Source organism: Syzygium oleosum, unplaced genomic scaffold, assembly GCF_021117445.2.
Source record: "Syzygium oleosum isolate NSW1041296 unplaced genomic scaffold, Sole_v2.1 Sole_v2.02, whole genome shotgun sequence".
Lineage (NCBI taxonomy): Eukaryota > Viridiplantae > Streptophyta > Magnoliopsida > Myrtales > Myrtaceae > Syzygium > Syzygium oleosum.
The window spans coordinates 781125-1062715 of NW_026607486.1; the positions used below are offsets into that span (position 1 = coordinate 781125).

General features: G+C 41.0%; 27 protein-coding genes, 1 long non-coding RNA gene and 4 pseudogenes across 40 annotated transcripts; 14 read left to right on the plus strand and 18 right to left on the minus strand.

Annotated features, from left to right (window-relative positions):
* Nucleotides 1-2240: 2240 nt before the first annotated feature.
* LOC115686764 (ethylene-responsive transcription factor ERF021-like) lies at nt 2241-2951 on the plus strand. The gene has a single exon (XM_030612157.2). It carries the CDS (start codon nt 2323-2325, stop codon nt 2902-2904), a length of 582 nt encoding a protein of 193 aa, XP_030468017.1. The 5' UTR covers nt 2241-2322; the 3' UTR covers nt 2905-2951.
* A 6652-nt stretch (nt 2952-9603) lies between these two features.
* On the plus strand, nt 9604-10970 carry LOC115686733 (ethylene-responsive transcription factor ERF022-like). The gene is made up of 2 exons (XM_030612119.2): nt 9604-10209; nt 10598-10970. Exon 1 carries the CDS (start codon nt 9634-9636, stop codon nt 10201-10203), a length of 570 nt encoding a protein of 189 aa, XP_030467979.2. The 5' UTR covers nt 9604-9633; the 3' UTR covers nt 10204-10209; nt 10598-10970.
* Nucleotides 10971-13760: 2790 nt separating this feature from the next.
* LOC115686804 (cytochrome c) lies at nt 13761-16100 on the plus strand. The gene is made up of 3 exons (XM_030612210.2): nt 13761-13942; nt 14696-14829; nt 15777-16100. The coding sequence occupies exons 1-3, from the start codon at nt 13831-13833 to the stop codon at nt 15870-15872; spliced, it is 342 nt and encodes a 113-aa protein (XP_030468070.1). The 5' UTR covers nt 13761-13830; the 3' UTR covers nt 15873-16100.
* Nucleotides 16101-17020: 920 nt separating this feature from the next.
* Nucleotides 17021-24265, minus strand: LOC115686801 (uncharacterized). 2 transcript variants are annotated; one of them, XM_030612205.2, is made up of 13 exons: nt 24032-24260; nt 23846-23930; nt 23672-23742; nt 23226-23340; nt 23014-23093; nt 21504-21588; nt 21316-21396; nt 19691-19785; nt 19517-19567; nt 18962-19042; nt 18167-18239; nt 18004-18081; nt 17021-17302 (listed from the first exon to the last, which is right to left on the minus strand). In XM_030612205.2, the coding sequence occupies exons 1-13, from the start codon at nt 24145-24147 to the stop codon at nt 17273-17275; spliced, it is 1041 nt and encodes a 346-aa protein (XP_030468065.1). In that variant the 5' UTR covers nt 24148-24260; the 3' UTR covers nt 17021-17272. The 2 variants fall into 2 exon arrangements, with proteins under 2 accessions (XP_030468065.1, XP_056164893.1); XM_056308918.1 differs by lacking the exon at nt 23014-23093 and having other exon boundaries at nt 21316-21389; nt 24032-24265.
* Nucleotides 24266-30953: 6688 nt separating this feature from the next.
* Nucleotides 30954-41421, plus strand: LOC115686749 (uncharacterized). 5 transcript variants are annotated; one of them, XM_056307600.1, is made up of 20 exons: nt 30954-31087; nt 31878-32091; nt 32456-32560; nt 33759-33815; nt 33900-33970; nt 34109-34208; nt 35176-35234; nt 35341-35441; nt 35522-35625; nt 35705-35758; nt 36026-36081; nt 36189-36227; nt 36320-36464; nt 37531-37709; nt 37783-37853; nt 38641-38713; nt 38824-38885; nt 38963-39875; nt 40189-40479; nt 40838-41421. In XM_056307600.1, exons 2-20 carry the CDS (start codon nt 32029-32031, stop codon nt 41109-41111), a joined length of 2817 nt encoding a protein of 938 aa, XP_056163575.1. In that variant the 5' UTR covers nt 30954-31087; nt 31878-32028; the 3' UTR covers nt 41112-41421. The 5 variants fall into 5 exon arrangements, with proteins under 5 accessions (XP_056163575.1, XP_030467999.2, XP_056163592.1 ...); XM_030612139.2 differs by having other exon boundaries at nt 37786-37853; XM_056307617.1 differs by lacking the exons at nt 30954-31087; nt 31878-32091; nt 32456-32560 and having other exon boundaries at nt 34101-34208.
* Nucleotides 41422-45445: 4024 nt separating this feature from the next.
* On the plus strand, nt 45446-57694 carry LOC115686781 (agamous-like MADS-box protein AGL11). Its single transcript, XM_030612177.2, has 9 exons — nt 45446-45661; nt 46771-46955; nt 54074-54155; nt 55811-55872; nt 56102-56201; nt 56526-56567; nt 56662-56703; nt 56936-57090; nt 57512-57694. The coding sequence occupies exons 2-9, from the start codon at nt 46774-46776 to the stop codon at nt 57513-57515; spliced, it is 669 nt and encodes a 222-aa protein (XP_030468037.2). The 5' UTR covers nt 45446-45661; nt 46771-46773; the 3' UTR covers nt 57516-57694.
* A 1085-nt stretch (nt 57695-58779) lies between these two features.
* Nucleotides 58780-62495, minus strand: LOC115686780 (immune-associated nucleotide-binding protein 9-like). 2 transcript variants are annotated; one of them, XM_030612176.2, is made up of 6 exons: nt 62236-62495; nt 61345-61584; nt 60924-61201; nt 59831-59995; nt 59595-59729; nt 58780-59166 (listed from the first exon to the last, which is right to left on the minus strand). In XM_030612176.2, the coding sequence occupies exons 2-6, from the start codon at nt 61577-61579 to the stop codon at nt 58957-58959; spliced, it is 1023 nt and encodes a 340-aa protein (XP_030468036.1). In that variant the 5' UTR covers nt 61580-61584; nt 62236-62495; the 3' UTR covers nt 58780-58956. The 2 variants fall into 2 exon arrangements, with proteins under 2 accessions (XP_030468036.1, XP_030468035.1); XM_030612175.2 differs by having other exon boundaries at nt 62316-62494.
* Nucleotides 62496-65937: 3442 nt separating this feature from the next.
* Nucleotides 65938-67761, minus strand: LOC115686765 (uncharacterized). The gene is made up of 4 exons (XM_030612158.2): nt 67166-67761; nt 66843-66895; nt 66574-66741; nt 65938-66493 (listed from the first exon to the last, which is right to left on the minus strand). Exons 1-4 carry the CDS (start codon nt 67586-67588, stop codon nt 66280-66282), a joined length of 858 nt encoding a protein of 285 aa, XP_030468018.2. The 5' UTR covers nt 67589-67761; the 3' UTR covers nt 65938-66279.
* A 370-nt stretch (nt 67762-68131) lies between these two features.
* LOC130137411 (uncharacterized) lies at nt 68132-68697 on the plus strand. Its single transcript, XR_008815859.1, has 2 exons — nt 68132-68318; nt 68419-68697. It is a non-coding gene; the product is annotated as an uncharacterized LOC130137411 (long non-coding RNA).
* A 4280-nt stretch (nt 68698-72977) lies between these two features.
* LOC115686784 (putative methylesterase 14, chloroplastic) lies at nt 72978-78187 on the plus strand. Its single transcript, XM_030612180.2, has 5 exons — nt 72978-73517; nt 74451-74690; nt 74780-74923; nt 75204-75338; nt 77566-78187. The coding sequence occupies exons 1-5, from the start codon at nt 73266-73268 to the stop codon at nt 77836-77838; spliced, it is 1044 nt and encodes a 347-aa protein (XP_030468040.1). The 5' UTR covers nt 72978-73265; the 3' UTR covers nt 77839-78187.
* Nucleotides 76474-125303, plus strand: LOC115686822 (uncharacterized). Of its 2 annotated transcripts, none has more exons than XM_030612233.2 (4): nt 76474-76478; nt 121982-122145; nt 124050-124330; nt 124569-125303. In XM_030612233.2, exons 2-4 carry the CDS (start codon nt 122008-122010, stop codon nt 125101-125103), a joined length of 954 nt encoding a protein of 317 aa, XP_030468093.2. In that variant the 5' UTR covers nt 76474-76478; nt 121982-122007; the 3' UTR covers nt 125104-125303. The 2 variants fall into 2 exon arrangements, with proteins under 2 accessions (XP_030468093.2, XP_056164174.1); XM_056308199.1 differs by lacking the exon at nt 76474-76478 and adding an exon at nt 121851-121957 and having other exon boundaries at nt 121988-122145.
* On the plus strand, nt 80097-84569 carry LOC115686824 (adenylate kinase, chloroplastic). 3 transcript variants are annotated; one of them, XM_030612238.2, is made up of 7 exons: nt 80097-80484; nt 80556-80651; nt 82456-82584; nt 82655-82789; nt 83063-83209; nt 83354-83428; nt 84085-84569. In XM_030612238.2, the coding sequence occupies exons 1-7, from the start codon at nt 80215-80217 to the stop codon at nt 84187-84189; spliced, it is 957 nt and encodes a 318-aa protein (XP_030468098.2). In that variant the 5' UTR covers nt 80097-80214; the 3' UTR covers nt 84190-84569. The 3 variants fall into 3 exon arrangements, with proteins under 3 accessions (XP_030468098.2, XP_056164172.1, XP_030468099.2); XM_056308197.1 differs by having other exon boundaries at nt 80098-80460; XM_030612239.2 differs by having other exon boundaries at nt 80108-80421.
* Nucleotides 85565-90355, minus strand: LOC115686817 (receptor protein-tyrosine kinase CEPR2). Its single transcript, XM_030612225.2, has 3 exons — nt 89768-90355; nt 86378-89063; nt 85565-86223 (listed from the first exon to the last, which is right to left on the minus strand). The coding sequence occupies exons 2-3, from the start codon at nt 88971-88973 to the stop codon at nt 85850-85852; spliced, it is 2970 nt and encodes a 989-aa protein (XP_030468085.2). The 5' UTR covers nt 88974-89063; nt 89768-90355; the 3' UTR covers nt 85565-85849.
* LOC115686818 (DNA mismatch repair protein MLH1) lies at nt 100167-113734 on the minus strand. Its single transcript, XM_030612226.2, has 16 exons — nt 113384-113734; nt 112988-113160; nt 112386-112458; nt 112054-112188; nt 111730-111940; nt 111012-111160; nt 108795-108893; nt 108261-108345; nt 107420-107555; nt 106603-106697; nt 106393-106501; nt 105455-105620; nt 102769-102930; nt 101850-102003; nt 100838-101001; nt 100167-100516 (listed from the first exon to the last, which is right to left on the minus strand). The coding sequence occupies exons 1-16, from the start codon at nt 113624-113626 to the stop codon at nt 100472-100474; spliced, it is 2199 nt and encodes a 732-aa protein (XP_030468086.2). The 5' UTR covers nt 113627-113734; the 3' UTR covers nt 100167-100471.
* On the plus strand, nt 115672-120453 carry LOC115686823 (uncharacterized). The gene is given in 8 exon segments (XM_030612237.2): nt 115672-116075; nt 116731-116799; nt 117583-117699; nt 117795-117869; nt 118475-118609; nt 119306-119360; nt 119363-119446; nt 120205-120453. Coding segments are annotated over 8 exon segments (996 nt in total). The 5' UTR covers nt 115672-115772; the 3' UTR covers nt 120363-120453.
* A 162-nt stretch (nt 125304-125465) lies between the features above and the next one.
* LOC115686825 (MICOS complex subunit MIC10) lies at nt 125466-129596 on the minus strand. The gene is made up of 3 exons (XM_030612240.2): nt 129287-129596; nt 128702-128865; nt 125466-125681 (listed from the first exon to the last, which is right to left on the minus strand). The coding sequence occupies exons 1-3, from the start codon at nt 129423-129425 to the stop codon at nt 125667-125669; spliced, it is 318 nt and encodes a 105-aa protein (XP_030468100.1). The 5' UTR covers nt 129426-129596; the 3' UTR covers nt 125466-125666.
* Nucleotides 129597-130532: 936 nt separating this feature from the next.
* Nucleotides 130533-133084, plus strand: LOC115686820 (patellin-3). The gene is made up of 4 exons (XM_030612229.2): nt 130533-131734; nt 131833-131957; nt 132055-132205; nt 132362-133084. Exons 1-4 carry the CDS (start codon nt 130763-130765, stop codon nt 132611-132613), a joined length of 1500 nt encoding a protein of 499 aa, XP_030468089.2. The 5' UTR covers nt 130533-130762; the 3' UTR covers nt 132614-133084.
* Nucleotides 133085-137175: 4091 nt separating this feature from the next.
* LOC115686819 (patellin-3-like) lies at nt 137176-139719 on the minus strand. Its single transcript, XM_030612228.2, has 4 exons — nt 138468-139719; nt 138079-138203; nt 137802-137943; nt 137176-137627 (listed from the first exon to the last, which is right to left on the minus strand). The coding sequence occupies exons 1-4, from the start codon at nt 139650-139652 to the stop codon at nt 137355-137357; spliced, it is 1725 nt and encodes a 574-aa protein (XP_030468088.2). The 5' UTR covers nt 139653-139719; the 3' UTR covers nt 137176-137354.
* A 4009-nt stretch (nt 139720-143728) lies between these two features.
* Nucleotides 143729-147772, minus strand: LOC115686747 (protein NRT1/ PTR FAMILY 5.10-like). The gene is made up of 4 exons (XM_030612136.2): nt 147290-147772; nt 146963-147180; nt 145639-146192; nt 143729-144620 (listed from the first exon to the last, which is right to left on the minus strand). Exons 1-4 carry the CDS (start codon nt 147444-147446, stop codon nt 143804-143806), a joined length of 1746 nt encoding a protein of 581 aa, XP_030467996.2. The 5' UTR covers nt 147447-147772; the 3' UTR covers nt 143729-143803.
* Nucleotides 147773-148150: 378 nt separating this feature from the next.
* LOC115686748 (protein NRT1/ PTR FAMILY 5.10-like) lies at nt 148151-151774 on the minus strand. The gene is made up of 4 exons (XM_030612137.2): nt 151172-151774; nt 150845-151062; nt 149542-150086; nt 148151-149205 (listed from the first exon to the last, which is right to left on the minus strand). Exons 1-4 carry the CDS (start codon nt 151320-151322, stop codon nt 148407-148409), a joined length of 1713 nt encoding a protein of 570 aa, XP_030467997.2. The 5' UTR covers nt 151323-151774; the 3' UTR covers nt 148151-148406.
* Nucleotides 151775-156261: 4487 nt separating this feature from the next.
* LOC115686790 (uncharacterized) lies at nt 156262-157080 on the minus strand. Its single transcript, XM_030612194.2, has one exon. The coding sequence runs from the start codon at nt 157017-157019 to the stop codon at nt 156465-156467; it is 555 nt and encodes a 184-aa protein (XP_030468054.2). The 5' UTR covers nt 157020-157080; the 3' UTR covers nt 156262-156464.
* A 3654-nt stretch (nt 157081-160734) lies between these two features.
* LOC115667917 (UDP-glycosyltransferase 88F5-like) lies at nt 160735-162545 on the minus strand (annotated as a pseudogene).
* A 4507-nt stretch (nt 162546-167052) lies between these two features.
* On the minus strand, nt 167053-168678 carry LOC115667162 (UDP-glycosyltransferase 88F3-like; annotated as a pseudogene).
* Nucleotides 168679-173069: 4391 nt separating this feature from the next.
* LOC115669663 (phloretin 2'-O-glucosyltransferase-like) lies at nt 173070-175544 on the minus strand (annotated as a pseudogene).
* Nucleotides 175545-180996: 5452 nt separating this feature from the next.
* Nucleotides 180997-182817, minus strand: LOC115667159 (UDP-glycosyltransferase 88F3-like). Its single transcript, XM_030588775.2, has one exon. It carries the CDS (start codon nt 182799-182801, stop codon nt 181179-181181), a length of 1623 nt encoding a protein of 540 aa, XP_030444635.2. The 5' UTR covers nt 182802-182817; the 3' UTR covers nt 180997-181178.
* A 4900-nt stretch (nt 182818-187717) lies between these two features.
* LOC115669247 (UDP-glycosyltransferase 88F4-like) lies at nt 187718-189294 on the minus strand (annotated as a pseudogene).
* Nucleotides 189295-213184: 23890 nt separating this feature from the next.
* Nucleotides 213185-217040, plus strand: LOC115686775 (FT-interacting protein 7). Its single transcript, XM_030612168.2, has one exon. The coding sequence runs from the start codon at nt 213827-213829 to the stop codon at nt 216851-216853; it is 3027 nt and encodes a 1008-aa protein (XP_030468028.2). The 5' UTR covers nt 213185-213826; the 3' UTR covers nt 216854-217040.
* A 183-nt stretch (nt 217041-217223) lies between these two features.
* Nucleotides 217224-224382, minus strand: LOC115686777 (uncharacterized). Its single transcript, XM_030612171.2, has 11 exons — nt 224185-224382; nt 224038-224076; nt 223047-223138; nt 222072-222321; nt 221771-221890; nt 221615-221690; nt 220480-220688; nt 220201-220309; nt 219331-219423; nt 218193-218353; nt 217224-217935 (listed from the first exon to the last, which is right to left on the minus strand). The coding sequence occupies exons 1-11, from the start codon at nt 224380-224382 to the stop codon at nt 217399-217401; spliced, it is 1884 nt and encodes a 627-aa protein (XP_030468031.2). The 3' UTR covers nt 217224-217398.
* Nucleotides 224383-225421: 1039 nt separating this feature from the next.
* Nucleotides 225422-241333, minus strand: LOC115686776 (phosphatidylinositol-3-phosphatase SAC1). Its single transcript, XM_030612169.2, has 17 exons — nt 241141-241333; nt 240690-240894; nt 240407-240572; nt 239922-240144; nt 238934-239010; nt 236665-236697; nt 233616-233803; nt 233350-233447; nt 232416-232549; nt 230702-230836; nt 228962-229346; nt 228734-228855; nt 228111-228221; nt 227558-227770; nt 227154-227345; nt 226127-226238; nt 225422-226023 (listed from the first exon to the last, which is right to left on the minus strand). The coding sequence occupies exons 1-17, from the start codon at nt 241258-241260 to the stop codon at nt 225784-225786; spliced, it is 2754 nt and encodes a 917-aa protein (XP_030468029.2). The 5' UTR covers nt 241261-241333; the 3' UTR covers nt 225422-225783.
* Nucleotides 241334-243040: 1707 nt separating this feature from the next.
* Nucleotides 243041-245116, plus strand: LOC115686735 (uncharacterized). 2 transcript variants are annotated; one of them, XM_030612122.2, is made up of 4 exons: nt 243042-243328; nt 243738-243797; nt 244752-244798; nt 244890-245116. In XM_030612122.2, exons 1-4 carry the CDS (start codon nt 243152-243154, stop codon nt 244975-244977), a joined length of 372 nt encoding a protein of 123 aa, XP_030467982.1. In that variant the 5' UTR covers nt 243042-243151; the 3' UTR covers nt 244978-245116. The 2 variants fall into 2 exon arrangements, with proteins under 2 accessions (XP_056161392.1, XP_030467982.1); XM_056305417.1 differs by lacking the exons at nt 244752-244798; nt 244890-245116 and adding an exon at nt 244483-244643 and having other exon boundaries at nt 243041-243328.
* Nucleotides 245117-247552: 2436 nt separating this feature from the next.
* Nucleotides 247553-248254, minus strand: LOC115686761 (proteinase inhibitor PSI-1.2). The gene is made up of 2 exons (XM_056308798.1): nt 248077-248254; nt 247553-247902 (listed from the first exon to the last, which is right to left on the minus strand). Exons 1-2 carry the CDS (start codon nt 248120-248122, stop codon nt 247706-247708), a joined length of 243 nt encoding a protein of 80 aa, XP_056164773.1. The 5' UTR covers nt 248123-248254; the 3' UTR covers nt 247553-247705.
* Nucleotides 248255-258942: 10688 nt separating this feature from the next.
* LOC115686760 (ran-binding protein M homolog) lies at nt 258943-269489 on the plus strand. 3 transcript variants are annotated; one of them, XR_008815825.1, is made up of 12 exons: nt 258943-259519; nt 262060-262206; nt 262689-262775; nt 263417-263462; nt 263980-264056; nt 264713-264875; nt 265673-265741; nt 266273-266332; nt 268053-268139; nt 268261-268292; nt 268396-268522; nt 268848-268988. XR_008815825.1 is itself a non-coding variant. In XM_056308349.1 (10 exons), the coding sequence occupies exons 1-10, from the start codon at nt 259110-259112 to the stop codon at nt 268294-268296; spliced, it is 1182 nt and encodes a 393-aa protein (XP_056164324.1). In that variant the 5' UTR covers nt 258943-259109; the 3' UTR covers nt 268297-268397. The 3 variants fall into 3 exon arrangements, 2 of the variants coding, with proteins under 2 accessions (XP_056164324.1, XP_030468015.1); XM_056308349.1 differs by lacking the exon at nt 268848-268988 and having other exon boundaries at nt 268261-268397; XM_030612155.2 differs by lacking the exons at nt 268261-268292; nt 268396-268522 and having other exon boundaries at nt 258945-259519; nt 268848-269489.
* Nucleotides 269490-281591: the final 12102 nt, after the last annotated feature.

Here is a 281591-nt window from a genome sequence, read left to right on the forward strand (position 1 = left end):
GGTTGTTCATTGTCGGTGACTCTTTACCTCCACCACGAGCCACCGTCTCTAGCAAGAACCATGCCACCGAGAGTGGCGGAGCAATAGATAGACGACGTTGGAGAGAGGGGAAAGATATAGACATGGTAGTAATAGCTGAGATGGTCGTGGTGAGTTCGTTGGAGGTGGTAACGGTGGCACGGAGAGTGGTGGGAGCAATGGAAATAGACCGATCGTGTATAGTGTGTGGTTTTATTATGGTGTAGATTTGATCAATGGTCGGCCTACGCTTCTTGACAAAGAATAATGTCAAATTTTTCATGAAAGTTTTGACGGAACGAGCTGATTTGGGCAAGCCATGATTGACAAGCTAGGGCTCAGGAAGGAAATTGCTTGTCCAGACTCGTCCGATTTTCCGGGCCCAACCGGATTGGCACGGATTGAGTGAGCCGCCAACTTGGCGGCACCGAGCTCGTGCTCAACCTCTGATTTTGATGTAACATTTTTGCCCACGCTCAATGATTCAATTATGGATTTGTTATATAATCAATTGTATAAATCATGACTTGAAATCTCTATCATTGTAATCTTGAAGTACTCAACTCATTCCTAATCCGGTGGGACCAGGCAGTGTTATCATCCCATCTTCATCTTACGTTGGCTGCATCAAATCACTCTCATCGTGCTTCCGGGGTTGGTAAGAGACTAACGTTTAGCTTAAGCCTCGGACGACGCGTCGGGGCTTTTGAAACTTTCAGCCATATTGTGCAATCTAATTGCCGAAATTCTTAGTCTCATGGCAAAATCATTTTAAATTTTCGCGAGAAATGAATGATTTGAAAAACATCTTCCTTAAATTAATCGCTCGTATCGATTGAAATGATTAATCAATAGAAAATATTGACAACAATTTATAACTGAATACGTTTATCGGCGATGAAAATAAGGCGACATGAGTAATGATTTTTTAGAGAAAATGTTTTCCAAATCATTCATTTTCTGCGAAACAAATATTCGCTCCTATATTTAACCTAATTTTTCTCCTCGCGATATTAAGGATGCGTGAATTTGTATCTTCTGGGTAAGTTAATCAATAGGCCGATCTCGTTAAAGTATGCCGCATCGCTTATTTACAGGATTTATATGCTCTTTATGTCTTCCCTTCACTTAAGAGTTTAAGTTTTTGGATTAGACTTTCTATCACGGTATCAGAGCCAAGTTCCGCCCTACTTTATATCGCGTATACAGCCCTCGTTCATCGAATCCTCCTATTTTATATATGTACATGCGATCTCCCCCCTTCCCCACGCATTTTTCGAGATAACGACGATGCAAATACGACCAGTACCGCGAGTTAGTTCCGCCGCGACAGAATTGCTTGGATTTTTAGTGGCAAAATAGGAGTCACCAGGTTAGTGCTTGTGTTGTGGGGTTTACATCTTTGATTAAATGCCCATCATCAACTTCCTAATGTGGATCGAGTCAAATCTTCAGTAAATTAATGTTTAATCCGAAACTGCTACTTCTAGTTCCAGTGGCCATAGCATAGCATAATGAAAACGTCACATGATGCAACTCAACTAGAAAAAAGGAGTGATATTGACATAGTAGGACCTCTAGAGTCTTAAAGAGCGATTTATGTCCGGAACATAGGTTCAGCTGATTAAGTAAACCATAGAATTCCGGGCCACCTAAGCTCGAAACCGCGTCCCCCAGCCCGGACATCACATCGCTCATGTGTGATCTCCTCCGTTTCTTTTAACTGATTTCTCGATTGCTTTACGAAGTAAAAGTATCGAGCTAGTCCCGTCTCACCAACACATCAAGTGGGTGCCGTTAACTTCGAGAAATCAGTCCTTGCCGATGCGTGCCCCGTTAGGGTTACGCGGTGAAATCTTCGTGGGATTCGGTCATTAATCTCGCATGATTTTAGTCGATGAGATTATGCTTAGCCACTTCTGTTTTGACATCTAGAAATTACCCCGACTCTTGTCGCGCCGTAATTATGTTGTTTTTGCAATGACTTTTTACCGTATTATTACGAGGATGATGCGACCTGATGTGGCTAGCAAGTATCTGATAGGAACATGATATGATGATGTCCCTCGTCTAATCCCGAAGCTACGTGGAAGCTCGCTCGCTCGCTACCCCCTGCAGTATCTCCACGATTCACCAGCGCTCGCAAACATGCCAGTCGTCTTCTCGTCTATAAATACATGCAGTTGGATTACACCTGATCTTAATCATGATTACCTTCTCTTAATCTTTGGTCATTAATCATTAGTCGGTAGTCATTAGTCAAGTCATACTACTGAGGTTTTTTAAACTCTTGTTTACTGAAAAATGGAGGACGCAGGAAGCGGCAGCCGGGGAGGGACCAGCTCGTGCTACCGGGGCGTCCGGAAGCGGAAGTGGGGGAAATGGGTGTCCGAGATCCGCGAGCCGGGGAAGAAGACGAGGATATGGCTTGGCAGCTTCGACACCCCGGAGATGGCCGCCGCCGCCTACGACGTGGCGGCCCTGCACTTCCGGGGCCGCGACGCCCGCCTCAACTTCCCCACGCGGGCCGCCGGCCTCCCCCGTCCGGAGAGCTCGAGCGCCGACGACGTGCGCTTGGCGGCCCATGAGGCGGCACTGCGGGCCCGGGCGGCTCCCCCCGGCCCCGGCGCCGCCGCTCCGGGAACCGGCAACTCGGCCTCCCTGAACAGGTTAGCCCCGGTGACCGTGAGCCTCCCGCCGACCATGATCGCGGCCATCAACGAGTGGCCGCTGGACTCGCCGACGATGTGGATGCAGATGGCGGAGGCGCTGTTGGCAGCGGACAAGTCGCCGGAGGCGTTCTCCTCCACGAGCAACGCCAACTCCAGGGACAAGGAGCTATTCGGGGACGTGCACACCGAGTGTTTGCTCTGGGAAAGGACCTAGCCTTATAACATCTAAACAGATGATATCTCTGACCCCAAAAAAAAAAAAAAAAACAGATGACATCGCACATCTCTGAAACAATTGTAAGACTTCATTTCCAAGCAGATCGCGAGGTAACAACGGAGAGCTCGCGTGGTGATTGTAATAGTTTTTCAAAGTAATATTAGACATAAAAGTACTGGTTTTACAGAGAGAAACATGAGCACGAAGTGAGACTTTGTACGTGCAATAATTTTCTAAGTCCGAAATATCGGAAGCCCATGATGTCGCGCTTCCCGAGCTCGATGCTTCGTGGTTCGATATGGAGGCCCAGCACAGCAGGCGCCAGGATTCCGCTGCTGCTAACCCGAGGAAGGATTAACAACCCGAGGAAGGACGATCTTTGCGAAAAGCACGTTTAATTGGGCACGTGTATAGTACCAAAACATCGCCTTTTGTTTGATGACGTATTGGATGAGTCATTGTTGGCGCAAAGCTGCAGTACTTGGCGACTGGGAGACATTGAATTGGGCGAGGGAGAACCCGTCGAAAAGATGTGCACGACGACATCATCATTGCGGAGGAAACCATAAACGAGACCCGTGGGAATGGTAAATCTTATGGTCCGGCTGCGCCAAAATAAGTCATTGATTCAATTTTTTTAATCGAATCGTAAATAAATTTAGACCCGATTCTATGAATAATAAGTGGGTCGTAAATAGATTTGTTATGGATGATAAATTCCGTGGCTCTCTCTCGTTATCACTCGATTTCAAGACTGCTCATTTCGTACTTTCATTTTCGTTTGGTATAGATTTTTTTATATTTTGTTAAATATAAAAGTATTTTAGGAATATGGTTCGGGTATGGGTTAGGTATGCGTCAATATGAATCGGACCATTTTCGAATCAATCCGAACTACCCATTTGACAGGCCTATTCTTACGTAATAGTGCATGAATTATTATAAAGTTGGTTTTGTTTGTGTTGGTCTTTTCGTCAAAAGATCAATCGAAATGGTGTTACAGTTGGAAACGCTGGGTGACGTGGGCAACTACGTGGCGGCAGGGTGGCTTCATTACCAATTTTAGAAATTAAAAGTTAATGTTTCCAATAAATAAGAATTCTTTTTTAACAGAAAAAAAGGATTATAACACGAAAAACCCCAAGCTAGTACACATGTGATATATTTACCAAAAACTAATTTTTTTACAACAAAAAACCCCAAATTTGTATATCTGCGACAATTTTACCCTATGTTAGTTTCCGTTAAATTTTACCCTCAAATTTCTAAGTTAGATGACCCGTGACAATTGACGGATATATCAGTTTGGGGTTTTACCCACCGTTTGTCACATGTGTGCTAGTTTGTAATTTTTCGTGATATAAACTCAATTTAAAAGAGAATAAATTTATCATAACTATACTGGTTTCGGGTTCTTGGTGGTCAGAAAATTAGTTCGGGGTAAATTTATCACGGATGTACCAGTTTGGGGTTTTTCGTGATTGAGATCAAAAAATTAGATTGCGGTAAATTTGTCATACCCGTAATAATTTGAAATTTTACGTGGTATTAATCTAAAAAAATAAAAAATAAAAAGAAGGAAACTTTTTGCGGGTCATTGGGTTTGACTGCTTCTTGGAGCTCCTTGTCTTCACCTTCTCCCCTCTGTCGCCATCGCCCCTGTCGAAGAGAGGGTTCTCAGCTTGGACCGGGTGGAGTCGGCACCGCGTGCAAGTGCATGGCGTCCTGGGCGGTGCCTTGAGCTTTGGGACTGAGTGAGTTAACTCGGGAGCGGAGCGATAGGAGGTCGGATGGCTTTGGGTTTAAGAAGATTGGCGATGAAGCGGTCGAGGTCGAGGTCGAGGCCATCGCCGATGGGCATGACCGCACCAGTGATGGGCGAGGCCTCGCCGTCTGTGGTGGTCGGGGGTGGCGTCTCCTTTTTGCCCCTGAGCGGAGCGCAACGAGGGTCCAGCCGGCCACCCTCGCCGGTGGCTGGAAGGAGACTCCACCGCCGCCCTCCGTTGTCTTTGCAACAGTTTTGGCCCTTTTTTTTTCTAGGGATTTTCTTTGCAATAAATATTGAAATTGTGGATTTTGTTTAACTTTTTAAGCCACGTAAGAGGTACGTGGCTGTTAAAGTTACGCATAACTGTCATTTCACGTTTTCGCTAAGGCTTTAACGGAAGGTTTAGCACGAACAAAGTTACCTATGCAAATTAAGGATTACATTGCACATAGTTCTAGAGCGAAATTGCATAAATTGTTAAAAATTTCGGAAATTGTAAATGATATTATCTCTGCAAACATTTTACAAAAATGCGTTTAATCGAAAAGTAAAGTCAAGAGACGCAAAAATCGGAACTATTCAACGCTCACCTTGATGGCTAAGCTTAATGTCATAATATCTGGTCAATCGGATAAGATCCTCTATCTCTCCATTGTTGTTTCAACAAATTTCAATCATTGATTAACATACTTTTTTTTTTAACTTAGTGATTTTGATTTATTGAGATGCCGATAAAAGAATTGCATATAAATGATCCATGTCCCATTTGATCCTAAACTCTCCACAGAAGTACTATTAAACTCTTGTATAAAACTATTTTAACTTCTTATTGTTTATAGGATTCCCCAAAAGGCAGAGTAATTAAAAATGGTTGATATTTTTATTAGGTCGATATTGTCTAAATTAAAATTTGTACATTCAATTAGGAGTGAATGATTCTAGGATGGGCTAGAACCTACCCTGTCGAGACTGGTTCCCAGTTTTTGAACCTGGAATCTACTCCCGATTCCAGGATCAACCTTGGGAACCGATCGATTCCATTTTTTATTTCATGTTTTTATTCCTCAAGAGTGTTGTTTGAGACTTCAATTCCTCAATCACACAATGCAAGTATCTTCGAAAAGCCTTTGTAACTGCTGGAATTTTCTTGTATCTGCTGGACTTTCAGAAATAGAGCTCCATCGTCTTTCATTCTTCTTGTACACCTAAGTGACCAGTCTACAAGAAGCTCGTGAGCTTCGAATGGTTGATTCGTGATAAGAAAATGTGAAGAAGTGGGCGAATCAGAGCAGAGAGTGAGAGTGAGAGAGAGAGAAACCAGAGGCAGAGGCAGCAACAACAAGGAAGCAAGATATAAACCAGGCAAGGTCAGTCAGGTTCGATACCAGAATCTATCCCGGACCGATGCTCACTTCAATGTTCGGTGTGAAACATTGACGTGACGAGAGATTTTAGCTACGCAATTGACTCTAAACACGCACGTTATTCACTCACCGGGCAAACGGAGTAGACTTTTTTCGCCCTTAAATAATTGTTCGGATGGTCAAGACGACGAATTAAACATAGGCGGGCAGAAGAAAAACAAAAAGACACGTGGGTGACTGACGAGGAAACCACGACTTCAATCCTAAAAAGCAAACTAGAATCCCTCCTTCACTCAACGACAGCTCCGCACCAGAGGACAAAACTTCGGCAACGCTCGCTCAACAGGTTCGACGACAGGGCATCGTAGATTAATTCCAAAAGGGAAAATTGGGAAAATCCCACGTGGCAGCATTCGCGCTGGGTCCGAGGTTCCCGTGTACGGGTCGTGGAGGTCACCGTGGATACGGTCAAGCGGCGGGCCGGCGGCTGCCACCCCATCCCCGAACGCGGAAACCGTACCGGAACAAAGGGGGAGGGTGGTGGGGACCGGTGGCGGTGGCGGTGCCGGTGGTGGCGGTGCAATTATCAAATCCCGAGAGCCAAAAAGTCCCTTTTTTTTTTGTCCTTTTCTCTTCTTTGGTTCTATTTTTCATTTTTAAATTCGACTTGCTTTTCTTTCTTCTTTGACATATCTGGAATGGGGTTCGCTTTCGACTTTTGACTCGAGACTTGGTGAGCAAAATGGTGGACAAATTAACTGGCACTCACTACGATCCAGCTGTTAGTGATTGAAACCCATTTTTTTTTTACTAAACTAGTGCTGCGATCGTGTGGTCCGACGGGGGCATCCGTGGGAGATTATACATGCCGAGGGGGACTTTGTCAACGTGTATTAGTTAGGTTAACTACCTGGGGTTTTACAGTTCCAAGGGAAAGGAACCTTGTAACTCCTTGTATTAACTGGACCAGCATGGGACCAATTCACGGGATGGGTCGCGTAGTCCAACACATGATTCGCATGCCGAAGGTTCTAAGGTTCAATTTTCTAGCTTATTCTTGACCTTGGGAAATGTCGATCAGTCTATGAAGTACGGGTATATTTAATTGTCGGGCTTATCCATCGACACCGGATAGAGCTGCGATGACGAGCTCACCCGGTGGACAGTTGATGTTTCGTCTGTATCTTAAACCGAACATTTCAGTCAGGGGGAAGTCGGTCTTTTCTCCCTTTAAACTTTTTGTTATGCGGAAAAACAAAAATTAGGGCTAATACGGGTGGGTAGGGGTGAGCACGGTTCCGGGGTAAAATAGGGAACAGAAGAATCGGATAGGGGTGAGCATGGTTCTAGGGTAGAACGAAGAACCGAAGAACCAGACCGGTGTCCGGTTGCAGGTTTCAGGGTATGTAGAATAAGTTTCAAGTTCCAAAAATTGGGAAATCGATTTTGATAGGTAGGTTCTAGGTTCTTAGAATAAGTCTTTGTGTTTTTCTTATTCTATATCTTCGCGCAATCTTGCGGTTTTTCATGGCGTCCGATGATGAGTATGTAAATTGAAACCACTAGTTTGGACTTCTATTTTCGGCAATATCCATATTTGAGAATTTACTTTATTTATGTTTCATATTATTTATGTGTCTAAATATGAGTTGTGCTCAGTGGACTGTAACAGCAAAGAGTGGTCATTAGATATGATGATTCACTGTGATCGTTCAATTAAGGATACATGTACAATCTAGAACCGACCCTAGAATCTGTGATAGTGTAGGTCGATTCCAAGTTTCAGAGCATGTTAAGTAGGTTCCAAATTCTAAAAAATTGAAAACTGATTCCGACATGTAGGTTCCAGCTAGAATCTAAACTGATCGGGGAATCGTTCATCCCTATGGATAAGTGCATAGATTCCACGTTCACTCAAAAGAGCACTTTCCTTGCATTTGACGATAATTTGTTCTCAATCTATTCGTGCTATGATAGACATGTTATTTGCGAAGGATGGGATCATGAAGCCAAAATTGAATTTAATGATAAAAATAAAGTATTATTTTGTTTTGTGGAAAATAAATAATTTAAAAATAAAATTTCCTAAATTTTTTTTTATGTAAACATGGCTGCAGTTGAGCATTTCCTAATAATTTGCACAATGCGTTTGTCCCCAAATTGAGCATTTACATCATGTAAGCATGGGTGCAATTAGATACATTTTTATATATGGAATTACTAATAACTCTGCTTGATATATGGTGGATATAATAACACAAAATACTAGTGAAAACTCGCATGCACGAATAAAGGTGCAACACGCACGAATCTCAACTCAGAAAAAATTTCAAATCAATTTGTACTTTTGAAATTAGACAGCTGGTTTTCAGATTGAGTAAAACTAAAAAAGAAATATCTTTGAAATCCTTGTTGACCGTAATTAGTTGTAAGTACTAAGAAATACTTAGTGATTGAATTTACTTTTTATTTAATATAATCGTACGACGCGTGCATTTTGATTTTTTTAATTCTTTAACCTGAAATCTTCAAAATATGCAAATATAGACATGTGAATTCACATATAATTTTTTCGATTTTTAAAAAATTAATAAGAAGACGAGAAAAGCAACGAAAAAATTTACTTTCATCAATACATACAAGAAATGGGCAATGATGAATAGTAAATGGGCAAAAAATGTGAAATGTTTTTTACAATTACTGAAAAGTAAAATGTATTTTTCTGCCTTCTTGCCAAAATTTGAAACATTATTTAAGTTACCAAATATTATGAAATAATATATGCGAACCTATGTGTCCATCTATCTTTATATATTGTAAAACTTTTAGGTTCGTAAACAGTCAAAATGTGTGGGCAGCAAGATGTTGATTAAAATGAAAAGTGTAACAAAGAAAAATGAATTGAAACACGCCTTAAAACATTATGAACGACTTCCTCGAATTGTGATTCCAGCGGCTCCACGACTCTTCGTAAATAAACATCATGGCCTGTCGATATTACGCATAGTGCAAAAAAATCCAACCTATGGGCTCAGATCTTTGATTCCTGCGTGTCTAAAACCACTCCATAAACTATGTTACCAACAATGATTTGACATACTAACAATATTTTTTTTTTTTTAGGATTTCGCATGATGTTTTTTACATAGCTATGCAATTAAATAGACTACCCTAGCTTGACCCATCAGCCAAACAACCAAACTATCTGGTTAGGGTTTACTCTAGAACAGTTGACATTTGCATCATGGAACTTTTATGCAGCTTGTAACGAGTGATGGTTGGTAGCATAGTACGACCTGGTTAACGCAAGTTCTTTTATATTAAATGTGGGTTTTATGAACGTGGCATTTAACGTTAAAAAGAACTTCGTAAATAACACAAAAACATCAAAAGACGCTCGGGTTTAGCCAGCATGTTCCCACTGACGTAAGTTACGTGGAAGCTCACTCCTTGAGGTGACGTGACTAGCTACAGTCTCCATCGCCATGTGAGCAAAATGCGAAGATCAAGCTCTATATATACACCCAAGACGAAGTGGTCTCGAAGCTCAGACTCGATCCCTCGACACGTTCACTCGTTCTTGAGGTCCGACGGATGAAGAGGATGCAGGCAGGAGGTGAGCATTATCTTGGGGATGATGATAATGCACCTTGCAGTGCTCGGTACAAGGGCGTCCGACGCCGGAAATGGGGCAAGTGGGTGTCCGAGATCCGCGAGCCGGGCAAGAAGACGCGCATCTGGCTCGGGAGCTACGAGTCGCCGGAGATGGCCGCCGCGGCCTACGACGTGGCGGCGCTGCACCTGAGGGGGCCGGGGGCCGCCCTGAACTTCCCCGAGCTCGCCGAGGTTCTGCCGAAGCCAGCGAGCTCGAGCGCCGAGGCGGTGCAGCTGGCGGCCCAGGAGGCGGCATTGAGGTTCAGGAGGGCGGAAGGAGGGGCCGGGGGAGCCAGCGGCAGCGGCACGGGCAGTAGGAGCTCGGCGCCGGTGCGAGTGGGGCTGAGCCCGAGCCAAATCGAGGCCATCAACGAGGCGCCGCTGGATTCGCCGAAGATGTGGATGGAGATGGCCGCGGGCGCTGCCGGAGCCGACCCGACGGTGGTTTGGGAGCTCGGCGACATGGAGCTGGATGAGTGGGGAATGCTGCAACACTCCATCTGGGATTAGCAAATGGTAGAATCATAGAAGCCTTTAGCATTAGCAGCATCGAACTTCCCTTTTAAATTTTTTGTCGGTCCTTATTAATAATTTGACTCGGACAGTGAGAAGTCAACAGTCCCTGAACACGGCAGGTTGTCATTTTCAGCACGCCTGCCCCGATTTGTGTAGTTAAGAAACAAAAGTTAACGATTGCTGAACACCGTCGTTAGGGATTAACCCGTATTCCGATTATGCTGATCTTGATTTAATCTTCAGAGATACTGTCGTGTTGGGGTTAATTCGCATAGCATTCTTATATTGTGTTATGTGTCGGCTTTCTCAGTCTTCTACTTTCACTTGTTCTTGTAATTCTCGTGCAAAGTTGCTAATGACCTTATCAATCACCATTGTGGAATTTCAGAGCAAATTCGATCTATCATATCCTCGAAACATGGTGTTATATTGAAGTGATGCGGCAAAGCAAGGGAACAACTCTCAAAACTCCACTCATGTCTCATCGATGGAACCGACCCGTTCATTATATGTGCAAGCCAAGGCCGATTTCAACTATCACTTGATAAGATGGGTTAAGTTGATGTTGCCAATTATGTGATATGTTTATCGCCTAGATGCTAATTTGCAAGCTTGTTGTCGCATCCAGAGGCTGTTTAGATGGACTTCCATAGCTGCTTATTCATCTCCAAGGATGACTCTTTGGCTTCCAAGGAAGGTGCACGGATTTGGAAGAGTTAAAGATCAAATTTCCATGTGATTAAATGCATTTCCAGTTCCTATGGCTTTATTAGTTGGGTAATTCTCATGTTTTAGTGCTTAGTCTATTTCATATCTAATAGTTCCTTTATATAAATAGGCGAATTCTCATGTATAAGTCAACTTGAGCATTGATAATACATGAGATTTTCCTCTGTTGAGCGAATATTTTTCCCGGTTTCTTTATCTTTGGAAAGTGGATTATTCCTTGGTGGTGGACCAATAAGCCCATTATCCTTAGCTGGTGGTTTATCCTTTAGGCCCTGGTGGTGAGCTTCTCTTATCCCAAAATCCTTTATCCTTGACAAGTAACTTTGCCTTTAAGCTCTTGCGGAGAATTTCGTCTATACCGATCTTTATCCTTGACTGGTGATGCGTCCTTTAGGCCTTGGTGGTGATCGTATTCTATCCTGCATTTAAATTCAACCATCCACATTCATTCCCTTATACTCTGATTTATTCATACTTCTTTTGACATCACTCAAAACATCACGCACCCGCTCTTGTAACTGCATCATGACGAAATCATCAGATACGTATGTCTCGTCTTAAGTCGTTGGATAATCTCTTGTTGACTGGGAATGTATTGGAATTGGGACAAATTAGCACAGTTTAACATTCAAACTCGCCAATAGGCATGTGGCCCTAATGGTAAAGAGATTCGGGAGGTGGGGTTGGAGAGTATCAAGTCCGAGGTTCGATCCCTGTGAACAACGCATGCGCTTGTATATAGAAGAGATGAGTGAGACAAAGAAAAATCATTCAAACTCGCTTTGGCTTGACTATACCACGGTCAATACGTGTCTCGAGCTTGTCAAGCTTGATTTCTCACCCTTGAACTCTGCTTAATAAGTTCTCAATAAACTCAAGCCTGACTCAATTAATAAATAAACTTCAGTCTAAACTCGAACTAATCTTGAACTTTTAGCTCGAGTTGTTATAGTGTAATGTAATTAGAGATAATAACTATCATTCTACACCTGTAAATATAATATTCACCGCCAAAAGAGTTGTTCATGAGTTGCTCATCACACTCATCTTACATAATAGCAAGAGATTGAATATCCAAAACCGACGCAAGTGGAATTGGCAATAACCGCAGAGCAACGATGCTGATAAGAAAAGAAAAGTCTAGACTTACTATTGTATTACTAAATTGGCCAAATTGATTGAAAGAAAATTGTATTCATTTCCAAAAAGGATACATGAGAAGTACATAAACTTTCATGGCAAAAAATATCGAAGTAGAACAAAGCCTAGAATACTACAAAATAAAGCCAAATTCAGAAAGTAAGGAGAATCAACAGAGCACTAACAATATTAAGCACACACTCGTTTCATGGGAACGGATGTGTCAAGCAAAAAAAGAAATTGGCTAAAGTGAAAGGTTTATGATAGAATCAGTATTCGTAAAAAAAGGTTAATGACTTTTTTTTGGTAATTTTCCCGGGATAAAAGAAACCCTAGATCACCATCGTTCTAAAAGCAACAATAGTCGTTGGATGAGGACTAATTGTAGCCATTGGATTTTGGACCGGATTGGGAAGCTCATGTTCGGCCAGCCCAGCCCAGCCCAGCCCGTTACCTTGAAGACTGATATTGCGGGCCCATTAGCTCTTGACCAACAAACTGGATAAGCCCGATGGCCCACTTCTTAAGAAAGGGAGTTTTCATGTTCGTTACCTTGAAGGCTTTTACCTATTCTGTGCTAAATAAAAATTAAATTGCCTTTTCTGTTAAAATTTGAGAAACTACGTGTACATTCCAAAAAAATTGCGGAAAAGTCACATATTTCGAAGGCTTTTTTACTTGTCTTTTTTTTTTTTTGTGGAATGAAAATTGAACTACGAAAGCCACAAGGCCTTCACCAAATAAATAAGGGAAAATTTCAAATAATAATCTGAAGTGCGGTAATTTTCTCAAATAAAGATTTGAAGTGGACCTTATTTCAAATAAGAGTATGAAGTGGCCACGTTAATCTCAAAAAAAGGGCTTGACTTTACAATGGTCAAGGGCATTTTCTTCTTTTAATTTTTTTGATTTTTTTCTTTTCATAAGAAACAAATTCGAAAAAGGAAAAAAAAGCTAAAGTTAAAAAAAGAAAAAGAAAAAAACAAGTGGGAGGGGCCTCCCGTCCCATCGCTGGTAGGGTGGCGGCGATGGCCGGCGGGGTTGCCTGCGCCTCAGCAAGAGTCGTTGACTCTCGCCGACCAAAGCGAGCCTTCTTTTTCTTTAAAAGAAATCATTTTTAAATTTTTAATCTAACTTAATTAAAATTTATGTTAAAATTATTTTTTGTACAAAAATGTCCTTGACTGGCCGGAAAATTTTGTCGACCAGCGGGGTTAAGCCCTCATTATAAACCACTTCATGCCCTTATTTGAGAAAATGATGATATTTCATGTCCTTATTTGATACAAGGTTCATTTCAGGCCGTCATTTAGAATTTTCCCAATAAATAACAAATCGATTTTCCCAATAAATCGATTATTTCGAAAAGTCGAACCCCCTAAATAAGAAGCGAAGCTCTGACCAAAAAACGAAAAAGCAGAGAAATAAGCAGCGAAGCAAAGCGGACACGTGGCGATTAGGGGGCGCCGAGATGGTTAAGGGCGAAGTTCCAGTTCTGCCCCTGACGGACGTGCAAAATTTGACGTAGACCGCCGTTCAAGGAAGAGGGGCCGAGGAACAGGGGAAGAGGGCGGGGGACGCGCCACTCAGAACGCGCCACGTGTGAGCGGCCCGTGCGGGCCACAATTCTAGACCATTCCACCCCTCCTCCGCGCGATCGCTTCCTTCATTCAGAGCGAGCGTGCCCTAGAACAACAAACAACCACGAGAGCGAAAGAGCGAGAAAGCTAGAGAGAGAGAGAGAGAGCGACGATGGCGTCCTTCGCTGAAGCTCCACCAGGCGATGCCAAGGTCGGGGAGAAGATCTTCAAGACGAAGTGCGCCCAGTGCCACACCGTCGAGAAAGGCGCCGGCCACAAGCAAGGTCCGCTCGCTCCCGGGATCTTCGTTCGTCCATCCATCTCCTTTTCGCGTGTGTCTCCCCCGCGTCGAGCGGTTCTGGTTCCGTGCGATTCGTCTTGTTTTTTTTTTTCCCCGGCGGCGATCCGCGGTGCGGTTGTCCCGCGCGGAGGTTCCGTGCGCTGGCCCGGCGGGTAGATCTGAGCGATTCGACGGTGGTTGGTTAGATCCGTTTCCGTGGCTGCGTGCTTCGCGCGCGCGTGCCCCGCGCCTGTTTGAATTGACGTTCGAGGTGGAATGAATCGGGATTGACTGGGAAATGGAATTCGCGATTGGTTTTCTGGGATTGGGTTATGTGCTCGTGTCCTTGTCTACATAGGGTTTCAGCTTGGTTTTTCTTCTTTTCCTTCTTTTACTGTTTTTTAGGTTTAACCGCGAACGCTCTCGAGCTGGTGTCTTTGCGATGGCAGATCTATGTAGTAAAGAATTTCTTGTTGGTCTGAGACGACCAAAAGCCTTATTTTTTTGATGGGTTTCTGCACCTTTAGATGTCCTTTTATCTTGTGACGCGGGCGTTGTTGACTGAATGTCTGGACATTAGTCTTTGAGGTTAGGCTGATGCTGCGCGTGTGGAAAGTTGGGGTCTGTCGTTTCTCTTTTCGATTTCGTATGGAGCTTCGTTTTTCTTTCTATCTCAATTTATGTCATTCTGAAGCTTTGGTATTTGGAATTTCTTTATTATCATTCGTGATGTGCTTATACTTGTCTGGATTTTCAGGGCCCAATCTAAATGGACTGTTCGGTAGGCAGTCCGGCACGACTCCGGGATACTCTTATTCCACTGCGAATAAGAACATGGCTGTCAACTGGGAGGAGAAGACATTGTACGACTACTTACTAAACCCCAAGAAGGTACCGACGCACAAACTGATTGCTAGTTAGCCGTTGCCACTACACTCGTTTTGTAGTTTTGCATGTTTGATTAGTAAAAATTGATGCGTTTGTAGCTGTCATTACTAATGGTTTGTGCGGAACTTTTTCGTTTTGCGTGACAAATAGGATTTGACTTTCCTGTTGGGTACTTTCTCTCTGCATTCTCTGCGAATTTTTATACGATTCTAGGGAAGGGGAGCTGTGGACACAAATTGAGTGTAGATATTTGTCTTACAGATTACGAACTATTGTTGAGAATACAGCAGTGCTCTGAAGCATCTTAAATCGTTTGGTTGGTTTTAGAGTCAATAAGTCCAAAAGTTATATCTTTGCTCTGGAGAATGCCAGATTGGAGTTGAAACTTTTAGTTTGTCCTTGTGCACTTATCATTAAGATATAATATATTTTATAGGTTTCTTGATCATCACAAGTCTAAATTGGTTCCTATGAATTGATGAGGCTGCACCTTTCACTGTCCGAAAGAAGTTGCAAATGTTACACTCAGGATAGTCAGTAGACTCAGTACTGTGAAATGCAATGAGGAAGTTTTGACTTGTATCAGATGCTAGACCTGAGTGTGTCACTATATAAGGACTACACATGGATAGGCAGACATGTTAGGATGTTTGGATCTGTATTGACCGCCACTTTTCCCTTGTTTAAGTAACGCAATTTTGTTAACTACTTTGGGCTGGTGCCTATCTTATGTTACGACTATGAACCATAGGCTAGGGTAGAACCACGAGATTGTTTTACTTTTTATGCATTTGTGAACTATCAAAAGATACTCTATTTTTTCGGGTTAATATTTTCTGTTGGGAGTATGGTGCCATATCTCTTTGTATGCATCTGTGTTAGTCGCGTTCGTCTCCTTTCTATCTCTTTGTATATCTTCTCACTCCTATCTCATTCGTGTGTTTCTACAGTACATTCCCGGAACTAAGATGGTTTTCCCTGGACTGAAGAAGCCCCAGGAACGCGCTGACCTGATTGCGTTTTTGAAGCAGTCAACTGCGTCTTAAGCGACTCAATGGCATCCCCTGTTCCATTTGATTAAATATTGAGATTCCCGTTCAGCCACAGAGAGAATGAGGCGTTATTCTTTTCCCTAATAAAGTAGACACTATGTAGGTCTTTGCAAACTCTTGGCTTGGCGAGCATCGCCGAGGTGCATTTTGTTGTTTGCTGCGAACAGCCAATTGAACCATATACTCCTGAAAACCAGGAATTTTTCAAGGTTTTATTATAAAGATCTCTCGAATTTATGCTGCATTTCATATGGACAGTGGCTCGATTGGCCGGCACCTAGTTTGTGTACGGCCTCATATAAACATCAATTCGATTGAGATGCCTAGCGGATGCAATTTACAAGAAGTCGATAACCCCTGCAATCCCTTTTTGCGGCGGGGTTTTATCTGGCCGAAATGTTAATTGCTAGCCTGATTGCAAAGTGACTTGGCCTCTCAAGACGGTTACTTACTCCTCGGTTGCTCTACATGAGACGTGATGCTTTTGCATTTCTTTGGTTTTATCGCAGCGGAATTGACCACGAGCGCGGGCAAATCTATAGCAGTTCTGCTTGCGGTTTTTGCACCAGCATGCGTTGTTCTTTCCGTCTATAATTTCCTGTCCGCTATAAAGCCGATGACTGCTCCTGTCTCTCTCTTGCACACAAATATGTTAATGCTAATAAACGGCCTAATTAGATCCTGGCCAAAATTTTAGATCCGTTGTCTAGAGCGGTCAGCGCGAATGTGGCATATTCTTGGCAAAGATTGATTCGATTCTCTAGGAAAAAGGAAGATTTATATGTAGAATATTTTTTAGTGGACAAAGGAAAAGTGCAACCGTGCGAGAACACTGTAATATTCGACCTATTATATTGAATTAAAGGCAACTAGTTAGCTGAATTAAAGGCAACTAGTTAGCTTGAATGTGCTGGGCTGGTGCCTGATCTCACGTTTTATAACGTGAGATGGACCTCGTCAAGGCGGCGCATATGAGTGGAACAGGCAGAGCATACAGTTAAAGCAAGCGATGAGGTCAATGAAATCCCCGAACACAGACGCAGTTATTGAACTTCCCGACTAAATACCAAGAAAAGTAGATTATGCACGGGACATGAGCCAGAAACTGTAGCCTTCACTTACACAACTACGAGAACCAGGCATTGACACACTGGAAAAACTCCATGTTTGAATTATTTGAAGCATCTTCGAAAACAAACTCCCGGATGTGAACCATCACCGATGGAGATGATGAAATAACGAGACCAGTCCTAATTCTATGCAAGTTAACCTCCATATGAGCTGTCGTTCCCATTTCCACCAAAGAACAAAGCGAATAGGAATAAACTCAAGACGAAAAGTGATATCTTAGTTCTTTTGTACCCCGAGGTTATCACACCAAAGGCACTCTATTCTCAAGATTTCCATGATCGAATCCCTGGGATCTGCAGTAAGTAACAGAAAAATGTTAAGCAAATAACTTGTTGCAATTAATAACTTAAAGCACCAGAAATTCAAATGTGGTCATCCCAGGTCGGCTAAAAGCGGCGGTCAATGGTTGCTTGAACACGGGGGACGTCAAAGCAATTGGTCAATTTCACTTTCACTGCATCTCTCTTCGATAACCAAGTCAGATTCGACTTGATTTCAGAGAGATCTAGTTTGGGAAATCTGATTTTTGTCCCTTTTGTTTGACCTAAATAAGGGGTTTTTTAACCAGGTCAACTATCTGGTACGGGTTTTTCCCGACACCAAACTAAACAGGGTACTTCTACAGGTTTCCTGACCCTGAAAACTGAATCTTCTGACCCAACCAGAACCAAACTTACCAGTTCGAGTCACAGCTGGGTCAGATCAGATTTCTGGGCCATGCTAGTAAATTTGACATCATGAGTTACAACAGCATTCACAGCTGACTCCATTTGAGTATTCAATAGTTTCTTCTTTTCTTCAGAGTATTCAATAAATCAAACAAAGTCATCTACTTCATATTAGTTCCCAATTTTTGCACTATGCAAGTAAATTCATTAGTTTCTACGTCATTCAGGTAGTGCCTCCGTATAATTGGAGTAAAGAGATTGCAGTAACAATGCCTCAACTCTGAAAACTGAATGCAAAAAGCTAAGCGTTCTGCATAGTTATTTACCTGGACTCCATGAGGGCCTATTCTGTTGTGTGAGATAAAGTTAAGTATCAGACTAGCGAATTCATCAGGTACATCTTCCTGTATATGGTCCACAATGAAAGTTTTAATTTCAGAAAGACAAATCTAGACTAAAAGCAATTTAACATTGAGTAGTCATATATACCTGAATGGCATGGCCAGTATGCCTGACAACAACCATTTGAAACTTTCCTTGCATCTGACCTATTGTAAGAGATCTGTTATGACAACAACTAAAACATCATCAACATGTACCATAATGGGATTAAGCAGACTAAACAACTGCAATGAATTTGTCAGGTCTAAACAGAGATATATTCACCAAATCAGCTCTTTGAGGAAAAACCTACACAGTCCAATCATATAATGTAGTAGACTAAAATTCCTTTCACCAGAGTTCACTGCATATTTTGACATTTTTATCACAGCACAGTTATAGGAGTATATGGGCTATTGAAAGATATTAAATAAAGCTGCAAATGATGAAAGCAATATAAAGAAAAAATTGCCATGTTATTATTTATTAAGCTAACATTGTCACTTGCAAGAGTTATCTATTGAAAAAATATATCCTGTTTGGAGAAAGGACTTCACACTCTAAGAAGCCTTGAGATGATAAGATCACACACAAAGCTGCTTCCACGAGTCTCGGGAGCTGTGCCTATTATAATTTATCATCAATATTACACTTGCTTAACAGTAATAAGTACCATCTCATTTACATACTTTGTGTATACTTCACTGGTTATTCACTTAATATGGCTATCATAACTGGATAATAAATACAATTGCAAGTAAAACATCATGGAAATAGTGAACTTAGAAGCAATGACAACAAGAGCGTTTGTCCACTGAATACTGTTTAATAGAAGTAAAGAATACGGATATATAAGTTGTGATAGATATAAAATACTTTCATTAGAAATGTATTAAAACTAACCTATCCAGTCTATCGGTTCCCGCTAAAAGCAAGAGTTTTGGGACTGGGCATGATAAAAATGTTTCTGAAAGGCCTTCGTACCTGCAACGGAATTGACAGACTCACCAACAGAATTTACAAGAATGAACTTCGCTACAGGAGCAACACCAGCTGACCAAAATTGATAAGGTAAAGTAAAAAAGGAGTAACTACATGAGACAAAATTTGTCAAGGTTACAAAGTAGAAAAACAAAGAACTATATTTTAGGGCTAGCACATGTATTAAAATAGGGCTACCGATTCAAACTAGAAAATCAAAGCGTTTTTAAAAATCCACCTGGATAGAGATCACTAATATTGTGTTAATTCTGATTGAAAACTTATTGATAGAGTGCTAGAATCAGAAGAAGAATAAGAATAGTCTCATGTTCACAGGAAACATATGTTATTAACGAAAGATGTCACAATAGGCTACACTACCTACAGACTTCCATTTGACGACACCACAAGAACCACAAGTAATCAAAAGGATTAAAACAGTGCTACTTCCAACAAGAATTATGGAGAAAACGATACCAGCCTCTCCAATATTGTTCTGTTTCTTCGAGCCGTGTTCTGTAAACGTAACTGCATAAGAAAATCATAATATGATAATGCTTATTAGGCTAGGTACTGCATTAGATCTGAGCAGCGAAAAGTTAAATGGACCGAATGTAATAGAATATATAATTCCAGATGGTTACACAATACCATTTCTTTGAATCATCATACGTCAAAGTGGTGGGAACCGATACTCGAGCTGACTCGATGTTTCTTAAAGAGCCTCCTTTCAAACTCCATTCAACCTATTGAAAGAAAAGGAAAAAATGGCATAAATTATTCAAATGCCATTGTCGCAATTTGAATCTGAGATCGATCTCACAGTTCAAATATGTTGGAACGAGGCAGCTCATTCAGAAAATGTAGAGAAGGAGAAAGGTAAGATCGAGCTAAAATCGCATGTTGGGCTGTTGAAATTGTTGAAATCGTGATTTTGGAAGCGATTCTAACAATATCAAATTTGCGCCTTTTCTTAATTATTTACATGGGCTAGAGAGTCCAAGCCCCAAAAAGTAAAGAATGATCCTTCTAATAAATCTGTGCAACTCAAAATTAAAAGACTATCTCTCTTGCATTTTTTTTTCTTTTTAATCTGTTTCCTGATTAACTCTCTCTCTCACTCTCTCTGACATCATGTTTTCTTTTTGCTACGTGGTCTTCCTAATTATGCTGGTACGAGCTCAGAGGAAGAATACCCTTGTCGAAAAAAATTTTGTAAGCAAATGAAGGAAAACACCAAATTTAAGATAGAACGCGAGACTACCAACTGAACAAAATAATGTTGTCAAACCGCAGTTAACTAGATGGTAATCAATGTGGCTTTGTTTTATCTGCTAATTGAAGTAAAAGAAATCATGCTTTCAGTTTCCAATATATTACTTGAAAGTCTCAGCTCTGTTGATCCTAAACAAATGATCGTATTCCAAAACCTTTTGATTGTGCTCTTAAGTAGCATTTGAATATCTTGACTATGTAATTTCATATCTGTAGCTTAGTTTCTGCACAGCACGGGTTCTAATAGTGTGTCGTGGAAATCCTCACGATTTTTTCTAGCTTTATTTAAGTTTTCCATAGGATTAATTAAATAACGTATATTGTCAAATCTTAGGATTTTACGATTCGATCTTACAATACGATTTTATGACCCTCTCATCAATCTTAGATGAAAATGATTTTGGCGACCTTGAAATTACCGCTTTAAAACTATTTTATATCAATCATGTGCCACTCAAATATATCAGGAAAAGTACTTGCTCTTTTCCAGGTAGAGCATCTCGAGTACGTCTTAGCAGTTTTGAAATGGTATAAAGTATGCTGAGTAAACAAAATCAGAGGAGCATTACGGCACAGATATACTGCATAAAATGGGGATTGAGTTTAGAGAAGATCCTTGCTTATGGTATTTCTCCGCTAACGTTCACTGTCATATTTGTCGTTCTTGTTTCTCGTTCAACACATTTCAACGGTTTTATGTTGGTTCACGAACTTGAATAATACTAAAGTTTCCCTGATTAACAGATCCTGGATGTTATATGGTCCGAGAGATATCACATGAAACAACATTTTTGATAGTTAAACATGTCCATTTCCAACTTATGCAGCACCTGGATTTCCGATCTTTCCAAGAGATACGTCACTAGTTTAAGGCCGCAGCCGAAAGAAGTAGGAATATATCACAACTACATGGAAAAGAGTTTGAACCTCAGCTAAAGGAGCATCACCAAAGAGCAACAAGTAATTTTAGAGATGATAAATAAAAGGAAGTCCAAACATACCGCTTTGTCAATGCTAGAGAAATGCTGCATCCTGCTTGATAGGATTTTCTGCATGTGAATCAATGAAGCCATGGCTGTACCCTAAAACAACTCTTTGTCACTCAGCTGTCATTCGATAGGTAATTTAAAGAGTGGATATCTTATATTGTCCAGTTACAAACCACGCAAAGCAATGAATAGTATTGTACCTCCACCACATCCACAACAACCAGCCCAGCCAAGGTAGGAAGTGCTTTCTTTGCAGCAACATGAACAGCTACAGAGCCTCCCATACTGTTTAACATGCACAAATCAGCCCACTAAGGTAAAAATGGGAGAAAGTAGAATTCTGAAGGATGCAAAATTCGAATATTTCAAATGATGTGATCAAAACAAATAATTGAAGTTGACAAGTGAGGATCATAATGCTGATTTCGTGCAGAGTGGGCAATAGGGCCTCCTATAAAAAGGCAGATAACTAGCAAGATAGGACAAATCAACCACATGTTAATCAGCCTTGAAGTGTTTCAAGACATTGAACACTACTCATGAGCAGCAAACTTAGTATTAGGCTGAATTACGATGGTATAGAGAAATTGATGAGGGTTTGTAGGAAAGGTTTGATTGAAAATATTGGGATTGAGTAAGGAATTTTGGAAGGAAACGGTCACAAATCTTTAGGCATCATAACCAATGTTTTGTAGTGTCACTCCACAACGAGGGTACTTATGTATCACAATTATAAAAAAGAATTGCAATACCCAACTCAATAGTAAACAATTCTAAAAACTCAAACCTTATGAACAATAGCAATCCCTTTTGACCCGAAGAAGACTACACGCAATTCAGGATAAACCAAAGGGCCTTAGCCCAACAGCTACGGTTGGACTAGCAAAATGAACAACCCCACCCTACTCCAAGTCGAAAACAGAAAATTCTTGAATAGACATGTAATACCCTACTTCTAATAATGTAGGAAACATGGTATCTCCAAATAGGAAAAATAGACTTATTCAAATCCTAACATTATGCTAGCTCTAATCCCGGCTTAGCACGCCTTTTGTAGGTCCTCAATGGAGTTGCCTAAGTTTGTCATTAGAGAGTAAACTTCCTAATAGCACGGTATTATCCACCCAAAATTCTGAGTTCTGAGCTTAAAGGTCGATGTATATGAAAAAACAGAAAAGTAAAGAACAGTACTTTGACCCCTTAAGTTTGCTTCCATGAAGGTATTGTTAATGAAAAGTACGAAAATATACACTTAATCCTCCATTTCTGTACAAACCTCACCCCTGCTCAGACTCATCACCCCATTAACCAGTGTTTCAAGCACCATTGCACTACAACTCTTTACTCTAGGGCACAAATAAAGTCAAAAACTAGAGGCGGTCTTCATGACTCCCGTCTCTTTGTTCCCCACACATATTTCAAGAGATTCCATATGTACCCCCACCCAACCTACCAGTTCTCATACTTCATAAAAATAGCCAAACGATTTACAATCAGTAAAGTTTCACACTAACTAGTAACTGAGTCAAACACAACAGTGCCTACACGTTAGGGTGACGCACAAATACAGAAAGAACTGAGGAATGAAGGAAATCTATAATGCAGAAGGCACACAACATGTTGACAAGTACATTGCCCTTCCACCAATAAAATATCCATTTGGATCGTGATTTCTGAAGAGTCTGAAAAGGCTAAAGAAAGATATAAAACCTGTGGCCGACGAGCACAATTGCTGGTGGGGACTCTCCATACATTCTCTTTACAATAGCCAGAACATCATTGCATAAAGTCTGGAAAATCGAATGCATCAAATTCAAAAGAAAGATACACACAATAGTTCTACGAAGGGAACTTGGGATTTAACAAGCTAGTAGATGAACTGAAACCAGTCCTCATCCAAAACTCCAAGATACAAATTATACCTCAATCGAAAGGTCAAGTTCATTTTCTGCGCAGGACTTGCCATGTCCTCGCAGGTCCACTGCAACCACGCGGACTTTCTCCTTGATTATACTAGCCGACAATGCAAATGAAAGCCTAGACAAACCACGAAAACCAAAATCAACACGCAGCCCATATTAACAAAACGAACGAGGTACATAGGCTAAACATTCAATGCTGCGAACAAACGCCGAAAAATCAATAGAAGATGCGAAAAGGTCCGAGAAGCGACGAGAACAGGACCCGGTTCTATGCACATCGTCTCAAAAAATAAACAACTCCGCAAACATGGCTGTGATCCTCAGCAACAGAAGCAGGAGACGAGACGTGCATATGACTCGATCATGCAGAGAACGATCGCATCAATTAAAGGAAAAAGAAATCCATTACTGACTAAATTCAGAAGCAATCTCTAGGGGGAGCTTACCCAGAGTAGCCACCTCCATGAAGGCAAAGCACTACCGGTCCTTCTTCCCCGGCCACATAGACATGGAAGCTCTAAAAAAATCCCAGAGCGCGCGCAAACAAAACAAGAAGACGAATCGAATCAACAACACGACCGAAGAGCAAAAGAAGGAAGAGCTCGAATCCGATTGCTCACGTCGTTCGATTCCGGGATGACAACATCCTCCTCCCTGTCGAAATACTCGTTCCAATCGACCGGCGAGTACTTCTTCTGCGAGCTCCTGCAAAATCGAAATCCGTAAGCAAGGCCGAGACGATCGAAGCGCAGAGCGAGAGCGGAAGGAAGAGGAGGAGGAGGAGTCATCATCGGGAAGGAGCTCACTGCGAGGGAGGGCGGAGCGGTGGAGAAGCGAAGGCGGATTGCTGCTGGCTCTGAGGCTGGCCTTGCTCTTCCGATGCATCGTCCTCGGGAACGGCGCCGAGGCGCGACGGCTCCATTTTTTTTGCTGTTGTGTGTGTCTCTCTCTATCGATGGATGGATCGATGGACGAGGAAGAGAAGACGATCGACCTTAATAGATGCGCTGCGCTTCGAGCGGTGTCGTGGAAAAGCGCGCTGGTTCATGGGGGCCTCCTCTTCTAAGGGGAAGGTTTTAGTATACCTTGCGGTGACATTAGATCTCTCACCCCCTCGCGTCATCCAACTAGACAAAGACATTTAAGCTTAGCGTTTGATAGTCTAGATTTGAGTTCGGATAAGAGTATTGTATGCGGTATATTCGGTGACGTACTTTGAATCGGACAAAACCCGATATAGTGGGATAAAAATGCCAAATGAAAAAGTTGGGCTAAGGATGGGATAAACCCGAATTGAATAAGAAAATAACAATTTTCTTCCGATGATGTAGTGATGAAGTGACACATCCTACTTTACTGGCTACCGCGTAAGGATCACCTTCATGATAGTCGATCATTGTCACTTCCGAACACCATGCAATTGTCGTCGCCTTAGACCACTCGATCATCATCGCCGTCCGGCTGCTCGTGATTCGACGACTGAGGGACTAAATGTCTGGTTGATATGACGATTGATGATAACTCTGGGAAAGATAGATTTGATGTTTGGATAAGAAAGGAAGATTCTTCTAGTATTATGTTTTTAAAATTGAAAGTGTGTTCGACTTCGATGGAAGAATTTGTTTAGGCAGCAATGTTCTCATCGAGGAAGAGGACATATTCAGGAATAAAGTATACCAGCAAATGCAAGAATTATGATATTGTTCATTATAAGCTTCATTACTATATCGAGTTATCGTAAGATAAGTAAAACGTTACCGTGCTGATTTGAATTAGTTAGTGAAAGTTGAGGTAGATAGGTCACTAAATGACGAAGCTATGATACTATTTTAAGAGTGTTACATAAATTTAGTGATCAAGGGATTCGGTAATTTACATAAAATAGTGTCTTTCTCTTCTTATTTTCTAGCTATGAAAAACCAGTGCCCTCGGTGTAATTCTTGAAGACATCAATATTGTCTATCCAATCATATCATTTGATGTCATTTTTTCAATTCGAAAGAGCTGCTGGAATTGTCATTTGGATATACTACATATAGGACCGCGCTTTTTCCACACTCACTTTTACTAGTGCACTCCCTTTCATAATGTCTTGACCATTTTATCCTTCCACGTTTTTAGCATCTAAAAAAGTTCAAATGCCGTGCCCCTTCCTTTTATTTGGTTTCTTCCCTTGCGGTTCCCCATTCGTTCTTCTTCCTAGTTACTCCATTGTGTTCTCTCTGCGTGCATCCAGAGTGTTTTTCCTTGTCGGCTGGCAGTGATGAGAAACAAACGGAATGGATGCATCGAAAGCAATACATGATACTTCGGATATCCCATCATCCATTGCACCTAGTTTTAGTTTAAGTACAGCCCAAGAGATGACTGGCTAGGTGGCTTGGGTGTACGAGGGCCAAGGCAGACGCAGACCACCCCTTCTTTGTTTTCACCTCCATCTCTATCCGCCCCCAACATGACCCATGAATTGAAAAAAAACCAACAACAACAACAACAGAAGAAGAAATAGTCCGAGTCTGAATTGGATTAGTCTACTATAACTGCTTCATTGTCATGGTGAGGATTGTTGTGGAGAATGGTAACAGAGGTCCAAATCTGAGAGAGGGAGCTCAGCTCGGCACGTGAGGCATGAGGCTCCCCTGTCCATTGAGGGTGGCCCCCTGAAGCCACCGCAACGGCGAAAGCCTCTCCATACCCGGGCTTGAAGTCCATCTTCATCTCGAGCACCGCGAGCCGACCATTCACGGCGGTTGGCGAAGATTAGGGAGAGGGGCTCGCTGTGGGGGTCGGAGGTCGAGAAGGTGGAGGAGAGTGGTAGCGGTAGGTTAGAGCTGGAAGGAGAGTTCCTAAGAAGGAAGCTAGCAGATGACGATGGTGGTGTTGATTGATAGGAGGTGGTGATACTCTAGTTGGTTCGATGCAGTGGGATTGTCTTCTTTTTCTTGGTCGTGGTTGTTTACCATTGACATTAAAGAAGAAGAATGAGCGGGACTCACAAGCTAAGTAGCACCGATACATGACTCGCAACACGACACACCGGCACGTTATTTCTAAAAAAATAGAGAATTCCGATACGTTAAAACACGTTGTATATTTAATGTATATATTTATATAATTATCATTTTTATGATTATTTCGATCAAATTAATTTGATTCAAATCTACGAATAAATAAATAATAATAAAAGAGTGTTGGACGAGTGTCGGTGTCCGACACCGACACGGCGGCCCATGGAGGGTGTCCATGCTTCCTAGCTCACAAGGACAGAAATGGAAAAAAAACTAAAATTAAAAGGAGGGACACCACATTCGAATCTTCGGATGCTAAAAACGCCGTACCCGCCAAGAATAAAATGGTCAAAATACCGTAAAATGGAGCGTATTAATGAAATTGGGAGTGGAAAAAGCGCAAGGATTCCGCAAAAACGGAAATGAAAGGAAGCTCAAGACGGGGACGGGTGCAAAATACTCCTTTATTTGCCGAAATAGCGCGGTAAATTAATGATAAAGACCCATCTATTTTTCACAGGAATACAAATTTGGCTCTCTCCAGATCGAAAATGATAGTTTGTTTTAAACGAGATATCAGGAATTGGTTTTCAAGAGTAAGGGACTCCTGGCAAGCCAATAGTGCTAAAGTGACGGATTTATCCTCCTCACATTATCATGTGAATTTACCAACATTCATAATTAATCGTACGAGCGAATGGAAGAATTATGTATTATTATTCATTGACTTTATTACTATCTCGAACAACCGTAAGATGAGTGAAATGTTACCGTGTTTATTTGAACGTGTTAGCAAAAAGAGGGCAGAATTACAAAAAAGAAGAAGTCATAAACATATTACAATTGTGCCATTCAGTCATAAATATTTTGTATTTGTGCTAATTTAATCAATCCGGCCAATTTTTGTTAGCAATCACCGACATGGATGCAGCCGTCCTACGTAGCGCAGCTGGCGCTGACGTTGACTATTTTTTAAAATATTTATATATATTTTTGACTTTTTTTATTTATTATATTCTTTTTCTTTTTTTCTTTTTTTTTCTTCTTCCCCTAGCCGTCGCCATCATCTAGCCATGGTAAGACTCGCCTCGTCATCCTGGGTTATTGAAAAAAGTAGGAAAGTGAATATCTAGTATACTCTGAATTTTCTATTGCTTTAGGATTTTGTAATTGATTAACACATAATTCAAGAAAGGTTTCTTAGTCTTAGCTTCTTTTAATTGCAAGATAGTGAGACGTATTCGTTGACGTCGAATTTTAGTTGGTATCTGTTAATGTATATATTTTAGACATACAATGCGTGCTTTTGTTTTTAATCTTGCTCAACTAGATGGAGTTCGTATTGAAAGCAGCTAGACGGACGAAAATTATGTTTGTGACAAAACAAATCAATTGAGGAAATACAAGAGTTTGGCTTGCCCGGTTTCGAAATTTGTAGGGAAGAACTTTGGCCCAATATGCAATGTAGTCCTTGTACTTTTAATTTTTTATGTGTATATTTTTGTGCAATATGGTCCTTGAATTTGTTTAATGCAGTCTCTGAACTTTTGATACATATTCGATGAACATGTTCGATGTAGTCTCTGGATTATATGAAAATATTCAATGTAGCCACTGATATTGAATTAATGGAAGGACAACATTGAACATTTCAGGTACCACATTGAACATGCACAAAAAGTTTGGGGACGGTATTGAACAAATTAAAAGTTCAGGAATCACATTGCACATTGTGCTAAAGTTCATGGACCATATTGAACAAATTAAAAGCTTAGGAATCACGTTGCACATTAAATCAAAATTCAGAAATCATTTATATCATCATCTCAATTTTTTTTTAAGACTTTCATTTATTAAAAGCACCGGCTGACATTAACGATTGTATTAGCCGGGCCCCCTGCTTTTTTTTTTTTTTTTTTTTTCCCGACGCAATTGGACGGAAGAGTTATAAGCAACGGTAGAGTAGATTTGGGACTCTAAAAAGTTTGAGGTTTTCTCGAGACATAAAAAAAAGAGTTCAGTATAATCGAGAGAAATGAAAGTTTGCGCTTTTTTAAATTAGGCCCACAAAAATATTAGGATGGTCCCACCGCCCACCGAATCTTTTCCCAAAGCTGCACCTAAAAATGCGAACCGACATCGAATCTTGTTCTACCCAAAAGGCCAACGTATTTTGACCGTGGATGAACAAGATTAGACTAATAAATTTTCCAGTGATCTTACTTTTGGATGTTAATTAGTTAATTAATTACAATTTAAGACTAATCGGCGGGTAGCTACTAGCTGTCACGATTTGGTCAACGATCATAATTCGAATTTACTGCCAGAAAGCTACTTTCTCCCATCAAGAAAAAACAATTTGGAAAGAATCGAATCTGATCACACATGTTATCGAATAAAGTGTATTAATAAATGTGTTAATACTATGAAAAACTCTAAATTAGTATATTTATGATAAATTTACCCCAAACTAATTTTTTAACTATAAAAAATCCCAAATTGGTACACTTGTGATAAATTTACCCTCCATTGAATTGGATTAATATTACGGAAAAACATAAACTGATAAATTTGTGACAAACTGAGGGGTAAAACTCTAAACTGGTATACCCATCATCTGACACGTGTCAGCCAACTCAGAAATTTGACGGTAAAATTGACGAAAACTAATGGAGGATAAACTTGTCACATGTGTACCAATTTGGAGTTTTTTGTGGTTAAAAAATTAGTTTCGGGTAAATTTGTCATGTGTATTAATTTAGGATTTTTCGTTATATTAACGCTATTGATTAAATCGTGCCCATAGATCCCATCCACTCGAAGGACGAATCAAAAGATAATTGGCCAATTGAAGATTGAAAAACCAGAACACTAGAAATTAGGATTAAAAATGACAACTCACATTAATCATTCTTTATAAATAGATAGTTGAGCAAATAAGATCTAGGATTTACCCAATAGTTTCTCTAACATGACTACTCACATGCTCTGCTTCTTTCTTCTGTTTTTGTAGAATAATTTGGTGTCCAGTCGGAATTGACGTGGAATCTACCTTCTTCATCTAGAGATCCCTTATTTTTCTTCACGAGAGAGAGAGAAAATACGTAGAAAACTTACAGAGAGATCCCTCTATCATACCAGGGAGTTCCTTCCCCTGTCTCCCCTCAAACTTAACTACTCACATGCTCTGCTTTTTTCTTTTATTTTCATTAAATAACTTTGTGTCCGGGCTCTCATTCGAAAAACCATTAGTAACCGAGAATAAAGAGGTCCTTGTCATATCGTCAACTGTGATACACCACTTCAGAGGAAGAACTTTTGTAAAGGTGGCCAACCGAAAGTCTCGACATTGGCATCGGCATCGGCATGGGCGGACGACGAAATGCACTGACTCGAAAAGCGCGATTGGATCAAAGGTTCGTACTTCCTCCGAATTGGGAATTTTTGTGCGTATAGATGAAGCATAGGATACTCAGAAGGCCCCACCTCTCTGCCGAATAATTTCCTAAAAAATTCTACCCTAATGGTCCAAACAAGAACGAATCTTGATGATTTGATCCTGCTCATGCCCCTACTGCACAAGGCCAACATATTATAATCGGGGATGGGATGAGGATAGGCTCTAGGAAAGACACTTAATTAGATCTTAATTAGTCAATAATTCCAATTTCAAGACTAGTGGGGGTAGGTATCAAGAACTGTTCTGCCATAGGTCTAACTCCTAAGGACGAACCGAAATAAAAGAGACAGTCGAAGATGGAAACAGATAGATAGAAAATAGGATCAACAAATGATCATTTGTGTACAAGTTAAACTGCAAAAGTTTGATCATACTTTGGCTCCGTTCGTTTCGTGAAGAATGAATGGCTCAGAAAACATTTTCCTAAAAATGATCGTCTGTATCGCTTGAAATAGCTAACAATAAAAAAATATTTTCATTATCAATAACAATTTATGTCTAAATATTTTCGTGAACAATGAAAATATTTTTCATCTATTCAATTTTAGGAAAAAGTGCAAAAATCAGTCATTCACAACCACTGATGAAGGATTCCTTGAAAAGTTAAGGATCAGTAATCCTTTTTAGAAATCGAATGGATTTGGTCTTATACATACGCAAGGAAGATGATCAAAAAAGAAAGAAGATGAGATTCTTCTTTCTTTTATCACGTAGGAACCGCGCGAGATGAAAGTCTCATGCACAATTTTGAATGAGAGAAAGAAGTGAGCAATCCTCTTTTCGATTATGACGCTCCCGCTTCGGTCGTTGCTTTTCTTTCTGTTACTTTTTATACATGTCGAAACAATGGAAAAGAAAGAATATCTTTTGCGTACCCTCGGTTTGTCAACTTTCTTGGAAATGATATGAAGAAAAATTTCTTTGTTGACGAGAGAAAAACTACCCTATGATGAATTGTATGATCATTGAATTTATACCAATGAACAAAAAAAAGAACAGCTTGAGCAAAGAATTTAGAAATCTAGAAGTCCTAAAACTTGTCACAAAAGTATAATCTAATCATAAATTTAGGACTAGATTGTACTTTTGAAAAATTTTAGGATTCGATTGCATTTTTATGATAAATTTTATAATTTGATTATATTTTTTGAAAATTTTAGGATTTAATTATATCTGTGACAAGTTTTAAGATTTTTAATTTTTATAAGTGGTTATTTTTAAAAGTATACTGGTGTGCTCACACGGACCAGGTCAGCGGTGGTCACTGGTCCCTGATCGGAGAGCCTATAAATGGACAGCTCCCGGCTCCGACTGTGACTGCAGCTTCTTCTTCTTCTTCTTCTTGTTCCTGTATCTGCTGCTGCTGCAGAACGCAAGTCCTCTCGGGATTCGAGGTGAGCCTCCATTGTCCGTCCCTCGCGAATCTTCTCCCCCTTTTCCCGAACCCCCCTGCGATCGCGCACTGTTCATTCCAGAATTCTCGCGGTGTCTCGATCGATTCGCTCTGAACCGAGAGGCTCGCGAGCTGCTCCGTTCATGCCATCTGATGCTTCGATTGGTTGCGCTCCGCCTTCTCATTGCCGCGATCGGCGATCGATTTGAGCTTCTCGAGTTTCGGGCGCCCGATCAGGGTCGATGTTTCCCGTGATACGTGAGGATTTTCGTTATTAACTTGTCCGCGCAATGCTTGTAAGGACTGTTGGTGTTAAGAATGAGGTGATACTTGATATGTGTTCTGTCGTGAAGAGAGGAGTTCGGATTCGCGAAGGATTCGGAGTTGAGGGAGAGGATTTCTGGAGTGTCGGTGATGAAGCTTGTCCAGTAGTTATTATTAGGAAAAGAATGGAATACTGTTTGGTCTAGGCTTACCGTAGTAACGGGCCGGCTAATCACAATGCAGGAAAATTTGTGGGGTTCGAGATTATGATTCTTTTTACGGATGCGGAAAATCATCTTGATGCTGATAGGATTATACTTGAAATCGCTACTTCGTTTGTTTAGTACTTTGCATGAGCTTCGCTAAGGATGTCTGTTGACTTACGCAAGGTCGAGCAATATTTCAGTAAAATCCAGCTATAGCTAAGCTGGGTGGATTTAAGCCCGAGTTCTTATTTTTCGCCCATGATTTACTCGTGAAACGTGATCTTAATGCTTCCATTTAAGTTTGATCCATTTCTGGTACAGTGCCCTGCGGGGAACAGTCATTCCTCTTCTTTGCTCTCTTCATATGTCTCTTGGCTAAAGCTGAAGTGGAGAGATTTGTGCACACATTACTGCCTTTGCTGATTTGTTTCGAGAGCTCGTAAGTTGTTCTCCCCTCAAGTTCCGTTGACAGATGGAGAATGGTATAAAAGAGAATGGAGAGAAAGAAAGATTGGATGATACTTCTCGGCACAAGGTGTGGTCTTCATTTCATCAAGGCCCTTTTCTTTTGAATGAAGGCTATATTTTTGTTTCAAATTCTTTTCAGCTGTTGTGTTTTCTATGTATATGTCAAGATTATTAATATTCTTCACGTTCAGGTTCCATGTCGAGCTTGGTTACCGAAAAAAAAAAACGAAGAAGAAAAAACTAATGCTCGCTTGCCTTTCATAATCTCTTGGTCAACAGTCCTTGAAAATGACATGAATCAGGCATTGCAAACTAAATGTTAAAATAAATCTGAAATCTAAGTGGTCTTTTTAACTTAGCTTCCTGTTGGATACTGTTTTTGTACGTCTTTATTTCCCGCCGTTAGTTCCATCTGTTCTCACTTGTTTTAGGTTCAACCTGAGCAACCTGCTCCACTGACTTGGCACCGCAAGTTAAGTTTTGAAGGGAGAACGCCTTCGAAGTTTACTTTAACTCTTCAAGAAAAGCTGCATTTGGTATGTCAGCAATTTTAATATGTCTATGATTTCTCTCCGAAAGTGTTTAATAGATCGATCGTGCACTTAGTGGAACTGCAGCTAATGAGACTGTTTTTCCTTCTTCTTTTTTTTTTGGGTCGAAGACTGTTTTACCTTATGTGTGCCTTTTGTTGTAAAGTAAATGATTGCTATTCCTAGTACTCCGGTTGGTTATGGAACCTTTTACCTGCTTAAAAGATGACTTAGGTGGTCAAAATAGCCTCAACAGCAATACATTATCAGTAATTCATTGAAGTCAATTTTTTTTTAATGTGATAAAACAATATGCTACTATACCTTTCTATCCTTGGTGCCTCTTAACAGTGGACAACAACATATGCAAGAAACCAAATCCCACAAATTGCGTGCAAATTGCTCTTGGTTAGGGCAGTTTGCACAGGGAAAGGCTTGGACTTAACAGGTTCATGGGGCTTGCAGGGTGCTTCATGGGTCTCCACCTAGCCAAACCTCTGCGCGCTGTTTCCAAGGATTATAGATAAAACGAAAATTGTTGAAAATGCACTGGGAGTCTTATATTCTGATTTTTTAATCAATTATATTGACTATGGACATGGGGAATAAACATCTGACTTCTAAAGACTTGAATAGACTTGTTTGATATAATTCTTGTGCAAGAATTGTGACCACACGTGGGAAATTTGAAATGCTTTAAAATTTTGGTGTTTCTTATGTTTTGGTTCTGTCATTTTGGTGCAAAAAACATAAAATCTGGCCATAATTTCGTTTGACCTACCAAACTGTAACCGTAACCCATTTTTTCTGTCTTCTAGAAACATTTTATTTTGTTAAACTGTAAATAAGTCACGAGAGATTGTGGAAACAGAAAAATCCTAGTGCGCATAGAGTTATGATCTGCAGTTGCTTGCTCTCATGCATCTAAAGATGTCTTTATAGAACTGCTTTCACCAATTATGATGAAGCCAGCTGATCTTATTTGTTCCATAGACATGTTAGTCTTTGAGGAGAAGCCCCATAGGGGAAGTGAAATATGATCATTTAAAAGTGAAATAGGAAGGTGCATAGTCTTTGTAAAGGATAAACTGTGTTACTAAGTTGTTTGATTTTTTCATTTAGTTAAGAATAAAACATATTACTATTTTTACATCAAGATTTATTACACAATTAATTTCCTTCTGTCTTCATTTGGCCTTTGAAGGCTCCAATAGGTGTTCGGTTGTGGCATCATTCCAAAGAAGAAGCTGTTCATGGAAGAGTATTCCAACTACGAACTTCTCTTTCTATTTATTTGGCACTGTATTGGTTCTTATATCATCTTATTCCCTTATCTTGATTGTAGGATACAATATTCGATTTTACTAAAAAGCGCCACGTAACTGGTCACCAGGGTGTTCCTTTGGGTGGTATTGGGTAGGCAGTCTAATTTTACAAACCACCAGATGACATGTTTATCACATGCAAAAGTACAAATGTGTTCTTCACTTGCCATCTTTTTACGGAAGTGTTCGCACAACTTGATGACATGATACCTTCTTGCAAGACATTTAGTGCAGGAAGCATTGGGAGAAGCTACAAAGGCGAGTTTCAACGGTTTCAACTATTTCCAAAAGTATCTGAAGATGCACCAATTCTAGCAAATCAGTTCTCTGTAAGTTTCTATGTTTTTTTTTTTTTGGGTCAAAAGTTCTCTGTAAGTTCAAATGTTGGCAAAGTTCAAGTTACCTCTATGACGGTGACACTTGCATCTGTGTTTATGAAATTGTTAGCCATTGTAGGAAGCTATAAGATGCTTGTATTTCTTGAAAAAACAAAGTTATTTTGGTGAGATCCGGAGCAGTGAGCATGATAGCACAAGCTCAAAGTTTGCAAGAAACTCTAGCTCTTTGGCCATTCTGATAGCAAACCGATCCATCTTCTCAAAGATAAAAGACTACAGCATTTGGCAGTAGTAAGATGGCCAGTTGAATTTATTTATATGATCAGGTTGAGAAATAAGTTGCTTCCTTCTTTGAAGAATACTCGATTCTAAATTTGATAGCTTTCCTGCCTACTAAGATTGTTTTTATGCTTCACATTTTGCGAGACTATGAAGTCTTGTGGAATTTTATCAACTGGAAACCTGCTTTAACAATTTTTTGCTAATATAAAGGACATTATATGAAAACACCTTTGTTTATCTGCTGCACTTATGAATTCTTTAGAGGCGCTGATCACCCATTTCTACCGGGAATATCCTCTCTTATTCGAGACTTAGCAAAGATAACATTTTTGTCTTGCTACCATCCAAAATATGTTCATGGGCACGATCGAGTAGCACATTAACCCAATCAATTATTGTTTAAGTTTGCTAAATGTCTATCTATTTCCGTGAATATGGATTGCTTCCTCTAAAGTCTGCTGGAGCTAATTCTGTTCTGTAAGAATACACATGTTCGATCTCATCATGGGACCAATGCATTGATTATGCTATTTTGATCCAATCATGATGATTTTTCTAAGCACAACTTCAGTTCTCTTGACCCTTAGGCTTCTGTATTTGCATTCTTGTGAAAGTGTAACTGCCTCTATAATCATTTCAAACTGTTCAAGGCCTTCCATGCTTTGGGGTTATACAGGTTATGGTTTCACGTCCGAATGGTAAAAAGTTTTCAACAGTATTATGTCCAAAAACCAAGTAAGTTTTCTTGCTTTACATGTTCTTGCTTCTCCACCAGCATTTAGTGTTAATTTACAATTTTCTGTGGGAATAATAACTATATTGGACGTATGTTGTTATATAGAGAATCAACAGGTTCAGGGACTGAATTTTGGGATTGGAACTTGAATGGGGATAAGTGTACATACCATGCTTTGTATCCAAGGGCATGGACAATCTATGATGGTACTTCGAAGAATCCTCAATTGCTAATGCAGTTAAAGTTTTTTATGATTGCAGGTAATCTTAGTTTCTTTGTAAACCAGGTGCACCTGACCCAGATCTCAGAATCGTAACTCGTCAGTTATCGCCAATAATCCCCCACAATTACAAAGAGAGCAGTTTTCCAGTCTCTGTTTTTACCTTTACGGTAAAATGTCTAGAAGATCCTATTTAGTTTTCGCAACATTTTATCAACCATGCTTTATTGGCTGCTTTTGCCTCTTCAGGTTTCCAATCAAGGAAGAACTTCTGCTGATGTCTCCTTGCTCTTTACATGGGTGGTAGGATGTAAAGCTTTATTCTGTTTGCCGTATTAGGCTATACACTTTTTTAGATTCCGTATTTCGGTTGATGCAGTTTGAATATTCAGTCATCTCCATGGAAAGTCTTTAGTTAACTTGAATTGGAGACACAATTAAAGAGAAAATATTATGAATTATACACCCTTTTTTTGCGTAGTGCTCACTATTAGCCTTTCAGATACAGGAGGTATCTAAGTTGTTGAAGAATTACCAATAACTGACACGTCTGGTTGTTTTACACTGCAGAACTCCGTGGGAGGAGTATCAGGTTTTTCTGGCGGGCATTTCAACTCTAATATGGAGTAAGAAATGTTCATTTCTTCAATTTTTTCGTTACTTATATCATTTCAAATATATAGTAAAAAAAGTAGTTGGCTTACTTAAATAATAATTTTCTGTCTCCTTCCAGGACCAATGATGGTATTCATGGAATTCTCTTACATCACAGGTGAATTTTGACATTCAAATCTTAATTTAGTTGCCACTTCAATGCCACAATTTTCCCGTCTCATTTCTCGGTCATACTTATTCACTGTCCAGAACTGCAAACGGACATCCACCAGTAACTTTCGCTATTGCAGCTGAGGAATCTTCTGATGTACATATCTCAAAGTGTCCTTATTTCCTGATTTCCGGTACATCCCATGGTTTCACAGCAAAGGATATGTGGTATGAAATTAAAAAGGTTAGTCGTATAGTCCCTCTGAATCATTGGGCTTAGTGAAGCTTTATTATCTTGTTATATCGTCAACTTAACTAATGATCCTGAAACATATTAGATGCTGGCATGCAGATACGATTCATTGCCATCAAGAATTCTTTTTCTTTGTTTTGTTGGATGCTTGACTGTTACTGGAGCAGTACACGTTGATTTTTTAGGGTTTTCACAAAAAAAAGTACGTATGCAGCGTAAAAGAATTAGAAATGTAACTGTGTCATCTCAGCTGTCCCTTCTTACAGTTTCCTTTTTCCCACTAGACCACTTTTTAATATATGTGACTTTCTTAAGCATAAATGCATTTGGTTTTCAATCTTATTGTTTATGGGAAATTGAATCTCCATTGACTCTCTTCACCATCTCTAACAGTGGCCTTGAATTACTGTTTGAGTGTCAATCCAGGTAACTAATTACATGCTTCAGTCCTCTCTTTATAGTGTCATTTTTGACAAACTTCTTTTGGATAACTAGCAGTGCAATCAATATGCTGTAGGAAACACTCTGAACTAGAAGAATGCATGGGATGATAACATGTAACATATGTTTTTAACAATACAAAAGAAAAACAAAAAGGAAACATTTTGAGCTTTGGGGCTTTCTTTTGGTATTAAGAATTACACATAATTTGTCAAGACGGCATTTTGTCAACCTAATCTAATTAAATGCAGCCTGGGTTGGTCCTTAGAAGTGCATGTAGCTTGCTGTTTGCTCATAGGCAAAAGAATAATGGAGTCTTGAAGGGGCCACTCTGCGAACCCATTACCTTGTGTGTCGAAAGTTCGGTTCTGGCAAGCATTATTCTTCAGAAGCAACACTCTTTGTACTGTTGCTTGTAAAACGAAAAAGAAAGCCAATTTACTCTCCACGTTTATGTTAAAATCGTTTTTGAAAAGTAAATTCTCCTTGGTCTTGCTTTTATTATATTATTTACTGGATGAACTGAAAGATCTTCTATGCACTTGTAGTGCGTGTCAATGCCTTCTCAATGCAGGGTTCTGAGATTCTTATGTTTTTACTACTCTTGCATATGTAGAATGGGTCATTTGATCATATCGTCCGGAATGATAATCTTGTTCCATCAGAAGCGGGGTCGTCTATCGGTGCTGCCATAGCAGCCTCTGTAGTAGTTCCTCCAGGATCTGTTCGTACGGTTACATTTTCATTGGCATGGGATTGCCCGCAGGTGAGATTTGGTGACAATGTGTATTACAGGTGAGTATTACCACACTTATAAGTCATGTAATTCCAGTATTCCTATTTGTCTATTAAAACCAATCTGCAATAGTAGGCGCTATACAAAATTTTATGGGACTAATGGGGATGCAGCAGCAAAGATTGCACGTGATGCTATTCTAGGTAATGGTTTCACAGGGCCTGTTGTATCTACTATTAATGATTGTCCTGCAACTAACAAATGTAGCTTGTATCCGACCTTTTCTGCTACAGTCTGGTAATCGTCGGCTACCTAATAACTCTATGTTGCATGCATATGAAGACGGATTCAGTCTTGTATGGTTCAGATAACTAATTGGTGCATGAGTCAGGGAGATGTCTGCTGTATCTACCAAAATCATGGACATTCTGTCAATCAAGATATGAGTATCTGTCATAGTTGCCTATCTAAATGAGCAGGAAATTCGCATTGAAGTGTACATTGTATGGATGTTGAGTTTAGGTCTTCAAAAGGATAAAACCCAAGTTATTTGCTTCAGCCAATTGCTTCTCCAATGCCAGAGCAGCAGAACCTATGTACTGATGAGTGACGGGACGAAGAACATGGATTTATTATGGGGAGGGTTTCTTTCGTTGTAGCTCGTTTGCTTTGAGCTGGAACATATACATGCCTTTGTGAAAACAACCATTGTGTTGTTGTATTGTTTCCATATTCAAGTTGATCTATGGTTGAATTTTGGGAGGGTGGAGAGGACAAGCATAGCATAAGTATTAGTTTTTCCTCCATTAACGGAAAATAAAATCCTGTTGTCTCGGTCTACATGTTGTCTAGATTCAACATGCTAAGAATCACAACTGGAACTTTCAGGATTTCGATTATTCTCATGACAACAACATTAATAAATGAACTTGGCTGGGATCTTGAATCACATGATTTAGTGTACTTAACTTTCGATCTCCTTTTGACTAGAGCATACGCAGTGGGAGTCCCAGATAGACACTTGGCAAGGACCAATTCTTTGTGACAGAAGGCTCCCTTCATGGTGAATCCTTTGCAGATATTTTTATGAGATTACTTTTTATTGCTCCATTGCCTAATGACTTCGCATCTAATCAATGCTAAGAATATGTTTGGGTTGGAAACATTTCCCAGGTACCCAGTTACACTTTTCAATGAGCTCTACTATCTGAATTCAGGTGGAACCATTTGGACAGGTATGCACATTTTTTGTGGACTTCTGCTTATGATTATCTTTCCACTCCAATTATTAGAGGCTATTTTCTTTTTGTAGATGGTTCACCTCCTGTGCGGAACTTATTGAGCGGACATGTGAAATTTTCACTTGACCAGGCCAAGTTAGGTTTGAAAAATGTGGTGGACAATGACACGGCTGTTGAAATAATTGAGAGAATGGCATCGACCTTATCCCGAATCCATGGTTCCGTGACATCAAATACTGCTTTCGGGACCTGTTTGCTCCAGGACGGGGAAGAAAATATTGGACAGTTCCTTTACCTAGAAGGAAATGAATACCTCATGTGGAATACATATGATGTCCATTTCTATTCATCTTTTGCACTTATCATGCTATATCCAAAGCTTGAACTCAGCATCCAACGAGACTGTGCAGCAGCAGTGATGCTACATGATCCTCAAAAGAGGAAAATCATGAGTGATGGAAAGTGGGTTCCTCGCAAGGTTCTTGGAGCTGTTCCCCATGATATTGGACTAAACAATCCATGGTTTGAGGTTAATGCTTATAACCTGTTCAATACAGATAGATGGAAGGACTTAAACCCAAAATTTGTCCTTCAAGTTTACAGGGACTTTGTTGCAACTGGTGATATCAACTTTGCAAAAGCCGTTTGGCCTTCAGTTTATATTGCAATGGCCTACATGGATCAGTTTGACAAAGATGGGGATGGGATGATAGAAAATGAGGGCTTTCCTGATCAAACTTATGATGCATGGTCTGTTACTGGAGTAAGCGCGTACTGTGGTGGGCTCTGGGTGGCTGCCCTTCAGGCTGCTTCAGCCATGGCACGTGAAGTTGGTGATATTGCTTCTGGAAACTATTTTTGGGTTAAGTACCAAAAGGCAAAAGTGGTCTATGACAAGTTATGGAATGGTTGCTACTATAACTATGACATCAGTGGAAGTCGTGCAAGTGCATCAATTCATGCAGATCAACTAGCTGGACAGTGGTTAGTGGAATCATCTTTAGGCTACTTTTTTCCTCTAATGAATTGCCACAGTATTGATAACTGTCTCATCTTATATGACACATGCCATGGTCTATTGGTTCAGAATATTGCTGGAGGAGAAGAATTATGCATCGTTGCAAGATAAAAAAAAAACTGATAATGAGGTTAAAATAGAACAGAACTGAAATTGATCTTGTGCGAACTGAATATGCACCTTTGGCAAAATAATTTTTCTTGAGCTTGTAATGGCTAGGTTATTCTCTTGATTATGGAAGAATCGCATAAAGGAACTGAATGTTTGATGGAGTTACAGGATTGCCAGAGCATGCGGTCTTCTCCCAATTGCTGATAATGACAAAATCCGAAGTGCGCTTGAAAAAGTCTTTGAGTTTAATGTATCAAAGATGAAAGGAGGGACTCGTGGAGCAGTCAATGGAATGTTGCCTGATGGAAGAATTGATATGTCGGCGATGCAATCAAGGGAAGTATGGCCAGGAGTTACATATTCTTTGGCTGCTTCCATGATCCAAGAGGGAATGATGGACATGGCATTTCAGACTGCAGCTGGCATCTATGAAGCAGCTTGGTCGGAAAAAAGTCTTGGGTGAGCGAACTTCTTATGCATGCTTCGAATCAGCCACTGGATTCCCCATTGAATGTGATTACGCACGTGTAAATTCTTAAAATCTCTTGCGAACACCATTATCTATCTGCTAGCTAAGATGCTGATAAACAGTTAAGAAATTTGAAGCAAAAGGGCCTTTTTTTTATATTTTTTGCTGAGAGTGGGACAAGGAAGTCGTAAATGACATTGAAAATTGAACTTCTGCATGAGATTATTTAGGTCTCTGCCAATGCCTATGTTTTGCATGTGATTATCTTGGATCTGTAAGAATGCCTAGTATCCCTTCAAATGCGGATAAGTCTTAAATGACGGAGAATTTGATTTTGCCTTGTTGCAGTTTTGCTTTTCAGACTCCAGAAGCATGGAATGAAAATGATGAATTCAGATCACTTTGTTACATGAGGCCACTGGCTATTTGGGCAATGCAGTGGGCCTTGTCCAAACCCAAACTTTTTGGACAGGAAATCAAACGAGAAAGTGATGAATCGCCAGACTTCAGCCATCACGCCAGTTTTTCGAAAATCGCAAGTCTTCTGAAGTTGCAGGATGAGCCACCCAAGGGCATCTTTCAAATTCTTTATGAGTCCACTTGCAGGAGACTCGCATCCTGATTCTTGTTATTTACCTGCTATTGTGGTTGATTATGCAAAATAAGCAAATCCGAACAGCAGTGCGGTCATGTTGGCATCTTTCGTGGGAGACTCACTAACCAGCCTAAGCAGAAAATCTATCAGCTGCAATCTCGAAACCCGACATTGAAAATTGTCCAGTGTGATTTCCTTGAGGGATTAATCCATATAGTTTCAATGAAGCATTTCATTGTCCTGAACAAACATGCTTGGCAGCTTGGCCATTCATTATGATGTTCTATATGTATACTGCCTATGTTTGAGTGAAGCACATTGCTTTCATTTGTCCTTACTGAGACAGGCTTGGTTTGAATGGTTGATGTGCTTGAAACAAGGCTTAAAGCAATCCTCATACTCGGATTTTCCTCCAAACATGAGTTTGAATGGCTTGAATCTTTAACAGACCAAAGCTTTTCCTTCCTGGACTACGGTTGTCTCGCACTCGTGGGTTACGATGAACGAACGGCGACCTTCGAGTATGTGCAGCGTGAAGTACAGAGACGCTGTATCTGTTGTTGGAGCTTTCTGGCTTTGCAATGTCTTGTGTGAAGTGAAGGAGGGAGTGGGAGTGGGAGTGGGAGTGGGGTTTTATAGCATCAAACCGATGCAGACACGACGCGATTAAGGATGTGGAATCTCTGAAACTAAAGTGGGCAAATCTGCCCAATCCAATCCCGCTTGTGTAAACGCCATGTGCTTAAAAAATTAGGCACGGCCAACCCAGAAAGGGAGTGTGACGCGCAGAGGCAAATACTCGTCGGAACTGCTCGGCATCTGGTCGGGCGAGGTGGAGAAATTACTAAAAAAAATTTAAAAATATTCCACTTGTATCAATTTTCAATCCTAAACCTTTCAATTTGGTCAATTTAGTCATAAATCTTTTAATATTTTGCCAATTTAATCCTAAACTATCTGACGATTTGCCAATTTAATCAAACTGGCTAATTTTTGTTGTCAATTTAGTCAAACTGGCTAATTTTTGTTGGAAATCGCTGACGTAGCGATTCAGTCGCAACTGGTCAACCTAGGTGGCTCGACCGATGTAAACGTTAACGATTTTTGCAATTTTTCCTTTTATTTTTTATTTTTTTCTTTCCCTTTCTCTTTAATTGGTTTAAGACATTTTTAGTAATTTCTCCGAGTGAGACTTTTCGAGAAGCGCTTTGCTTTTTTGTGGTTTGCGAGCTTGCGGTGCTGTGTCGTTTTGTGTCGTTTTGGAGTTTTCTCATATAATCGAGTTGAGTCGCGTAGGAAATGGTCTGGATCTTGCTTTTGAAAGCGATTTTCTTCCCTTCCTATTCTTGGACCACAAAATCACCTCAATAAAAAAGTATTTTGTCCTTTCTTTTTCCCTGGAGGGTTTGTGTTAGTGACTTTTGGAACCCCACCACACGGGTCCTCAATCCTAACATAAGATCAATCACCTCGTTGAAAAAGAAATGCCTTGATTAACAAAGCTCTATACTTCAATCAGCCCATGAAGTAATTTGCCTGAATGTCTGAAAATTAATCGAGCGAAAATTCCAATGAAAAATATCGAAATTGGAATTCTATCTATGTCATATCGGGATACAATTTGGCCGCACACGCCCATTAGGTACTAGAAGGTCTGAATTTGTAATGAATATCTTGTCTGATCTTAGGTCACACGAGGGTCTGCATTTGTCCCCGACTTTATCACGATTCTTTTTTCTTCTTCTGTACAATGGCCATGTGGTGTTCGGATTACTTCTTGAGTGTTCCAACAAAACTTGAACCCAAGATCAGAAATAAAAGAGCAAACTCCGTACCCATCTAAGCCAATACGCCGTTAAACATCACATATCCTATTGCTTTGCACTTCAGCACATTGTGACTAACCTATCAACCGAGCCCGGTCATGAATAATTTACAAACTACTTCCCTAAGACAAATTACTCGAGAGCAGAGTTTGTTCTTCTAATGAGTAAACTTTACGAACTACATTGAATAATTTACAATTTTAACCATATTGAAATGCAAGTTCTATCGTTAATGCTCATAATCAATCAAGCGCTCAAAAAGTCCCGTATCCCCTTATTAGCGAAAGTCAAACTTTAAAAATTGAGATTGGGCCCAAAATGACCAAAAATTACAATTTCTATCAGAAATCGTTGTGAGTAAATTCTACGCTTCTTTTTACTTTGAAATGTCAATGCACAACACTGACCAGTAGAACTTGCAAATGACTTTAAATTACGCAAGAAACTATGAGCACGATGAGGAACTTCTTACAATTACTCTGATAATTTCTTCGAAAGCGAGGTCCATTGATTCTCAGCGTAGCAAAGGTTCCCTTGGTCGCGCTGTGTCTTCATACCGGACCATGACTCACTAAATCAATGGTGGTATATGAAGTAAGGGATTACTCTTTCTTCATCGAAGGCGAATGGTTAGGTAGGCCTGGGTTGTTGTCATCTCTCTCTCTCTCTCACATCACACATTAGAAGGAAAAGCTCAACACCCATGTGGAGAAAACAACGATGGAATCCAATGCTTCCTCCCCATATGCAGACGCACTGAAGAGCACTTTTATGGTCGTTCATCCGTGATATTTTCGAGTGATTTCGATTTCTTAGAAAGTTCTGTTTTCGATTTTGCGACTTCCCAGGTCCCACGTTAGATGGGGGAAAGCTTTTGAGGTGATTAACAAGTAATTAAGCCAACCCCAAAGGCCTTCATCTTGATTACTCCTTTTTAGGATATGGCCCACAAGGAACGCATCGTGTAATAGCAAGTTACATCGGAGTAGAACTCTTCCACTTGATGTGGAGTTCAAGAAAGGATCGGGCGTCAAACTAATCCGAAGAGGTTAAGGAGTATTTGTTGCAGTGAAAGGACTTGGATAAGGTACGACTCTCAACAAGCTTCTATAATCGCAAAGGGGACAAGAATGGATTGGATCACGCATTGAGTAGGGTAAGAGTTGTGGGAGGACATGACCAATTGATATTGACGAAGACACAAGAGATACAAGTGGGGAGTTTGTGACATCTCGAATATCGTGTTTAATGAGAGAAGGCTTGGGTTGTGATGCATAAATAAATGAGATCATCCCACAAAAGGCCACCATCTTGAGTACTCATTTTGGTGGTTTGACCTTCGTGGCCCTATTGGGTTGCAACGAAGAACTTACGCAATGCTAGAGATACCAATTTACTCATGTACTGAATTAATATATTAAGTGATGTGACACTCTGTAAGTGTTTATTTAAGTTAGTGAGTCCATTTCAGCAATTAATCGGAAGATGACCCGTTATTGAATGAAAAAGTCAATGAAACTCCTAATTTGTATCCCTAGTATCACTTGGAAAAAGTTAAATCTTAAAGCGCGCATGCTGTCCAGCCTTGTGGCAAAGCATGCACATGTACACGCATACACACCTTACATAAACTCGAATTACATGCATCGTGCAGCTGATTGGTATCAGTTCATTATGTACTCCATCAAGTAAACAAAGCACTTGAATATGTACACCATCAAGTAGACAAATTAATGTGGCATTAAGGAGTATAGATACTGCACGTATCTTGAATCCAAACAAACCTGTCACGATTGCAGCAAATGTAGTCTGTTCTTGTGGCAATGGCTTCTTCAGCTTGTGCTTTGAGCGACCAATGTGATTAGGGTTTTGGGGGGAATCTGGTATGAAAACAACATCGGAGCACCATTTTGGACGAGAACCGCGAAAAGATTAGATGGCCACCATTTATAGGGCAACACCAAGCCACATTTACGTATGGAGCAAGCAAGCGCATCGAGAGACTGATCGAAAAGCTTTTTTTTCTTTGGTACTTCCTTCACTCTCTCTCTAGTGCAAGCATACGTGGAGACCGCCCAACATGATATTCAAGACACTGTCAAAACCTCAGAATCATGCAACCTAATCTCTCCTTGTTTTCCTTTTCCCGCATGTTTCGTCAAATCAGATCAGATCAGATCATCATCTTCTCTCGTTCCCCATAAAATTGGGTGGCAGCATACGGTGGAATTGAACGCGTAATGGCTAGATGCTTGGGGAGGGCAGGATGGTCAGAAAATGATGATTATTATTGATATCATGGGCCTTCCATTGAAGAAGGCAATTAAGAGATGATCGAAATGTTTGCGGTAAATGGTGAGAATTCACACCTGTAAAGCTCTCCCATTTCGCTATAACTCGCAACGTCTCTCATGAGTTTTTGGCAAAGCATCATTACCTTCTCTCTCTCTCTCTCTCTCTCTCTCTCTCTCTCTCTCTCTCTCTCCCTGTCTCTCTAAGCGCCACAAAAAGAAAACAAAAAGAAAATGGACAAAGAAAGAAAGAGCCCATAAATAGAACGGAGAGAGAGAAGTAGGAGCAGTAGCTTGCTCACTTTGGTTTTCCTTCTCCATCTTTCCATCTCTCTCGCTCTCTCTCTCTCTTTGGGATTCGTGTGTTCTTCATTTTTTGCACCACCCGAGATTTTCCGAAAGCTGAAGTGGCCGGAGAGTGAAGCTTAAGAGAGAGAGAGCCATCACCCGAAGCCCGAAGGTCAGTCCTCGTTTTGATGGTCTTTTATAGGAAAGAAATTATGCGATGGTATTTTGACCAGAGATATCTATCTATCTTCACCGCCCATGTCGTTCTTTTTTCTTTTAATTCATTGAATTGCAGTTTTTGGTACTTCAGAGATCTTTATCTTAGATCTATGGCCATTGGCCTGCTGATGGAAGAGAATCTTCTCGCCATCATCTCCAAGATCTTCCCTATCTATCTGTCTCTCTCTCATCTTCATTTTGATCTATTAATAGCCTTAGTTTCTGAGATTACTCCGAGCCTTCATTCTATTTTTCATCTTCTTTGTTTCTTCTCAAGTGACAAAAAAGGAAAGTCATGGCCTTGAGCAATCCAACAAGCATTTTCTCTGAAACCCTCGTCCAAAAATCATACCATTTACCTAATTAAGGATTGTTTTCGTCATAAAATTTGTATCCATCCTCATCATAATTTCCTGATCTCGCCGAATTTCTGTGAGCTAATTCTAAAACAAAAGATTTGTACGAACATCTTTGTACTCTCCTGAAACCAAAAGCTAGAAGATGCATGCCACAGCAGACGAACTGGCAGTGAAGAGAGAGAGAGAGAGAGAGAGAGAGAGAGAGCGAGATTACATGAAATGGAGCAAGCATATGGAATGAGAAAATATTTGCTTTTTCACTCATTCTTCAAATGTTCCGACATAGGTTAGGGAAAAAAAATTGCTTTCCTCAAGATCTTGCACAAAGTTGTGTTACAACTCGTACGGCCTTTATGGGGTTCTCTATGAGTTGAACTTGAACACAGCAGGCGTCAACTTTTCAGTTTCCTCTCATCTTTCATGGGCCAAAAGAAAAACCTCAAGCGTGAGTCTTCCCGAGAAAAAAATCGTCTGATAAAAAAAGAAGAAAGGTCAAACCAAATGCCCGGTTGCTTAGATCTGTTAGTTTCTCGACACATGTTATAGATTTTCCTCTTCTACATGTATTTGCATAAGCATGTGCTCAGAAACTTAACCCTTTTCGCTGAAGCACTTATACATGATATAAACTCACTCCCGAACACTTAACCCTAAACCATACGCTAATACATGAGGCTGATTATCTGATGAGCTTGATCATCAGATCATGGGGAGAGGAAAGATCGAGATCAAGAGGATCGAGAACACCACGAACCGTCAGGTCACCTTCTGCAAGAGAAGGAACGGACTGATGAAGAAGACCTACGAGCTCTCCGTCCTCTGTGATGCCGAAGTCGCCCTCATCGTCTTCTCCAGTAGAGGACGCCTCTACGAGTACTCCAACAACAAGTAAGTTTGTAACTTTTATTTTTATTTTTTGGGTGTTATTATATATATATGCATTCATCTACATATATATATATATATATGTATGTATATATTCTTCAAGTTGGGTCTTTTTGCAGGTTCGTGAGGAGAAAAAGATGCATAGATTTGCATAAAATTTTGTGTTACTGTTGTGTATATATAGATAAATTAGTCACTAAAATATCTAATCTGATTCATTTTTATATTTCAAAGATTGTATTTACATATATATATATTTAATTATGGAGTAGAAGGAAAAAAAATGAATGAGTATGTCAGTCAAATTAATCGAGTTGACCATTAAAATGAAATATTGTTTATGTTGAGAATTAATTTGTTCCTAAGAGTTGCAAAGAACAAATTTTTTTTATAAGCTATGATGCATCCAAGAGGTTCAAATTGTGAACCATTGGGAAGATGCAACATTTAAAGTTAAACTCTAATAGTTGCAACTTTAAGATATTAACGTATTCATTTCTTTTTTTGGGTCCATAAATAGATTAAAAAAAAACCGTTTAAAATAATGACAAATTCATATACGCGACTTTCTTGTTTTTCTTCTCCATACAATATCTCTTTTGAACTTTTGGATTTGGGTTTATGGGTGAAGAGCACTTGAAGTTCATCATATGTTCTTTTGATAGGCATAACATCATGGAGTTGGTACTATATATGTATTGAATTTGTAGCCTCTTTTTTTTTTTTCTCTTCCACAACATCACGTGCATTTATTAAGTGACCGACTAATTAAAAAATTATTTTTTGGTGCATGAGTTGATTGATGGTTTAAGGTATAAGGTTGACTCTCTTCTTTAGCTTTCTTGATTTTGAACTTTAAATTTCTAACTTCTTGTCCTTCGACCGTTGACTGTTTCTATTTTCGGCAAGGTGGAATGAGCATGGAGTGCCAACGATTTCTCACATACCTCAGCATTATCTCATTATCATAACTTAATCTCATATTAACTGATTCTGAGGCCATAAAGACATGACACGATGGGAAAGAAAAGCAAGAGAATGATATAATGATTTGTACTTGTCTGCCATAAACTTCATCTTTCTCTACATTCAAAAATCTCATTATAATATGCACCTAAAACGGTCGACAATCTATTGGGCTAAACAGATAATATTTTTAGGTCATTACTTTTCGCGCATTATTAATGTCTATATATTTTCTATCATCTTTTGATGTTACAGTTGCATATAATTTATTTTGAGTTTGCTTAATGATGAAATAGTCAATGATATATAAGATTAGAGTTGTAGAAATACCACTTAGGAATAGAAGAATACCATTAAAAGGGCTGTATTTTCTTCATCAAACAACACAAACTATATAATGTTCTCCATCACCTATTGAGCCATGATGGATCTGCAAGTTCAATTTCACTTTGAACACATTACTGTTGCAAGTTCAATTTCACTTTGAACACATTACTGTTGCTGATATATATATCCTATGACTTCTGTTATTTCACTCTAGAGATAGGTCATTGATATTTTCTGTTCAGTCTTTAACGTTTCCTATGAACCAAAATCTCTCCTAGGTTCATATAGTTACACACTAATACATGTTATTGGACTCATGTCCTCAAGATATGGACGTCTTCTGTTTCTCACCTCTTTTCTTGGATTGTAATTTAACTGGTGCCTTCTTAAGAAAAATGATATGTTGGAAAGAAGGTGACAGTCTTTCTGAGCATTTTAGAAAGATTTGGGTTACCGCAGTGCAGTCCATTACCTAATGTTAAGTCTATATATGAGTGACTAATGATGTTTTGGTTGCCCGTTATGTGCTGCCCAATTATATGGGGCTTTACAGATCCTTCACTTTCAAATTGCCGTTTGTCCCGCAATTTCTTAAGGAAATAATCAATAGGACACAATTGTAAGTATTGTAATAAATTGGTAAGATGATTGCTTCTTGATGTTGATCATAGGAGGAAAAGTTTCAATCTAAATTATAGTTTCAGGTATATTTTTTTTTTTGGTAAGGTAGTTTCAGGTATATTGTGTTTTTCTAGGATTGAATTCCTAGTTGTGAGACCCACATGATCATTATGTCTATGATAATGCGTTGATTTACATAGGCCGAGTCGATGTAAGAAGGACAGTGTGAGGGTTTGACTTCTTCTTTTTTTTCTTTTTGTTTTCTAGGTCTTATTATTATGTTGCTTTGGCTTAAACGAAAGCAATCTATGTAGTGTTTTTGTTTCTTTTTTTATTTTGGAATCCCCATAGACTGACCCTTTTATCGTGGGACTCAGACTGACCCTTTTATCATGGGATTCAATGGCTCTGCCAGTCCATCATGGAAGTCCACTCGGTGTGGTATGATGGCCCGTCCATGTACGAACGAGAACAGGTGATTGCATGGAATGGGGTTCTGATCTTTTTGCCTCCTGCAAATTCCGATGCATGCAAAAACCTAGAAAGCAAAAAGGAAAAAGAAGAAAATCAAGTCTTTTGGTGGTCATATCATTTCCATTCTCATCTCTCAGAACAACACTATCTGCTCATTGTTCACTCACCGGAAGATTTTGCCCCTCCATTTTTCAGCTCTCGCCGCATTAGTTGTGTGAGTGAGCTCAATGTCATCGTACATGGGGACTCTGGGGGCATGTGTAATGTCCCTGATCGAGACCAAGAAGGAGGGTTTGCCCTTTTGATCATCTGATGTGTGCTTTGAGTCTCATAAACCCTTATACGTATGTTTCTTAATGTTATATGGGATACATGCCTGAGTAGGGCTGGGTACCGGGTAATAAATTAAATTATTTTTTTCAAGTATTAACAAACATTAAAATAATAATTAATGAAAACACACCTACAAATCAATGAAAAACACTCCTTCAATTACCCTAAAAGAGAACGTCTAATTACTTCGGCGTCTTTGATGCTGTGTCCCTCACCATGATTCAAATCATACAGTGTTGCCATTCTCCCTTTGTTCCTATTGGGCATGTTTCTTCGGAGTCAATTCTTGCAAAAACCAACACATGCCCTACAATGGGCATTTATGAATTTTTGCAGACAAGTTGGACCTATTGTCTTCCAAGATCCGTTAGTTAGCATTGAACGTGGGCTCCAGTGGTCAGCAAGTCATGAGCCATGGTAGAGAGAATCGAAAAATTGATGGCTCATCTCTTCCACCATTTCAGAATGTCGACATTGTTTTCGCCAACTCTATCAATGTATTTGGAGTAGTATGTTCCTGAGTACGTCTCCCAACTCATCGGTAGATGAAGACAAAGGCATAGTGGAAGGCCATAGCATGTTCTACTTCTTGTGAAGTAGAGAGCATACATGTTTCTGGGAATAGGTCGGTGAGGGTGTCATCTTTGTTCATGGAATGGAACTTGTCGTATTCAATTGACTGGCATATGCAACATAAGTATTTCGGAGCCAACTCATAACACCGTCAATATCTATTTCACTTGGACCTCCACACCCAATCCCAAATTTTCTTAGTATGGAGCAAGGAGAATTTTGAGCCCCTTCAACTTGAATCTTGGATCCACGACAAAGGATGTCATAAAAACAGACGAAATGTTCTTTTAATATTTGACATATGTTAGGCTTTCATGGCACTACTCCTTTGTTCAAGAAGGAATCACCCTCCTTGTTCGCCAATTGAACTGGCATCATGTATAGGAGCAGAATGGCCCGGCTACTTGACGGATAATTGCTAACACTCAAAGTATCCATCGCATCACTGAAAATCTGCAAGAAGTCCCTAAATACTTCAGCAACCCTCCAATCTTGTTGTGTAGAAGGCGGGAGACCGGCACTTTCGCTATGAGTGGTGGAGTAGGGCGTTAGAACACCCATCTCCTCGCATGTCTTCTTCAATGTCTACTACGTTTAATCCTACCTCGTTCTTATGTCCAAAGTGAGTTTTTTAACTTGTCTTCCCTGCGTCATATACCAGATCTCCAACTCTTAATGCCTCAATGGGGGTGGATCTAATGTATTGAACCCACCCATATAAGTTGGCCACAGGATCACAAAACTGGCAAAGGCTGCCTTGCACGCACAACTTAATGCAATGGCACATGCACCGCATATGGAAGAAAGTTCCATTGTAAATGGTATTTAGCGGTTGGATTCGAGGGCGGATGAAGGAGGTGTTCATTTCTAACCCCAATGCCTGAGTGTGAAGGAAAATTGATATTTCTATGAGTATTGTTTCAAGAAGTAACATATATTTACTTGGTTCATAACTTAATGCCCTTTTGTTGGTGAAAGAGATTGTATTGGATAAGTATGGTTCCTCGTATCATCAAGTGCAAACAGTGGAAGCCACTTGTACTTTCAGCTCTTGTATCTTATTTGGTCCATGAGATTAGTAATTTAAGTTTTGGATTTAGGGTTTTTGAGGGATGAGGGCTACAAGAGTTGTAGGGGTGTTTTGGGAAGAAAAACAATAATGGTATGTAAAAATCTAGCATATCAACAAATGGTAGGTATAATTTTGAATCTACTAAACTTATGGAGTAGAGTGGTGACTTTGAAAAGTAGAGGATGCAAAAGAGTATTAGGACAAATATGAAGGCTTATTTGAATTTTCCCATAAAGAAATCATGTTATTTCTCTAGTGCTATGTATTGGTGTTATGGTTTGAGTTTGGAAAGCATAAAGCAGACTTGATTTCTGTCACCGTGCTTGTGACTTCTTTCCATCTGTACTGATCTCTCTTAGCCTATCTTAATATCCTCCTTTCTTCTTGTTAATCCAACCAATGAAACCTCGATTGAGCTATTCCTAAACTTACGTGAAAGATTACTAATCCAATGATTAAGCCTCCTTCAAATTCTATCCAAGCTGGTGGGTTGGTGCCTGGTGGCATAATCTCTTTATCCATATCCAACTTGATATTATTTTTGAATTATTTTCGTGTGGATCATTGAAATGACTAATATGAATATCAGTAGAAGAGATGGACAGAAAGTTGGTTCCTGTAAGTTTGTTTGGACATCTATCACTATTCTGACCATTTACTTCTTCCATTTTTTTATGCATCTTATGAATGTTCGTGCATATTTCCATACATTAGCTTCGAGCGAAACCGAGGGTCTCCTCTCGTTTGCTCTCTTCCGTGAAAATCAATCCTCGAATGTCGAAAAGTGCCCTGAACAAGTCAAAGAGAATGACCGAGTCACGTCCTTTTCTTTCCTAAACTTTTCCCTACTTTCATGTTAAAACATAAATGCAGCAGAAAGTCTGTGAACGTTGTTTCGTGACAAGAGATCCTGTTTCATCTGAGGAGGTTTTGCGTCCCCAAAAAACTCACTAACATCATGTGTATCTACAGTTTAGCAAAAAATACATATATTAACAGTAGTTGAAGTGATATCCGTAGGGAACTTCTTCATGAGGTGATGAACAAACTATACTTTCACCAGTAAATTTTTTTTTTTTGAAGTTTCTCTTACTGCATATTCTTTTTGCACATATTGTTTCACAAAATTGAATCATAATTGATTAGTGTGGTCAGTCCGATATAAATGTGACCTATATCCATAAGGAAGAAGGGTAAAAAGTGTATAAGGTAATGATGCAAATAATATATTTGGAATGGAACCCAATAACCTTATCTACAAAAACCCTAGAAAACCACATAAAATACACCTAGAGGCCAAATCATAAAGTGCGCATGGATTCAAGTCAGGTCCAGTCTAGCTAGTCCCCTTACTAGGGACGAACTTGTCAAATGGTCACCGTCATGGACTCGACCCACGTCACATACACATTAAAATACTTATTCAGTATATATATTGAATAAGATTTATTCTATGAATGATCTGATTTTTTACGTGAACCGATCATAATATACAATTACTTTTTGAAAGAATTGCTTATTATGACATTATCAGTGATGACAATTTCTTTCTTTATGGTGCTAAGAAGACTAGAATCTTACAAGAAAGTTCTCAAAGGGGATATTTGAATGGTTAGTAAAACTGATCAAGATATTATGGTAGCTTTGTTCATTTCACAAATAGAAGTTTCATATTATTTAATATATAATATTTACTACAATAATTTTAGTACTTGCACTTTGCATTTTTCTTTCTTACACCAGAGCTGTTTCAACCAAAGTTCCAAGGGATTAATTGAACATGAATTTGCTCTTCAGTGCCTCCCTGTTCTGGCTAAGTTGATCGTGCTTCCTCGTACCCGCTAACAATTGCTGGTCTTGCCATCAATGTCACATCGTTAGAATGACCACCACCTTCGCTTGTATCGTGCTTTCCAGCTTCCATAGCTTTGTAACAAGTTTTTCCCACTTCCATCGGAATGTGTAAGAATTGTTTCAGACAATAGCTCACTATCTTATCAATGTCTCATCCTAGCAATATCACAAGGTCACATCCTAGAAAAGCTAAGGGTGGTTGTCATTGTCGCCTCATCACGAAATGTCACATTCTAGAAACCGGAGCCGAGCCGATACGATCATTAATGGGGAAGACTCTTTCTTCATACACTCTCATGTAGTTTTGAGATGGAAAACAAAATACTTTAGCAATCAAAAAAATGGATGACAATAGAGTCCAATCTAGTAGTCTAAATCTTTATAATGTATAAACCCACAAGTAAATGTTTTGTGTGCTTGGTTCGAGTTACCTCACTCGTGAATTTTTGTGAAGCCATCTTTAGGAGCATAGAATTGTGTGTCTATGATAATATACTAGTGTATGGAACGGGGGACTAGTGCACCTCGTAAGAATTAGTCAGGTGCTCAAAGAGTTCCGGACACTCCCATTAGTATAAAAAAAAAGATATTTTATGTTACATCTCTTTGTTGATTTAGTTGCGTTCTTTCCATTTATTTCAGTAAAGCAGCACTTGTATTTTCATCAGTTACAATATATGAATGTTGCTAAGATGCAAATTGGAATATGCATGGTCCTCTAACAAATGAATCATTCCCCTATTGAATCTTGTGCATTAAACTCTATTAAATTGTAGCTGCAGATATCTTCAAACCGGAGCTGACAATTCCTTCTAAGTTTAAGAAATTTCATGCTGAAGTGCAGTAGCGCTTTTGTGGTGAAAATATCAAATATTGACATACTTTTGGCTTATATGTGTAGCATAAGGTCCACTATAGAGAGGTACAAAAAGGCTAATTCAGATAGTTCAAACACAAGCTCTGTCATAGAGATCAATGCTCAGGTGGGTTACTTTCTATTGTCTTGTAAGTTACTCTTAGCATGTGTAATTAGTAGGGCATGGATCCTCCACATCAAGAAAGGTGAATTGCCACCATCAATCTCCTCTCTTGAAATGCATGATATATCAACCCACTTAAAAATCAAAGGTTGAGATTTACTTAGCAACCAAAAACCCTGACCATCTCTTTATCTTTGAGTGGGTTTGTGCGCCATCCAAGATGCTCTTCAAATGAAGCAGATTCTAGCCCTTGTAACTGTTGTTTCGCACAAAAAGAACATGTTATTACTAAGTATTCTCAGAAGATATTTCTGCAATTCTTTATGTTTGAACTTTAGCTGAGAATCCTAGCATTTCTACAAAGGCTAATGCTAGGTATACTAAGTTATATTGTAAATTGCACAATGAGCACCTTAACAAGGTGGAACATGCTCCACTCCAGTAAATATCCCCGCATCACTTCATATATATATTTGTATAATTTTCAAAATGCAGTCGTGGTATACCTAGAATTATTCTTGTAAAAATAGTCTCTTTTCTTACAGTGACGCGTGCATATGATTTTTTACTTGACAAAATATTTCCCTAATTGAAAAGTTTCGTCGCATGAGATCCTTTTATCTTAGAAAGATTAAAAGAATGAGCATTGTTAGATACACTGAAATTGATCCATAAAAACTTATATATGAAGTGATACGGTAGACTGTAGGCGTACATTTATACGAGTGGCCGGTTATATTTGATAGCCAATAAGATTCTAACAATTATGTAAATATGTAATAGCAGTGTATTTCTAAGGATTGCCTCTGAAGATGACATGTAGAACTGTAAATGGCTAGAAAAACCTTATTTTCATTGGAAGCACTGGCTTTCTTGCATTCTTCTTAAGAAAACACAGCCACATCATAGAGTGATCGATTTGGAAGGATTGTTCTTATTTGGCGCATTGTTGACTAACCATGGGATGATCATTCCATATTACGATATAAGCAACTAATATTGAAGATGATGACCTTACGTATTGGCCTTCATGTTTGTTGTTAATTATGCTCTTAATTGCTATCAACATTGTGAAAATTGTACTGCTTTCCTTAAATTTGGCAAACTGTTCCAATTGGTTATATTCTTTACTCAACTAACGTCAAGATAGATTTCACATTTTTCTCAAAGAAGGCTGGTAATTTCTCTTCATCATTTCTTTTATAAGGAAGCACTTATATCATTATTTTTCTGCACAATGATCTCATGAGTATAATATCATGCTTGTTGTAAGTTTTGTATTGTTCTTGAGAAAATATACATCTCATGCTTAGCAACTAATATTACTAAGAAATCCGATGAAGCCCATGCCATGAACTAGTTACTTAGGATAGCAATTTTGTAAATTGGTTTTTGTGTATTTAGCATTAATCTTAAGTAGAAGGGTTAGCCTCCTCCTTTCCACGAGTTAAATCCATAGTATAACAACCTGTGACATTTCACACTGAAGGATTTTTCCACTTTTGTTCTTGGTTTTTATTTGGATCGTACTGGCGGACATAATTAAACTGTCAATGTGTCAAGGTCATATTGTTTCTTGCCATTCTTTCATGTTCATGATATAGTAGTTAATGCTCTCTTTTCTTTTGATTTTGGCCTTTACGTTTCACTTGACATAGTATTACCAGCAAGAATCTGCAAAGTTGAGGCAGCAGATCCAAATGCTGCAAAACTCCAACAGGTAAACTTTCCTTGATCCATCTATATATCAGCCCGTGCGTTCAATACTGGCTAAGACTCAAGATTGTTATGTATTTAATCAATTTGGAGGAATGCCAATGACCACCTGATTCTTAATCCTTTATATACAAGACCTCTCAATTTATTAGTAAAATTGAGAGACATCTTTTCTAATTAGTAGATTGCTTTATTTGGTGCTCAGGACCTTCTAATGTTGTCATGCTTTCTAGGCACTTGATGGGTGATTCCTTAAGTTCACTCTCTGTTAAGGAGCTGAAGCAGCTGGAAAATAGGCTCGAACGTGGCATCTCGAGGATCAGGTCAAAGAAGGTACAAGTTTTAGTACCACGTGTTCTTAATTTATTGAAGATTCTGAATCTATGTAAGTCGCGTCATGTTTTATGAATAGATCGCGTGTGCACGTGCATAAAAGCTGCTTGTACTAATGCTCTCACTTAGAAACGCAAACTTTTGTCAGACTAGGCCGGTTCTTCAGCAGCGATACTTTTCATTTTGAATCGCTTCTTTCCAACTGGTATACATACATTTCAGACGGATTGTCATGTTCTATAGTCAGATTGTTTCAGACGACAAAGAGTATTCTTTTTCCCCTCTTGGCTATTATGTGTTACTAATAATAACTCCTCCCGACAGCATGAGATGTTGCTGACTGAGATCGAGTACCTGCAGAAAAGGGTAAGATCAGTTCTAATTCACCTTTTAGTTGGCCTTGTAATTTTTAGTATTAACCATACTACGTGCATGAAGTTTGGATATTCTTTCTTATCAGGAGATTGAGCTCGAAAATGAAAGCGTGTTCCTCCGCACGAAGGTACAAACGTTGTAGAGACTACATTTACTTGATATGCAATCAAGATTACAACCAGAAGCTATATACATTATCAGAATTTGTTATGTAAAAACTCGAAACATCAATGTGAAGACATACTTTAATGTAGCAACTCCAGTATCAGCCGTCGCGGCAAGGATCTTAAATTAATTTTCTCGATCCTCTTTAAAAACTATTTGATGTCCTTGCACATTGCTTATTTGGTTTCTTTCAGATTTCCGAGGTGGAAAGGATTCAACAAGGAAACATGGTTGCTGGCCCTCAGCTTAATGCAATGGAAGCATTGGCTTCTCGCAATTTCTTCCCTACTAACATGATCGAGGGCGGAACTGCCTACTCACACTCCAACAAGAAAGTTCTCCATCTCGGGTATACAATTTTACCACGTCGAAAGTTCATTGTGATTTCCTCATTTATACTTAGTTATGTGTCAAATAGGTATTCATGCCCTAATAAACATCCCAAGGATTCGAGTCATAGAGAGTTTGACCTAATGATCTCAATATTTGTTAGATTGGCTCCCTATTTTGTGTGTAAAATTCTTCTTCAATTTGTCTCTAATTATCGTCTCTGATTATCTAATGAACATCAAAATTTTTATGTTTTGTGGAAAATCGCTCTCTTATCCATTGAGCTCAGACTTTTTTTGTGCTCATTACAAAGCGACGGCAATCTATCATAGATGACTAATGTGCAATAGTGTATTTGTAACGTGTTTGTCTTATGGTAAAAGTTCTGATGCTGAATTGAGCTGCATTTCATTGAACAGAATTACTTGTTAATTGTGCAGGTGATTCACCAGGCTGGTTTGGGTTGAAGTACATCCTCTATTTCTCAAGAACAATAATTGTGGTTTACGAACTTACAGTAATTTATGTGTGCGTACTCATTTCTATTATGACCGTACTGAAGCAGCACTTTCGTATCTTTTCGTCCTCGGAACTATTGCAATGACTATGCTGTTGTGTGATCATGTCGTCATGCAGTTATCATTGAGGGGTATTTGGTGAAAAATATGCAGATCAGCCTGTACTTTTTGGGTGTGTTAAGGGGTGCTTGACAAGAAGCACCGTATGGTATAATCACATATGAGAGAGTATAGACATAAGACGATGTTACCTAATTTAAGTACGGCGTCCCAGCATAAATAAACATTTGAAGTATAATTTTGTCGGGTATCTTACTGAAAGTTGAGTGAGAGATCACAGCCTAGACGATCTGTTCATCGGCCAATAGACCACGAAATGAGGGTACCTAAACTAGTCATGATACGATGGCCGAGGACCGAAGTGTCGCGCCTAGCTTCGGGCACGTACATGTTCATCCCTATATACTAGTCATCATATTTATTGGAGCATCGAACTGTCAGAATTTACTTAAAATTTTGGTAGCGTTTTTTTATGGCCCAATCCTAAGTGGATCATCTTATATATCTGGTATGTCATAATGTTGAAATGACCCGTTTCGGAGATTGAATCTCACACGGTAGTACTGTATCTGATGAATATCATATGACTATGGAAGTTACATATGTGTCCCAGGTTTTAGGTTGTCCTAATCACCATCTAATCGTACAAAACACACTCGTATCAAGTATAATCGTCTGAAAACAACCGATTGTTTATTTCGCAATGGCTTGAACCAATCCGACGAAGAATTCCTTGCTTGATAGGGCTTGAGATTACAAATCTAAGATGAAATCTCAATGCATGGGATGTGGGGGCCCCACCTTTCTGTATAAATGGGCTATAAACAAAAAAATTGTTTCTCCATGATCACGTTGATCAAGGCATCATCATTTAAAGTGCATCGTAAGTAACCTAACAAGGATTGTGAGATAAATGACATTAAGAACATATATATATATATATATATATATATATATATATATATATATATATGTTTCTTTTCTTCCACGCTTTTGCTTGTTGAGGCCCTTTCATAAGAGAGATCTTTCACACACTCTACACGCCACTGCATAAACAATACCTCTTGACAAAGAAATATATACTTGCGATATTATCCATCAAATGAACTACACAACCAAAGCAAGACATGTTTAGAAAAACTGAGTTGCTTGATACCAATTGTAATAATGTCGGCATATAGATAAACATGACGTTTGAAGATATGTACCACAAGAACTTTCAAGTTACCATCGTGGATACCCAGCTAAAAGGAATGTACGAGATGACATCCAACCAATGTCTAGGCCCGAATGTTTTCACAGTTAGGTCATAGTATGGTACATCGACTTTCGGCTTGCTTACGGAGCTCCTGGGTCTCCCTCTGTGCTTTTTCTAGACTCTCCCTCAGAAGACGGATTTCATCATTTGACTTCATTTGAGCAAACTGCGCAAGCTCTTCTGCCCTCATTCGAGCAGCTTGCTCCTCAGCCAACTTTTGCTCCAGTCTAGTTGTTGTCTCTCTAAGCTTCGCTTCAACCTAGATAAAAGAATCATTCATAAGCTAAAAGATAAACCAACCCAAGTAAAAAGCTTCACTTTTAAGGAACAGAATATTATCAAGCACCCTCCACTATTTCAGATAGTAGTTATGGTTCTACCTTTCCTTAGCAACTGACTTTCAAGGTTGAAAACTTATCTATAGGTCCGACAATGAACTATGTGAAAAAGGAAGCACAGAGTTAGAAATCCTTCAGCATATAAATTTGGACTACTTCCATGAATATTAGAAATTCCAGAAGAGGACTAATGCAGAAGAACAGATAGGCACAAGCTATTATTCTGGGAAGCAACCCTTTCTAGTTTCTCCGCTGATAAAAAGTTCGACCATATAACTCTGAATCAATGAAAGCACCCGACCACAAGGACAGAGCAAAGGCTGATATAGAAGTGTAATGAAATTTATACCATCTCAGTGATTCGCTGCAGCTGCTCTTCATAAGATTTATGCATCTGCTCCTCCAACTTCATGAGCTCTCCTTTAGTGTATCCTTTCAAGGAACCAACAACTTCTTGCTGTTCATGGAGCTTCATTGCCCCTTTCTGTTGATAGACATATACATTACAGAATTGAGCCAAAAGTGACACTGGCACACATTATTTAATATGCTTTCAACAATCACAACCTACGGTTGTCAACTTACCTTCATTTCAACAAATAGATCATCTGTATAAGGTTTTCCATCATTCGACACCATGACCATGTTTACAAGGGATAACAGATGCTGAACCTGTTCAATCCTCTTGGTTTCATCCTTGGTCTTGTTGTCAAATAGTACCTTTCGATTCTCACAGAGAAGTAAAATGTCCTATAAAATAAGGATGGTGCATTAACATATGTTAGAGCAGAATTTAAGAGATGACACACTAAAGAGAGACAACGCTTCATGCACAGAGTTTAACATCCAATGCACGTTGCAAGAAAGATAGCATCACTAATCAATTTTTGAGTACACATGCATGTCCAACCATTCAATTCACAAGGAAATGATAAAGGCATGCTGACAGACACATCTGGCTGGTTCAATACTTTAACTTCCAAAATTACCAACGCTAACCAAATATTAAAAATAAGATGTTGTCTGACAAGGTGTGCAATATTAAGTATGGTCGAACACAATGTGGTTTATGGGGAACCCAAATCAGTGTTCTAGTATTCCATGATAACTTACCTCATCAAAAAGTTTAAGTATATAGTATTCTCAGTGACAATAAAATCTCAGGTCAAAAAGCACATCAATGCTGGTGTTAAGTGAAGATTAATTCTTGAACAAAGAGTTGTAGATAGGATCGTAGGAACTACTAGAAAAGAATATGCAGTTCATGAAGCATCCAATTTATAGTCAAGAGAGCTGTTTAATTGTTCTAATGTAGATTCTTCATTGGTAAACTCTTAATCCAATAGAACTCCCTCTTGGCCCGACAAATTTTCAAAAAGAAGAAGACAATAGTTTACTGCATTTCTCATATTGCTCAAGAAACAAGCAGTCACCATAATTACCCCCGAATGATCCATAAAAAATTGCGGAATTCATCTCAAACAGCAGAAACACGAGAAACCTCTATCTTTTATTGTGCTATAACCTAATCAAATGAATGACAAGAAAGAAACGTTTACTTTTATCATGCAATAACCTAAGAAAATGGAATACGAGAGAGAAACCTCTGCTTTTTTTAATCAGTAAGAAATCTCTACTTTTATAGTGCAATAAGAAGTAAAGCAGGCAGAAAATGAACCTTCAAAGGCTGTGGGCACTCACGACCCAAATAGTCCTCCAACGTCTCATCATTATCGTCAAGCTCATCTCCTCCAGTAAATACCACAATCATGTAGTTAATTATTTTACTGCCAAATAAAGTTCTCAAGCTACGGAGAGCAGCTTCTTCTTCCTCTGAAAACCGTGTTCTGACAGAGAACACTACAAGTACAGCATGAATTCCATCTTTCGCCATATCAATACATTTTACTATTTCTTTGCCAACAAAATCAATTCCAGCAGAGATATCAAATAGACCTGCCACAATATGCATTATCAGAGCCGCTATTTGCCAGATAAATGTCTGGACTAGCCAATAAGCAAAAGCTTCAACACACAATTTTTTTCTCTTGAATTGGCGTAATATAATTTCATGTACAAGATTGATCCCACAATCATACCTGGCGTATCTATCACATTCATAATTTGGCCATCCCGCAGGACAGTTCTCTGCAATTCACAGGTGCTTGTGACGCCAGAAGAGCTAGCCCTTGACTTAAAGGCCTTTCTTCCAAGAATGGTGTTCCCCGTAGCACTTTTGCCATTGCCAGTACGGCCAACAAGTACCAGTGTCTTAATCCCATTGCTTGGGGAAGTAAGCTCCCAGTCATCATCGATTGCACTTCCCCCCATCATGTACCCTGCATGTATACACTCACAATGATGTTTAAAAAAATATATATAATTATCACAGCCATCTGTTGCTATATCACGACTGCACTTCGACACGACTTCAAAGAGTTATGTCAAAGCTTGATTCTATATTCTAGCAAATCATTTTCCGTTTATTTCGTTTCCTCCCCTGCTTCCGTTTCTCTTTCCATTACCAAATTGAGACATCCATAGAGTCTCATCAGTTGACAGTTATCAACATACAAAGGTAATCAGGAAACTTATGCTTCCCAATTTCACTCTGACTGATATCATGCCCTGGTGTTTGTGAAAATTCCCCAGAGACTTGTTCTCAAATTTGAGACCCATTCAATTTTTCTTTGAAATTTCCTGATAGTCCCTGGGTCCAGCACCGGCCCCCGCGGACAACTAAACGAGTCAAATGCAAGAATTCTCACACTCGCTCCCCGCAGTCAATATTACGATCAAAACTGAGCGCATCGGAAACAAAGCAGAACAGCCGACAAACAAGGCACTCGCCACACGAAGAACTAGATATCATCACGATCGTCGAGTTTGACAACAACCCACATCCTCAAACGGTGGATAATGATCAAACAAACACACAATCGATGAGCCGGAGCAAAAAGGAGCGATTTTGATCATCGGGATCGACTTACAAAAATCAAGAACAGACCAAGAGGCACGGAACCTTCAAACCCCGCGGCGAAAACGGAGAAGGGTCGCGAGATCAACTTACTGGGAACCCAACAACAGAAGAACGCGCAAGAGGGACGAGCTCCAAGTCCGGGGAGATCAGGAAGACAGGAATATAGCGCCGGGACAACCAAGAAAGAGATGGCTTTTCTTCACCGCCTCGGGCTTCGGGGAAGAAACCCTCCTATAGATTGGATCATATGAGGGGCAAGTATCTGGTGCATTCATCCGCAGCGGACGATGATGATCAAGAAGAAGAAAGTCGTCAGCTACTGGGTCCTACCTCGGACTCGATCCACCTTATCTTCGTCGAAACAGGGGCAAACGATAAACCCCGCCTAAAAAAAAATTTGAGGACAACGACATGAATAGTTTTTAAACTTTAATTTAATATGTAATTTAATTTTTAAATTTTTAATTTGTTCAAATAGTACATGAACTTTAAGCTAATGTTTAATGTGATCCATGAACTTTTAATTTGTTCAATGTCATTCCTTAACTTTTGGTACACGTTCAATTCAGTCCCTAAACCATATGAAAATGTTCAATGTAGTCCCTGAACTTGAATTAATGGAAATGATTGCATTGAACATTTTCATTTAGTTCATGGACTGAATTCAACGTGTACCAAAAGTTCAAGGATGACATTGAACAAATTAACAGTTCAGGAACCACATTGCACATTGGATTAAAGTTCAGGGACTACATTGAACAAATTAAAAGTTCAAGAATCAAATTGCACATTGGGTCAAAATTCAGAGACTATTTGTGTCATTTTCCCAAGAAAAAATGAATCAAATTCAATTTGACGTTTATTTTGGACATTATATAATACACTTCTCACGATATGTTATTTAAAATTTTAAAAACGAAAATTTTTATTTAAATCCAAAAATTTCTGCTTAAAAAAATAATATAGGATTGTGCATATCGATATTTGAATAAATTTTTTTGTCACTATATTTGAATACTTTGAAAGACGTGTTTATTTAGCAAAAATTGCAAAGGTTACCGGAAAGAAATGCTCGAAAGTGGCCTTCTCGTATTTGAATTGCCGGTTGAGTTCAATGGGACCAAAAAAAAAGTTTATTGGCTTGAATTTGTTTGGTTTAAGCCAAACATTCCAAAGCATGCATTCATTGTTTGATTAGTTATTTCGAATATATGTAAGATAAATTTACTCATTTGTCAATTAATATAATATATTTAAAATAAATTAAATGAACATATTTACGAAAATATCCCCATACTATGAAAATTTGAGGTCCTCTTTGCTTTATATCATATTGTTGGTGAGCGATAAACTTATACGTGATTATCCAAAAAAAAGAGTTAAGAATATGAGTTATATTCAAAATTTAAAACTAATAAGCATCTTAAACGATGGTTGTGGAAAATAGGAAACTTAATTTGGCTTGAGATTATGCCGAAACAATGAATAAAGGAAGGTTAAGGCCTAGTTATTCCATTCTAGGTCTTTTTTAAGTAGGCAAAATGACACTAAGGGCCCGTTTAGCAAGTTGCCAAACAGTGAAAATTTATGTTCTTTTTTTCTCAGAATCAGTTTTGGAACAAAAATCCGTTTGTTAAATTTTTTGTTCTCGAGCACAAATTTGCAAAAAATTGTTTCTGGAATCAGTTTTGGAACAGAATCAAGAAGCAAAAAAAAGCATATTCTTGATTTTGGGAACAATTTTTCCATTTCTGATTTTTCTTGGTTTTCTTCTTCCTTCTTGGTTTGTTCTTCTTCTTTTTCCTAGCCTACCTCGGCCGGCCGCTAACCACCGGTGACCGGCCAAGGCCGGCGAGGGCGATTCACGGCCGCGACGGCGAGGCCGACCTCGTCGTCGCGACCCAGACGGCGGCGAGGGCCGCGATGCCCTCACCAGCCCTAGCCTGTGGCCGATTGCCGGCACCGGCGACCGGCCATGGCCAAGGAAGGGAAGGGAAGGGAAAGAAAGAAAAAAAAATGAAAAAAAAGAAAAAAAAAAGAAAGAAATATTAAAAAATTCAAAATATTATTAATAAAAAGAAATTTTGTGCAGTTACCGAACGTATTTTTATTCCTTTTCTATTTTAAGAATAGAAATTTTAGGCAGTTACCAAACGCCTTCAAATGCTTAGAAATTGTTCCTGGGCACGGAATAAAAAAAATCATTTCTGAACAGAATCAGTTCCCAGATACAGAATCGTTATCATGTGCACCCTATTAGTTCATAAACTTTGACCCAATATATAATGTCATTCTTGAACTTCTGATTTGTTCAATACAGTCATTGAACTATTTATAAATTTTCAATCTTGTCCTTAAACTTTCAATTTGTTGTATGCCATCCTTCAACTCTCTATAGACAAGTCCAATTAGTCCTTCAAAACCATTCACAAATTTTCATAATTACAATTACCCATATTCTTTTTGTTATTTCAATCCATTTCATAAGTCAACCAACAAAAAAGATTATCCCTTTTTATTACCTTTTACTTTTTTGTCTTACTAAATATTGCGATAGTTTTATTTAAGTATATTTTAGCTTATGATTTTTATATAGAAAAATTATAACCTCATTTAGAGTTGTATTAGGTTAATATTCCTGCTATTTCAATTTTCCAATTTATAGATTTAACTAAAATTAATTAAAAATGACACGCGTAATCTTGAATATTTTATTTATCTATAAGATTAGGAACAAGATTTTGATTAACATAAGTGCAATCCTCTATAGATAAATTAATATCGTTTTTAGATATCCTTATGCAAACGCTTATTTTTAAAATATGAGGAATATCAACCCGACATAACTCTAGATAAGGATCTATTTTACTATTATAGAGATTTATAAGCTAAAATATACGTAAATGGAACTATTGTAATATTTATAAAGGCTAAGACAAAAGGCAATGAAGAAATAGCATAATCTTTTGTGATTTGTGAAATGGATTGAAATGAAAAAAATATTCTAAAATACGAGCAAATTATGAAAAGTTATGACAAAGGATTGATTTGACTTCGTGAAAGGCTAGATTGAATAAGTTGAATGTCGAGGGACTGGATTGAACATTTAGGAATAGTTTAGAGACCAAATTGAACGAAATAAAAGTTTAAGTACGGTACTGCACATTAGGCCAAAATTTAAGGACTATTTGCGCAATTCAGTGGTAAAATTTCTCACGCACTTAAATTATAAGTCAATTTGGTAACCTAATTATCAACAAAATCTTCCTCCCTCTCATTTTTTATTCTCTTTCATGCCCACATGAAATAATTTACATTATGTGTAGAAGATAAGAACTCATTAGAATTTCATCAGTGGAGAGGTCCATCTCCTTGCACTGGTCCTAGTAAACATTTATGTATTGATTTTAAAAAATAATAAAAAGAGAGAGAGAAAGGTGACTACAACTAATAGTCTAATGTCCCAACTAATAGTCTATTAGCTTCTAAGTTAATAAATGAATATTGACCTTCCGGATAATATGATAAGGTCAATCATTATTGAATGTTATAATCGATTTTATTTATCAAGTCGATGCTCCTTATAATTCTTATAGTCCCTTTTGATTTCGACTTCAATAGGACTAGAATTTCATATTCTCAAAATACCTAAATATCCTTTCGATCTCTAAAATGCGACTTGGACCTATCCTTAGGATAAGGGGCAACCATAGAAACAACAATGCGTCTTTCAACATTATGATCCATCAAAACCACATCGTCCTCACAAGTTAGAACAGGGGGGATCAATTGAGATAGATACATGTTTTTCGGGTCGAATTCGGAAATATTCTAAAAGTTTGTGGTGATTTTCCAATTCAAACTTGATTTCTGGGATTTGATGGAGTAGGGTGCTAAATAGTTACCCTGGACCATCCTGTTTTTTGACCCTCCAAGTTGCAAGGATGCCCATTGCACACAGAATACAATCAATGTTATCTCCTCCTCTGTTTTGTGTTACTCTGAAAATTTCCAGAGGCGAATGGCGCACGGCAGTCGGATTTCGTGCTACAATTCACCCGATTTTCTTGATCATAAGGACGCGTCGCCTTTTCCCGATCCAAGAGACCCACACGGGATCACCTGTCACGACTCTATACCCCGCGTTTGCATACAATGTGCGAGCGCCAGAGTCGTCCTCATGGGCTCGGAGCACCAGATACAGGTAGCCCCATCCCATGCAGAGCTCATCACAGGCTTTGAGCAGTGCGGTCGCCACTTTCCGCCTCCTGTTTAGGAATTAGAATCGCGATACGTTCAGCTTGTCACGATGGAACACCTGCTGTGAAAAGGTAAGATAGATGTTGACCTGAAGCTCTCGGACACTGCAATGCCGGACACATAGAGGTACTCTTCAGCTCCCGGTAAGTACTGAAGCACGGCCTCCTCACTCAACACCGTGACGTCGACCACTCCGACCACTCCATCTTCGTGCTCAGGAACACTCGCCGTGGGCTCAGCCACTAAGCAGGCATACCTGTTTTGATCGATGTCAGTTTTGCTTTTATTTTTTGCTGACATTATTGTTGACGAATTAGGATAAACTGCGATTGCACTGCAGTTGATATAATTTCTTGCCTGTCTGAAGGCGAGTTTCGGAGTTTGTAAAGGAGCCCGGCGAGCACTTCTGCCTACGATAAGGTGTGTTAAAGCAGGACATGTTAGAGTCTTAACACTTAACCGCGATGAGATCACGTGATTACTTCGATACCGTAGTTCGCTAATCTGAGGCGAAAAATACTCCGGCGAGCGAAATGGATCGGACTCTAAACATTATCGGACCACTTGATATACAGTCGATCTAAGAATAAAATTCTTCGTCAAGAAGTTCTGGTTTGGTTCCTAAGCACAAAATTCAAGTGCATTCATGGCTTTATGGGGCGTCCGAAAGAGATGCGAACCTGGAAAAACTGGAAGAAGAGATCGTTGAAGAGAGCCACCGGTTCATGGAAGGCTTCGGCTTGGATTCGAGCCACCGCCCTCATCTCGACTCCGTCTTCGATCAACCTCCTCGCTCCCCATCCGTGCGCCTTCACAAGATACTCGAACCGTCCACCGCCGCCGTCGTCTCTCCGCTCTGTCCTCAACCCCGTAATTCCTCCAAATTCCGCTTCCTCCGGCGACGACAACGCGCACCGTAATGCGGGAACTCCGCCTCTCCCCTCGCGCCGCCATCTTTCTCTCTCCCGGAGCTCTCTGCAGCGAACGATTTGACAGACAAGATCGTCGCCGGCGCTTTGTTTAAGGCTGGCGTCGCGGAACAGGCCTCGCGCGAAGCAGCCGCTCGAAATGAGGTGACAGCTGGGAGCTATCATATGAACCATGCTACGTTAGAGCACGACCGGGGGGCGATCAAATGGCTTCTTCTGCGTGCTTGGGCGTGCGCGTGTGCGCAGTTGCACGTTCTTTATCCATTGAAGCTCTTGCTCGAGCACGTAAAGACCATCAGTTTTCTGATCACAGAAATCTGTGGAGAGGCCATGCGCGGACGGCCTCAAGGAGTGGTCCGTCGTCACCATTATCTATGTTTCCCACGAGCCAGAAGGAAAGCGCCACGTGGATGTAAGGAGAGCCTAACGATTGTTTCTCAAATATTTTTTCGAAAACTATCATGCGGGCCCTAGGGGTGTCAAAAGAACCCGCTGAAACATCACCCAACTTGACCCAACCCGATTCAAACATGAAATTTTTGTATTGGATCGGATTGGACCTTAACTTGTTTAGGTAATAGTAAAAACAAGGCTTTAGCTTATTTTGGATCTACCCGAGCCTGCCCGAAACAAGCCCACCAGAAACAAACAAGGACCATATGATCTTCTTGCTCCCAAGCCCCACCCGAAGCCCTATCGTCTTCTTCCAGAGCTCCGCTTTCTCTCTCTAGCGGATCCCGTCTCCTCCCCAGTACTTTGACTTGCGCCACCTCCCTCGATCCACCGTCATCGTCATCCCCCCCAGGCATCGAGCTCGAACCAAGTCAGTCCCCGCAAACCCTAACTCCATCCCGATTTCGTGAATGAAAGCGGGTCCATCGTGCGTCGCCAACCGCTACGTCAGGTAGCGGATTCTGAATTGTGGGTCTTTCGAAGTTTCGCTTTTCCGATAGCAAATTGTGGGTTTATCGCTGATGGGTGCGGGTTTGCTGTTCGATGTGAAGCGAATTCCGTGGTGGGTTTCGCGTGCTTGTTTGTATTTGGGGGGGAGAGGGTGGTGAAGTTTTCGTTTTGCGTTGGCTGCATTGTTTTCGAGGACTGGGGGGAGAAGTGGACTGATGGAGCTGCTAGTGAAGATGGTTGTAGTGATTCTCACGTGGGTTTCGCGGCGTTTTGCTTGCAGGGCCGGTTGTGGTTCTGGATTAGGGTTCGCGGGCTGGTTCGCGAGTTCGGTCGGAGGAGGAAGAAGGGTCGCTATGCGAAGTGAGCGTAGAAATCTGAAATTGGAAGGATAGGCTGTATAGCATTGGTTGACTGCGCTTCGAGGTTTGTAGAGTTGAATGGCTAATGACCGTTTGTGATGCCGATGTCTAGTTGGGTGTCTTGGGTGTCTGAATTCGATTATTTTGCAATTTGGATCACTGAATTTCTTTGCAATTGATGCACTCTGTCCATTTTCCAACCAAATGTCCAGCAAAAAACTAACGTGGCCTATTATGTGGCAATTTTTACCATGGTCAAAGTGCATCAGCTCAACCAATTTTTTTTATTCTTATTGCAAATTTACTTTTTCATATTCAGATTAGGCATTTAGCAATTGTTGTCTTCTTCATTTCTTACTTGCAGTAAGTGCTGTTAGAGGAAGCTTTCTGCGAACAATGATCACAGTAAAGCTTTTACGTTGTCCTTTTTAAGGGCTAATCACGAGTATTCTGGTGAAGGATCAGCATGTGAAACTATTGCTGAGGGGGCGAAAAGGGAGCAACTGCTGGAAATTGTTCATTTAGACAGACTTTTTCATGGGCAACTCTGGATGAGCAGCTGACTAACTCATCGATGAACAAAATTTGTTTATACTTCATTGAAACTGGGGGTCTACCAGTCTTTGTTGGAGAGTTCTACAAAAGAATGAACATGACCTAGAGCTTGCTTTTATGGAATTAGTGCTCTTGTTTGTCGCAGTCAACATTAGTGCTTTTATGTTGAGGCATTTGCTATCTAGAATATTATAGGCTTGGGCATTCTCCACAGCTTACTAGACTCTGTCCTTCATAGTCCATGAATGAGGTCCAGTTGGTTCCTTTTTCATTACATCCTTCAACAGCTTTACTTACAATATAATCCAACACTTAGTTTGTGCAGATTTTCTATTGTACTTTGCTCTGTATTGCTTGAACAGTTGATTGGGTGCCACCATTCACATCCATTTCCAGATAATTAATGTTAAAAACAGTTGGCTATTGCTTGCCTAATGAGCATCACATTGTAATTGTAACTTGTTTATGCTACTGTAATCTTTCTAGATCAAACCTGCTCTTCTGTATCGGCTTCTGGCACTTTGAGTGCATCATAATATTTTCTGCTTCAAGGTATCTGCACAAGCACTAACGAAGCTATGGGACAGCATGAAGATTTTGAGCAAAACAAGGTGCTAATAAAGTTATTGAGAAAATGAATCGACCGCAAGAAATGATTAGTAAACCTCTAAACACGAATCTGACCCGAACCGAACCGACCCGACCCATTGACACCCCTAGCGGGCCCAGAAGAACGTGCGAGCCCATCGCATCTCAATTATTGAATATTGTGGGTCTCATGTGATCTGACGATGGAGATGAATCGAGCTGAGATGAACTGAGTGTATGAAATTCGCGTACTCATAATTTTGCCTAGGAGCATTGGCACCACTCGAGAAAGGTTATGTGGTGATCAATGGTGATGACTCGGCTAAGTGATCAAGCCCTTAATTTGCACGGGTTAGATGATGTATTTGTATCATGACTCTTACTCGGAAGGGAAAAAAAAAATCTTGGATGCCACCTGTGGATGGAGCCTTAATTGATTCACATAAGCGGATAACTTGCGTATATCAATGGAGATTAATCGACCCGCTATTACTTAGAATAATAAGAACATTTCGGACGACGTGTAAAAGGACAATGTACGTATGCATTGCAATTTCCTAATCACTCGTAATTCCATGGGCAAGTGAGGATCCAAACACGAAACTTCATACGATAAAAGACCATGGGCATAAGTATCACATGGACAAACATCATTTGAAAGCACGGCAGAGCCTACATGATTGACGATTATTACCAACTCGATTCGATTACGGATAACGACTATGTAAATATTCGTTTTTCTCGAAGTTAATAAATAATGAAGCGGAAGATAGGGTGGAGGAATTTGTGTATATTTCGATATATGATGATGATGCCTATTTATATGCTTCACGATACAATTATCTAAGGTAACATGTATCAATCGAGATACGCACAATTAAGGGAGATATAAGTGCAATCTTGAAAGATATAGATAATTAACAGTAACATCATAATTGTTTCTAGGGTTATTATCACGAAAAACTCCAAACCGGTACACATATGATAAATTTACTCCCAACTAATTTTTTGAGAATCAAAAACCCCAAACTGATATACCTGTGACAAATTTACTCTACGTTAGTTTCCGTTAAATTATATTGTCGAATTGTTTAGTTAAATGACGCATGACAATTATGAATGTACAAGTTTGAAGTTTTACCCTCCGTTTGGCCCAGGTGTACTAGTTTGTGATTTTTTTTTTCGCATTAATTCAATTTAATGGAGCATAAATCCGTCACAGGTCCAGTTTGGGATTTTTGACGGTCAAAAAATTAATTTATGATAAATTTATCACAAATATATTAATTTAGAATTTTTCGTAATATTAATTCTTATTTTTTATATAAGATATCGTCCTCTAGAAAAAATCTTAAGAATCTCTATTATCGCTGTAAGCTCGGATATTCCATCATGAGCTGGACCGTCGGGATCGAAGACGAAACGGGCGCGCCTCCTCAGTCGAGCACCTTTTTCAGCCGCGTGTGCGTGTGTTTTTCTTTTTGTGGGTAAAGTTGGAAGAGTCAAAAGAAGGAACAGGAAATCGGTACGGCGCGCAGGGTGGGGCAAAAGACAAGAACCTCGAAAGCAACCGGTGGGGCGGGTGGAGGGGGCAGTTTGCATGCCCCCCCCCCTGACAGCCAAGAAAACATTAAATGACCTCAACTGCCGGTTCACACATAAGTGGGACCCACGCCTGCGACCTTCGTCGCTCGCAAGTGGTGTGGGTAATTTAACCGAATTCATAGATCGCACAAAGTAAAAAAAGGGGGAAATCCCGCGTTAAATAGACTCCCTAATTTCGAATCGATAGATCGCGTGCGATTCCCACGCCCGTCCATCCATCCATCCTCTTCTTCTTCTCCTTCTCCCGGCCCTCCGCCAACGAGGGCCTTGATTTTCCGTGACAGCGACCTCGACCGACGCTTCGTTTCCAGCCTTATATTAGCTCCCCCCGACGTTTAATTATATATTCTCGAAACTCGACGAAATGGACTTGTGACCCTATTGAATTAGGAGACGAACTTTGATCTCTAGATCCGCTACAAGCCCCAAAAATAAAAATAAAAATCAGGCATGAGCGTGGTTCCAGAATAGCCTGATTCCAGAACGTGTAGAGTCGTTCTGGGTTTTAAATATTGGAGAACTGGTTCTGATAAGTAGGTTCCGGACATGTGTTTTTCTTGTTCCGTGTCTTCAGATAACCCTGCGGTATTTCATGACGTCTGATGATGAGTGTGTAATTTTCGATGATATCCATATATTCTTCGTGTGTCTAAATATGGATTGTGATGAGTGAATTGTGGTAGCAAATGATGGTCATTAAAGGTTAGGGGTGAGCGGTTCCCGGTCCGGTCCGGTTCCAAGGTGGAACCGGGAACCGGACCGAGAGAACCGGTTCTCAAATTTTGGGAACGGGACGGGACCGGTTGGTTCTAGGACCGAACGGACCGGGACTGGCCGGTCCGGTCCGGCTCCTCCGGTCCAATGGAAGTTACTTAGAGTTTAGGATTTTTTTTTTTGGTCAAACACTTAAGGTTTAGTTCACATTTTACTAATTTTTGTCAATAAATTTATGTCAATGAAGTTCACTTAGGGTTTAATTCACATTTTACTATTTTTTATCAATGAATTTATGATAATGAAGTTCACTTAGAGTTTAGTTCACATTTTATTATTTTTTTAAAGAAAAAAATAACAAAAATATATATTAAATAAGTCGGTCGTCCGTTCCCTTGAACCGGAATCGGATCGCCCGAAACCGGTTTCGAGAACGGAACCTGACCGATAGTCCCGAGAACCGACTAAACTCGCTGGTCCGGTCCGGCCCGTTTTGCCGGTCCAAGTTAGCTCTACCCCTATTAAAGGTGATGTCCATATATATACACCTGCAACCGTTCAATTAAGAATACAAGTGAAACTTAGGCAAACCCTTGAATTGAACCTAAAATCGGTAATAAAATTCCAGAGTATACATAAAATTCACGCCCAATATGGTATCGTACACACAAGTAACAAATCAATTAATTTATAGAGGACATTGCTTACCAGTGTTTCGGGATAATTATTAATTATATTTGATTCGTAATATTTTAATTAATAATATAAATATCGATGACCATAAAATTTTTTGGATTGGTTGCTCAGTAAGTTTTTAGTTGTATCGTAGAAAATTCCTACGGTTTCGAGAAGCCAGAAACAGAAGGAGAAGGAGCAGAGAAGTATTAGTAAGTTCGTCGTCATCGCCTCCGCAATTCGCCGCACGCTCCTCATTTATCATCGCCACCTGCCCCCCGCGCAAGAAGTCAAAATGCTCCTCCCCTTCTCCGCCGGAACTTCTCTCTCCGGGAAGAGCTCCTGAAGGATTATCCTCTCGCTCCGAAGCGCTCCCCCATCGTCGCAGTCCCGCTTCGGTCGGAGGAAGGAGGAGGAGGAGGAGGAGCGGCGGCGGCGGCGGCGGCGGCGGCATGGGGAATCGGTTCATATGCATGGCGAAGAAGGAGGCGAAGGAGAGCGGGAACGTGTCGCGGAGCAAGAGGATGGCCGCCGGCCGGTCCCAGAGGAAGCTGGTGGTGGAGGAGGAGCTCCTCCATCGCCAGGCTCTCTCCATGGCCCTGCACCAGTCGCAGAGGTTCGACGGATCCATGTCCCGCCGCATCAACGGCAACACCAGCTCTCGCAGGCGCGCTCTCCCCGATCAATTCCCCAACGGAAAACCGGTGAGCTCCGAGTTCCGAGTCGATTTTTTGCTCGTTTCTGAGTGGATCTTACGCGAATTGAGCTTTGGCGAGTAAGATCTGAAAGGTTAGCGATAGCAGTAGGGGTAGTACTGGTAGTGGCCAATTCAATTGGAGCCAGTAACGGTCAATGGTCAGGTGCTTGAGTCCCGGAACGATGCTTGTGCGCGGAAAAGGGCGGGCGAGTCGCAGAAAAAAAAAAAGAGAGAGGAAAGACGTCGTCTTTCTTCTTTCAGAGCTTCAAAAAGTGCAATGATTGATGCGCACTTGCTTTCCTCCAAATTTTTTTTTTTCTATATTGTACTTTTGTCTGCTGCTGGGTGAAGCTTTTGAAGAGAAGATGATCTGCTTTTCTTTTTGCCCCCTTTCCGTGAGCAGAAATTGTGGGACCAATTGCGTGTGATTCAGTCATGAGAAAGTTTCCGATCTTTTGAGTAAAGCGTCGGGTAGTGTGAATCTAGAGAGCTTAACCCTAAGTTGACGCTGCATTTTTCTTATATTTTCTTTGACTCTTTCTTTAAGAAAAACAGGATGCAAAGTAAAATTTGCAGGAAAAGTAATGATTTTTTTTTTATGTAAACTGCATTATTGTATTCAATCGTGGTTTTTCTTTTTTCTTGTGGTTGTGTGATTTGTGCTTGATTGCATCTTTAGGCCCAAACTTGAGCTACATGGTTTATACTTCCTCTTCTGTTCTTCATATGAAACCGAGCTGCGCTGGGACATGGGTTGATCCAACTAATGAAGGATGCTTTCAACTGGCTTTACATTATTCTAGAGTATGAAAAGCAGAGATTCCATCCTCTGGCAAAACATGTTTTAGCTGCTACACCTTGCGTAAATTTCGTTTCTTTCTTTGTTTGATCACGTGAAAAGGAAAATGGACATAGATATAACTAGAATGTCCTTACGCAGGTAGCAGACTTTCTGGAAGGTGTAAAATGGAAGAAAGTTGTCCTGATACATGGAGAAGGGTTTGGAGCTTGGTGCTGGTATAAGACGATAGTTCTTTTAGAGGAAGTGGGACTCATCCCCACAGCCATCGATCTCACAGGTTCTGGTATTGATACAACTGATACTAATAGTGTCAGCACGCTCGCAGAATATTCAAAACCACTGATTGACTATCTGCAGAACCTTCCAGAGGATGAAAAGGTCTAAAGATGCAACATTAGGTTTATGTCCTGAACAACCTTCTTTCTTTCTTTTTCTAGGTGAAAGAGTGAGACTGTTGTTTCGTGCAGGTAATATTGGTTGGTCACAGCATTGGTGGTGCATGTGTTTCTTATGCTTTGGAGCAATTCCCAGAAAAGATTTCTAAAGCAGTTTATGTTTGTGGTACAATGGTGGCTAATGGTCGGATGCCTTTTGATGTATTTGCTGAAGAGGTATGCACCAATATGGTTCATAGGGGCAAGGGGAGGTTCCCCGATGAGTGGAATCTTGTATGTCTTTGCTCTGCAGATGATGATATCCACTTGTTGCAGCCTTATCTGTTGAAGATTCAACAAAATTTTTCCTTTCGATTCTTCTAATTTTTTCAACTTTTTATCAATTGATATGCAATTTTTGCCCCTCCTAAATTGGCATATTCATTGTTCACTTGCTGTGTTGCCTCGTGGTTTGTTTTGTTCAATTTGTAACATTGTGATTGGATGTTGCATGCAGCTTGGCTCTGCAGAACTCTTTATGCAAGAATCGAAGTACTTAATATATGGGAATGGAAAGGACAAGACTCCTACAGGATTTCAGTTTGAGAAAAATCAAATGAAGGGATTATACTTTAATCAATCCCCTGCTAAGGTTAGTTGCACTTTTAGAAGCACTTTTAGGTGTTGTATTAAAAAAGAGTCCATTCTTTTATGCATCTCACTAGAAGAACTTACTGCACTCTAGTCTACTGCATTGTACAGTAAATGTACACACTAGGTCTCGGTCTCAATACCCTGACCCGACAACACCAGAAAAACAACAAGGATATATTGCTGCATATCAGGAATTGTGATGATAACAAAGTATGACATGATGGTGGAGATTGCCTGTCGAGTTTTGTTATCATTCTTTTCGGTGCTTGCACGCTCAAGCACGTTTTTAGTATGAGAGAGAGACAGTGATAGAGATTGCCTGTCGAGTTTTGTTATCATTCTTTTCGGTGCGTGCACTCTCAAGCATGTTTTTAGTATGAGAGAGAGAGAGAGAGAGAGAGAGAGAGAGAGAGAGAGGGAGAGATTGCCTGTTTTTAGTATGAGAGAGAGAGAGAGAGTTTTTAGTATGAGAGAGAGAGAGAGAGAGAGAGACTCCTGGAGTACCTCATTGACTTTGTTACTGTATTTACTTTAGATGACTTATGGTGCGAATGCATATTGTGGAAATTAACAGCCAGCTTATTCTAGGTGGATATTATACCATACTATCTACAACCTCCAATTTATATTGGCCAAAAAGCTGGCTGGGTAGAAAAACATGTTCCCATTGTTTTCATGAGCTTATGGGGGAAGAAGAGAGTTCTGTGTCTCTCTCTTTGACCTGGAGGAATAAGAACGGGCCATTATTTGCTTCAGATTCCTCTCGGAAGTAAACGTGTCGTAGTTATGTGAGTTTAATACAGTAAAATAATGTTTGCTCACTCGGGGATTCATAATTTCCTATTGTTCACTCTGTTTCCGCCTCCTATCCCTGATCAGATCGACCCATTACATTTTTTATTTGCACTTGTCTGGTTCTACATTAGGCTTTACTTGTGACTATGCTCTAAGTGACTAGTGTTTTTATGTGGGAAATCCTTCCGTTTTCACTGTCCTGACTCCAGACCAACAAATACGTTCGGAAAATGATTTACAGAATTTTCCTTATACTTCTTTAAAGCCATTCCACATGCAGAGTTATGTCTCCCGTGGCCTCTTCTGCTGCCCAATTAACATATAGTCTATTACTATCAGCAAAGTCATATTTATAAGATCTTAATCCAAGAACAAAATCAGCGAAAATTTTTTACAGGATGTTTAACACCTTTCAAAGAGGAAAAATAGTTGGGCAGAGATCTTTAATCTGAAGATTGTCTAGAGTCCAAATACTGCTTCAAACAGCTTTCCATGCAGCTTCTGCTTGTTCAGGACATGACCAACTATTACCCAAGGAATTTCCGTTTGATATTCCATTTGACTAGTTAAGAACTAATATAAAGACTCCGGTGTATTTGTGGCCTCTTGCTGACATCCACCAAATTGAGTCACCCCTTTCTCCACTTCCCAGTTTTGTGCTTGCATCATTTACTCCTTTGCTCATCCTTAACTCTCCAAAAGTAAATCCAACCCATTTTGAACCACTACTGGAATTCCATACTGGAAGCTTGCTAGCAGATCTCCAATTTTTGAACTCCCGCTAACTAATCCATACCTGCCATCAGTTACACTCCATAAGTGCAATTCTTCTCAGATGTCATGGCATAGCTACTGCAGCCTATTAGAACTGAATATAAAGTGTCTTGAGGTCTACTTCCTTGCTAGCTCTAGAGTATTCGCTGGTCGGTTTTACCAGCATTTATATATAGATAAGACTCATGCTTACTAAACCCCTCGCATCTTAAAGTGGTTTGAAATAGCATGTTCCTAATCAAATTAGCTTTTGTTTAAAAAGTCCCTGGCTGAAGACTATGTCTTACAGTGGATGAACTATTACTGTTGTGATCAAAGTCTTTGTTTGAAATCTGCTTGAGGTTGAAACTTTTGCGCTCACTTTTGCCTAATCAAAGCATGGTTTAATTTTATAATTCACCAGTCTGTTTCTTCATGAGCCATTTTGAGTGGTAGGTTAAAGTGTTGTGGATTTTAAATGCTCTCATGCCTCTATAGAGAGCTATGTTTCTAAACTTGGTTTGCCACATCAAGCACGGACATAGCAGAATTGTTTATTTGCTCTAGAGCCCCCTGGGTTATTGATTATGTGACTCTCATTAATCTTGCAATTGTAATTGATTATTTTATTTAGTGCATGCTCGGTCTAATTGTTTTTGAATGAACATTCTTTTTAGGATGTTGCGTTGGCCATGGTTTCGATGAGACCTATTCCGCTGGGGCCTATAATGCAAGAATTATCATTGTCCCCGGAAAAGTATGGTACTTGCCGTCGGTTCTATGTTCAGACACTGGATGATCGTGCCCTTTCTCCCGATGTGCAAGAGAAGCTGGTGCGAGAAAACCCTCCAGAAGGCGTCTTCAAGATTAAAGGCAGCGATCACTGCCCGTTCTTCTCAAAACCACAGTCGCTGCACAAAATTTTAGTGGAAATTGCTCAAATTCCATAGAACTACGTGGTGCCTTTTGTTTCTCGCCTTTATCCTAGATGATTGGAGCCATCCAGTTATCTAATTCTAATTCATCCAGGGTCATCGAGCTACGTATACAGAGGGGCGAGTTCTATTGTACCGCGTTTATTTCCCTGTGGCGGTGAAAGAATGTTAAAGCTTCGAGTGGCCATCGTCTAGGCTGTTTAGTGTGACGAATCTAGTCGGCATTTATACTATGTAAATGTGTATAATCAATTTGATTAATTTAGCTGTAAGGTTCCTTTTTGTTTTTTGGCCTTCAATTTAGCTGTAAGTTGAGTATGTATACTGTGCCTTCTCTTTTATTAAAGCTTATAATTTCTTCGTCTGTGGAAAGGGATGCAAAGCACGAGTTTCGGCCGTGCTTAGGTTTGGACCAAATGGGCGTAGGGCGATCGAATTTGCCATTGAAAAACTTCTAAATCTTGCCATTGATTCTTCTGTCCACCGGGAATTCTCTCATGATCACCATTCCCATGAATGGCTTTCATTTCTATTCTCACTCTATATGCTACTCTATTTATGTTTTAGAGTCGGTAGATGTTAGAGAAGGCAACCTAGTTGTTCATCAACTAACCTCTTAACCTCTCTATGGTACACTTAATAACATGCCGTTTCATGTTAGCTGTCTTTCCACTTTCTTCGTGGCTACTAATGTAGATTCGACTTCATTCACAAAAACGACATGACGTGTAGAGTGTTGAGCATCTTTTGAATTGTCTAATTCAATTGAATAGTACCCCTAACGTTGATGTGGCTTACAACATATAATATCTTTTATTTTATCTTGGGCCAAAATTTATTCGTCCCTTTGGTTCGTCCCATCACTTTGTTTTCAAGTGGTTTCACGCCACTAGGTGTGCTGTCAGTGGCGGTTCAAAACCATCTGAGTTAAAATGGGGTCGTCGTTCTGGACCCAACGGAGGGGCTTTCGTCATAACTCAAGTTTTCCTAGAAAAAAAAAAAACGTGATATCGATCAGAACAAGAAAATAACATAACTTTTATACATTCACTCTGATGATTATATTAATCCATCATCATAAATCAAGTGGTCATTAATTATGGGAAAAATGATCAGGCTAAAGAGTGTCAGATATGATAACAATTTTTCTTCTTTTTTTAAATTTTTTTGTCGATTTTTAATTAAAAATTTAAAAATAAAATATATTATTATTATATTAGGTCGTCGGTGGGCGGGTGGGCGGTTCAACGCCGTTCGGTCCGGTTCCGGCGGTCGACGGTCGGTTCGCTACCCACGTCAACTACGGTTGGTAAACTTTTAACTGAAATTGAATTTATTCTTTGAAAAATGTGGCGTGCAACTTTTTAGGGGCCAACGGGCATGTGACCCTGCTAGTCAAGGGACTGGAGAATAGGGCTGAAGAGTACCCAGGTCTGAAGTTCAATCTCCGTGAGTACCGTATATACATGTACATAGAAGCGAGAAGTGAGATAAAAAAAAAAAAGGAGACCTTCTTAAGGAAGTAAAATCATCTAAAATTTTACTGTGAATCAGTGAGACTATCCCAAAGGTGTGTTGTCCAGGATTACAATCATAGAATTTTTCTGTTCCATTATTGGATAATTCATTTATCGAGATATGCCAAAGCACGAAGATCAACATTTTTATTGAGATAAACTTTTTACATGAAGGGTGCATAATTGGATAGATAAACTCATACCAACCCATAAATCTAGTATCTAATTAGAGATTTTCCTATTTGCAATTTACAAGTAACATGTTTCGAGTATGGCTCAGTCTCAACAAAATAATTCACTATATAGTTCTTTTTTTTTTTTTATCAATAGGTGTTTGAAACTCTTTGAATATCCGATTAGTCTCTATTGTGAATGACAGTTTTCTCGTTGCACACATATTGGGTAATTACCGAAAACACATAGATTTATGACCCTGAGGTGGTCCTAGGAGAATGCACAAGCGTGGCGATTCAAACCCAAATCTTGAACGAGAAAGACGAACACGCTTATCATCCGAACAAACCCACGATTTAATTTCACCAGATGAGCTAAGATTTAAGCTATGTGAGGAGAACGAGGGAAAATGCGAATGAAAATTTGGACGAAATATGATAAAGAACCAAAAAAATTTAGACCAAGAAAAGTACGTTCTTTTTCATCTTTCCTTCCTTCCGCTAAACTAAAGATAGTTCAGGCAGGTTTATCCTGATCAATTCGATAACTGGTGGGAAGGTAAGTACCTACTTTTACTACCGCCATTCGCCAACTCCAAGAACATATCCTCTTCCGTACCCCCCGCAGAATGGCAAGCTAATACCAATAACGTCTTCCCTCTGTCTCACAGAGAGAGAGAGAGAGAGAGAGAGAGAGAGAGATGGCTATGGCTTGCTCTGGGCACATGCCAGTAGAAGCAGCCAAGCCACAGCCCCGAACCCACTTTCTTGCTTGTGATTCCCCTTCGAATTCCCGCAAGATTTTCGCTTCCAGTTTGCATTTTCTCGGTAAAGATCCCGCCCCATGTCGTCGTTTCCATGCGTCCCATATCAAGAACGCCCCTTTCGCGCGGCGTTCCAAACTCGCGGTAAGCAGAAGCGATTCGATTCGGGACTATAGTCTTGAGGTCGTGAAAAGCTTTATTCCCGAGGTCTGAAGCAAAAGTTTGAATCTTTGTTGTTCCTGTTTTTTAAAATTTTCATCTTTTGGTTTATGTGGCAGCTGGTGGCAATGGCCAAGCCCGACCCATTGAAGATAATGTTATCTGGAGCGCCCGCTTCGGGTAAAGGGACTCAGTGTGAGCTCATCACTAAGAAAGTAAGAGTATTTCTTTGGCTGAACTCTTGATCATTGTTGGGTGGCTTTCTCTTTTCGGGAATTCCGTTGCATTCCATGTGTTTGGTAATATGTCGTATACGTCCACATAGCTCCGATGCTCATTGATCTAAAGAGCTGATGTGGTTATGGTTAACTGAGCTGGAGACTCGACGGTGATGCGCCCCATCAGGAGAGTTTTTTGAAGTCCACTAGTTCGGTTGGTTAGTGGATTTAGTTCGGCATGATTCTTTAGGAGCCGCGAATGCTGGCTCAAAATGAAATCTTTTTGAAGCGTCGGTACTTAATCTGGATTTGCCTTACATCAAATGTGAATGACCTTGCAGTCTATTCTTATGGCATGCCGAACTGGTAATACTGGCAATTTGGCAAAAGAAACATACACTGGTGGCCTTCTCCAAGCACTCATCAGTCTCTATATATCTTTTTCTTCCTTTCTTAGTTCACCACGCATAGTTGACAGTTTCTACCATCTAATTTGATTAATCAAGCATGAACTTGGCAGCTGCATATGCAATTTGAGTGTGTTTCCGAGGAAAGCAAGAAACGCTGTTTATCTAAGGACTGTCAAGTTTGTTTCTCCTTTTATGAGAGAATACTCTCTTAAACTGGTCGATATAATTGCCACGCTGAAATATGTTTGTCTAAATTATTTTCTCCGCATGATCTGCTTCTGGGATCTGATTTTGCATTTCCTTAGAGACCTTTTGATAATAAGTGAAAGGGATGGGAAAAATAAACTGAAAGATTCTCATATCATACTTCTCTAGTTTTGGTGGAATACCTGATCATACATTTCGATGCAATCCCCTGTTTCTTTCTTTCTTGAGAAGTAGAGAAAAGTAATTAGAGGAAGTAGGTCAGGCAGAACGATTATCAAATTTTAAGGTTGGCTAAATTTTTTAGAGATCATTTTCAAAATGAGCCTCCTTTGCAGTTATATCATGGTTTTCCTTGGACCAATTTACTTCAGTACCTTGCTCAGCAGGAATTTGGTGATCGCTTTTCTTTACTAGATTTCCTTCAATTTAAGGGACCTATTATTAAAGCTTGTTTTACTTGAGAAACTTTTTCTGGCCTTGTAAAGTAGTGTGTGTGTTTATATATATATTTGGCAAATGAATCTAACATTAATTATAGAAATACCGAGACTATAATGAGAAGTTTATTATAAAAATACTGAGAGGACAAGAGTGACCGGTGCTTGAAACTTTAGCTCATTAGGTTAAAAATAAAAGGTAAGTGGAAATAAGTCAATTTGCATTTTGCGGCTGTGCTTCATTTATTACCTATGAGTGGATATGTCTATTTTTCTGAAGGAGTTAATTTTTTCCATAAAAGAGTCAGCAATATTGCTGGACAGCCATGTATTTTACACCATAAAGTTGATTATCAGATGCCTACAAGCATCCAATGAGTAAACATCTAGAGGGATATTTAACTCCTTACCTGTGCTTTGTGTCCATGGGCCAACTCTAGCTGTAATAGAGATGTTTCAGCGGGAACTGTTCTTGAATCAGACACATGGAGTCAATATTGTCTCAGCCAAGAAACGTGTACTTGAATCTTTGGCTACTAGCCATAGGATGATGTAATGTTGTAGTGGTAATAGTTCTTATATCAACATTAAAGGAAACTTTATAATAATCTCTCCTTCCTTTTAACATGTATCTTCCTCCCTTTGAACGATATAATGTCATTGTCTCTATGAGTTACTGCTTTTATCACACTTTGGGGTGGCCCGTGAGAAAAAGCAGATTGAATCAATTCGTCCTCATATATGCAGTACGGTTTGGTGCACATTGCTGCTGGGGATCTGTTACGGGCAGAAGTCGCAGCTGGGAGTGAAAATGGGAAGCGAGCAAAGGAGTATATGGAGAAAGGGCAATTGGTCCCTGACGAAATAGTTGTAATGGTAGGGACAGCACATTCTTTTGAAATATAGTAATTGCTCGTGCTGATGCTTCCTTATATTTGACCCTTAGATGGTTAAGGAGCGGCTGTTGCAATCAGATTCCCTAGAAAATGGTTGGCTTTTAGATGGATACCCCAGGAGCTTATCCCAAGCCACAGCTCTGCAAGAATTTGGGCTCCAGGCAGATCTTTTCATTCTTTTGGAAGTAAGAATCTGTAGTTTCTATTTTTTGTTGTTATTTTGCATTTAGCCTTTGGATTGACCTTAAGCTCCTGTTTGAGTTGGTGACGTATTTATTTTTTTTTCCACAGTCATCTTATTTTTAATGACTGAATTGGTTGGAATATATTTTTTCGGGATATTATATGGTAACTGGGCGGAATTTACTTTACGTACCTGCTGCATAGGTGTTGGATGAGAAAAGATTGAGACTGGGATATCCGTAATTATTATTTGCAATATCCACTGTGTTTGCTAGGTCCCTGAAGAGATTCTTGTGGAAAGAGTTGTTGGCAGACGGTTAGATCCTGTTACTGGTAGGATATATCACTTGAAGTATTCTCCTCCAGAGACTGAAGAGATCGCTGCCAGATTGACACGGAGGTTTGATGATACCGAAGAAAAGGTATGTCGATATATACACATACCAAAGGTCAAGGGAATACATATTTAGAGCTATGGTATCGAGTAACTGAAGCCATAATCTTAAAAATCTATTGGGGGCCATTATGTGCTTCTTTGACTCCGTGTGTATTTTGATTTCTTCTAGGTGAAGTTGCGGTTGCGCACTCATCATCAAAATGTGGAAGCAGTGCTTTCAATGTATAAAGACATAACAATCAAGGCACGCACTCTCTTTCTCTCTCTCTCTCTAGACTAGGCTTCCGGCTAGACAATTTGCCAGTTACTAACACATTATACAAATTACGATCATGTAATATATGTTACTTATCACTGTCATTTCAGTAGCAGATCACTAGAATTTTGCTTATATCACCTTCACAAAACCCTTCTTTGCATCACTAGTTATATAAATCTTACTTTGTCAATATGACAGTTCTAAATAGATCATATTGCCAACTTCTTCCTATAGCAAAAACAGCCAGACATAGTCAATATGTCAACTCCAAAGCTACTATAGATACCTTAACCTATGACGTGAAGAGACGGAGAGGACAGCATTTTGACCTATGAATTCTTTAACCTTTCATTTGAGGATGCAAAGAGGATTGCATTTTGACCTTTGAACCGGAGTGTGGAAGATACGCTAGTGCAGAAAATCGGCTAAAGACATTTTGATTTGTGATTGGTCAACTGCGAAGTCTGTCTCGATGTAATCTTTCCTTGATGCTTGGATTCTCTGAGATTCCCAGTGTAATCCGCATAGAATAGTACCTATCATACATGCTAGATGCATATACATATATACGACTCATTTACATTCATACACATTTAAGTGTCTGGAAACTTTTGTGTAAAATGATTAATTAATCTGATCAGGTAAATGGAGACGCTCCAAAGGAGAATGTGTTTGCCCAAATTGATAATGCTCTCTCGAAACTTCTTGAACAAGGGAAAGCTACTTCGGGATCTCTTGCAGCATAGTAGACGAAGAATACTGAACAACTATTGAGACAACTTTTTTGAACGGTTTTCCATCACTGTTATGAAAAATGCGACGCTGAAGCTTGAATTTGTCGGGCACTCACAAAGTTGATGTTCCTCCTAGTGTAATTTTTTGAAAAAAAGAAGTTTGGCCTAAATGATATCATTGGTCCATACCGATTACTTGAAGGGAAGCTTGTCATTTATGATTTTATAATGGAATATGTAGGCCAAGGTGCCAGTCAAATTCTAACCTACATAGGGCTCGTTCCATTGTTTGTATGATGTTGAGACTTCAGGTTATGTCCACTCTTCACTATCGACTGTGAAGTGTACTTAAGTTATGAGTCAGAAATTAGAAATGCAGTTTGTTTTCTTCCTGTTCTGTACATGATACACTGGAAGAACTCTGCCTGTTATTTCTGTTATATCCGAGAAGGATCTACCGAGAGATTGAAATCTTGAACAGAGATTGAGAGAAACTCTCTTAAATTAGGCACGTCTTTCCATGCAAGAATCCTTTCATACGATGCTCTGTATAGAAATATGACGGAATCGGGTGGTTCGCTTATCAGCACAAGAAATTGACTGAACAATTCGTGTTATTATCACCAGACTTTGACTGGATGTTCATCTTTGTTTTCCAGGTCCTTAAGTTACCACTGGACCCGAAAAAATTTCTTGATTTTATGCTCTCCTTTGTATTTCGTTAATGTTGACAATGAAGTTTGGGCGCTTACTACCAAAGAGATTTGCATTTCGAATGTTTCGAAGATGCATCATTATCTGGCAAAGGTAAAGTGCCAGTTTAGCTGAAACTGGAACATTAATCTGAGAATTAAGAAGACGGTATCGATAAATCCAAAATAAGGGGTAACCCATGGAAACAGAGCCTTTAAATGCACTGGTTTGTTTTCTCTTTCCGTCCAAATTAAGGTCTAAGCTTAGGATGATGCTGGTCATCATATGCATCAGAAATGGAGGCCCACGTATGTGTAGATACCATTCCGCTTTCCACATTCGTTCTCCGCTTCATCTTCCGGATCTAACAACAAATTTGTGGGAGCAAGATGCATTACCATTGACATCAATGCGACATGCTATTCATTCAATATAAAACAGAAAATAAGGAGAGAGAGAGAGAGAGAGAGAGAGAGAGAGAGAGAGAGAGAGAGAGAGAGATCCCCCATTGAGCAAAATGTGAACTTATATGATTTCATTAACGGTTGAAATGAACAAAACCTCTTCTTACAGTTTCAGCATTCTGTATGAACGCATTTCAACCTTCAAACATCATGCGACACCGTACGAATCAATTCATTTTGCAGACGTCTGTTTTCCGGTTGTGCTTACAGAGATGGATAGGAATGACTGCTTTAAGTAGAACACGGCAGGACGAAAGTTTATTGCTGGTATTAGCATAAGTTATGTACACGCAAACAGCTTGAGATACCTAAATAATCACACCGAAGTAGGCTATCTAGAAAACCTATATCCCAGAAAAATGCATTCACTTCATGTGATGGTAAACCTACTGCTGCTATTAACAACCAAAAACTTGCCAGTACCACACATATGGAATAGCTGAGAAGCATTTTAGGCACCCACCTTTACATAAGAGCTTGAAGCTTGACCTTAGTTTATGCTAGTGATAGAGAAGTTAACCAAAGACAGACCTTCCATTCTTATTAGCATCATTTTCCGTATACCTTAATGTGCACGGTTCAGCATCACTGAGCATGCTTACAACCTCTCTCATAGTTGGACGCAGAGATGGGAGTTTGGCGGTGCAGAGAACTGCAACTTTCAACACTTTGATCATGTCATCTTCAATGGAGTTGGATACCACCTTATCGTCTAGTACTTTGAGGACATTTGCTCGGTTGCTAAGATGAGTTAGCGTCCAGTGAACGATGTCTCTTCCCTCACCATACTCGTCCTCGAGCGGTTGTCTACCGGTGACGATTTCTAGCAGAACGACTCCAAAACTGTATACATCAGTCTTTTCACTCACTGTAAGTGTATAAGCCAGCTCTGCAAAGGAAAAAAAAAGGAAAAAAGAAAGATATTGATGTGAAGAAAGTGTAGTAATATGTCCAATATGAACTTTAACATTACACAAGCAAAAACTCAAAACAAATTTTAGAAAAGTCAAATAAATGGGGTCTGCTGTATATCGAAAACTCACCTGGAGCAATATAGCCATGAGTTCCAGCTAGACGGCTACAATTAGGTCCCTTATGGGACTTCTCAACAGTCTTGGCGATACCAAAATCAGCAATTTTCGGTTCATAATCTTCATCAAGTAGAATATTTGTGGACTTAATGTCGCGATGAATAATGGGAGGTGAACAATCGTGATGCAGATAAGCAATTCCCTTTGCTGCTCCAACAGCAATTCTGTATCTCTGAAACCAATCCAGTTCTGGCCGACCATCTTTGATCTGTCGGTGAAGTGCTTGAAACAGATTACCATTTGCCATGTATTCAAAGACTAAGAAACTCGTACCTCCTTTCATCAGAGAAGCATACAACTTGAGTATATTTCTGTGCCTGATATTCCCCAAAGTCTCCATTTCAGCAAGCAATAGCTTCGCACCATCTGCTTTCCACAGTTGCTTCACAGCTACTGTCCCATCGCTTTTCTTCAACTCCACACGATATACTTTTCCAGTCCCCCCAATTCCAATCAGATTTTCCTCTTCCAAGTTACATATATCATCTGCATCGATTTCCACTTGGTGGAAAGATGCAAGTTTCCATTTTGGATATGTTTCCTTCCCTTCCTCCATAGAATTCACCGGATCAGCCTCGACATATTTGAAGTTCTTATAACTAACAAGGAGTAAACCAACTAAGACAACAACCAGAGCTGATAATATGATGCTGAACAGAGCCAGCTTATCTGCGAAAATGCCCCTCCGAGTGTGCTTTTCACTGCAAATCTTGATATCTGAATTCACCGGCGGTCCTGAATTTTGGTCGACACAAAATCCCATGTTTCCAAGAAATGCTTTGGTCCCTCCTATCCTCAACAGATCAGAAGGAATTTCACCAGACAATTGGTTTTCAGACACATCAATGGAGCTTAGCTTCAATTTCGCCAAACTCTCTGGTACTGAACCCGTTAACTTATTTCCCGATACATTTAAGGAGTTCAAGGAGCTCATCTGTGAAAGGGAGTTGGGGATATCACCACTCAGAGCATTCAAGGCAAGATTCAAGTCAACCAATTTACCGCATTCACCGAGCTCCCCTGGAATCGGCCCCGTCAGTGAATTTTCTTCCAAATGCAAGGACCCGAGTTGCCCGAGATTGCCGATTTCAGGCGGTATATTACCAGAAAAATTGTTATTCATCAGATAAAGTTTCTCCAAGTTCCTAAGTTTGCCCAGTCCGGATGGAATCTCGCCTGAAAACCTGTTATTCTGTAGCACCAACTGATTCAAATTGGTAGAGTTGCCAATGTCTGATGATACAACTCCATTGAAATTATTATCACCGAAATCAATCAGTCTTGCATAGGGTAACGCCCACACCCCGTCTGGAATTGGCCCCGATAATTGATTCTGGTTTACTCTAAATCTCTCAAGGGACTTACATTCAGCATAAGAATCGGGCAGGCCGCCTGAAAAGTTGTTTCCCAGAGCAAGCAAGAACTGCAAGGTCCTGTTTTCACACAGGAACCTCGGGAACTCACCTGAAAACTGGTTTTCGGATATGTCTATGCTTTTGAGAGGAGAAAATCGACCGAGATTGGCCGGGAAATTGCCAGAGAAACTGTTCCTGTAGATCGAAAACCCAATGAGGTGACGTAAGTCCCCGAACCCTTCGGGAAGCACCCCAGAGAAATTGTTTTCATATAGCTGAAAAACCGTCAAGTTCTTAAGGTTATCAATTCCCGGAGGTAATACACCGTGCAAGTTATTAGCAGATATGTCGAATTGCTGCAGGTCTGTGAGCTCCACCAGCTCAGGCGGGAGTTCTCCGGTCAAGTTGTTACGAAAGAGCTCGATCTGTTTAAGATTTCGTAATTTGGCAATTGATTTCGACAATGTCCCCGAGATCTCGTTTACTGATAAATCCAAAGTCCGGAGCGCGGTGAGTTCGAAGATGGATTCCGGGATCTCTCCTTTCAAGTGGCATCTGCCCAAGAAGAGCCAAGTCAAGTTCTTCAGATTCCCAAGACTCTCAGGGATTTCACCCTCATCGTAATTGTTATCACCAAGACCCAGAGAAACCAGCCCTGTCAAATTAGCTACCCACCCCGGCAATTCGCCGGACAGCTGATTCGATGTAATATCAAGAAACTTGAGGCTTTTCAGCGGAGAAAGGTCCGGCACTCTTCCCACCAATTGATTGCCAGAGAGCTTCAAGACTTTGAGATTGCTACAATTGGCAAGCTCTCCAGGGATCTTCCCGGAAATGGAATTTGAATGCAGCGAAAGAGAGACCAGGCTCCTGAGCTTTGAAATGGAAGGCGATATCGTCCCCGAGAGAGATTGGTTGTGAAGCCATATCCCCACAACTTCTTTAGAAACCGGGTCGCAAGTGACCCCGAAGAAGTCGCACGGAGACCCCGTTTCTCTCCAGGACTCGAGCATGTTCCAAGGGTCCTTCAGCTGAGCCTTGATTTCGAGGAGCGCCCGGGTCTCAACCGTCAGGGCCGTGCATGGCGGGACTCGGCAGCAGAACAAAACGAGGGAAACCATGATGAACCGAAACGGTAAACAGAGGAGGGAGGCTCTGGCCATTGCGAAGAAGCCCGGTGCCAGAAGAGTCATTTGGCACAAAGGGAATCGCAGGAGAAGGTGGTCCTCCCGATCGAAGTTCAAGAACCAGAGGCGCTATGCGCGTCGGTTATGAGCACCATCCTGCGAAAAGAGCCGAAGATCAGACATTACTTCTATACCCAACAATGATTCCACGAAGCATATGAATAAGATAAAGAGACATACAGAAGACAGAAACAATACACTAATCTATTGAGCAAATTAACAGACGCGATAGCGACGCGAGCGAGCGAGCGAGCTAGAGACGGATGACGTTAATACGTCAATTCGTTTGTAGCTGTGGATTCTTGCAAATACAGAAAAGAAAGATAGAGGGAAGATCACTACACTTTGAAGTCACTCATTAGTCCACTACCACACCTAATACATTTAATCTTATTTAAAGCTTCGATCTTTTCCCTCCAAATCATTCATTAATCAGTTTCGTACAGTCCGCCATAATTGCAGAATCATCGGCTCCTCATCCATGGCGCGACTAAGTGAAGAGCAATCCAAGACGCCTTTTTGACAAAAGCGGACATCTATGGAGAAAGGCTAAAAAGCGAACGAGGATCACCCTCGGTAGTACAATCAAATCGAACCTAACGCCACCTAATTCTCCATATTGTATTATTATATTCACCGTTGTAATAATAATAATTCAAATCCACGATCACTTCAATCAACGAGTGAGCGCAACGCATGTCCTGAGCGAGCCCACTTCGCCTCACCGTAGAAGCAACGACGTTATTAGCCTCGCAATCTCAGAACAAGAACGATGGGTAAAGAGAGGGCGAGACAGGAACCTGAAAGGCCAAAAAAACTTCCGTCCAAGGTCGGCGACTCCGAAGGAGCAGGCCGCGTCGCAGTTCGGCGCTCCCACCTCGAATGCTCGGGGAAGAGGCCGCTACACTCGCTATATAGCGGGGCGCGCGTGCCGCCGGAGCCTAGGAAGACGGGAAGGAGCGGCGGTTCCCGAGAACGCTTAAAAAAGCGCGCCGGGGGGGACGAACGGAGGAGGGGGCGCGGGGAGAATGGGAAAACGGGGTTGGTTACCTCGAAGGCGGGGATCGATGTTTAAATGAGCCGAAATGGAGGTTTCCCGAGGAGAAGGAAGCGTGGGGGGAGCAGTCAACTAAAGACCCATCAATGCATGCTCCTCAACCACTCTCCATCAACCTCGCGCTCCCGGCGCGCCTCGTTTCTCCCATGGCTGGCGGAGGACTCGGAGCGGGAGCGGGCAAGGAAGGCGTCCGCGGGAACCTCGCCAGCGACGACGAAGCATTCACGAACTGGGTTTGTCTGTATGTGATCTTCGCGTCTGAATTATAAAGCTCTTCGACAGCGAAGAAGAAGGCGAAGAAGAAGAAGAGAGAGAAGGTAGAGAGAGAGAGAGAGTTATCAGTGATGGATGGATGGTTCGAAAGCAGCAGTGCAGTGTTTCCTCGTTGCTGCCTTTTGACCAATCGCTGAGGGCTCGGACAAAGAGAGAGTGGGGTGGGGGCCCACTTGAGTGACGAGGTATTTGCCGTCGAGGGGCAAGAAAAGAAAAAAGAAACTTTGCCATTTCTCGAGTTGTGTTTTCCGCGTGCATCATTAGCTCCTGTCCTGATTTGCTCTAAAAAATATATATTAGAATATTTCTCGGACACTGTTCGCATGATGCACGAGATTTTCTGGGGGATTTTTTTTAGAGATAATGACGTAAATGGTCCCTGAAATTTTGGCTCAATATGCAATATGGTTCATGAACTTTTTATTTATTCAATGTAGCCCCTGAACTATCCAATGTATAATTTCGTCCCTGAACTTTTAATTTGTTCAATATGACACCTGAACATGTTCAGTTTAGTCTCCGAACTATATAAAAATGTTTAATGTAGTCCTTCCATTAATTTTAGTTCAGGGACCACATTGAATATTTTCATATAGTTTAGGGACTAAATTGAACATGAACCAAAAGTCCAGATCCACATTGAACAAATTAAAAGTTCGGGGACTAAATTGAACATTAGGCTAAAGTTCGGGGACTACATTGAACAAATTAAAAGTTCATTGACCAATTTGCACATTGAGCCATAGTTCAGCGACTGTTTGTGTCATTATCCCAATTTTTTATGGTCCGATCGACGAGTCCTGACGAGGTGCAGGACGGGATTATGTGTCCCGATGAGCCCCACTAGGGTTCGATTGCATCGAGCCCATCTCGATTGTTAGACCTGGTGAGCCTCCCGATCGGGACGTACGGCATCGACGTTCGAATGGCTCGCTATCCACGCTATATCCTTAATGGAAAGAGCATTAATATCTAATGACGCTTGTCTCGTGTTAATATCTAACACGAGAGACGACGTATTAAATCTAACTGACGCTTCGGAAGCTTAACTAGGACAGCCGACGTATTAAATCCTAGCGGAGTTTATCGTGAGGTCGTTCATTTTTTTGGGTTTCAGCTATTCAATGCACTAAACTTTCGATTATGTTATTGGATGTGTTTGCCCATTGGAATTCGACCGCTCTCTCGACCCCGACGCGAGGTCGAGGTGGTGCGAAGATTATGCGGCGAATTTTTTCGAAATGCCACGCCGCTGCCACGTGTCCGTCTCGTCAGCATTTTCGGTCGAAAAATTGGCATTGCAAAAATGTGAAAAAAAATTGAATGTAATAAAGATGATTCTAAATGAAAATTATGTAAATACTGAAATTGGGGCTACATCCTCTGCTTTTTTTGTACGGAGGGGATGAGGATGAAGACAAAAAAAAAGGGGGTTGGATGAGCATGCTTTATCGCGGGGATTTGCGACTTGTCTGGGTTAGAAAAGAGTCGTGTCCGGTCAAAACACATAGAGAAAAACGAGGTTGGTCTAGTGCCACGTCGGGAAAACCCTTAACCGAATCTCCTGTTGTATTCGAACTCTTTAATGTTATTAAGAATTCACACGAGACTCACATGATCTAAAAAGTGAAACGCACTGAATTGGTATACGTCCAATGTACTCGATAACGTCTTCACAACCGTCACTCCTATTATCATCTCGTGTTTCGCGGTGTTGTTACCTCGAGAAGATTCGAGATGGTTTATGGTAAATGAAGTGGATGGCATCAAATTAATGCCGGTTACAAATTTGGCACTAGTGACCCCAAAAAAGACTTGGACTTTTGTTATTTTAATTTTGGCCGGACACTCTTAAACTTTACTTATTCATTTTATGGAAAAAAGTTAGGGTTAATACCACGAAAAACCCTAAATTGGTACACTTGTGACACATTTACCCCAAACCATTTTTTTGACCATAAAAAACCCCAAACTGGTACACCTGTGATAATTTTACCCCGAACTATTTTTTTGACCATCAAAAACCCCAAACTGGTACATCTGTGACAATTTTACCCTGAACTTACCACAAAAAACCCCAAACTGGTACATACGTGATAATTTTACCCTGAATTTAAATTTTAATATTATTTTTTTATTTTTTTCGAATTTTTATTTATTTATTTCCTTTTATTTTTTTTTCTTTATCTTCAACCTCTGACCGGTCGCCGGCGAGAGCCGCCCGACGCCGGCGTCAGGCGAGGGCCGTCCTCGCCAGATCCGACGAGGGCGACCCTCGCCGCAGATCGGCGAGGCCGCCTCGCTGCGTCGGCGAGGGCCGCCCTCGGGCAGACGGCGAGGGCCGCCTCGCCTGCGTCGGGCGAGGGCCGCCTCGTGCGGTATCGGCCGAGGGCCGCCTCGCTGCGTCGGGCGAGGGCGCCTCGCCCGCCCGGGGCAAGGGCGATCCTCGCCCTACTCGGGCGAGGGCGACCCTCCCGGTATCGGGCGAGGGCCGCCCTCGCCGGATTTGGAAGGGCGACCCTCGCCTGCGTCGGGCGAGAGTTGCCCTCTCCGGTGTCGGGCGAAGGCGTCTCGCCCGCCCGGGGAGGGCGACCCTCGCCCGACTCAGGCGAGGGCGACCCTCGCCTGCGTCGGGCGAAGGCTGCCCTCGCCGGCTTCGGGTGAGGCAGCCCTCGCCTAGGCGGGCGAGGACGGCCCTCGCCTGAGTCGGGCAAGGGCGGCCCTCGCTAGATCCGGCGAGGGTTGCCCTTGCCGAGTCCAGCGAGGGCGGCCCTCGCCAGTGGCTGCCGAGGGCGGCCCTCGCCGGCTTCCGCCTCTAGCCGGTCGCCGGACCGGAGACCGGCCAGAGGTTGAAGTGAAGAAAAAAGAAAAAATTCAAAAAAATAATTTTAAAAATTGGTTGGGGTAAAATTGTCACATGTGTACCAGTTTGGGGTTTTCTATGGTCAAAAAAATAGTTTGGAGTAAATGTGTCACAAATGTACCAGTTTAGGGTTTTTCGTAGTATTAACCCAAAAAGTTATAAAAAAAACTTTCAAAATATGCCTATTATGACACATTCACTCTTAACTTTTTGTGTGACAGCAAAAACTTCAAACTATGCTTACTGGAACACATTTATCCCAAACTTTCTTTTGTGACAAAAAAAATCTCAAACTCGTACCTATGTGACACATTTTCTCTCCGTCAAGGTTCTATCAAATGATTTTTCAGTCAAAACAATGTCGTTTTCATTTCACTTAAGCCACTGAGTGCCATGTTAATAACATTTACTTTTCCGGCGTCAATGTAGGCAAATTTTTAACGGTCCTTATTGACGGAACTTTGACGAAGAGTATATGTTTTACATAGTTTCAAGTTTGGAATTTTTGGTGTTATGGAAAAGTTTATGATAAATGTGTCATAATAAGTATAGTTTTGGATTTTTGGTGATTCTTTCCTTTTATTTTATCTCTTGAATATCGTACCTTGAAATTACCAATTATATATGACTTAATGAGGGGAAAAATAAAAGAACTTCGAAAATAGTAAAAAGAAAGGAAACGAGAGAAGTCACTTGTTCGATTCGACTAATCGTGAAACTAATATCTCTTAAATAAATTCTGCAACAAAGAAAAAGAGTTGCCGAGAATTCTTAATAACACGGAGATCCGTTTAACATACGACGTACGACCCAACACCGTCCATCGTACACGATTTACGATCGCAACATCGTCGTCAACCGGCTAACCGTGTCGTAGGTAAATCGAATTGGTTGCAACTAACCCACCCTGGTACCAAAAGAGGAGAGGAAACTTACCAAAAAGTTCTAAACCTATTGTAATTATGCCAAATCAGTCATAAACCTTTTTTTTTTTGTGCAATTCAGTCCTGAACCTTTTGCATTTGTGTCAATTCAGTTCATCCAGCCAATTTTAGCAGGCTGGCGCTGACGTGAACGCTGGCGGATGCTAATGTGGCAATTTTTAAATATTTTTTCCAAATTTGTTATTAATTTGTTATTTTATTTGTTATTTTTCTTTTTCTTCCTTCTTTTATTTTTTTCCCCCACAGTGGCCATGGGAAAAAAATAAAAGGAAAAGGAAAAATAAAAAGAAAAGAATAAAAAGTTAATTAAAAAATTCGAAAAAATATATATTTAAAAATTGCCACGTCAGCGTCGGTTAGCATCCATGTTAGCGTCGGCCGGCCAAGATTGATCGGATGGATTGAATTGGTACAAATGCAAAAGGTTCATGACTAAATTTGCACATAAAAAAAAAGGTTTATGACTGATTTAGAACGATTATAATACGTTTAGGAGTTTTTTGATAATTTTCCCGAGAGAGAGGAGATAAAACACCACGGCAACGACATGATCCGTGGTGGCCTGGGCGGGGCTTGATGAGAATGATAAGGAGGGATATGGCATCATGCCCAAAAGAAGATGCTTGCAGGGGCGTGCCGGAATACCAAACAGAGATCGGTCCGAATACGGTGCTGATTTGAACCCCCCATCTTGCGTCGTAATCTCGTTTGTCCATGCCCGAGAGAGAGACAGAGACAGAGAGAGAGAGACTAAACCTTTTTTAACTTGCGTGATGCTCTTGTCCTTCCCTTCCCAAAGCTCTATAGTGCGCCAAAGTGCTACTGTTGCTTTCCAATGGACATTCGAGGGGCTACGCATGCAGAGAGGGGGAAAGGCTGGTCCCTTGCCGATTGGTCAGCTCTTATCACTTGACTTTACTGGTCCTTCTCTCCTTCCAGATTCAGGACTTCGTGGCAGGAAACCCCGGCATCAGGACAATTTAGTGCACAGAAGTCTAACGCATCATACATCGATGTACTTTTCACCCGAGGCAATTGCGTGCTTATGCTACAGAAGATTCCGTGAAGTGATAACATTTTGAATGGTAGCAGCATGCGCGCTTTGTTGTCATTGCTTCGAGATTGACTATGAGTTATCTCTTGCGAGTTGCTTTCGCGTGAACTCTGGGACGTTATACTAGTTGATACCGATTGAAACCATTAGACATAGCCCATCTACAATAAGTACAATGAAAAGGTACGTGGATAAAACTTTTCCAATTTATACCCCTAGTTTTTACGGACTTTTGATGCTACTATGAAACCCGATTGTTTAGTGTCGATTTCGTAAGCTCGCATTTAGTTCTTGAGCTATGAGTATTGTAGAGGCTAAATTTATTAGATTGAGCCGATCGCGCTTAAAGAATATGTGGGATTCACATTGGGTCTCGCTTAAAAACGCAAATTTTCTTACAAATTCTGTATTGTGATTGATTCCATCTACTACGTCATGATCCATAATGTATGATAGATTCGTTCTTGTTCCAACAAAATAAGTATGGAAAGCCTGATAACCTAAAAAAGATAAAGCAAAGCAGGCATTTGTTCATTGGATGGAAAGAAAAAAGCACACGGATTGCATTGAAAGGCTCACTCATCGCCATTGAAACATCATTGACATTGGAAAACGGTAGATGTTGAAGGCCATGCAAATAGCATTCACGTATGAGATCTATATTACTGGGCTCTCAGTGGGCTTGAGGCGAATGGGATGTTATCCTCATCAGGAATCAGCTTCTGCCACCCGAATTTCGCGACCAGATTGTGTATGAAAATAAGTATTTCGAGGCGAGCGTATTCCTTGCCGGGGCACATCCGAGGGCCGCCGCCGAACGGTATGAGAACGTGAAGGACGGCGGACCGTTTCCTTCAAATCATGACGTACGGGTCAAACCTGGAAATACTTCGGGTTCTTGTGCGTCGAATGTGCTGTCCAATATGCCTGCAAAACATCACGACAGTAATTTAAACATGATTTACAATGACGCCCTTTGTTCTTTTGAAATGGGTTTGACAATGTTTTGAAGGTTGGTTAGCCCAAAATAGCTAAACAGAATATGCGCTGGGATTCCTATGTCTTTTTCCTAGCCCAAGGCCAAGAACACTCACAATTTTAAGGAAAAAATTGGCAAAAAAGTCCTAAACTTATTACACGGCGGCCAATTCTATCTTAATCCTTTCAGTTGTGCCAGATTAGTCCTAAACCTATTGTATGGAGGCCAATTCAGTCTTGAACTTTTTAATTATGCCAATTAGTCATTAACAATTTCAGGATTTGCAAATTTAGTTCTAAACATTTTAACGAATTACCAATATCGTCCTTTCGGCTAATTTTGATTGGAAATTGCTGACGTGGCGGTCCAGTCAATTTCGGCTGTCTTATGTGGTCTAGCCGACAATGACGTGGATAATTTTTATTTTTTGAAAAAATTTCGATTTTTCTTTTCTTTTCTTTTTTTTCCTTTTCTTCTTCATTATGGCAGCAGGGCCGCCGGCCATTGGCTAAGAGCTGGCGAGGGTGTGGCGACCCTTGCTGATTTTGGGCGAGGGCCTAGGTGACGGCTCGCGACACCCTTGCCGGCCGCAACGAGGGCAGCGACTCTCGCCCAGGGGCTGGCAACCCTTCTGCCATAATGAAGAAGAAAAGAAAAAAAAGAAAAAGATCAATATAAAATAATAAAAAAATTGTCCGCTTTAGTGCCGACCGTGCCATGTAGGACGGCCGACGCTGACTGGACTACCACGTCAGCAATTTTCGGTCAAAATTAATCGGAAGGACTACATTGGGAATTCGTTAAAAAGTTTATGACTAAATTGACAAATCGTCAAAATATTTAGCACTAAATTGGTACAATTGAAAAATTTATGACGGAATTGGCAAATTGTCAGAAGGTTTATGATTAAATTGGCACAATTGAAAAGCTTAGGATTGAGTTAGTCGTTATATAATAAGTTTAGGATTTTTTTGGATAATTTTACCTTTGCAAAAAGCAAGCGTTTTTTTTTGTGCTGACGGGAACGGGGGTGGCTAAGACAGAGGGTGTCGAGAGACTCTCTATAGCTTTTGGCCTACTCTTTAGCTTTTTTTGGCCAATAGTGAAAATTTCTTTTTTTTTTAAAAAATTACTCTTTCGCTTTTGCGAGTTGGTGTGTTCATGTTTTGGTTTCTTCTTTGAAGCTGTGATTTGACGAGAGGGACGTTGGACACGAGCAGGAAGGAGGATGGGCCCACCAGATATTTTCTCGGAGCGAGTCGGTCCATTTCATTTTGAGAGATGCTCTGCAAAGCCATACATGGCATGATGCCGCGTGTCGATAGGGTATAATTCTGATGAAGAAGAAGGAAAAAAAAATTAAACAACAAAATAGTTATTGCAGTATCTCGTGGACCTTCCGTCCTTTTGGGACGGTGAAATTTTGCGTAGTTAAACTCAATCTGCTATGGCCTCTCAAAATGCTCCTTGGACAGTGTTCATGTGCTAGTTTCTTCTTTGAAGCTGTGATTTGACGATGGGACGTTGGACATGAGGAGGAAGGAGGATGGAAGTCGGCAAAGCTGGTTCTTTTGTTGGAGGACAGGAAGAGAGAGAGAGAGCTGTCTTCAATCAACCAAGAGCGAGGCAGCAGTCAGCAGATGCTTCGGCGGAAGAGAGAGAAAGTGGGACCCAAGGACGACACGCGACGCCGCCGGTGTCGTCCATTGAATGGGCCGGTCCACCATATATTTTCTCGGAGCGGAGTCGGTCCATTTCATTTTGAGAGATGCTCTGCAAAGCCATACATGGCATGATGCCGCGTGTCGATAGGGTATAATTCTGATGAAGATCGGGAACAACATAGTTGTGCAGTGTCTCGTGGACCTTCCGTCCTTTTGGGACCGTGAAACCCGCGTAGTTAAACTCGGCTATGGCCTCTCAAAATGCTCCTTGGACAGGAGGTGCTAGCCTCATTGACGTGCGAAGTACGTCGTGTGCTTGCTCATCCGGTCGTATATGAACTTCTCCGGCTTCGCTTTTCCCTCGCCGCCATGACGTATTCCTGGGTTTCACCTATGACCGGCCAACCCAACCCGGCGGGAGGTTGGCAGGAGTAGATTTGTGCCTAGGAAGATGATGCAGAATGAGGAATAGGACAAGGCGATGTGAAGAGCGTCAGATAAGAAAAGGTCCATGATGCCTGGGGAGTTACTGATAAATGGTAGTGAACATTAAAAACAGTGATTAGAAGAGACATGGATAAGCAAGATAAGAAGCCCGATAAATCTCGGATTGTACATGCAAATTTGTTGTTTTTTTTAAGATTCCATCCGAGGTTCAGTTGTAACCTCTGACTGCATTTGGTCGTCTGGATTCGGATTGAGATATGGTAAGATAAAGTATGATTGAAAATCCTTCCAATTTCCTCCATATTGTAGTAAATCCCATCATATGTTTGGTACAACTAGGATAAGAGTCCTTGAACATTTTCATATAGTTCACGGACTAAATTGAACACGTATTAAAAGTCCAGGGGCCCCATTGAATATATTAAAAGTTCAGGGATTAAATTGAACATTCGGCTAAAGTTCATGGACTACCTTGAACAAGTCAAAAGTTCAGGGACCAAATTGCACATTTGTCCAAAGTTCAGGGACTGTTTGTGTCATTTTCCCTGAAAAAACGGCTACTTCCCCAAAAATCCCGCCAAATTCAAAGTCCGACCCTCCCAATTTGGCTATTCAACGCTACAAATTCCCCCACAAATCTCTCAAATTCTGCATCTCTCCAGTCTTGGTTTCATGCAGGTTCTGGTCTCATCTGATAGTCGCAAAGACTTAGTAGAGAAAAGCCCAAATGACATCGAGATACCAGCCGAATCCAAATCGAAAAGCGGCAATGAGCAAGTGACTGAATGAACCACAAAGGGCAAATCAACATTGATATATCCAAGAGAGACGCTAAATCTGTTCACCAAAACTCGCTGTTGCTGAGAGCATTTGGGAATGCCAATTGGCTTCGATTTCTCCTGCTTCGCCTCTCTCACGTTCAAGATTCTCTTCTTCGCCATCGCTGCGAATTCACACGAAACAATCCATTCAGTTTGCTTTCGGGAAACACAGAGAGCGAAGGACGTGAGCTAGCGAGAGAGACCTAAAAATTGAAGAAGGAATCGAGTAAATGACAACAATAGTAAAGATCGTACTCGCGCAGTGATTGGAAGTGACGATCACATTTTTTTTCAATTTTTTTATCCAATCCGAGTTTTATCCCATCTCTGTCCCGGATTTCTTATCCAACATTTTATCCCGGTAATATTCGGGTTTATGTAATCCAAGAGACGTCCACAAACACTGGATAGAGTAATTTGTTATCATATCCAAACTCAAATCCGGATTACCAAACGCAGCCTTTTCACATAATGCATGCCGGGCTTGTGGGGGCCCACCATATGTTGTTGTCACTTGTCAGCTCTCTCTCTCCTTGGGTTATTCACAATCCCAGCTCAATCAGCCCCCCGCTGATTTGACTCATCGTTCCCGGACTAAATTCCAGAGCCATTACGAGGTGCATCGAGTCCGTATGACCCAATATATTGCAATACTCAAACCCGTTCGAGTCAAATCATGGGCCATTATGCGTCAGGGTCACGTACGCCTGGTACACCTAAGAATTTTCCTTCTATGATCCGTCCGGCAGCATCCTGGGCAATTTAATCGGCAGTTTTTGCAGCGGCACCCTGTGCCAAGCGAGAAGAAACTGCTCGAGTTGCTAATCGTGGATAAGGAACGGCTGATTGCATGAATCAAGTTAGTTAGAGAATTTGAATGCGCAAGAAAAATTGACATTTAGCAAGAGCTAAGATAAGACACCAAATGGTCCTCAACTCTAAATCCCCTCGGTTATGAGAGTTTTTGCTTGCACCATCCGCAAAAAGTCATTAAGACGTGAAGGTGCACTCAGAGAATGGGCACAAAGGAATATGTGATCTGCATTAGATGAGGAGCATATGATGAACACGAAATGAAATAGGTAATAATGTAGCTGAATCTCGAAAATTGCAAATATCGAGTTCTTGTTGTTATTTGAGGTGATTCTTGGAAAGTCTATTTGGCTCGAGTTTAGCACAAGATGAGAAGTGCAACCGCATTGGCAGTTGGACAACATCAACAAACGAAACTGACTGAACCAGAACTATTTTTCACAGCGGTCATATATGATCTAGACTTTCCACGTTGGTCATGCTACAGAAGACAACCTCTTACAATCAGACTTTACATTGGCACAGCCGCACTGGAGTACTCGCTGCACCAGTAAGCGATGATATCTGGACCAAGTTGAATCTGTCGCTCTTAGCATCTCTCGAAGATCTTGTAAAGCTTCTCCAATGAAGCCACCTGAATAACAGAAGGGTCACTAACTAAGTTAACTACATTGTCCGTATTCCCTTTCCAATCCAATCTTTACATTGAACAAATGAGAGGCGGTAAAAAGCTGCAGTCAGCTCGGCTCAATCATCAATCACTTTGGTGAAGAAAGTGCATAGGCAAAACTCAGCATAGAAAGCGTACATTATTGCACGATGTGTTGAGGTCCATCTCCACATGTGACGTGGAGTAGAAGTATTTTCACAAAAATAGCTCAAATTAAGGGTAGTTGATTTGCTCTTCCTACAATGACATAAAGGATCCCAATAGATTAGAAATCTAGATTAGTACCTGGACAAATGTTCCATTTGCAGCCATAGAAGCTGGTGGCTTCAGAAAGAGTCTCAGGGAAGGAAACAAGACATGCTGAATTGACCATTCTCGCTGCGACCAGGCCATCTGTGCCTCGGACAGTAGTTCGTGATCAATCTCATCCTCCGTCTTATTGTCATTGCCTGGACAGAAAGGAACACACAATATGAATATTCCACCCTTTACCTTTCTTGTTTCTGAAGCAAAAAATAATTTGTATCTTGATGGACATGCTTGCTGGTGGCAGATAAGAGGGCGAAATGTTTAAAATAATATGTACAAAGCTATATTGATCCATCCCTCTATGAAGCAAGTCATCACAGCTATCATACTCTTCTGAAAGGACTATTATCTTGTTTCTTCTGTACATGATCCCAAGAATGAAAATAGTAAAATGCAAATCCATCATCTTGAAACAATAGGACAGGCCAAAAGCCGGAAACATGGGATTTTAACTACAACATATTAAAATTATAACGAGCTTCTAACTCAGCAAAAAACAAAAAAATAGTACTGTAGTAAATCAATTTTCGATGATCTACTTGGTTCATCTACATCTGAAGATACATGAGCGACTTGTTACCAATCTTTGTGAATATATCTGCATAATAGATAGCTATAAGACGAATCTCAAGTTTGAAGATTTGTTGCAATCATGTAAGTGAAGCAAACACCTTATATATCACAAGCCATGAGAAATAAAAGAATAAGCAAAAAAAGAACCAAAAGAAGAATGGGTTAATGATGTGGGAAGATCAATGATGCAGGAATCCTATCAATCTTTCCCACTGGAAAAAAAAATGGCTTCAACGAGCTTCTTGGATGTCTTTTCCATCCAACTAGCTAGTAGAAATACTTCAAACTCCAAATATTGTCTGGGCATAAGCTTCACAACTAGTTCGTTCAGTGCCCAAGACGAATGCTATAATTACAGACTTAAGTGCAGACACCAAGCAAGGAGTAGGATCCACTGACAGCAATAAGAATATACCTCCATCGTCAGAAGCACTGAGATGCTTGCTCCTTTTGTAGAATTGCAGACCATCACCAGAGGGATTGGGCAGCAGAGGAGTATGCATAGCATAGAAGTTTCCCAAAGCAGCTGAAATTCCTTGTAGACAATTCTTCTCATCCTCCCAATCAACCTGCGACAACAGTTTTTATGCAATTTAAGCAACAAATCCATTCAGAGAAGAGCAGTGTTAGAACCTGGCTATGGATCCCATCTGTCTTCCTGTCGTAAAGAGACACTTTCATGTGGCATTAAAGGGGGAAAGTAAAATGTTCAATGATAAATGCATTATACCGCTCTTCTAAATTGTCCGAGGGAAGAAACATCAAATAATCATAATCACCTTAATGATGTGTTCTTCTCAGAGAAGCTAATACATCACTCGGTTTAGGATATCAAGTTTAGCTTTAGCCATCTTCTCTTGGTCTCTCTCTCAGAAACACCTACATCACTCAGTTTCCATGCATCTATGGGTTTTGTGAATTTGAAAAGCTTGAATATTCCATCGAGTTGCAAAAGAGCATAAACTGTGAGTCTAGAGTTAAAACAAAGGATTTTTTTATGCGGACACTTCTGAAGATTGGACAGATTTTTATTCCAATAATTTGGAAAAAAAATTTCCTGAATTTGATGCGGCAGCGGTTTATTAAAAGAATTTCACAGACCATATTGATAGTAAACTTTCTCATGGACAAAACGATGACATAATATGGGAGAGAATGAACAAAGGTTGTGAATCCCTTGGTGAAATGTGATAAGATGCAAGGGATCTAGTACACAAATTTTAGCACATATGCTTTATAAGAATGAAGAATGATAATTCAAGAATGCTGAGATAACACAACAGGAAAAAGTATAAAAACAGCTCAGAGATGAGAAAATTGATGACAACACATACATCATTTCCCAAACAAAGGACAAACTCAGGGAGACGATCCATGTCAGGTGTATATTGGTCAAGAATGACAGGAAGCCAGCACAAATTGCTATCTTCATCTACATGAACGCAAAAATACTCATCCAGCAGTTCGGCCTTTTGCTTGAGCAGGTTGGTGTTCAGCTGAACCCAAAAAGAAAAAAAGGATCAGAAGTAATATCAGCCATAAAACCAAGTAAAACACATGGCTTAGCTAGCCAAATTATACAATCATTAGACTATTATATTCTCTCCTACCAAAAAAAGAGATAAAAAACAGTGTCAGGACTGAAAAGGAATGAAACATTGATAGAGGGATATTATAAGTAGAGTAAGGAATTTTACAATCTTCAATGACAGTGTTAAGGAGTATCGAGAAACTTTTTGAGCAAGCTTGAAGTTATAACCTCAAAAACAACCCAATAATCCCATTGTCCGCTCAAATGCACCAGCAGTCATTAAGCGAACCACAGTAAGAGAATCAAGAAACCACAACAGGTGAGGTCTTTTTCGTAATTTACTTCATTTGGGTCAATACATGGACCATGTGACAGTTGTTTTTCCTTTGAGGTAAGAGGTGCAAGGCTTTTCAAATCAATGTGAACTGCGATGTCCTTTCAGTATGTTTTTTTTTTTTCAAGTCAATAATCAAAAAGGTACTTTATGGACCATGCCACCTTAGATTCTCAATTTGTGGAAGAGAAGTATTCCTCGGTAGAAATGTAGATGTCAAGCTTTGGAACAGTGTTTTCCTCTCAAGAATGGTCTAAAGCATTTGGTTAGAGCAGATACTTATAATGAAAATGTCTCTCAATCCCATGAAACGTTGCCATGCAAAACTTGAGGTGTCCGATAACATTGAGAAGGTAATATGTGCAAATCCTTTCCTAAATAAAATTTTGTTTGATTGTATATTTCAGATGCTACTCTAATCAACCTGAAGGTGAAACATACTTCACAGCAGATGTTTGAAAGGCCATACTTAAGTTTCTGAAGAAGTATCGCAAAATTAAAGAGGAAAGTAGAAGAGCTTTCAAAAGCCTGTTTGTTTGGACTTTATATGATAGCAAAAAAGTTGCTTTCCACTAAAATTTAAATTATTACTAATTTCAGCAAATTATGAAAAATTTATATGTAATCTATATGTCAACATTTGAGTGTTGTAAAAGTTTCAGGAGTCGAGATTAAATTAAGCAAAAGCAAATAGTAAAAATTAACCCAAACAGTGGGCACTTCAATGGATACACAAACTGAGTTCCAAATCTCATGTTTCACATTACACATTACAAATCATCAACATGCATTTAATTAGGAATAAACACGAGCAATGCCTCTAAAAATGAAAAATCTAGACTAGCTTTATGGCTTGTTGCATAAAAAGGTTCAACTATTCCATGTTAAAAAAGAACAACTATTCCAAGATTATAGAAAACAACCATTCGATGTTAATCTTCAAGGAGAAAGAAGAAGCTAAAGGCAATTGATATACTACGTAGTGGAACTAAAAGGAGGTCAATATCACAGAACATCTATTGAAGAAGTTCATTAAGGATACAAGACATTGAAAGAGCAGATTAAAAAAGAAACACAGGACACAATCACAGAGGCAGTGGCAACGTAGTAGTATCCCTTTAGTGATTCACCACCCCATCATGTGATTCACTACCATGAGGGTTGTTTAGATTTTTCTGGTATTTCTCCATACCATCAGTCAAATTCATTAACTTTGCCATGATGCCAATCCACCAATAGTTTTCTAAATTTGACTTAAGAGTACCAATGACAAGATTAGGCTATCAGAATGGCTTAGCAGAACCCTATATATCTGTCTCTTTACTAATTTGATGATGCAGGACCAAAATATGTGCATTAATTGATATTCAGCAGAATCTTCGACATGGTATATAAATTTTCATTCTTGGGTTTCTTTTGAAAATTGAAGTCTCCGATCTACAGCCACTGCTATAAAGAATGACATTATAGTGAAGTTACGAAAGAGAATACCAAGGTTCCTTAAAAAAGAAGGCAAAATGGAAGCTTGATCATCGCAAATGATTTACTCCTCAATTTCACAAAGTTTGAGGTTTCTTGATAATCTTTTAGAAAATTCATGCCACCCATATAACTTTGAATTGTTTCTATGATCCTTCGTCATTTGCACCAATGATAGAGTTATCTATTAAATCATTAGCATTTTTGCAAGACTATCAACTACCTTGTATATACATTAATACCGATAGCAAAATTTCAAAACAAAAGAGCTAGCAAAGTTGCATATTCAAACTTTTCTCTAAATGATGCACTATTGGCTCCAGTGACATGTCAGAGGAATTCAATTATTTATTACGAATAACACAACACTAATCCTAAAAAATCTAGCATAAAAGATACAGCACAAACTGAACTTACAACAAGTCAATTTACCCACATAATCTTGTCACTTTGGCTGACCCTTCCCTAGATAGCGATTATTTGAGATAGACTGAAATGATATTTGACCTTTTTAATATTACTTAAAGTAAAAAACTAGGTAATACATTATGAATTTGACAAAATACTTCTCGGTCGACAAAAACAGTACTTCAAATGAAGTTTATAATGCTCGTCTGTCTTAGGCATATGAACAAGCAGGGATCAAACAAAGGCAATTGATAAGGAAATAACTCACCTCTGCAATCTTCTTCTTTAAATCGTCATTCTCAGAGCATTCTGGATCCAAATCCTCCTCTTTTAGGGCCAAAGTAATCAATTCTGGCAAGGGTGCGGGATCACTCAGCTTTATACCATTGAAATGTGCAAAACGGCGCAAGACTTGCTGATACATTAGCTCCTTGCTGTAATGCAGAACGTCCTAATTTCAGTATTGTCATGCATTGAAAAGGCACCAAAAGGCAGCCGTAAACTCATGATTGAGAAGGAAAAGACACATTTAGCTACTTCCGAGTACCAACTTGAAGTATTTATCGACAAAAAGGTAAAAGGGTAATCTCCTAAGAAGGAAGATAGCTGAAGTGTGGAAGAGAAAGAGGCCAAAAGATATGATAAATTAGTGGATCCTATATGCCAACGTATCAGACAGGAGGTACAGCATCATGGAATCCACATATCTGGGCTTCACACCATATATTGGGGGCTTTGGTCATGATTAAGAGTGAGCTCACAAGCCAACTAGTTTGCTGTCCAGAAACAGTTGACTTAGTTTCTACAACTATGGAACAATACATCATAAAAAAAACTCCAAGATTCTAAGGGAAGAAAGATAAACAGTACTAAAGATAAGGCCAAAGCATGTGGATGGAGATAAAGAAGACCAGTTTCCATCCACCAGATTTTTATGACGACATACATCAATGTACCAAGCAACAACCAGTTGAAGAGAAAGTATGTCTCAGCAACACAAAATGAGGGTTTGGCTCATTTAATCCAGGAAAAGAAAAAAATGGACTCAGCCACCGAGTCAACTGTAGAAAATCAATCTTTTCTCAGCAAGATGAGAAAAGGGAATATGCACAAGTTACAGCAGCAGAACTAAATGAATATAAGAACAAAGTACAAAGTTATGCTAATACCACTAGAATTCAGTGAGCATAGGGCTGAAAGTACTACCTCAAATTTACGACATTTGCGAGATAAAGATTAGTATTATGCTGAAGTAATGCATAAACATCATCTGCCATTCCAACATATGTGCAGTGTCTAACGATGTCCAGCAGTCCTACAAACAAACCAAAGCAATGCATCAGATAACTATATATATACTCACAAAGTTTTGTAATTAGCAATCAATTAGTCAATTAAGTCTCGTAAAGAGCTCACCAGAGTGGCACTTTGAATCAATTTCATCTACAAGCTCCTGAATACTTGAAAGATCTGCAGTTTCCTTAGGGTTTCTTCTTTGCCGAATTGAAGATCTGCATAAACCCAGAAATACAGAGACAGTGACAGAGCAAAGCATGCGAAGTTGCTGCAAAATGTCAAAAATAATAATAAGTATCTTCCGATTATTCCCAAAATTTTGTCCACAAGTTTCAAGAAAGGGTAACCGCATGAAGTCAATTTCGTCAATCATGAGTTTAAAACATCAAGAGTATATACTGACCGTCTTCCCTTCACTTGTAGATACATATTGTATTTCAAGATCATGACCTTCGTCAAACCTTTAAGGATTAAAATTAAACAATTCACTTTTAAAGCTCAAGTCTGAAGTTATTTGTTAGTTTAGCTAGCATCTGAGTCACCAGTTACCTTTATATCAGACAATACATGCATTCAAAACCATACTATGAGTCCATAATTACAATGGATACTTAGAACAAATATATGGTCTGATCTGGCAAAGCTGTCCATGAAAACGTCAATTACCTATTGTAAGAATAAATGTAAAACTAAAAAGACAGAAAATAATTAGAAGCTGCAGAAAGCCACACTTGAGAAGCTGGGAGACTGAAGAATGACATAATGATTTATGTGCTAGAATATGACTAATGTTTTTAAAATCAGAAAAATTTTACCAAGACATTGGCCCCAACAAATTTATATGCCATACCAAATATCCACACAGCGGCAAATATAAAATGCTACTGTCAGAGTAAAGAAAGAATTTGTACTACTAGAAACCAATCTGGGCCACTACCTGACGGCAGTCAAGCTATTACTGTTCTCCAGATTGGTAAGAGGCTTGGCCTGTAAATATGCATGCAACCTTCCAGCAGGATCTAATGAATCCGTTCTAACCATCTTCTGCACAGGCACTTTTTGTGATTTTGGTCCTATTCACATTGAAGCAATAACAGAAAAACTTAATAAGCGGCAGTCCATAATTCAGATAATACAGTGAAGTGTGACAATTTGAGACTTTAACAATCATTAGAAAGCTCTCTAAATGCTATTCCATGTAGCCACATGAGCGCCTAATAATCTTTTATCCATTACTTTACATTGAGTAAAAGCTGAAAAGCAACTTCTGTAAAAAGTAATATACAATAGTATAAAAGTGGACATTAACAATTTTTACCCAATCAAGTACAAATAAAATGTCTATTGTAATAAAATAACATAACTACATGGTTCCATAAGTTTTAATCCAAAGACAATTTTGGAAACAAAAGCATCAAACAAATTATTTTCCTATTATTGACCACATAACTGGAATGTTGTAATTGTTGCCATTGTAGAAATACTCAGACGCTTAAGTGCAAGTTTTAAAATTGCTAGATGCAAAGCATAATTGTTTGAAGACATCGGATGCAAATATACTCACCACCATGCCACCCAACTAAAAAGGTGTAAACTTCACTGTAAGTAACGACAATGACTTCACCATAAGTGACAACAATGACTCATGATATTTCCAGCCAAGCATTTTCCAAAGAAAATTTGCAAAAGAGCATGCAAATCGATCATGCAAGTTGGTATAGTGAAGGCAAAAGGATTACATTCACATTGCCAAAACTGAAAGAGAACAATTTTCTTACTGGATGAAGAGGGATTATAGTGACGATCCTTGCTTGTAACCATAGGACTTGCAATAATAGGACAAGATGCTGAAGGCTCTACTGTCTGGTACCCATAATATCAGAGGACAAACAAAGAAAACAACAAATGGATTAATTAGCACGATCCATACAGCAATGCAAGAATAAGCCCTTAACACAGGAGAAGATTCATTACAATGCTTGAAGCAGATTAGAAGCACATGCTGATAAGTAAAAGCGCTGCTGGCAAAAAAAAATGCAAAAACGATGGAAGATGTATCAAGTGCTAACTCTTTGAGCATTCACAAAGTTTAGAACACCTGCTTACTAAGCATTCCATATGTTAAGAAGGATGAATAACAATGAAGGAAAAAGATCTAATATTATGGAAAGACAAACTTAAAGGACATTGTTCTACTGTCTCAAGTAATCCTTTAGTAGAAATCTAAGATATGAACATTAAATCCAACAATTTACTTTAAAGAGAGACTCCGAACAACCAAAATATCAAAAAGGTGTCCAAGAATACATTACCTGTTCTTGAAATGTCCTTGCTTCATTTGAATTTCTCAATTTTGATTCAACCACAGACTGAATCTTCCCAATTATAACTTCTTGACTCAAGAGGCTTACCTGAAAATTTAATTTTTAGCAGTATCCTGTCAAGAATTTTCCACAAAGGCCAGTAATGTGCAATAGCCATTCTCTTTCATGATTGCAAGCACTATGCTTGGGGCATGCTTAAAAAATTTTATGCAGCAGACTTCATCTGTTCTTGCTCCACTTGCCACCTAGCATTCGAACCTACAAGTTTGACCATTCTCCTCCCTAATCCCTCTCTAAACAACGCCAATTGTTAGGCTTTACTAACACCAAACAGCGAAAAAAATGGCATTTCTTAATTGGAAACCTGACCTAAACCTCCAACTGTTCTTTATGGAAATGTGGGAGTGTGCAAATAACAAGCAGTACAAAACAAGTTCCGACATCACTGCCTGTACTGACAAGAAAGAGGCACTAATTACAGTTTCTTCTCATAACAACTGATAAAGGACAATGGACAGAGAAATGCATGCCAAAGACATGTTGCCACATGGCGCCATCATAATGTATATACGAACTGAAAGGATATAGTGTGCCAGCATGTTTCAAATCATCAAAAGGGAGCTTGTATATAGCAAGTGAATAAACCATACAAGTTGTCCAGCTCAGATGGTGTCAACATATTATTATTCTAAACTAGTTATAAATAATAGAATGTACCTTTAACTTTGGGCCGCATAAATAACATTAAAGACAGCTTTTATATAAACTGAGAAAGGCATTTTAATGCATGCATTCTATATATGTTGAAAGGATTGAGTGAGGAACAGTAACGGGGCGATGTGGCTTCATGAGGACTTTTTAATGAATTTTGATTTTTTTACCACACTCTACTACTTTTCACCTAATCCAAAATTACAAGTATTTTTGAAAAAATATTGAAGAGGTGATGAGTCTTTTGAGGATTCTTTAATGGTTTTGATTTTTTTTCCCTAATCTCACCCTTTAATTATGTCCATTCTTAATTTTTACAAACAATGAAACTACTATATGAGTTTATGTATATGTACAAAATATACTGATATAAATAGTATCAAAGTGATGTGGTCTCTCCTAAAACTAATATTCGAACTACTAATATTAAAATCTAACCAAAAAAAAACTACTAATATTAATGAAAAGGGATTTGAACAATAAAGATGATTACTTATGGTAGTGCGATAACGTGTTGCTGTCAGAAAAATGAGTCGTATTTTTTAATAGGACCATGCATTACTATTCTTAATTTGTACACCAACCAAAAGTATTGTATATAAAAACCAAAATGAGATTAATTTTACATAGTAAAGGATGATCTATTTAATTTTTGGAAATTTTGCTTGGAGATTAATTCTTTCCCGCATTTCATACTTCATTCTGATGCTTACTTTCTATATAACCTTAATATCCTAATAAGAAAAAATCAGACGTTCCTGCATCATCAATTTCTCTCCAAAGCAGGGTCGTGCAGATCTATGATGAAGTTATAATTTTGACCGGCATGGGTATGTCAAGCAAGTAATGCAATGAGTAGTGCTCCAAGAGTAAGCATAAATTTTCTCATATCCAACCCAATTAGCATTGTCGCACTAACAAAAAGATCTTATCTTCTCTTATAGTTATTTTTTTATGCTCGGCAAATACTTTATTTAATAAATTCGAGGAGTTTATCACTTTACAAAAATGTTGCAGTGAACTAACATTTTCATCATAATCTTAATTTATCGTAAAGTTTGAGCTCAGAATGTATTTGACTTAGGAGGTGCTAGTCTTTGCCTGTGCATGGCACGGGTTATTTTCTAGCAAATTCTTTAAAGCACCATATAGAGAAACCAGAAATTGGAGCACGTACTTTAAGTTGTTTTAACTTTCTTCAATTTCACTTGCAAAGCAGCATTTCTCTCACCACTTTAGGTAGGAATGAACAATAGTCTAATATCCATATATACAGATAAATATGCTAATATGTTACGGATGCAAACCCAAAGAAGAGCGGAAAGATGGAAGGAAGAATAATGGACGTCAGAACAGCATCGCAGAGTTCACCTCCAACATTCACATCAGCAACAATTACAACAATATTAGGAAATAAGAATTTCCAAATCGTGAATATGAATTTTCTAAACCATCAAACTTGCAGTTTTTGTACATAAATGTAAGAAATATTACCTCTCGTTTTGTCGGATGAACATTTACATCAACATGCTCAGGTGGCAAGGTAATTGCCATATATATGAAGGGTTTTGATGCCTTGGGCAAGGTTGCAGCATAAACGACTTCCATTGCTCTTTTTAATGCAGTGCATTCCACTATTCTATCTGCATGAAACAGATAAAGCTATGACTTATATCGTATATCCAGATGAGTAGTTCATGCCATACTACCCATAAGCTATACTCAGGACTGACCAAAAGAAGCTAGCTGCCAACACATAATAGAGAGTACTTCTAGGGAAGAAGTTATTCTAACAAAACATCTCCCCCAAGAAACTGGGACGCTCTTATGCTCCAAACTTTATCTGGAGGACTTTCCAAGCAAATACGAAAGAGCTCAAGCATCAAAATATTGGAATGTATTCCAGGGACATGAATGAAAGTGATCAATCTCTATATAAACAAAGGGACTGAAAGAGACAAAAGGTGTCATCAATAGGCCAAGTATTTAGAGTAAATGCATCCACGCCACAAACTATTTCAAAGTAAGAAGAAAGAATGCAGTTTTGACTTTACACGCCTCTGGTCATCACTAAGCAACAGTAAGTGGTAACAGAAGAAGGGGAGGGAAGATGGCAGCTTCAATCATCGGACAAACTTTCCATGAATTATGGAAATTAATTCAGTTACATGAGCTTGTTTCGATAACCAACATAACAGGAAATCGTACAAACCGTTGATGAAAAGAACCATCGTGGTCTTCTTTGCACTGTAAGATGAATTGGAAATGAACCCATTCATCTCAAAAATAGAGCTGGAAGGATCATCGTCCCGAGCTTCCACTTTCAGCAGATTGTGAGCAACGGACACACCATAAACAGACTTTATGGCGTCAAGCCTTGATGAAGTAGCAACCCTATGAACATCCGCTCTAGCAGCTCCATGCTGGTCAGAGCACGTGTTATCAAATTGCTCATGTAAGACAATAAGTACCTCCACTCATTGAACCAATAAAGACAAGATGGATAATGAAGATCAGTAAAGCAAAGAAGAGAAACCTTTCTGCAGGAGAAGCTTAAACCTATATGATGAATGGCAAATCTACTTAATAGGTCCACAATCTTTGAATAATCATCAGCTGAGTTCTGTAGGGTCTTCCTCCGAGCAACCATGTTATAGAATAGATTCTCAACCTATTAAGGAGTAAGCATACAACAAGAGATTGTGAAAATGGAAAACCACCTTCTATGCGAGTTTTGTCCATAAGGACGGATCTTGAAATCTAAATTCTTACAATGCGATCCATACCTTCTCAAGCAAATTGAGAACAAAAACAATATTTACTGCCTTGACATAAACTCCAAATAAATGAAGAGAATATATATCATACCATTATCTGAGTTCCTTTAACAGCAGCACATGCCTTTGGTTCATGCTCCATGACACCATCTCTATACGATACCCTGAAGAAATATGGAGGAACTATAAAACATGTGTTCCTTTGAATAAATCCCAAAAGCTTCGGCATCATTGTTTATTGTGACTACAGTCTTAAAATACTATTTTTCTATCCCATGGAAAACTTCCACTCCTAACTAATGAAATTGACTAACACAAAGAAATAAACATTATGCACATCCAGTCAATAAAAGCAAGTGTGCTAGGTAAAATTTGACTTGAAGCAACTTGTATCAGATAATAATTATGGTTGATCTCTCGAGATTAATAAATCCAACATATTTTTGTGTCCGATGGAACATATGTGAAGCTGACAACCATTCCCAGACCATCTCTCTCACTCTAAGACAAATAATAAACGAGAAAGAAAAACAGCCGCACGGAATTTTAGGTACACGAACATGACAAATAACTAGAAAACAAGCGAAACATGTAGAATTTACGCAACACGAAACAACTGAAACAGTCGAATAAGCATCTAATCTCTCTTCATCAATCTCCTACAATCCAGCAAGTAGCATGACATCGAATTACCTGTAACCATGCAGCTGTCCTTCAGTGATAGTGGTGACGGTAACATGGGCAACGTACGTCATGCTCGCCAGCGCCTCTCCTCTAAAACCCATCGACTGTATGGACTGCAAGTCCTCAAACGTGGACAGCTTGGAGGTCGTGTGTCTCTCACACAGGATAGGCAAGTCCTCATACTACGCCCAACAAAGCCAACAATTAACTCAAGCACCATACATTACAAGCTAAAAAGGACGACCCATATTCAAAAAAACTTAGCAATTGCTCGTCCCAACGAAACAAGTGCTCTGCATTCGTTCACAGGTTCCTCCTCCATAAGAAGCAACTACGAACTAGCGCTCCGTTCGCTTACTGAGAAACAACATGAAAAGATTTGATTTTTTTTCCCCTACTGCGTACGCGAATGCCGTGGCCGTCGTCGGAGACTTGGATGAGCTTGAGCCCGCCGTCCTTGACGGCGACGTTGATGGCGGTGGAGCGGGCGTCGAGGCTGTTCTCGACGAGCTCCTTCACGGCCGACACCGGCCGCTGGATGACCTCGCCGGCGGCGATCCGGTTCACCACGGAGTCGTGGAGCCGCCGGATCTTGGGAGGCTCCTTCGGCTGCCGCGGCGGCGGCGGTTCCGGCTCTTCGATTTCCATTCCTTCTTCAGCTCCGACTTCCGACCGTGAATTTTCCCGCCAATCGAGGGTGGCGATTGCTGTTAAATTGCCGGGCGGCGGCAGTTCCTGTTTTTCTCCTTAACTCTTGCCTTTTGGGGGCGTGAAAATTCACAGTCTTTGTAATTTTGGGATTTTTCTCCATTTTTTTTTTGGCCCATCGACTTGGATTCGGATCCCGATTCTATCCTAAATTTTTTTTATCTTGCAAAATGCATCGATCCAATGATACCGTTAGAGACCCGACGTATCATAATCAGTGATCTGCGAGCGTGTCGGGATGCACACAAACGATCATTCGGAACCACGCAAATCAAGCATAATTAATCACTGTCCAAACTGAAGGACGACAAGATCCAAGATGTTAGGCAAGATCACGGCAAGAGGAACCTTCAGAGCAAAGGAATACGAAGATTTGGACACCGACTGAAACTCGATGGAGCTAGATTTGGAATCCGAGCAAAAATTTGCATTTTTTTTTTGAGAAAAAATGTGTTTGGGCCATTTTCTTTTTATTGTCTAATGCTCCCTATTTTATGGCTCTCATGAACACAAATACTAATAGTAGAAATTACGTGTTATTTATCGACTTTTTTTTCGAAAAGCTAATAATATTAAATTTCATCAAAGAAGAAATCAATTACTAATACAATTATAGGATATTGCTAAAGAGATTACTTGAGACACTTATAAGATATACTATTTAAAGATATTTGCAGCTTTTCAACGCAATTTTTTTTCGACAAAAAACAATTATTTTTCGGTATGAAGCGTACTCATAGTCTTGAAAATCAAAATATTTCCAAAAAAAAATCTTTTGACAAAAAAAAAACATTCTTATCCAATTTTATTTAATTGATATCCGGACCACTCGTTAACGAAATTCTTTATGAACATTTTGCTTGGCTAAGTGTCTTTGTAATTACACTGGTTAATACCATGAAAAATTCAAAACTGATACACTTGTGATAAATTTACCAAAAACTAATTTTTTACCACCAAAAACCCAAAACTTATAGACCTATGATAAATTTACCCTAAACTAATTTTTTGACCATCAAAAATCTCAAATTGGTACATTTGTGACAAATTTACCCTTCGTTAAATTTGATTAATACCACGAAAAATCACAAACCGATATGCCTATGACAAACGAAGAGTAAAACCCCAAACTGGTACGCCTGTTAACTGCCACGTGTCATCCAACTCAGAAATTTGACGGTAAAATTTAATGGAAACTAGCAATGGCTAAAATTGTCACAAGTGTATCAGTTTTAGGTTTTTGATAATTAAAAAATTAGTTTATGATAAATCTATCTCAGGTATATTAGTTAATGATATTAACTAGGGGTGAGCATGGTTTGGGTGGGCAATTCTCACCCTAGAACCGGGAACCACCCATTAAGGACCGGCTCCGAAAAATTGAAATCAGGAATCGCCTGTTGGTTTCATGGATCCACTCGGGAACCGGACCGCTGGTCCGATCCGGTTCTTGGGTGGATCCATGGAACCGGTCCCACTAGCCAAGGATGGAGATGGAGACAGAGATAGAGACGAAGAGTCGGAGATGGTGAGATGAGCATTGATCGAGAAGAGTGAGAAAGCGAGAGTGAGCACGAGGCGAAACACAAAAGAAGATGTTTCTCGGCTCATTTTGAGGCCGTAAACGTCGAGCGAGTTAGGTTTAGTTTAGAGATTTAAGATTTTTTTATAAATAAATATTAAACTAATATATTATATTTATTATTATATTACCGGTCTGGTCCGGATGGGCGGACGGGCGTTCCACACCTGAATCGTGAACCGGACTAATACCCATCAGTTCCCAAAAATTGAAATCGGGAACTGGACTGTCAGGGCGACTTCCGATTCTTTTGGACACCCCTGGTATTAACCTCGTTACACTCGTGTCACCAAAAGCTCCACTTCATCATTACCGCCAAAATGTTATCTAGAGCAGAGCGTCGGTCTGTCTTTCTGATGCTGGAGGGAGCGACCACCAAACCGTGAGTCCGTGGGGGTGACACCATATCACCTTCATCGTCACCATCATCGTCATTAACATCTCTCTCTCTCTCTCTCTGCTGCGAGAACCGCTCGTGCGCAGTGAGCTTCCGCTTCCCTTCCTATGACTTTCGGTCACTGCCCCCCCATCGCTGCCGCCGGTCTCTGCGTGAGCCCCTCCACTCGCTGCCTCCTCGCCAACAATGCCCACCCGGCTCTTCTTCGCCCGGTGTGTCCGGCCCCAACCGTCCCCCGCAAGCCCGTCTCGCCGCAACTCCGTCGCCCTCTCTCTCGTTCCTTCGATCCCGTGACATCGTTCCCCGGGAGGAAGCGCCGCAGACGGCGTCGCCATCGTCGCTGTCTATTTCCCAGTGCTTCTTCTTCTTCTTCTCTGGAGCTCCCTCTCCTCCCTTTCAACATGAACGAGGTCAGTAGTGAGCTTTTTGTGGGCTGGTCTCTATGCTCTTCTTTTCGGCGTATTGTGGTGGACTGAGGTTGTTAAGCCTTTTTAACTCGTGGGTAGTGTCTCTTCTGGAAGCCTTGAAATGTTCTGTACCTAAATTCTGTACCTTGACGTGTGTTTGTCTGTCCAAACGCATGTAGCTTGGTAGTGTAGTTGCTTAGTCTCCCTTACTCAGATGCTTCTGAATTTACGAGTTTCTTTACTTGTTGAATTGGGTTGCTTTTGCTGCTAGAATTGGAATAAGAATAGATGGAGCTGCTTGTTGAAAATTGTTGTTTTGAGTCCTCCAGAAGCAGGGAGGATGAGCGTGGAAAAGTAAATAGACAGAGCTTATACATCTTTGCTTTGAGTCAGCTGAAAATTCATGGATTAAATATGGCCATAACGCCGAGATTTCATATATATTTGGAATCATAGAAACTTTCTCTCTAATTCTTTTTGTGATATTGTCATGGATGACGCCCATAGAAGAATGCAGCTCTAATAAGCTTGTTCGTCATTGCATGTCTCTCGGTTTTGTTTGATTGATACAACCTCCTGAACTCCAGTCAGACACCCAATATTTTGCTTCTAGTTAAGAATGGCCTGCTACTTACCTTTGTCAATTAAATAATCGCAGGTACTTGTTCCCTCCGAGACCAAAACACTACATTTGTATGAGGCTAGATATTTAGCCCTGCTGGAGGAGGTATAGTATCAGCATCATCTTCCTTGCCCTTAGTCCCTCATTCTCGTTATTAACAGGAATTTTTCCATGTTTTCTTGCAATGCATGCAAGTGTATTTGGAACTCTTCTTTGAGACATACGGGGAAGCATTTGTTCCCTACAACAGTTTGTCTTCTAATCTCCAGCTTAACATCTCCTAGTTTCATGCATTGTTATTGTTCGTTGAAACCATGAGATAGAGCTGCCTAATGGCATCTCTATGGCTGTGATCACTTATTTATATGCATATCCTCGTTTTACTTCTGATTCTGATTTTCCTCTTCTGTTGTCCATTTCCATCTTTTACTACAGCTGAAATATCGACTTCTCGAGTCCTTTAATATATTCTGTTATTCAATATCGATAAAAGCATGCCTAATAGGTTTCAAGGTCATCGGCATCAAACCAGTTGATACAAGTAAAACTTGAGTTTAACCTCTCTGCCAAAGAACTTCTACTGGTTAAGTTTTTTATACAAGAGTTGACAGTTTCAGGATTTTACACCTAAATTGTGAATTTGTTAATGCCAAAGATATGTTGTTATATCGTTGATCACCTAAAAGTGAATCTACTTTGTCATAATGTGTCTGCTTATCTTGAGTTTGAGGGCTCCAGATCAGTGTGAGTGATCGACAATTCACTCAAAGAAGGTCGTCCTATGTGGCCTTCCATATATCAAGCAAGAGTGTCTCATTTGATGGTAAATGTTGTTTTAGCTTTATGTATTCATATTTGGAAGTTTAATGAGGATTTTATTGCTTACAGTCTATGTCAAGGAAGAATCTCTTTGTGCATTTCTTGCTTGAGCCCATATATATACCTGGTTCATCGGATGGGACATCATTTGCGGCTAAATATGGTTGCCTGGTTTTGATAGAGAAAGTGAGCTTCTACTGAAAAAGGATGAAATAAATTAGAAATTTTATAATCGTAATATGGACGATATGACATTTAAATGAAGTTTCAGTGCTCTGCAGGTTGAACGGCTAGATGTTGGAGCGCTAGTTTCTATACGAGGAGTTGGCCGTGTCAAGCTTCTGAACTTTATACAGGCAAGCAGTTCAAGAATATTTCTGTTCGGTTCAGCCTGTTTTCTTTATTGTTATTTAATCTTTGACGTACCCAGCAAATTTTTTGGTGGGAAGTTATGTTTTTATTTTCTTTCTTCAAGACTGTTCTGTGCACAATTGCTGTTTTAAGAACATCCTCCTCTTGCAATTTCAATTTCCCTCTGCAACACTAGTTTTGGAAGGATACTCTTTTCTATCTAGTATGGTGGAAGGAAGACTGGAGGCTACCATGCATATTTTCACAGCATGAGTGCTTTAAAAGTTTGGTGAGAAGGTCTATGTCAAGTTGGCACGATTTAGGCATGTCATTTGTTCGTTTTCAAGACAGAAATTCTCTTGTTCTCTAAATATGTCCACTTAAGGGAATACTGGAGCATTGTCTGCATCTAGAATGCAATGGTCATACTTCTACATTGTGTATGTTTGATTTGGACAGGTCCGATAGCTGGTTGTGAAACTATTAATATATTTTTTGGATGTGTCTCGAGTTCTTTTTTTTTTTTTTTGTTGGCCATTTGAAGGTGTCTTGAGTTAGTATAACTGTACTCTAGTTTTTCTCGCTTTAACTTGTTTACAATTACTTGCAGGCAGAACCTTACTTAAAAGGTCTAGTCATACCAGTGCAGGACTCAAGTGCTGTAAATACTACTGAGACAAGCTCAAAAGTGGATCAATTAAAAGAGTCTCTTTGCAATTTAATTAAGCTGGAAATTAAACTCAAGGTATATTACTCTCCCTAGGAATATTCAGTCAGTTTTCTAATCCTTCGAGGAATCAACTAGAATATGGAACTACTGGGTTGTATATCTTGCGTTCTTCCATGTAGGAGTATTTTCATGGTCATTGTTATCATGTTCCATGATTCATGCAAAATCATTGCTTCTTCTAATCTACCTCTCGTTTTTTCATACCCTCTTGATGTAATTGGAAAGAAGATAATCAAACACAAGAGAAGTACAAACTGAGCATTCTGTGGGGGCAGATATTAGCTACCTTGAAAATTAAAAGCGCATCAATGATAAAGGGCACCAGTAGTGAGCTTTACTTTTAGACTCAGCTGCCAATTGAGTAACAGTGGTCCATATATTTATACTTGTACAAATTTTAAGCCTTAATATATCTGTAACACCGACAATCTACTGTGAGCTAGACAAGAAGCTGGAGTACTGTCTTTGCCTCTGCAATTAATTGACAAATGTACCGTTCATTTGCCATTTTGGAAAACAATAATTTCCATTATTTTACTTCGTCATGCAACTGGTACTGGGTGTTGGTTACGAGTTAGCTTTATCTTGCTCAATCTTCTAAGTTTGTACATGATATCGTCTTATTCTCTATCTGCATTCAGATTGACCACGGTGCTCCAGCTACCACCTGTGGCTTCATGAAATTTATGCTCATTAATTTTATTTCATTAGGCTCCCAAGGAGGCACTCTTGCAAACACATACAGCAAACTCTCTAAGGTGGGCTGAAACACTCCATCTGTAGATTGTGACGAGAGTTTCATTCCTTCTTTGGCTGAGCGTGTTTCCTTTGCAGCCCTGCAGCCTGTGTCAGGCAATGTCTCTTTTAACTACAACTTTTCAACATTTAATTAGTGAAGGTTCTTTATTTCTTAATGGCATTTGACATAGGAGTTGCCATTTAAGTGTGCTTAAGAGCCTGAAAAAGAGAATCCTTTATTTCAGCTCAAATTTTCTCTTTTCATTATCTTATGTAGGCAGAAATAACCATCCGTACAATTTGACCTACTAGAACTTTAGTCTCAATTTTAACATTTGCAATATTTGAGTACTTTCTGAAAGTAGGGCAACTGTTTACTAATTTAGAGTTCTATTCGCTTTGATTTTCCTTGAGAATGATGCTGTAGGGATTGGATGCTATTATGCAGCACGAGTGTTGTACATTGATAAGGTGTAAAAAGTAGTGATTAGGAATTCTTTGTGTTAGAATTGATGGCATTGCCTACTTTTAGCTCAAAGAGAGAGCCAACGAACTGGTGAGCTAAAATGCATAAGACCCAAAAGTAGTCCCATGCAGCACGCTGAAATGGGTCTTTACAATGGAAAAGTTGGTTGAAACAACACTTATGTGGGGAATTTCTCCCTTTTCTTGAAGGCATTAAGTGGTTTTTCTTTTGGAAACAAAAGTTGCAGACTCAAATCAAGTATCGCAGAGAGAATGTTGTTCTCGTATTTTCTCTATATTTTTAGTATTTGATTGCTTTATCAAGTTGTGCTTAGAATAGTAGAAAACCATTACCTAACATTCAAGTGGCAAATAGTGAAAAAAACTGGGTTTGTCGCTATTGGCAGGATCAACTGAATCGGAGCTGCTCAAGCTGCAACAAGAGAAGTTAAGGGCAATGGATACTAAAGAAACACTTGAGAGGCTGGAAGACTCACTTGTGTTAGTGAAAGAGAACATTTCAATTGTTGCGGCAAAGCTTGCTATCCAGTCTCTCGAGATGTAGCAAGTTAAATACCTTTCAACAGGCCCTTCTTGGTGTCCTGGTAGAGGAGAGCAGCGATATATTGATGTCAAGAGCTATTAATATTTTGAAATCAGCATCTCTCTGGATTGATGAAGCGCTTGTGTACGTTTGAAATCAGCATCTCTGTGGATTGATGAAGCGCTTGTGTACGTACGACACAACGCAATGCTTGGGCAGTCCCAAAAGCCTGACAAGGTTCAATCAACTTTCACAAATACACTGACGGTGAACTTCCGGCAGTGGCGGGATGGCTGACTCTTTTCGTGCTTTATAGTTTGGACAAGATGAAAAGAGTTTGTAACATTCTTTTCATCCGATGTTGCGAGATAGGGAGGGATTATGGATTCCAGGATGGGATACCACTTTGCTGCTCAAACTTTTTCTGAACGCCACATTCAATTTTTCTCCAAACTGTTGCTATTAGCATGTTTTTGTAGTGGAAGATTGACCCCACGGAGCATGTTAGAGTTGGCCGTGTTGTGTTTGACTCACAAGTCACGGTGAATTTCAAGACTGTGAAGAAAGGCGAGCTGAAATGCATATATGATTATGATATTTTTCAGAATTGCAAAGAGAAAGTGCGGCACGTGTAAAAATGTCACTTGTATTACTTAAAAAAATGAATGAACGAAAAGTATTTTCATCATTAACGAAAATATTTAGATATAAATTGTTGTCGAAAATGAAAATATTTTTCATTGACTAATTATGTTAGCGATTATTTTTAAGAAAATATTTTTCAAATCATTCATTTTCCGTGAAACAAATGGAGGTTAATAGTCATATGATTTCCGTGCCAGCCTTTACATTTATGTAATTCGGACATTTGTTATTTGTTCACCCTAAATTTTTGTAATGAACAAGTGATTTTTTTTCAAATGAAAACTTCTAGTGCAAATTCATTGTTCTTTTACCTTGATTATGATTATAGTGGGTTATTACTGTTGCTACCATTGTACATATACAATTAAAGGTTCACGAATCTACAATAATTTTATGTCGTGATTTCCTTAGTTAATGTTTATTTGGCAATTCTTGTTAAATTAACCAAATAGGAAAATTCAGGGTGCAACTTAAAAAGAGAGTTTAGTTGGCAATTTCACGAGTCAATTTGTGCAATCTGCTCTTTTCATCAGCCACGGCCAGTTTTGCTAATGTATAATATTATTGACTCATGAAATTGTCACGCCACATTAGTAATTAAGTTTGCGGAGAGGGGAGAGGGGCAATTCCTGCCGCCGTCGCCATCCATGATCGATGGCAATTGGTTTACCATCCTCAAGTGCAGGCGAGGGCCGACCGACCTGTGCTCGGTAGCGGTGGGACGACGGCAGCCCTCTCGGCCTCGTCAGCGTCCGAACAGGGTACACATTTTGTACAAATGTTTTTACATGTCAAGAAAAGGGGGGGCCATGAGAAAAGAGAAGAGGTGGTGGTGGTGGTGGGGACAGGGATCTTGGGATATTTTTCCATCACCCGTGACCGGTTTTCTAACGTGGGCCTGCAGCAAGATATTCCCAGTAATCTTCCGGTTTAATTCAGTTCGAAAAGGTTTGGCTATCAGCGCACCTTGCACAGAGAGAGAGAGAGAGAGAGAGAGAGAGAGAGAGAGAGAGAGAGAGATATGGCTTCCTCAGTGAACGCCCCTCACTTCCATGCATCAGTTAGCGCCGTCAGTTCCAACAAGAACCTCGTCTCCTGCCTCCAGAGCTCCTCGTTTCGGTTCCGACCCTTGTGTAAAGCCTCTCGTCTTCTCTCAAATGTAAGTTCAGCCACTTCCACCACTGTTTCTTCAGTCGTTGTTCTTGCCGCCGGTTGTTCCTTTGCTTTTACTTCGGTTCTTCGGTTTCTTTTTCCTTCTCTCGGGTACCCTTTATCATGTTCTTTCAGTTTGTGATTGGTATAGAAACATTTCGGCTGTAAACACTCTTTGACAGATCTTATGAGAAGCAGCACTGCCAAATGATCCGCGAATGTGAGTTATGGTTCTAGATGCGGGGGGGTCGATGAGAACCTTTATGTTCACGAGGTGAGAGACACTTATAAATGAACTTATATGACATGATGAATGCTGAAACTTGAGCATTCACCAATGGGAAGAGGCTCGAGGAAGAGAGAGCTCAATCCAATCTAATTATGATATATAATATGGTCGTCGCAGATAAAAGGCGCATCTTGAAGCATGAGTGGTCGTCATTTCTATTACAAACTTTAGGTGAAACTGATTCTGCACTTGGTTTCCCCCTAAATCTAGTTAATGACATAATTGTCTTCAAACAAAAGAGTTGTTGGGTTGGGGATATCAGCTCAGAACCTAAAGAAAGCATCAGAGGCGAGCTCTACTTTGGATATATTCCGGATGTGACTGTTGTTACTGGTCAAAGAACTGGGAAAATCAAACTAGATATTTACAGTATAGAAGTGCGATTATCCGGAGAGTTTCCAATGAACTATTTACCTTTTCCAGAAGCAGGACACCAATCTTCTTTTAATTCAATGCGTTACGGCATTCTACATGTAGCGAATAAACCCACTTTCGAGATTAAAAAGGCTCTCTGGCTCTCTCCCTCCATTTTGGTCGCCTAAACACAGACATGGAGAGGCTGATCTTCAAGTTGGGAAGAAATAGGATTTGCAGGATTCCAATGAACTGCTTGATTCAAAAGTTGTCTTGTTGTCAGCATTTATGTTATGTTTCGCACTGCATGATTCCACCTTTGTAAACTTCAGATCGTTTTTGTCTTCATCAGTGATCCACGCTGCATCCTATTTAGCTTGCATTCTTCATTCGAATTTACTATCGCTTTTACATGGTCCCATGCTTTTTAGCTTTTAATGGGGAGGAAAAAACCACAGGAGCTGAAGGGGGCAACCAAATGTTCATACATATGCCTATAGGATCAAATGTCCTGTAAAGATATGTACATTTCATTTCTCATGCCTTAGAATCAAGCTGCACAGCAACATTCCTCGAGACTATCATGAGGAAGGTGTATTTTTGCAGTCTCGCCGTAGATTACAGTTGGTTCATATCTAGAGCAGCAGCGTTCAAACCTTCAAAAATATTCTCTTTGCCGAGTTTTGTGCTCAATTGCTCACATCAATTTATGCTGAATCCGGAGCCTGTTTTATCTGTGCAACGAGATGTTGAGAAATTTTAATGGTGGACTGCACTGATGGGTGTTGCATCACATGTTTATCATTGGAGTAATAGCTATTGTAGATATAAGAATTTATAATAAAAATGACAGTAAAATAAAATCCTGTCCTCACTGGAGATTGATTTTCTGTGTTTTTTACGCAGTTTCTTAGTACCAGTGTCTGTAATTTACAGGTTTAAGTTTTCTCAGAGAAACCTTGGACTTATCTATGGGCCTTTTAAATCTCAGAACAGTTGAAACTTCTCGCGTCAAGATACTTGTTAACAGAGGGAACTGCATATTTATCAACTGAGAGAGTATACAAGACACTCCTCAATTTACTCATATATTTCAGTCACGATTGCTGCAGCGTTACCTGCATTATTGCTTGCGTTTGAGTAGTGCCAGTACTTTTATCCCTGGCAAGTGATAGTAAGCTCCTACTACAATTTATTAAGCTCAATGTTCGCTGTCTGTTCTGTATGGTTTGTGATTTCTTAACTCTGAAGCTTCAGTCTGTGTTCAGATTGCTTCCAAGTTGAATGCACGGAAATTGGTAGTACAAAATACCTCAAACAAGATCTTCAGCAGCCTAGTGGAACTTGAAGGCGAAAATGATGAGGCGTGTGAGTTGGTCAACGGAATTGAACTTTCCATAGGGGAGGGTGATGATCTCATTAGTGCTTACCTTTTCAAGGCAGTGAAAAACAACAACGGCACTGGGATACTGCTTTTGTCCGATATATATGGACTTGAAGATTCTTCCACAAGGGAGTTTGCATATCGAGTTGCCTGTAATGGTTACAAGTATGTCGAATCCCCTAGCTATTGCTGTTGAAACTATTACTTTTATGATCCGACGAGCAGAGTCTTCATTAAATGGGTGTAACTTGACCTCAAAATCACAGTTTGCATTGTGATTTTCCCACAAAGATGAAGCCTAGTGTTGTTATTGCCTGCAGCTTGTCATTCCCTCGTGTATCTTCTCATGTTAATCCTTTATCTCAACCTCCAAACTGATGTGAACTTTGTTGGTTTATCACAGTGTACTGGTTCCAGACTTATTTCGTGGAGATCCGTGGACAAAAGACAGGCCCAAGGACCTCTTTGAGCAATGGTATGCTAGACAACAACCAGACAGGGTCGCAAAGGACATCGGAACGGCGAAAGATTGGCTGGTTGATGAACTTCTTTCCGCAGGGATCTCCAAGAAGCTTGGTCTTATCGGATTCTGTTTTGGCGGCGGCCGAGTAATAGACATTCTGGCCAAAGACCAGTCCAACAATTTTGGTGCTGGAGTCTCCTTCTATGGTACAAGGATCGACAAATCTGTAGCTTGCAATATAAACGTGCCGGTCTTGCTTATTTCAGGGGATGAGGATCCACTTTGTCCAGTGACTTTGTTGAGGGATATCGAGAAAAGCATAGGTAGAGGATCAAGGGTAGTGATTTTTGAAGGAAGAGGTCATGGATTCGCGCACAGGCCCAATTCTCCAGACGAAGATGAAGATGCAGAACAGGCATTCCTGGCCATGAGGAGCTGGTTGCATGATGAGTTAGTCGGGGGTAACTCATCTTAGGAGTGTGTATAGATTTCTTTGTGTTTGCTCGTTACGGTGGTAGCCGGTAGCCGATATGAGGTTGATATGATGATATGCAGTGACAGGCCCAAGGGGCTAGCGAGGGCCATCAATCTCCTTGGCCCCTTGGTGCTCAATGTAACTTTCAGTATGGATCAATCTATGAAATTCCTCATGTAGATTTACTCTCCTTATGTAAATGATGATATACTTCTCATGGGAGGACCGACCACCTGCTCACGGTAACCAAAGTCCTAGCTTCCAAATAAAAGGACTACAGAGAGGTGCTCAAAACATTGGAAGGGGGGGCCACCTGTGTCTTAAATCATATCAGAGAGGGAAAATATGCAAAATCCACAACATGATGTAAAGCCATTATTTTAGTTTCTGGGTGAAAATGACAGGTACACAATCATATCATAAAATTTGCAATAGCTTTTATCATGGAGACCATGCTAGTAGCACATAGTGAAAGCCCTTGCACGGGAAAAAAGGCCAACAACAATCTCAATTTGAGAAAACTCCATCTGAACGATCAAGTGTATCCGAGGTCGTAGATGCCCTCAATCTTGCCCTTCCTACACAAGATTTGAAACAAGAACACTCAGTCAACAGAGAAAGCAATAAACTTAAACATTCATGCTAGACCTAAATAATATGGTTTGATAACGCCCATAAGATGTTCTCACTTGCCCAATTCGAATTCAACTTGTGCAGAGTCCAATATAAAAGGATATTTCCTTTTTCATGAGCGTTCCTTTCACTTAAAAAACAAATGAGTTTGTAGCTAGAATTAATTATCTTATTCACACAAATGAAGTTCTGGCTTCATAGTGGACTTCAATCCAGGAAAAAATGAAATCAAAACCAAAATGAATAAGTTGACTTTGTTTTTCTTCCAAACGGAAACCAAACCAGTCAATTATTAACCAGAAATTCGGTTTTATTGTTTGATATTGATGAACTCATTTTTTGCTTCAATCTTGGTCTGGATTCAATAAATCAAAATTTCTCGGTCAAGATTATTAGTTTTCAGATGTTCTGAAACACCCCTCCTTTTAATTCCCCATTCCTCTTGATGGCCCGGACACATACCCATTCTAGCTTACTTCCTAGAACGCATAAGTGAAGAGTCTAAAGTAGTTTGAGAAATGGAATGAGAAAATGAAGAAGAACAACACCATAATTTAATTATCTAGTAGCATGCACATGCAATTAAGAAGACTATAGATGTCGAGAATAACTTCATATAACAATCAACGGGTATAATGGGAGGGAACTTCAAAGTACCTGGAACTACAATTTTACAGCAGAGTACAAAAGAAAAACATGCATTGATATAAGATCCATGATACAAAATTCACAAAAAAAAGCCCTGATATACACAAGCAATACATTTGTCTCCCTTCCTGTTAGCATTCGTGGGCAAATAATGTATGAATGATTATTACCAAAAGTATGACGTGGAACCCAGACGAAAACAAAAGAAAGTCAGAAAATTTCATCCCACTGATCAAGAATATCTACCAGCATAGACAGTCAGCTTTCAGAGCATACGAATAGGTCCCAACATTTTTGAGACAGTCTTGAAAAGGAAAATAAGGTTTATTCATCTATTATGTGGTTCTGCTCACCAAGTCATCATTTGTGAGGAAATGAAAAAGTCATAAAAAATTCTTATTGACATGACAAATGCGCAAGTTGATACTGATTATCTGTAAAAGATAAAAGAGATGAAATTTGCATCGTGTAAGTTGACAAAGCCTGCTATGTGTACAAGAGACAGGAGAACAGTATCTTATAGGGTTGATCCTAACATACAACAATGAGATTGACCAATTGTCAATGGAAGTGGAGGTACCTATTAATGAGTTAAGGTCTATCATTCCACCGGCATCAAATTTTACAGGTGGGCGGTCCAGAAAGCCGCATTAAAACGATGTTAGAAATATGACAATTTGTATATTGAAGTGGTACTCCTATACTACCCAAGAAACATAAAATCTTGTCTCAATTCTGCATGACATATATGAGGCTATCAAGATTTAGCAGTAATAGGATAAAATTTGGACATCTGCCAGCAGCTCAGACACACAAAGGAGGGCACAGTAATCCTACCAATTTATAGCATCTCATGCACACACCCACCCAAATATCAATAATGCTTTCTTAGTGCTTACTGCAAACTCAAACTTATACTTGATAGGCAATGCAGCAACATCCTCTATCACATCCTAGTCTTTAAACTATGCTCGGGTTGAACAAGTCCTATAAGATTTATTTGAAGGAATAAAGAGATATAAGCAAACTAACCAAACAAACAACAACATCAAAGCAGAATATACGGTAAAAGTCATGACAATCTTCATACATATATGCTCTGTTTGTGGGCACCACATCAAGGGGTGATTACTACCCACACACAAGAAAAACTAACACAAAAGATACAATTAAGTTCGAGTGACACCTTTGGACAAATTCTGTTACATGACCAACCAAGCCATATGGAAGAAAAGACTCTTTCCCTCAATGAGTCCGTGTATCTTTCTTTGTGAATAAACCAAGAAAAGAAAGAGGAAGAACTAATTCAGTTCCCATTTCCTCACAACAACAAGAACCATTTCGGCCCTAAGCTCTTCTACCACTGTCAGCTACGTTAACCAGGGGCCACCCATTAGCTTAAGCATCACAGTCCAGGTATGACTTATCAAAGAACAGTGATAGATGACATGATCAACTTTTCAGCACCGCCCTTTGCACCATAAACATCTTTAACCAAGCCATCCTCTTTTGGCAGCTACCAAAACTAAGTATACTTTACTATATAGCTTAAAGCAGATCTAATTGGCACTCCAAAGATCCACTTCCCCAAATGCAGGCTCTATATTTAACTCCAATCCACGCCTCCTACTATTACAAGATCACTTAATGTCCCTTTATCACTAATCTCCATCTCCGTCTGTACTCTCATAAAAGTGTTGCCAAGTGTTGAACCCCTCACTTCATTAATAAATTATTCTAACCACACAACTTTAAGTGAGTTGTAATGCCTATTAGAAGCTCATAACAATTGACGATTGTCATTTCAACCAGTTACACGTTCCATATGATACAGTATGAATAAAACATTCAAACTTAAAAATTAGAAGAAGATATATAAATTTAAAAATGTAAAGGTTTTTGGGCCAACACCTTGCATTTCAAATGCTAAGCCCTCAGAAGTTTGTGTCCTACAATGTACTTTTTGCTTGTTGCTTGTTAGCTAAATGGAATGCCCAGAAAGTTCTGAACGAAAAGCCACTCACAAATATCCATACATACTAGCACTCTGCCTACATATGCATGAGTGCACGTGGGAAAGTAAGAAAGTAAGAAAACCTTTGCTACAAAGAATGAAACTGACTATTCCATAATAACATCCCCTCATTCCATCCCCTGCCACTATATCCCAACAATAGCACAGAATAAGCTGATCAAAATAACAGTTAGCTGTCATGCACACAAAAAGAAAAGCAAAAAAAAGCAATTTGCATGATGTTAAAGAGTAAAAATTTAGAAGAACATAAATGCTATAAAGTCAAGATTCGAAGAATAAGACCTGAGGAGACGACTCCACGACTGTCACATGAGCAGAAACATCAGATGCCTTGGGGGGCGGTTTTTTAGGACATCCATTGAATTTCTGCGAACACTCTGTGTAAGCAGAGCCAATGCCCAAACCAGCACCAAAAGCTAGAGATGACCATCTAGCTGCGGGACTCCCTGTCACGACAAAAACAGTGAGCTCTACAAAGGTAAAAGCACCCACGCACATGCTAACACAGAGTTCACTCCATTCAACAATGACCATTTGTCCAAGGGAATGCAATTTTACTCCGCGAAAGATGCCGCCGGAACAGTAAGAGCGTCCTAAGTCGGGAGACGAAGAACCGAAAGTCAATCAAAGAAGAGACATTTCGAGCCTCAAAAGCGAAAGAGAGAGCCAAACGCAGTCATGACCTCGTCCATCCAAAAGAACGCCAGTTCACCACAAGGCACAAACCAATCGCTGACAGAAATGTGAACGAATTCGAGAATACTCGTACGGCGATATGTCCGATGAATCAGTTACCGCAGGTTATTCGGAACGGTACGACACAGAAGAAACGGAGAGGGAGGGAGGGAGGGAGGGGGGGCCACGTACTGAAGAGGAGGAGGCCACCGAAGGCGCCGGCCAAGGAGGAGTAGAAGGATCGCCGGACGGTGAGATCGACGCACGCGTCCCACTTAGCGTCCACGTCGTACTTAGCCGGCACGATCTCCTTCTTGTCCTCCGCCATCATACCTGTCCGTCGTCCCCTCTCTCCCTTCTTTTACCCGCCCGAAGCAAATCGCGAGACGGATTCGACGGACCGCCGGAGATAGCCAATCGCAATCGCAATCGCAATCGCAGTTTTCTTCTTCTTCTTCTTCTTCCTCCTCCTCCTCCTCCTGTTCCTGTTCCTGCTTTCTGCAATCTTCCTCCTCTCCCTCTTCTTCTTCTTCGAGATTCTCTGGCGAGATTGAGAGCGAGCTCTAGGGCTTGCCCCGCGCTGCTCTTTGGGCCTTTGTCCAGCCCGCAGTGATTGGGCCCTTGACGGCCCACTAGCTCTCTATCCCCTCCCGCCTTCTATTCTTTTTATTTCGATTTCGGCCCTTGTAGTATCCAAATTTACCTCAAATGCCATTGGGGATGATCGCTTCCCGGTCCAATTCGGTCTCACTTGAAAACCAGATTGGAGGGACTGGTTTTTAGTTTCCAGAACCGAAGATCGGACTGGAAGTCTCTAGAATTGGATCAGCCGGGCCAATCCGGTTCCCAAGCGATCTAGTGGAACCGAGTTTCACTAGAAATAGGACGATTAGAGAAGAGAGGAGAGGGAAAGACTAAACAGGAGGCGTGGGCATCATGAGTGAATTTGAAATGATTAAAAGAGAAGAGCAAGAGGAGACTTGCGTAATGAATTTTATATTATTAGATTTACATTTAAAAAATAAAAAATAATAATCGGTAATCGGACCAAACCGGTCCGAGTGATTCTCAGTTTGATTGGTTCGTCCTCCTGACCCCCTTATTGCCACGGTCACGTGCACAGCCCTGCGGTCGATAGCTACCGCATCTGCCACGTAAGCTCGCACCGTTGCATCCTGCGGGACCCACGCGGGCCCCACAAATCCAACGGCCCAGATGCGGTGGACTCATAACGATCCGGGAGCATCTGATAACTTTCGGCTGCACTCCGGCGGAGCACACTAAGTTCCGGGAGAGCCACGTGCGTTCGGAGACACGAAAGCAGACTCTTCTGCTCCTCCTCCGTCTGCTCTGCTCTGACAAAGCGACGTCGTGGCTTCCCGACCGTTACGCCGAAACATAGGATTCCAGAGCCCTCCTCGACGCGCCGTCACCGTCCGCTCGCTCCGCCACAAACGCCCACCGACCCGACCCGACCCCGACCACGACCCGTCCAGACGGAGGCCCCACTTCGCGCCCCGACGTTAGTAAGTCTGGAGCCATCATCATCATCACCTTCGCCTCAAAAAGAAAGAAAGCCTCTTTCCCCCTCTCTCTCTCTCGCGTCCCGTCACTGGCAAAACCTCCCACCACCATTTTCCGCCATACCCATCTCCATCCGTTCCAGCAATGGCCGATGTAGCCGCGCCGCCGCCGCCGCCGCCGCCGCCGCAAGAGACGGAGGAGCTCCCGCCCCCGGAGCCGCCGCTCGCGGAGCCGCCGAGGGAGCATGCTCCAGCGGAGCAGGGGGAGCTGCCCCCGGCGGAGCCTGCGCCGCCAGCCGCCGCCGCGGTGGCGATGACCACGGCGGTGGAGTCCGAGCTGCTGGAGAAAGCGCCGCCGGCCCACGAGGAGGTCGTCGTCTCTGTCGACGCCACCAAGAAGCCGGAGCCGCCGGCCGAGCCGCGGAAGGTCACGCAGCCCTTTGCTTCCTTCAAGGAGGAGAGCAACAAGGTCGCCGATCTCTCCGATCCCGAGAGGAATGCTCTGGAGGAGCTGAAGCAGCTCTTCCAGGAAGCGCTCAACTCCAACACGTTCTTCTCCAAGCAAGCCCCAGAGCAAGAACCCGAAACCGGCGATGCTTCCGTCTCCGCTGGAGAAGCCTCCATCTGGGGGATCCCGCTGCTCAAGGACGAGCGGACCGACGTCGTCCTGCTCAAGTTCCTCCGGGCTCGTGACTTCAAGGTCAAGGACGCGTTCGTCATGCTGCGGAGCACGGTCCGCTGGCGAAAGGACTTCAGCATCGACGCCTTCGTGGACGAGGACCTCGGCGACGATCTTGAGAAGGTCGTGTTCATGCACGGCCACGATCGGGAGGGCCATCCCGTGTGCTACAACGTCTATGGGGAGTTTCAGAACAAGGAGGTGTATCAGAAGACGTTCGCCGACGAGGAGAAGCGGGCCAAGTTCTTGCGGTGGAGGGTCCAGTTCTTGGAGAGGAGCATCCGGAAGCTCGATTTCAATCCGGGTGGCACTTGCACTATTTTTCAGGTGAGCGATCTCAAGAATTCCCCGGGACCGGGGAAGCGCGAGCTCCGGATCGCCACCAAGCAGGCTCTCCAGATGCTTCAGGACAACTATCCCGAGTTCGTGGCCAAGCAGGTATGCTCACGTTGATTTCCTGGTTGATGAGTTATGTTCGGCTGTTCCTGTTGTTTGAATTGACGAATTTTGTGGGTTATGATGGGGTTTTTGGTTAGGTGTTTATCAATGTTCCCTGGTGGTATCTGGCGTTTTACGCAATGGTCAGCCCTTTTTTGACCCATAGGACCAAGAGCAAGTTTGTGTTTGCAAGCCCCTCGAGAACCGTGGAGACGCTTTTCAAGTAAATAGATCCGGACGCATTTCAATGCATTAAGTTTTAATCATTTCCTCCTGGAGCCTTTGTTATATTCGAAACATTGTGCTTGTATGATTGGCAGGTACATTTCTCCTGAGCAAGTACCGGTGCAGTATGGTGGCCTGAGCGTAGATTATTGCGATTGCGATCCCGAATTTACTGTTTCCGACCCTGCAACCGAGATGACAGTTAAGCCGGGGACCAAACAAATTGTGGAAATCATGATCTATGAGGTATATAAACAGATATTTTCATTCAATCTTTTGCTTGAGTTCTGCTTGTCATGGATGCTACTTTTCTAATTCTATATCCTGCAAAATATGTGATAAGAAAACTAATGGATGGATTACGTGTACTAGTGTTAGTGACTGAGATTCTTCCAAATGCAGAAATGTGTTATCACTTGGGAGCTCCGTGTTGTTGGGTGGGAAGTCAGTTATGGTGCTGAGTTTGTGCCTAACACTGGTGGATATTCAATCAATATCCAGAAGCCCAAGAAGATGTCACCTGCGGATGAGCCGGTGGCGCATGGAACCTTCAAAGTTTCGGAACTTGGCAAAGTGTTGCTCACTGTTGATAACCCTACCTCAAAGAAGAAGAAGCTTCTCTACAGGTTCAAGATTGACCTATTGGGTGATTGAGCCTGCAAAATTAATCATAGTTAGCCAAACGCAATATATTCTCGGATATATTGGTGAGTAAGAAGTCTCTGGTGCTCATATTTGTCCTCTCTCCTGGAGAAAGTTTGATTGGCGGTCAATCCTTGTACATTATGTGTCACATCTTCCTTTTGTTTAGTTCATCTATTTGCGGTTTGGATTTTGAGGTTTAGGCTTTAGCTTTTTTGAACCCTTTTTGTTTTTCACATGGTCGCCATTTCTTGTTTTCCCCTCCTGGTGATGAGAGGCACGATCTGGAAAATTTTGAATTTGGAGTACCAACTTGCTCCCAGTGGCTATGTTGGATACCTCTAGGTGAAGGTGGGAAGATATCGCCATGGAGACACTAGTGGTATAGTGTGGCATCTGTATTGTTTTTTTTCTGTTCACTGTTGAATGTGATTTGCATTTGCTCTTGATGTACATTAATGGAATGTGCTTGAAGTTTACATATGTCAGAACTAGTTGGCGCTGGCAGATGCATTTTTTGAAGGTCAACCTGTAAGAGTAACTGACAGAATTTAGAGTTCAAATCTAACTTATCAGAGTTCCACTTTTTAGAGTGACTCCTTTGTAGTCGGTTGGAGGAATCTTAATATAATGACCTCTACGTTTAAAGTTCCTGGTGGGAGGCATGATTCGGTTTTTCATCCTCAAGAGTCTTCTGGTAGCTCTTCAGGATGAATCTGTTTCAATGTGGAGCTACTTTCTATTTGCTTATGCATTCATCTATTCGTGTGTTGATCTTTGCTTGGTTAATATACCTCAGGGAAGAAGCATTCTCCTTTTCCTGGATGACTGAATTATATGCATTTTTTACATCATTCTTGCTTGTTCTGATGCTTTGAACATGTGAATAATGGTATGCTTGTTTTGGTTGTTGGTGAGGAACATGTAAATTTATGTAAACTCTCTTTCTTGATGAGAAAGGTCTTTCTTGGTATATTTCCTTTGAAGATCCGCTTATCCAAGCTTTATTACAGCGCTTCGAAGGCTTTATCAGAGTACTTTTATGGTTCCTTCCAAGCTTCTGACTTGAGCATTTTACGTTTTCCACATTCCCCTTCGTTTTGGAGTGTTTTCCACATTCCCCCTTTGTTTGGCATACTTGTGTTTGTTTGCGGATTCCGATGATGCTGCATCTCCCTTGCCTTCTTGATCTCCCTCAACTTTCGGTGATTCGAGCTGTTCCGTGGAGAAATCCGAATGGAAGTGGTCGAATTATTCGAGTTGATTAGATGGTGTACTGTTTTTACCACTTTCACCTATTTGACCAGATGGCATCTGCTTGATGTGGCCGCAATGCATCTGTTATGTAAGAACCGGTCTTCTGATGCTGTCATATTGTTCTTGGTCGACCTTGCTTGCTTTCGATTGCGTCTCTTCCAGGAGTTCGTAGCATAATGATAAGAATCTCTCACAACAAGCTGAGATGTTGTTATTGATTGTCTATTGTCGGTAATATGGAACGGTTCTAGGCACCCGTAACTGGTTCTAGGCACCCATCACGGGCCAACCAACTCAGCTCACACGACCTATGCATAAGCAGTGGAGTGTTATGTGAATTCACTCTTATTTGTTCAAGTGAAGGGATGTGGGTGTATCACTCTTACTTGTTCAAGTGCAGGGGTGGATTCACCCACTAACACGTAAACAAAACATTTCCTCGAGGTTGAGATGTTTGGAGTGAAAAAAACCGGCATTGAATAGTTAGCGGCACTATAAGATGCTCTGAGATTTTCTTCTACATTGCACTGGATTGTTGCATTTGATGTTCCTATAGTGTGATGTTCGACTTTCATTCAGGATTACACAGCGTGGTCCTGAAATCGTCTTCGCAGCCAGATATTTTCTTGGGTTGATGCGTCTGCTCCTTTGATCTTTCGCATTCGTGATACCTCTTTCATTGAGGTGGTCTGTCTCGGCTTTTTTTAGAGGAAAAGAAATGATCGTGATGTGTTTGACTTGTTACTGGTGTTTGATATTATCGTATAGAATCACATGAAAGTAATTTATATGAAAGTAATTTATATGGCGGATGCACTGCGTGGCGTGCGAAAATGAGAGAAAACTGTCAAAAAAGTCCTAAACCTTTTGCATTGGTGTCAATTTAGTCCCCAATTCAGTCTTAAACCTTTTACATTGGTGCCAATTGAGTCCTAAACCTTTTTTTAGTGCCAATTCAGTCCTAAACCTTTTACATTGGTGCCAATTCAATCATTTCGGCTAATAGCTATTCACGTGTTGAATGACTGAATTGGCATCAATGCAAAAGGTTTAGGACTGAATTAGCACCAGTGTAAGAGGTTTATGACTGTTTTTGACACTTTTCTCGCGAAAATGATGTGGCGCAACCAATTGAGTGGTAGCGTTCTATGAATCTCAGTTCTATTTGACCGTGTGGCGCAACCAATTGAGTGATAGCGTTTTATGAATCTCATTTCTATTTGACCGTGTGGGTTATGCATCTCGATTTGTTGGTCGGTTATATCACGAGTCATTCCGTATCCATCACATAAAATACATTCTTGTAGAATTGACTATTTTATAAAGGATGAACTGCTTTGAATTATAATATGGAAAGAAGAGTGCTCTCTGGTGGAGTTAAGGGAAATGCCTGCTTTTCGAGACAGATGACTGTCCAACGTCCCTTCTTTTGCTTTTCTGCTTTTCCACATTCCTGAGAATCTGCAGCTCAACGGGAATTGAAATTTGCCTCCAAAGTGCTTCAAAAGTTGGCAACTGGGCATGGCCTTGAATCTTTTCTTCTTTCTGTTGAAAGGTCATCTCTGCTTCTCTCGTTCAGGAAGACAGTCCCCATTGTCTAGAACGAACTCGCTGGGGCCGCGTGAATGCCGACCCTAAACAGCTGCGACAAGGTGGCTCTATGCGTTAATTAGGCGGTGGTCCTCTTCCGATTTCCAGATAAAAGTAACTCTCTTCTTCGGCAGCTGTGCACATACCGCCATCATTAGGCGCTTAACATGCGCGAGTAAGGGACCTTGGCAGTTGGCAGGGTCCATCCTGCAAAAAGAGAGCAGGCGTCGTCGCTAAACTAATCCTTTATTAAATGAGTTGGTGGAGAGCATGATTATCAACCAAACTTGGGTGCCTCTCTCTTTGTCATGAACTTCGTTGTCCATGGCGACAACTCATGTTTTGGCGACGCCTCCGGTTGGGGCCAAAAGGGAAGAAAGTCTGTCAACATCGTTCGTGCCTAACCCTTTCTTTCCTCCCACCAACTCTTCTCTTTGTATATAACATGAATGAACAATAGTCAATCGGCCAGTTTATATGGGACGACATGATGACACGATTCATCTTGATTCGTTCCAATGCTCAAATGGTTTACGACTATTATGACGCCCTTTCATGAGCATAATTCTTGCGGTGATTCCACAAAGTTAGGACATTGGAAGATGAACTTTGTCTAGAAGAATATTGTGGATGACTATTTGAATGTAAGGTGTCAAATATACCAGATGTAGATGCCTGCAAATAGGTATATAATCGCCTGTAATGTAGGTGTAGTTACTCGTAGGAAGTCTTTAGTGAGGTAAATTCGAATTCCGAATTGATTCTATGAAGTAACTCTTCTCTTAATTGTGTCAAAGGGTACACCAAAATGGAACCCTGTACTAAGCCAATTTCATGTTGAATTCAGAATTTGCCTTCATTTTCTCACGTCATGTTTCTTCGTTAAAGCTTTGAAAAACTCATGAAAGTGTTTGTCATAGGCGAATTGAAAATAAACTGAAATACTGGTATCTTTCTCTTGCATTCTCTTTTTTTCTCAAGAAACCAACTTACATTGAAGCCATCTGAAGAAATTTCATGTGTTTGAATTTTTCTTCACACTGTTAACCCACAACGTAGTATAAGAATTGAACACCTTAGGGGGTGCATTTGTCCTCAATGAATGGTACCATATGGACAATCTTATAGTCTGTAAATTTCCTTAAATGTTACCCAAAATTTCCTTAAATGTTCGTAAGTTGGTATCTTTCTAAAATCATCCCGATGATCGAAACTCGTGATCTCTCAATTTGTCTGGACAAAATGAATGGGATTGGTCCGGAGAACTCTACTCATTGCCCGGTCCTTTCTCTGATACAGTCTTCTTTATTTAACTGGGTGGGATATCTAAGACGAGGAGATGAGCTCATAGAAATTCTCGACAATGTAATTATCCATCACTCAAAACATATCTCGTCAGCTCTCAAAATGTACTAATGGTGAGTGTGTTTCGCGAAAATTAAATGATCGTTTATATCGCTTATAAAAATAAACGAACGAAAAATATTTTCATTGACTTAATAATATTTTTTTAAATTATTCATTTTTCACGGAATAAATGAATTCGCAGTGGACAAGAGTTCGCATGTTCAGAGGATTCATGTGCATCGGGATTATGGAGTGATTGCTTGGGAATGTCCCCACCCCCATAATGCAAAGCGGAGGACAAAAGAAAGTAAGGCAAGCTGAAAAGGGGTGGAGGGAAGAGACTTATCAGCTGATAAAGTTAAAGAGAAAGCTAGGCATAGTTTAAGTTTATACAGTTTCAAACCATTCCTCAAGAATCAATAATAATAAGAAGCTACAATGAAGTCCTCACAATCAATTTGGTTTTACTGAAATTCAGACTGAACAAAAAGGGCACATATTACAACCGGGAAATACAAATGAAATATTTCAAAAATGAAAAGCAATCCAAGTTTACTGATCAACAAGGGCATTGGTCTTCCGGGCAGGCCTTGGTCTTGGACCTGTAAAGGAGCGTCTTCCTCTTGGAGGACTGGTTGTCGATGGTAAGCACCACCTTGCCCGGTTCCTCGACCTTGAAGCGGCCGCAGATGATGGGCTGCTCGTCGGCTGGGGTTATCTTCCTGGACTTCTGCACGATCACGGTGTAGGCACCCTCGGCGCTCGGCACGAACTCGGCTCCGTAGCTCACGTCGCACCCCACTACTTTAGCCTCCCAGACCAGAAGGCGTGTCTGCACATGAGTGACATGACACCGTATTTTCATTTATCAGAACAGTGGACAACGTGAGAATAGAACACATCACATCAGACAACCAGCTTTAGATCATTTCTGGGCTGTTTAGAAGGGGAAAGAATACCAATGGTAATGGAGTTTGTAATTAACGTGAAAAATAGCCTAGCCTACCTCACTAACAGGGAATTCAACAGTGTGCTGGGTTGCCGGCTTGATCGCGACCTCTGTAGCAGGTTCGGCAGTAGTGAACTCCTGCTCAGCCTCTGTGCTTAGCCCACCATATTGCACTGGCACTCGTTCTGGTGCTATGTATCTGTTGTCATCATCCAGAATCAGATTGAGAAATTCTTCTGACAGATCGTTATGAAGGTGTTTGGGAGGCCCACATTGACCAAACAGCACGTGATGATCAAGAAAATGAAAAGGGAAACCAAAACAAGAGAATTACTTGAAGAGTGTCTCGGCAGATCTTGATGGGCTTGCAAACACAAACTTGCTCTTGGTCCTCTGCGTCAAGAAAGGGCTGATAATCCTATTGTAGGCCAGGTACCACCATGGAACATTGATGAACACCTTCACTCGTATAAGATAGAGTCATCAGACTCGCAGTACAGCATCGAAATCACTATTCAAGGTCTTTGCACTGATATAGTTGGCGCGTCGAAATTTGTGTATATGATTTCTTCCCCGAGAACTTAATCAACCAGGGAAATAGCAAGGAAAACGGACCTACATTATGCTTCTTTTATTGTGTTATGCGACCAAGTTATATATGTTCCGCTTTCTGAAGACAAACAGTTATGGGAAGTTGACATATATATGCTTATCATGTCTCACCTGCTTGGCCACAAATTCAGGGTAGTTGTCCTGAAGAATCTGGAGAGCCTGGCCAGTGGTCTGCCTCAGCTCCCTCCTGAGAAGCCCCGGCGAGTTCTTCAGGTCAATCACCTGAACCACTGTCGAGACGCCGCCAGGACTCATGTCGAGCTTCCTGACGCTTCTCTCCAGGAACTGGATCCTCCACTTGAGGAACTTCTTCCTCTTCTCTTCGTCCCCGAAGGCTTTCTGATACAGCTCCTTGTCCTGAAACTCGCCATACACGTTGTAGCACACCGGGTGGCCCTCCCGGTCGAGCCCGTGCATGAACACTGCCTTGTCATATTCTGTCCCGAGGTCCTCCTCGACCAAGGCGTCGACGCCAAACTCCCTGCGCCAGCGGACCGTGCTCTTGATCATGTCGAAGGACTCCTTCACCTTGAAGTCCCTGGCTCTCAGGAACTTCAGGAGGATGACGTCGCTCCTCTCGTCGTCGCCAAGGAGCGGGACTCCACAGATGAACAACTCCTCTGGCTCCGCCACGGGTTCCGCTTCTTCCTTGCATTCTATGGCCGCAGCCAGAGCGGCCTCCTCCTCCTCTGTTTTTGCCGCCGAGGCAGTTGTGGACACCTCGACTATCGTCTCCTTGATGGCCTCGACGGTCTTGGCGCCATCCTCTTCGACCGCAGTCACTTTCTCCACCACCTCCTGGACGATCACCACCGCCTCCGCCTCCTCCACTGGCGCCGGCGGCGGTACTTCCGCAGCTGCCTCGGCTTCAGGCTTCGGGGGCTCCTCGGCGGACGCTTTCGCCTCCTCTTTGTCTTCCTCCTTCTCCTCTTCCTTAGGAGGCGACTCTGATGGTTGAGCGGCGAACTCGCGCTTGTCCAGAGCCTCCCGGACGAGGCGCTTGAGCTCGTCGAGGGCCTTCTTCTGGGCCTCGGGGAGCTCCCCGACCACGTTGGTCTCTTCCTTGAAGGAAGCGAACTTGGAGGCCTTCGCGATCTTCTCCTCCGCCTCCGCCTCCGCGCCCTTCGGCTCGCCCTCCACGACGGCTCCCACAGGAGACGGCGGCGGCGGCGGCTCTTTTCCGGCAGCTGGCGCTTCGGCTGCATGCGGCACGTCCGGGACCACCCCGACCACGACTTCCTCCGCCGGGGCCGGCGCTTCCGGAGCGGGAGGCGGGTTCTGAGGGTCCTCAGCCATTACCGCAGAACTTCAGAGAGAGAGAGAGAGGGGTGTTTACGAAGCGGCAAGAGGTTGAAGATGAAGATGAAGATAAAGATGAAGAGGAAGAGAGGAAGGCCTTCGTATTTGTAACTGGAGTTGGCAAGGGAAGCGAGGTCGAATAGACAGACTGTTTCTGGGTCGAGAGAAGGCGAAGCCAACTCAGATTATGGACTTTCTTTTTTGCTTTTTTTTTGGGGGGCCCCACTTCGAAATATTTTGTAATTTGACCCTTCTTTTCTTTTCTTTTCTTTTGGACTTCCTCCCTCCCCCTCCCTAACTTTGGGGTGGGGCCCATCGAGCGACGCGACACGCATACCTGTTGTTCTTGTTGTTGTTGCTGTTTCTCCTTTTTTTCGCTTTTTTCCAAGCAACTTACGTGAATCATTCCATCCCACCACCTTAATTGGTTCGCTTCGCCTTTTTTGTGGAGTCCATGTTGATTTCATCAACACTTTGGCACATTAGGTCTTCAATCGAAATGGAATGAAATTCTCTCTCTCCTCTGCTTTGATTTCACCAAGAATAGAAAAAGGGTTTCTGTAAATAGTTCTTGTTGGTAAAATGTGCAGCACGTTATTTCGTTAATAGCCCCGTTAAAAATTATGCAGAGGAAAAAATGATATTATGCGAATCTCGTCACTTCCGACGAGTCATCATTTTCCCTTCAAATGTTCGAAATCACAATTGGAATCTAACACTCATTATCACCAAACTAAAGTCTAAATAAGAAAAGTCAATGCTTGTTCAAAGTCATAAGAGATAAAAAGAAAATCACAACTATGCTGATGCAGAAGTTCCGTTTCACATGTCGAGGGACATGGAAGATCAGCTTAATCATGTAACTGGGGTTATTTCAAGCCGAAGATATATCGAATTTTAATTTTAAATTTCGTACTCACATCACCTCTAAACTTCTAGAACGGGTAACGGTGGTTCCGGATTCATTAAAATAAAAAAGGCCGAACACAAAGTATTTAGCTCATAAAATCGCTGAGTTAATCGATGGGTTTCTTATTATTCGAAAGAACGAGTTGATTTCTTTCTTTCAAAGAGCCTTCAAAATGTGCGTAGCGATCATCATGACGAGCAAAATGGGAAGGAGGAGGATGAATTGTTAGAATACCATTTTCCTTAAAAGTAATGTTAGAATACTAGTTATCTTTATTATAGCAAAAATAATTATAAAAAAGATTTGGTGTGTGAGGCGCCAACTTGTGTAGATGATCGGCATTCGCTGAGGACAGCCTGTGGATACATCGTGATTCTTCATCATAATCTCATCTGTCTAATAAATTCCAAAAGGCTATGTTTAGACGACCATTTGGATTTAAATATGCAACTCGCTTTGGACTTCTAACCAAGTTTAGTTTAGTTTTTAAGGTTTTGGTCAGTCGCCAAAACGGAAAGGGATTAGTTTTGTGTCCGTCTTCAGCTTGCGTCACTTGCGAGCGCGCGATGACCTCTTGCCTAACCAAAACCTCTTAAACTTGTAAATTAACATGATTTAGTCAAGTTTCTGAAAATTAATCGGGCACTGATCCTAGAACTGAGTAATAAGAGGGTAAAAGCCATAATTTCCTCTTTCGTTTTTGATAATTCAGGGATACGAACATGGAAAGCGGCTATCTGGAGGGCCACGAATGATTATACCCCCCTCGGAATAAAAATCACGGGGTTTTCTCTACCGTACAATAATAATGTTCTAAAAACGTGCGGCACCGCGAAACTCATCGTTAACCCTTCAAAAACGAGATTAGCTTTATAGCCCCATAACTTTCGTCTCCCTAATTCTTTCTTTTTAGGAATAAGTGTATTGAAAGTCCTAAAACTTGTCGTAACGGTGCAATTAAATCCTAAAACTTTCAAAAAGCGTAATCAAATTCTAAAACTTATCGTGAAAATGCAATTGAATCCTAAAACTTGTTAAATTTGGGGAAAAGTGCCAAAAAAGTCTTAAACCTTTTGCATTGGTGCTGATTTAATTCTAAATCTTTTTTTGGTGCCAATTCGGTCCTAAACCTTTTGCATTGGTGCCAATTTAGTCCTAAACTTTTTTTTGTGCCAATTCGGTCCTAAACTTTTTGCATTGATGTCAATTCAGTCCTAAATCTTTTATCTTTGTGCCAATTCAATCCTTCCTATCAATTTTGGCCGGATTTTGCTGACGTGGACGCCGGCCGGCTGGCGGCCGGTCACCGGCGCTAACGTGGACAACTTAAATAATATTTTCATAATTTTTTTGGATTTTTATTTATTTATTTCTTTTTTTTTCCCACCCCTCCCTCCTTCCTCCAACCGATCGCCAGCGAGGTCGACCTTGGCGGCAACCGGCTGGAGGAAGGATTTGGCGAGGTCATGCCTCACCCAGCCATGGCGAGGCCGCCCTCGCTAGTGGCTGACGAGGTCAACCTCGCCGGCCTCTGGCCTCTAGCCGACTGGACCGCCTCATCGGCCTCTGGCCTCTGGTCGGTTACCAGTCCGGCAACAATTGGAGGAAGGAGAGAGGGGAGGGGGAAAAAAAGAGAGAAAAAAATAAATAAAAATTCAAAAAAAATATTAAAATATTATTAAAGTTGTCCACGTCAGTGCCAGTGACCGGCCGCTGGCCGGTCGGCATTCACGTCAATAAAATCCGGCCAAAATTGGCTGGAATGACTAAATTAGCACAAAAACAAAAGGTTTAGGACTGAATTGGCACAAATATAAAAAGTTTAGGACTGAATTGGCACCAATGCAAAAGGTTTAGGACTGAATTGGCACTTAAAAAAGGTTTAGGACTAAATTGGCACTAATGCAAAATGTTTAGGACTTCTTTGGCACTTTTCCCGTTAAATTTGTGCAATCAAGTCCTACAGCTTATTAGCATTTTCCGTCTGTCAAATTGGACGAAGTTAATGAAAGGATTTGATTACGCCAACTTGACAAGTTTTAGTACTCAATTGTATTTTCGCAACTAGTTTTAGGACTTTTAGTACACATGTCTCTTCTTTCTGCGTACCCCCACTCACGAGTGTCCGGATCTCCAGCTCGATTATTTTTTGTGCCGTGTCCACAATCCTACCCCAATTCACGTGCATCGAACATGACTCGGCCTCGACCTAGCACGGTGAGCGTGACCGCAGAGTCACTTCAAATGAGAAACATAGTGATTTTTAGGCGATGTATTGTGATTTGCATTGAGAGCAGTCGAGAGGAACAAACCACCCCAGCCTTCACCAAGACGATGAAATCAGCTGCTTGACCATATGCTTGCAGGAACAGCCTGTCACGTAATCATTTTCCTGGGTCGGAGAAACTCAGAAACCCCACCCAAGTCCTAACGTTCAAGACAGACACCTACATGTGAACTTGGGATTTAAAAAGATTGTTCCCACTCTAAAACATGTTAACAAGAACTGAACAAGATTTTGGCTTCGCTAAGCAAAATATAGTTGTTGCCGGCGACAGCGGATATGCGGGGGCCTGAGAGGCTGTCAGCATCTTCGAGTCGTAGGAGGATTTGGGGGGCCACATTCCAACTAATATCTTGTGGAGGTGACACAGATACATGGAGTCCAGTATAGGTCTAGTTTTATGGCAATAACCTTATAATCAATGACCGAAATTTCGACGTAGGAGTCTGTGAAATCATTAATCTCGCAGGAAGAAGCGACATTATCTCGTCACGGCGAAACGGTTTTCGCGGAATGGAACAAAAGGCGCCCACGAGGGGAGTCGAAGAGATGGGCGGCGAAATCTGTGGCATTGTACATTTCACTGTACTGACTTCGAGTCGGATCACATCTCATTTTACAACATCTTCAGTGCTCATTGTAGACTGTATGGACAGCACATGTCGGGGTTAATAGTTATGTCGCTCGTGAGGGCCAAACCAATTCTCCGCTAAAATTATAAGCCTCTCAGCGAATTCAGCAAATCCACGAACCGAATCATGAACTAGCATCAACAATTCCCATTCAATACTGTGTTTGTAATCTATGACAGCTGAGAGTTATATACATTTACATCTCTCTGGTTTCAAGTGTTCCACACGACGCAAATTTTGACCGAAGTTCACATAAGTATCCCCAAATGATGGTACATTATCACATAAAGCTTTGATTTTACAGCAGTGGAAGCGGAGGTTCTCATATTGTTCTTGACCTGTTGTAGATATAAGATCTAGCAAAATACAGATAGACGACCAATTCCAATGCACTTAGCCCGGACAGGAGCCAATAAAAGTAATCTAGATGGGCTCTATTGAGGTTATTAGCGAACCAGCTATCTCCCCCATCGCCTCCGGTCGCATTCGCTATGGCAGACACGAGAAAGCTGCTGAGAAAGTTGCCAACGCCGAAAATGCTGAGATACAAGGAAAGGCCCACGCTTCTCAACTCATTGGGAACCTGATCATAGAAGAACTCTTGCAAACCCACCATGGTGAACACATCCGAGATCCCAAACAAGAGGTACTGAGGAATCAGCCACCACACACTCATCGGAACTGTCGCATTAGGCATATCGACCAGCCCATGTTCTCGAGCAATTTCGAGCCTTTTCATCTCGACTAGTGCGGCAACCACCATGGAAACAGCAGATAAGAACATCCCGGTCCCTATCCTTTGAAGCATCGTGATGCCGGAGGGTCTTTGAGTAAAACCTCTCGCCAGAGGGACGAACATGCGGTCGTAGATGGGAATAAACAGGACAACTGAAAGACTGATAAAGGACTGGAGTGACGCGGGTGGAATGTCGAATCCAGGCGTGATGGATCGGTCCATAGTTACTCCTTGCTTGGTAAAAAAAGTAGAGGACTGAGCAAATACTACGGCGTAAATCAAGCTTGTCGCCCATATTGGAGTGAGCCTTAATACTGACTTCGCTTCTTCCACCTCACCAAAGGTGCAAACCTTACTGTCGCCCTTTGAACCGTCCGGCGATAGCAAGGCCTTATTGAGGAACCTGCAACAGAGATTTCCATATTGAGATGTTAGTGGAAACTGTTTCAGTTTAACGTTATAATGTGATCAAGCCAATATCTTGGGTACAAAATGCAAGAAGTTAGTAGATGGAAGACATAAGAAGAGGAAGTCCGTTATCTTTTACACTAAGGTGGGTGTGGGGATCATAATTGAAGTTCTTGCACTATAAATGACCTTGAGAAGTTGCCATACAATAGTTTGAATGTAAAGGCAAAATTTCTGATTGAGGAACTAAACTGCATTTTCAACAAAACAGGTGACAAATGTTCTTTTCCTAGTTATCAATCCGCTGATCTAGAATCAACCACTATTCCAGATATCTAAAAGACAGCTAGATAGCATTCACCTAAGATAAAGTGTCTTGGAAATTGCATGCATTCATCCCGTCGAGGTCCTCATTAGCAAACACTATGGTTCTTTACATACAGTATTTTTTGATGAGAAGACGCACAAACATGGTACATCACTGTACAGTACACAAAACCAATGTGACTTTTAAGTTGCACAATCTCCTGTGAACATCCTTTGTGGGATGAATGTTTCAGAAGTGTATGAACCGATCAAAATGACTGTCATGAGTATTCAAGTTAACATTTCATTTAAACTGTTACAAGGTCCAACCAAAAGTTTCAGCTATTAGGTTGAGAGCGACCCCACATGGAAAACTAAACAACCCCATAGTCACGAAATGTGAAATAATTTAATAGTAACAGTAAAAAACATAAACATTTGTTGTTAAGGATTAGAGAATGGTTCTGATTAACAAATGCTAAAACACATCTTACTCTATGACATAGATTTCATTACCACAGCCCGCGATGGGTAGTCACGGTGAACAATACTCAAATAGTTCTAAATTCTTATGTTAATGGACCAATTGTGTCATATAACCAAAGAAATGAGGCTCTATTAAACACCACACGTTTTGGATATATTGCTGGAAATCTCAGTTTAGTAAATATCCATGCCTCATAGTATTTGTGAAAGCATCCTCTTACTTGAATTGGCCAGAACCTTCATAAGGCAAGGTTCCACGAGATTCTTCTTCAGCAGTTAATGCCTTAGTGGTAGTTTTCCAGTTCCTAGCTGCTGTAGCAAACACTGAACCGATTCTCAAAAATGGGCTTCTCTCATCACTTTTGACGCTATACCGATATGTTTTGGTGCCAAGCAGGAAAAGAATTAAAGCAGCTGCCATAGCAACGCAAGGTATTCCAAATCCCAGACCCCAGTTAAGGTTGTCCTGTATGTAGTTCAGGATGAGAAGCGTTGCTAATGTACCCCCGCACATGCAAAAGTACCACCAGTTGAAGAATGAGCTTTTGGCTTTACACTCCTCTGGATTTTGCCCATCGAATTGATCAGCACCAAATGCCTGTACACAAGGCTTGTGTCCTCCTTGTGCAAAGGCTACCAGATACAGAGAAGAGAAGAACAACACCACTTGGTGGAGAGGGGGAGAGCAAGACGAGATTTGAATCGTGCTCTTGCTTTGGCAGTCAGATGTATTGAAAGAAGGAACGATGGCTGAGAGAGTCAACAAGCCCAGTCCCTGCAACATATTTTGAACCGAGAAAACATTACCATTCTAGTCATTCTCCTAAATATAAATTAAGTAAATTTATGGTGTTCTATAATTGAGGTACGTTATGGCCATATCAGAGCTTTACAGACAAAAGCCTGTTGAAGTTGACCCCGATTCCAAGTATCTTTAACTTAAGAAATACGGTATAAGTCAGACTGGCTGAATTGTCTGGAGATAGGTTAACAGTCCGTAGAAACCGAGAGAAATCGCATAAGACTGCTTAATGAACTTGATATACTTCTGGTCACATAGCTATAGTAGTGACGACATATGTACCAGTACTACACAGGGAGAAAAAGAAGAAGAAATTCCACTCACTCAACCACAGTGGCACCAAATAGGTTACTCAAAAATTGCAGAAGTGGGGCATACACATTCAAAAGCTATGAATAATCAGGTTAGTCTCCATGGACTGAGCCTATGCAATATTTTTCCCCTGACATCGGCATGCTCAAGCTTTTAGAAGTCAAATCACCCAAAAGAGCTGAGCTTTAGTAGAGAGAGCAAGCCTGAGTAAAACCAGTACACTCCATTTGCTATTTTCTACGTGTTCCGAACGAATCGAAAAGGTGTCGATGCGTAGAGATGCTGGAAAACTACTGGGGGAAGATCTTCTACCAGTTTCTGATCAAAGACACCTTCTATGATTGATTTGCAGTGCAATGGTTTACACTAGACATCAAAAGCAATTGAATTGGAATAGCAATCGAATCCATCTGCAAGAGAGAGGAACTAACCAAGATGTAGACGAGGGAAGCGACGACGATGGTCCTGTATCGGCCGAGGAACGAGTCGGCGACGAAGGCCCCAATCAGGGGCGAGAGCGACGCCGTGCCCGACCAGGCGTTCACGTCCGCCGCCGCCGCGGCCGTGGACTGGCCGAGCGGCCCCGTCAAGTAAGTTATCAGGTTCGAAGAGATCCCGTAGTACGCGAACCTCTCCGCCACTTCCACACCTGAACAAAACACCCAAAAAAAATGGCAACATCGATCAGCGCACGGTCACCAAAACACCCGTCGTTCGTCGCTGGAAGAAGGGTACGGGGACAAAGAAATCCGAGCTACCGATGATGAAACCGGCGGATCTCCACCCGCCGGAGGCGGATCTCGCGACGGGACGGCCCCTGTAGTCGACGGCGCCGTCGACGGTGTCCCGGAGCAGGGGAGTCTCGGCGTCGTCAGAGCGGGCGGCGGCGGCGAAGAAGGTGGGTGCGGTTCCCATTGTTCAGCTACAGCAGCCGATGGCTCACCGTCGATAAAGGTAAAGACTTTTCAATGGTTCACGTTCGTTTGTTGTTGTCGAGAACACGTTCCGACATTATGGGTGTCGCTGTTCGTTTGCGTCATCCGAAAAGCTTGCGTGCTCTAATACGACGATGACCCGTGACCATACTCGTGCGAGTGTGGGAACGCTTTGAAAAATCTCTCAAAGGAAAATGTGAAAAAAAGCAACCTTTGACGTCACAAACAGATACTGTAATCTTTCTTCCCCAATGCTTTCTGTCATTTGCAGAAGCCATTGTTGACCACAGAAGAATGTGGTGTTTCAATGGGGGAAGAATGGTAAGAGGAGTCGGACTGAATGATGTTGGACATTTGTGTTTGTTGTTTCATAGGAAACCCAATGATGCTCACATCTACTTCTCAAATCATTGAATTAGATTAGATTAGAACTAATTAGAGGGTGAGGAATGCTGAACTAGGCTGTGTAGTTTGCTCGAGACAAATGTACAGCATTTTCTGCAGATTTCACAAACACCAATTCGCTATAGTAGAAAGATCTTCACAAAATACTTACAAATAGGTCCATTCGAGTTCAGTCCTATAGCTCGGACGAACCACCTGATATCTCGGCCCTGCGTGAGCCGGCATGATGCAGTGGTTAACATGTATTCGGCTCATGTTCTTGGGCGAACCGGCTCGATGTTCTGCTAATACAACTTCCCGAAACTCATGCCGGGAAGCCACTCTTATAGCATAATAGAGAATCGTCAACTTATAGATACAACTCAGCTTCATATTCGTATGACTTTCTCCAGGATTGCACCAACTCATGCTCTGAAGAAAATAATGTCCGATTAAAAACTACACTGAGGCGACTGAAAATTCAAGTGGAAAAGAGGAAAGAGGAGAAAAGCATTCTGTTCTATCTAGGACGATTTCAATCATTGTGTACAGATCATCAGGCTGCCCTCCGCCGATATATGTAAGCCATTGCGCAACAGGAAAATAAGACAAATCCAACTGCACCCATCCCGGCAAGCAGCCAATAGAAGTAATTGAGATGCGCCTTGTTAAGATTATTCGAAAACCAATCATCATTACTGGTTGCTGCTTTGATGATTGAGATAAGGATGCTGCTCAGAATGCTCCCTACACCAATAACACTAAGGTAAAGCGACAGCCCAATGCTCCTTAATTCAGAGGGGACCTGATCATAGAAGAACTCTTGCAGACCAACCATGGTCAAAGCTTCAGCGAGCCCGAAAAGCACATATTGGGGAACCAACCACCACACGCTCATCGGAATCGTGGCATTTGGTATATCCACCAGCCCGTATTCTCGGGCAATTTCCAGTCTTTTCGTTTCAACTAGGGCTGCAGTGACCATCCCAAGAATCGAGAAGAACATCCCGGCCCCTATTCTTTGCAGCGTTGTAATTCCAGAGGGTTTGTTGGTTAAACTTCTTGCTACAGGGACGAAAATCCGATCATATATCGGGATAGTGATGACAATGGCGAGTCCAATAAATACTTGGAGTGACGCAGCTGGTATTTCAAAGCCTGGGAAGATGGTTCTGTCCATTGTGGCTCCTTGCTTTGTAAAGAAGGTTGAGATTTGTGCATAGACAATGGCAAATACCAGATTTGTCAGCCATATTGGAACAAGCCGTAGTATGGACTTTGCTTCCTCAACATCGTCAACATTAGTTTGGTTTTCTTTCGAGTCATCTGCTATAATCAAAGCTTTGTTTAGAAACCTGCAAGATTGAAAGATCTAATTGAGTCTCGAATATGTAGGCATGAAGTGACCTAAAGCTGATACAAGTAACGAAAAAGAAAAAAAAATGATATTTACATGTAGCACTAGTTCCTAGTTTAGTCACTACCTTATCAAAGGCAAACAGACTTTAGTTAAATAACTGGTCAGCCGAGCTTTCTAAGACGAATATTTACATTGTGCATTGAACCTGTCACTACTTATGTCTTTGAACCTTGAGCTTCAAAGACGCTGCAATTTGTGCTACCAGGATATGTAGAGAACCGGCAAGAAAAACAAAAAAGAAGAAGAAGAAAGGCATCAATCAATTTCGTACATGAATTGCTTGTAATTCTCCAGAGGTAATTTTAGAGCTTCCTCTTCAATAGGCAACAATGGAGCCTTCTTCCTCCAATTTTTAGCTGCAGCAACATAAACACGACCAATTCTTATGAATGGGCTCGTTCCATTACTTCGGTCGCTGAATCTGTAAGTCCTCGTCCCCATCAAGAAAATGACCAAAGCGACCACCATTACAATACAGGGAATTCCAAATCCAAGGCTCCAGTTGAGGTTGTCTTGAATGTAAACTAAGACCACAAGTGTCACCGAGACTCCTGCACATAAGCCAAAATACCACCAATTGAAGAAGGAGCTTTTAGCTTTGGTCTCCACTGGGTCTCGTTCGTCGAACTGATCTGCCCCGAAGGCTTGAACACATGGTTTATGGCCAGCTTGTCCAATTGCCACCATATAGAGAGAGAAGAAAAACAAGATGACGTGGAGCTTAGAGGACGAACAGGATGTTATCTTAGTGGTGTTTTGGCATTCAGATGTGCCGAGAGAAGTTAGGACAGCCGATAGAGTCAGCAAAGCCAGTCCCTGCCACAAATTTCACAACAATCTCAGTCCCCTGCCATTTAAACATGAAAGAAGATCCGAGAATAAAAGATTAAACACGTATCTGCAAGCATTGACTACAAAAGGGCCGTCATCGATTTATGAAATCTGGGGTTCCAAATCTTCTTTAGACATCAGCCACCTCAAAAAGGATTGCAAGCAAGACATGTAATGCAAAGCTAGTTTCAGTAACTCAAGCAGGTTTCCAGCAATGTGCTCAAGCAGTATCTGAACACAGTTCAGTTCATGCAGTTGTCTCCTAATCCTCTTCCCCCCTTTTCTATTCCATTTCTAGTTAGAGTTTGTGTCCTTAATGCAGTTGTCAAGAAAGAACTTCTGAGTGACTTCCCCTTTTCCTTCCTTTCAATTCTTTAAAACACACGCCCACAAAAGAAAAGGTACTTCTTTTCTGCAGATAATAGTCTCAGCAGAATGAATTGGGCCTGCCTGCTTGTTAAGTTTCAAGTACTCTTCCAATAGTATTCTCTCGTGTCCAATCAAGATAATTTTCACTCAGTCAATTGCTTTTCATAAAAACCGTTCGGAAGTTTTCGTTTAATTTCAAGAAACACTGTTATTACTGCCAAAAAGAAAGGGCCAATTGCACGGTTATCTAAACAACCCTATTTCAGCTACATTCACCTAATTACTCTTTCAATTTCGGCAAACTCCAAAAATAACAGTAGACGTCAATCTTGATTCGATGATCACAACAAGAAATGAGCAAGCGCGGAACGAACCAAAATATAGACAAGCGAAGCAATGATGATGGTCCGGTAACGTCCCAGGTAAGAATCGGCGACGAAGGCACCGAGGAGAGGCAACAGAGACGCCGCCCCAGACCACGCGTTGACGTTCTCCGCCGCCGCCGCCGTCGACTCCCCCAGCGGCCCCGTCAAGTAGGTTATCAGGTTCGCCGCTATCCCATAATACGCAAACCGCTCGGCAACCTCCACGCCTGGCAATCATTAGCACACGGCATCAAAAGACACGAACTTGACCGACACCCACGTGGCGTCATCACGCCTTCCATGCGAATCAGGGCGACAAAACATTTCAGCTCTTACCGATGATGAAGAACGCAGATCTCCACCCCCCGGAGCAGGATCTCCGAGCCGGACGACCGTTGTAGTCTACGGCGCCGCCCACGACGTCGCCGCCCAGGAGCGGGCGCTCTCGCTCCGGCGAACCCGCGCCTGAAGAATCGGGTGGGCCCATCTGGGTTGCTTCAGCAGAGAGGGTTCTTGCGATCTCTGCAGCTGTTCCGCGCGTCCTCGTCTTCGTCCGGGTCCCGAACGACTATCGTTCTTTATTAGGGTGCTCGGGACGCTGTTCATTTATGGGTTAGCCATCGTTCGTCTTCTTCTGCATGGTCGGAAATGCGACGAGCGAGCTGAGGGAGCGCCACCAATGTCTGTCGCAGCTGGGAGTGGGACGCGTCGTCACTTCCTTAACCTGGGACGCCATTGACGACCACGGGGCATTGCGTTTCTTTTCCTGAATTGGGATTACCGTCCATTGCCCGACTCGAATGCGAGATTCGCAAAGGTTCGGAACGAGATCAACGTCGGTGACGGGACCGATCAGTTGGGACAAGGTTCTCAAGCGAAGACTTCTCAACTCAGTTCGAGAATCGATCTCAACGACTCTCGTTTTGTTCCTGTCGGGATTGGCGATGCTGGTCCGTTTTTGAAGATGAATCTAACTTTTACCCTCTACTTTGTTTCTAAAAGAATTAATAATTAAAAAATATTTTTTAAAATAATTGATTGCTTGAAGTAATTAATTATTTAAAAATATTTTTATTATCGATGATAATTTATATTTAAATATTTTAATTGATGATAAAAAAAATTTCCGTTAATAAGAGATCATTTTTTAGAAAATATTTTTTAAATCATTTAGAGTACAAATGACAACATTTCTCTTCCCTGGCCTTATTTCTGGCTAGAAATAGAATTTTTTTCTTTCTCGGACGAGTTTCTGAGCAAAATATAGTGTTTCATAATGACACAAAATTTTTATTTTCGGAATAGAAATTCGTTTGATAACGACACAAAATTTATGTTCCCATCTACCAAGAAAGCGGAGATCGGCAAAGAAGTTACGAGGGAGCGGGGCCACGGTGGCAAGCGATGGACGGCCGGTCAACGAGCGGCAATGGCGGTGAATGGCTGGTCGGTGAGTGGGCGGCGATAACGCTAGCCGATGACCGCCCTGCGAGCAATGGACGGGCTCCGCCTGAGAGAAAGAATGGCGGATGGCCGGTGAGTGGGTGATGGCGAAAGTGGACAACCGTACGGCAGTAGCCGGACAAAGAGATGGCCGGCGAGTGGGCGACGGCAGTAGCGGCGGATGGTCGACCCAAGTGAGCGGCGGCGGTAGGCGGCGATGACGAATGGCCAGCAAGTGGGCGACGGTGGGCGGCGACGGTGAGCAATAAAAGAAAGTTGTTTTTTCTGTTTATGTTTCATAAATAGAAAAGTAGAAAATTTTAACTTATCATTTTTGTTCCAAATCTATTTCTAGGCCAAAATTTTTCCTAAAAATAAAAAAAATGAAATTATTTTACCAAATGGATTTCTATTCCAAACATGTTCTCGGGAACAAAAAAAATAGAAAAACAGGAAAATAAAATGGTTATCATTCACGCCCTTATTATCCGTAAAATGGACGCACCAATAGATACTCAAAACTAGCTTGATTGCCGTTTCTAGCCTCATAATTTTATGAGATAATGACACAACCAGTACCCGAACCTTGGTCCAATGTGCAATTTGATCCTTGAACTTTTAATTTATTTAATATAGTTCCTGAACTTTAGCATAATATTCAATATGCTCCATGGACTTTTAATTTTGTTCAATATGTATTTTTTAATTTTATGGATCTTCTTTTGATACATGTTCGAGATTTAGTCAGGCGTGTATATCGACTATATGAATGGCGATGCACTAAATACAGTCGGCGTAGAATATTAAAACTAAAAATTTTTGAAATTTAACTTGGGCCAGTGCTATTTTTTAATTAATGTTGTTAATAAGACGGGCTATTTGGCTTTTAATTTATTTTTTGATTTATATTTAGTCTAACTATATGAAAATGGTCAATGCACTAAACTAAATTGAACATGTACCAAAAGTTCATAATGACATCGAACAAATTAAAAGTTCAAGAACCACATTAAATATTAGGTTAAAGTTCATGGACTACATTGAACAAATTAAAAATTCATGGATCAAATTACACATTGACCTAAAATTCGAGAATTGTTTATGTCATTTTTCCTAATTTTATTATGTAATCCAATCGCTACTACAATAAATATAGCTCCATGTTTTGACAAGATATCAATTTTATACTAAAAGAATAAGACAAAAGCCACCTTACCTACCATGATATCAAGATCAATGAATATATATTTTTTTAAGTGGAAATAATATCTAGAAAAGATTGGGCAATTTATTGAATATAAATATTTGTTTTTCGGTCAATATTGAATAGTCATTTAAGCGGCGGATTACCGCAACAGACTGCGCATCGGGTTGTTGACAAATCATAAACTTTGATAGAGGTTGAGTAATTATATGTACATATTCATTAAAAAGAGTTTACTTTAAATCCTCATGATTCTATTTTATCAAAATTCGATAATTTATTGAATAGTCATTGAAAAATGTTTTTATTATCGACGATAATTTATGTTTAAATATTTTCATTGATGATAAAAATATTTTTCCGTTAACAAGAGATCATTTTTTGGAAAATATTTTCTATATCATTTAGGGCACGAATGACAATATTTTTCTTCCCCGGTCGTATTTCTGGCTAGAAATAGAAAAATCTATTTCTCTTTCTTAGATGAGTTTCTGAGTAAAAAGTAGTGTTTGATAATGATACAACATTTTTGTTTCCAGAATAGAAATTCGTTTGATAATGACACAAAATTTATGTTCCCACCGGCCAGCGAGTGGTGGTAGCAGGTGGCTATGGAGCGGCGGCAGCGGCGGATGGCCAGCGAGTGACAGCGGTGGTGGTGAGCGATGGATGATGGTGGGTGGCAAGGGACAGCCAGCCGGCGAGCGGCGACGACGGATGGCCGGCGAGTGGGCGATGGTAGCAGCGGACAGCCGACTGACGAGTGGCGGAGGAGACGGCGAACGGCCGACGAGTGGGCGGTAAGGGTGAGCAATGAAAGAAAGTTGTTATTTTCTGTTTATGTTCTAAAAATAGAAAAGTAGAAAATTTTAACTTTTTATTTCTGTTCTAAATCTATTTCTAGGCTAAAATTTATCCAAAAAATAAAAAAAATGAAATTATTTTACCAAACGGATTTCTGTTCCAATCCTGTTCCCGAAAACAAAACAAAAAATAGAAAAACAGGGAAACGGAATGATTATCATTCATGCTCTTATTATCCGTGAAATGGATGCACCAATAGAAACTCAAAACTAGCCTGATTGCCATTTCTAGCCTCATAATTTTATGGGATAATGACACAAACAATCCCTGAACTTTGACCCAATGTGGTCGATGAATTTTTAATTTGTTTAATGTGATTCATTGATTTTTTATTCATGTTCAATTTAGTCCCTCAACTATATGAAAATGTTCAATGTAGTCTTGAACTTGAATTGATGGAAGAACTATATTGAACATTTTCATATAGTTCATGGACTAAATTAAACATGTACCAAAAGTTCAGGGATGACATTAAACAAATTAAAAGTTCACGAACCGCATTGAACATTAGGCTAACGTTTAGGGACTACATTGAACAAATTAAAAGTTCAGGTACCAAATTGCACATTGGGCCAAAGTTCGGGGACTGTTTGTACCATTTTTCCTAATTTTATTATGTAATCCAATAGCTACTAGTATACTACAATAAATATAGTGCCATGTTTCGACAAGGCATCAATTTTATACGAAAAGAACAAGACAAAAGCCACCTTACCTACCATGATATCAAGATCAACGAATATATATATATTAAGTGGAAATAATTTCTAGCAAAGATTTTTATCGTATAGTGATATTTGTTTTTCGGTTAATATTGAATAGTGATTTAAGAGGCGGATTACCGCAACAAATTGCGCATCGGGTTGTCGACGAATCATAAACTTTGATAGAGGTTGAGTAATTATACGTACATATTCATTAAAAGAGTTTACTTAAATCCTCATGAAATCGATTTTGTCGAAATTCGACATTTTTGTGCTCCCCTATCTAAATTGGATCGACTTTTACGCACATTCACTTAGCATCCTCAGATATTGAAATCTCTAATTAACAATTCGCGCCTAAACCCCATAATTTGAACGATCAAAATTACCATTTCTATGATAAACACCCAAACCTTCATTTTCATGTCATCACAAAATCGTAGACCCAAAAGTCAAAGTGATGTTAACTTGGTTCCCGTGAGCTAAGTGTCGTGGGTGTTTTGCCTATCGTCGTGTATACTTGGTAATTAAGAAGCAAATCTACCTGATACCTTTGACCGGAGCCGACGCGAAATGTCGATACGATAACTCAAACCTGGGACTTCATGTAAGGAAAACGAAAGCTCTAACCCATCCGAACAATCCCATAGGATTCCCACACCGCTATCTTATAGCTGTTTGTCCCGATACATCGAAAAGAACTCCACGCAAATCATTAAAATCGGGGTCCTTCCTAACGAAGGACTAGCTTGTTTCGAATGTAAGCGGGGGTCGAATCGCATCAGGATCCTTTCGAGCGTTCGATCGCGATGGCCTCCCTCATTTTTCGAGCATCGTCTCCTAATTCCTATCGGTACAGAACAAAGTTTTGTAATGCTTTCGATCGCGCCTCGTCTTTAGCTCCCTCCTTCGGCTTTAACGAGCGCGGAGCGCAGCGAACAAGTGAAAGAGTTGCCAAACTAGGCAATCGCACAGCGACTGAACAGAGCGAGAATCCCGGGAGCATCTGCTTATGGACGGCGGAAGGAAAACGACCGGTTCTGATTGGACTTTGCAGACAGCGAGCGAGACAGGGTGTGGAGAAGCGAGATTCGAGGTCAAAAGTTCAAGAATGGTCCAAATTTCATTTAACATTTACATCCCAATCGAATGGCAAGGAGGAGAGGAGAGGAGAGGAGAGGAGAGGAGAAGCAGATCGAAGAAGAGCGGGCTTGATCAAAAGGGCAACCTCGCTTTTTTTCTTTTGGTGATCGCCCGCTGTTTAATTAGCAATTTCATCATGTACACGAGTAGAATTCATGGCAAAACAGAGCACAATCGACAACACCCAGAAAGAAAAAAACGAAAGAAAGAAAGAAAGAAAGAAAAGAGAGAAAATCCCACAAAATCGAATCCCCCCATCTACCAATCAAACTCAAGCGAGGAGTGGACTCCGACAACTCTCTAGGAACCCGACATCCCCGTCGTTGTCGTCGCCGTCGCCGTCGCCGTCGTCCCCGCACTCGTACACGGATCCCACCAGCATCAGCTGATCTTCCAGGTACCTCTGGAGCAACAGCCCCACCTCGCGGTCCCCCACGCCGCCGCCGCAGCAGCGCCCCTCCTCGCATCTCCGCAGCCTGTCCGCGGCGGCGGCCGCCTCCTCGTCCTCGTCGTCCTCCCCCTCGTCCCCGGATCTCCTCTTCCGGCAGCAGAGCCGGAGGCAGAGCTCGGCGGCGCAGAGCAGGGGGAAGGTGGCGCAGAGCAGGGGGAGGAGCAGCGGGGAGCAGAGCGCCAGCAGCAGGCAGCGGCGGCTCCGGTGGCGCGCGCGGAGCCACGTCGCGACGGCTAGCATGATCCTCGCCGTCGGTGACACGGGCGGGCGGCGGATCGCGGCCGGGGAGGGGGGTCGCCGGCGGCGGTGGCGGGGGGATCCATGGGGCGACCGAGAGTCATGGGGAGGCGTGGTTTTGGGTTGGGAGAGAAGCATCCGCAAGCCCACATGAGCCGAAAGTATGTTTTTATAAGTGGGACGGGCATGGGAACACTTCTCTTCTTAGCTGTGTGTTCGTCGATTTTATTCTAATCTCATTCATCAATCCCCCCACCACTTTTCTTAATTACTTGATTAGTTAATTAATTAATTCGGAGGCCGCCCTAAACACCGTGCAATACTCGAATCCGTTCTACTCGAGAAAATGTAAAGGGCGTACCCACCGGGAGCAATTTTACATGGCATACGACTTTCTCTGTCGAAGTGCGCATCGAGTTCAGTTCGAGCTGGGAAGCAATTTGGTCGGTTCAATTGCTAATTTCCAGAATGATCGGTTCAAATTTCTAGCTCCGAATCAAAACCAGGGTAATTTAGTGGAGCGATCAAGATAGGGACGATTTAGTTGACCGGAGAAACGGTCCGATCGGTTCAATTCTTAATTTCAAGAGTACTGGAGTCAAGCTTGGATTTTTCTTGCCTCTCCCTACTATTGAATTAAAGCACTAGGCTGATGATGGCTAGCGATTAACAATATACAAACTCTTTTGTTTCCTACCTTAGTAAATGGATGAATTTAAAGAATCATATTTTCCTGACATGATTAAGAATGTAGAAACTGAAAGACCAAATTTTTGAAACCCTAAACAAAATAAGAAAGCACTGAAATTCCATAGTGATGAGTTGTCAAGGGAAAGTTACCGACAAGGCTTTTAAGATGAAACCAGAAAGTAGGCCCGGAGACATTGGAGGCCCAAACCTTTTTGAATTTGCAATGTTTCCCCACTTTCAAGCCCAGCTTTTAGACCACTTTTGTACAGTAATGGGCCAACGCCTCCCGCTGGATCCAAACTTGTGAAAAATCTGAACTAAAACTCGATCATCCTAACTTTCTGTGGCACCTCTTTTAACTGACAACGAGGAACTTGTGATTTGTACATTTCGTAGGCACCCATTTCACCGAAAAGTGTCGATGAAACATTTTTCAAGAATATGGATCATATGAATTGACAAAGGTTGCAAATGATCCTTTGTTGATTTTGGACGGGAAACTAAATCACAACAAATTTAAAAGTATCAAAACTAGAGGCAATTGCGACTAGCCATATAAATTGCGAAAAAATATGAATAAAGATAAATTTGCAAAGAACTTTGAGTTCTGTAATTGATTGGGGTCATTTAGAAAGAGTACAATGTAACTATTTATCTCACAATTGACGATTATAAACGATTATTGAATTAAAAAAGATAACTTCCTAATCACATCTCAGAACAAATAACTTCCTAATCCCATCTGCAGTTTCAAGAAGTTACATTATTCACAATTTCCCATTATCTAGTAACACTTATGTGAAAGAAGTTACATATAACTTCCCAGGTGAGTTGCAATCCTCTTTAAATTGTCCATTGTTCTTTTCATCGATAACTTCTGTTGTTCACTAAACTTTGCTATTATCGACTAAATTAGTCATTTGTCAATTATAACCAAAAGAGGGTCATTTTGGGGTGTCAATATATGCCCCTTTTAGATGAATTGACTGATTATTGATTATTGGATTCTTTTAAATTAGATAATCAAGGTTCATCGTATGCCCCCTTGTCATTGCCAAATTTGATTTTTCCCTACTGGATTGCCTCTTGAATTGTTTTCTTAAAAACAACACAATTAACTGTGTTATGGCTCCATGGGTTGTGCCACTTGCAATTTTTTTTGTTTATTAAATCTTCTTTACTTGGGATAATTTGGCATTTCGTTATTTTTATTAGGCCATCTTTTAAGAGTAAATAGAAAATTTTTCCCATCTTGTTAATGTTGAACGAGTATATATCAGTGTCTTTAGCCCCTACTATTCATTTTCCTTTTATTTTGGCAGGGTGTAAGGATCAAACAACGTAAGGCTTGTCGAGCATCATATTTGCCACATGTATTTCAATATTTTCATTCGGGTCATATTTATACTCTCGCTCATGATTTTTCATTAAAGCCACGTTTTGCGCAAAATTTTCATGTGGCCCTTTATATCTATCTTTAAGAAGTTGCTCAGACTAAATTCTCTCGTTACCAATTGAAATAAATTCGCAAAATCTTGATTTGAAACTTTTCTCTTAGATTGAATTTCAATCCATCGAAGCCAAATTCATAAAATCTTTTTCTGAGACTGATGTAAGGCATTTATTCCTAACCTTCTTAAATCGAGCAACAACTTCATCGACCAACTCATTATTATATTGATAGAATCTGGTCAGATCAGCAATCAACATGTATCATTCTATAAAATTGAGAATGAAGCTGTCTTTACATCTTTGCCCAATTGCACACCGAATTGGGTGGTAAATTAGTGTATCTTGGTAAAAGTAGTTTTTAACAAAGACAATAAATCGAACAATGTACTCGATGATCGATTATTCATCTTCACCAGTAAAAACGTCAAAGTCGGGCATTTTGAAACCTCTTGAAAAATGCTGATTATCGATCCATCTGGGATGTGATTTTCTATAAACAGGTATAATAACACCCCTGTCTAATCTCAATTGTTATCGAACTTCTTCTACAAAATGTGCTAGGTTCATTTGTGGATTTGGTTGGCGATTTTTCCCCCTAGGCGGTGATGCTGGTTTTGTCGGGTTATCTACATTAATTGGCATGTTATGCCTAATAGGAATGTTCACATTGTGTGGTACCAATGAAGCCAGTGGCATTACATTTTTAACATTTGGCAATTGACTGGCCTGTCGACTGGTATGATTTGCCAAATTATTGTTACTAATTTTGGTTATTTTGACCAACATTAGCTGCAGAAAATGAAGAGGAATTAGGAACGTACCATGTTACCCCTCGATTTGTTTGCAGCGGTTGGTTGAACAATACTGGCCCTCAATATGGCATTCTTCATAGCATTGATGATGATCGACTTGATCATGTCTGACATGTTACTTGCAATGTGAAAGGCTACATTATTTTGCTACTCTTGGAACAATCTTCCCATGATTCACCCCTTGTTGGAATTTGGAGCAACATCCCTTGATTTCTCTTCAATGTGATACATTGAAACATAACTTCCTCATGTTGATTATCTTCTGCCACTTTCCAAATGGCTGAAGTATCAAAATGTGCGACCATTCCATTACTAGTTTGACTTCAAATGGCTGGGCGAGGCTTGACCTTGCTGGCCAGAGGAAGAAAGAAGAAGGAAGAAAAAAAAAACAGAAAGAGAAAGAAAAGAAAAAATAGGAAAAAGAAAAGAATAAATAAATAAATTCAAAAAATATCATTAAAAATTGTCCCTGGCAGCACCGGTCACGCCACGTAAGATAGCGTTCATGTCAGCGATTTCCGACTAAAATTGATCAGATGGACTGAATTGGCACAAATATAAAAATTTTATGACTCAATTGGCAAAAATAAATGTTAAGATTGAATTGATACGAATATAATAGGTTTAGGATATTTTTTATAGCTCTCTCGAGGAACTCAAAGATAGCTCTCACGGGGGAGTGCTGCTCCAAGTGCACGTGAAGCTCCACGTCTTCCCACTTCCCGATGCCATTTGCCGTCCGATCTCTTGAGTTGTTTGTCGCTTGTCAATGAGCGGTTTGACCACCAATATGTGTCTCCAAGTTCTTCTGTCTACGTGCCACCTTTCTCTCCCGGCGAACATGAAGGGTAACGGCATGAATGCAAACCGGGTACAATGCTTATAGATCGAGCACACAATGCAGAAACCCAATTTTATTAAACATCTCCTTAAACGAGAACTGCACTTCGAATGACACGTGAGTGAAAGTAGAAACATAAGTGAAACATCAATCGCCCTTAACCATGTTGATCTTAGGTTGAACTCACTCACTCAAGCTCGACTGAATGAACCAAGACATGGTCGTAGCAGACACACACAACTAATATGCTGATCGAAACTTTATTCGATGCAGATGAGGTGTAAAAATAGAAGACGAATGACGCACATCGTCATTGAGAGATCTAGCTTGAACCCACTCCACTTACATGTGAATCCACGTTCACATCTATTGAGTTCGCGTGCGGTGGATGTATCTGAGGATTTCTCGGCTTTGGGAGGCGGCTCCATATCTGAGCTAACTTGGCCAGAGCCTTTGTAGAAGATCCGATGTCTTGCAGAGCCTCGGCGGCCTTCTCTCTCATCGCCCAGCTCTTCTCTCTCAGCTCTCTCCCGTGCTCCGACTCCATCAGCTCTCTCACCGCCCTCTCCACTTCGTCCCCACTTACGAATCCGTCGCCGTCCCGTTGCTCCACGCCGATCGCCATCCCCATGTCCTGCACCAGGAAGTTCCTGTTCATGTGCTGCTCCGCGTACAGTGGCCACCCCACCAGCGCCACCCCCGCCACCACCGCCTCCAGCACCGAGTTCCACCCGCAGTGCGTCACGAACCCCCCCACCGCCTCCTTCCTCAGCACAGCTGCTTGCGGCGCCCATGACCTCACCACCATCCCCCTCTCCTTGGTCCTCTCCAGGAAACCCTCCGGCATGAGCTCCTCTAAATCCACATCGCCGTTGCCACCGCCCACAGGAACCGATGACCGGTCTTTTCCAGCCCAACCGCTACTTCCTTGATCTGCTCGGCCGAGAACGTTCCCTGGCTTCCGAAGCACAGGAAGACCACGCTCTTCCTCGGCTGCTTCTCCAGCCAAGAAAGGCAATCCTGCTGCCTGCCGACGGTGCTGTCGCCGGCACGCGAGGACTCGTCCGCAATCAGGGGCCCAAGGCAGTACACCGGTGGGGTCGGCGCGTCCGGCACGCACGTGCCGCTGGTGATGATCTCCACTGCCTTCGGCTCGAGCGCTTCAAACGTGTTCACCAGAATCCCATCCGCCTTGGTCAGGTGGTCACAGAAGTAGCACATCTCGCCGTAGGCTGGGTCGTCCTGATCGAGGGTTGGCTCAGGCATCTGCGGGGCCTTCAAGGATGAAAGGCCCGGGAACTGAAGGACGACCCCGTCCTGGTCCTTGAAGCTCTTAGTCGAGCGCTCGAAAAGTCTCGGAAAATAAATGAACGCTGCAAGCGCTGACGCGCCAGAGGTGTAGAAGTAGTGCGTGGGGATGTTCAACTCCTTCGCTATGGGCAGTGCGGAGGTGCAGAAGAAGTCGATGATGAGCGCTCTCACGGTGGAGGCAGCGGAGATGTCCCGTAGCGACTCAAGGACGTTGGCGGAGTTCGCGCGGATGAAGTCGAAAAGCACGGCGGCACGGCTCCGGGGCGTGTTGGCCGGGTCAACGGAGACAAGAGGGAAGCGGCGGAAGGAGATGGAAGGGTGGGAGCGAGAGATGGAGCGGATGTAGGAGGTGATGCTCGGGGAGTCGGCCAAGCCGGTGGTGAGGAGGATGGTGATGGCGAACTGGTGGCCGTGGCGGTGGAGGATGAGCTTGCCGAGCTCGACCATGGAGATGAGGTGGCCGATCTCCGGAGAAGGGTACAGGACGATGGTGTCCTTCATTGTTGTAGCTCTTAGGGCTTGGGTTTGTGACCAACGGTTGGCGACAAGACAACTTCAACTTCAACTTCCCTTGAAAATTGCTGTTCGGACAACGACCAAATAAATGCTCATATAATCTTAAGCAACATGGGATTCATTAATATATAATTTGGTAGAGACAGATTTGAGCGAAGTAAATTGTAGGTTTTTTAACAAAACAAAGGTCCATCGTGGCTGCTGTAGAGTTATGTCTTTCACCAACCGACATCATGATCTAGAAAAGTAATAACGTGTCAGATTTTACTCCCACTTCCAATCTACCCTTCATGTCACATGGGCATGAACGGTAGCTATGCCATTGGCAGAAACTAAAAGCTATTATGTGTCTTTAAAACTGCATACTCACTCGTCTGCTTGGTATACAATTGACCTTTCCATTCTAGTCTCGAATCACGCAATACGTTTCTAATGGAGGCAGGTGACTCTGAAAAACTCGAAAATAATATTAACCAGCAAAAGAATCCGAAAAATACATAAATGCCTAAAATAACACGGAAAAATAACATGAAAAACAGCAAAATACCCAGAAACAGGCCTATACAATAGATTTCGAGGTCCGAAATGATTACAAGTGGGAAAAGACCAAGCTAAAGTATAGTGTTCGGAATGAGTTTTCCGGATTGGTATTATGGGCTTTATAACTATTCCTGAATCAAAAGTTACGGCCATTTTTCTTTTTCTTGGCCGGCAACAACCTCACTTGGTATGGGCAAGGGCATCGCTTGTGTTTGACGAGGGTCGGTCGGTAGCCTTGCCATTCAAGTGTTGGAAAAAAAAAGAGGAAAGAAAAAAGAAAAGAAGAAAGAACAAAAGAAAAATAAAAAAATTATTTATTTCTGCGCCGACCGTGCCACATAAGATGGCCGACATTGACTAGACCGTCACGTCAATATTTTTCGGCCAAAATTGATCGGAATGACTAAATTGGCAAATCGTCAAAAGATTTAGAACTCAATTGACACAATTGAAAGGTTGAGGATTAAATTGAAGACTACATTGATCAAATTGAAAGGTTTATGATTGAATTGGCAAGTATAATAGGTTTAAGACTTTTTTAATAATTTTTTTTATTTTCATTTGGCAGTGCAGAATTTTGAAATAATTTACAATCGAATACAATTTTATTATTTGAGCAATGCTGTTTCACAGCAAAAAAGACCTTAAAAGAGCCTCTCGTTTATGTCCATTTCTCCTAGTTTACAACACAAAATAAAGGGAATAAATGGCTTGAAAAGAAGAATGTTAATATGTTGTGAAGATTTGATATGTTCTCCAAAACTATGTCAATAATAAGCTATTATCAATAATGAAATTAAAGTTTCCTCCTATGTAATAAACCAAAAAAAAAAGACAGAATAATGTTACCAAAAAACTAGAAGTATTGGTCACTACAGGGGGCACTTTTAATAAGAGTTGCATAAGCAATTGATGTTCATTGAATTTACTCACAAGGTCGCACGTCCCCGTCCATTTAGAATGTAGACTTTTTATGTACAAAAAGTACGGTGTCTCCTTCCTGATCTTGAAAGAAAAATGACCCTAGACACATGTAGGAAAAGACGGAGAACCACATAAAATTTCACTGTAAATCAAGCGATATAACGGATATTACAATCATACCGAAGTCACTCAAATATTCTCACTATTCCTTGGCCTCCAACTACACCCGATAATCTTACACATTACTTGGCCCCTGCACTTGCACACGAAATAATCTCGAAAGAGAATATATTCATTTCAACACAAGATTTGTCTTTGACGTCACGAAGTAGTTATCCGAAATAGGGGTGAGCATGGTTCCAGGGTAGAACGTGGAACATGAGAACTTAACCAGTGGGAACCTATAGATTCTAGATTCTAAGGTATGTAAGGTAGGTTCTAGGTTTAAAAAATTGGGATATCTGTTTCGACGGGTAGGTTTTAGGTTGAAGGCCAGAACTTGGAACCTAAAACCTTAAATGAGTTTTTTGTTTTTTATTGGTCTATTTTTTCGCTTGATCCTGCGATGTTCCATGGTGTTAAATGATGAGTGTATAATCTAGAACCATTGATTTGAGCTTTCATTTTATAACTTGTTAATATTTCATATTCTTTGTGTATTTAAATATAAGTTATGGTCAGCGGATTGTAGAAGTAAGTGGTGGTCATTAAAGGTGATGATTCACTGCAATTGTTCAATTAATAACACAAGTAGAACCTGCGTAGATCCTGGAAACGACCTTGGAACCCGTGACTAGATAAGTTCCAGGTTCCAAGGTATGTAGAGTAGGTTTCAGGCTCTAAAAATTGAGGAGCCTATTCTCATAGGTAGGTTTCAGGTAGAACATGTACAGTACTTGGACCCGCTCACCCCTTGTCCGAAACCAACCACGGCAAAAGGTTACTCCATTTTTGGGTGTAGAATGAACCCAAAATAGAACTCCCTCTGCCTGTTAACTACATGAAGACCAAAACCCCAAATTGAAGAACCTATATGTTGCCAAATTTCGGAGACCCATTGCGAACTTGGGCAACTCCAACTCCAACTCCAAATAGGAAATTAAAGGCGCGCATGATAACCATTATATTTCTCAATTTTTCTATTTTTCTGTTCCTGGAAATAGGTTTGGAATAGAAATTCGTTTGGTAATGCAATTTCATTTGTCTAATTCTGGAAAAAATTTATACTCCATAAATAGGTTTGGAACAGAAATCAATGGCACAAATAACAACCATTCTGTTTCAAAAATCAATTTCTTGTTAGAAATAGATTTTTTTATTTCTATTCCATGAATGAGTTTATGAGCAAAAATACGCATATGATAACAACATAAAATTTCTATTCTCGAAACAAAAATTTGTCTCATAACGGTACAAAATTTCTCTCTCTCGGGCGATTGGCGAGTGGACAGCGGGCAACGACGGTGGACGGCGGTGCGGTCAGTGCGAAGGAAGGATGCAGGAGGCGGCCGGCGTCGGGCAACGACGGGAGGTGGGTGATGGCCTGCGGCAGGAGGAGGGCGACGGCGAGAGGTGGCGAACGGCAGATGAGCGGTAGTGAGAGGTGAACGGTGGCCCACGACTGTGGCAGGTGGTTGGCGGCAGGAGGAGGGCGGTGGTGGGAGGAGGGCGGTGGACGGCGGGAGGCGACGATGAACGACAAGTGGATGGCGGCGAGAGGCGAGCAGCGGCAGGAAGCAGTGGATGGGCGACCGGCTAGTAGCGAGGACGAGCGATGAGAAGAATTTTTATTTCTCATTTTTGTTTCAAAAATAGAAAAGTAGAAAATTTTTACTTCTAATTTCTGTTTCAAACTTATTTCTAAAATCAAAATTTGTTCCAGAAATAGAAAACTGAAGTTGCGTTTCCAAGCGGATTTTTATTTCAAACCCGTTTTCAAGAACAGAAAAATAGAAAACAAAGAAACATAATTGTTATTATTCGCAGCCCAAAAGTAAAATTTTTTCTACTTTTCTATTTCTGGAACATAAATGAGAAATAAAACTCTTCTCATCGCTGGCACTTACTACTAGCCAGCCGCCCACCCGCCACTGCGGGTCACCTTCCACCACCGCTACCCGCCTCCTATCTCCTGCACCCGTCGTATTCTGACGATCGATCTTGTCCTCCACCTGGGCCGTCCGAATTAAGCTGACCACTTCTCATCGCCTCCAACCCGGCCACTAGGAGACAAATTTTTGGTGTCGTTATCAAACAAATTTTTATTTCAGAAAGAAGTGCCTGCGTCATTATCAAATGCGTAGTTTGGTAGGCTAAACTGGCCCATGAAATAGAAATAGAAAAATCATTTATTTTAGAAATTGAATTTTGGAATAGAATGGTTATCGTTCATTGGCTTAATCTTCCCCGGCTCCAACAGGCAAAATTAATGATTCCGGAAATTGATTGCGGACTTACCTGGCGACGACAAAGTCCAATTTGAATTTTCTTAATCCGGGTTGAATGTGGCACATGAATCCGGATCGCGTTTTGCTCAATAGGGATAAACAAATACGACGAGTGAGCATGGTACCGAAGATTTGGTATGATTTAAATGAGAACTGTGACAAAAAATGAGAGGAATCTATAGTATATAGATCAGCCCACCCTTTATAAATGCATCTATCATTCAAACCTACTTCATATTCCAATTCACAAACATCACACCACTGGTTTATATCACTCTCTACGTCATGGGCAATTGATAGGAAATGGCCATAAACATCACTGTATACGAAACCTAACGGACCCCAAAGATATTAAACTCTCGGGACCATAGAAAAAGGCAATCCGCCCTTTCAATAAACCGTGCTGTCCTCGATCTTGGCTCTTCGATCGCGGGCCGTAACAAAATTGGAGCTGATTGTCACGAATGATTCGGTTGGGAAAACCATGGAAGCGCCGCGGCTTGTTTGGCCATCTTCAGGAGAAGTTCGCCTAGTGCTCAAACGGTCTCGATAGCTTGCCATCGGAAAAACAAGTAAACGCAGGTTTGAAAATCACGAGGACTTTCGTCCCAAATAAAAGAGTTTTTGTCCGGTGTATCTTAACAAATAAAACTACTTTGAAAAATTCACTATTAACTGCGCCGTCCTCCTCCTAGCAGGACTCTTTATCAAAGATCTCTGGAAACAACTTTCCAATGACAAGAGAAACCAAACTATATAAGTTTTAGGTTGAACTCACAAGTTAATTAAAACAACAAGTGACGCAAGAACTTGAACGCTTCATGAGAGGCTGCTCCATGTTTGGGCCAACTTAGCCAGCGCCGCTGTAGAAGATCCGGAGTCTCCCAGGGCCTCGGCGGCCTTCTCTCTCATCGCCCAGCTCTTCTCTCTCAGCTCTCTCCCGTGCTCCGACTCCATCAGCTCTCTCACCGCCCTCTCCACTTCGTCCCCGCTTACGAATCCGTCGCCGTCCCGCTGCTCCACGCCGATCCCCATCCCCATGTCCTGCACCAGGAAGTTCCTGTTCATGTGCTGCTCCGCGTACAGCGGCCACGCCACCAGCGCCACCCCCGCCGCCACCGCCTCCAGCACCGAGTTCCACCCGCAGTGCGTCACGAACCCCCCCACCGCCTCCTTCCTCAGCACTGCTACTTGCGGCGCCCATGACGTCACCACCATCCCCCTCTCCTTGGTCCTCTCCAGGAATCTATCCGGCATGAGCGCCTCCAAATCCAAGTCGCCATCGCCGCCGCCCCGCTCGTGGCCCGACGGCTTCTTCACCACCCACAGGAACCGATGACCGCTCTTTTCCAGACCGACCGCCACTTCCTTGATCTGCTCGGCCGAGAACGTTCCCTGGCTTCCGAAGCACAGGAAGACCACGCTCTTCCTCGGCTGCTTCTCCAGCCAAGACAGGCAATCCTGCTGCCCGCCGACAGTGCTGTCGCCGGCACGCGAGGACTCATCCGCAATCAGGGGCCCGATGCAGTAAACCGGCGGGGTCGGCGCGTCCAGCACGCACGCGCCGCTGGCGATGAGCTCCACTGCCTTTGGCTCGAGCGCTTCAAACGTGTTCACCAGAATCCCGTCCGCCTTGGTCAGGTGGTCACAGAAGTAGCATATCTCACCGTAGGCTGGGTCGTCCTGATCAAGGATGGTAGGCCCGGGAATTCAAGGACGACCCCATCCTGGTCCTTGAAGCTCTTGGTCGAGCGCTCGAAAAGTCTTGGAAAATATAGGAACGCAGCAAGCGCTGACGCGCCAGAGGTGTGGAAGTAGTACGTGGGAATGTTCAGCTCGTTCGCTATGGGCAGCGCGGATGTGCAGAAGAAGTCGATGATGAGCGCTCTCACGGTGGAGGCAGCGGAGATGTCCTGCAGCGACTGGAGGACGTTGGCGGAGTTCTCACGGATGAAGTCGAGAGCAACGGCAGTACGGCTCCGGGGCGGGTTGGCCGGGTCGACGGAGACGAGAGGGAAGCGGCGGAAGGAGATGGAAGGGTGAGAGCGAGAGATGGAGCGGATGTAGGAGGTGATGCTTGGGGAGTCGGCGAAGCCGGTGGCGAGGGGGACGGTGTTGGCGAACCGGTGGCCGTGACGGTGACGGATGAGCTTGCCGAGCTCGACCATGGAGATGACGTGGCCGATCTCCCGAGATGGGTACAGGATGATGGGGTCCTCCATCGTTGTAGCTCTTTGGCTTGGGTTTAAGGCTGAACGGTACTTCACTTGAAAATGGCATGGTGGTGATGATGTGCTGTTCGGACATCGACTGTATACAATTCATTAATATATAATTTGGTAGAGACAGATTGGAGCGAGGAAATTGTATTTTTTTAACAAAACAAAGATCCATCGGCAGAAATATCTCACTGTAGAAGTATGTACTTCTTTCACCATCCGACATCATCATCTAGAAAAGTAATAACGTGTCAGATTTTGATCTCACTATGAATCTACCCTCTGGGTCATTTATTTGGCGAAAAATATATTTTAAAAAAATACTTTCCTCATTTTTTTGACATTTGCTTTGTTTAGAAAAAGGAGTTTAACGGAAAATATTTTCCTAATCGATGAAAAATATTTCCTTACCAAAACTTAAATTCATGAAAATAATTTTCTCTTTAAATGATGAGGAAAACGTTTTCCGAAGCATGGCTAATTATCGGCGCTTGGACCGAAACTCTACGCTTGGGCATGAAAGCCCCAACGTTGGTTCTCGAGTCTTGACATTGAGGACTAGATCTCGGTGGCCGAGCTTGATACCTCGATGTCTAGGGCTCAAGCCCTTGGCACCTACGCCCGAGTCCATCGAGGTTGAGCGCGAATCCCTAATGCCCATACTTGATGCTCTGGCACCCGAACTCGGGTCCATAAAGGCCTTCCTCAGGTCACCGATGCTCGAGCTCTACTTCCTACCCTCCGACCCGAGTCCACAAAGGCCGTGCGTAGGTCCTCGGCACTAGGGCTCGGGCCCATAATTAGTGAAACATTTGTTTTTACAAAAATATTCATTTAAAAAAATCATTTTTATTATTTAAAAAATTGAATTATTTATTCTTTTCTTTTCTTTTTTCTTTCTTTTTCTCTTCTTTTCTTAATTTTTCTTTTCTTCCTTTTTTTTTTCTTCCTCGGCCAATCGCTATCCACTGCGACGGCCGGCAAGCTCGTGGCGACCTCTGGCAGCGAGCCTAGAGCTCGCCCTAGGCCGGCTAGCTTGCGGCCTCTAGTGGCAAGCCTCGAGTAGGCTCGCCTAGGCCGGCTGCTCGGAGACTGCCAAGATGCAGGTTGATGAGCTCGAGGCTTGGCCGATCCAGGCAAGCCCGAGCTTCGCCATGGTCGGCGAGCTGCGAGCTCACCAACCCAAGCTCCATCGAGGCCAGTGAGCTCGCGACTCACCAGATCAAGGCAAGCCCGAGCTTGGTTGATCTAGGCAAGCTCGGGCTTAGCTGGGGCCGGCAAACTCAAGCTCGCGTGTGGGCATCGCCTGGTGAGCCTTGCCGGTGGCTGTCGTCGGCCAGTCACGGCGGAGGAAGGAGGAAAAAGAAAAGGAAAGAACAGAAAAAATGAAATTAAAAAATAAAAAAATTCCAGCTCTTTCAGAAATAAAGTCATGAGATTGAAATCATTTTCCAATGAAATCCAAACATCAGAAAACGATTTCCATCATGTATCACCAAACAAAGAAAAACTAAGCGTATTCCTAAAAAATAATTTTCCGGAAAATATTTTTTTTATCATTAAGTTTTCCGTGAAATAAACGTACCCAATCATTTTGAAATGAACAGTACATATGCTCTTGGTAAAAACTAAAAGCTATGTACGTGTCTTTAAAATTGCATACTCACTCCTCTGCTTGGTATACATTTGACTTTTCCATTCTAGTCTCGAATCACAATACGTTTCTAATGGAGGCAGGTGAGTCTGAAAAACCCGAAAATAATATTAACCATCAAAAGAATCCGAAAAATACATAAATGCCTTAAATAACACGGAAAAATAACACAAAAACAGAAAAATACCCAGAAACACGCCTATACAATAGATTTCGAGGTCTGAAATGATTACAAAGTGGAAAAAGACCAAGCTAAAGTATAGTGTTCGGAATGAGTTTTTCGGATTGGTATTGTGGGCTTTATAACTGTTCCTGAATCAAAAGTTGTGGCCGTTTTTCTTTTTCTTGGCCGATGACACCCTCACTTGGTATGGGCGAGGGTGTCGCCTGTGTTCGGCAAGGGTCGGTCGGCAGCCTTGCTGTTCAAGAGTTGGAAAAAAAAAGAGGAAAGAAAAAAGAAAAAAAGAAAGAACAAAAGAAATATTTTTTTTTAAAATTTTTAAGAAATTATCTATCTCTGCGTCGATCGTTGTCAATGCCGGCCATGCCACATAGAATGGCTGGCATTGACTAGACTGTCACAACAGCGTTTTTTGGCAAAAATTGATCGGAAGGACTAAATTGGCAAAACAACAAAATGTTTATGACTAAATTGACAAATCGTCAAAAGTTTATGACTAAATTGGTTGAATTGAAAGTTTTAGAATTGAATTGGAAATAGTGCAATAGGTTTAAGACTTTTTTGGTAATTTTTTTATTTTTTCATTTTCATTTAGCAGCGCCGAATTTTGAAATAATTTACAATCGGATACAATTTTATTATTTGACCAATGCCGTCTCACAACAAAAAAGACCTTAAAAGAGCCTTTCGTTTATGTCCATTTCTCCTAGTTTGTAACACAAAATAAAAGGAATAATTGACTTGAAAAGAAGAATGTTAATTTGTTGTGAAGATTTGATATGTTCTCTAAAACTATGTCAATAATAAGCTATTATCGATAATGAAATGGGTTAATATCACGAAAAACCCCAAACTAGTACACCTGTGACAAATTTACCTTAAACTAATTTTTTAACCACAAAAAATCCTAAACTAGTATACTTATGACAAATTTATCCCAAACTAATTTTTTGACAACCAAAGACCCCAAACAGGTACATTTGTGACAAATTTACCTTCCGTTAGATTGGATTAATATAAAAAAATCACAAACTAGTATACATGTGACAAACAGAGGGTAAAACCCCAAATTGATACATCAGTAAACTGCCATGTGTCATTTAACTAAGCAATTTGATAGTAAATTTTAACGGAAACTAACGGAGGATAAATTTGTCACAGGTACACCAGTTTGGGGTATTTGATAGTTAAAAAATTAGTTTGGGTAAATTTATCACAGGTGTATCAGTTTAGGGTTTTTCGTGATATTTACCCTAATGAAATTAGAGTTTCCTCCAATGTAACAAACCAAAAACGAAAAAAAAGAAAGAATAATGTTACCGAAAAACTAGAAATATTGGTCACCAAAAGGGGCACTTTTAATAAGAGATGTATAAGCAATTGATGTTCATTGAATTTACTCACATGGTCGCACGTCCCCATCCATTTAGAATGTAGACTTTTATGTACAAAAAGCATGGTGTCTCCTTCGTGATCTTGAAAGAAAAATGAGCCTAGACATATGTAGGAAAAGGAATGGAGAACCATATAAAATTTCACTGTAAATCAAGCGATATAATGGAGATTACAATCACATCGAAGCCACTTAAATATCCTCAATGGTCCCTGGCCTCCAACTGCACCCAATAATCCTACATATTACTTGGCCCCTGTAGTTACTTACGAAATAATCTCAAAAGAGAATTATTCATTTCAACACAAAGATTTGTCTTCAACGTCACGAAGAAGTAGTTGTCCGAAACCAACCACGGCAAAAGGTTACTCCATTTTTGGGTGTAGTTCAACGAACCCAAAGAACTCCCTCTTCCTGTTAACTGCATGAAGTCCAAAACCCCAAATTGAAGAACATATACGTTGCCAAAGTTTGGTAGCCCATTGCGGACTCGGGCAACTCCAACTCCAAATAGGAAACTAATCTTCCAGCTCCAACAGGCAAAATGATTCTAGGAAATTGCTTGCGATGCTCGGACTTACCCGGCGACGGCAAAGTTCAATTTGAATTTTCTTAGTCCGGGTCGAATATGGCACATGAATGCGGATTGGGTATTGCTCAATAGGGTTGAACAAAGACAAGGAGTCAGCATGGTACATAAGATTTGGTATGATTTAAATAAGAACTGTGACAAAAAATAAGAGGAATCTAAAGTACATAGATCAGTCCAACCTTTATAAATGCATCTATCATTCAAACCTACGTCATATTTCGGTTCACAAACATCACACCACTGGTTTATATCACTCTCTACGTCATGGGCAATTGATAGGAAATGGCCCTAAACATCACTGTATACGAAACCTAACGGATCCCAAAGATATTAAACTCTCGGGACCATAGAAAAAGGCAATCTGCCCTTGCAATAAACCGTGCTGTCCTCGATCTTGGTTCTTCAATCGTGGGCCGTAACAAAATTGGAGCTGATCGTCATGAATGATGCGGTCGGAAAAACCATCGAAGCACCGCGGCTTGTTTGGCCATCTTTAAGAGAAGTTCGCCGAGTGCTCAAACGGTCTCGATAGCTTGCCATCGGATAAACAAGTAAAACGCAGGTTTGAAAATCACGAGGACTTTCGTCCCAAATAAGAGAGTTTTTTGTCCGGTGCATCTTAACAAATAAAACAACTTTGAAAAATTCACTATTAACTGCGCCGTCCTCCTCCTAGCAGGACTCTTTTATCAAAGATCTCTTGAAACAACTTTCCAATGACGAGAAACCAAACTATGTAAGTTTTAGGTTGAACTCACATGGTAATTAAAACAACAAGTGATGCAAGAACTTGAACGCTTCATGAGAGGCGGCTCCATGTTTGGGCCAACTTGGCCAGGCGGCTGTAGAAGATCCGGAGTCTCCCAGAGCCTCGGCGGCCTTCTCTCTCATCGCCCAACTCTTCTCTCTCAGCTCTCTCCCGTGCTCCGACTCCATCAGCTCTCTCACCGCCCTCTCCACTTCGTCCCCGCTTACGAATCCGTTGCCGTCCCGCTGCTCCACGCCGATCGCCATCTCCATGTCCTGCACCAGGAAGTTCCTGTTCATGTGCTGCTCCGCGTACAGCGGCCACGCCACCAGCGCCACCCCCGCCGCCACTGCCACCAGCACCAAGTTCCACCCGCAGTGCGTTACGAACTCCCCCACCGCCTCCTTCCTCAGCACTGCTACTTACGGCACCCATGACCTCACCACCATCCTCGTCTCCTTGGTCCTCTCCAGGAAACCTTCGGCATGAGCGCCTCCAAATCCACATCGCCGTTGCCGCCACCCCCCTCATGGCCGGACGACTTCTTCACCACCCACAGGAACGATGACCGCTCTTTTCCAGCCCGACCGCCACTTCCTTGATCTGCTCGGCCGAGAACGTTCCCTGGCTTCCGAAGCACAAGAAGACCACGCTCTTCCTCGGCTGCTTCTCCAGCCAAGACAGGCAATCCTCCTGCCTGCCGACAGTGCTGTCGTCGGCATGCGAGGACTTGTCCACAATCAGGGGCCCGATGCAGTAAACCGGCAGGGTCGGCGAGTCCGGCACGCATGCGCTGCTGGCGATGAGCTCCACTGCCTTCGGCTCAAGCGCTTCGAACACCTTGTCGCCCTCGTAGACCCACATCGATTGGGTGTGCTTCTCGACGGAGCCGATGTAGGTGTCGAGGCGGAGGAGGATGTGCTAGAGCTGGGACTTCTTCTGGTAGGTCTCCTCCACGGTCCTGTCCTTGTGCGCCGCCGGTGCGGCGGCGGTGTTGGCGATGTTGCTGGTCTGCAGGGGGAGTGCGTGGGCCATGGGTTGCTACGGCGGAGGAGGAGGGGAAGATTCTGGAGAGGAGGAATCGCTGCAGCAGTAGTTTTTTTTTTGGAATCTGAATCGGGCCCATAGGCCACGGGCCGGTTCCGGTTCCGAACTGCTGGCCCGGTCAACGGGCCGGTCCCGGGTTTGACCCGGGCTGGTCCCAGGCCAAAACCGGCCCGTGGCCATGACTACTTGAAGCTCTTAGTCGAGCGCTCGAAAAGTCTCGGGAAATAAAGGAACGCGGCTAGCGCAGACGCGCCAGAGGTGAAAAAGTAGTACGTGGGGATGTTCAGCTCCTTCGCTACGGGCAGCGCGGAGGTGCAGAAGATGTCAATGATGTTGGAGTTGGCAAATACTTCGGAGATCCTTGTTTCTCATACCGGGTACGCCCACATGAACTGAGGAAAACCGAAGTATGATCCGACGACATGTGACCTCTGCGCACGGAATGCGGGGGTTCGAGGGCAGCGCCCTCGACACGGGGGTCCTGCTGACCGGACAGCGGGCGGGGATTCTGCTCCCTGGTCAGCGGACGGCGGCCCCGCTTGCCGGTGAGCAGGCGGGGGTTCGGGGGCAGCGCCCCCGAAATAATATCGAGTTTGCTGACTCGTTTGTTGTGGGATCAAAGGAATTTAGATAGACTTGGGCTTTGGACCCATTTTAAGTCTTATATATATTGTACTCGTATGAGAGATCATTGTAACGAGTGGCTGTGGTTGTAAACCTAAATCATAGTGAAATTCCTTTGTAGGGTGAACCTGGGTAAACTCGTGCGTTATGTAATTTTTTTTCTATTCTCTACGTGATCGTTCTGATTCGGTTTGCGATACTCCCCCCATCAGATGATGAGCGCTCTCACGGTGGAGGCGGCGGAGATGTCCCGTAGAGAATGGAGGACGTTGGCGGAGTTCTTGCGTACGAACTCGAAAGCCACCACGGCGTGGCTCCGAGGCGGGTTGGCCGGGTCAATGGAGATGGGAGGGAGAAGACGGAAGGAGATGGAAGGGTGGGAGCGAGAGATGGAGTCGACGTAGGAGGTGATGCTCGGGGAGTCGACGAAGCCGACGGTGAGGAGGACGGTGACGGCGAATTGGTGGCCATGGCGGCAGAGGATGAGCTTGCCGAGCTCGACCGTAGAGATGACGTGGCCGATCTCCGGAGATGGGTACAGGACGATGGCGTCCTCCATTATTGTAGCTCTTTGTGCTTTGCGCTTGTGGCTAACTGGTTGTGGTTGGAGACCCAACTGCACGTCACTTGAATGTGCGAGGCGGTGATGATATAAAGTCTCTTAGTGAGGTAGTTAGTAGACCTGTTAAACGGGTGGGTCGGGTCGGGTCATAAATGGTCCGACCCAAATTGACCTATTAACCCGTTTATGACCTATTTATTCATAGTGTAAATATCTCGACCCATACCCGACCCGACCCGACCCATATTGTTAAAACACTTTTATATTTAACCTAATCTAGGAATACTTGTTTCTTATAATTTTTTTTTAAAATTTATACTGCTAAAACATTTTGTGCAATACAAAGCTAGTGAAAAAATTTTATAATTTTTTTTTAAAATTGAGGTTCTGTTTGTTTTTCGAAAAATGCGACATTTCTAGAAAATATTTTCCATAAAGTCATTATCCAAGAAAATAAAAAAAATATATTTTTATTTTTTAAATAGAATTTTTTAATTATTTTTTATTTTATTTTTTATTTTATTTTTTTTCTTTTTCCTTTATTTTTGGCCGATCGCCGGCCGCCGTGGCCAGCGACCTACCATAGGCGAGGATGAGCTCACCGGAGGCCGGCGAAGCTCGTTCTCGCCGATCTGGCGAGGCCGAGGCCTCGCAGACCTGTGGCGAGGCTCCAGCCTCGCCGATCTGGCGAGACTCGAGCTCGCCGGCCTCAGGCGAGCTCGACCTCGCCGGATCTGGCGAGGTGGAGCCTCGCCCGAGGCCGGCGAGCCAGATCGGCGAGGCTGGAGCCTCGCCACAGGTCGACGAGGCTGGAGCCTCGCCGGCATCGGGCGAGCCTCGAGCTCGCCGGAATCGGGCGAGCTCGAGGCTCGCCTGATCGGCGAGGCTCAAGCCTCGCCCGAGGCCGGCGAGCTCGAGCTTCGCCGGCCTCCGGCGAGGTCGTCCCGCCCCGGTGGCCGTGGCCGACCACCGGCCGAAATAAAAAAAAAAGAAAAAGAAAGAAGAGAAAAGAAAAAAATAAAAATAAAAGAAAAAGAGAAAAAAATAATTAAATTTCGATTTTTTTAAACATTTTTGTAAAGAGGGAGAGAGTGTGTGGATGGGTCTAGTAGGTGGGTTGAACATGGGTTCCAAACTCAACCTATTTAGACCCATTTATCTTTAAGCTTTAAAATTTTAAATCCATTTAAGGTTTTTTTTTTTTTTGTCAAATCCATTTAAGGTTGACTCTTTAAAATTAAAGTGACTCATATATGACCCATTTAAAATAAATGGGTCATATATGGGTTTAAGACCCATTTTGACACCTCTAGTAATTAATGAGATCATGTCGTCATTTACTACACGTGATATAAATGCTTCGACCAAAATCATAAACAACGAGGTATAAATGCATGACGTTCTTTTGACGCAATCGTAGAAGCTAAAATATATTCTAAAGTTTCGGTACTATGTTTTGAGGAAAAATTATTAAAAAAATTCTAAATTTATTGCATTTATATTTAGGTATGTCAATGGTTTGGTTCGGTTTGAATTTCTAGAAAAATCGAACCAACCGAACTGAACCGTTTAAACATGTGCTTGATCCAAACCGAAAAACTATCCGAACCGAATATGATCCGATCTGATTACGGTTCGGTTTTCGATTTTTCTTTTTTATCGTTTTTTGCACTTCTTCCCTTCCTCCTCCTCCACGTCTTCTTCTTCCGCTCTCTCTCTTCCCTTCTCTGTGAGACTGCTTCTTCTTTCTTCTTCCGAAGCAGCTCAATTGATGACCCACCACCGAAAGGCCCCACCAGATCACCGGAGCCGGCCATGGACACTCGCCGGAGACCGGACTTCCGGCGACTGAAGCCGCTCTAACGACAAAAAAGCGAGGACCGGGACTCGGACGACCCGTTTGGTTAATGGCGGTCACCACAAACACCTCGGAGCCGCCGTCGCCGGCCCACGTGGACTCTGTCTCGATGTCGGCCTCGGCCGTGAACAAGAGCTCCGAGGGGCTCGTCATGCTACGGACAAAGGCCGTCAAAGGGGAAAGGCGCGTGGTACTGGGCGCACCTCGAGCCCATGCTCGTCCACAACGCCGACACCGGCCTCGCCAAGGCCGTGAAGCTCCGGCACTCACTCTGCGAGGCCGTCTTCTCCGCCTCCAACCCCGTCGAGGACCGCCTCCGAGCACCTCAAGCGCGGCACCTGGCCCAAGTTCAAGAAGCCAGAGAGAAATATATGTGTTTTGTCACTTTTTGGGAGATGATAATGCCGTGAGGGAAGAGGAAGAGAGAGAAAAAAGCAGGAAAGAGAGAGAGAGAGGAGAGCAGTGAGAGTGCGAAGACAGAGGAAGAGAGAGAATAAAGTTAAAAAGTGAAAGAGAGAGAGAGAGAGAGAGAGAGAAAAGTGAGTGAGCGGTGAGCACTGAGCAGTATTGAACAGTGATATTGAGGAGAGAGAGCGCGCGAAGAGAAGAAAAAGACATTAAAAAAAACGAAATCCAATCCGATTTGAATCGAGCCGAACCGAACCATTATGATAACCAAACTCATTTACTTATTATCCAAACCGAAATCGACGCGAACCGAAATGCACGAAATTTTCGATTCTGTTCGTATCTCAGTTCGGTTTTCCGGTTCGATTCTGACGTCCCTACTTATGCTAATTCAGTCCCAAACCTTTCAATATGATCAATTCAATCATAGATCTTTCCTAAACTTTTCAATTGTGCTAATTTAGTTCTAAACCTTCTAATAATTTATCAATTTTGATTGAAAAATACTGATGTGACGGTCCAGTCACCTCCAGTCGTCCTACGTTACACGACTAGCGCTGACGTGCACAATTTTTACATTTTTCTAAATTTTTTATTTTTTTATTATTTTTCTTTATTCTTTCCTCTTTTCTTTCAACTCTTGGCCAGCGACTCCCTCGCTTGGTCTGGGCGAGGTGCTTGCATTGATCTGGGCAAGGTCTTCGCCTGTGGCTGGCGAGGGTTGGTCAGTAGCTTTGCTGGTCAAGAGTTGGAAAAAAAAGAAAAATTAAAAATTAATTAAAAAAAAAATTTATCCATGTTAATGTCGATTATCCAGCACAAGCCATACTACATAGGATGGCTGGAGCTGACTAAATCGCCATGTCGGTGTTTTTTGGCCAAAATTGATTGAAATGACTAAATTGACAAATCGTCAAAATGTTTGGACTAAATGGATAAATTGTCAAAAGATTTAGGACTAAATTGAGAAATCGTCAAAAGGTTTAGGACTAAATTAGTTAAATTGAAAAGTTTATGATTGACTTGGCACAAGTGCAATAGATTTAGGATTTTTTTGGTAATTTTCCTTATTTTTTCATTTTCATTTAGCAACACCGAATTTTGAAATAATTTACAATCGGATACAATTTTATTACGTGACAAATGCTGTTTCACAAAAAAAAGACCCTAAAGGAGCCTCTCATTTATGTCCATTTCTCCTAGTTTATAACACAAAATAAAGGGAATAAATGACTTGAAAAAAAGAATGTTAATATGTTGTGAAGATTTGATATGTTCTTTAAAACTATGTCAATAATAAGCTATTATCGATAATAAAATTAAAGTTTCCTCCAATGTAATAAACCAAAAAAAAAAAGAATAATGTTACGGAAAAACTAGAAATATTGGTCACCAAAAGGGGCATTTTTAATAAGAGATGTATAAGCAATTAATGTGATTTGAATTTACTCACATGGTAGCACGTCCCCATGCATTTAGACTTTTAGGTACAAAAAGCATGGTGTCTCCTTCATGATCTTGAAAGAAAAATGAGCCTAGACATACATAAAATTTCACTGTAAATTAAGCGATATAACTGATATTACAATCATACCAAAATCATTCAAATATTCTCAATGTTCCTCAACTTTTGACTACACCCGATAATCCCACACATTACTTGACTCCCGCATTTGCTCACGAAATAATCTCAAAAGAGAATTATCCATTTCAATAAAAGATTTGTCTACGGCATCGCGAAGAAGTAATAGCCTGAAACCAACCACGGAAAAGGTTACTCAACTTTTTAGTGTAGTTCAACGAACCCAAGGAAAAACTCCCTCTGTCTGTTAACTGCATGAAGACCAAAACCCCAAGTTGAAGAACATATATGCTGCCAAATTTCGGAAATCCATTGCGGACTCGGGCAAGTCCAACTCCAACTCCAAACAGGAAATAAATTTTCCGGCTCCAACAGGCAAAAATGATTCCGCGAAATTGCTTGCGATGCTCGGACTTACCCGACGATGACCAAGTCCATTCGAATTTTCTTAATCTGGGTCGAACGTGGCACATAAATCCGGATTGGGTTTTGTTCAATAGGCCTGAGCAAAGATGGCGCGTCAGCATGGTACAAAAGGTTTGGTGTGAATTCAGTGAGAACTATGACAAAAATGAGAGGAATCTATAGTACTTGCCATTAGGTCAGTCCATGAGCCTAGACATACATAAAAATTTCCTTTGTAAATTAAAGCGATATAACCGATATTACAATCATACCAAAATCATTCAAATATTCTCAATGTTCCTCAACTTTTGACTACACCCGATAATCCCATGACTTACATTTCGACTCCGATTTGCTCCACGGAAATAATCTCAAAGAGAATTATCCATTTCAATAAAAGATTTGTCTTACGGCATCGGCGAAGAAGTAATAGCCCTGAAACCAACCTCGGACAAGGTTACTCCTTTAGTGTGAGGTTCGTTCAACGAACCCAAGGAAAAACTCCCTCTGTCCTGTTAACGGGCAGAAGACCAAAACCCCAAGTTGAAGAACATATATGCTGCCCGAAATCCATTGCGGACTCGGGCAAGTCCAGCTCCAACCCAAACAGGAAATAAACGGCTCCGACAGGCAAAATGCGGCCGCGAAATTGCTTGCGATGCTCGGGCTTCCCCGAACGATAACCAAGTCAAATGAAAATTTTCTTAATCTGGGTCGAACGTGGCACATAAATCCGGATTGGGTTTTGTTCAATAGGCCTGAGCAAAGATGGCGCGTCAGCATGGTACAAAAGGTTTGGTGTGAATTCAGTGAGAACTATGACAAAAATGAGAGGAATCTATAGTACTTGCCATTAGGTCAGTCCACCCTTTCTAAATGTATCTATGATTCAAACCTACGTCATATTCCAATCCACAAACGTCACACCTCTGGTTTATATCACTCTCTACGTCATGGGCAATCGATTAGGAAATGGCCATAAACAGCACTATGTACGAAACCTAATGGACCCCATAAATATCAAACTCTTGGGACCATAGAAAAAAAAGGCAATCTGCCCTTTCATTAAATTATGCCGTCCCCTAAATCTTGGTTCTTCGATCGTGGGCCGTAACAAAATTGGAGCTGATCGTCACAAATGATGCAGTCGGAAAAACCATCGAAGCACCGCGGCTTGTTTGGCCATCTTCAAGAGAAGTTCGCCGAGGGCTCAAACGGTCTCGCTAGCTTGCCATCGGAAAAACAAGTAAAATGCACGTTTGAAAATCACGAGGACTTTCGTCCCAAATAAAAGAGTTTTTGTCCGGAATATCTTAACAAATAAAACAACTTTGAAAAATTCACTATTAACTGCGCCGTCCTCCTACTAGCAGGACTCTTTATGAACGATCTCTTGAAACAACTTTCCAATGACAAGAGAAACCAAACTATGTAAGTTTTAGATTGAACTCACATGGTAATTAAAACAAGTGATGCAAGAACTTGAACGCTTCATGGGAGGCTGCTCCATGTTTGGGCCAACTTGGCCAGCGCCGCGGTAGAAGATCCGGAGTCTCCCAGAGCCTCGGCGGCCTTCTCTCTCTTCGCCCAGCTCTTCTCTCTCAGCTCTCTCCCGTGCTCCGACTCCATCAGCTCTCTCACCGCCCTCTCCACTTCGTCCCCGCTTACGAATCCGTCGCCGTCCCGCTGCTCCACCCCGATCGCCATCCCCATGTCCTGCACCAGGAAGTTCCTGTTCATGTGCTGCTCCGCGTACAGCGGCCACGCCACCAGCGCCACCCCCGCCGCCACTGCCTCCAGCACCGAGTTCCACCCGCAGTGCGTCACGAACCCCCCCACCGCCTCCTTCCTCAGCACTGCTCCTTGCGGCGCCCATGACGTCACCACCATCCCCGTCTCCTTGGTCCTCTCCAGGAAACCCTCCGGCATGAGCGCCTCCAAATCCACATCGCCGTTGCCGCCGCCCTGCTCATGGCCGGACGGCTTCTTCACCACCCACAGGAACCGATGACCGCTCTTTTCCAGCCCGTCCGCCACTTCCTTGATCTGCTCGGCCGAGAACGTTCCCCGGCTTCCGAAGCACAGGAAGACCACGCTCTTCCTCGGCTGCTTCTCCAGCCAAGACAGGCAATCCTGCTGCCCGCCGACAGTGCTGTCGCCGGCACGCGAGGACTCATCCGCAATCAGGGGCCCGATGCAGTAAACCGGCGGGGTCGGCGCGTCCGGCACACATGCGCCGCTGGCGATGAGCTCCACTGCCTTCGGTTCGAGCGCTTCAAACGTGTTCACCAGAATCCCATCCGCCTTGGTCAGGTGGTCACAGAAGTAGCACATCTCGCCGTAGGCTGGGTCGTCCTGATCGAGGGTCGGCTCCGGCATCTGGATGGCCTTCAAGGATGGGAGGCCCGGGAACTCAAGGACGACCCCATCCTGGTCCTTGAAGCTCTTAGTCGAGCGCTCAAAAAGTCTCGGCAAATAAAGGAACGCGGCAAGTGCAGACGCGCCAGAGGTGAAGAAGTAGTACGTGGGGATGTTCAGCTCCTTCGCTATGGGCAGCGCGGTGGTGCAGAAGATGTCGATGATGAGCGCTCTCACGGTGGAGGCGGCGGAGATGTCCCGTAGAGACTGGAGGACGTTGGCGGAGTTCTTGCGTACGAACTCGAAAGCCACGGCGGCGTGGCTCCGAGGGGGGTTGGCCGGGTCAACGGAGACGGGAGGGAGGCGGCGGAAGGAGATGGAAGGGTGGGAGCGAGAGATGGAGTCGACGTAGGAGGTGATGCTCGGGGAGTCGACGAAGCCGACGGTGAGGAGGACGGTGATGGCGAACTGGTGGCCGTGGCGGTGGAGGATGAGCTTGCCGAGCTCGACCGTAGAGATGACGTGGCCGATCTCCGGGAATGTGTACAGGACGATGGCGTCCTCCATTGTTGTAGCTCTTTCCTCTTTGTGCTTTGCGTTTGTGGCTAACTGGTTGTGGTTGGAGACCCAACTGCACTTCACTTGAATGTGCGAGGCGGTGATGATATAAAGTCTCTTAGTGAGGTAATTAGTGAGGTCAGGTAAGATCAGGTCGTCATTTACCACACGTGATATAAATGCTTCCACCAAAAACATAAACAACGAGGTATAAATGCATGACGTTCTTTTGACGCCATCGCTAGAAGCTAAAATCTATTCTAAAGTTTCGGTACTACGTTTTGAGGGACAATTATTAAAAATATTCTAAATCTATTGCACTTATGTTTAGGTACGTCAATGATTCGGTTCGGATTGAATTTTTAGGAAAATCGAACCGAACTGAACCATTTAGATGTGTGCTTAAACCGAACCGAAAAGCTATACGAACCGAATATGATCCGATCCGATTACAGTTTGGTTTTCGGTTTTTCTTTTTTATCTTGTTTTGCACTTATTCCCTTCCTCCTCCTCCTCGTCTTCTTCTTCCGCTCTCTCTCTTCCCTTCTCTGTGAGACTGCTTCTTCTTTCTTCTTCCCGTCAAGAAGCAGCTCAATTGATGACCCACCGTCGAAAGGCCCCACCAGATCACCGGAGCCGGCCATGGACACTCGCCGGAGATCAAACTTCCGGCGACTGAACCCGCTCTAATGACAAAAAAGCGAGGACCGGGACTCCGACGACCCGTTTGGTTAATGGCGGTCACCACAAACACCTCGGCGCTGCCGTCGCCGGCCCTAGGTGGACTCGGTCTCGATGTCAGCCTTGGCCGTGAACAAGCGCTCCGAGGGGCTCGTCATGCTACGGACAAAGGCTTCTGGTGATTTACCAATTTTTATCAAAAAATGCTGACGTGGCGGTCTAGTTATCTCCGGTTGTCTTACGTTACATGACTGGCGCTGACGTGCACAATTTTTACATTTTTCTAAATTTTTATTTATTTATTTTTTCTTTATTCTTTCCTCTTTTCTTCCAACTCTTGGCCGGCGACTCCCTCGCTTGGTCTGGGCAAGGTGCTCACCTTGATTTGGGCAAGGGCTTCGCCTGTGGTCGACGAGGGTCGGTCAGTAGCTTCGCTGGTCAAGAGTTGGAAAAAAAGAGGAAAGAAAAAGAAAGCAAAATTAAAAATTAATTTTTAAAAAAAATTGTCCACGTTAGCATCGATCATCCATCGCCAGCCGTGCCATATAGGATGGTCGGAGCTGACTAGACCGCCACGTTAGTGTTTTTTGGCTAAAATTGATTGGAAGGACTAAATTGACAAATCGTCAAAATGTTTGGACAAAATATACAAATTGTCAAAATGTTTATGACTAAATTGGGAAATCGTCAAAAGGTCTAGGACTAAATTGGTTAAATTGAAATGTTTATGATTGAATTAGGACAAGTGCAATAGATTTAGGACTTTTTTGATAATTTTCCTTATTTTTTCATTTTCATTTAGCAACACCGAATTTTGAAATAATTTACGATCGGATACAATTTTATTACGTGACAAATGCTGTTTCACAAAAAAAAAGACCCTAAAGGAGCCTCTCATTTATGTCCATTTCTCCTAGTTTATAACACAAAATAAAGGGAATAAATGACTTGAAAAAAGAATGTTAATATGTTGTGAAGATTTGATATGTTCTTTAAAACTATGTCAATAATAAATGTTCTTTAAAACTATGTCAATAATAAATGTTCTTTAAAACTATGTCAATAATAAGCTATTATCGATAATAAAATTAAAGTTTCGTCCAATGTAATAAAAAAAAAAAGAATAATGTTACGGAAAAACTAGAAATATTGGTCACCAAAAGGGGCACTTTTAATAAGAGATGTATAAGCAATTAATGTGATTTGAATTTACTCACATGGTAGCACGTCCCCATGCATTTAGACTTTTAGGTACAAAAAGCATTGTGTCTCCTTCATGATCTTGAAAGAAAAATGAGCCGAGACATACATAAAATTTTACTGTAAATTAAGTGATATAACTGATATTACAATCACACCGAAACCATTCGAATATTCTCAATGTTCCCCAACCTTTGACTACACCCGATAATCCCACACATTACTTGACTCTCACATTTACTCACGAAATAATCTCGAAAGAGAATTAGTCATTTCTTACTCACGAAATAATCTTGAAAGAGAATTATCCATTTCAATACAAGATTTGTCTAAGACATCACGAAGAAGTAATTGCCCGAAACCAACAACGGAAAAGGTTACTCAATTTTTTAGTGTAGTTCAACGAACCCAAGGAAAAACTCCCTCTGTCTGTTAACTGCATGAAGACCAAAACCCCAAGTTGAAGAACATATATGCTGCCAAATTTCGGAAATCCATTGCGGACTCGGGCAAGTCCAACTCCAACTCCAAACAGGAAATAAATTTTCCGGCTCCAACAGGCAAAATGATTCCGCGAAATTGCTTGCGATGCTCGGACTTACCCGACGATGACCAAGTCCAATTCGAATTTTCTTAATCTGGGTCGAACGTGGCACATAAATCCGGATTGGGTTTTGTTCAATAGGCCTGAGCAAAGATGGCGCGTCAGCATGGTACAAAAGGTTTGGTGTGAATTCAATGAGAACTATGACAAAAATGAGAGGAATCTATAGTACTTGCCATTAGGTCAGTCCACCCTTTCTAAATGTATCTATCATTCAAACCTACGTCATATTCCAATCCACAAACGTCACACCTCTGGTTTATATCACTGTCTACGTCATGGGCAAATGATTAGGAAATGGCCATAAACAGCACTATGTACGAAACCTAATGGACCCCATAAATATCAAACTCTTGGGACCATAGAAAAAAAAGGCAATCTGCCCTTTCATTAAATTATGCCGTCCCCTAAATCTTGGTTCTTCGATCGTGGGCCGTAACATTATTGGAGCTGATCGTCATGAATGCTGCAGTCGGGAAAACCACTTTCAGATAAAGAAAGGGTGCCTTGCCGAAGAAGACGAGCGAGCTCAATACGCTGCGCAGACCGGATGCTTGTGCAACTATCTACGCGGCTATTGAAGTGCGGCGGCATGTTTGGCCGTCTCCAAGCGAAGTTCGCCGAGTGCTCAAATGGTCTTGATAGCTTGCCATCGGAAAAACAAGTGAAACGCACGTTGAATCACGAGGACTTTCGTCCCAAATAAAAGAGTTGTTGTCTGGTGTATCGTAGCAAATAAAACAACTTTGAAAAATTCACTATAACAATGCCGTATTCCTAGCAATGACTATTTTATTAAATATCGGCAAAAGGACACTAAAAGTGATAAAAGTTATGTACGGCGCTCACATAAGTGCCCTAAGTTTTCGCCGGCTCACTTAAGTGTCAAATCGGAAAAAAAACGATCATTTAAGTACTTCCGGTGACAAATTCCAGCAGTTCGTCTGGCGCGGCATTTTTAGTAAAATTTTAATTCTTACCAGACTTTTCTTATGAAAAAAGAAGGCCAATGTGGAGATGACCTGGCCCTCATGTTAAACTTATTTTCTCTCTCTATCTTTCTGTCTTTAGACTTGCTGGCTCTCTTCTTCTCTCTCTTTCATACCCAGAAAGATTCATTCAAACTGAAAACCCAGCTTCTTCCCCCCCAAAAAAAAAAAAAAAACTCAAAACCCAGCTGAAGAAATTTTCAATCAGGCAACTGATGCACCTCAAATATTTTCCAATTTTTCAAAATAGAAAAGTTGGACAGAATCGTTCTGTCCAAAACAGAAAGGTCCAAAGCTGGTGAAATTCAAAACAGAAAAGTTTCTCGCCAAACTTAATAAACAGAAACTTTCCAAGGTAGAGGTAGAGGTAGATGATAATGACCTAGCAGAAGACTTGGTCAAAAGTTTAAAATTTCAGAGAGACGAAGTGGCAATTTGTATGAACACAAAAAGCCGTGACAATCAGCAAAGAGGGAGCAAAGCACCAGATATATGACAGACACCCCCTTGCCCCGCCCAACCCCCCCTCCCCCCAAAATCAAATCAATCACACCCATACTTCAAAATCCCTCAAATCAAGCATCACCTCCACTTCAATGGACCCAAATCTGCACAACCCAAGCAGAGAGCACTCGGTCGAAGTTATTGACCAAATCCGCGTCTGCCTGAATCGCGAGGACAAATCTATTCCGTCTTGCAGATTGACCCAGACAAGCAAACCCTTTGGCCTGTACGGAGTTTGGGTACCGCGACTTCAACATCGATGGGGTCACTTTGTCCAAAGAGTAAGATCTCAATGTGTTCTACAAGAAGTTCGTGAAGTCAAAGATCAATGGGGTGAAGTAGGGGCCGAGCCCTTATCTGGGAGGTCAGAGCCCGAATTCGGCTTTGCTTGGGGCGGCGGCACAAGAGTGGGAGTTGACGACGATGGCAGCACTACGGGAATCGGGATAGAGGCCGGCGTGACCAAAGATGGAGGAGAGAGAAAGATTGAGGGATTAGGGTTTGAGAAACAAAACAAATTTATCCCAAATTCATTAATTTATGGCAAATAAATGAGAGAAGACCTTGTTTAGCTTTCAAAAATTCATCTTCATCTTCATCATCAACCTTTGCTTCCGGGTCTTCATTGCCTTCATCATCTTCATCAACACCTCGTCGCCTTCAACTTTCTTTTTCTTCTTTAATTATAATTATTTGCAAAATAAAAAAGGAAAAAAATTTGATATCCAACGTGGACAAAAATAAAGTCCATCATAATATTTAAGTATGACGTGGCTCTCTCCGGCAAGCCACATCAGACTATTTATTATAAAATAATGACACGTCAGATTTTCCAGTTACTTAGATCGGAGTTAGCAGTTAAGTAATCATTTTTTTTTAAAGAAGTGGTACTTAAGTGATCCAAAAAAACTTTTGGCACTAAAGTGAGCGCTGTACACAACTTTTGGCATTTCTACTGTTCTTTTCCCGTCAAAGATCTCTTGGAATAACTTTCCGAATGACATATGAACAAAACTATGTCAGTTTAAGGTTGAACTCACATGGCAATTAAAATAATAAGTGATACAAATGAGTACCAACAATATAAGATTAAATCACACATCAAATGGTGAAATTCACCTTAAACCCACTCCAACTTACGTGTGAGTGAATCGACCCTCACGTATAGTGAGTTGACATTGCGGGGGATGCATACAAGAACTTGTAGGCTTCATGAGAGGCGGCTCCATGTTTGGGCCAACTTGGCCAGCGCCGTCGTAGAAGGTCCGGAGTCTCCCAGAGCCTCGTCGGCCTTCTCTCTCATCGCCCAGCTCTTCTCTCTCAGCTCTCTCCCGTGCTCTGACTCCATCAGCTCTCTCACCGCCCTTTCCACTTTGTCTCCGTTTACGAATCCGTCGCCGTCCCGCTGCTCCACACCGATTGCCATCTCCATGTCCTGCACCAGGAAGTTCCTGTTCATGTATTGCTCCGCGTATAGTGGCCACGCCACCAGCGTCACCCCTGTCGCCACAGCCTCCAGCACCGAGTTCCATCTGCAGTGCGTCACAAACCCCCCCCACCGCCTCCTTCCTCAGCACTGCTGCTTGCGGAGCCCATGACCTCACCACCATCTCCCTCTCCTTTGTCCTCTCCAGGAATCCCTCCGGCATGAGCGCCTCCAAATCCACATCGCTGTTGCAGCCGCCTTGCTCATGGCCAGACGGCTTCTTCACCACCCACAGGAACCGATGACCGCTCTTTTCCAATCTGACCGCCACTTCATTGATTTGCTTGGCCGAGAATGTTCCTCGACTTCCGAAGCACAGGAAGACCACGCTCTTCCTCGGCTGCTTCTCCAACCAAGACAGGCAATCCTGCGGCCCGCCGACAGTGCTGTTGCCGGCATGTGAGGACTCGTCCGCAATCAGGGGCCCGATGCAGTACACTGGTGGGGTCGGCGCGTCCGGCACGCACGCGCTGCTGGCGATGAGCTCCACTGCCTTCAGCTCGAGCGCATCAAACGTGTTCACTAGAATCCCATCCGCCTTGGTCAGGTGGTCACAAAAGTAGCACATCTCGCCATAGGCTGGGTTGTCCTGATCGAGGGTCGGCTCCGGCATCTGCGTGCTCTTCAATGATGCGAGGCCCAGGAACTCAAGGACGACCCCATCTTGGTCCTTGAAGCTTTTAGTCGAGCGCTCGAAAAGTCTCGGAAAATAAAGGAACGCGACAAGTGCTGACGCGCCAGAGGTGTAGAAGTAGTACGTGGGAATGTTCAGCTCCTTCGCTATGGGCAGCGCAGAGGTGCAGAAGAAGTCGATGATGAGTGCTCTCATGGTGGAGGCAGCGGAGATGTCCCGTAGCGACTGGAGGACGTTGGCGGAGTTCTTGCAGATGAAGTCGAGAGCCATGGCGGCATGGCTTTAGGGCCGGTTGGTCGGGTCAACGGAGACGAGAGGGAAGCGGCGGAAGGAGATGGAAGGGTGGGAGCGAGAGATGGAGCTGATGTAGGAGGTGATGCTCGGGGAGTCGGCAAAGCCAGTAGTGAGGAGGACGGTGATGGCGAACTGGTGGCTGTGGCGGTGGAGGATGAGCTTGCCGAGCTCGACCATGGAGAGGAGGTGGCCGATCTCCGGAGATGGGTACAGGATGATGCTGTCCTCCATTGTTTTAGCTCTTTGGCTGGGGTTTGTGGCAAACGGTTGGAGACAAGACAACTTCACTTCACTTGAAAAGTGCGTAGTGTTGACGATGTGTTGTTCGGATATCGACTAAATGGTTAGGTTAGGTAAGATTAGTCCCTCATTTTTTACTAAAAGAGCCTCTCATGTTTGACTCATGGCGTGTAATACGTTCCTTTATCTTTATTAAGAGATGCATAAGCAATTGATGTGCATTGAACTTACTCAAATGGTTACGCAATCCCTTGCATGCATGTTATGTAGGAGCTGACACAGTTTCAGACAGTGTTGATGTTTAGGTACAAAAGCACGTGTCTCCTTCACGATCTTGAACAAAACCCAACCGGAAATAAGTCGATATAGGAAGAGCGGGGAAAGAACAGCAAAAGTGCCAAAAGTTTACGCCGGCGATCACTTAAGTGCCAAATCGGAGAAAAAAAGATCACTTAAGTGCCAACGGCGAGAAATTCTTACCAAATTTAATACGTGGCTTTTATATTTAAATTTTAATGACATATGGCATTTCCACGTGTATAATTCAATTTTTTAAATATTTTTTTTGATTTTTTTTCGTTCTTTTCTTTTTTCTTTTTTCTTTTTTCTTTTTTCTTTTCTTTTTTCTTTTCTTTCTTCTTCTTCTTCTACCATGGCCGGTGGCCGGAGGCCAGCCACCGGCTAGGGCCGACCTCGCCGGATCTGGCAAGGCGAGCCCTCGCCAAGGCCACGGCGGCCTCGCCGAGGCGTCGCCTTCCTTCGGGCGAGGCCGCCGGGGCCTCGGCGATGGCCGGCCTCGCCGGATCTGGCAAGGCGAGCCCTCGCCAAGGCCACGGCGGCCTCGCCGAGGCGTCGCCTTCCTCCGGGCGAGAGCCGGCCTCGCCGGATCTGGCGAGACGAGCCCTCGCCAAGGCCACGACGGCCTCGCCGAGCATCGCCTTCCTCGGGCGAGGCCGGCGAGGCCGCCGTGGCCTCAGGCGAGGAGTCGGCCTCGCCGGGCCTCGCCCGGAGGAAGGCGACGCCCGGAGAGGCCGGCCATGGCCGGTGGCCGGACGCCGGCCATCGGAAATAAGAAGAAAGAAAAGAAAAAAAAAGAAAAGAAAGGAAAAAAGAAAGAAAAGGAAAAAAAAAGAAAAGAAATGCCACATCAGCCTCCGGCGAGCCACATCGGCCTCCGGCGAGCCACATCAGCTTGAGAAATTAATAAAAAAATGCCACGTCGGATTTCCGGCGAAGTGGCACTTAAGTGATCGTTTTTCACAACTTTTGGCACTTAAATGATCCGTTTGAAACTTTTGGTACCAAAGTGAGCGCCGTACACAACTTTTGGCACTTCTAGTGTTCTTCCCCCTAGGAAGAGCAAAAGCATGCTCAGAAATTCATGAAAAATAATAAAAAATTCAACTCAAAAGTTTAAGATAATATTGAAGGAGATTACATGAATACAATGCTCATTTGATCTCGAGCAACGTGGGATTCGTTAATATATAATTTGGTAGAGACAGATTTGAGCGAGGAAATTGTAATTTTTTAACAAAACAAAGATCCATCGTGGATGCAGATATTGTAAGAATTTCCTAATGTGGGCTTCATTAATTGAAATTAATTGAATTAGTTTGGTCTAATATAGGTGAGATATGTGGATTCTTAATATGTGACATCCTGAATTCGACCCACTTTCGTGATCAATGAAATAGATGTTTATTTCTCATTTCATTTTAGTGAGTCTCGTTCGGAATTGATCATTCTCGGGATACTGACCAATAGGGAATGGCTAACTAGGAAAACGGTACATGGACCCAAGAACTCGACCGTGAGTTGGGCACCGATTCCGAGGAACGACGAGGAAATATTTTGGGCCAATGTGGGCCGATCCAAGGAGGGTGACGGATTTGGTTTGCCAACGACGTACAATCGGATCGCGGGTGATTCCGCACGACCGAGAGTACGCGTGGCGAACACTCCTGAACTTATTCCGAACGATCGCGACCCCCGGAACTAGCGATAAATCCTCGCGTTCTCTTGAAAATCGAAACCGTCACAACTCGAGTAATCCTAAGTCGATACGCGTAACCCCTAAACAGCCGCCCGTTAGTGAGAGACGCTAAAATCGCATTTGAGCGAAATTGATCGTGGAATTGAATCCGGACTTGAGTGTCGAATTTCACGGACGTACGCGACTATTTTGCAAGGACGACGTCGTATTAGTGTGGCCAATCATATTTGGAATCGGTATAGTCGAAAAATGGAAATTTGGACCAGGAATGGAAAATTACCGTTTTGCCCCTAAGCCCTAAGCTTTAGTTCCGAATTTTGAAGGGTAGATTGGTCTTAATCAGCCCTAAAAGTGCCGAAAATATTGGACTAAGAAGCCCCCATCACTCTTGCTCATTTCCCAAAGTACCCTTAGATATTTTGTGCTAGATTCAATCTTAGCCCTTGATTTTGGATTGAGTTGATTGGTATTCAAATTGTGGCCATTGGATTAGGTCCTTAGTGGGGTGGTTAGATTGGTAAATTTTAGTGGGGTTGGCCACCTACCCCACTCACCCATTTTGTTCAAAACTCCCTCTCAATCTCTCTCTCCTCTCATTCTCACCATCTCACCCGGTCACTCTCCCCTCTCTCTCGCCAACTCTCCCTCTCATTTCTCTCCTTCCTTGGCCGTGAGAAGCCAACCCCGCCGGAGCGCCGCCGCCGTCCCGTGGCCAGCCCGCCACACCACCACTCGATCGTCCCTCTCTCCCTTCCTTCTCATTTCGGCGCCACCACCAGCCCCCGCCTTGGCCGTGTGAGCGCCGCCCAAGCGCCACCGCCGGCTGCCCGTCCGCCTCAAGCGCCACCACCACAGCCACCCTCGCCTCTCCCTCTCTTATTTCCGTCTCACCACCAGCACCATCACTCTCCTCAACCGCCTTGTCCAGCCGTGAGCCAGCCCGTCGATCGCCGCCGTGGGAGCCGCTGGCGCCGCCGCTGATCCGGCTTGAACCAGCACCATCAAGCCCATTTTCCCCCTTGCTCAGCCCACATTTGGAGCATAAGACCTAGTGAGTGGAAACCCTAACCCTTAATTAGGCTCTTGTGCATTTCTAGATAAGTTTAGGGGTTAATTAGGGTGTTTTAGGGGTTGTTTAAGCGGCTGGTGATTAGGGCTGGTAATGAGATGATTATGGTGGCCTAAAGTGATGATTTGAAGGTGATTTAGAGGTGTGCAATGGGCTGATTAGTGGCTGAGTGTTGTGGGCCTAATTGGACTAATTGTGGTTAGTCTATGGTTTAAATGCGATTTGCCATATGTGCCTTGATTGTCCATGTAGTGGCTGATTTGTACACGATTTGTGATTAATTATGTGATGCCATGTTGAGTGCTCGGTGTGGCCGAGAAATGAGATGCATTGTGGGACATTGATATGTGTAATTTCAATGACTAATGGCATGATATGGTGCACTAATTGGTGGGCCATGGCTGAATTGGTCTAATTGATTAATTGGGCATGTTGATGTTAAATTGAATGATTATGGTGAATTCAATGGAGGCCCAAGTGTTGGATGATATGGCCATGAATTGTGCACATTGAATGTCGGCATAACATGTGAATCATGCGAGTGTGCACGAATGGCATTGAGCATGTGATCACCTAAAATGCCCTGAGGCGTCATTTACGCGGGGTTTAGATAATAATTGGCGGATGTGTACGCGTGATCACATAAACCCTGAGGCGTCGTTTATGCTGGGTATTGAACCCGTCCTGAGGCGTTTAACGCGGGACGATGCCCGGATTACCGGAAGATGGCTAACCTGAGGTGTCCCACACGCGGGTTGTGTCATGAGCCTGATGCGTTTAACGCGGGCCGGAGATTGGTTGAGAAATGATAGACCTGATGCGTTTAACGCGGGTCGAACCTGATGCGTTTAACGCGGGTCGGTGATTAATAAGAAATTGGCTCGTGTGTGAAGTGCATATTGATGAGTATGAGCATGTGCATAGCAAGTGATTGTGGCCAATTGAGAATGCGTATGTGCCATTATTGGTCACGGTGTTATTATTATGTGCCTAACCTGCAGGGTCAATAATATGCTTGATTTGGGCCGAGGGCCTAAGTCACTTGATTGCTGGACTGTTGTTTGTTTAGTTGCTTGTTCTGGAGGTGCATGTTAGCCTAGTTTAGATTTAAGGGACCTACTCGCTGAGATTTATTCTCATTGTTGTTAAAACCCCACTTTTCAGACCCCCGACCTTGAGGATGGCAGGAGTACCGATTCGTTTTGGGATCCCGTACCGCATAAAGTGTTCGGTGATCGAGTACCCCATTGGGGATAGGGAGACTTATGTTAGGTATTTTACTACCGTTTGGGTCGATGTGGGCGAGCCGCAGTTCCAGGCTCATCAGTATCTTGGTTGGTGTTTTCGGGACCCGTTCGGCGTTTATGGACCCCTTAGGACTTTTGATGTCCCGATAGATGGGTTAGGCCATTGGGATCCGCAGATAGCAAATGGGGAGGTGGCCAGCCCCGAAGCCGTGCCCGAAGAGGATTCTAACCCCCGACCCGTCATCTTTGAGATGGATCCCGACCACGGGGAGGAGGAGCCGATGGAGTGGGAGTCCGATCCGGAGCCGATGGAGCTGGAGCCAGAGCCGGAGGATGATTTCGAGGAGGAGCCAGTGGAGGCCGAGTCCGAGCCGGATTCTATGGATTCTGAGTCCGAGTCGTCTGACGATTCGTCCGAGTCCTCGGGATCCGACTCGGACTGGTTACCCTAGGGTTTAGCCTTGACCATAGTTAGGATTAAAGCCGACACTTTTTGCAATGAGCCCTTTTAGATAGTGCCTGACCGCCCCGAGCCACGTACCCCTTTTTGATGTTGGTGGCCGCTGACCCGTTTTGATTTATGTATATCGCTGTTAATGGATATTGTAAATCTTCTTTGATTAATGTAAGTATGTATTCATGTTGTTCATTGCTACCTTTGATCGCATTTAATTTTGTACGGGTGTTTGATCGTTTCCGCATGTGTTTCTTTCTCTGATTTGAGTTTTGGGTCGGCGACGTGTCCTGGGACGTCGCACAAATTTGACCGCGGTAGGGTTGTCGCGTGTCGTAGGGTTCGGGGCGTGACATAATAAGTTTAATATGGGGTTGGTTAGTGTGGGCCGAGTACGACTCGGCCCGTAATGAGATGGCCCGTGGTCGAAAACTCTATAAATAGTGCTCAAGTCCCTCTCCTAACCTGACGATGCACAATCTGACTCACATATGGATCTAAAGAGGAATTTCTTTTCGTGAGTGGCAATCTCATTAGGCCAGTATCAGACGAAGGGTATAGGGGAGATGCACTTGAGTTCGTGTTCGGAAACCGTCGCAAATTCCGTGTCAAGTTCGATGGATTCCAAACCAGGTACGCGAATTGATAATTTCTCCATTTACGTGTTTCGATTTCTGATTATGGTGATCTTGGATGTGCCATTTTCGTGGCTTACATGTGGTATCAGAGCCTTCCATAGATTAGAACTGAAACATGCGGATTAAGACCGTTTTCGTCTTGACCGAGAGGTTTTTGCCACTTTCGGAATTTTTGGTTGGATAAAAGTTGAATTTTATTGCATATTTAGAATCTACTCGTCTTGACGAGTAGATTGACGGGCGGCACGTCTCACCGGCGAAGGTCACGCGCCGTGACTATTGTGACCAGCGTTCCAAACGTCGGTAACCGCCGACATGACATCAACGGGGGTGCGGATCTGGGTTGACCCGGATCCTGAACCGACCCAAATGTTGACCCGACCCGACCCGACCATTGACCCGACCGGTCAACCGGTCGGACCGGTCCGTTGACCGGTTGGACCGGTCACTCGGTCGGACCGACGGTTCAGACCAGTTTGATTGGCTGAACACGCGCGCACACGTTGCGCTTTCCGGAGGCGCGTGAGGGCGTGTCCGACGTCCGTTTGGGATGTTCTTGGTACCAACGCGCTCGTATCGAGATTCTCTACATTGTGGTGTATTTATTTTACATGGTTGAAGCTTTTAAAGATGTGAAAATACGTATAGAACCCTATATACGCTTATTTTTAGGGTATTTTTGCGTATTTTCTTGAATTTCTCTATGGTTTCGGAAATGCATATGGTAACTCACATGTATATTATCATATAAGGACTGTGTAGAGTGTAATTCATTGTTTATCAATGAATGGAACAATATAATTAGCATGACATGTAATTTCAGAGATATACGCCCCTGTCTTTATGTCTAGCATTACATGTATGCAGTGAATGTGATACATAAAGCTCATGTCCCTGGTATGAGAGATTTTCAAGGATTCAGTTAGGTGGTGACCGCCAAAGTGGCACACTTGACTATTTGAGAAATATCGGTCTCATATTATGGTGGGATGTCTCCTGTTCTAATACGTGGTCATACTCTCAAAGGAGGTGATTTTGTATTGGTTCATGGAGGGATACATGTATGGCATGTGCTTGAGGAATGACTGATCTTAATAGTTCATACACCCAAAGGTGGTGATTTCACGAAAGATTAGAATATGTTCTCCTGGCCGTTGTCATGTGGAGAGTGTACAATTGCATGTCATATTTTCTGCCCAAAGGTGATTATGTGATGATGTATGTAACGCTCTTCATAAGTACTCACATGATGCTGATTGTATTGTTTGTTTGTTTTACCAGTCACATTTTCTGTAAACGGCAATTCCATTTCCATTGAGGTCCTTACTGGGTTGAATTTGAAGAACTGGAAAGAGGATTTTCTATTTGGAATGGAGCTGGTGGATGTTTACATTGCTCTTACAAAGGATAAGCCGGCAGATATCACGGCCACCGCGATCAAGGCGAGAAAGCGCTACTATCGCTGGGAAAAGAGCAATCGGATTTGCTTATTGACAATGAAGAAATCCATTTAAGAACATTTGAAAAGTAGTTTGTCAGCTGATTGTATTGCTAAGGAAATAATGGCAGCCTTAGAGTCTAGAAACCGCATTTCATCTAATGCTGAGGTTGGTACACTTCTTCAAAGGCTCTTCAATATGAAATATGATGATACTACTGGGGTTAGAGATTATGTGCTTAGGATGGTAGACCTAAAGACGAAGCTTCAAGCTCTTAATGTTTCCATTCCTGATGGTTACATTGTGCATCAAGCCCTGAACACCCTTCCACCTGATTTTGGGATTATAAAGACAAATTACAATTCCCAAGATGAGACTTGGTCGGTTAATGACTTGATAGTTAGGGTGGTGGCAGAGGAAGAGAAACTTAAGAAGGAAAGAGGGCATCTAGCCTTATATGTTTCTGGTTCCCACAAGAGGAAGAATAAGAAATTCAGAAATCATACTCATAAAGGTACTCATGAAACTACTGGTCAATCTGATGATATGGGTCCAAAGAAAACATCCTTCAAGAAGGATGGTGACCGCTGCTTCTTTTGTAAGAAGAAAGGTCACATAAAGAAGGACTGTGGAAAGTTCAAGGCTTGGATCTCCAAACGTGAGCCTGCAGGTAATGATTGTTTGGCACTTATTTGTGAATCCAGCCTATCAGAAGCACCATCTAATTCTTGGTGGCTAGATAGCGGTGCAACTAATCATATTGCGTTTACTATACATGGATTCATAAACCGGAGGATGCCAAATCAGGATGAATCAAGACTCACTGTGGGAAACAATGAGAAAGTCGACGTGGTGTTTGTGGAAAATGTTATCTTAATTCTAGACTCTGGTTTTAGATTAATGTTAAAAGACACTTTTTATGTACCTTCTTTTAGACGGAATTTAGTTTCCGTATCGTGTTTGGACATGTATGGTTATTCTTTTGAAATCAAGAACAATGTTATTTCTTTATTTCATGATTCAAATAAGGTTAGGTACTGTAATATGTCTAATAGATTGTACAGGTTGTGTTTATCTCCCAATGACATATATGTCGATTATACAGCTGAAAAGGTTGTTTTCAAAAGACCTTTACCAAAGGAACAGTCTTATGTATTATGGCATAAACGGCTTGGTCATATCTCTAAGGATAGAGTAGAAAGGTTGATAAAAACTAACATCCTGCCTGCTCTTAAAAATGACCTAGAGACATGCGTAAACTGTTGTAGAGGTAAAATGACTAAGATAAGGAAGAAAACTGCAGTCCGAAGTTCTGACTTGTTGGAGGTCATTCACACTGATATTTGTGGACCCTATACGGCAACCTTGTATAGAAATTTTTATTTCATCACATTTATTGATGACTATTCCTGATATGGCTATCTGTACTTGATTAAGTAAAAGTCCGAGTCTCTTGATAAGTTCAAGATTTTTTGGATTGAAGTCGAGAAACAGTTGGGAAAGGTCATAAAGGTTGTTAGATCTGATCGAGATGGAGAGTATTATGGCAAGCACGGCGATGCTGGACAGCTTAAAGGGCCATTTGCCAAATACTTGGAGGATTCTGGGATAGTGGCTCAATTTACTATGCCTTGAAGTCCTGAGCAGAATGGTGTGGTCGAAAGGCGCAATCGCACCCTTATGGAAATGGTGAGGAGTATGATTAGTAGGACAAACTTACCTGATTTTCTGTGTGGTGAAACTTTGAAAACAGCTTTGCACATTATGAATCGTGTACCTACTAAAGCTGTCCCATTGACTCCTTTTGAGTTATGGACTGGACGTAAGCCTAGCTTGAACCATCTTAAGGTTTGGGGATGTCCTGCAAAAGTAAAGTTATATAATCTAACATTAAGTAAGTTGGACTCCAGAACCACTCGATGTTACTTTGTATCTTATCCGGATCATTCAAAGAGATATCGGTTCTATAATCCCAATGGAGGCACAAGAATTGTGGAATCACAGATAGCGAAGTTTCTGGAGTTTGATGTGGCCGAAGAAAGTAGCTGTTCACAGATTATTGAGGATAATAGTATGGTGGGTAATGTTCTATCTTTTTCTCCTCCCATATAGATAATTGTGGAGACTCTTACACCACAGACTGAACCTGGTGAGACTCAGGATCCTGTTGTTGAGACAGCTCCTGATGAAGTTCCTCAAGCCTCTCAGGTGCAGGATGAGACTGTTGCTACTCCAGTTAGGAGATCCATTAGGGAGAGACGATCAGCTATATCACCGGACTATTTAGTCTATATAGGAGAGCAAGACTACGATATCGGTTTTGTGACTGATTCAGTGACTTATGCAGAAGCTGTTTCTTGCCCTCAGTCGGAACTGTGGTTAGATGCAATGAGAGATGAAATGCAGTCTATGAAGCATAATGGTGTTTGGGAACTTGCAGAATTACCTGAAGGTCACAGATCTATTGGCTGCAAATTGGTATATAAGATGAAAAGGGATTCCAAAGGAAAGATTGAAAAGTTTAAAGCCAGACTGGTAGCCAAGGGTTTCACTCAGAGAGAAGGAGTAGACTATGAAGCAACTTTTTCATCAGTCTCTTCTAAAGATTCTTTCAGAGTGATCATGGCATTGGTAGCTCATTTCGATATGTAGTTACACCAGATGGATGTTAAAACTGCCTTTCTCAATGGATACCTTAATGAAGAAGTCTATATGATGCAACTCGAAGGATTTGCGGCAGATGATTCGGGTACGCTTGTATGTAGACTGAAAAAGTCTATTTATGGTCTCAAGCAAGCTTCTAGACAATGGTACTTGAAATTTCATAGTGTTGTCACTTTATTTGGTTTTGTTGAGAACAAAGTATATCAGTGTATATACTGCAAGGTCAGTGGGAGGAAATTCATTTTCCTTATACTCTATGTGGATGATATCCTGCTTGCGATCAGTGACCTTGGTTTACTGCATGAGACAAAGCGGATGTTGTCAAAGAACTTTGATACGAAGGATCTTGGTGAGGCGTCTTTTGTCCTTGGCATTGAGATTCATAGGAATTGTTCTCGCCGACTATTGGGTTTATCTCAGAGGGCATATGTTGATCGTATCTTAGAAAGATTCAACATGCAGCACTGCAAGCCAGGAATTGCTCCTATCATTAAGGGTGATAAATTGAGTCTGTCACAGTGTCCTCATTAAGATTTTGAGAAAGCCCAAATGAATAATGTACCTTATGCTAGTGCACTTAGGAGTATTATGTATGCTCAAGTATGTACAAGACCAGATATTGCTTTTGCAACAGGACTTCTAGGCAGATGTCAGTCAAATCCAAGATACGATCACTGGGTTGCTGCCAAGAAAGTTTTGAGGTACTTAAAGAGGACAAGAAATTTTATGCTGATTTACAGATATGTTCAAGACTTGCAGCTAGTAGGGTATTCAGATGCAGACTTTGCTAGCTGTCAGGATGACAAGAAGTCGACAACAGGGTATATCTTTTTGTTAGCGAGAGGTGCAGTATCATGGAAAGTGAGAAACAGAAATCCATTTCATCCTCTACCATGCAAGCGGAGTTCGTAGCATGTTTTTCGGCTGCTACTCAGGCTATTTGGCTCCGAAACCTCATTAGAGAATTGATTGTATTTGATTTTGTGGATATGCCCATACAGTTGTATTGTGACAACAAAGCTGCAGTATTATTTATCAATAATAACAGAGGTCTCAAGGGGTCTAAGCATATGGAGGTCAAGTTCCTGACCATAAAGGAAACAGTTCAGAATGGTGACATTGTTGTAGAGCACATTTCGACAGATGATATGATTGCAATCCACTAACTAAAGGCCTTCGCTCTTGTGTACTTGATCGACATGTCATTAACATGAGCTTAGGAGTATCATGGGATATTGTTAATTAGTGGGAGCTGTTTAGTCTTGTGTTGCTCTTATGAAATTTGTATATGATTTTGGTATATTTTGTAACATTTGGATATGTATGAACTTTTTGCATTTAATGAGGTATTTGTGAATGTAATGTTATCACGTTGAGTACATATATATATTTGATGAAAATTTCGAGGCATTGTGTAAACCTTGAGTACAGGCTAGGGGCATTCTTGGTATTAGCCTTATCGATATGTCTTGTTATACATAAGGAATAGTTAACTATAAGGGTAAGACATATGTAGGTTCGTTGGAACCATGAAGGATATTCCTTGGTGACACACTAGGTTTTGTGACACTTGAGAAGAGAGAATTTGGACTGACAAAATAGACAACACATGAAGTATCACTCATTATGAGGTATTGTTCATTTACCACACTACCATATTGAATCCATATCAATAAAGTTGAAAGCACTTGTGACCATGGAAGACTCTGCGTGAGTACATGCAGTTACCGCCATGATTTGGTGTTCGGGACTTTATGGGATTAGATTGACTATTAAGAATAATTTCTAGACCAATATAACGGTGCTCACACAGTTTTGTTTCAATTAATATCGCCCAAGTAGGAGAATGTAAGAATTTCCTAATGTGGGCTTCATTAATTGAAATTAACTGAATTAGTTTGGTCTAATAAATGAGAGATATGTGGGTTCTTAATAAGTCTAATATGGGGCTGGCCAGTGTGGGCCGAGTACGACCCGACCCGTAATGAGAGGGCCTGTGGTTGAAAACTCTATAAATAGCGCTCAAGTCTCTCCCATAACCTAACGATGCACAATCTGACTCACATACGGCTCTAGAGAGGAATTTCTTCTCGTGAGTGGCAATCTCATTAGGCCAGTGTCCGACGAAGGGTATAGGGGAGATGCACTTGAGTTCGTGTTCGGAAACCGTCGCAAATTCCGCGTCAAGTTCGATGGATTCCAAATCAGGTACACAAATTTTACGTGTTTCGGTTTCTGATTATGGTGATCGTGGATGTGCCATTTTCGTGGTTAACAGATATATCTCATTGTAGAATTATGTCTTTTCACAATCCGACATCCTAATCTAAAAAAGTAATAACGTGTAAAATTCTTTTCCCACTTTTAATCTTCTGTTTATGCACTTGGGCATGCAACCGAGATATGCTCTTGGTGGAAACTAAAAGCTATATATGTGTTTGTCATGACTAATACGGAAACAATAACAAAATTAAAACTGAGAAGAATAAAGAACACCAAAATTTAAGTGAAAAACCCTTGAGGTAAAAACCACGGGGAGAGAAAAAGCAAAATCCACTATAGAATATTGATGATTACAAAATGTGGCTAAAAAACTAAAGACATTTTCTACCTCAACTTCTTAACCTAATAATTTGAGAAAAAACAATATTTATATTGCCCTTAAGCCCTAACGTTGCCCCAAGCCCATAAAGAATTTAAGACATACTCAACAAATCTCCACCTTGGCTTGAATTCTACATCAGTAATAAACAATCTTCTCCTCCCATTAGAGTAAAACTTAGTTGCAGCAAACATTAGCCAATCCAAGCAATGCTTGAATTTAGCAATAGGTAAGGGCTTCGTCAACATATCAGCTAGATTATTTTCTGTATCAATTTTCAAGACCTTGATATAGCCATCAGCAAGAATGTCTCGAACAAAGTGATACCGCACATCAATGTGCTTTGTCCTCTCATGATACATTCGATCTTTAGTAAGATGTATAGCACTCTCACTATTACATTGGACAACAGTCACACCATGATCCACACTGAGCTCTCCATATAAGCCTCTTAACCATATAGCCTTTTTAACTGCCTCTGTAATAGCCATATACTCTGCTTCTGTAGTAGACAAAGCAACTGTATGCTATAAAGTAGCTTTCCAATTGACTATACAATCTCCAATAGTAAAGATATACCCAGTCAAAGACCTCCTCTTGTTAAGGTCATCAGCATAATTAGAATAAACATATCTAGTAAGAGTATCACCAGTTTTCTCACACTCTAAACCAAAATTAGAAGTACTATTCAAATATCTCAAAATCCACTTCACAGCTTGCCAATAAGCTTTTCCTGGGCATGATAAATATCTACTTACCATGTTAATAGCATTTGAAATATCAGGTCGAGTACAAATCATGACATACATAAGGTTGCCAACTGCGCTAGAGTATGGAGCACGTGACATATATTTTATATCCTTATCTGTTTGTGGACATAAATTAGCTGATAGTCTAAAATGAGCAGCAAGAGGAGTATTTACTGGTTTGTCATCTTTCATGCCAAAATGATCTAAAACCTTCTCAATGTAGCTTTTTTGGGAAAGATATAATTTTTTTCTTTTTCCAATCTCGTCGAATTTTCATGCTAAGGATTTTCTTCGTTGCACCTAAATCCTTCATATCAAATTCGGCACTCAACTGTGCCTTCAAATTCTGTATATGAAATTTATCATTCATTACAATCAACATGCCATCGACATATAATAACAGATAAATGATAGAGCCACTTGGAAGTTTGCACAAATATACACAACTATCAAATTTGCTCCTACAATAGTCAAGTTGCATCATAAACGAATCAAACATTTTATACCATTGTCTAGGTGATTGCTTCAAGCCATATAAAGACTTTTTCAAAAGATAAACATGATCTTCCCTACCTTCAAATTGAAAGCACTCTGGTTGACTCATATAGATTTTCTCTTTAAGTTCACCATGCAAAAAAGCTGTTTTCACATCGAGTTTTCCAACTCTAAATCATGCATAGAAACTAATGCAAGAAAAACTCGAATGGAGCTGTGTTTAATGACAGGTGAAAACACATAATTAAAATCAACTCCCTCAATCTGACTATAGCCTATAGCAACTAGATGAGCTTTGAACCTATTATCTTCAATTCCAGGAATACCTTCCTTTCTTCTGAAAACCCACTTGCAATCGACAATTTTCTTTCTTTTTGGTGGCTTGACAAGCTCCCATGTTTAATTCTTTTTAAGAGATTCCTTCTCTTCATTCCTAGCAACCAACCACTTTGCTTAATCTTTTGAAGATATAGCTTCCTTATAGGTTTTACGCTTACTATATTCTTCTGACTCTATAATCGAAAGAGCATAAGCAACAAAATCTGAGAACCCATATTTTTCTGAAGGCTTTGTTATCCTCCTTGGTCTATCTCTAGCAATATAATATAGTTCTTCCTCAGGTTCTTCAATCTAAATATTATCAGTAGACGACTGAACTGGTTACGAAGAAATTACTTTAAGCTCCATCTTCTCCACAGAACTTTCTAGATTTTCATGACAAGGGACTAATGGCTACTTGCTAGGATGAAGCATAGCAGACTCATCAAAAGTAACGTCTCTACTAATGATAATCTTAGATGAATTAGCACACCAAAGTCTATAACCCTTTACACCAGAAGCATAACCAAGAAGACACATTTTTTTGCTCTAGGCTCTAATTTGCCTTCACTAACATGTGCATATGCTGGACATCAAAATACTCAAAGAGAAGAATAATCAGCAGGTTTACTTGACTATACCTTCTCGGGTGTCTTGCACTCAATAGATGTGCAAGGAGAACAATTTATCAACCAAGTAGCTATATTAACTGCCTCAGGTTAAAAATCTTTGCCTAAACCAGCGTTAGACAACATGCACCTAGTCCTTTCTAATAAGGTTCTGTTCATGTGTTCTGCAATACTATTCTGTTGTGGTGTATTCACTATAGTATGATGCCTCACAATGCCTTCGTTTATGCAGAACTCATTAAACTCACCTCCACAAAATTCCAGCCCATTATCTGTTCTTGGCTTCTTGATCTTTTTACTAGTCTGCTTCTCAATTAATGTTTTCCATTGCTTAAATGTAACAAAAACATCACTCTTTTGCTTTAGAAAATAGACCAAAACTTTCCTTGAAAAATCATCAATGAAAGTAAGTAAATACCTCGAACCAAGGCCTTTCAAAGGAACTTTCGCAGTCCCCCAAAGATCAGAATGAATATAATCCAAAGTGTCCTTTGTTGTGTGAATTCCTATCTTGAAACTGACACTTTTCTGTTTTCCAAAGACACAATGCTCACAGAAATCCAGTTTTTCAATTTTCTGACCACACAAAAGACCTCTCTTACTCAACTCCTCCATCCCTCTAATACTCATATGGCCTAATCTCATATGCCATAATTTAGTATTATTTGATTCTGACATCGAGGATGAAACTGCAGCTGAACCAGTAACTGTAGTACCTTGCAGTTGATACAAAGTTCTAATTTTTAGACCTTTCATCAATGGAAGTGAACCTCTCATAATTTTCATAACTCCACCTTCAGCTGTAAACCTATAACCATTAGCATCAAGTGTACCCAAAGAGATAAGGTTCTTCTTCAAATCAGGAACATGTTTGATATTCTCCAAGGTTCTGATCATGCCATCGTGCATCTTAATACTAACAGTCCCAATTCCAACTGCTTTGCATTTAGCATTATTTCCCGTTAGAATAACTTCACTATCATATTCCTTGTACGTAGAGAACCAATCACGATAGGACACATGTGGTACAAACAGCCTGAATCAAGAATCCAGCTATGACTGAATTTATTTTTATCATCTGCAACCAATAACCAATCTTCGTTTTCTTCTTCAGCAACACCGGCTTGAGCGAGATTTTCGTTTCCCTAATTCTGTCTATTCTGGTAGTTTTGATTGTTCAGTCGATTTGCATTTCCTTGATTTTGCTGATTTAGATTATTTTCTCTTTGCTGCTTTGCCTTTAGTTTCAGACAATTTATCTTGATATGCCCCTTAGACTTACAATAGTTGCAAATCAAATCCCTGTACTTTGATTTTGATATGCTCCTGCTACTATTGCTTCTCTCAACAGATCTTTCTCTAGCAACTAAACCAGCCCCATGGTCATTATTGGCTTCAAAAGTCAATTCTATATCTAGTTTCTGCTTATTTAGAAGACTAGTCTTGACATCATCAAGATTGATAGTTTCTCTACTAACAATCATGGTCTCTCTAAAATTCCTATAAGAGGGGAAGATGAAACTGCAAAACACGTCAGATGAAAGTTAGGAAGAATTGGATGAAAAAGCTCTATTTGCTATTCAGTTGTGTCTCACGAATGAAGTTCTGCAGGAGGTACTAGATTAGAAAACAGCTTCAAGTTTATGGACGAAATTGGAGAGTATTTATTTGACAAAATTCCTCACCAATCCGTTAAGGCTCAAGCAACGACTCTTCACTCTTCGTATGGCTGAAGGTGCTTCTCTTAAGTCTCATATTTCTGATTTCAATGCTATTACCTTTGAATTAAGAAGTATTGATGTTAAGATTAAAGATGAGGATCAAGCTCTTTTATCGATAGTTTCTCTACTAACAATCATGGTCTCTCTAAAATTCTTATAAGAGAGAGGTAGTGAAACTAGCAATAAAAGAGCTTAATCCTCATCTTCAATCTTAACATCAATACTTCTTAATTTAGAGATAATAGCATTGAAATCGGAAATATGAGACTTAAGAGAAGCACCTTCAGCCATATGAAGAGTGAAGAGTCATTGCTTGAGCCTCAATCGATTGGTGAGGGATTTTGTCTAATAAATACTCTTCAATTTCATCCATAAACCTGAAGCTGTTTTCCGATCTAGCACCTCCTGCATAATTTCATTCGTGAGACACAACTGAATAGCATATAGAGTTTTTTCATCCAATTCTTCCCAACTTTCATTTGACGTGTTTTGTGGTTTCTTCCCTTTCCCAAATAGAGTTTTCTTCAAACCCTACAACCAACATACGAACCTGCCATAGGTTGAAATTGCCGCTCCTATCAAACTTCTCAATATCAAATTTCGGTGTTGAACTTGAAGCCATAACCAGAAGATCGAAAAACCCCAAGACTCTGATACCAGATTGTTATGACTAATGCGGAAACAATAATCAAATTAAAACTTAGAAGAATAAAGAACACCAAAACTTATGTGGAAAACCCTTGAGGGAAAAACCACGGGGAGAGGAGAAGCAAAATCCACTATAGAATATTGAGGATTATAAAAGGTGGCTAAAAAACTAAATACACTTTCTGTCTCAACTTCTTAACCTAATAACTTGAGAAAAAACAATATTTATACTGCCCCCAAGCCCTAACGTTGACCCAAATCCATAAAGAATTTAAGACATACTCAACAGTGTCTTTAAAGTACATAGTCACTCGTCTACTTGGTATACATTTGACCTTTCCATTCTAGTCTTGAATCACAATAAGTTTTTAATGGAGGCAAGTGAATGTGAAAAACTCAAAAATAATATTAACCAGTAAAAGAATTTGAAAAGTACATAAATGCCTAAAATAACACGGAAAAATAACATAAAAATAGAAAAATACCCAGGAACACGCCTATACGATGGATTTTGAGGTCCGAAACGATTACAAGTGGGAACAAACTAAGCTAAAGTATAGCGTTTGGAATGAGCTTTCCGGATTGGCATTGTGGGCTTTATAAACTGTTCCTGGATCAAAAGTTATGGCCGTTTTCCTGCTCACCACACAAATTGTTGTCTATCAGATATATGTCTATTCGAATACTCCAGAAAGTCATCAGCAGATGCGTCGCGTTAAGACACAACATGTACAACTCCACATGCAACAGCTTGAATTGTAAGTCGATCCTCAGATATAGGAGAAGGCCAGCTCCAATCTTTTTCCTCTATCACAACTAGGAGAGAGCAACCGGGTTACGGGAAGGGCAGCTTGAAATGGTTTTTAGTTTTTTTCTTGTAACTTTGTTAAAAAGAAAGATACACATGTTTGACATGGAAGGCCGGTTCTCGGGTTCAACACTGTTTTTTTTTTCCTTACTTTGCTTTAAATAAAATATAAATGTTGGAGATGGGTTTCAAACCTAAGAATTTTAGGAAATCCATCAATACCTCAACCATCATGTCACAGATTGTACGCATAATATGTTTCCTTAAAATGATAGTTACTTTACTTACAATTATGCCAGTTCCAAATTAAACTAGTTCCTGGATCCCCGGAACTAGCCAGTTTGGTTCTAGGCCGGTTCCGAGGGGGACAGGTTCAAATCGGAAATCGACTATCATGTGTTATGTTTGTCGCGACCTAAAAAAAATCGGGTTTTCGATCTTAGGTTAATGGATTACTAGATCAATTAAATTAACTAACCTAGTTCGAGTTCTCCCAAACTCTACCAAATCGCAACTTAGGTCCAATTGTGAGCATGCAAATATTTTCAATGGGAGTCGCCACTAATCATTTAAGGTAGGTTGATTAGAAACCTAAATAAAATAGCGGGAGTACTATTTTATTTCTGCGAACCAGAAATTATAAATTCGGGAACTTGATTACGCTAGATTCCCTAACGCCCTTTCGGTACCAATTTTAAGAGAAATACTCAATTGGACGATTTTGATAAATCCTGACTTAGGGTTCAAAGGTGCAGAAATTTTCTTTTTTGATTTTTTATTTATTTAAATGAAAGCTAACCTATATGTAATGACGTGCAAAAATTGACATGTGATTAATGCAACCTAACATGCAAACTATATGTCATGCGACGACGTGATCTATTTCTAATGACGGGCATATTATTTTTTTTGTATTTTTTTCTTTAATGAAATTCGGAATTAAAAATGCCAATTATATAAACATGCAATTTTAAACTAAAGAAATTAACCTATTTTAGAGTAATCTTTTTGGCATTTTTTTTTATCAAAATTCGAAATTAAAATCAAGTAAAAAATATAACCGCTAAATCTTTCGAATTAAGTTTCGATCCGAAGCCGACGGATCGATCCTAAAATTCGAAATACCCGCTATGGAAATAACTCTATCTAAAGCCCGATAGATAGATTTATTTCCACGTGTCTCGATTGCGAGATTAGGAAATTTTCCTAATCGATCACATCTTGAAAAAATTAGATATCTTAAATATCTTGGATATATTCAAAAGATTTTGAAAATTCTAAATTCTATCCAAATTTGAAAAGTAATAGATATCCAAGATTTCAAAAAAGGAAATAAAATCCTAATTAAAATAATGCTTATTATTCAAATATGCAAAATTAGATATCAATAAGCACAAATTAGGCAACCAAATATTCGATCTCACTCTTCTCAAAATTCTCTTGTATGTCTCTCTAAAAATCCGATCTGAAAAATTATGAGAGCCCCCCTCCTTGATTATGAGACATAAACATATATTTATAATGTAAACCTAGGTCAATTAGCCGGCTTTCTAGTCCTAATGGGCTTAGGTTTAGGCTTTAATTTAATTCTAAGTGGGCTGAATTAATTTGGGCTTTTCTTTAATTAAGCATAATGGGCTAATTTAAGCTCAAATTAAGACAACCAAGCCCTTTTGTGTGTGATTTTCGGCCCATGCTTTCCGAGTGAGCCGAGTCTCGTTCGGTGCCCGAGCTCGATTTACGTGATGAATTTTAAGCTCGCTTACCACCGCCGATCCGATGCGAAATGCAGTTAATCTATATGAACCTAAACTTTATGCTATGCGATTTGTAATATTTTTGTTCAAGGATTAAAATTTAATCCCTAATTTTCTATGCAATTAATCACTAAATGATGCGCCGAAATTTAGGTGTCAACATCAGATTCTTGGCAATCTAACAAGATCCTTAAGAGTGCCAATTATCAAACCAAAATGATATAGCTTACCCATTCCCCAAAATGGTTAGTAAGATCATTTAGCTCCATCTTAGTTAAATAGCTTAACTAGCCGAAGCCTAAAGAGTATATAAGAGCCCATTCAGGTGTTTGCAAGCCCATGATGGTTCAGCCTATGTCCACCAGGACTCCAATCTTGATTGCTTCTCGACCCCTTGTTTCAACATTCCACTCAGACATTCTTAGATCCGACCAAGCCAAGAGTACAATCTGTGGAACTTGGATCTTCTCGATCTGACCAAGGTTGTCTTACTCTACTATCTAATCTCTTTGACATCATACATTAACCTTGAAAAATGAATTTTGATGTTCATGATGCATTTTACAGCTGATGGGTAATTGATTATCTGGGTAGTAAAGTTGAGTCAATATTCAAGATTTTATTAGTGCTAACTTGTGGGATAGATATCCTTTGTAGTGCTCGGACTTTGGTGAGATGTATAGCTCAGTTTTTTCGGTGAATTTCAAATGCGAGAATCGGAGTCCAATGCAGCCCCATGATCATGCCACATTAGTCATTTTGGGGACTTTCGTTTACTAATTTCATGATGAAATAAAGTTGTCAGATGAGTAATATCCTAGTCAGAGTTCATCAATTTGTTGAAAAAAGTATAAAGATCGCTTCACTTTATAATTGAAATCAAAGTACAATAACTCAAATTGCAGACTGCATCGAAGTACAGTGACCATGAAAAGAACCTAAATTCAATGCACATTCCAAAAAATGCCATTCTCACCTTACACACCATGGAGTCGAGAGTTCGAGCCAGGACACCGTCACGAGCATGTTCTCAACATGGAACTCGAGTTAGAGGAATGATTTGTTCTCGGGAAAAAAAAAGTGAGATCTCATGCAAAAGCTGCAATGTTCATTTCATGACAACTCGATTTATCTCCATCTCTTATTAAGAACATTCTTGATGTTCACTGTAATCCCACGTTGCTTAAATACGCTATTATAACAAGCCCCCTTCCACCTAAATGTTTGAACTTTTAGGTCCGTTGTTTGGCGGAAAATATTCTCCCGGAAAATATTTTCCGGGTCATCCGGTGTTCGGGGCAGAAAACGTTTTCCGTGGGAAAATATTTTCCTTCCCCTCACAAAATATTTAAGTTTACGGAAAATGACTTCCGCTTCTTCAAAAGCGGAAATCATTTTCCGGAGCTTCTTCTTCTTCTTCTTCTTCACTAAGGTTGCATGGCATGCCGCGCCGCAGCCGCCGCCGCCGCCGCCGGACGCCGGACGTTGGTCATCGGTCGCCGGTCGCCGCGCCGCCCGCCGTCGGTCGCCGGCGAAAAATATTTTCCGAAACTTTTTCATATTGGTCACGAACACGAAAAATTATTTTTCGGGAAAATATTTTTCAGGAAAATAACTTAGGAAAATATTTTCCAAAAGAATAATATTTTTCGCCAAAATGAACGGCCTTAGATCGGACATTCTCGCATTTACAATTGGATTTTTTTGTGAGCTAGGCATTTAGTATACAATCGACACAAATCTGACGGCCGAATGGATGGCACAGCAGAAGGACATAGTACTATGATACCCCTCGATATAATTAACTCTCTCTCTCTCTCTCCTTTTCGAAGCTGAAGTTGGGGAGGATACAACTCAAAAGGAATTTGGTGCAAACAACCATGCATTCCAAACTTACAAGCACCAATGTACACACATCTCTCTCTCTCTCTCAGCAGAGTATATTCTTTTGGAGACTTTGGACGGATACAAAAGTCACCACTCCCATTTAGAAAGAGAGGGGGCAAAGACAGGACAGCAAAAGAGAATCCGAAAGCTTGCATGTGCAATCGCATGTGGGTGTTTCTGTACCTTAAAAAAACAACAAAAACAACAAAAGAGGAAGAAAACACATGCATGCACTCCAAACCCTTTCATCGATCCCCTCCCCCTTTTCATTACATTATCATCATCATCATCATCATTATTATCTTAGAATAGAATAATTAGCTATTTTTTTGTCAGCTATGAGCTATTTCCACATAGAACTGGTGAGGCCACGCTGGACCTTACTATAAAAAAAAGGAACGTCCCACCCACCTCAATCATTGATGCAAAGAAAGCAGACACATGTGCCAAACCCTTCTTTATTTTAGGGCGTTTTCTCTGCCCATGATGAAAACATTCGACTATGACCTCAACCGGTGTCCCACCAAAGCGTTTACAAACAATAATTGATGACACAATACATCGAATGATCAGTAAAAACACTATCGATGACTTGACTATGACCTTGTAATTCATTAATCAATCAAAGGCTACCCTAACATCACTTCCACTGTAGGTTTGCAGAGCGGGAGAATGAGGACTTTTACCTTGATCTCATTGTATATTTGACTAATGGTCCTAAAATTACGATTTCATATATGACAAATCTGAAAACACTACATTTCCTGAAGAATCGCATCCAAGACAATGGGGAAAAAACTAAACAGAAAATCTTCAAAAAAGATTGAATTTTGTTAAATTGCAAAGTCACCCCAAAGGGGGCTCTTGTAAAATATATATAAAAAAAGAAAAAGAAACAGAGAATCTGAAAGCTGTCTAAACGATTCGAATTTCACTATACATGTTGACAAAATCTAAAACGGACAAATTAAGTTCATAGAAAAAAGAAGATGTCATACAAAAGATACCAAAATAAAGTGGCGAAATTGATAAGTTATGTTTTTCCTAATGGGAGTACTAGAAGTGGCTTTGTTAACTCTAGTTGCAGACATTTCCATCGACAGGCCCAAGCAACTTCCTTGCAAGCAGCAACATCATATGCTTTGCTGCCATTTGCAGTGGGCATTTGAGTCAGGAAGTTGTCTCTTTTCCATTACAGCTGAAGTGAAGGCCATTTACTTACCCGAGTACTGGTTAACATGGATCGAATCCATCATGACCGTTGATCAAGTGAGGCTGGTGGGTTCGTGTCCAGGCGAGACATGCACGAACGAAGAGCAGTTAAAGACTCGTGCTGATCCTGGATGCATTATGCAATCATCATATTATCGAAGATTATAAATCAGTTCCATGATATAGTGTACAGGGGAAATGGAGATCAAATCAGGCTCAAATTTGTTATTGTGCACCGGTTGGATAATCGTTGTATTTGGACTATTGCAATGGCCTTTTGCAAATCCTAACACTCCCCAGGGCATCACATAATTAAAAAAGGCTCCTGGAGATTTTTAATTAACGTTAAATTACATTTTTAGGAACGACAAATAAATATGAGAGAGGGCGACTAACTAGTGCTATAGCTTCACCCTTTGGACAGTACTAGTCATGTGTGTGCCCCAGAGTCTCGGTTCAATAATTCATATCTAAATTTTTAGGAGGGAATGATTATTAAAAAAGTCATAAACATATTTTACGGATGTTGATTCAGTTCTAAATTTTTCAATTTGATCAATTTAGTCCTAAATCTTTCGATTATTTTCCAATGTAGGACTTTCGTCCAATTTTGAATGGAAATTGCTTACATGAACGCCATCTGTCCTATGTGGCACAATTGATTTGGCGTTGACGGACAATTTTTGTAATTTTTCTGAATTTTTTAAATTCTTTTATTTGTTTTTTTTTCTCTACCGAACCGGCGAAGGCTTTGTGGCCCTCGCCCAGGGACTGGCAACTCGCCAGCCCACATTGTGGAAACAAACAAAAGAAAAGAAAAGAAAAGATTAAACGTTTATAAATTTTAAAAAAATTGCAAAAATTGTCCGTGTAAGCGATTTTTGTTCAAAATTGGTCAGAAAGACTGCATTGGCAAATCGTCAAAAAGTTTAGGACTAAATTGGCATTCGTACAATAGATTTAATACTTTCTTTAAAAAAAAAATTTCCTGTAAGTTGAATGCAATGATTAAACTAATAATGTTTCTTTAATTCATCCCATTTAATGGGTCCTCCCTTAGACCCCCCAAAAAATAAAGAAAGATAGAAAGAAATGACGCAACAGAGCACACCATGAAGAATGTAGGTTTGCCCCCTCCACGTATTCCCCCCACCGCAAATTGCTCAGCGAATCGCCCCGCCGTGGCCTCGTCGTGCAACATTTTGCCTTACACGGACCACATAAGATCAACAGTTTTTCGAAACAAACCATACATAAGCTATGGATAGTGTAATTAGACCGACCATTTATTTCTTCGAAAGCCTAAACTTATAGGAAAGGGACCGACGATGCACATATAACATGTTAATTAACAGGAGGAGATGGTCAGATCACATCAGCATCGAGGTCTCGAGACGGGCCGACGCAAGCAATGACCTTCTCTGTATCGGGTTGCACGAGTCATTGGCTAATTACTGAAGAAAGAGAGAGATTTTACCGTGCGAACGAGTCCCGGGGAATCATGATTTGAAACGTCGTGAATTCTACTGCAATCTGTCGTCCACGTCAACGAAGAAGCTTATAGTATAAGAGTAAATCAAGTCGCGTCCGATTAATAAGAAAAAAGAGAACAAAAAACGATGGAGATGGACATGACTCACGGGTCAACAAAAGACAAAACGAGGTGGAAAAAGAAAAAAATGGGCGATGATGATCGTGGCTTGGTCCAATTCACACAGCGATTCGCTTTTCCCCAGTCCCTGATTCCGATCGCGTTTTGATCTTTCTTCACTTCAATGTTGAATATCCCGTGTACTTAGAAACTTTCATTGAATACCCTCTCCAGGTTTCGATCAATCTTGATGTCTCTTTGATTTTCTTGCAGTGGCGCGTAGCTCGCCCCATGTTTATTCAACCACTTTCGAATCGAAAGTATTCTGCATCATCCCTTTGAATCCCAAATCTCGAAGTACCCTGTTTTCCGTGAACTTTGCAGTGTCATTTTAAATTCGCCATTTGAGGTGATCAACGTGAATCTCAACTCATATAATAGTACTGAACAAGTCAGGACACAGAAAGAGAGAAAAAGAGCGTTTGTCATCATCTTTCACGTCCACTCACTCGCTGCCCACCAGCAGTTCCTCCTTTTTCCAGGGTCACCCCTCCTACGATTCTGTGTCGCACTGTGTCTGTTTTCTTCGTCTTCTTGTTCCAGCTCTCGCATGTAAGTCGAGAAAAGACCACTCCATCGTTGATATTTGCAGGACCGGGAGCTTAAAATGGCAAAGCTGGTGGTGGAAGTACTTGATGCGAGTGATCTCGTGCCCAAAGATGGGAAAGGCTCGGCCAATACATACGTGGAAGTAGAGTTTGATGAGCAGCTTCAGAGGACTCAGGCCAAGCCAGGAGACCTCAACCCCCAGTGGAACGAGAAGCTTCTCTTCAATGTGACCAGCCCCACGCAGCTTCCCAACACCACCATCGAGATCGCGGTGTACAATGACAAGAGAGGCGGCGGACACCACAAGCACTTCCTAGGCTGGGTCAAGATCTCTGGGGGCTCCGTCCCGTGGTCTGAGTCGCAGGCATTTGTCCAGAGGTACCCGCTCGACAAGCGGGGCCTCTTTTTGCACATCAGGGGCGACTTGGCACTCAGGATCTACGCAATTCAGGGCTTTTCTGATCCGTTTATGGCGAATGGCGCAGCTTTTGAAGATGCAGAGAGTCCCCCGCAAGAGGTGAACACCGACAATCTTGAGGGTGATCAGGATTTGGGGGGCAAGCATAAGAAGAAAAAGAAGAAGGAGAAAGAGTCGAGGACATTTTATTCCATCGGGAATGCCACAGGTGGTCCTGCCAATTATCCTCCTGTGGCCTCAGGATTTGCATTTCAGACACATCAGATGATGGAAAATGCACCACCCAACATGCAAATGAGGGCTGATTTTGCCAGAGCACCAGCAGCTCCAGCAACTGTGATGCACATGCAGATGCCGAGGCAGAACCCAGGGTTTGGGATGGTGGAGACCCGGCCTTCGATCGCAGCCTGGATGCGATTCAGAGGAGGGGACAAGATGGTGAGTACTTGTGACCTGGTAGAGCAGATGCATTTTCTGTATGTGAGTGTGGTTAAGGCCAAGGACCTTCCTGTCATGGATATTTCAGGGAGCCTTGACCCATATGTGGAGGTGAAGCTAGGGAACTACAAAGGGGTGACCAAGCACTTGGAGAAGAACCAAAACCCAGTGTGGAAACAGACTTTCGCTTTCTCGAGGGAGCGGATGCAGTCGCATATCCTGGAAATCGCTATAAAGGACAAGGATGTTGGGAAGGATGATTTTGTGGGGAGGGTCGTCCTCGATACCCATGAAGTGCCTTATCGAGTGCCGCCTGATAGCCCGTTGGCGCCTCAGTGGTACAAACTGGAGACCAAGAAAGGAGAGAGGGGCAAAGGAGAGATCATGCTCGCGGTTTGGATGGGGACGCAGGCGGATGAGTCGTTTCCTGAAGCGTGGCACTCCGATGCCCACAATGTGAGCCATGTAAACCTCTCCAACACTAGATCGAAGGTCTATTTCTCGCCGAAGCTGTACTACCTCCGAGTCCACATCATTGGGGCTCAGGATCTCGTCCCCTCCGACAAAGGCCAGGCGCCGGACACATATGTGAAGGTGCAGCTTGGGAATCAGCTCCGTATCACTAGGCCTTCCCAGATGAAGACCATCAATCCGGTCTGGAATGATGAGCTAATGTTTGTCGCGTCAGAGCCTTTCGAGGAGTATATCATTATTTCAGTTGACGAAAGGGTGGGACCTGGAAAGGACGAGACGTTGGGGAGGCTGATAATGCCGGTTAGAAATGTTCCTCAGAGGTTAGATACTGCAAAGATCCCGGACAGTTGGTTCAACCTTCTCCCACCATCCAAGGCCGATGACGCGGAGAAGAAGAAGGAAGTAAAGTTTTCGAGCAAGATTTGCATCCGGTTTTGCCTGGATTCGGGGTATCATGCCCTCGACGAATCAACACATTTCAGTAGCAATCTTCAGCCCTCATCGAAGCATCTGAGAAAGCCGAGCATCGGATTTCTTGAACTTGGGATACGGAGCGCCAGGAATTTGCTCCCCATGAAGGGAAAGGATGGCAAGATCACCGATGCCTATTGTGTGGCTAAGTATGGGAACAAATGGGCTAGAACCCGAACGCTCCTTGACACGCTGGCTCCGAGGTGGCATGAGAAGTACACGTGGGAAGTATTCGATCCCTGCACAGTGATTACCATCGGCGTCTTTGACAACTGCCACATCAACGGAAAAGATGAAGCGGAAGACCAGAGGATTGGGAAGGTTAGAATCCGACTCTCTACACTGGAGACCGACCGGATGTACATCCATTGCTATCCCCTCCTGGTCCTGCAACCCTCCGGCTTACAGAAACGCGGAGAGCTCGAATTGGCGGTGCGATTCACTTGCACGGCTTGGATCAACATGGTGACTCAGTATGGCAAGCCATTGCTCCCGAAAATGCATTACGTGCAACCGATACCTGTTAGGTACATCGATGGGCTCCGCCGCCAAGCGATGCAGATCGTGTCAGCGAGGCTGTCGCGAGCCGAGCCACCTCTTAGGAGGGAGGTCGTTGAATACATGCTAGACGTGGACGACCACATGTTTAGTCTGAGGAGGAGCAAGGCCAATTTTCACCGCATAATGTCGCTTCTTTCCGGGATAACAGCAATTTGCCAATGGTACAGTCAAATATGCTACTGGAGAAATCCGGTCACCACCTGTCTTGTCCACGTGCTTTTCTTGATACTGGTTTGCTACCCGGAGCTGATCTTGCCCACGATTTTTCTTTATCTTTTCGTGGTCGGGATATGGAACTATCGGTTCAGGCCGAGGCACCCGCCCTATATGGATGCTCGGCTTTCGCAGGCAGAGTTTACTAATCCAGATGAGCTGGATGAGGAATTCGATACTTTTCCATCAACAAAGCCAGCAGATATTGTGAAATTTAGGTATGATCGCCTCAGGAGTGTTGCAGGAAGAGTGCAGACAGTGGTAGGAGATTTAGCAACGCAAGGAGAAAGAGCTCAGGCTTTACTGAGCTGGCGGGATCCGAGAGCGACAGCTATAGTAATCATTTTCGTGCTGATCTTGGCCATCGTCCTGTATGTTACGCCATTTCAGGTAGTGGCAATACTGGCGGGACTCTACTCGCTAAGACATCCCCGTTTCAGGACCAAGATGCCCTCTGTGCCGGTGAATTTCTTCAAGAGATTGCCTGCCAAGTCCGATATGCTTCTATGAGATCAAAGATTGTTTGCGGTTCACTTCCTCTTAGTCATGATTTTGTAAATTGGAAGTGATCAAGTGAATGAACCCTGCATTAACACCACTTCAGGAGGGAAGAACAGAGTGTAACACCCTTCACTAGAGTAACTTATCACATGCATCAGATTTCTCTCTTGAAATGGAAATTTAATCTCGTGCATAACTCAGCATTCTCCTTCAATTGAGATGGTTTTCGTACTCGTTCAGCTCAGCATAGTAAAGTTCAGCGTTAACAGAAGCCCCAACAATCGATACCTGTTTTTGGTTCTAAGAATGAATTTACAGATTATGTCAGAGTCCTTCAAATTTTTTCGCGTAAGGTTATCAGGCTAAGGAGGAACCAATGGGAAGCCAAAAAATAGGACATCTGTTATAACGTTAATACAACATAACAAATTATCATGAATAATCCATCATCATGTGTCAATCTTGATCTCTTACGAGAACCCTAAACTGCAAAATCTGCAATGGACACAAATATGAAATTGGTAAAGTGAAAACCAATGTACTTTAATCTATGTCTAAGCTCTGGCTCCAAGATGCATTACTAGAGCAACAATTGTTATTAAGCTCACCAACATTCCACCCAAAAGAGCTCTATCAATGCCACCCCATTCAGCCCTTCTTTTACTGACCAATTCTTGGCTTGAATTATGTCCAGAGACAATTTCGCTTTCTTCTCTTTTCTTCACACGATTCCTTCTTTTCCTCAAAAGCCATCCAATTAAACTAGTATTTTTATCTTCCCGTATGTCGTTCCTAGAAAGAGCAGCTTCCTCCGCAGTTTTCTGTTCACAACAACTTTGTGCGCCACAAGCACAAGGATCAGCCTCTTTTGAACAGGAAGATGCATCACAAGTGGTGGAGCAGGCAGAGGCTTCATCCTGCCAATTTTTGTTGGTTGAAGCTGTCTCTTGATTGACACAGTTCAGAGCCTCAATCACTTCTCCAAAAACCGACCACCTTCCTACCGATGTTATCTTCACAATGGCTGATGTGCCCAGCATGCTATCTGGAGCAACCACGAGTACTTGTATGTAGCCCTCTGTATGGCCAACCTTGCAAAAGGAAAAGGGATCCGATAGGGAACTTTTGATGAGGAATGAAATAGAGGGTAGAGAGCATGCCCAAGAGCTGAGCTCTTCAAACTGAGGCAGATATGAATACTATTTACCTAATAAAAGGCATGTACAATGCATTTTACCCAAAAAGCAACAAAATATGGACGAATAGTCAAATAACCGTTACATATCAAATTCTTTGTGGAGATGGTGGAAGGGATGAAAGAGGTCCAGCATCTAAATTTCGAACTCACCAAATGAATGCCATCTGTTGCAATCTCAGTTATCCATATTCTCTCCACTCTCCCCTCCATGCCACTGTAAGGTGTAAAAGCTTCAAAAACAGAAGTCAGTTCACGGCTCCGTTGCTTCACAACAGTACTAGGTACCTTCTTCATCCTTGCAGCAGGCGTTCCTGTGAGATAAACAAAGCAGAAGAATCGGTCTGTTATTAGAATAATATCTTGCTAAGCAACTGGCAAACAGAAAAGCGCGGTCAGGCTCGCCACAAGGGCAATAAGCATTTTTGTCACAATATTTCATTGTTACATGTATGTACCTACACTTCTCCACTTTACTTGGTGGTATTACTTTCACATAAGACCCCAGATGCAAGATCCTAGAACTTCTACCTGTCTCTTCTCCAAACGCCCAATCCTCCTGACATCACGTCCATCAGGTTGGACTCTGTGACTCAGAGCCTCCAAAGGTTCTTAAGTCACAACAATAAGCATATTGAAAGATCTTTCAGGCATTGCCTCCCACTTAAACTCCACCATGAATACAGTATTCGACCCCAAGTATTAATACAATCCTCCAGTTTTTTACATGGGGATCACGTATAATCCTATGTAAGACTCCATGTGAATGAGTGCAAAAACAGTGATTAAACTCTCATATTCAAGTAATATGATGTTATTTCTTGAATCTTGAACTCAACAGTCTGAGGGAAATTAAAAACAAAACGAATAAGGCATAATGGTGCTTAGTAAATCTAGAAGCACACCTAACAATCATAGAAAAAATATGCATTGCACACTTGTCATACTCAAATATCTACAAAAGTGCAATTATATATCAAGAAGAATTTGAAATTTTTTAATTAATACAACCTACATATTCTGTGTAGTTCACACAGACAAAACTAGGAGCCAATTCCTATTCCCGTTCCTTAGAAGCCGGAGCCCCTCCTGACAACTGTATTTGAGCAGGTCATTCCTCACTCTAGTAACACAGGGTAACTTATAAATTATTGATAAACAATTGCCAGTGGGGAGACCGTAGACTGAACCATGCACATTATATTATTCTTTATTTCCTCAAAATCTGGAAGTGATGCATGGAGGACTTATTTATTTATATGCATAAAAGTAACATGCCTTCCAAGTATACCTGGTCGAGGGTAAAACTGTGATATATGAACTTGAGGGAACTTGTACTCCTTGACAAGACTGATTGTTTCCGAAAAATCTTTATCGGTTTCACCTGAAAAGGTCCAAGGGCGGAGGATTAGCATCTTAATGAAGAGTTGAAGAAAACATGCACACACTTTAACTAAGGTAATGAACCGAACAGTTGAGGACCCTGCTTATAATTGGTTTAGAAGTTTCCCAAGTCACCATGAAATGCTTTTTTAGAGTATTGAAGTGATCCGTTGGTACTCATACCGCATAAGAGAGCTAACTGATTTTAGTTTTTTAATCATTTTATTAAACCAATATTTCTTCACTTGCACAGTCACGCACAGTTATACATCTGCAGATATCGAAGACAAGTTAAATTAAAGATGAAGGAAGAAAAACAAAAGTATCGAGACATTGCATGGCTCTGTATTCAGTTTGTGAGCAATTGCGACTGAGACTTATATCCTTTCAGCGGATTATTTACAGGAGGAAGTTACTGATATCCAGACCTCGATGGGAAGTTACACCAACAAAAGAAATATGACAATGAGGTAATCAAAGGTGCCCCAAGTTCTGACTAATCAAGTCTGCAAAACATATCAGCTGCAGCCTGCTTAGGTAGGTTAGACATGTTTTCAAATCTCACTTTATCAAATCAACTCTTTTCCTTTTGAAATTCCCAACGCCTGAACATCCGTTGAAAGGCTACCAGTTAGTGAGAACAAGAAGAACGCACAACATTTCACCATTCAAAGCGCAGAGCAGATTCACTGGAACTAGAGGCTACTGGACAGTTATTGCATACTAACAATTACATAGAAATTCAACATGTTGAGAATATTTTAAAAAAGAGACTGACCAGGAAATCCACATATGATATCAGTCGCAATCTGCATCCCTGGCACAAGTTCAGTTAAGGTATCTACCACTGTCCTGAACTCACTCACAGTGTATTCTCGGTTCATAGCCTGAATCAAGATGGAAGCCAGTTTCGCATATCACCAGTGCAATTTTTATTTTAAGTAAACAATTGCACCATTGATCCAAGAAAGAAAGAAATAAACATCGTATCACCAACTAGAGAAATGATAATGTACTTGATTAGAATGAGAAGTTTGTAAGCAATAATAGTACTCACAGTAAGGACAGCATCACTCCCTGATTGGACTGGCACATGCAGGAAAGAGTACACACATGGATGACGCAGAACTTCTGCTATCTCTTGTAAATGCTCAAGAATAAAAGGTGGATTCGTCATCCCAACCCGAAGCATGGTGCTTCCGTCAGGTGGAAGTACAGTTACAATGGCTTTCAGTAAAGTGGGAAGATTAACTCCAATATCACGACCTACAAAAACTCAAGGCCCAGAGACACTTAACAGACACACCGGCAGCATTTCGTCAAGTCACACCCAAAAGATGGCCTAAAGCTACTCTGGCTAGATGAACTTATTAAATAAAGGAAATAAAGTGTCTATTAGATGTATATACTCCTATCTTCTCCATAAAAATTACCGAAGACTGCTTAGACTGCAGATGCACTACATCAATAAGAGTTCTGTATAAGAAGATGGATTGCAACATGTTTTTCCTCTTATCAACTAAAATATCAAACAAGAAGTTTGTCATCAATATAAAAAAACCACCACAAGAAGAATAGACACTAAAGTTCTTTGCACACCAATCCACTTTCAAGGTGAGTACTGGATTATAAGATACATTACTTTTGACAAGCCCATGTTTTGGCAAAATTGCTGAAACATCCCATTTGTTTTGCAAATTACTCTTACAACCCTAATAAGAATCTATTGGATCAATCAAATTGATTGGTGACTTTAATGCGGATTTTCAATTTAAGTGAACCCAAAAACAAAAACAAAAAAACATGAGGCATGAATCCATGTCACAAGACATTATTACCAAAATGTACGGCACATAATTATGGCTTCCAAGACAACCTTATAGCCTACTTAAACAAGAAAAAGCATACAAAAGTCGCATCATCATGGTTAATCACTTGAGATCAAACAAATTCTGATAGGGTTGATTCTACAACTTTCCGTAACGTGGAACGTCCCTGCTCTTTTGCCATAATAAGGGGTGTGGAAGTAATTTACCCTTACCTATATTGATCCATCAACCAAAAAACCTTTTGAAATTCCTAATCACATTTATCACCAAAAAGGGGATGAAATTTTGAACAAGTATTAGGATGCACGTACTTTTGCAAGTATATGTATGCCAAAAAAGCACAAGGATATCATTGCAACCTACCATATGCCCCAGTATCTTCACTGCTCAACCATATTTCTCTAACTCCATCAGCAATGACAGTTTTTACCCGTCCCACCTGCATCATTAGTAATTTATAAAGCAAAGCAATGATAATTTAAATTTTATAGGTATCTAGTACCCACCAATCATACTTACAAGGCCATCAATCGTATAACTCCCCAAATGACCACGAGCATGCTTTGTTTTACAGTAAGTGCAGGCACCTAAACAACCAACATTTATTGGAAGAATCTCGATAAACTTGTTTTTCCTCACCTGTTACAAAAGAAGTTATGAGTTAAATTCAATTCACAAAGGAAAGGAAATAGGAGCAACAGATTCCGATTGAGGATATCAGAGCTACAAAGCACAAAATGAAGTGCGGAATACAAAGCTTCTATTGTCTTATCCTCAAAGAAACAGTAATTAAGATTGCACTTAAATGTGCAAATTCCACCTTTGGAAGGTCAAGTGTTGGCAATCTCTTACGGTGCAAAAGCCGCACCTCATGCCCCTTGAGAGTCTCTTCTACAACCTCGACAACCCTGTCAATTTGTTGGACGCCAACTATACTCACACCTTCAAGTTCTTTTAAATCACGACTTCCTTGAGGCACACAGCCTGCCACCACCAGTGGCCGCTTTGCACTTTTACATTTTGTTATCAGAGTTTCCATTGCAGACTGACTTGGTGATTTGACTGTGCATCTGGATAAGACAGACAAAGCATAATTCTTATAAAATTCCCACCAAAAATAAGTCCAGAAAAAAATGGACGAACATGGAAAAACTTCAGGATGCCAAAGATGTCAAGTCAATTATTTCTGAGGAAAACATAGCTTAAACAAGAAAATAGAAGTTAGAAGTAATTTAGCGTGCCTGAGTTGATAAGCTCATATGCCCATAAACTTTGACCTAAATAAGAACCCACAGAACTTGATAGGAATTGAAACAAGATGATTCTTACTGAAATTCACACTTCGCAAAGTTCAGGATCATAACTCTATTCCATGTAAACCATCATCAGATTAAAATGTGATGGTCAATCATTTGCTTTGACAAAAATAAGGAAGTTAGACATCAAGAAATTACTTGATGTACAAAGTACACCAAGTGAAGGACTCGAGTGACTAGTAGTTTTATACCATCTTACAGATTCTAACATCACACATAACGTCCAATTTTCTACTTTGAAAAGCTAAACAACCACGTGTATAAGAGAATAACTTGCCTAAAAGTATCCACGTCACAAAATGTTCACATATTACCAAGTTCACTGGTGATGAACTCAATTTCAACTCCAAAAAATTTACAACTTCACTAACAATTGGATCTTCAGTTGTTAACTATGTTCCTAGCACATCAAATTCAGACAATACAAAGAAACAGCAAAACCATTCGGGCAAAAAAGATCAAGGAAATAGGTTCTTTACGTATTTATCAGCCAGAGATCTGCTTCCTCAGGATTGTCACTTAAACAATATCCAAATGCTGACAGCTGACCGGCCATATATTCACTGTCACTCTAGAACAGTCATAAAGTACATTAGAAAACTGCCACGGCTGCTAATTATTTGCAGCAGATTACCTTTTCATAGATTAGCATAACTTCCTCAAATTGAAAATAAAAACGGGGAATCGCTGAATTTTTTCCAGTTTATATGTAGAAGACAACAAAAAATTAACACAACTACAGAATTTCAGTAATCTACTATTTGGTGGGACGAATCTCCAAATCAAGCTCTCTTAAATGGTTGTCAGCAACTACTCAAACCTGCCAATGCCGTGTTAGGCCAATAAAAAACTGCCATTGCAAACAGATCAAACAAACTAATTGCATTGGTTATTGATCATATCGATGCAATTCATCTTAATTAGCCACCATCAAATTTTCCATGACAATTACATAGATAGTGTGGAAAATTCCGACATCTTCACCGCCTCTCTTACATGGTGCTATTCCACAATTTCCAGCACCAAGATTGCTGACCGAACCCTAGACAATCCCCTTTACTGTTTAGCAACCTTCATTGCCCCGATTACGGACCACCAATCCAAAATATTAACTGAAAGGAATCTAGCCATGCGTGCCAAACTCTCAAGCATCGAATTGCCCACATCCCCCCTCTGAAACTATATTCAGGCAGGTCGCCTTTTTTCCCTCATCTAAGAGCAGTTCATACCGAGCAATGAAGGCTCCTCTATCGTCATCTTTCCATTTCACCAGACCCACCACCAGTAGCATCCAAGCATGCCAAAACAAAAAATCGAAGACAGCAAAGCACCGGCATTCCTATTTTTCCCTTTTCCATCCACGAAATTCAATCATCTTCAGTGATGCAGGTCAAATTTGAGCGATGGCTCATCAGCGAATTCTGCAGAACCATCTTCCCCAGAATAACAGACAGACGGCGAAGTACTTGCCTGATTGTGGGAGCATCCGAAAGTCTTGATATATATTGTCTGCGGCAAAAAAGAAGCAGCTCGACTAAGACGAAGAAGAAAAAGATGGCGCGTCGGCGGCGGCGACAGAGAAACAAAAGAAATATTGGGAGGAAGCGATGCGAGGACCTGAGTGCCGGGCACGTTGGAAGGGCGGGCCGCGACTGAATCTTTGACCAGAGAGCGCTTCTCGTCCCCCGACGTATCCGGCCTACTGCGGCCCCTCCGCTTAGGTTTTACCCCGACCGCCGTCAGCGGAAGCCGGAAACCGGGAGGAGCTCCTCCTCCGCCGCCTCCTCCGGCCACCAGATCCTCGATGTCCTCCATTCGCCTCCCGACCTCTTGACCGGAGAGAGAGAGAGATTTAGGTGTGCGCAGCCGTTGGAGGCGTCGACGGACGGAGGAGCCTCGAGAGAGTTTGCCCCCTTCCCTTCTTTCCCTTCGTTCCGCCGCTGCGCAAATGGGTCTTGGATCTGAGCCCGACCCGGATCCAACAGGATTCGGGTCGATCAAATCCAAACTTACAAGACAATAATGGCATTCATTCATCGCCCCTTTTGAAAACCATTCAATCGAAGGTCTAATGTTAAGGTTAACAAAGTACAACTAAAAAAGTCACTAATTTCGCGTGTCGGGATTGACTATGATTTGTTCCCCGTTCCAATTTTGCAGAAGCTCTTTAACCTCTTTTCTTTTTTTCTTTTTTTTCCCCATTTTGGTATATCTAAAAATTTTTACTACGTATAAAAATTGACACGTAAGTCTTGACATCTCACAATTTAAATAGTAATTTTAGATCATCACGGAAGTCTACAGCAAGAGCAACTACAGGTGACAGAGTGAATTACTGCTAGCTATTTTGATGGATGAACTCAAAATACAATTTGGTTTATTGATCTACTTAAGTTTAGACAAAAAAAGTATGACAAGTTATTCAGCTTTACCGTGCTTTTTTTTTTTTTTTACTCCCGAAGGGCCCAAAACCATTATTTTTTTCGTCAGAAAGGGGCCCAAAAATATGAAAAACCAAAAAATTTGGAAAATAATTATTGGTTGCATTTCAAATTAATGGTTTCCAGTTTTTCCCGACCGATTTTTTTTTCTCAATCCAGTGTCATACAAACTCGAAATATTTCCACATATAACTTTATGTATTAATCTTTGAAACTGCTTTGCGAATACCGATATGCAAGAAACACCCACAAAAACGTTTTTTGCAAACTTCTCCCTCGAATATGAATTCGCTCCAATTTCCACCCCCCACCCTTTCAAATTGTTTCATCCAACCCCTCTTTCAGCAAATAAAGAAAGCAAAGGGAAAAATAAAACACGAAAAATTATCGTCAATGGAATCAAGAGAAAAAACTGAAAATAAATTCCTTTATTTTTTCCTAATGATAAGGAAATCCACACGGAAGTATACATGAAATAGCTGATATATATTTTTTTCAGATGACAATCTAAATAATATAAGTGTTGTAAGCAGTCAGTCAGCACTTGAGTGCATATAATATGTAGTCCCTTTCAACCTATACAAGAAGAGGAATATAGAAAGGAAGACATAATTACATGGGACGAGTTTGGAAATGGCTTTCTAAGACCAAGTTAGCGCGCACAAAAAAATTGGCCTTGGTAAATGGCTATATGTACATCGACAGCATAACTTGCGGCGGAACCGTTTTTTCGCGGAATGCCACAACCCATGTAACTACTTCCTTCTCAGATCTTTTACAGTTTCTCGTCGCCGAGTATCCACCTGGTCAAATGGCTCGGGTCTTCGGCGAAGAACTTACATGACGTGGGGATGATTCCAAGATCAGAACCGATTTGATTATACTCTTCGAGCGCTGATGCCATCTCTGCTTCGACAGCTGGGTCATCCACAAGATCGACTCTACCCATTCGCAAAACCTCGGCGTAGTGATTCTCCATCTCGACATCATTTTGGAAGGGATCCGCTGCCAATCCCTACAATTCAAAGGAAAATGAGAAACGAAAAATATAAAGAAAAAGCGGCGCAAGCACTGGGCCTACTTGCCGGTCTATGAACAGTTGCTTTTGAAGTCTTTACCTGACATAATTCTGCATAATGCCTGTAGATCTCGCTTTTCTCGTCTTGATCACCAAGCAGCGTTCCACCATACCAACCATTAGCTTCATTTACAGTTGTCATTTCAAGGTACCTAAAGATCAAAGCTCATTATTAATCAAGAAGTATCAATATTAAGTCGTTTGCATATGCAGACACATGTAAGCTATACATGCAACTAAACAAGCACATATTACTGTCATGTTCTATCATCCCTGAGTTTCCCATGGTATGCAGACACATTCAAGTTGAGTGTCCAAAATTTTCAACTGTAAACCAGTAAGGGGTTTGATCCCTCAATGGGAAGCTATCCGTAACACGCAGGCTTGGATCTCTTTTGCTCTTTTGATTGTTGGATGAAAGGAAGCCCCAATTTAAAGGGAGAAAGAACACACCTCCGCCCTCACCCTGGTTGACGAAGTTATCTACTAGCAGAGTCCTGAGGAAGCTCCAATTTTGGTTTGTTTAAGGATACAAACTGGTTAATTCCAGTCACCTGAGCCAAAATATTCAACCAGGATTTTCTGGTTTCTATACATGAAGATGAAGTTGTTTTGGCTCTAAACGCAGGGAAATGTCTAGGATTCAGCTGGCATTACTTTGAGTTTTGAAGGCTGTGCTTCCTTAGTCCATGGTTTAATGCATTTGACAGGGCATTGAAGTTTTCAGGAAACAGGACAGCCCCTTCTTAGGGTGTCAATCGCTTGTGGTTTTTTGAAGTGCTGGCCAAGGGGAAGCTCTTGGTTCTGGATATGTGAAATCTCAGGGCTCCCCCATTGTTGCTTGAGGTCCAAGATCAATTGAGTAATTATCAAATTGGTAACAGATAAGCATGCATGACACTAAACAAACACAAAATGAAAAACAGCAGCTGCATTCTTATCATAATCACAGTTCAAGTAATAACCACGAATAACCCACACAAAGGAATAAACGCTCACAGAACTTATGTCCATGCAGGTGCCCATGGTAGACTAAACACAAAAGTTAAAAAAGAGAAAGGGGGCACCTTTGGAAAATATCTTCTTCACCAACATCCCCGAGAGAAGATAGCAAACTAAGGTCACATAGAGCATCAGCTCCAGCCTCATCTTGGGATCTTCCTTTCGAAATTTCATTTGAAATAACTTTGGGTGCAGACACGTTTTCCTCATATTTTCGCTGCCCAAAAACCCAATTTGGACTTTTAAGCTGTATCTCACTGCACATAACCAGTTCATTCACCCTGATTAGCATCTACCAGAGTGCCAGTTCTGTGGCATTCTATCTGTAGAACTATTGTCTATGGTACTAATTCCAGCTTGACATTTTGTTATGACCAAAAGTTTATGTCAATGAGAAAGTCGAAGTTGACATCTGAATAAGAAATAACCAAAATTATTGACAAAGTATCCTCGCTTATGAGATACATACGCTGCATCAGGTGCCACACCAGAAGTGCCAGAAGAACCACCTGGACGTTGATCAGGCTCACTGCATAATCTAACATTCTTGATTGAACTGCATGTCTTTGCAATCAATTTATCAAAGGAAGTCAATTTTATCCGAGAGAAGTCTTCCTTGCAAGCAGGAATAGGCGCCAAAGAAATTCCAGCTCTGCCTCCAGGCCCTAGAAAAGCTCTTGGGCTTGCATATTGAAAGCACCACAAAGAAAGAAATTCCAATAAATAAGATCAACAATTCAACTATTCCTGTTGCCAAAAAGTGGATATGAAAAACTGAAATAACAGAAAGCATCAAGAGTAGGTTGGATTAATCTTCTTGTCTTTATAGACATGCATGTAAGGTGTGACATACGTGGACCGGAAACAATATAAAAATTGCCCATATGAGCAAGCCAAATGTGCTCATGTTTTCTGTTAAAAGTAAGCGCTGTTTACTCATAATTTACTTGTGAAATGCAGCCTAGGATTTTCCCCCTTACTTGGGCAAAAGTAACGTAAAGTTCACATTCTAAATATTTTACCTTTCATCAGGAAAAAAGTCATCTCCAATGCCAGAAACGTGAAGATAATAATCAGAGTCCAGCTCCCAAAGAGCTGGTTTTCCTTCTTGTGGCTGGAAATAACCTAAAAATCTGTTCCCAAAAAACCAAAAAACACTGCTTTAAGAAGGCTAAGTTGGGGAAAGAAAAGAATGGCCAAATACTCAGAAACACTGATATTAAGACGGCAAGTCATCAAGAGGTTAATTATTAAAAAAACAGAAGCTTCCTAGAGTTCTAAAGATAAGATGGCAAATGATGCAAAGTAAAAGCCCAATCAGGAAGGATGGAGAATGAACGAAAATTACACTTCTTATCCTCTAGTTTCAAAACCAAAGCTCTGTATCGACTACCCTCTATTTTAGCGAACACTTTGCACCCTCCAGTTTTTATGATTCTCCCAACAATTTCCTGATGGTGTAAGAGTCCGGGGTGTAAATAGGTTTTTCGAAATATTATGTATACAGCGTCATGTCTGGAAACTATTGGGTGCAAAGCGTATGTAAGGGACAGTTAAGGGTCCTTTCTTCAATTGTCCTGAAATAGAAAGAATCATAACATATATGACATATAAAACAAAAATAGAGAAAAGGTGCAGTAAGTACAAGTTGATTGCATCTTGCTTTTCGCTATCAGTGTAGGTATTACTGTAGTATCTTTTGATAGACTTGAGAAACTCTTTGGATTGGGTGGTAGCTTTCCACTTTCCCTGCCTCTCTGTAAACACCTGGAAAAGAAGAATTGGCATCAGTTTTCTACATAGAATGAGAAGGCAATACATGAGCTCGAGCTCATTGATGAGATTCTGCACCAACTTAAAAAGAGACAATTACAGTGTTATGAGCTTCAGAACCACCGTATTGCTGCGCCAGAGCATCACCCATGCTCTGATACATATCCATAAGTGCAGTAGCAATGCTACTGTGAGGATCCAACTTGGGCAAGTCTGTCAAACCCATTACATGAAGTTGGCGGCCTAAAGCTTCCAAACCATAAGCATATTGAGCAACATTTGTGCGATCCAAACAGTCAATGCAGTTGGTACGCAGGACTCCACTTTGGAAACGGGGGTTTTCCCGTCCATAACCGTCTTCCCTGCTATTTTGATTGGACTCAGTCTCTCTATCTCGATTATTTCTGAGAGCTAGATTTTCATTGCTGTTTCCGACACTAGAATGATCCCCCGATTCTGATCTACGATCTCTCAGAGAAGTATCTCTGCGATAAAAGCAATGAGCTGTGAAAAGCAAAGAAGCACACAAGAACCTACACAATTGTTTGAAAAGAAATTTGAAACAGCGACAAGGAAAAGGGTCCTCACAATTAGCTAGTCCATATAAAATCAATTCTACATGTCTAAACAAACCATTTTATGTTTAGCTCTTTAGCCTAGAAAAAATAATTGTAGCGAGAACTAGAGCTACAACTCAATTTTCCAAAAAAGACCAAAGTAAATGGATGCATTAAAGCAGGTATGTCTATACACCTTAATAGTAAACAGAGTATAGTCAAAGCAGCTAGCTATAACAATATAATTCCAGATTCTATTCTTTCAGTAGAGGTATTCACTGATATGGAACCAAGGGGATGCCAACACATTGACAAAATCAAATACAGAAGAAAGAGTCCATTAGGCGGAGAATAGCATTTACATCAAGACTCACTCTGCATGTAAAGCAAAAATTCAACGTAAAAAGCCAAAAACCCCTAATTTTCACATAATGGCTCACTGTTTTATCAAAGATTATCCTGTCTTTTCCCTCTTAATCAGCAAAAAAGTCACCAGAGGTGTGTTGAATTGTGTCGAATTGTGTCTACGCCATTGCAAGTAGCTGTAACGACTACAAACAATGTTGAGAGTCTCAATTGTGCCACCTTTTGTAGTTTCTAATTGCCTAAGTCTTATTCATGAAGGTAACAAGTTTAAAAAGTTATGATTTCTTCACTTTTTCAAGAGTATTGTAATTATGATTTTTATTGAGGGTTTCCTTTAAAGGAGCTTTTTTGCAATTGCCAAGTTTTTGCTTTCTACTGTTATTTAATGAGTCTGAAACAACAAGTTCCCGTTTGAAATCTGATGTATGTGATCCTTTTCTTGGAGGCAACAATTGACATTTGTTTGTGCAAAAAGGTGGTCATGCTAATTTTATGAATTTAACAATATTGTCTGAAATAATTTCTCTGGTTTGTAAAATCTCACAATCTTAGAATTCAATCTGACATTTGAATTTACGGAAACCTGTCAACCCAGTTAAGCAAGTGATTTTAACTATCTTGTCTCTTCCATCCTCAAAGCATTTTACTTATCGCAGAAAAAATATTCAAGAAATACCACACAAAAGTCTTCTAGGTGAACCTTCTTGTTGCAAACAACTATGTTCAAACACAAGTAGCCTAGAGCAATAATTTGCCATCATCTATAAAATCCAAAACCCCATATAACCGTGCTGCATTAAGTTTGCAACTAGCAGTCAGATACGCAAGATAATTACAAAAACCAATGAAGATTAGCAAGCGTAAGTGAAGGGCTTTAATAAAGCCTCTACAGCTCTTCATATTTAAGAAATAGATACCTCCCAATGCTTGGTCGACTTAGTTGATTCACCCTCTTTTTGGGAATGTTAGATCTCCCACTATAGTAAAAGCCCGTCAAATCAAGTGCTTCACTTGCCACGTTACCCAAGACTGCCAAGACATTAGCTGACTTGCTTGAAAAAATCACATTAAAGGACAAGAATTTAATTAGATAACAATTTCGGAATCGCTTCTTATAAACTAAATTGAGAAAATTACAGGCGCATAAACTTATTAGCTTTGTGCACTTTAGTAATAAAACTTTCATTTTGTGCAATAAAATTTGTCAACTTTGGGCAATTAAGTCATTCCATTATCTTTGTGGACAGAAAACACCACATAGCTTTTTTTATTTATTATTTATATCTTATGTGGCCGTTAGTCACAATGACAAAGCACTCTCAACACAAAAACGAAGTCGTTTTCTAGCATCACATCTGAAAATATAAATTTTAACACTTAAAATTTTAACAAATAAGTTTAAAAAAATAAAATTGAAAAGAAAATTTAATCTGAAAATTAAAAAAAGACTGACTATAAAAAATAAATAATAAAAAGATTGCAAGGGTTCTGGCCCATTGGTGGTGGTACCAAACTTGTCAGTGAATCTCACCTGACCAGTGGCGAGGGCCTGCTTGCCCTTACCAGCTTGGTGGTGGCGCTTGGAGTCACCCTCACCATGCCAGCAAGTGTGAGGACTCACGGCCCTTTTTCACTGATGAGGACAAGCAGGCCCTTGCCACAACCTCGACGAAGGGGGCCGGTGGTGCATCCCCAACATTCTCTGCCCCAAGAGATTTTTTATTATTTTGATTTTTGCTTTCGCTTTTGAGTTTGTTTTTTCAGTTATTCTTATTCTCAATTTTTTAACAAAAAAATATTGATGTGGCGTTACAATGACGTCGTTTTGAGTTCAAGGATTGAAAAAGTGAATGAAATAGCCATATATGGTTAAATAATAAAAATGCCACATGGCCTTTTCCATCACTTAAACATGGGCCTAATTCTCTAAAAAACTCAAAAAATAGGTCTAGTCCCAATTCTGCCCCGAACATAACCCCAAACTTTAGATTGAGCCCCAAATTTGCCCCGAACTTTTTTTTGTCTCATAAAACCCCAAACTTTACGTCCAGTCCCAAATCCGCCTTGAATTTTGTTTTTTCTATAAAAAATCACCAACTTTGAATCCATTCTCAAATCTACCCCCTGTGGTCTAGTCCCAACTTGACATGGCATTTCCAAATCGATGACAAATCCACAACAACAATGTGACATGGAAAATTATCTCCAAAATGAATATTTTCTAAGATATGAAAATTAGGGACGAGTAACGACGACCTTTGGACAAAGGGCTAATGGGGGCGGATTTGGGACTATTGTAAAAATTTGTAATGTTTCTATTAGACAAAAAAACTCCAGGGTAAATTTAGGACTGAACCTAAAGTTGAGAGTTTTTTTTTTAGATAAAAAAAGTTCGGGCCAGAATTGGATTGGACCCAACGTTTGGGGTTTTTTCTACACAAAAAAAAGTTTAGGCAGACTTGGGACTAGACCTAAAGTTTGAGGTTTTCTAGGGAATTAGGCCCTCAGAAATGACAAAGTTCACAGAAGAACTCAAGTGCACGAAGTTGACAAATTCTAAGACTTCAATACATGGGCTGAAAGTTTTAGGACTAAAGTGCACGAAGTTGACAAGTTTTAACACTCGCTTACCTCTTTGCGAATTTGTGGAAATCCCAGTGGATTAAGAAAAGATGAATCTCATCTGAAAGGATGTGGTTCAAATACCCAACAGCATTTGTAAACTCACGTCTGAGCATCATTTCCCTAGGCCTTTTCTCAAAAGTCTACATTTTAGCACAGAAACAATATTAGAAAACAGGTGGATTTCATATATTAATATGCACGTTTGAGGGGGGAAAAACATTGAAAAGATCATCATATACAAGCCTCTCTCTCTGTCCCTCTCTCAAAAAAAATAAAATAACAGATACCTCTAAAAGATGACGCATGCACAACTACTTAAAATTGGAAATTTTTATTAATAAAAATCTTTTTCTTCTTTAGAACAATAAAAAATCAGGATGTGTCAACCTTTCATACTTATCCTGTTTGCTTAAGAGATCAGATGTACTTGGACGCCAAAGTAAAACATCAAAAAAAAAAAAACCTATGAAACATAGGAAGGAATGCCAAAGACAAGCCATGCTTCCATGTCATTCACTGCTTTTGTATGTTATTCACAGGAGTTAACATGCAAGCCCCCAGACAAATCAGACATTAAGAAATAAAAACTTGTGAATGACCAAACAGGACGAAGGAAGGGAGCCAGTTCTGCAGAGCAGCAGATTGATGCAGTGTTGAAAAGCTACCACACGAGCAAAGCAATGACATGGAGCAACAAGGGGAAGACAATGAAGCAGCATCGAGAAGCGGGCAACAAATTAAAAGTAAAGATGTGAATTGACTTTCCAAATACAAGATAAACCAAATTTTAGACTCAGTCAAATTCTGCAAAGGAAGGAAACAAGAGAGGTGGTGAAAAGCTGAATACCACAACATCAAGCTTGGGCATCCATGGAAAAACTGTTAGGAAGGGGAAAAAAAGCATACACAGAAGTGGAGAGAGAGAGAGAGAGAGAGAGACCTTAATTAAATTGAGCATGATTATTGGGTTGCCATATCGATTCACCAGGTCCTCAAAGTGCAATCTAGTGGCCTCATAAGTAGGATCATACCTCTGTACTGCATAAAGGATATCGAGGATTTTAAAACTAATATATGTTGGTGCCAAAAAGACGGGAAATATCAACTTCCAATTTTCTGATCAACCTAGGTCGACCTGCATCAGATTCAGCTAAAGATCTCTAAACCGAAGAAGTTACAGGACATTTATCAGCTTTAAGCCCTTACATATGATATCTGGTTTCGGACTAAACTTTGAAGCTTCTTGTGACCAGAATAGGGGGATTGAACCACGCATCTGCACAACAGAGCTCATTTTTCCTTTGCATGGCCCAGCTCCTTCGTCAAGGACAACCTGCTCTGTTTCAACTTCATTTGCAACTCTCCCCCGATCATTCACTCCCCTCTTCAGGTAACTGAATACAATAAATACTAATAGGTCAAGTATCAACTCACCAACAACTAGAAACCAGTATACAATCATCAATGACAATTAATATTAGATGTGAGGACCAGTGACATGTCAAGCCCCTCCCAAAACAAAATGTAGAGCAAATAGAATGGCATTTAGTAAATGACCACAGGAGCTCTAAGAAATCTTATCTATCACGTATGTTAAAAAAAAAAAATTAAGTTTGAGGGCATCTGCATCTTATCTACAAATCAATTTCCGAGCTAAACGATGCCATAAATTCACAGAGCAGCAAAATCCATGCAACCTACCAACAGATATTTACAATTGCACTGATAAGATGCTTTTGACACATCTAGAGGTTCCTCCTTAAATCCCAGCACCTACTAAGATATTTGACAATGAATAGCAGATTCCAATTACCAGTCCATATTTGGTCACCAACCAATTGCTATCAAAATCAATTTGACAATTTTGAGATCAACCCAACGCCCACCACTAGTTAGTGTGATCCCACTTCCTGAGTTAAGGTTCTATAATCTCGCATAGGCTGGGAGTAGGCAACAATTCTTTTAACTCCCAAAACCACGCCGGAGTAAGTCTTATGAGCTGAACTGGAGGACTACGTATGATAAATTTAGGTAATATGGCCAAAAAGAGGGTCACAAAAGAGAAAGAAAACAATCAAGGACAGGAAAGTGGAGGATTGGCATCAAATAGGCCATGAGAAAAACATTGGGCAAGAAGATAGACCCATGGTGAGAAAAACATCTTGTAGTCCGCCATGGAAAGGTTTGATGAAATCAGCATGCGCTTAATTATGCATTTTCCCACATCCTTTTTCTTTACTTTGAATTCAATAGTAAATGGCATCAAAAGAGTGCACCATTTTGGGGCCATTTACAAAAGGAGCACAGTGGAAGACAAGAAGTTCACCAAAAAACAATGCAGAACAGACCTAACTTTCGACTAGAGGTGTCACAATGAACTGAAGACCCATTTATCAACCCATATATGATGAGTTGGGTCATATATGGGTTAGCTACATTTTGCTAGATGGGTTGATATGGGTTTGAGTACTAAAGTCCAACACAATGTGGGTTTTAGTGGGTCTAACGCCCAACCTACCTGCTGTCCCTCTTCACTTGTCTTTAGGTTTAGGTCGGAGGTTTTTGGGTGGGGCAACTTAATTTCTAGCTTTATCTTCTATTTATGATCTTTTTTATTTCAAAATTGAAAAATAGTAAAAGATTTATGATCTTTCAAGCTTTAGAAAATCGTGAAAATTAGTATATGATTTTACATGTCAATATTTACTGACTTATTCATTTTAAGAGATGTCGGATACTTCGCTATGAAACTCGAAAATTTTGCAATAAAGAAAAAATCGCAAACAAGTCCAAAATCTTATTTGGAACTTTATAAAACAGTTAAAAAATTTATCCTTTACACAAGACACGCAGAGCATAAAAGTTCTTGTTTTTAAATTTCCGTGTTTTAGTAATGCAAGTTGAGTTGGGTAGGGGTCACTCTATTTGTATTGTATATAAAAAGGTCAAAACAAATTAAATGGATTGATTTGGGTCGGACCATTTTCGACCAAACCCAAACCCGACCTAACCCACCCATTTGACGAGCCTACTTTCGATTGCCATATCCATAAGTAACCATAAAATTTCTAAAAACCTTTTGAAATTATTGTAGTCAAACATCCTAAAAGGAAACAAACATATAGTGCAAAATTAATGAAAAATGATCGAAGATAATGTTAATTAATCTTCATAAAGATTGCATTCATTAAATCATTGTTCCTTTCCCCATAAGACAAGGAAAATACGTTAATTGAGCTTTGGTAGTTAGATTATTCCACCAAAACGGAAAATTACACTTTGCATCCTACAATACAAGCATCACCACAATTTGCATCCCCTTTATATAATGTGATGATCACAGTTTAAGTCCTGGATTGAGTTATTTTAAAGCTTCCATCAGAGAAACTATAAAACTCTGGAATAAGCTATTTTAATGCTTCCATCAACGAAACTGTAAAACTTTCTACTTTCTCTGACCTACAGCTTTGATTGCCACTTGAAGACACCACTAGAGGAGAGATAAAGAGAGAGCCACAAAAAGATGGACTGAGCAAGTTAATCATCATATTTGGCAAAATAGATTCTTTTTATATTAGAAGGGTCTTGTTAACAAGACATTGCTATTAAAGGAATGTCCAATGATACACATTTCCAAAGCATGGAATATGTAAAAGCACCATTTTTACATTTCCAAAAAACATTTATACAAGTGCCCTAGCAGCAAGCATCGACATTTTCCACAGAAGAAAGCCTCCAACAGCTAGTAAGAGCAATCTTAAGCCTTCCACATATTAAAAACGACATTTTTAAAGTGGCTTTTCTTTTCGAAACAAGTGGAACTTTGCTGATGGATTATTAAATACAACCAATGGAAGATGCAAAGTGATTTTTCAAATACAAAATAAAGAATACATAATATAATTTCTATAACAGGAAAATAACTAAAGCGTATTTATGCCAATTACAAGACACAAAGTGTAATTTTCTGATATGTTAATCTGTAAAATGGACAATACCAAGGAATTAAGATCCACGATGGAAATCTGAGGACATGTAACTTATACATTTGTAGAGAGCGAGAGAGAGAGAGAGAGAGAGAGAGAGAGAGAGAGAGAGAGAGAAGAGAGAGGGTCGGAGGGAGGGATGGCGGAACGGAGGGAGTGAGGCTGGAGTTCTGCTACAGAAGCTATAGAAAGCTTCATCCTTGGAATAATTTCGGCAGACACAAGCTTGATACGTGGAACGCCAAAATGATAGTGGGACAGACGCTAACCTGGTTTCCTGTTCATCTCCCTTTTGTCTTTCCCTGAACAAATTACAGCAAAAAATTGCCTCCAGGTAAAACTGAATTATAACTTTTTATGGATCTAAGCATACATGTACCATGATGTACTTAACCAGGGGAAGCACGTTATATACTTGCAACAAAGATAAAGAACTGAAATGTACAAATTCTTCTGCACCTAATTGGCAACTAAGATGGAGTCAAACATCTGGAGCAACTGCTGACGAGAAAATTAGCTAAAGGTTCAATTTGGTGGAGCACCTACTAAAGTTTTAAGTGCTACCTTATCCCTTTACATGGCATTCACACATCTTTCCTCCTTTCTTAATGCAGCTTACTTCATCAACCTTAGTGACTCTAAAAGTATGTAATACCATAAAAACCCAACTCTCAATAAGCATGTAGCAAATATCTTTTCCCTCGGGTCATTGGCTATAGATTTCTATTTCTAGATAATGACATAATTCCAAGTCAACTAACTGGCAGACCACAGGATAAATGCTTAGAACTTCCAGGAGCACGTGTATCTTCTTCATAAGCTTACTGAGGCAAGAAAGTGCACTAAGAAGAATTTAAAAAACTCAGACCCAGACTATGCCATATTTACTTTGTCTACCCCGGTATTTAAAAACTAATGCTAGAAGAAAACTACAGACTATAATCTCTGAAAATTGTAGTTCCCCTCACAGTTCCTAAAGAAACAATAGACCTATAAGAACTGTACATTCATGGAGAGAAAATGCCAGGAGTAACTCGAGACTCCTGACATATCAACTGGGCACATGTCATAACAAAATAGTAGCCACATAGGACCCACTCTTATTGGTAGTTATACATCAGGTCATGGTACCTGACTCTCAATTAATATCTTCTTCAATGGAAGACAACTAAACCCTCCGTGATAACATTATCCAGTGTCACAAAAGACCCAACTCAGGCCCCAGAGTTCGATCAAGTAAGAGACTAATCATCACTAAGCCAATATAGTTTCAAGATTCAATTAATATGTATCATCCTATTCCTGTGTCCTGCCATAATATTTAATCGCTGTCAAATATGCATGAAATGCATGCATATCAATTAATTTATAAAATGGGAGACACAAAGGCAATTTTAGCAGTAACACAAAGGTAGAAACTCCTGTGAGAATAAGGGTGCACATGACAATCATTCTATGCCCGGGAACTATTTCTACTCAGAAATGATTCTGTTTTATTCTGTGCCCGGAAACAATTTCTGAGCATTTGAAGGCGTTTAGTAACTGTCCAAAATTTCTATTCCTAGGATAGAAAAGAACAGAAATACGTTTGGTAACTACACAAAATTTATTTTTATTAATAATATTTTAATAATATTTTAAATTGTTTAATATTTTTTTTCTTTTTATTTTCTTTCCACCCTTCCCTTCTTTGGCCATGGCCGGTCGTCGGCGCCGGCGACCGGCCACAGGCCAGGGCGTCGCGGCCCTCGCAGCCGCAATTGCCGCTTGCCTCACCGCCGGCCTCGCCCAGATCAGGCGAGGTCGAGCCTCGCCATCGGTCGCGACGGCGAGGTCGAGCCTCGCCGTGGGTCGCGACGGAGAGGTCGGCTCGCCGTGGGTCACGACGGCGAGGCTCGGCTCGGCCGATCCGGGCGAGGCCGAGCCTCGCCGTCGCGACCCACAAATGGGCCGACCTCGCTGCCGGGGTCGCGACGGCGAGGCTCGGCCTCGCCCAGATCGGGCGAGGCCGAGCCTCGTCATGATCGACGGCGAGCCACCTCGCCCAGGCGGCGAGGGTCCAGCCCTCACCCTCGCCGGCGAGGGCCGTGACGCCCTCGTCGGCCCTGGGCTGTGGCCGATCGCCGGCGGCCGGAGAACAACACAAAGAAGAAAAGAAAAAAAAGAAAAAGAAGAAAAAGAACTCATTCTCAAAATTGTGCCAAGAAACAAGAAGCAACTTTTTTTTACTTGTTTCTCTTCCAAAACTGTTTCTGGGCACAAATTTTTGCAAAAATGTGCCCGGGAACAAAAAGTTTACCAAACGCATTTCTGTTCCCAAACTATTTCTGGGAACAAAAGAACGAAATTTTCACTGTTTGGCACGTTACCAAACGGGCCCTAAATATCTTGTGAGTAAATAGACGTATTTAATTTCATATATTGACTGCTCATATTAAAATAACGAGAAACACAACCTTCTAGTTAAGTCCAAAAATAGTAAAGAATCAAACATCGTACCAATAAAGCCACTGAATATAAAAAGATAAATCAACATACCGTGTCCCAGCAAAGTGTCGTGATCGTCTAGAGATAAGTGAAACGCTAAAATCCCTTCCAAAAATTGAAAGCCTCATCTGTCATTACGAGGTGACAGACATGATCACAAAAGTGAAAGAAGCAGATATAACAGCAAGACATCCTACAAAGTTAAAGTTGACACAACAAGGAATCTTTTCTGGGGAAAAGAAATGCAATACAATGCTCTTGTGTACTAAATTCGACAGGAGCATAGAAAAAAATGGTGTCACCTATAAGGTAATAAACAAATGGCTTATGAGTGAATCGGTAGAAATCACAACAAATATAATGGAAACAACTCGTATAAGTAAAGAGTCATCCTTAAGGAGTTTTACACGCCCCATAACTTAGTAACTAGATCGCCCTCTAAGATCCTCTAGATTGACGCAAATTGTTTCTTTCATCGGTTGCTATGTGCAACATCATATTGGAACAAACATTGCCTACTAAGAGATGCATGCTAGTCAAGATGATGACTCTTCCAACACTAATTGGGTCAACTCCAAGCCTATTCCTTCTGCTCCTTTCAAGCCATAAGATCAACAGATCAGACAAGAGAGCTTTCTCATTCGAAAGACAAATACAAAAAAAAAAAAATCCAAGGTGCATAAGTTTAGAAAAGCGAACACCATCACAAACAAAGCACATTAACAATGTCAGTGTTCTATTGGTTTCAGACTTGTTGGATTTGATAAAAGAAACCAGGGCTTTGCACCAAGAATGCATCAGACCTATATATAAGATCTCCATGTTTCTTCATCAAGAGACAGCAGTAGCAAAGACTGTCTGTCAGGATCTGGAAAAATAAAAAGAAAGGAAAAGAACCTCCATGCATTTAACCATTTAGACATTTGTGTGGCCATGCAGCATGCTCTAAAGGAAACGAAATGCAGATTCATACAAGAAAAGGATGAGAGAGAGAGAGAGAGAGAGAGAGAGAGAGAGAGAGAGAGAGAGAGAGAGAGACCTGCTTAAAGTGCCCATGAACGAGTGCGATTGTCCAAATGGTATTATTGCATCTTGACCGTATGGCTTTTGTTAAATAGGCATTCCAAACAAACATATTATCATATGGCGTCCTTTCCTCACCACTCAATGACACATTTTTTTGCAAACTTTGCATTATAGGGTATGTATAACTATAGAAAAAATCTTTTGTCATGTCCACGCTGGATAAAAGTTTTTTGTACCTGCAGTTACCATAAAGTACAAGATATGAGTTTATACATCTTTGATCAGTGAAATGAAAAATGCAGCAAACCAAATCAAATTTGAACTCAAGCCATCATATTGATAGCTCGAACCTTCAGACACATAAATGAAAAGCAGAACTAGAAAATAGAAGTAAATCACAGCTCGCCAATAGTTTATGCAAAACCAATACAAGGAAGATAAAAGAGCAAGTAAATCACAGCTGGCCAAAAAGAAATGTTAAATCACAGAAGAACGTACCTTAGCTCGGTCTTAGAAGTCGCTAAATCACTCTGAACGGAGCTATGTGGAATAGTTATCAGCTGGCTCTCGTCTATGCTATAAATTGCATGACCACACACGCACCCAATTTGCCTACGCTTGGTAACAAGAATCAAGTAATACGACTCCAAAAATTTGATGCACCCTGAATACCCAAAAGAGGAGAGAGGTTACGCCACCGAAGCCATCAAAGATTAGAATCTGACTCCATTGCAATAAAGACCACCAAAAGACAGAGCTTCCGCGGAAAGAAGCGACCAACCTGCAATCCCATAGAACTTCCCAGAGAAAGTGAGCCCGCCGATCGAGCGATTGCCCTCGCTAATCCGCTGGAGCAAGTTCTTGATCTCCAGGGGAGAGTACACGACGGGGTCTTCGCTAATGTTGAGATCAGACGGCTCAGAACGGTCGATCTTCAGCACCCGGAACAGCCTCTTCTGGCGATCACTCCCAACCAAATAATACCTCTGCATCACCGGCGTAAATCAACGAATCAAATATGAAAAACCAATTCGAAAATTTGGGGTGGAAACAGAAAATTAAAACATCATCAGGAAAATAACCGATTGCTCTTGGCTCTCTCTACAGTGCCGAATTCCTCATCACACGCGACGTCCATCGGCTAAGATCGACGGCAAAAAGCTAAAGCGATTCGCAGTAAGCCTAACGAGGGAAATGAAACGAAAACGAAAGGGAGATCGATGAATCGATACCGCTCGGGTTTCGTAGAGCCTGAACTTCTCGAGCGAGTAGGAGCTGGGGTCGGAGTCGGGATCGTTGAACGGGTGGATCTTCGCGGACGAGAGGGCGAAGGATTGGTCGGTCTTCGCCATTGCAAAGCGGCGAGGCTCCGCAGCGGCGGCGGCGGCGGCGGCGACGGGCGGAGGACGGGGCTTTTTTTTTTTTTTTTTGATCGGTGGTTTTTTGATAACTTTTTTGCGTTCGTCGAGGGTTCGTTCCTCCCCTTCCGGAACCCGAATCGAATCGGACCCGGTTTAAGGAGAGATGGATAAGTACCGGTCGAATTTAATCCGGGGCAAATTACATATTGACCCCCGAGTTTTAGGGGTTATTGCCAATTGGCCCCGGATGTTTCAATTTTTACAATTTGCACTGCATTTTAGAAACTGATTGCAATATACCTCCTAACGTTGACTCCGACCAAATTTTTGCTCTGAGCTACGATCACGTGATGGTAGGGTGAGCGCGCGCTAGGTTGAGTTAAACTTAGGAGTTGGCAAGAACCGACCTGTTCGGGACAGTTCCAAGCCGATTCTAGGGAGAATCCGTTTAGTTTTCATTTCAAGCCGGAGCCATCAGTTTTTTTTCTGAGAAACGATCCAACTAGGCTGGTTTTTAGGTTGAAATGGTTTTGAAGTCTCTTTTGGGAAAAAAAGATTACTTTGCAACCGTCAAGATTTGAGCCATTATTTTTCAATATGATCAAAGAATCACATAACTACTTGGCCAAAGAATGTTTTGGTAATAAAATAGGGCAACTTTTACATTTTGATAGAAAATTTTGGAAAAGGCAATTCCACAATCAACTGGTTCGATTTCTGATTTCAATCTTTTGGCACCAAAGATCACAAAGTTGGTTCCCGCCAAGAACCAACCCACTTTGAATCCGATTACCCTTACGTGACGGCGTATAATAGATTATGGAAGGTAAATTTGTCATACATCAAAAGGTATAAAAATAATTCAAAAAGTATATTATATGATCGACTAAATTCGGGTGAGAATTTACTCAGAATCAATGTTAGATACACATCAATATACAATTGTGAAGTATATTTATTCAGTAGTCTCTATATATTTTTATCACGAATATCAAAATGATATTTGATCAATTGCCTTCCATAGCATGTCACGTGGTCAAATATGTGAGAAATTTTTTGCTGGGGTCAACTCTAGAGGTCAGAATCAATGTTAGATACACATCGATATACGTGGTGGCAAGGCTGGCCACCACGTCACGGTGGTTGCCGCCTTGCTGGTGGTCGCCATCGTCTAAGGTCCGCAACCGCCTTGCCGTGGCCACCTACGAAGGGATGAGCACCGTGAGGCGGTGGCCACCTAAAGAGGCGACGACAAAAGTGAAGGCGACCATCTTGCCGAAGTGGTCGTTTTTAGAAACTCGTGAGGTGAAGAACTTAAGATGATGACCAGTGGAGTGGTCCTTTTACTAAATAAATTCCTCTATTTATCATTTGTCATCCAACGGTTGAGATCAGTCACGATAACTTCGCTCTGCAATGGAGCATGACACCGTAGAAAATTCCTAAAAATGAGAGATAATGTTACTATTATATTATATGATCGGGCAATATCCAAATTGATTTTTGACATTTTTGTTATCTATTGGATTCAAATCCTGCGAGGACACGCTATGTGTCTTTTCTGACCGGAGACATCTGGAAAAATTTTCATAAAAATTTTAAACGCCGATACGTAAGTTCACGAATAATTCTTTCGTAATTTTTTTCGAAATGTTAACACAGTATTAAATTTTCGTAAAAAAAAAGCGCGAAAACATAAGTACATTTTTCATCTCCTAGACGGAAAAACCGGTAAAAGAAATGTGTGGTCTGTCGTCAGTTATATATCATCAGCGAGAGAGAAAGAGAGCGTTGAAACGACTTCTCGGACAGATAAGGCGGGAGGAACAGAAGGAGGACCGGCCTGGGCTTTTGATTCCATGCTGGACAGGGAGAACAGAAGATGGCAAAACTCCCATCAGTTGCTTCCATCAATCTGAGTGTGCTGCTTCCTCCACCATCATTGCCACTTCCCTCGCTTCTCACTCTCAAATCCCCTCCCAACCCCATCAAGTCTAACAAGGAGCAGAGACAAGTAGCAACTTCCGCATCGAGATCCGGCAGAGTCTCGCTGAATTCGGTATGCTCTTCTTGCTTGCTATCTGTTCTTGCTGTTCCAAGATCTCGAGCTATTCGAGAAGACAAGATCTCCTTGTTTGTATACGTTGCTGCGATGTCAGAGAAACGGACCTTGGTCTTTGGTGTCCGAGGAACGGATTGGATGCGCGGCAGATTCGGGTTCTTTTTCTTTAAAGATGCTGTTCTGCTTTTAACATCTGCACTGTTATTTCATTTTCACCACTAAGAGGGCCTATCTACGCTTGAAGTACTATTTCTATGTTCTTCTGATGATGTGCTTGTTTCACCGTGTTGGGTCATGGGATTCAACAGACTAGACAATTGAAGCATATTAGGCAGTCATTGATCGAGTCCGAGTAACAAGTTCTGTTTTTCTTACTCTGTCCGACTCATACGGTAATTCTTTGCAGATCCTCAAAAGCTGCAAAACGTGCAGCGGAAAAGGTGCAATAGAGTGTCCTGGATGTAAGGTATTGATGGACATTTCTTCGCTCTTCCTCTCTTTCCTTCCGTTATACTTCTCATTATTCGTCGCTTTTTTTCCTTCCATTTCAGTTATTTTCTTTTCTTTTCATGACTCACATTCGTAGATCGCTTCGCAGCTTTTGCATTTTACTTTGAACAGAGATTATACTAAGTAGCAGCAAGTTGGCACAAATAGCAGGTTACCTCGCAGGTCAATTGAACTCGACAGGGTCTTGATCGTTTTGCTCGCTCTTGCTTTCACTCCTATATAGGTTTTGAATGCTATGCTGATGGCTTGAGAGACCAACTTAAAACCTTCACAAGATGGTGTCTACATGGCAAGATGGAACAGCCTCAGGCTTCAAGAGAAGCTAATTTAAGTGAATAGAGCAAATTGCTAGAACATCTTGATAGGCTAGCTAGATGCCTCCTAAACATACTTGACCATATTATCAATTCTGAACCGGCTAATTACATCTCTGTTCAAACTTCAAACCACGGATGCAATTTTTAAACTAAGACATAAACGAGGATCTTTTGATACTAAACTAGCACTTGAGATATACAATGGAAGTAAAAGGTTGCTGCCTCTTTGTTGGAGTGTCCCGGAGGGAATCTGAAACTTAGAAAGCAAGATACATCAAACCCATTGGTTTTGAAGAATCTTCCTGAAGTGGTTTTGCTTGTCAGGTGAACTTGGACTACATATTTGCTTTCAGACTAAAAGTGCAAAAGGTCCCATTCGCTGGCCGATCAACAACTAAGCCGTACCCTTTTTCGCTTATTCGGTAGACACAACATCCAGAGGATTTACATTTGAGCATGTCCACTATTAAGCTCCATGTCCCTATAGTAATTAACTGAAGTCGAAATTCAAGGACTTGTTTCTCATGGTGGGATAGTTCACCCATTCACTACTTAAATCGCTTTTAGATCTGCTAATGAACTCTCTTACGTAGGGAACTGGGAAAAACAAGAAGAATGGAAACATTTTCGAACGGTGGAAGTGAGTTTCTTTCGTTGCCAAGTGAAAATTTTCGACACTATTTCTATTAGTATCTTCCATGAGCATAAAATTTTTTTCCTGCTTGATGCAGATGCTTTGAATGTCAAGGATTTGGGCTGAAGGGCTGCCCCAATTGTGGAAAAGGAGGCCTCACGCCAGAGCAAAGAGGCGAGAGATAGTCAGTCTTTGGAAGAACATCTTGTTGACCACCTTGTATCTTCAATTCCTATATTGCTACTCGAACTTGATCTTTAGATTTTGAGTTCATTCCTAGCAGTTCAGGTGAATGAAAGTGTGTGTCAATTTTCTTCCACGTAAGTCACAGTTTTCTGTCTTAACACTGTAAGAATTTCTTCTATTGTTGCTGTCACCATTAGAGCCATTGACTCCTTTGGAGATGCTCTTGCAAGATGATAAAGAACAAATATAACACGACGAAGTATCGAAGGTCCTAGAGGTGGTGAGAGCCAGTTTGTGCCCTTTGTCAAGATTTTCTAACAGAATGATTTTATGCTTTATAAACGTCAAATGGTCAACATAAGACTGAAGAGATTTAGAACTCTTTACAAAAATCGATGTTTATGGGAAGTTAGATTACCATTGTACTTAAGGCTATCTGGAGTAATCTCTTGTTCATTGTCAAGTGAATACGTTCATAATGATTGCACAACTTTGACAGAGCAGAAACATTAAAGGGATAGTAAGTGCAGAATAATACTTAACAGGCTACTCCATCTCGGTTATCCTCAAGATCTTAATTAGAGTTTCTATACAAAGATCAACCACGTTTGCACTAAAATATGCTGAGCCTTCATTTTTAACTGCAAGTGATTGAAGTCCCATCAGCGAGGTGAAAGGTGCAACCTTTCAAAATGATGCAGCAGTTGCACTTGGGACTGAGCTTTTATCACCTGCGAATGGGCATGTCATGTACACGACATCGAAGCAATACTGAGGACAAACTTGGGCACTCACAGATCCATGTTTCGCTGACTAGAATTGCACTTGATGACCAGGAACAGGAGACAAATTTCAGGTAAATGAGTGTTTTTGAGAAGAAATTTGAACCACCTTCAGATGTTTTGATCTCTTGGAAGTACTTTTGCATGAGTTCACCGTTCCACTGTTTACTTTGATACAAGTTTCGTGCTAGATGGTCAGATCCTTAAACCATCCAATTGCTAGAGATGTAGCCGAACTGATCTAACCTTGGAGTAGCAAGCGTGATTCGTGAATATATGAGAACTGAAGTTAACTGAATATGACTATGGGCCATGCTAGCTTTATAGACTTAAGTGGTTATGTGGTTCTTGTATATATAGGAATATAAGAATGCATTGACGACACAATGGATCCACTCGCACAATACGCCATTCGCATTATTAATTGAAACTTAACTATTCACATTGTGCTTGAAGTCTATCATGGGGGAATGAAGAATATGGACATTCATGTTCTGTGTAAAATCATACGCAGTGATTTAAAGCTCAAATAAGATATGGCAATCCAGGTCAAGGAGAATTAATCTTCATATACAGCATTAAAAGGGTCGCCTATGGTTCAAAAATCGAAAACCTGATGGTGGTACACCGTGATAGTATAATCTGATGAAGCCGGTTTCTTGGCAAAGATTTCAAGATAATAGTTCATGACAGTTCCATATACATACAACGACTATCAAAGAAAAGAAACCAAAATAAAGTTTCTTAAGCCATTGAGTTTACCGGGGAAAGACAATCCAGTAGAGGGTCCTCATTGAGAGATAACCCCATGTTATGGTTGTAGCGTTTTCAGTTAATCATCAAGAAGCTGCTAAAGAATAAGGTCATCAGAACAGTGTTTCAAGGATATTCAACAAGATATTGACATTTTTATCTAGTTAATTCAAGTGAACACATTTTCGAAAGTTGAGTTCCTCTTTAACCAAGAGATCATGTCACCTACATGTTTATCAGGCCGCTGTCAAAGGATTTCGTCAGAGGAGCTGCCAAAGTGTCAAAGTGGACAGAGGCTTAATTCACACCAGAACAGGGATGCGAAGGATGTGAGATGTCTGAACAGAATTACTCATTTTCCCTAATGGACAAAGATGATCCAATGTCCAGATCCTGTAGATTCTTTCAAGTACATTCAGTCCTTTGGGGACACGCAAAAAAAGCTTAATAGACTGATAACTTCATCCTAGGGATGAAGCTTAAGTCCAAACTAATTCACATATTCAGTTAAATCTATCTTCACAGAAAATCATAACCAATTGAGTTACGAACCAAGCGGATATATCAACCGTTTCATCCCTCGTCAATTTTCCTATGTGGGATTTCTCGTATTACTAAAAACCTAACCCATGCACATTAACACACACCATACACATTCGACTGCTAACTTGGTTTTTAACAGCTGACTCTTTCTTATGAAAGAGTGACTGGTAAATGAGGAATAACCATCTCTCACTTGGGAATGCGTAGGAGTTTTGAATAATACACGTACATTTTAAAAACATTTTCGGTATAATCATCACATCATTGAAGCCTTCAATCGTATGCCAGAAAATGCCATGAGGAACTGAAACATATGGTCATCGGAAAGTGTTGATGCTTGATAGTCCTTCAGGTGATAATAGCAAATTCGACTCATATAAGGACTTGGACTCTAAATTGGCAACAGACGAAGCCAAGAAACGGTCATGGAAATCGCTCAGTCCTGGTACGCTCGCCTTACGCAAACATATGTACAAAACATTACAGAACAGAGCACGAAAAAAGAAATCATCAGAAACCCAAGCAAGTGACTGACAATATTTAAAGACAACGCAGTCTTCTTTTATTTTTTGCGATCTTTATTCAAACTTAGATACAAAGTTCGATAGGATAAAATGCACACAGCATTTTGAGAAGACTTCCAATTTCTTCAACTGCAAGAAACCGATGTGCCATCAGTCAGGTGAAGAGTGCAGCCTTTCGGAGAAAGGCAGCAGTTGCACTTAGGACTCAATTGCTTATCGCCGGTGGACGGGCACGTCATATAGTCCACATCCAAGCAGTATTGTGGACAAACTACAGCGCTCACCAACGTCGTCCCGGGATTCATTTCCAGTAGAAGTGCACCTATCAAGAAACAAAGAAAAAAATGAGGACTTTATCGCCATTTTTGTTTTCTTTAATCTCGAAGAAAGGTTTCTTTACTTAAAGCGATCACTGATTTGAAGGCATCGAGGTCGCGGAGCTAAGATACGTGCGCACAAAAAGATCGGGGGATGGATTAACAATGGTAAGACTCACCACAGAGGAAGAGAAGCACCAGACAACATGTATTGCTCCGAGCCATGATGTTCCTGATGAGTTTTCTGATAGCACTTCCCTGGGGTCGTGCTTTTATAGCCAAAATGAAAACCGAAAGTCAGATTCTGATTCGTAGATCCATATAGTAATGTTTTCCATTGCATAACTTCAGCCGTACTGTGCTCGAAGTCGGTGCAAGTAAGAACATAGACTAGACTTTTTTTGCTTCATCATCGATGTTTGAACGGGAGATGAGATGGCAACTGCAAGTCAACTGGAGTTGTTTGACTTTCTAATGTTCGTTCAAAACACGCTATTGAATGAAGGTAGTCTTATCATTCCAATTGTTTCTCACAGTTCAAGTGTTCAAGAAGAAAACAATGGCTGTTCGCGAGTCTGGATTGGGTCGGTCCAGCACTTAACCCTAGGACCAACCCGCATAGTGTTGATCCCCAATTTTTGGGATCGGGACTGACTCTGCTGAGCCTGAGACCGAGGACTAGATTGACCTTGTGGATACATTCTGGACCAACCTGTTCTTTTTTTGTATTCGTTGAAAGGACATACTCTTTGAAACTTCAAAGCTGTTGACATCAGAATAAAAATGTGTTCATGTTTTACGTAATATCAATAATAAGTGGCATTTCTCATTTTGAATGAGTCTTTAAATCTGCTAGAGAAAGAGCTGGTGAGATTGTCAAATTTATCTATGTGAGTTGAATTAAGAGCCCATAGTGCCACACGATTAGATCCACAAATTTATCGTCTTTGTTTCGAGCATGAGAAGGGAGATTTTGATATTACATATTCTGATAGGGACCCTAGCTACAAACCCCGGTTTTGTTATCGTTATTCCAAATGTTAAAATGTCCGTTCAAATTAATGGTATCTATGTTGAAGCATTAAGCATTAATAAAAAGAAATTGTTACTGTGATTGTCTATGAAGATGCAAAATGAATGTGGCCTAGGGCTGGGCACTTTAGGTTATATGCTTAGGGTTCGGAAAAAAAAATTTCAAGGTTAATTTGGTCTCAGAACCAAGGACCAACCAGCATAGTATAAGTTCTAGCGGCCTTAGAATCAGGGACCAGCCTGGTTCCCAGGGAATCGGACCAGCCTGGTTCCCAGGGAATCGAACCAGGACCAACTGGGTTAGGTCGATCCACGGTCAACTCTGGACCAATGCTCACCCATGGTTTGAGTGGAACTCGAATGCCAAAACTCTGGTTCACTTCAGATCCTAATCATAGTGTGAGCTAGTGAAGAGTCCAGGGTTTACTCCTGAACATCCTAAAATTAACAAATTTGACTTATAACATATCTAAAAATTAAATATTTGTATTTTCACCAAAATATGAACGATTTAATTAATAATAAAAAGGTAAAACATAATACTTCGAGGACGATGATGAATCAAATGCTACAATTTTATTTCAACCTTTGGACTTTCGTCAAAAAAATGCTGTGAGGACCATGCTTGTTGTTAATATAAATAATAACAACATGATATAGCAAAATTGACGTGATCGTAATACCGTCAAGTAATTACCAACTTCTCGCATAAATATTTTATTTTCAAAAATCGAACTCAAATCTCCCTCATTTGATAATTAATTAAATTTCTTTCATAAATTAATTTACATCTTCAAATTTTCTCTCTCTCAATGCATTGATTTGATATATTTCTACACGCATGTGCATGAGTTTGTTTGTGAGATTATTTTAATAGATCGTAATAAGTATGGTTTTGTAAAGCTCTATTAGATTGATGCATGAAGTTAAGAATTTATCAATTTTTTTTTTCATATGAAAGGGAAACTTAACAAGAAGTATGAGTAACTTAGGTAAGAGGAAACTAACATTGTCCCCCAAAATTAAGTGTCTAACCCAGCTTATAAATGTGAAGTATAATGCCATAAAATCCCTTAAAATAACCTCGAATTTGCTTGTAAATACGTGAAATTAAATTTGTATTACATTTGTGTAATTAAAGATGTCACTTGGATAGTATTTCCTTTGAACTGCAAGTGATTGAAGTCCTGTTAGCAGGTGCACTCGGGACCGAGCTGCTGATCACCCGTAATTGGGCATGTTGTGTTGACAACATCAAACCGATACTGAGGATAAACTTGGGCACTCACAGCTTCATGATTTCCGCCAACTCGAATTGCTCCCGATGACCAAGAACAGGAGACAAATTTGAGGTAAATGAGAGTGTATTAGAGAAGAAATTCGAATCGCCTTCAGATGCTTTGCTCTCTTGAAGTACTTTTGTTGTAGTTCTCCGTTCCACTGTTTATTTTGATGAAAGTTCCGTGCTGGATTGTCAGTTTTAAACCATCAAATTGCTAGAGATGTAGCAGTACAGATTCCATCGCAGAGTAGAAAGCTTGATCCATGAATGTAAAGAGAACTGAAGTTTACCGGACATGAGCAGGAGAACCATGGCAGAAGATTTGCTATGAGCCATGCTGGCTTTATAGGACTCAAATGGTCATCTGGTTCTTGCATTTACAGTACAATAATCACGCATTGACGACAAAATGGATCCCCTCGCACGATACGCCATTCGCGTTTTCGATTGAAACTTAACTATTCACGTTGTGCTTAAAGTCAAATATGGGGGTTGGACTTTCATGTTCTGGGCAAAGTCAAGGGATCCAAAGCTTAAATAGGATATGGCAATCCAAGTCAAGGAGAATTAATCTTCATATACTGCATCCTTTGAATGGTACCCTTCAGTTCCCAATTTTTTAATTATCTTCAGAAGTCAAAAACCCGACGGTGCTACACATTTGTAGTATAATCCGACGAGGCCGATTTCTTGGCAAATATATGTACAAAAATAAAAAAAATAACAGAACAAAGCACGAAGGAAGACAATATCAGAACCCAAGTGAGCGAACGATGATATTTAAAGACAACGAAGTCTTGACTTATTTATTGCGATCTTTATTCAATTTCAGGTGCAAAGTCCAATCCGATGAACTGCACATGGACTTTTTTGACAGACTTCAATTTCTTCAACCGCAAGAAACTGACGTGCCGTCGGTCAGGTGAAGAGTGCAGCCTTCCGGAGCGAGGCAGCAGTTGCACTGGGGACTCAGGTGCTCATCGCCAGTGGATGGGCATGTCATATAGTCCACATCCAAGCAGACCAGTGGACAAGCAACGGCGCTCATCACCATCGTCCCGGGATTCATTTCCAGTAGAAGTGCACCTATCAAGAAACAAAGAAGGAAAATGAGGATTTCATTCCCACTTTTTTTCATTCAATCTCGAAGAAGGTTCGTTTACTTGATACAATCACCGATTTGAAGGCATAGGGGTCGCGGAGCCGAGGTGCGTGTGTTGGAAAAATATGCTCCTCCGAATTGTAGAAGAAAAGAAACTTCAACTTCAAATGGGATGAACAACGAAGTCAGACTTTGAGGCGTGATATTCACTTTACGTAAGGAATTATTTGCCCCACGAAGTTGCTAATGGTCACCGGTAAATTTCCTCCAGGATACAACAAAGTCTCGATTGAGAATACCGAATAGCAATTTTGGTATATCTCCAGGGTTTCTCTAGGAAAACAATTAGAAAAGATGGCTGTATATCTCTTGGAAGAAATGGAAAAAATGGTTGTTCTTCTTAATGAACAAAAACGTTGAAATATTTATACGTTGAACAAATACAACCTTTCGAATGTAAAGAAGTTATGTCTGAACAGACACAACCTTTCAAAGGTTATGAGAGAGCCTAATTACCATTAGGCAGAAAATAAAAATTCGAAATTAAATTATTAAAAAATAACTGCCACTCTATTGCGAACAGTCACACTGTTTCAATATGATAAAACAGTTATTTTATAATAATAAATTCGAGATTTAATAAATAAATAAAAATGATCGTTGATTAGTGCCAAATCTCGTCCACGTGCACACTCACATCCTTTCGATGTGGGACAAGGCATCTCATTGTTTGTTTTACAAACAAACTACCAACAATCCCCCACTTTGTTTGTAAAACAAAATTGAAATAAAACGTTAAAAATATACAGCCAAAATTTCTGTGAGATTAATATACATAAATAAAGGTCTCTTTCGAGTTAAACCTTTACTTAGTGCAAGTATCTCAAAACTCTATCAAAGTGACAAGTAGCTCGGCTTTAAACTTGTACTTTTAAATAATAGAATCGGACATACCACACATATAATAACCTCTTGATTCAGTGAGAAGTTCTATATTACTCAGCACTATTATGGCCATGTGCTTGTACCTGTTTCATGAGCTCTCTAGAAAGCAACCCCAACTTTCGTAAGAAGCGGCACCACTTCTAAGCTCATATAGGTGAAGTATCTTTCATGTGTTTCTGTTACTAATAACACAATTGAACCACACTTCATTAAGAATTTAATTCAACCTACAAACGTAACAGAAGATATTGACTTCTCATGTCAAGGCTCATGTCAGTATCAAACAATCACTTAGTAACTTGTTTTTACCCATTAAACCTTGTAACTAGTGATATTCTAGAAAAAGGTCGGGTTGCCATTCTGGTGATTTTAATTAAAGGGTTTCAGCCTCGTTTCTTGTGAGATCATATTTACCATGTCTCTTGGTAAAGCCTTTATCAAGGAATCAGCTAGATTATTGTTTGACCTCACGTAGACAATTGTTACGGTACCATCTTTAATCAATTGTCTCACATACTCATGCCTTAGGTTAATATGTCTAGACTTATCATTATAAGTGCTATTATAAGCTCCTGCCAAAATAGCCTAACTGTCACAATCAATAGAAATATGAGGCATAGGACTAGGTCATAATTTGATATCCAACAACAAATTCCTAATCCATTCAGCCTCTTTCTCAGTTGTTACTAAAGTAACAATTCAAATTCTATAGTTGAGTGAGTTATACACATTTGTTTCTTGCTCATCTAAGAAACAGCACACCCATCAAATGCGAAAATCCACCTAATAGTAGATTGTTTATCACCCACGCTTGTAATCCAATTAGTATCGATGTATCCTCCTAATACAACCGAATAATTATTATAGAACAGTCCCAAACTTTTTGTTCTCTATAATAACAAAAAATTCGGGTAATAGCTTTCCAATGTTCTATACTTGGATTACAAATATACGTACTCAACTTACACACGAAATAAGCAATATCAGGTCTAATACAATGCATCACATACATTAAAGACCCTATAACACTTGCATATTCAAGTTGTGCTACTGCTTTACCGGTATTATAATTTAATTTAATACTGAAAGCAAATGGAGTACTCATTTCTTTGAAACCAAGATGTTGAATTTTATTCAACTTTTTTTTTTTTTAATGTAAACACTTTAGCTCAAAGAATAACCCCCACTATGTTTTTAACTTTAATACCCAAGATAGTATCCACTTCACCCAAATCTTTCACTTTAAAAATGAAAGTCAGATACTTATTAGTCTCAATGACTCCGGTCATATTGGTTCAAAAAAAATAAGCATATCATTAACGTATAAGCACACTAAAATATCATGAAAGAAGAAAAGCAACTTGCACATGCATTCCTTCTGTTCCAAGGCCTTAGTGTCCTTTGAATCAATAGTGCAAAAACATTTTGAAAATGGTTAGCGAGAATAGAATCGGATGTCTTGTTGATGAAAGTCATGCATACATGTCTTGGAAGCTCAGCACAACTATGGTTTGCTGCACCAGGAGACATCCAGAGACAGGTAAGCCACCATAAGTACCTACAATCATCTTCATCTTCCACTCTGCTCCTCCCAAGTAATTGTTCGAATTTCTCATTCAAAACTTTCCAGTTTAAATCATAAAGCAGGCAACCTACCTTTTACAGGATGAAGAGTCTCATATGAGTAAGGCTAACATCAATTATAGCCATATGACCACCAACAGCACAAGCTGGGCGATCTTAGGCACAAGATTAGCCGGACATCATCATCATGGCCCTCGTTTCTTCATGATATTAAATTTAAGGAAGCTCTCATATCATCCTTCTCAGGACCCCACTGTCAGTACCATTTTGTTACAAATGCAACTGGAACAACTCTGAGTGGAGCACCTTCAAGTGGCTACCTTTGGCTAACACCCCTGGGATCGACTATGGAAGGATCAAAGCCAAGGCTCTTGCATGAAGTATTGCCCTTTGGAACACACTACACTCTCTACTTTTGGCACCACAGTGTTGAAGAAATGCAAACACATCACTTCCCATGACTATAAGTTTGTCCCTCAATAACGATAACTCACCATCTCAGCAAGATCTTTCGATTGTGTGCATCCGAATTCTTAACAACAAAACAAAAATATATATATGCGAATTCAGATCGCTAAGAGGAGAGTCACTGGAATTCTCCAATTTCTCAATCAAACAATTTCCTTGCTCAAATCAGGAACCCAGAGAGAGAATTGCCTACGAACCTACGACAATGACGACGAAGACGAACAACATGACCGATCATACATGTGTCGGGTCCTTGTACTCGGGCAAGTACTCGTTCAAACGCTCCAATCTCACGGACGCCCTCGCGCACGGCCCCTATGGCCATCCCACGATGTATGAGTCCCTTCCGAAGTACTTGACGAGGAAGGAGTTCTCATTGCCGAGAGTCTGCCTCACGATGTCCAGCAACCCTTTGGCCAACTCCACGCTCATCTTCGCCGCATTCCCGATCTCTGGCAGAATTCACATTTATGAAATTCAACATTAAAGTTTATCAAGTCTAACCTTTTCAATTGCTTCTGCACTTGGCTGTCCTCCCGACTAACAAATCTTCCCTTTCTTCATGCATACCCACGTCACAGGAAGGACAAAATCCATTGTGAATTTGCCTGACTCAACATTCTAGACTATTAGCTCTCTCATCTTCAGTCTCACACGCGTTCTCTTCTTTTTGTGCATCCTGGCCGCTCGCGTCTTCTTCTCCGTCGCAATATATGTCATCAAGATTATTTCGAGCAGCAAAATGTGTAGGAGCCACCGAATTGCACAGAGTGTTTAATTGACTCTGACTCCATTGTTGCAAAAATAATTCCTTAAAATTGTTGGAAAAATATGCTCCTCCGAATTGTAGAAGAAAAGAAACTTCAACTTCAAATGGGATGAACAACGAAGTCAGACTTTGAGGCGTGATATCACTTTCTGTAAGGAATTATTTGCCCCACGAAGTTGCTAATGGTCACCGGTAAATTTCCTCCAGGATACAACAAAGTCTCGATTGAGAATACCGAATAGCAATTTTGGTATATCTCCAGGGTTTCTCTAGGAAAACAATTAGAAAAGATGGCTGTATATCTCTTGGAAGAAATGGAAAAAATGGTTGTTCTTCTTAATGAACAAAAACGTTGAAATATTTATACGTTGAACAAATACAACCTTTCGAATGTAAAGAAGTTATGTCTGAACAGACACAACCTTTCAAAGGTTATGAGAGAGCCTAATTACCATTAGGCAGAAAATAAAAATTCGAAATTAAATTATTAAAAAATAACTGCCACTCTATTGCGAACAGTCACACTGTTTCAATATGATAAAACAGTTATTTTATAATAATAAATTCGAGATTTAATAAATAAATAAAAATGATCGTTGATTAGTGCCAAATCTCGTCCACGTGCACACTCACATCCTTTCGATGTGGGACAAGGCATCTCATTGTTTGTTTTACAAACAAACTACCAACAGCGTGTGCACAAGGAGATCGGGGGGGACGGATTAACAATAATAGTAAGACTCACCACATGCGAGGAGAAGCACCAGACAGCATGCATTGCTCCGAGCCATGATGTTCCAGATGAGTTTTCTGATAGCACTTCACTTTGGTTGTGCTTTTATAGCCAAAATGAAAGTCTTAAAGTCAATGATTCTTAATCGCAGATGATACAATATTGTTTCCATCTCGAACTCTGCATATCTATGCACAAAGATTTGACTTTTCAGGCTTCAGCGTCGATGTTTGAACGGGAGATGAGATGGCAAATTCAAGTTTAAATTGGAGTTGTCTGACTTAATGATGTTCATTCAATACACGCTATTGAACGAAGGAAGTCTCACTTACCATTCCAATTGTTTCTTGAAGTTCAAGGTTCAGGAAGAGAACAATGGCTGTTCGAATGGCATGCAAATGTCAATACTTTAGTTCACTTCAGTCCTAATCAAGTAATCATAGTTCAACCTCTGACTTTCACATGAAAGAATGCTATGAAAACCATGCCTGTTGTTAATGTATTCGATAACTACATGACATAGCAAAATCAAAAAAATCACAACATAGTCGAGTAGTTACCAAACACCAACTTGTCGCAAAAATATTTTCTTTTTCAAAATTGAATTCGAATCACTCTCGTCTGACAACAACTTAAATTCCTTTCGTTAATTAATTTGCATCTTCAAATTTTCTCTCTCTCAACGCGTTAATTTGTTATATTTCTATGTGCATATGTATGTTTTTTTTTTTTGCGAGACTATTTTGATAGACCTCAATAGGTACAGTTAGAAAGATCTTTTTTTCTGAAAAGTTACCGGTCATTCGAAAAAGTACCGATCTAGACTGACTTTTACTTTTTACTTTTTATTTGATATAAATCTCACGGTTAACACACATCGTCCTTTTTGAAATTCGCAACTTCTAGAATTTTCACAATATTTAAGTAAATTCACATATAAAGTTTTGAGAGTGTTCTGATTTTCTCAAACAAAGACCTGAGTGTCATCATTTTCTCAAATAAAGGTTTGAAGTGGACATTATTTCAAATAAGAGCCTAAAGTGATCATAGTAGTTTCAAATAATGACTTCAAGTGATCATGGCAACTTCAAATAAAGGCCTGACTCGCCGGTCAGCTAAATATTTTGGCTGATGAGGAGCATTTTCGTCTCAAGATAATTTTAATTATATTAGATTAAAAATAAAAAAATCTAAATTCTTTTTTTAAAAAAGTAGCCTCACGCTTGTGGCCGTCGCCCCATCATTGATGGGGCGTCGACCATGGCTAGCGGGGTCGCCGGCGCCTCGGAGAGGGCCGCGGCCCTCTCCCAGATCATACCTTATTCCATGGTATTTACATGAGATTCCTCTTTCTTATTCTTAAGCAAGCTCCCGAGAGGGCTTAGTCAGTCCACGATTTATGTTTCATATCTTTTGTTTATTTTGAGAAATTTTTATGGAAAAAATTGGAATTTTTTCACCTAATTTATTTTAAGATTGGGTTAATACTACGAAAAACCCTAAACTGGTACACTTGTGACACATTTACCCAAAACTATTTTTTTAACCATAAAAAAACCCCAAACTGGTACACCTGTGACAATTTTACCCTAAACATACCACAAAAAACCCTAAACTGGTACACATGTGACAATTTTACCCCGAACTAATTTTTAATATTTTTTTATTTTTTGAATTTTTTTGAATTTTTCCTTTTTTCTTTTCTTTTCTTTTTTTTTTCCTTCACCTTCAACCTCTGGCCGGTCGCCGGTCCAGCGATCGGCCAGAGGCGGAAGCCGGCGAGGGCCGCCCTCGCCCGACGCCGGATCTGGCGAGGGCGACCCTCGCCTGCGTCGGCCAAGGGCCGTCCTCACTTGCCCAGGACAAGGGCGACCCTCGCCCGACTCAGGCGAGGGCGGCCCTCGCCCGACGCAGGCGAGGGTCGCCCTCGCCAGATCCGGCGAGGGCGAGGGCCGCCTGACGCGGCGAGGGCGAGGGCCGCCTAACGCCGGCGAGGGCCGCCTCGCCCGGATCCGGCGAGGGCACCCTCGCCCGATACCGACGACGGCGAGGGCGGCCCTCACGGCTCCGCTCATTTGCCAGCCGGACGCCTGACCGACCGGCCAAGGTTTGAAGATGAAAAAAAAAGAAAAGAAAAGAATAAAAAATAAATAAAAATTCGGAAAAAATAAAAAATAATATTAAAATTTTAATTCAGGGTAAAATTATCACATTAGTACCAGTTTTGGATTTTTTGTGGTAAGCTCAGGGTAAAATTGTCACAGGTGTACCGGTTTGGGGTTTTTGGTGGTCAAAAAAATAGTTCAAGGTAAAATTATCACAGATGTACCAGTTTGGGGTTTTTTATGATCAAAAAAATAATTTGGGGTAAATGTGTCACAAGTGTACCAGTTTAGGGTTTTTCGTGGTGTTAACCCTTTTAAGATTTTATGTAAAAATTAGGATTTAGATCAAAATGATTCATTTTAGTGCTTTAGTGAACCTTAATGCCACATGAGAGAGATAAAATATTTAAAAAAAACCTTAACACAAAATCGAGTCCTGGGCAAAGCCTCGCCAACCGCTAGCTAGGGTTGCCTTGCTCAGGTTCTCACTGGGCGTGAGCGAGGCGATCCTCACCCAGATCTGGCGAGAGGCGGTAAGGGTCGAGTAGGTGAGGTCAGCCCTCGCCTATGGCTTTTGAGGGCGGCCTCACCCCTGCCCTCTTCGAGTATCGCCTTTGGTCGATCATTACTCGAGACCAACCACCGATGAAAAGGAAAAAAAATAAAAAGAAGGAAAAAAAATTTAAAAAAAAGTAAATGACGAAAATGCTATTGACTAACCGGTGAGGCCAGACCTTTTTTTGAGAACGACATGATCACTTCAGGCTTTTATTTAAAAAAATATTTATCGTGCCTTTATTTGAGAAAATGAGGATAATTCAAATTTTTATTTGAAACAAGGTTTATTTGATACCCTTAATAGCGAAAGGACTTTATAAGTGAGTTCGAGGACGGGGAAAGTTAAACAGAAAAAAAAAAAAAAAAAGTAGATGCAAGTGCAATTTCCCGTAAACTCGGGGGAAGTTTGTAATTCAACTTTTTTCATTTTCACCCCTCCTTCATCTTTCTTGCTCATCAAATCAGCTAAGCAAACACCAGCACGTAACCGGAGAGAGGTTCTTCTCTCAGACGCCAGAAGGATACCACCGCATCCCCCGTCGCCAATCCCGCTCCGCACCAATCCGCCGCCGCCGCCAAATGCTTCATCTCGTCGACTGAATCCGTCTCGATTCACAGCTCCGGCCCGACAACGATGAACAACAACGGTTGCAGCAGCAACAGCACGAGCTCGCACGTCAACTGCAACAGCGTCGGCGGTCGCGCCGCCGATCGACGCGATCTCGGCTCGCACTTCTTGGAGCTGGCGCGGCTCGGCTCCGCTGGGGCTCCCGGCGCCGCGGACGAGGGCGAGGAGTCCCCGACGGAGCTCAACACCATCAACAGCTCCGGCGGCTTCCTCGTGGTGTCGACCGACAAGCTGTCCGTGAAGTACACGAGCGTGAACCTCCACGGCCACGACGTGGGCGTCGTGCAGGCCAACAGGCCTGCCCCGGTGCGGCGGCTCGCTTACTATTTCGAGATTGACGTGAAGGACGCTGGGGCGAAGGGTCAGATAGGGATTGGCTTCACCAGCGAGAACTTCAAGATGCGGAGGCAGCCTGGGTGAGTGTTTCTTGCTGTTATAATTTGATTCTTATCTGCGTTGTCAGGATACTGGGTAGTGTAGAATCGAATTGTGTTTGGGTGAGAAATTGGGACAGTAATGGGACGGAATCGGATGAATGCGGATAGGTAAGGTTGGCTAGGGTTCTTGTTTCTTGGTAGATTCTGTCGAGCTCTGTTTGAATCGAGGAAACGTGTCAAGGTCATCAAAGACAGAGTAACAGACAAAAATTAGACTGGAATGAGAATTCCTCGGGAAAAAAATCAGATGTGAGACTGAAGTAATCTTTCATCTTCTTCTTCTTTTTTCCCCTTTCTTGTAGACAGTTATGAGGAACTTATACAACAAAGTAGTGGCGACTATTATCTGGTGAATTTGTTGACTAGAATTCAGAGTGGCCTTTTCGCGCCGTTGATGGTGGCCGGCGAAAGATCAACCCATAGTACGAAAGAAATTTTGATAGGCAAAGAAAGCAGATATGCACAAGAAATTGTGGAAATTGTTTATACATTTGTCTGCACGTTTTGCCTCAAACTTGAAGAGCTTAACGTAGTTCAAGAGTTGGCTAAGGAGACAGATGACGGAGGTTACCGATTGTGTTTTACTTGAAGATAATATACCTGAAATGAGTTGCAAGATTGATGGTTAAATTAAGAGAGATGAGGTGGTGGAGATGAAATTAAGTGACTCAAGAACTGTTGCTGTTGTTATAAGGAGAGGATGCTGAAGCTTTAATGGATCTGAAGCTTTTGGGGGTCAAGGCTGGGAGTGCCCATTATTGCAATCTAATGAATTTCTGAAAACTGTTTTTGCAAACCAATTGAATCTGGAAAACTTACAGATTAATCATGTATTGTCATGCTTTGATCAACTAGGCCATGGGGAACAGCATGTAGGACCTTACGTGTTGGAAAATGGGATACAGGTAATGCCGAAACGAGAATGCTAGAATGTGATTGGTGAATGGTTTAGACATAGAGATAAGGTGATCAGAAAGTATGTCTAAGCAGCCATAGAAAGCTAGCAAAGGCTGCTGATGCTGTAACTGAGCTAGATGCTTGTAAGATGGTTTAGACAATATGATAACAGATGGATGCTTCAGTCAGATGATGAATTTGACTGGAAAAGCATGAAGCAAGAGTTAAGCAGAAAAATATGAGCAATGGTAGGAAGAGATGTAACGTACCTAAAATTTACTTGGCGATACTGCCACATCCCAAAGAATTGTACAGTTTTGCTGAAATAACTGCAATTGTTCTGAGGTTCTGGGATTTAGTGTTGCGGTATTTGTGGCTAGGCGCTAGCAGTTTCAGTGTGGTAGAGCATTCTGAGTTCTGCATTAAGGTTAAATTGATCTTGTAAAATGCCTGAGGACTTGTGATTATTTTGTAGATTATGTCTTTAGTGTGAAGACATATCTTGTAACTGATTTTTTATTCGCTAAGGGCCCATTGTGGCTATTGTATCAAAAGATGTTTAAGGACTTGGCTGCGATGTCATTCTCCTCTATCATCTTATTATATTTTATTTTTCGGGTGTGGGGAGCAGGTGGAGGGGATAGGAATGATGACCAGACCCAGGCAAAAGAAGGGCCTGCCCTAGCTCATATTATTAAGGCCATGCCTCAGCTCAAGTTTTGAAATGAACCATGGCACCCCATGCCAAAGCCACGACTTTACCGTGTTTTGCATTGGTTTACTAAATACATAACATACCAGAATTATAAGTATAGTGACAAGTGTTAAAACTCAGTTTTTAAGTTCTGAAAATTCAGATCAAAATGACAAAAAATCCTATTTAGGTTTAGAAGTTTAGGTTTTTTCAGTTAAGTATTCTATATTTTGGAAATTAATACATTAAGGAGTTCTTCTTTCCCCTATTTCATTGAATGCGGAAAATGCTTACATTTGAACAAATATTGTCAAGACATATTTGTCAGTCAAAATGAACAAAGTCTCACACCCATGGTTTTTGGAACAAAATGTTTAGATTGTGGAAGAGTATATACAAGTCCAGTTTTACTCGTTAAAGAAAAAAGTAGGAATTTAGAGATTTTTGTCTTCTCTGAATTGCGAATTGGATGTTTATCTGCTCTAGAATTGGGAATGTGCAGTCACTGATGTAAATGTTCTGTGACAAGTATGTGATGTGCGGTTGGAATCAAGTAGGAGTTGACTGAGCGGTAGTCCAACCTTACCAAGATCTAAGATTTTGTCTATAAATTTACATTTCCCCTGTTATGTTACCTATTGGAAAGAAGAAAAAGAGAGGAATGAAAGCTTTGGAGAACTAGGTTTTCTTAAATCTGTTTTCAGCTTACAAGTGGAGGTCGCAATTGTCTCTTGGTTTTTTTTCCCCTCCATAATTTTATAAGATGATATACTTTGTTATTACGTTCTAGTGCAACTTAACATGGATGATGATAATTTACTTAGATACCCGATCTGCTTTTCTTTAAATGACAAAGAGAAGTTCTCCTCCTGAATTGGCTTTGGGCTCTAAGTCGCTTGTGATTCTTTCTCCTGCTTCCATGTATCAGGTGGGAACCCAACAGTTGTGGTTATCATGGTGATGATGGGTTTCTTTATCGTGGACAAGGAAAGGGAGAAGCTTTCGGACCAACTTATACTTCTGGTGACATAGTTGGTGCGGGCATTAACTATGCTACACAGGAGTTCTTTTTCACGTAAGAAGTCATGATTTTGTTCAGTGTTCTTATGATCAAACCAAAGCAATCGATTTGTTGTCACTGATTTGATGTTGTATCTGGGTCTGGTTTTATGAGCTCCCTTTTTATGTGGCTTCGCACCCCTTGGTGCCCTATAGTTGATCCTGTAACCTACCCAAAAAAATAAATAAAGAAAGAAATAAAAGATTAGTTGTTGTCTAATATTCTGATTATAAAAATGAAGGAAAAAGAAAAAAAAAGTTTTATGTGAAACTTCCCCTCTGAAGTCATTTTGTATAGGGGATGTACCCCCTCGGTACCTTTATTATAGAAGTTTGCTTAACCTTAAAAAAAAAAATCAGAAAAAGAAGGAAAAGAAACCTCATTTCAGCACTAATACACTTCTTGTATCTGTCAAATATTACTTTGAATATGTCATTTACTCTCCTTTCAACTGGAGTATGTATTCTTCTTTTCTCATTTGTGTTTCCTTTTAACAGAAAAAACAAGGCAGTAGTGGGAACAGTCTACAAGGACATGAAAGGTCCCTTATTCCCCACAGTTTCTGTTCATAGCCAAAATGAAGAGTATGTTAAACTTATCCTTACTTTATTTCTCTCCAATCAAGTGTGATTATCAAAATTGCCTTCATAACCGTTGTTATGCCTTAAGTCATGGAAGGGGCACCTCTTATATTATGTGAGTTGCATCTCTAATACTATGAATTGTGTATTATAGTTGCTGTAAAAAATCGATATTCTTACTGCCATATAATAGGAAAGTAATACTATTATTTTCTATGTTTGACATATTCTTCTAGTGGTTCTGCTCTGATTCTTGCTGAGTTTGAACTCCTACATGTGAAGACTTGTAGCATCTGAACCTCTGGGAGGAGTGGCAGTGCATATATCTCGTCCTAACATTTGACAACAATTTAAGAAAGAAAAGCAAGTCCGTACTGTTGGAATATTCACTTTAGAGTTTCATGACACGACATTAATGATGAATGTTGAAATTTTACATTTCTGGTGCTTTAAGAAAATTGTGTCGTGAAACTATTTCTCTGTTTGTTATAGCATTTTATTTGATTACATGCTCTTTGTCTCTCTCTCTTTCTCTCTCCCTATGTAGCTCTAGTGTGAGTTGGTTCATCTTGTTTCCTTGTGAATATCTATTGGAGCAGGTTGATTTCCTTTGATTGCTAAGTCCTGTGTTGTTTGTTGGGCAGGATCAATGTTAATTTTGGGCAAAAACCATTTGCCTTTGATATCAAGGCACGTATGCTTCTTCTTGGATCGTATTGATCTTTCTATATATTGTCCTATTGATAATTGGCATTGCTCCTTACTTTGCTTGGTGATTGTAAAACATAACATACCTAGTAGTCTCTTTTGCTTAGAATTATCTTTGAAAAATCATGTCCTGTTAAACTGGGATTACTAAGTCCTGTGTTCTTGTTATTCTAAGGATTACTGGCTTGGACAGTTCATATGATACGATATCAACACCATTTTTGCCTAAACTTTTATTTAAAGGCTGCTTTTCCTGATAATAGATTTAACTTCGTGCTTATTAGAAAGGATTACATAACATGATTAGATTTATATTCTGTGATTTCGTGTAAAATAAGTCAAAATACTTCAATAATGTAATTATCATAAGAACTACTTTAAGCATGATGTTTTTTTGGAAAGAATGTTCAAGTTAGTGCAATGTCAACTGATGATCTTCCTTGCTAAGATTACTTTTTTCTTGATCGTCTTTTCACTGCTGCTTCTATTACAACTATAGGCATATGAAGCTCAAGAAAGAATGAGGCAACAAGCAACGGTAGAAAAAATATCTTTGCCACCAAACATCAGCTATGGGTGAGTCTATGTTGGTTTCAATTTCTTCTTGAGAAAACAATACTATATGCGTGTTCATGCACTTATGTTATTTGCTACGTGAAAGAATGGTGTTTGAATAGTTGGTCTATGGAATAACCAGTTGCATTACAGCCATTAACTACGCTGTTGAATTAAGGCTGATCTGTAATTCTTGCAAACGAATGGACTGACCGCTTGTTCTGCTGGTTGCTTCATGATGACTGTTGTTCTGGGTTTGTAAAATGTTCATGTTATGCTAACTGAAATAAACTACATTTCCTCTTTTTGTATAAAGGATTAGATGCTTCTTATGGAAAGAGTGAAAACGGATTCTATGTCGGGGCCTTTACTTATCAATTGGTATTCGGCCTCTTATGGAATATATTGGATAGTTGGTTGTAGATACATATATCTGTAGTATCGTTATGGATAGCTTTCCACTTTTGTGATCTAAACGGGTTGTTTTTGCATACTCCATGCTTTTTAGACTTGCATGCATCCTTTATGCTGCCAAACAGAGCCCACATTCAGTCACACAAATGTTCCCCTGTGAGAAAAAGAAAGAGGAAACAATAAATGTTCTTTTTTTACCTCGTGGTCCTATCAGATCATCTTATCTTCTAACGTTACATAAAGTTCACCATTTGGATTATCAGGATTGTTCGGTCATACTTGCTACATTACGGATATGAAGATACACTAAGTTCATTCGACATGGCTAGTAAAAGCACTATTCCTCCAATTTCTTTAGATCAAGAAAACGGCTTTGATGAACAGGAGATTCTCTATGCTTTAAACCAGAGGAAGACTCTTCGTCAGGTTTGAAAATAATCTTATATTTATATTGGTTTGTTTATTTATTTTGGGTTCTGCGAGCATCTTTAGTTCTGTATCAGTGAATTATTACTAGGGGGTGCAGCTCTAATATGCTCTCCAATAGCTTAGCATAGGTAGAGCATGCTTTCCCTCACTTTTGCGGTAGGTTGAGGTTTTTTCTTTTTCTTTCTTCTTTCTCTCTCTCACTCTGTCAGGTAGTATCTTGTTGAGTTCTTCCTCTAATGCACAGCTCTATATTGCTCCTGTAGGTGAGTTGGTACAATTTGACGTGTCTGCTTGCCCTCACTTTTGCGATTATGATATGAATACGTTGTGTGCATGATGCATTAGTGTAGGGCCAGCAGAGAGAGAGCACAATAGTTACAAGTTGAGAATTTATGCTTTTCCTGGGTGAGACTCCTGAGAGTGCAACTTGTCATTCCAGACATATTAGTTGATTTTTGAGTCAGAGCTCCAATACTTTAATCTGTATCTTTAAATTTCATATAAATATCTTCTTTTGTTTTAGGGAAATCTTTCTACACTCCCAAAGAAATTCTTGAATCAAATTGTTCTCAAGTTAGTAGGTTTGTAGCTGCAGCACAAGGGTTTACATAATTGAAGCTCGTTTTGGCACACTGAATTGAAGTTTATGAGCTGAGATTTTACTTGAAAATTTTTGGAATTTCGTTAACTTGCTCTAGAAATAGAACATTATTTTGAGATTTTTGTCCTGCAGCATGACGCATGTCTCATGAATCTTATTCAAGCCAAATGACCTGATTTATTTGTTGATGAAGCTGATTCAAAATGGGGAAATTGACGCAGCATTCAGTAAACTCCGCAACTGGTATCCACAAGTTGTTCAGGTATTGAATGCTCATCACGACGTTGTCTTTACATATGAACAAAGTCATTTCGAGTGTTATTGCAAGCCAACTCAAGGCATGAACCTTGTTCACATCTAAATATGCTGCAATTGTAAAGCCTGGATCAATTGCATTGAGTCAGTCAAGAAATGTCTTAATGAGGGCACTTCCTGTTCATTTGCTTTCTCTAGAAGTTCAGGATTCCCAAATATTTGCTAAATATTGTCTGAGCTTTGGCAGTTTTGCCTAGCAAACATACTCTTTTATCCTTTTAGGCTGTTTGAGGCTATTTTATTTCCTTCTTAGTGTACTCAGTTCCAGATTTTGTATCGTCAGCTCTACAAAAGGTGTCTATGAGATGTGTTCTGGTCCTGAATTAATAATTTTCCAATTTTGCACGTGGTAGTGTCATCTCTCTTGTGCTATATTTGTTCCCTTAATATTCGACTTGTATAAGTGGGTCAATTATATGACGGAAGATTACTCTAGTTTAGTGCATGATGTCTTAGTCTTGATTATATTTTACTGCAGGATGAAAAATCAGCTACTTGCTTTCTCCTCCATTGCCAAAAGTTCATTGAACTAGTTCGGGTAACTTCATCTTATATTTTGATTTGCTTGCAATTAAGTCTAGTGTATTTAGATTGCTGTCTTAGAATGGTAGGAAGAAAAAACGGTTGGATGAATATATTGCTTTTTTGTCCAATCGTCATCAACTTTTGGTACTTGAGACTATCCTTTAAATGGTTTTGTAGTGGCACTGTGGACTGAACTGATGTTTCTCCACGGTGCAGGTAATGTGATATATGCTTTGAATACTGGAAGTGAAATTTCTCGTGCACGTTCTTTTTCCTAGTCTTGTTCTAGTTCTTAAATGAATTCTGGTAATACAGTTGCAGATATTGTTTGGTGATTAAGGCTTAAATGAACCACGAGTTGAGTAGTGAATGTGTATTCACAACTGGCAACATGTGAATTTATCGGTCTTAAAAAAAATAAACTTGTGTGTCATAGTTTTCTTCAATATTATAAAGATTTAATTAATCCTAACCATTGTAAGTTTGGGTCAAACATGAGGACAACGTGAGCAAGATTATAAAACAAAGAGTTCGTTCCTTTTACATGTATGTTCATGTTAGAATCATGTCTACTCAAGTCATGCCATTAAGAAAGGAGTTGTGCAGGGGGTTCAACCTGTATAAATTTGAAGGTGAACTGTGTAATACATTCAACTAGACTAGTTGTTGATTAATACTTATTTTGGCCTTTTTTCTACTTTAAATGAATTTTACTAAATCTTGACCAGTTTAATGAATTGTTTTGTTGCATTTGATTGTAGATTATATTTTTATCGAATTAAGAATTGACATTGTTTAATGAAATATTATTAAAATTAGGATTAATATTACGAAAAACTGCAAATTGGTACACCTGTGACAAATTTACCCCAAACTAATTTTTTGACCAACAAAAACTCCAAACTGGTACACTTATGACAAATTTATTCTCTGTTAAATTGGATTAATAGCACGAAAAACCACAAACTGGTAAGTCCGTGACAAATAGAGGGGTAAAACCCTAAATTGGCACACCCATCAACTGCCACGTGTCATCCAACTTAACAATTTGACGGAAAAATTTAATAGAAACTAACGGAGGGTAAATTTATTACAGATGTATCAATTTGGGGTTTTAGGTGTCAAAAAATTAGTTTTTGGTAACTTTGTCACAGATGTACCAGTTTGGGGGGTTTTTTGTGGTATTAACTCTTAAAATTATCTGCAAAGGCCTTGCACTTTGTTCCAATATGCTAATACGTATGTTAATGGCGAATCTTTAAGTTACTAGAAAACATGTAAATACTCTATTGAACACTTTATTCATGAAGAGTCGTTCTACTGAAATATTGTCTCATAAAAGGTTTTCATGTTAGAGGGGTCAGATCTGAGTTATGGTGATTCATCTTTGTCCACTTGTTGAGCAGGTGAATGGGATTGTCTTGTTGCCTATTTTAGGAGCTAGAGGTGGTTAGCTTAAGATTAGAGATATTTATTGATTGAGTTGGTTGGTTTCATATTGACCTATATTGTCTTTGGCACAATATGATTGAAGCTGTGAGCATGAATTGGCATTCCAAAGTTTGTCGTATCATGTTGATTCTGGGTTTTGTCATAAGGTTCTTCAGGTGGTCTTATGTTTGTGTGGTATTGATTCATGTCTAATCGCATGTGTTTCTTTTTCATGACCTTTTTAATATATCATGTGGTTCTTCTGATACCCTTTTTGCATGATGGTATGCATCATCATCCAGGTTGGAGCCCTGGAGGAGGCTATCAAATATGGAAGAGTTGAGTTGCCAAGGTTTTTTGAGACGGCTGGCTTCGAGGATCTAGTAGAGGTAGTAAACACTTTGTATGGTATGATGTTATTTCCTGTTTTAGTTTTTCTGCACTAGCTTCCGAGAACTCTTTTAAAGGCCTCAGCAACATAACCAAGTCTACTCATTTGTGGGATAGCAGGTTGTCCTGAACAGGGAAATATGTGCGATAGGGTAATTTAAGCTTCAACATTGTTTCCCAAAATTTTTAGTTGATATGCACCGCGACCTCAGCACTCATGTTACACCCTTATTTAATGAACTTCTATTTTGCCAGTTCTGTTTGGGCCATGTTAATGTAAAGTCTTGAAGTGATGAACTGGAAAAAATAATGAAACAATGAATGGAAGTATGGAAGCTGCCAATTGTTGGTGCTTTGGATGGAGGGAGGGATGGATGCAGTGGTACTCTCTACTTTTTCTTTTTCCTCCTTACTTTTTAAAGTATGGGAGCATGAGAGCAAAATGTATGAACAACATGACCTTAGCAAATAAAGGGAGAATGATTGGCAGTCTTCTTCCTCAGTTTCCAGTAGTCATCCTTTTACCCAATAATATAACTTTGCATTGATGGCTTCATTATTAATGGAACTTTTATGGTACTCCATTCAATTAGCCATACTCGTCTTTTCTCCTCGTATCTTCTGGAGATTGAAGAAAATGAACCGGTTTTCTTTTCAAATACAATGTCTTTGATGATGAAAATGTAATTACTCCCTCTCTTCTCTAGGATTGTGTATCTTTATTGGCATATGAACATCCAAAGGAGTCCTTTGTTGGGTATCTACTTGAGGAGTCACAGCGTGAGGTGGTAGCTGACACGGTGAATGCAATGATCTTGGCGACAAATCCCAGCGCAAAAAATTATCAGGGTTGCCTGCACTCCTATCTGGAGAGGTTACTGAGGCAGCTGACTGCTTGTTGCTTGGAGAGGAGGTCGTTGAATGGAGATCAAGGCGAAGCTTTCCATCTGCACAGAGTACTTCACAATGGCAATAGGAGATGCTAAATGCTAGTTTGTAGCTTCTGTCTCCGTTGAATGTCTAATCGCTGTTCATATTAGCTCATTGATAGTTTGCTGAATCATAAGCCAAGTGTTCAAGTGCTCCATGTGCCGAGAGGAAATGCCCTTGGTGCTACATTACGGGCTCTTCTCTTCATGCTTGTAAGCATCTCTAATGTTGCATATCACATAGTGAATTGGCAACATTCCGCGGTCCAAATATGGCTTCACGATTTTGTGTTGGAGTCGCTACATTTTCTTCTGTCTTTGTCATGTTGATGTTCACTTGGATGCTAAGAAGATTAACCAAGTGTAAAGAATACTTGTATAGATCCACATGTTGCATTTAATGCAGCAACTCTCTGGTGATTTGTGGTTTTGTTGACGCAAAATCCCGGTCAAATGAGCATGATATCTTGTTCTTTTGCAATTTTTGTGCGAGTTTTGCTTGTATTGGAATACGATGGAGGTACATGCGAAAGAACTATTCTTCAAGTGCATAATAACTTATGTTAGATCATAGAAGTGCGTCTAATTCTGCAGCTGAATCGTGTGCTATTAAATTTAATGGTTCTGTAGCAAAGCAAGCTTCATTAGAGCCAACAAGATGTACTTCCGACTTAAAAACGGCACGAAATATTTGGATGACGCATAAAGGAGCAAATATCATGAATTGGGGTCAAGATACATTTTGTGGGAAGAAATCATGTTGTAATAAAAATTCCCTTGGTATTTTCACAGTAATCTTTTGAACTTCAAAATTTATCCAATAATGTATTTGGTTATTTGAATTTCTAATCATGATAGGATTGGATTGGATAAGATATAAAATATTAGAATTTTGTTATATCTTATCAATTGTTTGGTGAATCGCAGTAATAAAACTAAATATTTTCATATTTTATAATAGTCATTATTTGGTATGAACGGCATATCGATGTAAATAAACCTAAAAATGCATGAATGGAGATGGTAAGAATTTCTCATGATTTATTGCAAAAGAAATTACAAATGTACAAATGAATACACTTTCTGTCAATAAATTCATAATTATTGTACGGTCTACATCTTAAATAGAAAATGGGCTCATTGCAATATTCCAGAGTTAACTATGATAAGAAATGTAAACTGCCAACAACAACATCAATGCGGTAGATTAGCTAGCGAACGCCATCATGTCAGACCTTGCCGTGCCCTATAGGATTGCCATCAATGATTGTACGTGTATGTTAGCATTTTAGGCTAAAATTGGCTAGAAGAACCATATTGAAATTTTGTGCAAACGTTTAGGAGTACATTGGCAAAATTTGAAAGTTTAGAACTAAACTGGTAGTCGTACAATAGCTTTAGGATTGATTGGATACTTTTCCCGTTTATGTGATCAAAATAGAAATTTTTTTTTGTTGAATTCAATATTTACTAAATGATAAATGTGATTTAAATAATATAATTACCTTATTATGTGATTTGATATTATAATACAGTATTTCATTACTCTATAATATACATAGATTTAAAAAGGAAAAATTGTCCAAAAAGTCATAAACTTGTTGTACGTACAACATAAGTTTTCATGTAGAATTTTTTTTCATTAATGAAGAGTACATAGACATATCATAGGAATGTGTCAAAAGAATACCTATTATATATGCTCAAATAAAAACTTAATATAAGTAAAAAATGAGGATTAGTTTCTAAACCTTGAAATTAAAGAAGTTCTAGGCGTTTCCAATCTTCTTTAAAATTTACATTTATCTTTCATATATATGCAATAACCATGAGAAACAATATTTGAGATCAATTTACTACTTTTAGTTCTATATTGTTCTTTGGTTGTTATAAGCTGTTTTTTCAAAGTTATTTAATATAGTTGATCGTCTTGTTTAGAGCAATATCTACTAGTGAAACAGTATGTTCATTCACATAAGAGTTGCAACTTCTCATATTACTACTCACTTAAATTTTGTGTTTCTAATTTATATTGAATAAAAAATCACTATATATGAAAAACATAATTTCCACGTGCAGCACTCGAAGTTACCTACTAGTTATAGATTTGTTTCTCAGCTATTTTCTTTGCGCCCAAATTATGTTTGTTCTCTCATACTGAGACATATCAAATAGTAGAATGCTAGATGAATGAGTTTAATTGTTGTCGGAAATCTTTTTGATCAATGGTATAATTGGAAAGAGATGTGAACCCGATATAACAAACTATAACTTTAAGCTATAAATGGAGATTTATCTGTTTGATATTTATCATGTTTTATTAGGTGATAAAATAGGGATAATAGATTTACCATGTTAATTTTTTGTATTCGGCTTTAGCCTGTTTTCATACCAAATAAAAAAAATAAAAAAAGAGATACATCTACTTTCTATGAGGTTTTATAGTATATGGGTAATAGCGGTGTTCTATATCGTAATATTGCCGTCCACGTATCCGTCCATCAAAATCATCGACGATCTAGCGGTTTAGATTTTAATTTTCTCAATAGTTAAGTAATCTCTGAGGGGTGTGTATATGGTTACGCTCCTAGAGAAAACCAACTCTAACATATCTTGGCATTGATAATATGTCTTAGTATGGTAATGTGTTAAATGCATATTGTGCAAGTGTATCCACACCAATAATGAGCTTGACTAAATATTTACCTATTTATACAGCCCTTCATCTTTTGGTGCTCCACGCCTTAGCCAATTGAACTTCTTTTCCTTTCTTCTAGTCCTTAAAGTGCTTCAGAGCAAGACCCTTATGATGCCTACGAAACAAAGAATCTAGCACCATATCTCTCTCCCATTTTTGAAAACCTCTTTCGACATGCATCCAATGATCATCTCTCACGTACTCCAACCTTGCATGTGATCAAGTATCGGATCAGTGATTCACCAAAAAAGTGCTTCGACCATGGTAATCTCTCTCTCTCTCTCTCTCTCTCTCTCTCTCTCTCTCTCTCTCTCTCTCAAAAATGATGATGATGATATCCTGGATATATTTTTTCTGAACAGAACAAGGCACATAGAGGGTAGGGAAAGGGAGGATGACTCGTGAAGTCTCCGTCAATTCAAAGCGCTACTATGTTGTCGGATAATAGCCTAGAGCCGAATCCTGTCCAATGTAGTCTCGCTATATCAGCCATCCCATCCTCCATGGCCCAACGCATACGAAGCCAAGAATTGGGAAGATATCCCCAAGCCATACCCTCTGGTGGGTTAGGTTTACTTAGGTTTCCATGTTGTCTGCATGATATTCTGTGTCTTGCGAAAGCGAACTGCTGCTGCTGCTGCTGTTGTTGCTATTGCTGAGAAAATCATAGAGGAAGAGAACATGGGAGCAAGTTAAATGGTGGATAGGTTCCACGTTTAATGTATCTGATGTAATATTGTTTGATAGCCGGTCATTTTGTATGGTGTGCGTGTGAGAACTTTCCTCGATATTATGCAAAAAGGACTTGTGCTATATATATAACTACATGGATTCATTACCCTTCTTCTTTTTCCCTTATGACACATATTTGTTGCTCTGTATTTTAGCTTATACATATGCCCTCCCTCGTACTTGCGCGAAGAGATATCTCCTAGTGAAGGCCTCAAATATTTAGAGTCACTCTACCTAACGAGTCTCATAACACGACGATGCTTTTAAGGAAATTATTTTAACCAAATAATATCCTAATTCAAATGCTGTAAATCTTCTCTTAATTCGACAACTAATCAAAATTTGCAATGATTGTTGTGGTCGTAATGTACGTTATACTTCAGTTGCTTAAATATGAACTTTTATTATACGTTTTGTATCAAGTTTGTAAATTGGACAAACATCGGTGGCCATTCGTGTGGTTTACCATTTGGATTCCAAACCATTGGCTGTTCAATAGTTATTTTGGTCCTTCAAATTCAACCTCATATAAGAAAATATAAGTAAATCATTACAATCCTTTGAGTTCGCACCAAACACGTTTAGAGCCATTAGTTGAATGAAAGTAAAATAAGCAAAATGACATCGTATTGCATAAATTTGTTCATGTCAGATGCCCGTCATATCATGCAGAACTGTCGACGACGATTGGACATCTCCATTAGCATTTTCAAGACAAAATCAGCCAAAAGGGTTAAATTAAAGTTTGCAAAGGTTTTGGACTACATCAATAAAATTTAAAAGTTTAGGATTAAATTGACAATCATACAATAGGTTTATAATTGATTGGGTAATTTTCAATTTTATGCTATCAAAATAGCAAAAAAAGAAGTGTTCCATTCCTTTAGCCAAAAAAAATTGTCATCAATATTTTACTGATATGATAAATGCAATTTGAAAAATCTAATTGCATTATCAGGTGTTTCAATAATATACTATTCTGCTTGAAAAATAAAAACAACTCAATTATTATTTCATTACTCTATAATATAGACAGAATAACTATGAGAATACAGCATCAGTTACATATAATAGGGATGTGTCAAGACAATTCATATTACGGGTGAAAGAGTATTTAGTTTAATTTGACATTGCTCAAATAAAAAATTTATTATGAGCTTGAAATAAGGATAAGTTTCTAAGCATTTAAATAAAAAAAGTTCTAGCCGTTTCCAGTCTTCTATAAAATTTACATTTATCTGATATATATGCAATAACCATGGGATACAATGGTTGAAATCAATTTATTACTTTTAGGCCTATATATTGTTCTATGTTGTTATAAGCTAAAGTTTCAAACTTAATTAACATAGTTCTTGTTAAGAGCGATATCTATTGGTGAAAAGGTATATCCCTTTATATAAGATTTGCAACTTCTCATATTACTATTCAATTAAATTATGTGTTTTTAATTTATATTGAATAAAAAGTCATTAACTATAAAAACATAATTTCCACGTGCAATGCTGATGGTTACCTACTAGTTGACTACAAAGATAAATTTTTGCATCTTTTTCTTTGCTTGCTCAAATCCTGTTTTTCACTCGCACAAAGACATCTAATAATGGTTTACTAGATGAATGAATTTAATTGTTGTCGGAAATCTTTACGATCAATGGTAAGTGCGACTACTTTAATGTTTAACGGAAAGAGATGGGAGGTACATATAATGAACATAACTTTGAGCGATAAATAGAGGTTTATCTACGTGCTATAAGATTTTATCGGGTATATGTCATAGCCATATTCTATATTGCGAAATTGCCTTCCACGTATCCATCCATCAAAATTGTCAACAATCTAACGGTCTAGATTTTAATTTTCTCAACTAGTTAAGTAATCGCCAAGTGGGTGTATATGGTCACGCTTCTAGAGAAATCCAACTCTAACAAAACCTGCCATTGATAATATGTCTTAGTATGGGAACATGTTAAATGCAAATTGTGCAAGTCCATCCACACCAATAATGAACATGATCAAATATTTACCTATTTATAAAGCCTATCATCTTTGGTGCTCCACGCCTTAGCCAACTGAATTTCTTCTTCTTTCTTACTAGTCCGTCCATCATGTGCTTCAAAGCAAGTCCTTTGTGATGCCTATGAAATAAAGTTTCAGGGATCATACCTCAGTCGCATCTTTAAGATACTGTTTTGATATGCATACAACAATCATGTCACATACTCCAACCTGGCATGTAATTAAGAATCGGATCAGTGATTCACCAGAAAAATGCTTCATCCCTAGTAAGATCTCTCTCTCTCTCTCTCTCTCTCTCTCTCTCAAATGTTGATTATGATATCCTGGGTTTTTTTTTTCTGTATAACAGCACAAGGCACCGGGGAGGACGGGCAAGAACTCTTGCAGCAAGGAAGTTCCATCAACACGAAGCGCAACGTTGTTGCTGCAGATTGCCCGAGAGGTCCCATGTAGTCCAACGGACTCGCTATATCAGCCATCTCAGCAGCCAAACAGATATGAAGCTGAGAATTATAGTGGATGTCCCCATGCAATATCCCCGGGTGGGTTAGAGAGTGTGAGGATTGCTTCGGTTCCATGTTGTCTGCGTGGAATTCTCGTAGAGGAAAAGAACATGGGAACACGTTAATTGATTGATGAGTTCCACGTTTCATGTATCTGATGTAAAATCCTATGCGAACCGGTTATTTTGTGTATTGTTTTGTGAGAGCTTTCCTCGATATCATGCAACAAGAACTTTTACTGTATACATAACTACTTGGATTAATTACACGTCCTCTTTTTCCCTTATGATAGATATTTTGTGTCAAGCCCCGAATCCCAACGGGCTCGCGACACCCTTTCGACGGTTGTATTGAACGCGACGTCCCAGGATGCGTCACCGACCCAAACGAAACACTCGAAGACAAATGCAAGCGGAAATCAAACAACCCATACAATAAACAATGACAAAAGGGCAGTACTTGCACAAATCAATAAACTCATCTCATTAGCTTGAGACCATAGAATTCATACATTAGGCTTCTAGGGTTAGCATCCATCTTCATCATAAAAAAGGGGCAGGTGGTAGGGTAGACTACTAAATACATAAAAAGGTTCTACCAAAAAGGCTTCTAGGCCCCCAGCACCCAAATCCTCCTACGGTGCCCAATCCGAATCGGACCCTGAAGACTCCGACTCAGTATCGAAGTTGATCTCGATCAGTTCGTCCTCGTGCTCGAACAACATAGGCTCCTCCTCGGGTTCAAGCTCCATAGGCTCGGGCTCGGGCTCGGGCTCGGGCTCAGGCTCGGGCTCAGGCTCGGGCTCGGGTTCGGGTTCGGGTTCGGGTTCTAGTATGGGCTCGGGTCCTGGGCCAGGGCTCTCCGGTGGATCGTCGGGATCCGTCCCCTCGCCATCGGGGGTATACTTGTCCCAGGGCTCCCAATTCATCGCATCCTCATTACCATGCTGAAGCCCCTCAAAATCACGGATTGGCCCAGTAGTCTCCAACCCGATACGGTGATACCAAGCCAAATAAGAATGGGGCTGTAGGTCCTCTAAACCCTCATCTACCCAAACTGTGGTAAGATGCCTAATGTAAAACTGATCTGGGACTACCGGATATTCGGTCTCCTCATGCACCGTGTGCATGGGGACCCCAAAACGCCTAGCTGGCGGCATACTCAAGGTCGAGGATCTGAAAAGATTTGCAATACAGCAATGAGAATAAATCTCAATAAGCAGACAACCTATACCCCTACCTAGGTCAATGCGTACCCAGACTAATCTAACATGCGATCTAACGGTCAACACATTTGAATCCGCACAAACATACTTACCTCGCCTTAAACCAAGTGCCAACTCTGCATATTAGTTAAATCACCATAATGCGATAATTACTCAAGAACGTAATATAAACACTCAACCACCATAATCACGTACGTTCACCCAATTCAATCAAACACAATTCGCATGGCCGAGCAACTTTCCACGACCCGCGTCAACACGCCTCAGGTCCAGCCCTCTGATCAATCCGGGCTCAGTCCCGTGTAACCACGCCTTAGGACACTTTCCTCGACCTGCGTAACCACGCCTCAGGACACTTTCCTCGACCCGCATAACCACTCCTCAGGTCATTTCTTGCCTTTCTAGCCACATCTGCGTAACCACGCCTCAGGTTTGCAGCCCTCCGATCAATCCAGGCTCAGTCCTGCGTAACCAAGCCTCAAGACATTTCTCTCGACCTGCATAACCACGCCATATGACACTTTCCTCGACCCGCGTAACCACGCCTCAGGTCATTTATCGCCTTTCTAGCCACACCCGCGTAACCATGCCTCAAGTTGGCAGCCCTCCGATCAATCCGGGCTTAGTCCTACGTAACCACTCCTCAGGACATTCCTCATGCACCACAAAACAATTCGCCATTCTAACACGTCGTACAATTCAAATTCAAATCACGAACTCACCACACTAGTCTACCAATCCGACATTCAAGTCGGCCACATTCAAGCACCAATATCACCCGCAATTGCCACGACAAACCAGCCATTGAACCCACCAATTCAGCCACTAATTAAGCCACACAATCACCACAATTCAATCTACCAACTAGCCACATTCATATAACAATCCTATTCCAAGCTTAACCACTAAACCGATACTAATCACACCCTAAACAAGTCTAAATAATACCCATTCTACTAAGTAGGGTTTAGGAAGTTACTTACCTAAATTTGGCCAGGGAAAAATCGGCACGGGCCCAAAATGGCCTAGGTGAACAGTGGCGGATCGGCGCGGGCGAGGGCACAGTGGCTGGCAACGTGCTCGGCCACGGCCGAGGCACTCCGTTCCTAATGCCGTATGAAGACTTTTCCAAAAAGCGGCAGTAAATTTAGGATCACGGTCTAAGGTAATCGTCACTGGCACTCCGTGAAGACGGACTATTTGTCGCATGTATATCTCGGCATACCTTTCCAAGGCGAAGTCCTTTCGCACCGGCAGAAAATGTGCTGACTTTGTCAATCGGTCGACTACCACCCAAATCGAATCATGGCCCCTCTGACTCCTCCGTAATCCCATTACAAAGTCCATAGTGATGTGTTCCCACTTCCACTCAGGGATTTCCAATGGCTGCAACATTCCACCCGGCTTGCAATGTTGCTCCTTCACTTATTGGCATGTTAAACACTTAGTCATGTGCTTGGCTACATCCACTTTCATGCCGTTCCACCAATAATGCTGTCGCAAGTTCTAATACACCTTCGTACTACCCGGGTGAATACTGTAATTGCTACGGTGAGCTTCTGACAAAATCACCTTCTTCAGTTTTGCATCATCGGGCACACATAACCGCCCCCGGAATTTCAGAATCCCATCCTCGGATACCTGAAAGTCCGATTTCCTTTTTGTGACATCCATATCCAAAATCTTCTGAATCTCCGGGTCTGTCGATTGTAGGGCCTTAATCTTATTCTGGATTTCCGGTTCAATCCTCAATGCGGCAAGCAGACTTGAGACATGACTCACTTCGAACTTAAACTCCGAGTCCTGAACTCCCTCCAACAGAGTCCATTCCTTGACCATGAGATGCGCGATACTCGATTTCCGGCTCAGTGCATCCACTACTTTATTAGCTTTTCCGGGGTGATACAGGATATTGCAATCATAGTCCTTGAGGAATTCCATCCAACGACACTGTATCATGTTCAATTCCTTTTGGGAGAACAAGTACCTTAAACTTTGATGGTCCGTATAAATCTGAAATTTCTCCCCACACAAGTAGTGTCTCCAAATCTTAAGGGCGAAGATAATTGCGGCTAATTCCAAGTCGTGCGTCGGGTAGTTCAGCTCATGTGGTCTCAATTGTCGCAATGCGTATGCTACCACTCTTCCATGTCGCATTAGCACGCATCCCAGTCCTCTTAGCGACGCGTTACTGTAAATCTCATATCCTCCCGGACCTGACGGGATTGTCAACACTGGCGCGATCGTCAATCTCTGCTTTAACTCTTGGAAACTCCTTTCACACTTATCCATCCATTCAAACCTCGTCTCCTTCTTTAATAACCGTGTCAACGGCGTAGCTACTACCGAAAACCTTTCCACGAAGCGTTTGTAATACCCTGCCAGACCCAAGAAACTTTGAACCTCTATCACTATTGTCGGTCTTGGCTAATTCGTAACTGCCTCAATCTTTGTCGAGTCCACAAAAATTCCATTCCCAGAAGTCACGTGTCCAAGAAATGCTATCCGATTTAACCAGAACTCGCACTTACTAAACTTGGCATAGAGTGCGTGTTCTCTTAAAGTCCGTAGAACCATCCGTAGATGTTGCTCGTGTTCCTCGAGGCTCCTTGAATACACCAAGATGTCGTCGATGGATACAATAACGACTGATCCAAGAATTCTCTAAACACCCGATTCATCAAATCCATAAAAGTAGATGGGGCGTTAGTCAATCCAAATGGCATAACTGTAAACTCATAGTGCCCATATCTCGTCTTAAATGCCGTCTTCGACACATCCTCCTTCTTAATCCTCAATTGATGATAGCCAGTCCTTAAGTCGATCCTTGAAAATATCGACGCCCCTTGCAACTGATCAAACAGGTCATCTATCCTTAGCAATTGGTACTTATTCTTAATGGTCACCTAATTCAACTGTATGTAGTCAATGCACAACTTTAACGATCCGTCCTTCTTCCTCACGAATAAAATTGGCGCTCCCCATGGAGACGCACTCGGGCGAATAAAGCCCTTATCCAACAACTCCTGCAGTTGAACCTTTAATTCTTTTAATTCTGACAACGACATCCTATAGGGTGCTCTCAAGATCGATTCCGTTTCTGGAACGAACTCAACCATGAAATCCACTTCTCTATCATGTGGCAATCCCGGCAATTCCTGAGGAAAGACATCGGGGAAATCGCGCACCATGACTATGTCTTCTAGCCTCGGCTCCTTAACCAATAAGTTAACCACAAGATAGTTATCTTTCTACACCTCAATGACAAAGCTCAATCTATCCAATTTCAATCAACGGTCTTCCAAAAATAATCGCCCTGGTTCTTTACAGAATCCGAAATTTCCAAACGATAACTCATTCATCCAAATCTTGCCCAAAGAACATCATCAGTAATTCCGAAATCCATAAACTGATTGCGCCTATCCACTATAAACAATTATACGTCGTACATGATCATTCAAGTTATAACTTCAAAATCATCTCCTATTACACCCAACATCATCACATTACGCATCTAGACTTTCAAGACAAATCCTCTGCTTTCCTCCCAGCCACATCGTACACCTTTCCTTGTGCCTGCGGTCGATCCTGGTTATTCTGTGGGGCAGCTCCCGCTTGATGTCCTACTAGCGGTTGCAGCTCCCGCTTGATGTCCTACTTGCGGTTGCAGCTCCCGCTTGATGTCCTACTTGCGGTTGCTGCTCCCGCTTGATGTCCTACTTGCGGTTGCAGCTCCCGCTTGATGTCCTACTTGCGGTTACTATTGCTGCATTAGCGGCCTAGCTCATCTGCTCGGGTAGTTTCTCACTTGGTGACCATGTCGGCCACATCCAAAATGCGCCCCAAGTCCACCTAGCAAGGGCCATTCTCGTGCCTCTTTTCACAAGATCGACATGCGGCATCGGAGTAGTGGTTCAGCTTTCCAAAGTTCTTTCTTACCGGATGGACAAGTCTCATATTCTCTGTCATAGACTTCTTTTCAAAGTTCCTATTGTCCCTAGCCGGCGTGTACCGCGATCTAGAAGCGACGCCTCTTTCATTCATATCCCTTTCAACCATTTGAGCCCTTTCATACAGTTCATTGTAATCCCTTAAGTTCAGTAGTGTTAACTGACTATAGAGATTCGGTTTCAGTCCATCTCGGAACTCCCTCGCCCTGTCCACAGGGTCTTCCACCAACCTTGGTGCGAACTTATATAATCTTACGAATTTCATCTCGTACTGATCCACTGTCATCTGGTTTTAGCGAAGCCGAAGAAACTCTGCCATTTTCTATTCTCGCGCACTCTCCAAAAAGTATTTCTCATTGAAAACCTCGACCAAGGTACCCCAATACCTCGAAGCCTTTTTCCAACTCTTCTATCCAAAGGGATGCAGTCTCAGGGTCACTTTCCCATCGAACTTCGGAGATTTCAATTTAAAAAATTGCTCAACCGGTTGATGCATATGTCTGACTGCATTAACTTATCCTAAACCTTGATTTCGATCATTCTCATTAAAATTTCAACTTCCTGAGTGCCCTCAGAATTCCATCCACTCTAGGATTCTCTGTAACTCCAGCTTGCGGACCCACACGACCTTGACCTCGACCTCGACCTCGGCCTCGATTGCTCAAACTCACAGGGTTCACACCACTCACTTACCTGCTATAATTCCCCTCGGGAATTAAAGACCTAGGCCAACTATACCAGCCTAAAGCCCTAGGCAGTGAATCACAACAACAATTCACTAAGCAGGCAGCCAATCACATACAGCACTCAATCACAACCAATAGAGTTCGTGCACTTACCTCAGGTCCTGACGCACCTGCACCTCACATAATATTGCATAAAATCACTCAACAATCACATTCACACAGTCTGGGATACGCATGGCACACAAGTCTCCCTAACCGGCTACCCCAAAGTCATCGCTCCTTATCACTCCAGGCTTTGACCAACTTGGATCGAGCTGACATTGCTCTGATACCAAATCAACGGGGATGTCACGCCCCGAAAACCCAACGGGCTCGCGACACCCCTTCGACGGTCATATTGAACGCGACGTCCCAGGACGCGTCACCGACCCAAATGAAACACTCGAAGACAAACGCAAGCGGAAGCGGAAATCAAACAACCCAGACAATAAACAATGACAAAAGGGCAGTACTTGCACAAATCAATAAACTCATCTCATTAGCTTGAGACCATAGATTTCATACATTAGGCTTCTAGGATTAGCATCCACCTTCATCATCAAAAAGGGACAGGTGGCAGGGTAGACTACTAAATACACAAAAAGGTTCTACCAAAAAGACTTCTAGGCTCCCAACACCCAAATCCTCCTACGATGCCCAATCCGAATTG

Excerpts from the sequence above, each read along its gene's own strand:
- LOC115686764 (XM_030612157.2), top strand. The coding sequence starts at position 2,323 with ATGGAGGACGCAGGAAGCGGCAGCCGGGGAGGGACCAGCTCGTGCTAC.
- LOC115686733 (XM_030612119.2), top strand. The coding sequence starts at position 9,634 with ATGAAGAGGATGCAGGCAGGAGGTGAGCATTATCTTGGGGATGATGAT.
- LOC115686804 (XM_030612210.2), top strand. The coding sequence starts at position 13,831 with ATGGCGTCCTTCGCTGAAGCTCCACCAGGCGATGCCAAGGTCGGGGAG. Across the intron at positions 13,943-14,695 it reads AGGCGCCGGCCACAAGCAAG|GGCCCAATCTAAATGGACTG; the intron begins GTCCGCTCGCTC and ends CTGGATTTTCAG. Across the intron at positions 14,830-15,776 it reads ACTTACTAAACCCCAAGAAG|TACATTCCCGGAACTAAGAT; the intron begins GTACCGACGCAC and ends GTGTTTCTACAG.
- LOC115686801 (XM_030612205.2), bottom strand. The coding sequence starts at position 24,147 with ATGGAGCCGTCGCGCCTCGGCGCCGTTCCCGAGGACGATGCATCGGAA. Across the intron at positions 23,094-23,225 it reads AACTTGACCTTTCGATTGAG|ACTTTATGCAATGATGTTCT; the intron begins GTATAATTTGTA and ends TCGATTTTCCAG. Across the intron at positions 19,043-19,516 it reads GAACAATATTGGAGAGGCTG|GTACGAAGGCCTTTCAGAAA; the intron begins GTATCGTTTTCT and ends ATTCCGTTGCAG.
- LOC115686749 (XM_056307600.1), top strand. The coding sequence starts at position 32,029 with ATGGAGAATGGTATAAAAGAGAATGGAGAGAAAGAAAGATTGGATGAT. Across the intron at positions 33,816-33,899 it reads AAGAAGCTGTTCATGGAAGA|GATACAATATTCGATTTTAC; the intron begins GTATTCCAACTA and ends TCTTGATTGTAG. Across the intron at positions 34,209-35,175 it reads TTCTAGCAAATCAGTTCTCT|GTTATGGTTTCACGTCCGAA; the intron begins GTAAGTTTCTAT and ends GGGGTTATACAG.
- LOC115686781 (XM_030612177.2), top strand. The coding sequence starts at position 46,774 with ATGGGGAGAGGAAAGATCGAGATCAAGAGGATCGAGAACACCACGAAC. Across the intron at positions 46,956-54,073 it reads TACGAGTACTCCAACAACAA|CATAAGGTCCACTATAGAGA; the intron begins GTAAGTTTGTAA and ends TTATATGTGTAG. Across the intron at positions 56,704-56,935 it reads GCGTGTTCCTCCGCACGAAG|ATTTCCGAGGTGGAAAGGAT; the intron begins GTACAAACGTTG and ends GGTTTCTTTCAG.
- LOC115686780 (XM_030612176.2), bottom strand. The coding sequence starts at position 61,579 with ATGATGGGGGGAAGTGCAATCGATGATGACTGGGAGCTTACTTCCCCA. Across the intron at positions 59,730-59,830 it reads ATCTATTTGTTGAAATGAAG|AAAGGGGCAATGAAGCTCCA; the intron begins GTAAGTTGACAA and ends GTCTATCAACAG. Across the intron at positions 59,167-59,594 it reads TGCAGCGAATCACTGAGATG|GTTGAAGCGAAGCTTAGAGA; the intron begins GTATAAATTTCA and ends TCTTTTATCTAG.
- LOC115686765 (XM_030612158.2), bottom strand. The coding sequence starts at position 67,588 with ATGGTTCATATGATAGCTCCCAGCTGTCACCTCATTTCGAGCGGCTGC. Across the intron at positions 66,742-66,842 it reads CGAAACTCGCCTTCAGACAG|GTATGCCTGCTTAGTGGCTG; the intron begins GCAAGAAATTAT and ends CGATCAAAACAG. Across the intron at positions 66,494-66,573 it reads GCAGTGTCCGAGAGCTTCAG|GAGGCGGAAAGTGGCGACCG; the intron begins GTCAACATCTAT and ends ATTCCTAAACAG.
- LOC115686784 (XM_030612180.2), top strand. The coding sequence starts at position 73,266 with ATGGGGAATCGGTTCATATGCATGGCGAAGAAGGAGGCGAAGGAGAGC. Across the intron at positions 73,518-74,450 it reads AATTCCCCAACGGAAAACCG|GTAGCAGACTTTCTGGAAGG; the intron begins GTGAGCTCCGAG and ends GTCCTTACGCAG. Across the intron at positions 74,691-74,779 it reads ACCTTCCAGAGGATGAAAAG|GTAATATTGGTTGGTCACAG; the intron begins GTCTAAAGATGC and ends TGTTTCGTGCAG.
- LOC115686824 (XM_030612238.2), top strand. The coding sequence starts at position 80,215 with ATGGCTATGGCTTGCTCTGGGCACATGCCAGTAGAAGCAGCCAAGCCA. Across the intron at positions 80,652-82,455 it reads GTGAGCTCATCACTAAGAAA|TACGGTTTGGTGCACATTGC; the intron begins GTAAGAGTATTT and ends TCATATATGCAG. Across the intron at positions 82,790-83,062 it reads ATCTTTTCATTCTTTTGGAA|GTCCCTGAAGAGATTCTTGT; the intron begins GTAAGAATCTGT and ends TGTGTTTGCTAG.
- LOC115686817 (XM_030612225.2), bottom strand. The coding sequence starts at position 88,973 with ATGACTCTTCTGGCACCGGGCTTCTTCGCAATGGCCAGAGCCTCCCTC. Across the intron at positions 86,224-86,377 it reads TCATGGCTATATTGCTCCAG|AGCTGGCTTATACACTTACA; the intron begins GTGAGTTTTCGA and ends TTTCCTTTGCAG.
- LOC115686818 (XM_030612226.2), bottom strand. The coding sequence starts at position 113,626 with ATGGAAATCGAAGAGCCGGAACCGCCGCCGCCGCGGCAGCCGAAGGAG. Across the intron at positions 112,189-112,385 it reads TTAAAGGAACTCAGATAATG|GTTGAGAATCTATTCTATAA; the intron begins GTATGATATATA and ends ACTCCTTAATAG. Across the intron at positions 108,894-111,011 it reads TTCATCCGACAAAACGAGAG|GTAAGCCTCTTGAGTCAAGA; the intron begins GTAATATTTCTT and ends TTAAATTTTCAG.
- LOC115686822 (XM_030612233.2), top strand. The coding sequence starts at position 122,008 with ATGGCTTCCTCAGTGAACGCCCCTCACTTCCATGCATCAGTTAGCGCC. Across the intron at positions 122,146-124,049 it reads CCTCTCGTCTTCTCTCAAAT|ATTGCTTCCAAGTTGAATGC; the intron begins GTAAGTTCAGCC and ends GTCTGTGTTCAG. Across the intron at positions 124,331-124,568 it reads GTTGCCTGTAATGGTTACAA|TGTACTGGTTCCAGACTTAT; the intron begins GTATGTCGAATC and ends GGTTTATCACAG.
- LOC115686825 (XM_030612240.2), bottom strand. The coding sequence starts at position 129,425 with ATGATGGCGGAGGACAAGAAGGAGATCGTGCCGGCTAAGTACGACGTG. Across the intron at positions 128,866-129,286 it reads CGGTGGCCTCCTCCTCTTCA|GGAGTCCCGCAGCTAGATGG; the intron begins GTACGTGGCCCC and ends TTGTCGTGACAG.
- LOC115686820 (XM_030612229.2), top strand. The coding sequence starts at position 130,763 with ATGGCCGATGTAGCCGCGCCGCCGCCGCCGCCGCCGCCGCCGCAAGAG. Across the intron at positions 131,735-131,832 it reads CCGAGTTCGTGGCCAAGCAG|GTGTTTATCAATGTTCCCTG; the intron begins GTATGCTCACGT and ends GTTTTTGGTTAG. Across the intron at positions 131,958-132,054 it reads ACCGTGGAGACGCTTTTCAA|GTACATTTCTCCTGAGCAAG; the intron begins GTAAATAGATCC and ends TATGATTGGCAG.
- LOC115686819 (XM_030612228.2), bottom strand. The coding sequence starts at position 139,652 with ATGGCTGAGGACCCTCAGAACCCGCCTCCCGCTCCGGAAGCGCCGGCC. Across the intron at positions 137,944-138,078 it reads TCTGCCGAGACACTCTTCAA|ATACATAGCACCAGAACGAG; the intron begins GTAATTCTCTTG and ends TGATGACAACAG. Across the intron at positions 137,628-137,801 it reads TTGAATTCCCTGTTAGTGAG|ACACGCCTTCTGGTCTGGGA; the intron begins GTAGGCTAGGCT and ends ACTCATGTGCAG.
- LOC115686747 (XM_030612136.2), bottom strand. The coding sequence starts at position 147,446 with ATGGGAACCGCACCCACCTTCTTCGCCGCCGCCGCCCGCTCTGACGAC. Across the intron at positions 147,181-147,289 it reads ATCCGCCGGTTTCATCATCG|GTGTGGAAGTGGCGGAGAGG; the intron begins GTAGCTCGGATT and ends TGTTTTGTTCAG. Across the intron at positions 144,621-145,638 it reads GAAGGTTCTGGCCAATTCAA|GTTCCTCAATAAGGCCTTGC; the intron begins GTAAGAGGATGC and ends TCTCTGTTGCAG.
- LOC115686748 (XM_030612137.2), bottom strand. The coding sequence starts at position 151,322 with ATGGGCCCACCCGATTCTTCAGGCGCGGGTTCGCCGGAGCGAGAGCGC. Across the intron at positions 150,087-150,844 it reads CTTCGCTTGTCTATATTTTG|GGACTGGCTTTGCTGACTCT; the intron begins GTTCGTTCCGCG and ends AATTTGTGGCAG. Across the intron at positions 149,206-149,541 it reads GAGAATTACAAGCAATTCAT|GTTTCTAAACAAAGCTTTGA; the intron begins GTACGAAATTGA and ends TCAATCTTGCAG.
- LOC115686790 (XM_030612194.2), bottom strand. The coding sequence starts at position 157,019 with ATGCTTCTCTCCCAACCCAAAACCACGCCTCCCCATGACTCTCGGTCG.
- LOC115667159 (XM_030588775.2), bottom strand. The coding sequence starts at position 182,801 with ATGTTTTTGGTGGAAGCATTTATATCACGTGTGGTAAATGACGACCTG.
- LOC115686775 (XM_030612168.2), top strand. The coding sequence starts at position 213,827 with ATGGCAAAGCTGGTGGTGGAAGTACTTGATGCGAGTGATCTCGTGCCC.
- LOC115686777 (XM_030612171.2), bottom strand. The coding sequence starts at position 224,382 with ATGGAGGACATCGAGGATCTGGTGGCCGGAGGAGGCGGCGGAGGAGGA. Across the intron at positions 222,322-223,046 it reads GATCTCTGGCTGATAAATAC|ATGCACAGTCAAATCACCAA; the intron begins GTAAAGAACCTA and ends TGTCTTATCCAG. Across the intron at positions 221,691-221,770 it reads GTTATACGATTGATGGCCTT|GTGGGACGGGTAAAAACTGT; the intron begins GTAAGTATGATT and ends CTAATGATGCAG.
- LOC115686776 (XM_030612169.2), bottom strand. The coding sequence starts at position 241,260 with ATGGCGAAGACCGACCAATCCTTCGCCCTCTCGTCCGCGAAGATCCAC. Across the intron at positions 240,895-241,140 it reads GGCTCTACGAAACCCGAGCG|AGGTATTATTTGGTTGGGAG; the intron begins GTATCGATTCAT and ends CCGGTGATGCAG. Across the intron at positions 240,145-240,406 it reads ACTTCTAAGACCGAGCTAAG|GTACAAAAAACTTTTATCCA; the intron begins GTACGTTCTTCT and ends TGGTAACTGCAG.
- LOC115686735 (XM_030612122.2), top strand. The coding sequence starts at position 243,152 with ATGGCAAAACTCCCATCAGTTGCTTCCATCAATCTGAGTGTGCTGCTT. Across the intron at positions 243,329-243,737 it reads GCAGAGTCTCGCTGAATTCG|ATCCTCAAAAGCTGCAAAAC; the intron begins GTATGCTCTTCT and ends AATTCTTTGCAG. Across the intron at positions 244,799-244,889 it reads AACATTTTCGAACGGTGGAA|ATGCTTTGAATGTCAAGGAT; the intron begins GTGAGTTTCTTT and ends TGCTTGATGCAG.
- LOC115686761 (XM_056308798.1), bottom strand. The coding sequence starts at position 248,122 with ATGGCTCGGAGCAATACATGTTGTCTGGTGCTTCTCTTCCTCTGTG. Across the intron at positions 247,903-248,076 it reads GGTGCTTCTCTTCCTCTGTG|GTGCACTTCTACTGGAAATG; the intron begins GTGAGTCTTACC and ends GTTTCTTGATAG.
- LOC115686760 (XM_030612155.2), top strand. The coding sequence starts at position 259,110 with ATGAACAACAACGGTTGCAGCAGCAACAGCACGAGCTCGCACGTCAAC. Across the intron at positions 262,207-262,688 it reads ACACAGGAGTTCTTTTTCAC|AAAAAACAAGGCAGTAGTGG; the intron begins GTAAGAAGTCAT and ends TCCTTTTAACAG. Across the intron at positions 265,742-266,272 it reads GGTATCCACAAGTTGTTCAG|GATGAAAAATCAGCTACTTG; the intron begins GTATTGAATGCT and ends ATTTTACTGCAG.